The 272,646-nt window shown below is 31.1% G+C and overlaps 6 protein-coding genes and 1 long non-coding RNA gene across 11 annotated transcripts; 2 read left to right on the forward strand and 5 right to left on the reverse strand.

Moving 5' to 3' along the window:
- Positions 1–9,528: 9,528 nt before the first annotated feature.
- Positions 9,529–167,969, reverse strand: LOC136982824 (PH and SEC7 domain-containing protein 1-like). Of its 4 annotated transcripts, none has more exons than XM_067279351.1 (13): positions 167,857–167,969; positions 108,883–108,929; positions 99,009–100,545; positions 79,529–79,722; positions 79,325–79,383; positions 73,140–73,273; positions 66,245–66,341; positions 39,687–39,768; positions 25,560–25,630; positions 21,521–21,678; positions 16,597–16,741; positions 12,048–12,191; positions 9,529–11,016 (listed from the first exon to the last, which is right to left on the reverse strand). In XM_067279351.1, the coding sequence occupies exons 3-13, from the start codon at positions 100,493–100,495 to the stop codon at positions 10,768–10,770; spliced, it is 2,820 nt and encodes a 939-aa protein (XP_067135452.1). In that variant the 5' UTR covers positions 100,496–100,545; positions 108,883–108,929; positions 167,857–167,969; the 3' UTR covers positions 9,529–10,767. The 4 variants fall into 4 exon arrangements, with proteins under 4 accessions (XP_067135452.1, XP_067135451.1, XP_067135453.1 ...); XM_067279350.1 differs by having other exon boundaries at positions 167,816–167,925; XM_067279352.1 differs by lacking the exon at positions 167,857–167,969 and adding an exon at positions 156,999–157,367.
- LOC136982819 (jerky protein homolog-like) lies at positions 101,815–102,495 on the reverse strand. Its single transcript, XM_067279344.1, has one exon. The coding sequence runs from the start codon at positions 102,493–102,495 to the stop codon at positions 101,815–101,817; it is 681 nt and encodes a 226-aa protein (XP_067135445.1).
- A 5,999-nt stretch (positions 167,970–173,968) lies between the features above and the next one.
- On the reverse strand, positions 173,969–196,954 carry LOC136982826 (glyoxylate reductase/hydroxypyruvate reductase-like). 2 transcript variants are annotated; one of them, XM_067279354.1, is made up of 10 exons: positions 196,871–196,954; positions 196,695–196,790; positions 191,784–191,914; positions 191,641–191,712; positions 189,366–189,483; positions 188,243–188,337; positions 180,762–180,839; positions 180,303–180,462; positions 178,793–178,923; positions 173,969–174,196 (listed from the first exon to the last, which is right to left on the reverse strand). In XM_067279354.1, the coding sequence occupies exons 2-10, from the start codon at positions 196,766–196,768 to the stop codon at positions 174,081–174,083; spliced, it is 975 nt and encodes a 324-aa protein (XP_067135455.1). In that variant the 5' UTR covers positions 196,769–196,790; positions 196,871–196,954; the 3' UTR covers positions 173,969–174,080. The 2 variants fall into 2 exon arrangements, with proteins under 2 accessions (XP_067135455.1, XP_067135456.1); XM_067279355.1 differs by having other exon boundaries at positions 196,695–196,787; positions 196,871–196,948.
- A 197-nt stretch (positions 196,955–197,151) lies between these two features.
- On the forward strand, positions 197,152–209,963 carry LOC136982825 (myb-like protein X). Its single transcript, XM_067279353.1, has 5 exons — positions 197,152–198,896; positions 202,321–202,468; positions 203,683–203,737; positions 204,190–204,311; positions 209,679–209,963. Exons 1-5 carry the CDS (start codon positions 197,328–197,330, stop codon positions 209,744–209,746), a joined length of 1,962 nt encoding a protein of 653 aa, XP_067135454.1. The 5' UTR covers positions 197,152–197,327; the 3' UTR covers positions 209,747–209,963.
- A 32,250-nt stretch (positions 209,964–242,213) lies between these two features.
- Positions 242,214–247,989, forward strand: LOC136982835 (uncharacterized). Its single transcript, XR_010881937.1, has 2 exons — positions 242,214–242,615; positions 247,810–247,989. It is a non-coding gene; the product is annotated as an uncharacterized lncRNA (long non-coding RNA).
- On the reverse strand, positions 242,621–247,294 carry LOC136982833 (uncharacterized). Its single transcript, XM_067279366.1, has 3 exons — positions 247,063–247,294; positions 244,211–244,381; positions 242,621–243,520 (listed from the first exon to the last, which is right to left on the reverse strand). Exons 1-3 carry the CDS (start codon positions 247,121–247,123, stop codon positions 243,324–243,326), a joined length of 429 nt encoding a protein of 142 aa, XP_067135467.1. The 5' UTR covers positions 247,124–247,294; the 3' UTR covers positions 242,621–243,323.
- A 14,740-nt stretch (positions 247,990–262,729) lies between the features above and the next one.
- LOC136982827 (opsin, ultraviolet-sensitive-like) lies at positions 262,730–266,944 on the reverse strand. The gene is made up of 3 exons (XM_067279357.1): positions 266,549–266,944; positions 265,753–265,883; positions 262,730–263,970 (listed from the first exon to the last, which is right to left on the reverse strand). The coding sequence occupies exons 1-3, from the start codon at positions 266,815–266,817 to the stop codon at positions 263,051–263,053; spliced, it is 1,320 nt and encodes a 439-aa protein (XP_067135458.1). The 5' UTR covers positions 266,818–266,944; the 3' UTR covers positions 262,730–263,050.
- Positions 266,945–272,646: the final 5,702 nt, after the last annotated feature.

Below are 272,646 nucleotides of genomic sequence, written 5' to 3' on the forward strand. Positions count from 1 at the left end.
CATTATTTGGGATGCAAAGGGCGACAATCATTACAAATTCCTCTTTTGGATTTTCAAAAATACAGATAACATTACTTCAGAATAAATGAATGATTCGACATTTCTATAATTTTATTTACAGTATTAGAAAAAAAAGCATTATTTTAACTTAAAATACTGAAAGTGAGCCTGTTTCTAATGATTATTATTTTAATAAAATGATCTTTTCTAAAATATTTCAAACCGATTAATGTTTTTTCGTAAGAAGTGATGTAAAAATATGACAGGATCGTAATACGTCACGCGTTCTAAACAATACATTCTGACAATACTTAACGAACTGTTAGAATGTATTGTTGGCTTTTTCTATTGTAGCTAATTATTATTAAGCGTAAATTTGTTTGAAAGTTCCGCGTTTCTTTGAGATTTCGCAAAAAAATTGCGATTAAGTAAACTTCGGTATTGTATGGGACGCAGAAAGGGCTCTCTGTGTCGCCTTTCTCGCAGGCCCGCTCGAATAGAGATGGAATCTCCCGTCGGCCTTTTTACTCAAACTGTGTCCCGCATCTTTAAGGCCCGTTCGGGCAACTTCTCGTCCGAGCGGGCCTTGAAGATGCGGGACACAGGGCTTTAAGCCCGCCGCTCGGACGAAGACAGGAGAGGCGGAGAATGTTTCCTGTGTCCTACATCTGTAAAGCTTGCTGGAGTGAAGAAGGTGAGGCTTAGAGGGCTCTCTGTGTTTCGTATTTTTAAGGCCCGCTCGAGTGAAGAGGCCGATCGGAGATGGAGAGGGCTTTCTGTGTCCCGCTTTATTAGATCCCGCGCAGGGCGAGTATTTTTTAATTTTTTTTGTTTTTTATTTATGAAGTTTGGTATGAGATTGAACTAAATTTTGTGGCCCTAACTTACATTTTATTACGACCAGGTGTATTTATAGATTTGCGTGTTTCTTTATTACTAGTTGTTGTAAGGGGCCGTCCATAAATTACGTAAGGTATTTTGGGGTGGGTGGGAGTCACGGATTTCTTACGATTTCTTACTCAAGGGTAGGGGTAATAGATCTCGTCTTACGTAATATTCTTATTTTTTGATGTCGTTGAGTGGTGGAGTTTTGAATTTGGCTTCAATTTGGCGGTTTCTATCAAGAACGCTCGTTGTACTAATGCCATCTCATGTGACGTGTTAGAATAATAACGCTAGCAGACTCACGCTCTACACATCCCAAAGGAATGCACAATAGTCCGTCCGTCAGTACCGTTCTGTGGCCGCATTACTGTACGCATTTACCGCATGTTTAGACAATACGAGTTATTTCTACCGTCACCCCGCGACCAAGTCTCAGGAGGCTTTTATGAAACGACAGGGACTTCTCTAGTATGGAGAAGTCCCTGTCGTTGCATAAAAGCCTCCTGAGACTTCTCCATACTAGAGAAGTCCGGAGTATACTCTATCCTGTTAGAAAACACATCTGGCATTTGCACTTACTACATAGGAGCAATAACTGGAATGTTATCTTGCCGCATCTCCGAACACCAACATTCTATCAAGACAGGCAGGTGTGACACTGAGCTGGATAGGATGGTGTTACATCAACACACCTCACTGTGGGACCGTGTCGCGATACTCAGGTATTGTGATCAGAGGAGCCTGGTGTATGTTTGGGAGGTCCTCCTTACCGTATTATTAAATCCGTGCAACTCCCCCACGCTTGGGTTGTCTGCAATGTGGGTCAGCCTGTATAAAATATTAAAACATCATCTCTAGCTCCGCTTTTGGCGCCTATTCAACACAACATGGCGCATGCGCACTGTCATCACGCGCGCCTTAATTCAAATTCTTTACGTTTTCATTTTAAATTTGGTTTGTTCTAAAGGACTGAATACAGTTAGTTTTAATTCGAAATATTTTGTTCGAAAGATTTATTTGTGTATGTTCTGCCTGAGGACGACGAATTATAAAACGTCAAAAGCGCTTGCAAAAATAGCGATATCTACACGTAATTACGCCTTTGTGATAATTTCTTCCTTTCTTGTTTAAACAAAAGATCGGCATGACATCCAGTCCTCAAATCTCAAGAATTTTTAATATTTGAGGTAGAATTAAACTTGTAATTATTACTTATTGGGCCTCAAGGACAGATAACAGTAGGACCTGTAAATTCCCACTGTTATCTGTTCTTGAGATTAAGCAAGGACAGACAGGCGGAATTAGATAGATGAAAGCTGAGATCAGATACAGTAGGATTAGGGGCAGGAGGCCCTGATTAGATAGATAAAATTTTTGAATAGAAATAACATGACTTCCAGTTTGCATCAAAAGTTCATATATAGTTATATATGAATTTCTGATGCAAACTGGAAGTCATGCTATTTCTATTCAAAAATTTTTCCCTGAAAGGAGTTAGACAGACAACCAGCATGACTCTATTGCTAACAGGAAAAGTATGATATACAGGGGCAAGACACTAATTTGAGATGGAGAAAACATATTTTAAATTAAATAAATTATAAAAATATGATTAAAAATTGCAGTCTGGCATTGTGACAATGTCACAATAAATAACTGCTCATTTTTAATTAAGTTAACTTTATTTGTATTACAAATTTTTTCATTATCTGAATCATAATACCTTTGAAGTTTTTAATATCTTTTAATATTTAATTGATATTTTCAGAACTAAAAGTTTTTCATATTACAATGGGATCATTTATGAACATGTAAGCCATAAATGATCCCATAATGTTACTAACCAAATTTATTAAAATTTGCATATATGTCATATTTCTCTGTAATACTTTGAATTATCAATTGATATGAAGTGTTCATATTATTCATTTCATAGTTTAAAATATCCATTTAAAACAATTTGTATTAAATATTACCAATTAACAATATTTCAAATGATTATGATTGATATAATTTAATATCCATTGACATCATTTTACTTATCTCAATAAAGATCTTTTTAATTTAAATAATTCCAGTTATGTTATTTCAAATGATAGCAACAGGTAATAATTATACTAATTTTCATTGATATACTCTTTGTATCAAACATCTTTTCATTAATTTCGTCAACATTGATTAACTGTATCACAAATTTCAAGTATTTCAATATATTGTAAATAAATAAATTATGAATAAATATATATAATATAAAAAATATTATTATAAAAACGTTAAACACTCTATTTAAATATTTTATGTTAAAATTTTGGCTTTAAAAGAAAGGCATAGTTTAAAAATTTTTGTTTGTTTAAAAAGTTTATCACTTAATAATAATAATAATAATTATCATCATTATTTATTTATTTATTTAATTAAATTTAAAAATGAAAACTTAACAAGCATTAAGGAATATGTTACCTGTTTTAATAGGATTTTATAATTTCAAAAAAGATAATGTTTAATCAAATTTATTGTTTCTTTAAATGGCATGACTTTTGTATTTGAAAACTCTCCATTTGATTAATTTTTTAATAATTTTCTAATTATGATTTAGAACAGCAATATGAGTTTATATATTTTAGATCTCAAATATTTAAAAATGTTCATTAACAAAATGCTTCTCAAAAAAAAATTTAAGTATTATTAGATTCTAAATATTATGTATTTAATCTAATACAGAACTTCAAGTTCCATGTCAGTTTAAAAATAAGCCTCTGTTTACATACAAGATTTTCCTAAACTTATAAAATTTATATAAATATTATAAAATTCATTTTAAATTTACTTAAAAATAAAAAATATTGAATATTGGCAATATTTTTCAACAGAATAGTAACATATTTATACCATTGTTTAACAAGAAAATAAATAAATATGAAGTTATCATCAACTAAAGATTCTAATAAACAATACCAAAAAATATAACTCTCTAAATAACAAAAAAACCAGAGCAATCTTTTAAAAATCATAACAATCTGACCATTAATTCACAAATTCTAATATTAAAAAAAAATTACAATAATCTAAATACAAACTGAATTGCAGTATAAAATTAAAAGTATTTGGAACAAATATTTAAAAAGTATATATAAATTACTGAATTTAATAATAAATAAAATGAATAAGCAAAATGATGTATAAATTTAATGATGAAAACCTCATTTAGTTTAATTTTTTTCAGGAAATTTTGTATTTATCAAATGATAGCTTTGTTATGCACATGCTCAGTAATGTAAATTCAACAATGAATAATTACTACTACTAATTATTAATTGTTATGAATAAAATGAAAACATATTATAGAATGATGCTCCAGATTTTTACATAATTATTTCATATACTAAAGAGATGTCATTTAGCATCTGAAATAATCCTTATTTATATATAGAGATGTAGCCAGAAATTTCTGAATGTGGATCACCCATATGGCTAATGGCTTGTATAGATAGGTAATCTACTATAAAAATTCAATAAACCAGTTGCTAGTAACACATTGTGCAAGGAGCTATCTTACCAATATGACACAACATTCTATGTCATATGGAAGCTATATGCAAACCAATGATACACATGGCAATGCTTGATAAAAAAAAAGTAAAAGGCTTAAAAAAAAAACAAGTATTAAATTTTATTCTTCTTTATTTGTGACTGTTCATGTAGCCTAGTATTTTAGTATTTGAGTCTCATGTGCCTGTTTTGTGGATAACCAAGTATGAAGTTTTTTAAATGGTGTATTTACTTTTAAACTCAAGTACAAAGACAGTGGAGATTGGCAGAAAGCATAGTTATGTTAGTATAGAAAATGCAACTCCATATAACTACATTTCTGATATATATAATATATATATATAACACTATTAGATATTATCAATATAAATGTTATTTATTATTTTTGGTAATAACACAAATAAATAATTTGTTTAGTTATAGAAAATATGAGTTCTAAGTGCAAGTAGTTTGTTATATTTTTATGTACTGTATTTTATTATTATTTCAAGAATCTTCAAGATTTGTTTATTTAAAAATCCATATAATTTAAAAAGTTTAATCAATCAATTTTTACATAGAAATATTAAAAAGTTTTTATTAGTAAATCAACTTTTAGAAATTTAGAAACAAATTTAGAATTTACATAAAATTATTCTCAATTAAATTCTCAGTTGGTATCAATTTGGTGAAAATTTATTATCTTTGCATCCAAATATATAAAAAAATCATCATATATTCATATATTAACCAACCTTTTAAATATTTTCTTAAACAACATACACAGGATGATATTTAATAAATTCCATTTATTTCTTCATCACAAAATTAGATAACTGTACTGTGTAGAATAATCCTGTACAGCACTATTGAGGCAGCATATGCTGCAAACAGTCAGGTACAAGCAAACAAACATCACTAACATACATTAGCAATGACAGTGTGACATATAAACAATCAACAAGATACAATTTATAAACGTAAACAGTAAACAGGATGAAAAGAGGTTAAAGTCGTTAATTTTTAATAATGAAAAAATAAAAAAAGTATCTAATAAATCAAGTTAATTCTTAATTCTTAACTGTAAATATAAATCTTGCTGCAAACAGACCAACTTCCAACATATTCGCAGACTTCATTCTGCAATGTTACTGTAATTATATATTGTATATATTTTAATAGTGGCATCAAAATAATCCCTACCTTATGAGTAAACAGCTAACAGTCAGCATGCATCAACAATTAATAACAGTCTGATTTAAGCTATTTTATATATTAAAGTTTTTCATTATCTTTTGACTTTAAAAATACTAAGGCATCTATATTTTCAACAATATCATAAACTTTTTATCCAAAAGTTTCTAAGATATATTTGAATATGAGATCAAATAAAGACAAGATTTATGCATAATTTTATTGCTTCTTTGAAAACAAAAAAGAAAAATTAAATAACATGTAAAACTGTGAACAATTCTTTTTAAATCACTAAAGAGCAAGATCAATCAATAAAAAAAACTGGTGTAAACTTATAAACTAGAAATAGCATTCCCAATTAAATAAAGAAGTAAAGGGTTATGCATCAGTTAAAAAAATAATAACGCAAGGTTTTAAAAGCAGCAATAATTATGATTATAAAGTTTTAAATCACTATCATATTATCTGTAGCACCACATCCCTTTTATCATTAATCTCACTGCTTCCATCTATATGCCAATATCTCAGATTTAAAAATAAAAATTGAAATGTGCATTTTCAAAATAAATATATTAATTAATATATAAAGTAATTCAAAATACATTAATTTTACTTAGAAACAAATTCAAATTTAATAAATGAACTATCTTAAAGTTAATTATACTAGAAAATCTATTACAGTCGACTCTTGATTTTCTTTTAATGATAAATAATATAAATGGAAAAATTAAAACAAAAATTAAAAGTTTTTTTATTTATTTATTTCATTTGTAGCTTTATTATTTATAATCTTTTTAGAATTTCAATCAGATTTTGGATTTTTTTCTTTTTTGATGTATTTTCATAATAAAATATAATCAATTTGTAAAAAATTTAATAAAACATTAAAAATGTCAGATAAATATATTATAAAATATTATATTCCAGCTTCTGAATATTAACAAAAATACATAAGCAGAGCTAAAAACAATTCTGAAATTTCTTCAATCTTTTTTTCAAATTTATTTATTGCACACATGCAAACACCTTTCTTTTAACATAAATATATGAAATAGTTTTCAAAAAATAGATCAAGTACCATAACTTGTTTTTAACTATGGTAATTCATTTGTGCAAATTAAGACAAATTGAAATTAAATTCACAAAAATAATTTTCTTGAATAAAAAAGATAAATTTCCACAAGCTAATAAAAAATGCTAATTTGATATTTAAAACTGAATATATTTACAAATTTATATTATATAGAAACACACAAAATTCTTCTACAAAGCTTTTCAGACTTTCTATAATATAAACAGAAATACCAATATACATTTAAGTATCAAAAATAATTGTGCAATTTTGATAATCAACTTATGAGAAAAACAAACATAATTACATTAATAATCATCTTTGTTTTTCTTTTTAATTATATTATAATTAGAAAATTATATGCATAACAAAGGAAACAATTTTTCCAAAGTGCACACACTATTACATTATGCAGAGTAAGTCATTATATTATTTGAGCAAAGCATTGAAATCTAATGGTATAATTCAAATTTGAATGAGATTATTATTAATAATAATAAAATAAATGATAAGTATTCTGAATATTTTATTATTTATCAACATTACAGAAAAACTCACCTAAAAATTAAAATTTACTGATTTTTTGTTATACAAAAAGAATTTATTAAAACTTGTTCATCATAGTAAAAGTTTGTTGCATGAATATTAATTTTCTATTAATATATTTATCATATATAAATGAAATATACTATGATAAATTATTATAAATGATATAACTGAAAACAATGCACTACACCATAAAAATAGCTTAATCCTAAGCAATTTAGACTGTAGTTTAAAAAAATTTGTTATAATAAAGAAAACAAAACAAATGCAATTGACAGTTAAATTGCTCTATTAGAGTTTCCAAGCTAAAACATGATTATAATTTAATCTTTTTGGAGCACAAGGATTTATCTTCTGATGCTAATTGATAGAACAGTTGCATTTAAAAACTAACATATAAATTTTCTAAATTAAGAAATAAACAAGAAGGACAATTGTTATATTTTACTAGTACAGTTCCAATAGTAACATAAACAGTGATGACATAACAAATAATTTATAAGCTTGACAGAAAAGCAGCATTCCTGAATACCGGCCCTCAATGAAATACAAGAAAAATCCTAAATTTTGTGCATATAACAGTTACACTTTTAAAAAGTAAGAGTTAAAAAACAAAAAAGAACAATCTGACAAAAACAATTCCTTGACTAGGTTAAAGAAATATTGAAAGAGGACATAAAAATATTATGGGATGATGCTAAATAATTGGAAGATGCATACAACAACAGAAGTCTCTACAGTTTTTGGACAGAGTTTACTCCCAAATCTCTGGAATGGCTTACCATTAGGAAGACAAATGTTAGAAACAAGTCTCTTCCTCTATGATGAGTTTCCTGGATTAGAAACAATGAAACTTTTTCTGTTTTCATATAAATTTATTGATTTCTTAATATTTTAATTTTGTAATATCTTCATAGTTATTTATAGGTTTTTATATACATATCTTTTGTTTGTAAATGTAATTCTATTGAAGTTAGCATATTATTATTGTAACATCAATAATACATTAATGTTTATTCTTTGAAAAATTTAGAAAGTTTTTACATTTTTTTGATTAACCACTAAATATGATTAATCCATTGTTTAAAGCATTATTAAAATGTTAAGATGTATTGATTTTTAGTTTGATGACTTCAATAAATTAGGGCCATTCTGTAATTTTAGAGTTTTGCTTGTTTATTGAAATAAGTAAACTGCTGATAGAAACATATACATAATATTAAAGTGGGAAAGTTTCCAAAATATATTTAGTTTAATATGTTGTGTGCTTTTCAGTTTTTCTTAACAAAATTCACTGTTAATATTAAAAATATATTTCTTTTTCAATTGCATTAAAGTTATAATTTGTGTACTAGTTGTGTAATAAGCCATTCACATTCTGATATGTCTAGAATATTACTTTAACATAAGATAATACCTATAATATCAGATTAGTGTACAGAAATTTAATTGCAGTTGGTTAAAGTGTTATTTGCCAACAGAGCTATTCATCTTTTAATCCATAAAAATATTAGTAAAAGCAGAACATTTATCAAATACATGAATAGGAAGTGAGTAATAATTTGAATCTTCAACTGAATAAAAAGTGGCAGTCCAACTATAACTTACAGAAACATGCATATTTCCAAATGATGTACAGCTATGTCTAGAAAGAATTATGACCCATAACTAACAATCAAAAGTGATGAAGTCAAAAAGAGGAATGTTTATTATGAATTTATGAGCAGAAAATTCAAACAAATTTATTCCACGATCCAATGTTTTAAGAATGTTGAATTAAGATATATTTATTTATGTATTTGGAAATGATATATTTGTTTTTTGTTTATTTTATCTAAGTTTATTTTTTTGTTTATTTAACTAACTATTAACTAATTAACTAAATATAAATATTACTCTTGTGCAGTTCAATAATGTATATTTCCTAAATATCTATTTAAAAAATCATGATTATATCACTTATTTTTTGCTTATAATATTAAAAACTAAAAATGACATTTTTTTTAATATGAAGTGATATATAATAATTTATAATTATATTTAATATTTGCTAATCAAGAAATAAATAAATAAATAAATAAATAAATAAATAATATATATATATATTTATTTATTTATTTGTAAATCCTCTCATTCATAATGAGACATTCAATATAAAACAATTCAATAATCCTTTTTGTATCATGCTAAACTAATTTCAACATTAAAAAATAATAATTTATTATTCTGTATGCAATTAAATGATCAAATTATATTTTTAGTAATATTTAAATATTAATATAATTTAATTTGAAAAACTTTGTAGAAGTTTCATTGTATGTATATATAAATACACATATTCTCTTTGTTAAAAATAAAAATATATTTTATATTAACTGATTATCTGGCAAATGTATAATACAGTTTAAATTAATAATTAAAAATATCAATAATCAAGAGTCGAATGTATATATAAAAATTGAGAATAATATTCCAAAAATTAGAAATAGGTATCATGAAAAGACTATCTCTATCTTTAAACCTCTGATGTAATTAACTAGTCTTTACAGCTGTGCTGAAAAACTAAGACTATTTTAAAATTTTTAATACACAAATTATTTAATATTCAACTGACTAGCAGGGCTATTGTCTATAGACAATTCCTAAGGGAACAACAACAATAAGTAAAAGTAAAATTTTGAAACAATATGTTCTAATCTTCACCACATCAATGTTTCAATATTACAATCACATCTAAAAGAAAATTAAACACAATTATAAATTAATTATTATTGGTATTTAACCAATATCTAATTATTATTATCACAACAAACTCATGATTTGATTGCAACTGTTTGCAGCAGTGTAGGCTTTATAGAATGTCAGGCACATCTGGGTTTTTAATTTTTTTTTTTTTTTGCTGTAATAGGAGACTGCTTCGTGATTCAGTTTGTAACTCTTAATTACGAAGCAACAATGTAATCTATAGAATAGACATGATGTTTAAAGCATGTCATAAATAGTTTGTCATATAGGAAATCATACTGTGAATAAATAGGCATTGTTGATATATGATTTATTGTATAACATTTGACTTGCAATGCCAGAGAAAAAAAAGGATCATACAGATGACATGAAGTGAAATTGGCACAGACAATATTAAAATATTCAATAACCTGTCAATAACCATTTTTAATCAAATTTTAAAAGATATCATTTGCCAACATTGAGCACTTATATCATGAGGCACACTTAATTGATGATAAAACTCAATTTATGATGTGCTGAAATAAAAAATAATTAACAGCAAGGTGTTTTGGATCTTGAAAGTGAGAAGATAAGCTTGACAAAGTCATGTTTTCTTTTTTTCTTATAAAGTTGAATTCTCAAAGTCAATAGAAAAAAGTGTATTTTGTATACAATTGAGTCATTTCACACATGCACACACTCTTTAATGTATGTATGTATCTATGTATGTATGTATGTAAGTATGCATGTATGTATGTATATATATATTTTTTTATGTTGGAGTATTTATTTGCAAAAAATACTCCATTTATCACTTAACCGCACTCCTCTATACTGTTCCTGAGTACTGAAGATCGGTATGTGCAACGGTCAGAATGACTTCTGATGACTGGAATATGGGCTCTTTTCTTGTGTACAGGAGAACTCGTTGGTATGTTGTGCTCTGTTTTTTCAATAGGTTCATCCACTTCTCCAATAGATGTTTCAACTAAAGATGGTTCTAATTCTGGATATTGAGACATCTTTGATCTCAGAAGAAAAGTATATGTTCTATACCTTTTCAACTACAAAAGAGAAAAATATATTTTAAAATTATTTTAAAGCAATATAAATAGGAATTATTAACATTACTATAGAAATAAACAATATAAAACAACAAAGACATTATTAACAGATTTTATTACATGCATACTCATATATTTTTGAAATATTTATTACTGTTAATATGAAATTTATGTAGTGTTATTTTTTATCATTGAAAAAGTTAAATAAATATCTAGCATGTTATAATTTTATATTTACTATATGAAGTAATTACTTGGAAATTTAAAGCCAAGTTAATTTCTTTTGAATAATTAAAAAGATGATAGAATATAAATCAAACATATTCAGTTTAATAATAATCATCTAATAAAACACTTCATAAATTTCAATTTCTACAATTTTTTCCTTGGAAGTGAATCATTTCCACAAATATGGAATTAAATCACATCTTTTATGTTCATTGCTTCATTTTTTAAGACTTTATAAATCAATTTTTCAGCTGTTCTAATGTTCTGACTACAATCTCATCAAAAAAAAAGGGAATTTTTGTTATTTTCTATTAAAACATCATTGTGCACAATGATTATTTTACTCAGATAAGATTACTGTATATTCTTGGGAATTTCACAGTAATACTTAAAAAAGAATAAGCTTTTCACACAAATTTATTTAATGATTTATGATTTTGTTCAAATAAAAATACTCCAGTTAATTTTGAAGGTTCTAAGTAATAAAAATATGAAATTTATATTTAATAATAATAATTATATAAATCTATAGATTATATATTAATATAGGTTATCAAATATATTTCAATTTACATTTACAGTATATCCAAACTTTTTAATTACGGTGTTATATCAAATCACAGTTAATTTAATATTTTAGTAGAACCTCAATAAAAATATGTATATTTTCAAATATTTTATATATAATTACCATAAATGTTTATTAAATCATTTAATATGAAAAACAATGTTCATAAAATTTTGTACTAATAGACAATGTATTTATCTTTAGTCTAACTGAAATTTTCTGTAAATTGATTCACCTCAAACTGCAAATAAGCTTCTTTCTCAGCAAATTCATGGAAAAATCTTGATCTAGAACCTTTTTCTGGAGCATGTGATTGATGTTCATCCAATTCTTTCTGTAACCAAACTATTCTATTCTCATGATCTTGTAACTGTTCTCGCTATAATAGCAAAATTGATTCACAGAAGTTAAGGTTTATAGTCAAATTAAATTACTAAAGTTTCCAATTTACTTAGCAAATATGTAAAAACTTTAAAATATTTCAAATACTGGATATAAATATCGATTAAATATATTAGTTAATAGATTTAATTATGTTCGATTTTTATAAATTAAGTTATATATCTTCAATTACACAAATAAAATAAAATATTAACGGCAACCCTCTGCTAATTCAAACTAATAAGGGGGTGAAGATTGTTCAAGTTTACAAAAGTCCAAATTAGCAGAATGTTATCTTTGACAACATGGAAAACAAGAATATAAATATACAGTACAGAAATTTATTATGATCAGCTCTATACAGAACTTTCATTGATCTGAGATTATACTGCTGAATTTCTTATTACAGGAAATGATTTCAAAAAATTTCAAGCCAGTACAATATAAGCAATGTATAGTCTTTAGTAACTTATCAATTACAGTAATATAATGCATGGTATCACAAAGACTTCCAAATACTGAAAACACTTCTTAATAATACAGGATGTTTCACAATGTTTTGACAATTTCAAAGTTGAATAACTCGCATTAAAACCGAGATACAGTGACGGTCGCACCCTCTATTAGTAGTGCGGTCTGTCAACTTTCATCTCATATGAGTTACTATGTAGTATCATGGCATACTGGTCGAAGCAACATTGGGTGTTCGCGAGAGTGCTATTTTTGCGTTGGTGAATCTGTTGTGCACATGCAACGTGAATTTTGTACACATTTTAAGATTCAGCTGCGATATCCAATTCCTGCTCGTGGAACAATATTGAATTGAGTAAAAAACTTCCGTGAAACTACCAGTGCATAATTTCCTAATGCGCTTGTTTCAAATGGCCACCTCGTTCGCCTGATTTAACCCTGTCAGACTTTTACCTATGGAGTTATTTGAAAGCGAGAGTGTACTCCGACTGGCTAAGAAGCTTGGAACAATTAAGAGATCAAATTTGAAATGAAATTTCCAGAATTCCTCCAGCAGTTATGAAAAATGTGTTCAAAAGCTGGGTGAAATGCCTCGAGTCTTGTGTAGCTGCAAATGGTCATCATTTGTCCAATGTAGTATTTCATAAGTAAAATTGAATAAATTTTGTACCTTGTGTAAAATTTTCAACTTTTTTTAGCGATTAGTTTGTGAGTTATTCAACTTTGAAATCGTCAAAACATTGTGAAACACCCTGTATAATTTCTTAACTTTAAAAGCTGCAATTAAATATAAATATATTAATGTTTTTAAATTTATGGGGCTTCTACTTCTCTATTACCTAATATAATGTGATACCTAATAATTTTTCTATTGTCAACAGATTTTAAATTAACTTAAACACAGTTTTTCAAAATGGTATGTGAAGTCCAAGTTAACAGGGATTTACAGGGTCTGTACAGGTAATTTCATCTATGATTCTCTGACATTCCCTGGCCAATTATGACATTATTCCCTGACCTATTAAGGTCTATGTATTTCCCCTTTCCATTACATAATATTCAGCCAAGTCAATTTAAACTGATTTTCTACACAATTATATAATTTTTTTTATTAAAAAACACTTTATTCACTTACAAAAAATGAAAAACTTCACATGAAATCAATTATCTAATTAGCTATGTCATTTCTACATTATATTAAAAATTTCATGATTCTATTTAAGTTAATTTGTTTTTATTTAAATAAGAAACAGACTCATGTCACATTGTAAAATCAAATTTTCTTAGAATTTTTTGGTCCAGCACAGACCCATTCAAAGTCATTGCATTTCCCATCCCTTCCTGAAACGTATAATGGGAGCAGTGGAGTCAGTCAGTCAGTCAGTCAGTCAGTCAAAATAATCTCTATTCTCCAGAAAATACATAGTAGATACATGCTGTTAGTCATACAAGGGATACAGTAAAATGGCGGGGAAAAGGAAAGTAAAATAAAATAAATGAATTAAAATAAAAAGTATAAAATTACATAAATGATTAAAAAAGAAAAAAAAAATGAAGAGTAAAAATAAAAGTACAGTCAAACCTGTTTTTATGCAGTCTTTTTTTGTGCGATTTTTTATTTGTGCGGTTTTTTTTGTGCGATTTTTTATTGTGCGGTTTTTTTGTGCGATTTTTTATTTGTGCGGTATAGTTGGCGACTAGTCTCGTGCGATTTGTCATGTCTCACATTGACTTATTATAGCTAAATAAACTTATTATAGCATAAATGAACTTATTATAGTAATATTATTGCATGAATATGCGAAAAATGAAATAATTTATTTTTTAAGTCAACAAAACACCATCTGGACAAAAATATGTAAAACAGACGATAGACAAGACGATGCAGTCAAGTGCTGACATCTGTTGTCAATAAATTCTATTTCGTACGGTTTTGAGTTATTTTCTATGTGAGACTTTTTTTATGCGGTCCCTGTTGACCGCATAAAAAAATATATATTTTTAATTGTGTTGCGAAAACTATTTTTTAAAGCCACTCGTGTGATCGCATAAAAAAATGCATAAAAACGGATAGGGACCGCATAAAAAAAACGCAAACCGCATAAAACGCATCAAAACGCATAAAAAATCTCAAAAGTGTGATTTTTTTATGCGTTTTTTTTTATGCGGTCCCTATCCACTGCATCGAAATACAGGATCAGGTCATATATACTAATAACTACAGAAAACACTTACTCTAGATCTGTGGCTACACGCCATGCTTAAGGTGTATATTTTTTATGTAATTGTATCGTTTTTATATTTTATACTTTCTTTATTTCCTTTATTCCTCTCTTTCTAACCTCTTTGTCCATTCTTCCTGGAACGTATCTATTGTTCTTACCCTTCCTTAGTGAGTTCGATGACTCACCCCTGAAAACAAAAGAGGGAGTGCAGCCCTGAGGGAAGAAAGGGGAACACGTGTGTCATTCTGAGGCGAGAACTCGAGTAGGAAGGAAGGATAGTGGAGTCTCCCGAGTATACCTAGTATCAAGAGAAGATAGAGAGAAGATCGATTTGAACGGCAGTATTTTGGAGAAAATAAAAAGGAGTGAAAGTGTTCGCCGATCCCCGTTCTCACCGTAATACTTCGGCCGGTAGTTTCGTCATCACCATCTAGTCGTGGGTACCCGCTTTCCTGTATATTCTTGACATCCTCTTTCTTTTATTTCTTTATCTTATATACTAGTTTTAGTTCATAACTTAAGCGATCTTGTCAGGAAATCTTATTGTATATTATAATTAAGGTTTATATTTTAAGATAATATTGTCGGGAAATTTTATTGTAATAGTTTCGGTATTTGCTCTCGGATATTGTCGGTGGGAAAGGTACTTGTTGGTATCCACTGTTTCCTGTTTGTTTACGAGCAAGGAAATAGAACTCATTGTGTTTTGTTCCTCTCATTTCGTCTCTTTGTCTTTGTACTGCTCGTAACTATCACAGTACTGTACATCAAAGTCTAAATGCTGTAATAGCAGAGCAACAAGACTAGAGTGAATCAGATCACAAGAGAGCAGGTCAATGGATCCCACATCTAACAGAGTAGAGTGAAACAAATTCTTTTAATAAGTTAAAGTGCGAGTTTCAGCAGGAAAGCAGGTCATTGTTGATGGTGTTTTTTAAAACCCAATTTTAACTCTATGACAATATTTTGCCACCTGAAGATGACAATTTGTGCGGGCCATCTGAAGATGACAATGCAGGTCATCTGAAGATGACAATTTGCAGTTAGGGAGAAAACATATCACTGATTGTCAATCTGTCAAAATTGGCAGAATTATTCACAGTAAATAAAAATAATTAATTAATAAAAATGATTATTTTTTATTAATTATTTACTACATATTTTATTTGGAAATTTCTTATTTTTTTGTTATTTTAAATTTCTTCTTATTTTAATTCAAACATTACATTCTATTTTTAAATTGTATTCTTTTATTCAATGTTGTTAACTAAAGAAGGTCAGTCAAACTGATCAAAAACGTTCTTAATTTTTATAAATACATTGCTAGGATTACAAAGGTGATTTTTATTTGTGTCAAAAGAAATCAAAGAAAGATATTTCCTTTTGACTTTTACTTGATATAATGGAAATGTTGTATCTTTAATTTTTTAAGACTTTGTACAAAAACTTTTAAGATAAAAAGTTAAGACAATAATCAATAAAAGAAAAACAAAATCAAATTCATATTTTGTTATAATTATTGAGCTATCTAGTTATGATGCACAGTTAGCTTTCATGAATTTTATTATTTTTTTCATAATATAAAAACATTTAGAAAAAAATATAAAATATTTATTGTAAAATTTATTAATTATTCTAACATTAAAGGTTTTAACTAAATCAGATAATAAATAATCAAAGATCATTTAATTTTTAAAATACACTTACAAGATTTAATTTTGTATGACTAACAGGTAATAGAGGCCTTTGAAACTTCTTCTGTGAACCTACAGCACTTGCTAATGGAGGTGCTGAAAGACTAGCAGCCACCAGATTCAATGTGTCTACCCAACTCTGAAGTTCTTTGGAATCACTATAATTCAGTCAAAATAAAAATCTTAGTTCATAAAATAAAGTATTGGGAAATGAATATTATTAGTGACAATGTTAAATATTCATAAGTTTTCATTAATTATATAATATTAAATTTTATTATGGCTAATTATAAAAGAAACCAAATAAACTTTATGATGTAATTGTTGCCACTATTAGCCAAATATTGGCTTTTTAATTTTTGTCTTTTGCTTAATGTAATTAATATTTCAAACAATTTATTTAGTTTTTACCATATTTTTGCAGAATGACCAACATGCTGGTCTATCTGGGGAGATCAAGAAATCAGATATTTCCATATGGTAAAAGCTGGCATGCCAGTTTAAGTGAGGTTATACATCCCTCTCTAGAGGGGGCATAAAAAAACCAAACAAGTTACATCACATAAAAATAAATGAGTTTTTATTCTAAAACTGTGAAACTGTCAGCATTACATCAAAAACTATGATTATATGTTTAATTTCTTCATTTTGTCTTCTTTCTAACAATGTAAAATACCCTTGGAATTCTGAAAGTGCTTTTTTTATGTGTATTTTATTGTTATTTGGTTAAAAATGCAGAAATAAACATATTAAATTTAAGAAACTTGCTGTAAATTATCTCAGCTTACACTGATTAACATCAGCTTTGTATGAAATTTGAGAGGAAGGTGTTATTTCTAAGGTTGGAGTGGATGGTCAGTGTAGCCCTCACTAACTACTTCCACTAATGTCAATAAGTTGTTAATTGTTTTATTGTCTTGTAAATGAAAACACTCTTCCTGATTTTAAGTCAGTCAAATTACAATGTTATTTCTTATTGTACTTGGAAGAATGTTTTCTTTAATGTTTAATTAACAACTAGTTTTTTGTTAGATCTGATTAATTTTATATTTTAGTTGCAGTTTAACCGGCATGCCGGTAACCCTGGGATTTTCGGCATGCTGGTCTCCCATTTTTATGCAGCATGCCAATCATTTGATGAAAATATGGTATAATTATATAAACATAATATTAACAATCTTCATAAAAACTCCTAAAGATTCATCAAATAAATAATTCCAAACTGAGCTACAGTAATTAGCTCACCTTCAATTTAAAAATTCAAATGCATACATAAAATTCCAATAGTCTGAAAATCATAAAAATTTAAGATTTGAAAGATTAAATGTTATGACAGGAAACATGGCTCCATGATAAAACTTAACTACAAATAAGCAAAACAGTTAAACTTTGCTACTTCTATGATGAGCTACCTAGCTTAATAGTACTAATGCACTTTTTGTAATACAGTAAAACTTCTGTATGTTAGACACCCATGGGTTTGATAAGTATGTGTCTAATTTAGACAGGTTTCCAAGATATAGAGTGAGTAGTTTTTGTTCTGAAAGCATAGAAATTAATCTAGATTTGCAAGCATTGTGTACTTATTCTGAGATGTATCAAGCAAACAGTGTATGTGTTGAGTGAAAAAAAATTATCAGCTTATTAATCTTTCTTCAGGTACTATACAGTATTAGCATTTTAAACATAAACACAATCACTACCACAATCATTTAATCTTGCATCAGCTTTAATGCTCTTTTAAATCATTATGCTGTACTTTTCAGAAGGACTAATAGTCACACAATTGATTTAATGAAATATGGCAATGCAATACATGGGTGACTGCCAAAAGAATGCCTCCTGGAAAGAACTATAGGAAACTGGCCCCTATTAGATGTTAGAAAGGTGAAGAAAACTTGGAAAACTTCTCATGCCAGCCCACTGAGGCATGAACCTGTGAGCTGTTGATCCAGTGTTCAATGATATTATCCACATGGCAACTGGTGGGCAATAGTGACATGAAGGTTGAATAAGAAAGGCAGATAAGCCATCAGTACTGTACAACCCAAAATAAAATCCAGACAGGTCAACAAACCCAAGGATTTTTTGTGAAATGATCCATTTTGGATATGTTGGATGCTGTCTCTTACCACCCAGTAGCTGCATTGTGAGCCTGCCTGAATCCACCATAGGCTTAAAAAAAGCCCTGTTAGTACCCATAGGGTAAAGACAAAAATTTTTATATGCAATTTACATTCAATGGCTGATGTAGGTTCAAAAATATTTCAAAAACAGATCAAATTTACAACAAATGCCAAACAAATGCCTAGTGGCAAACAAAAGTTGCCAATTTTTCTCCAAAGCTAAAAAAATTAGATAAATTTATAGCCAATTGCCAGCATTTTTTGGATGCCAAAATGGACACCAAAATAGCCAAACATAGAAGCCCTGGTCTTCAGGAAAAAATGATGCCCGAGGCTATTGGTGGTCAAGAATGTAGAAAATCTCCCTAAATATCATACAGATGGTGATTGTCATAAGTTTTCTTATAATCTTTTAACCTTAAATCACAAAGCATTAATCATTAGTATAGGAACACAAAGTTTTGTAAATTTTAAGACTGCTGTAAAACTACTTATATAGTGAGGCTATTGTATTATATTAATTAATCAGATCAGTTAGATGTAAATGATTTAATCATCTTACAATTTGTTACTGATAAAAAAAAATGATACATTCCAACAGAAGAATGCAATTTTTGTCTTATCTTGGTTTCCAAATTTACCAAATTCAAATTCTCTAAAATGATGAGACAATTAAAATATTATAAAATGTTCTTCAATTGTTATTATGCATCAATAGTGCATTGTGAGATGCTTTGCAGAATACTAGAATATCTCTAAATATATTCCAATAATTATTGGAATCCATTTTTTGAAAAACTAGCATAGTTCTGTACACCAAAACTTGCCCCAAACTTTACTAAGCAGATGATCATAATTTTTTGTTAACTGAACATACAGAAATTATATAGAAAACAATCTTCACTAATGACTACCAGTACATATAAGATCAAATACAACCTCTTCAACCTTCAAATTTCCAGTACAAAACGATGAAAGTTAACAAACTAACGTTTTTGATTCTCCACCGAGATCTTCATCAGGTTCATTGACGCTTGCAAAATGGAATGTGATGAATATAGAATGTTTTTGAAATTCAAAAATTGAATATCTCCAGCGTGTAGTAACGATCAAAGATTTTAAAATAAATTTACTAGACAGGAGTCTATCATAACAATGACGTGGTCTATCTTCTCAGGAATAATAAATAACTACCAATGTGATGTGGCTGTACGCCTTTTTATTCTGTATAATTTTTTAGTTTAATTTATATTCTATTTCTATAAATCTATCCTTCCTCACAATTTTCTTTGTTTCTTCGTCTCAAACTTCTGAGAACTTGGACTTAACCATAGCCCACCAGGAGATAGGGGAGAAACAATAGACGGCGACAAGGCTGAAGGGGAAAGGGACATCCAGTGGACATTCTTTGGCCAGACACAAACGGAGAAAGACGTATGGCAGCGAACCTCATGATTCAGAAATTGGCAAGCGCTGTGGAAGAGGGCGTTAAGGAGTAGTTCAACTGGAAGCAAACCCTAAGAAAATGTCATTTTTAAGAGAGGAGAACATATGAGCATTATAAGTCGAGACGAGGATCTGCATCGAATATCAGCCGAAAAATTGGGTACCCGTCTGGCCTATCATCCTTCTTACTTCCTTCTATCCCTTTCTATTAGTTTTAAGTCCGATCAAAATTTGCATGCATTAGTTAAGTTAAGTATTATTGTCGGGCGGCATTTGTAACAGAACTGAACTACACATATTACTGTTGCGATATGAACACCAAGGAACAGTGGAAATCTATAAAGAATTTGTAATATTTATATCCAACGTGAAATTAAATTCATTTTAATTGATCAACATGTGTACGTGTTTTTCCTTTTGCATTGTACTTCTTACAGTGGATGCCCCTCAGAGGTATAGTGCCACACATACCATAATATGTTACGGTCCTTGAAATTAATACATTTCTCCGATTTGGTTGCCTCGTAAATCTCAAGGGTCTCCAAGGCCCTGATGTGGTCCATTTTGAATGACTTTTTAATGAAGCTGATGTTAACGAAGTCTGCTCTTACATTGGGGTTCGTGGCGTACATTAACAGGGCAATGGTGTGTCTTTTTTTGTCACAGTCATACTTATGCTCAGAAATCCTTTTTTGAATGGACCTCTTGGTGGATCCAATATATATCAGGTCTCTTTGGAACCTGTGATCCCTTATCGGGATACTATACACCCTTGTGTTCTATATTCATTGCATTCCATTTTGCAAGCGTCAATGAACCTGACGAAGATCTTGGTGGAGAATCGAAAACGTTAGTTCGTTAACTTTCACCGTTTTGTACCGGAAATCTGAAGGTTGAAGAGGTTGTATTAGAAATTATATAGTTTCTCATTTAAAATAATTATCATTTAATGCAAAATTACAATTACAGTCACAATGTTTATCCCGGTCAAACGGAACTGAATCTGATCCAGATTAATGAAAATCCAGATAAACTTAAATTAGGGAAACATTGAAATAAAAGTCTAAAATTCATACTAAAAATACTTTTTAGTGATTGAAAATAAACTTATATGCTTTACTAACCTGAAAACAATAGAAACATAAAAATTACTCAGCACATACAAACAGTGTGTATTTTTATTCTTACGAATATGAGATTGTTACATATTAAAGTTGTAAATAATGTTTCAATAATCTCATCATAAAAAATAATTTTTCCACAAAATGTGTAAAAGTTTTAAAAGAAATGACTATTTAAACCAATCTGGACATTTCAGAAATCTGAATGAATGGAGTTTGACTGTATTAATGTAATAATGTTCACCTTGTTTGAAAAAGATATTCAGCCAGATCAGCTGTTTGAAAACGGAAGACATGCTGCTTCTTCTTATAGTCAATGGCTTTTGTAGCAAGAGAATGATGAATTCGAATAGAATTATGTAAACTATCATACAACTGGTTTTTCTTAAATCCATGATCATCCTTAAAAAATAAAAAAAAACATAAATTATTTTAATGATAAATACATGAGTTTTGTTTCTTTTTAAATAGTTTATATACAGAATAATTTTTCTGCAATTAATTTTGTTTAATGACTTTGCAATTCACAGACAATCTATATGCAATAAATTTACATTATTCTTCTAATTGTTCTTGTGCTTTGAAGTCTTTAATTTAAAGTAGGATATATTAAAATAAATTAATTTCTTGAAAAATTAATGAAATGTTATGTTTATATTATTTCTTTCAATAAACAGCATTATTTTCTCATATTTACTTCTACAAGAATTGGTTGCATGTAATGAAAAACACACACAAATATACCCAAAATCAGAGAAAGGATTAAAATTATTTAATGATACAAATGTTTTTTGTCAATTTCTAACAAACTTCATCAGGTATATCTTAACAAATACTGAACAGAACAGCATTAAGAAATCAAACACATTTAAATATAAAGACTTAAAGTAGTTTGAATCTTACACATGCACATTGGTACAGTGTTACTAATCTAACACACAGAAATTTAAAAGTTACAATTTTTAACTTTAAAAATATAAATATTACAACTTTAACCTAAATTTCCTGAAGGCAAGGAATTTAATAGTAACTAATAGAACAGAAGTCCTAAAAGAGTTTGTAGCATGCCCTCTGTGCTATAGAGTCATCTAAATCTCTCTAAAATTGACTGCCCTCTGGTTCCTAACAAAATCTCTAAATATCTCAAATAAATGGAATCTGAGGTCTGATGTAGTAGACATACATCTTCAAAATCCACCCTCACGTCACCATCCGAAAAGTTTGCCGCCAAAGCCATATTGGAGAACTTCTTACTAACATCATGTATATGTTCCTTTAATCTGGTCCCAAGGAACCTAGCCATGAATCCAATGTATACCAATGACTGGTCTACACATGTATCATGCAAAGGAATAGCATAAACACTCGATGAGAAGCACTCCTCTACTGGGTCCTTATCATTTCTGATCAATGCGAAGATTATTAGATTCCTCCTATAAGTGATCCTGATGTTAGCCACTTTAGTAATTTCTTAGGAATGTTAAACATAAACATATTATATACAGTCATGAATAAATGGAAATCACCTTCCAAACATATCAAGAGAATGCTCAACTCTTACATCGACAGCAAGCTTGACAACCATCTTTACTCCATGTCTGGAACGAAAGAGGTAATCAATAAACTAAAGTGCTTTGACATCTTGGAAGAAGCATTTATTATAGTTTCTGATTTTGAGTCTATTTTTCATCAATATGCTTAGAACCATGTTTTTTGAACTAAAGGACTTCCTCTTACGTAATGTAGAAGACTCCTCAAAACATCTTTCTGTTATATTGGAACTGATGCACCTTATGTGTCACTCTTCCTTTTTTGAATTTTAGGGTGTCACATATTTCTGGGGCAAGGCTTATTTATGGATAGTCCACTGTTGGGGATATTATGTGAAATGGTAGTGAGACAACTAGAGAATACAATCCTACCAGTCCTTTTGGACCAAATTCTATTATATTCTAGATATATCAATGACATTCTGATTGTTTGTCAAGGCAGACCTGATCAGGAAGCTTTTCTACAATCTTTCAATCATAATGCTTATGGCCTTTCCTTATGGGTGAAACAACAGTCTAAATAACAGGCACATTTCTTCAACATATTGATTAACTTAGAAGAATGAAAACTATCTATTAAAGTTTACTGAAAGGAGACATACTGTTGTCTCTACATACCAAACCGGTCCCACAATCCTTTCTCCTACAAAATTGCCAGCTTTAGTTCTCTTATTGAGAGGACCTTTACACGTGTAGTGATATGCAACTATTTGTAAATAATTTTTATCTTGTTTTGTGATTTTATATGTATTTGTGTTCCAAGATCTGTGTTGGGTTTTTGTTTATATCACGAGTGTGTTTCGTTTTGTCACATTTCACCATATACTGGGTCATGTGGCTACACATTGTCAATTGGCTAACTTTATATCATGTGACTGGAAAAATCCCCAGATGGGAGAATTAGAAAAGGTGAACGAATGACCTGAGAAGACATCTTTTTCTCTTGTGCTTTCACATGTTCAGACAGACTTTAAGGAAATCCAAGTTATTATCAGGTGAAGAATAGAACTAGTTAGTTTGCTCTTCGTAAAAGTAATCCAAATCCATTGAATACTAATCACAGAGTATCAATGGTAAAGCCAAAATAGTTAGAAGATATGCATGAATGGAAATAAAAAAAAAAGTGTTATTTTAATATGATCGGCTTTTGTTTAAGAGCACGTGGTAGCTGTATACAACATTCTAAAAAGAGAAGATCGATAACTAGAAAGGTCTCCTGTTCTGCACCAGGAGAACTGAGATACATGTGTTGTTTGATCCTGTAAATAGTGTAGATTTCTATGCTTAATTTCGCGTGTTGTATTTGTTTGATTGTTGGAGGGACCTTAAAAAATGTTAATCGATTAAACGTGGTGTCTAATCCTTGTACTTCATAGTATTGATCCCTGTGGTGTATATAAATAAATGTGTTGCCAATTTCCTAATGATAATCTTGTGAAGTCCTCATTTTTCTACCCCTCATATAGACATAATATACCTTGGTATATATTAGTCACTATAGATGCTATTCCATGCCACATAACAGGAAAGAGAAACTAAGATTTATCACAGCCCCAGCAGTATGACATGGTTGTTCCACAATGCTCATTAAGAAACTCGTACATCAAAATTTTGCAAACAACAGGCTTATCAACAGGAAGCCTTATTTATTGTTGCATACAATAAGGCATTGTTTAATATTCATAAGGAAATTACTAAAGTGGCAAACATCAGGATCACTTATAGGAGGAATCTAATAATCTTCGCATTGATCAGAAATGATAAGGACCCAGTAGAGGAGTGCTTCTCATCGAGTGTTTATGCTATTCCTTTGCATGATACATGTGTAGACCAGTCATTGGTATACATTGGATTCATGGCTAGGTTCCTTGGGACCAGATTAAAGGAACATATACATGATGTTAGTAAGAAGTTCTCCAATATGGCTTTGGCGGCAAACTTTTTGGATGGTGACGTGAGGGTGGATTTTGAAGATGTATGTCTACTACATCAGACCTCAGATTCCATTTATTTGAGATATTTAGAGATTTTGTTAGGAACCAGAGGGCAGTCAATTTTAGAGAGATTTAGATGACTCTATAGAACATAGGGCATGCTACAAACTCTCTTAGGACTTCTGTTCTATTAGTTACTATTAAATTCCTTGCCTTCAGGAAATTTAGGTTAAAGTTGTAATATTTATATTTTTAAAGTTAAAAATTGTAATTTTTAAATTTCTGTGTGTTAGATTAGTAACACTGTACCAATGTGCATGTGTAAGATTCAAACTACTTTAAGTCTTTATATTTAAATGTGTTTGATTTCTTAATGCTGTTCTGTTCAGTATTTGTTAAGATATACCTGATGAAGTTTGTTAGAAATTGACAAAAAACATTTGTATCATTAAATAATTTTAATCCTTTCCCTGATTTTGGGTATATTTGTGTGTTTTGCATTATTTTATTGTTTTATTTTCAGTTATTCAATTTTCTTGTTCCATTATTTGGTTATTTATTTCATTATTCTTGGTGATAGTTTTGATAACTGATTGGTAAAAAATAATAATGTTAAAGAATATTTTCTACAACAAGTGTACAAACATTGATTTTCAAAAGAATCCATTCCATTATATTTAATTGTTGGAGAATTATCAATCTTATGCAATGTTAAATAATTTAATTTCTAAAATGCATTATTATTTACATTACAATTTTTATAGTAATAAAAGTTTATTAAGGTTTTTGTAGAAAATACCTTATGTAGATATAAAACTAAATCTCTCAAAGTAGCATAAACCATCTTCCAACCACGCTTTCCAAGTGGAGCTATTAAAAAAAATTTTAATTAAAAAATCTATTAATCTATTACTACTACTACTACTACAAAAAATAATAATATAATGCTGACACAAGATATATACTGTACATTGAAAATGAAAATATAAAATCATCTAACTACAAATGAAAATGGTAATGCTAAAAAGTTAACTAAATAATTATCTGAACTGTAAAATTTAAATACTGTATACAACAGAAATTTGGAAAGTTTACAATTATTGAGGCTCATTATCAATCTATTAAATTGTATTAAAAAATTATTGAAATAAATTTAAAAAATAACTGTGTAACTCTCATGATACATAATGATGTAAATTTAGATAGTGTACTAATGTTACATATTGTAGAATATATGCTAAAATTTTAAAAAATTATACTTTAAACTGTAAATTTAATTATTCTTCAAGTCAAGTTAATTGCAAAGTCCATGTGTAAGAGTTCATAGTCATTTTCAAAAAAGAATCTCCCTAGACAGAAAGATGAAGTGCACAAAACTAAAATAGTGCAGTACAGAAACAATAATAAAGCATTGTGATGATCGCGAATGTGGTACACAAAGAAACTGGAATAAATATTTACAACAGGATCTTTTATTCGCGTATATAGATACAGGAAGGGTTGTGGGATGCCAGCTATAATATCTCTATCTCCAACACAGGTAATATTAGTACGGAACCCGACAAAAATATAATGACATAAGCTTCAGGTCTCGTGACGACTATTCCGATACATAGATAATTATTTTACAAAGGGCGATTACAAACATATATAGATCTTAATTCTAAACTTATAATTAATTACAACTAATGAAGAATGATAGAAGAATTTAGGACAATAAAATAACTGATAGGAGAAGAAAAAAAAGGAATGGGTACCCAACTATTTTGGCACTAATGCGATGAGGTGCACATAACGGTACATATAACGGTGTATATGATAAATCTCTTCTTAATGACGAAAAAAAAAACAGTCAACACTTTCACTACACATAAAGTTCTCTTTGTCTTCACCCACGTGGTCTCGAAGACGTATTTGGGAGCTCTCTCTTTCTCGTCTTTCCTCCTTCAGCTCTGACTCAAAAGTGACCCTTTTTCTTAGTTCTACCCCTGAGGGGTGCGTACAGTCCTATTGTCCATAATGGGGTCACCTATTGTTAAGCCGTTAAGCATCGGTCAGGGAAGGGTTCCAGGAAGTAAAGATAATATGAATAGGAAAGAGAAGGAAAAATATATTCTAAGTTAAAATAAAATATAACTATATATTACACAAATGGCATTTAGCCACATATGCCCCCCACGAAACAGTCAGTTACCGTAGTGTAACCTCCGGTAATCGACTTTTTTGTTACGAAGATGGTAACTGTGGGTGGGGCCAGGCTTGTCACTACCTCCCTTACAAAGGTGTTGATAATCGTCCAAAGTTGTATCTTCAGATTGTTGTTTTTGCTGGTGATCTTGAACTGGAGCGGTTGGAGTATACCGGAGGTAGGCCAAAGGAACATCGTAGTCCTCTGTCTCACTATCCTCTACATCACTAACAAGAGGGGTTGTCTTGTCATTTCTTTTCAAATTATGTGACTTTACAGGAAAAAAGCATGGTTTCAACCTGTCCGAATGGACAGCAAACTTTTCACGGCGTGCGTTACCCTCTAGTTCAACTGTGACGGGTCCTAAAATACGAGAAATTCTAAAAGGTCCCAAGTATTTAGGAGAGAACTTTCCATGTTTCTTTGTAGTGCTTTTTCTCAACAACCATACCCTCTGTCCTGCTGCCCAGGTGCTATAACTACGGCCATAATTTATGCGTTCTCTATTAAGGGAATTCTTTTGCTTGCCATACGCGAAAGCGTTGTCACGTATAATATTCAAACGGTCAATCCATTTGTTTTTCTGGTTTTCATCCCCATTGATCATAGTATCATTACTAGGGAAGGTCCAAGGTAACCGGGGGTTGTAGCCATATAAGAGGAAGGACGGAGCCTCTCTAGTGGAAGCGTGAGTTGTATTATTATAGGCAAAGGTCGCAGGGTTAACGAATAAGTCCCAATCCTTATTGTTGCCGCCCGATATGCGGGAGATGACGCTACAAATGGACTTGTTGAACCTCTCACACACCAAATTTGAGCATGGACAATAAGCAGTCGTCATGTTATGCTTGGTGTGCAAAAGCTCACAAGTCTCACGGAAAATCCTAGAAGTGAAATTACTGCCCCTATCGGACATGATGACCTCTGGGCAACCGTAACGGCACACAATGTGATTGAGTATAGCGTCACTAACAGATTGGGCCGATTGATCCTTTATAGGGACCACCTCTGCGTATTTAGTAAATATGTCGATGATAGTGAAGAGGTACCTATTCCCCTGTGGAGTCACACGAAGAGGGCCAACGATATCAATGGCTACTTTTTGGAAGGGAAACTCTGCCGTTTCAGTCTGTTGAAAAGGGGCACGATGCCAATGCAAATTAAATTTTTGACATGTTATACACTTTTGAATATAATGGCGGACTAAAGTGTAAACATTATGGATATAATAATGGCGATCAATTAGGTTGGCAGTTCGCTCTACACCAAAATGACCTGCGATATCCGAGTTATGAAAGGCCTTAATAACTTCGCTAACCATATTAGGGCCGACTCAAGGTCGCCTCCAATGACGTAACCTGTATTGATCAGGCTTAACGTGAACCAATACGTTGCCTTCTAACTGAAATTCAGGTTGGATGCCATCGAAAGAATCCACGGGTTCGAGTGTACAAATTTTTTTTAGGTTCTCCTTCATTTTAGAGAAAAACTTATCCTGATCCTGAGACTCGACGACCCTCTCCCAGAAACTACGATCCTTAGCGCTCACATTACAATCTTGTGTATATCCAAACTCTCCAATGGGAATCTCAGGGCGCGAAAGCCAGTCAGCAACCGGGTTTAATTTTCCCTTGATATGATATATATTATAACTATAATCAGATAGTTCGATTGACCAACGCATCAATCTCTTGTTGTGATTTTGCATCGTTTTGATATAAGTTAACGGCTTGTGGTCGGAATAAATATTTACTTCATGGCCTAGGATGATTGGTTTAAAATGCCGTAGGGCTAGTATAATGGACAGACACTCCTTTTCAATTGTCGAATATCTGAGCTCTGCCCCATGAAACTTTTTACCGAAGTAACCGATCGGGGCAAATTTTTTTTTTCTCATCTGTCCCAGAACAGCGCCAGCACATAGCTCCGAGGCGTCGGTATATACAGTCAAACCTGTTTTATGCGCTCTTTTTATGTGCGATTTTTATTTGTGCAATTTTTTTAATGCGAATTTTTAATTTGTGCGGTATAGTTGGCGACTAGTCTCGTGCGATTCGTCATGTCTTACGTTGACTTATTATAGCTAAATAAACTTATTATAGCATAAATGCACTTATTATAGTAATATTATTGCATGAATATGCGAAAAATGAAATAATTTACTTTTTAAGTCAACAAAACACCACCTGGACAAAAATATGTAAAACAGACGATAGACCAGACGATGCAATCAAGTGCTGACATCTGTTGTCAATAAATTCTATTTCGTACGGTTTTGAGTTATTTTCTATGTGAGACTTTTTTTATGCGGTCCCTGTTGACTGCATAAAAAAAATATTTTTTAATTGTATCGCGAAAACTATTATTTACAGCAATTCGTGAAGTTTCGTGAGATTTTTTTTATGCGTTTTTTTTAATGCGGTCCCTATCCCCCGCATAAAAACAGGTTTGACTGTATATGGAAGGGTTCAGCGAAATCAGGGTGAACAAGAACAGGGGGTTGAGTTAATAAAAGTTTGAATTTTTGAAAGCTATTGTCACAATGATCATCCCATTTGAACTTTATACCCTTCTTAGTTAAATTGGTAAGGGGTGTTGCGATCTCTGCGAAATTTGGAATGAAGGCGCGGAAACACCCAACCATCCCCAGGAAACTCCTAACTCCCTTTACATTTACAGGTGGGTTGACATTAAGAATGGCACTTACATTTTTTTTGTCAGGGAGGATGCCGTCACGTTTAATTATGTGACCTAAGTAAGAGACCTCTTCTAATATGAATTTGCTTTTACTGGGGTGTAATTTCAAATTAGCGCAATCCAAGATGCTTAATATCTTATCGATAAGGGTAAGGTGTTCTTCAATAGTTTTTGAAAAAAGGACGACGTCATCTTGAAAGACGAAGCAATTTATTCCAATAAATTGGCCGAGGAGCTTAGTCATAACATACTGAAAATACCAGCCGCTGTTTTTTGCTCCCTGGGGTAAACGGCACATTTGATGCTTTCCCCAGGGAGTGGAAAAAGCAAATATAGGCCTCGCAGAGGGGATCTGAAAGTAACCAGATTTTAGGTCGAGGACAGAGAAGTATTGGTTGCCATGAAGCTTGCTAAGAATTCCATCCACTCTGGACAGGGGAAATTCCTGGGGGCGAGTTACTTCATTGATACGTCTCAAATCTAGAGTCATACGCAATTCCCCGTTATCTTTCTCCACGACATGGATTGGGGAGTTCCATTCTGAAGTGCTTTCCTCAATGATCCCTGCTTCGACATAAGAGGATATTAACCTTTTGAGCTCCTTTAAATAGCATTCTGGGATCCTATATTGACGGACGTTTATGGGGACTGGGGTCTCGATAATGGGTAGATGTACAAAATCTTTCGTGCCTTTTAACTCAGATATATCAGAAGCGAAGCAGTGGGAATGTTTCTTAAATATGTCAATAATTTTGGTTCTAACATCTTCGGTAAGCCCTTCTAAATTTGGTAATTTAACAGATACAGAGTTGGAACAGTTCAGTGAGTTACTAGAGGTGTTTAATCGTTGGGAGGACTCCTTCCTAAAAGCATCGTTAACCCTTTCCAGTAGTTCAGGGAGTTTAGATATAATGTCAACCCCCAATATGCCTTCATACTCCAAGTTCTCAGGAAACCTTATATAAGTGATATCTATAGGGCAAGTATTACACAAGAATTTTATTTTAGTATGAAGGAGGTATTCGCAACTATTCACCGCACCGCTAATACCCCTAACCGCGAAATTAGCGCTCTCAATGCTCAGGCCCTCTAATATTCTTCTAGGAATGGCCTCAACTATAGTCAGATTGCATAAAGAATTTTCAGCACCAGTATCAACTAGGAACCTTATCTTCCTTCCGAGACTGGAGCCCTCAATTATGGGTAAACCCTTTTTGGAAATTATGACATCAGGGGTCAGATTAATTTCGGAATAGAGAGTATGGTACTGACCTTCACCATACTCCTTGTTCAGTTTAAATTACGCTTATTTCGGGTAGGACAATTCCGGGTGATATGGTCATGTTCGCCACATATGAAGCAAGCACGGCGCTCGCTACGATTAGTATTCCCTTTTTGCGTTTGAATTAATCGGTTTACAGAATCAGCTAACAACTTAACTTCCTCTTCCAGGTTCCTTATACGATCTATTTCGTGCCCTTTTTCCTCTCCCGGTATATCTTCTTCACTACCTTGATTGTTAGGAGGATGTTGAGAAGCGATGTTGATGTTCCTCTTGTCAGCTGAATTACTACACTCAGCCTTGATCTGCTCCTCGTTTTCTGCAAAGTCAAACGCTTCCTCTAATGTTTTAGGATTGCACCTCAAAACATTGGGTTTGATTCGATTACTCAGTCCTTTCACGAATCTTTCCAAGATAACATTGTCCCTCAAAGTTGCCATATTGTTATTTACTTTAATTGTCCTGGAGAACAACGTTTTAACGCGAATTACATAGTCCGTAACTGACTCGTTAACACCTTGTCTAATGCTCATAATTTGATCGATTACATTCCTTTCTTTAGGGGCCTTCCTTTCGAAACATTTTACAAGATTGCGTTTAATATCGTTAAATGAACCTGGGTATTGTTCGAGGAGGCAAAAAAATGTATTTAGGGGTTTCCCTTTCAGTTTTGCCTGGAGGACAGCTATCTTAACGTTGTCGTTCCACTCGGCCAGACGTGATATGTTTTCCACTGTCTGAAAGAATTGTTGGATGTTAACGAAGTCATTCTGGGAGTTCGAGAACGTGGGGATCATCCCCAGAAACCCAGTAACCACAAGAGGAGGATTGGATGTGGTCATATCGTTTGACGTAGTCGTCTCGACAGGACAGTTGGTCGCCATAATACCACAGACCTTTTTACAATAGCAAAAAATAATACAAAGTCACAGATCGGTCTACTGACCAAATAAACCACCGTCAGGATAGAGATAAGTTCACAGTCGAATTGGACCATTAATACTGGCATCCTGTCGCGGACACATTGTGATGATCGCGAATGTGGTACACAAAGAAACTGGAATAAATATTTACAACAGGATCTTTTATTCGCGTATATAGATACAGGAAGGGTTGTGGGATGCCAGCTATAATATCTCTATCTCCAACACAGGTAATATTAGTACGGAACCCGACAAAAATATAATGACATAAGCTTCAGGTCTCGTGACGACTATTCCGATACATAGATAATTATTTTACAAAGGGCGATTACAAACATATATAGATCTTAATTCTAAACTTATAATTAATTACAACTAATGAAGAATGATAGAAGAATTTAGGACAATAAAATAACTGATAGGAGAAGAAAAAAAAGGAATGGGTACCCAACTATTTTGGCACTAATGCGATGAGGTGCACATAACGGTACATATAACGGTGTATATGATAAATCTCTTCTTAATGACGAAAAAAAAAACAGTCAACACTTTCACTACACATAAAGTTCTCTTTGTCTTCACCCACGTGGTCTCGAAGACGTATTTGGGAGCTCTCTCTTTCTCGTCTTTCCTCCTTCAGCTCTGACTCAAAAGTGACCCTTTTTCTTAGTTCTACCCCTGAGGGGTGCGTACAGTCCTATTGTCCATAATGGGGTCACCTATTGTTAAGCCGTTAAGCACCGGTCAGGGAAGGGTTCCAGGAAGTAAAGATAATATGAATAGGAAAGAGAAGGAAAAATATATTCTAAGTTAAAATAAAATATAACTATATATTACACAAATGGCATTTAGCCACAGCATGCAATGAAAATGAATGAGCATATGAAAGAATTAAGAAAAAACTGAAATCATAGACAAAAATTAACATCTAATTAGTATTTCTAAAGACTTACAAAATTAACAAAAAGAAAAAACATCAACACAAAGTTGGAAGAAGAATGGAGTCAAATGACAGTTAAGATTATAGTTTGATATTTAATTTTAAAAATATTTTAAGTGTGAAATATTGAAATAACACTAAAAAATGTACTTTGATTTTTATTACTCTGTTGAAAAAAATTCAGAAATAGTGTATAGTAATAGTATTATATACTTATTTTTTTTCTTTTGAATATTAGAAGTTAGATTATAATTCATCTTCATTAAAATACCTTGACATATCATTTTTATAGGTTCGAATAAGAATCCTACTTTGATAAAATAATCAAGTCAGAAGTATCTGTACAATTTACATAATTTTTCTAAAAGTGGTTATATAATTAAACTATAATATACTGTTTAAATACTGAAGCTAGTGTACCTTCTTGGATATCTTTCTTCTTCTTCTTCTTCTTCTCAAAATATATTAATGTGTATTTTCATTTACCAATACAAGTGCTCTCTTCACTGTCCTTAATGTTTCATAGTGTGGCGAAATGCCATATTCCATGTATAGTTTTATTTTATTTTTTTATATCGAAGCTATCACCAAACTACCATTATTAGCACACTCCGATTTTAATGAGCCCTTTTTCTTGCACACTGATGCCTCTAAGATAGTGGCTGCCACAGTGCTCGAGCAACGCAGAGAAGGGGGCTTAGTACCAATTGGCTACTTCAGTAAGAGGTTTCAGGGGGATGAAGTTAATTATTTTACCATAGAAAAGGAATGTTTGGCAATAATTATGGCCCTGAGACATTTTAAGTTTTTAATCTTGTAAAGTACTATTTTTAGCATCTTAGGAAACAGACACTAACTGCAGCCGGTAAAACTTCCGTTAACCTAACAGGTACTTTACGCGGATTCGAGATTAGTTTACCAGGCCTGGGCTTTTATGCGTGCACCGAAAAAATTAGTAAGAATAACGACAAATATCAAGTCAAAGCAAAAGCTTCAAATATATTTAATTAGTAAATTGAATTTAACTATGTACAATTGTCTATAATCCAAAACAAAATTTATTAACAAAAATCAACAAGTCAACCCGACAATAAAACTCAGCTACTTAGCTTAACTTAATCTTAATTCCCCTTTGAAAATTCGACAAATCAAATACTTAAGAACTATGAACAAAATCTCTTACAAACTAAACGTCTATCCGTCACCTCACTATACTAGGAACCTGTTTCCTCAATCCTTTCACTATTGTCAAATCGAATTCCTCTTTAAACACCTTGGACCACCTAATTCTCAATCTGGACTTCGCCTTGAATTTTTCACTCAGTAGTACACCTCGATCAGGAATCACCTCGATCATCTTCGGTTAGCGTGCTGGTTTTATGCTGTGAGGTGACGTCACAATTCAGCTAGGTTACTCCCCTTATTTACATACTTAGTTTTTCTAACATCAAATTTCTTTCTGGCAGCTTCAATTCTCCAACAAAATCTTACAACCCGTTTACAAAGCATTTAGCACAATTTTCTGGGATGTTTTATGATGGTTTAGTAAGTATTTCTTTTCTAGTGAGTGTTGTGAGTTTGCCGACAGGGTGCCGACTATGTCAAGAGGGTCGAGCGGTCCCAAAGGGTCGTATGTGGGCGATCGGCACTGAGACAGACTCTACGGTTACAAGAAACCGTTTATTTGACACGAAAGAAGCTTACAAGATTTCCGCGATCTTGGAAGTTCTAGGTCGGCAGCAGTCTCTGGGTCTTCCTCTCCTTTCGAATATAGTCTCATTTTGAAGGAGTGTCCCTAGGTCGCGAATGGCCAGTTCCCTCGACGACTCCTCGACTCCAGGACGATGCGGTCGACTTCCGTTGATGGAAAGATGTCGATCCGAGGTCGGGAGACGGAGACGAAGATGGGCACCAGACACACACACAACAATAGATCCGTCACTTGGAACTTTCGGGAGAAGAAGCCCTCGCGTCCTTGAATTCTCGGGTTTTATCTGTTTTCCTCCGATTCCGCTTTCCGATTGGTCTCTTCTCGTCACCTGGTGACAATTCGAAACCTTTCGAGGGCGCGGGAGAGGTCAAAATCGAAGTTTAATTCGATTCCCACTCGGAGATAGACGATCTACGTTTCCCCATTGTTCTATTGTTTAAAAGTTCGCGTCGTTTTCTTTAAGAAAAACTATTTCTAACTTCTATTTTTTTTTCCTCTAAAAAAAATAATTTTTTTCTAAAAATAAATGATTTTAACGCGAATTTCAGTGAGGTTCGGACCTATCCAGAGCCTCACAGTGTGGGGATTCCCCCTCCATTCTTTTTCTGCGGACTGTTTATTTCCGCTGGGCAGCGCAAGTGCGCGTGATTTTTTCCTACGGTGCTCGTTCTTTCGTGAGTTGGTTTATTATCTTCTTTTTTGGTTACTAATAAGAGAGTAGTGGAGAACTTTCGTCCTAATTAAACATAAGCCCCAAACAAAATATAATAAAACGAAAAATACTAATAAAATAAAAATAACGCTCGGACTCAGTTCCTTACAATCTTGGGGCAAAGGACAATAATTCTCTCTGATCACATACCACTGGTCTTTCTTAGTAACATCAAAAATGGAAGCAATCGCTTAATCAGGTGGGTGATGGAGCTCGTGGATTATGACATTGAGGTGCAACATGTTAAGGTTGTAAACAATAAGGTAACTGAATTTTTGTCGAAAAATGTTAATGAGGTATACTATGTCGAAATAGGGTTCATGAATCCTGCTGTTCCTGATAGGTACGAAATACGTTTGTCACAAGACAGAGACAAATTTATTGGATCCATTAAACGGGATTTAATGAGAACTTCTGATGGCAACGGCATAAGAAGTAGGATGCAGTATATAGTAGTGGACAAATGCTTATATAGGCAAAGTTATTTTAGAGCCCACGATGAGTGTTCCAGCCAGATCTGTGTGGGGGAAGACATTTCCAAGGAGTTGATTAAGGCAATTCCTAATGATAGTTTGTTGGGGCATTGGGGAATACAGAAGACAATGAGAAGCATCAAAAAGCATTATTATGTCTGAAACCTAAAGAATAAAGTGCAGGAAGTGGTTAGGTCCTGTGAAAGGTACAATCTCCACAAGGGGAAAGCCCCATTTCAGGAGAATGAGGTTGCTAATGCTCCTATCCAGATGACTGCTGTCGACATCACAGGGCCCCTTAGTACGATGAATCGGGGGAATAGTTTTATTCTTGTTATGATTGACATTTTCACTAAGTTTGTAGAAGTTCACCCCTTGAAAGATCAAATAGCATGGTCGATTAGTAATGCTACTTTTAACACAATAATTTGCCGTTATGGCACCCCTGAAGTTATCATCTCGGATAGGGGGACGAATTTTCTTTCATCCCTATTTTCCGATTATTGTAAGTGGCTTGGAATCAAGAGAAACAGACTACAGCCTATAGGTCGTGTTCAAATGGGTTATGTGAAAGAGTTAACAAATCATCAATAGAGATGATGTCAAAGTCCTCAGAGAGGAGAGGGGCAGAGTGGGATGAGACGATTTATCCAGCATGCTTCACTTATAATAACTCTTACTACTTGGCAATTAGCGAGTCGCCTGCATTCCTTTTATATGGAATAGACCCCCGCATTTCAAATTTTGACCAACACATAGATGAAAGTACAACTAATGAGTGTAGGACGTTTCTCATTACCAAACTTCGTGCTCTAAGGGAGACGGCAGGGAAACATGCTACCCAATTTAACGAGAAAAGAAGAGAGTACAGGAGTAAGGGGTGGAAATTGGAGAAGTTTTTGGTGGAACAAAAGGTGTGGGTAAAGAAAAATAAGTTTGTGGATAAATACAAGGGGCCCTTCTGTTTCATTAAAGCTGTGAATCCTACTATGTACTATGTGGAGAGATATAGCCTTAAGGACAGGGAGACTGTCCATGTCGATCATATAAAGAAAAAAGGAAGTAAAGGAAACCTAGAGATCATGAAACAGAGGATGAAGAGGAGGGTCAGGATGAGAACTGAAACAGAAGAATGAGGAACAGTGACGTTACAGCAAAGGGTGTTGGCAACGTCGATTCACGTAGGAATAGTGCTGATGAAGGTGTAAGTAGGGGGCCGTACAACTTAAGGCATCAAGAAATTGACTCATACATTACACTACGATAGTTAATCGCCTCAGAGGGGAGATATGTAGTGCTTCATGGCTATTATGTATTATTATTTTTTTTATCATTATCTTTGTTTGTTTTTCATTTATGTCGTGTTGTGTGTATGTTTTTGTATGGGTCCTTTTCTGTTTCCTTCCTCGATACCACAAGTTATCTGCTGGCTGGGCATTCAATTTGGTGACTGGCCTGTAGCGAGATCACGTGGGATGGAGTGACGTCGGTTAGCAGGGAGATATAAAAATGTGTGTAACCCATGCGAGACAGCTTTTTCCTCCTTGGAATTCTTTTTGTTCATGTGTGTTGGTGACCGGAAGACATAACAGGCTGTTAGAAATAGAACGAAGCAGAGGAGAATCAACCACCGCAGGATTGAGGAAGTTACAGTGCTGAAAGGTAATCTGTTTCCATCGAAGGAATTACTTGAAAGGAAGAAGGGATCACTGTCTAACAAAGAAGACTAACTATAGTGTTACAGTTGTCAACAATTGTTGTGTTACAAGAGAAAGTTCGTATATTTCATTGTATACTCTGTTCCCCAACTTTTACTTGGTGTTAATTTTTGTCATCGGGTTCGTAGCGATTATCGGGTAAAGGAGGGCTTCGTATTAGGAAGGAAAATTAGGAAGGGGACGATCAAATAGAATCAAGATTGTGACGCGATCGGATTCCATGACTGGATTGTGTATTATTATTTAATTGTGTATTATTATTTAATTGTGTTTTCGTCTCCAATAAACCTTTGTTTGTCAAACTATATGCTTCCACCAACTATTCGTTTTCTCTTTTTTTTGTTTCATTCCTTTTCTTTCAAACCTACAGACTACGTGCTGTGCTGAGCTCACAAGTGACAGTACAAAGATGTAGATAATTGAGAGTGGTGTTATAGGTAGCATGCAGCATACTTGGTATCACCATTTTAAAAACTCACTTTTGCTTATACAGTTCACCAATGTCATGCATAGCTGCTGGATACGTTTCATACACTGATGAACAATGCAGTCCTGTTCCACGCACGTCTGCCCAGAAGTGAGCTGTTATGCCATTCTGCTGATATTAAACCTGCTGTAATTCCAATGGCAAGTCATTGAACCATTTATTTACTATTGTGTGTAGAATATTAAGATAGCAGTCATTAGTTCTGATGCCATCAAAGAATATGGGACTAAAACTTTGCTCACTCTGAATACCATACTAGACATTTAGTGTAAAACATATTTGGTATTATATATTTTGTGTGCATAATGAAGTAAACTGTGGCTGGTAGTGCACATTATGAAGTTAAAAACTTCATTCCAGGAAAAAAATGTCTTGGCAGTCCACAAAATATGTCGATATGATAAGCCCTTCAATTTATTATAGCTGCATTTATTGGACTAATTAATTTAATCTCAAACAGTTGTATTAACTTCATCCAAAGAACAAAGCTCTAATATAAATACATCTCACTAACCTTATATAGCTTTGCAGATAAAAAATTTAGAATGTATCACGCATGTTTTTGACCCACTTTCTAGGGTCTTCCTCAGGTGTTCTATAAATATTTCCTGGTTTTATTCTAATTTTTAAAACTTCCAGTATCCAATGTTTTCTATCTTCAAAATTTTCAAATTTCTTAAAATTTCAATATTTGAAAGATGTATGCTTGTGTTAGTTGTTACAGCGTTTTACAGGAAACGCTGTAACAACTAGTGCAAGCGCACATCTTATATTTATATAATAGTACAGTTGCTTCCATCATATTCAAGGCAGTTTTATTTAAAAATTTAATCTCAAACAATTTCAGAATTCTACAAAAAAAATTTTTGCATTATTTTAAACTTGATATAATTGTTTTCTTATAAATATAACTTAAATTTTAGAATAGCATGTTTATGCTTTCATACACTCGTATTAATTGTAGATGTTGTAAAATATAAATAATATTTCTGTTTTGATTCAGATTAAACAAATATTAGATCAAAATTTTCCTATACATAAAATTTAATTTGTAAATTTATTCTAATAAATTCAAGTAGTAAATATAAAATAACATTATAACAACATATGCTACCAACCCAATAATTAATTACTGTATATCTCAGCAGATAAGACGATAGTTGAATCATAAAAAAGGCCCCCAAAATCCAGGGTTGTCTTATAGGACAGATACAAAAAATTAGATTGAAATTTATATAAATTAAAACCATTATAAAAAAACGGACAAACCGTAATTATTTACTAGTAGAGAGTAGGGTATGTGCACAAAATAGAATAGCTCATACGACGTTTTTGTGAATAGTTAAGGTCATTACCCGAATGCCGAATCAGTGCAAATGCTAGCAACAATCGCAAGGCAGTGCTGCCAGATGCAAAAAAATAAATTTGTTTATTCTGGAAAATTACAAATAGGACATAATTCCGTATACACTATACAGTTTTATTATTCAGATGATGATTGCTGATCTAAACTATATTCATAGGTCGTTGATAGTTTGGGATCGTCTTATAGGACAGATATAAGCTAAAACTATGAAACTTTGACGAAAATTTATACCTCGTCTTATCTGCCGAGATATATGGTAGCCTTAAGCAGTAGTCCAATAAAGGAATCTGGCTGTTCATTTGATATTTAAAAACATTAATATGCTTTGTGCATTATTTCATTTAAAATTTTTACAATATATTAAAAGTATTGAAACATATAAATTTCTTTTGTATATTTCATAGAATAGATTTATAAAATAAAGCTTACTTTTTTTCCCATTTGGATCAATACAGCATTTACGCATAACATAGCCTTTCTTATATTCAGTTGCTGAATTTGGATTAGGAACCTAAAATATCAAACATAGAAAATATTTTCTTATCAGAATAAAGATATTTTCACATTATCATATCAAGAATGTCATCATCCTTTCAAAACACTTCCAGTGTTAGTGCCATCGCATTGATTTTTCTTGTATGTAAAATTTGGCACCGTAAAAATGATAAATCAAGTGACAAAACTGCTTGTTTAAGGATACCAAAAATTATTTATTTTGGGTCATTCTGTTTCAGTCTCACTTCAGGTCATCACTGAGGATATCTCAAAGTGAAGTTAAAGATATATCAACATAAATAATTTTTGGTGTCCCTAAGCAAATAATTTTTGTTTCTAGTTTCATAATTGATTTTTCTGTATCTGAACACTTGAAAAACTAATATAGTTTGTTAAGTATTTGAAAAACTGATATTTCTTATATCTTAAATTTTCAAATATTTTATTTTATTTTATGAAAATATTAACATGAAAAAGGATGTACTTCATAAACATTACAATCAACCGTTAAATTTAAAAGAGAAAAGGAAATATACTGTATAAATTAATCAAATGAAATAAATGTAGATATAGGGACAGAAATACTAAAGTATATAAAAAAATAAAAGATTAATAGAGGAGCTATTTCCAGTTAGCATACTAAATGGAAAAATATATTAAAAAACAAACAGGATTAACAAAACTTAAATTTTGCACAGACAAACACAAACACACACACACACACACACACTTTAGATGTCAAGATAATAATAAGATAAAACTAAAAAAAAAAAAAGAGTCAAACGATGTATGTATGGAAATAAAAATTTTTTGTGAAGTAAATAATGGGTAAGACTGGAATAATGTTGATTATGGTATTAAACAATGAATTAATTGAATAAAAAACAAAATTATATAAAAAATAAACTTTTTAATATTTTATCCAGAAATAAAGGAGGTACTCAAAACTTTTCTGAATGCTGAATAATCAAACTGAAGCCATACTATATATTAATAGTTAAGAGTGAGAAGGAATAAAGGATATTATAAGAGTCAGAAATCTCTGAAAAACAGTATGAATTTATGCCAAATAGCTCAACAATAAAATCACATACCTCTTTATTGTAAAAAAACTTTTTTATTATTGAAATTTAAAAAAAAATGAGCAAAGATCTTATCACTTCATCTACATAAATTATATGACAACATCTATATGAGTTAATTTGAAGAGCATTAAAGGAAAAACAAAAATAATGTAGTAATTAACTTTAATACACAAATTTCTAGTTAATTATTAGAATTATATATATATTTTTCTCATTCATCATGAAAATGTCCTTAAAATTCAACAATTTTCACAAATTCAATGATACAATAACGAAATGTTAAATAATCTTGTATTTAATGAAATGCACTTTTACTACAAATGAAGACTTCTTCAATTTAAAATGAAATATATATTTAAAATTCTTTTTGAACAGTTTGTTTTATTTTTAAACAAATTAAAGTAAATATATCAACATCCTGAAGCCTGATATTTTAGTAATATGCCAAATTATAGGATTAAATCAGGATACTTTACTGCTATTATTTTTAATTAAATTCTAAATAATTTGGTATTAGAGGTAGGCATTGGATGCCATCTCTTATTAAATTTAATAATTATAATTAAATTAATATTTAATAAATAATTTAGAATATTCTGGAAGAAAAGAATCAGTCTGGAGCAGGACTCAAACCTACAACTCCCACTTACTGTGCAGATGCATTGCCAGTTATACTACCTGGACCTGAATTCAGATCTTCCCTTCCAGACATATTTAATTTTGATATAACCATCCTTGGTTACTTACAGTTTAGAATTTAATTAAAAATAATAGCAGTAAAGTATCCTGATTTAATCCAGTAGTCTTTTGGCATACAAATTAAAGTAAAATATCTTATTACTAATATTTTAAAAATAGTATGGAAATAAGTGAATTTTCTCCATTTAACATAATTACAAAGATATGATTATAAAATACATTATTACATTATATATATAATTTAAAAACAATTATTACATTTTTGAGTATTGACATTATCATTATGTTGGTAAATTGTGCCTTTCTCCATTGATACCACTACCTTGTACTATACTAGACCAAGGCAAAACTATTGAAAAAAATTGTTGTGTTTTTGACATATATATAAGTATTTATGAATATTCTGACTAAATGATGTGCTTAGAATAGCTTCTTTCTGCAATATAATAAGAGGGACAAAAAAGTGCCTAAAATACATTTCCCAAACTAAATGACATAATTTAGTTTGGTATATGGTTTCGTTAAAACAAGCTATCATACAAGTATTATAAATGTACGTGCTGTTGTAAAGCACTATTGTTTCTATAATAGATTTTTATGTAGTGTATATGATATGATGCCTGTGCAAGTAAGAGCTAAAGATGTGATAAATACCTCATCTATTCTCCACGGATCTTTATTTCAAAGCAGATTTCTAATCATTTTTTCAGTATATGTATTTTATAGTTTTGTATTCAATACTCACATCCCTTTTTGTATTGTTTTAGAAAACTTATGCAATAGTTTCTTCCAAAGCACTTCACTATACCAGAAATATCCAACACAAACTAAAATTGTGCTGAATATTTCTGCTATAGTGAAGTGCTTTGGACTTAATTAAATCCAGTTTTCACAAGTTATGTTAGTTATCAATACTTTCTTTTAAGGAAGACACATATCAAATACTAAATAATATTGTTTTATTTAGGAAATGCATTTTGGACACTCTGTGCCTCTTCAATTCCTTTAACAGATACTTTTTACTAGTTTCTATTTTCTGAATTAAGTAAGAAAAGAAAAAGAATAGAAAAAATCAAATATTTAAAACAAACATTATACTAAAGTTAAAAAAAAATGAAACTAGTAAAAATAATTTGTAAAAGGGACTGAAGAGGGACGAAAAAGTATCTCAAATACATTTCCCAAACTAAATGACATAATTTAGTTTGGTATATGGTTTCGTTAAAACAAGCTATCATACAAGTATTATAAAACATTTTATGTTAAGAATGTTTGGGAATAGATATATTTATGCTGTACATGATAGCATTTTTTTTTCTCCTATATGCACACTCCTACTCTCACATGAACGTAATATATAGTAAACAATTCCTGCAACATTCTCAATATTTTCTTTTTTGTTATTTTTAACATTGTTTATATAATTACTTAAATTATTATTAAACTCTACTAAATCTATACTATTGTTTGAAGACATTGCAAAAGTATTTCTACAAAAAACAAGAAACAGTTAAATACTGCTCATTATCAGTATTAGTTCTTTAAATTAATACTAAACCTGATCCACAGAAGATATCATCATATAAGTTAAAAAATCTCCATGAAAATTGCCTCACATTATGTATATTTGCTTTGTTTTAATATATATGTTGTGAACTCTGAGATATAGTTTTGTTCCTCAGTGTGTTTTCTAGAAATATAATAAGTGTTGGGTGGGTACTACACATAGAGCCCATCCAACACGTCTACATTTCTACAAAAAGAAAACTGGTTAAAACTGTCATAGATAACACAATGAAAAATTTGTCCATGATTCCCATTGGCACTACTAAGCTTTTTTAAATTTTTCCTGTAGTCTTTCAGTGCATTGTGGTGACTGTCAAAAATTGAATGCAACATCCAGAAAGCACTTGCTGTTTATCAGATTATGTTAATTGTTGTATTAACATAGAAAACTTATTAACCTAAAGTAATTTGCTTAGTTAAGTAACTAAATGTTAAGTTATTTAGTGATTTACTAAAATTTAGCTCCTAGTATAATGCATTTAATATTTATCCTGTAACATGAAAGATTAAATATTTTTATTATTAATGTCAACAATTTTCTAAGAATTCTAAAAATAAAACTAGAGAAAAAAATATTATTTTTTATATGTAAATTGTACAACACAACATATTACAATTATAACATACAATTATACAACACTGTGAAAGATTTTAGTCTGTATCTCTGTGTTACACACCACAGTGTTATTAGAAGAAGTCGTTTATTGTGTTATGTAAATTATAATTGCAATACCTTATCACATATGATTTATATGATATAATTACAATTGATATTGTAACAAATTAATTATTTTGCAAAGAATACAGTTATTTATATGGGAATGAATATGTAAGTAGGAACTGATATGTGAAATTAATTCAGTAATCAAATGGAGAGAATGAATAATAACTAATCTCTATAACTCAAAACTCTATAACTAATCTGTCTACCATTAAAATTAAAATATAGTCGGACCAGTTTAAAAGTACAACTTTGGTATTGAGTATTATTTTAATTACAGTAGAGCGTCGATAAGTGGAACGTCGGTAAGTGGAATGGCCGGAAAGTGGAACGATTTTCAGTCGGACTGTGTCGTGCTGAATCGAATGTTTTTGATACTAAATTTACTTCTAAAGTATAATTTTCATGTTTTTTATATTCTTTAATATATTTATTTTGTTTGTACAAAATGCAGAAATAATTTTTAACGATACGATAACCTCGATGATTATTATAAAAATTTTCGTTAGGCTTAAAATCGACGAAAATTCAACACGAAGCGACACGCAACGGAGAAAAATTCAACAGGAAGCGATACGCAACGGAGAAAAATTTGAACATCGGACAGGTTAATGTATTTTTTCGTACAAAGTCGGAAACTGGAACAAATCATTAACTGGAAGGACCCGAGTCCCCAATTGGTTCCACTTTTCGACGCTCTACTGTACTGTATTTCTTGAATAATCCAAGCACTTTTTTCCAAAAATTGTGACAGAGTCAAAGTGCACAATTTATTCAAGACAAATTTAGTGATGCTGTCCTATGACGGCATATTTCAGTCAGTATAGTATTTTAGCTTACTTTGCTAATGGTAAATTTCATTTATTAACTAAATGACTTTGCTTACTATAATGACTGTATATAGTCAATAATCATGAGCAATACTATTAAATGGATTTGTGTAACTAATTTGTGAAAATGAGGATAAATGAAGCTAAATATATAATGGAGACTTTATGGTAAATAGTCTTTATATCTACTGTATATTACCTCTCATTTTAAGCTATTGGTCTGTTAGTAGTTTTTCATTTTCAATTTAAATTAAACAACATAAAGAAGTCTTATTTTCATTTAATTAGTAAGTTAATTCATTATAAAATACATGATTACAAATTTCAGATAGTTTATCTTTATCAGATATACAACTAATTTATTTTTCCCCTTCAGTATTTTATTTTTTAATACCACATGGACTTGTAAACTAAGTGTTAATACTGTGGCCGTCAGCCATGCGTGTTATATATTTTTGTATATTTTTAATTGATTTAGTTTTAAGTTCTTTCCTTTCTCTTTGTTTAAAAGACTCTTTCTAGAACATTCTCTCTTAACCCTTCTCCCTTTGGGGTAAGACTACCAATTCCCGGAACACGTGAAAACAAAAAAGGGTGTTAAGCCTGGAGGCAAAACGGTCGGAGAGAGGTCAGTTTTGGGACGGATCCTGAAGAAAAAGGCAAGGAGAAGGCAGTGCTCCCAAATGCAAAGATAGAGTAAAGAAAGATCATAAAAGAGGAATAAAATGAGATGGGACTGCGAGGTGCCGAGGGATCAGAGAGAGAAGACAGAACAGTGAACATTCAATAGAAAATTGAGACAAGTAAGAGACAAGGAGGTCTACGGCCAAAATAATTTAAAAGAATCTAAGAGAAAGGAGAATAGACTTGAACATGGTGTATTACCCTAGGATACATCGACAAGAAAACCCCAGGTATTTCTTTACCTTCTCATTACTTGGTCCTTAATGCTTATTCCCCATCCTTTCTATTTCCTTTAGTTGTAAAGTAGTTTGTAAGATAGTTGTAAGTTAGATTTAGTTAGATTGTCCTGCGTTTATGTGTCGTGCATTAAGAAAATTTTGATGGTTGGATAAAGTAATGTTCAACGCCTGTGTACAGTACCTGAAATAATCTAGGGTTGACAAGAAGTTGGGATCTAAATAAACAAAAGAACCAGTTCGTTGAGAAAAATAAAGTATGTTGTGTTACAAATTTGTATCAAAGTCTATTTTATTATACTATTCTGCTTGCAGGATACAGTACATCTCATATAACAAACATCACAATACACTAGAATCTTGTTTTAATGGATTGCTTGGAGTGTTGAAAATCATTCATTGTTCTGAAAATCTGTTATATTGTGAACAATGAATTTCTTGCACTCCCAGGAAAATATCCCTTATTCAAAAAAATTTTCGTTTTTTAGACCTTCTACATAAAAAAACATTTATACTCAAAATTATTCAGCCTCTTGAGATTTCTATCCTTTTTTTTATATAAACACATATATTACAAGATCATACATTATGCTGTAACAAAGCTGACATAAACTGTATATATTATAGGCCAAAAAGCAACAAAGTACATATGATCATTAGCACTTCATGATATGTTAAAAAACTCGTCCATCTTGGTTCACTTTGATGATGCTGTGATGATAAATGTTTCTGGGCTTTCTTCGTGGCATCATCAGTATGAAATGTTATTGTTACATGAACATGATTTCAAGGTATGATATTCCCAATCACACGTGTGTGCAACAAAGCTGTGGCACACCTTTGCTGCACACACATGCATATCTGGAAGTGTTAAGCTGGAAGTAGTTTTCCTCCACTAATCAATGCACTACAAGAGCACACTAATGTGTGGCTGAAATGTTAGCAGTGAGAACTGTGACAATTATGCACTTAGTTTTCACAGCATGCAACATATTTTTTTTTAATTCAATATCCAGAAACAGTGATTTAGTAATTAAAAATAAAAAAAAATATGATGGAACTAGAAAAAAACTCCATTATTCCAAGTTACGAATATGCTAAAAAGAGGTAAAATTACATTGATTTGACAGGACCTGCAGAAAAAATCTGTTATTCTGCAATCTGTTAAAATGAGATTCTACTGTATATTGAATGCTACAAAATAGCAAAAGTGTAGATTGCTAATGTGTTATAATTATAAATTAATAAAATTTGTTAAATATATAATAAATTAAATTTGTCAAGCTTTTTCTATTTTTAACAGTATCTTAAAAAATGGGGTGCATAGATTAATTGAGTAAATACAGTATTATTAAACAAATATTAAATTACATACAACTAAATTTAATAAAAAAGAAAGTAAATGAAACAGAAGCTGCTAACTGAAAAAATTTGTTATAGATACTTGAGATGGAGCATATGTGGCTTCTATGTGGATTAGAAAATTGCATTTGATCTCAAAATTTGATTGATCAATTTTAATTAAACTGCCACTTTCCATTAATTGTGATGAATATGATAAAAAGTGGGAGTACATGACTTTGTTTTCAAGATACAGTGGAATCAAAGTGACAATGTCTTTGCTCTCTGATGCAACTGAGCATGACTAAGAAATTTGGGGTAAAAAAAAAAACAGCATTGTGTTCACCTAACAGAAAATAGGCATCAAAGATGAACAAAACATAAGAATACTTAACTGCACAACACCCCAAAATGAATACAAACAGTGCGACTCACCAGTCAACTGGTTAATGTGAGTCGCACTGTTTATAAAACATAAGAACATTTGGCATTTGGCATTGATTGCTTTGTTCTTATGTTTTGGATCACCTCTCTGTGTTGGCAATTGCAAGGATTATCTCTCCATGGCCAGCAAGTACAAGGATTGTCTCTTCCATGCCTAGCAAGTGCAAAGATCACTTCTTTCTTTCCAATTCTGGTCTCAATTCTATTCTAATATGACAAAGTTGCACAATGTCCTAAGTTCTTTTAAAGTGCAAATGCAATTATTTTGAATTTAAAGTAATTCTGATATTATATAGAGATAAAACTTCTTCGCTATCTTTTGAGTGCTGCTAGGAATAATAATGCTTTTGTGCTTTCATTGCTTTAAAATTATAAGCATTTTCTATATCTGAAAAGATAGTTAACTAAGATATTTTTAATTAACTTTTATATTTCTTCATAATTATCATTTGTAAAAGTAAATGCTGATTTGTCATGAAGTTTAATCTGATATGATAATGTTACTTAAAATTATGAAACCATCCACGAGAAAATATTGTTTTGAATGTTCAGCTCTTTTAGCAAGTTTTTCTTGTTTCAATAATTATAAAGTTACTAATTATTAAATTTTAATGTTTCCAAAACCATTCAAGCAACTGACCGCCTAGTTTATGAGAAAGTACCTGTCTATTTCCTTTAAATTTGATTAATTTTTGAATCATCAGCAGATTACTTCGAAACTTTGCATATTGTAGAATAATGGATGGAAGCTGACAGTTTAAATTCATTTTTTGCTCAGGTAGCAATTTCTTTTGGGTGAGAAGCAATTCAGATATGAACTTCTGCTCAGTGGCGTAGTGTGGGTGTCAGCCGCCCGGGGCGGAGGAAAATTTCGCCACCCCCTTATTTAGGTATAAGTAATGAAAAATTCTGTACTCATTTCAATCGGTCTGAATCATAGATGGGACAAAAATATGAAACGAAATGGTTCAAAGCTTTACAAGATATTATTATTTATTGTGAAATTTTGCCACCCCCTAAAAGTGCCGCCCAGGGCGGGCCGCCCCTGCCGCCCCCACTATGCTAAGCCACTGCTTCCGCTGTAGTAAGAGTTTTGACCATAAGATAAAGATTTGCACTTCTTAGCTTTCTTTCCCATGTCTGAAGTACAGTAACCTAATAAAATATTAGCAATAAAGACTTTTATAACCAAAGTAGTTAAAAATGAATTAATATTTATATAGGCATGTAAACTAAAATTCCAGAATAACTTTTTCCATTTTTTTTCTGCATATGCACATAAAAAAAGAAACATAACATGAAGATTTTTAGTTTTCTTATTCAATTCCAAATATTCTTTATCTAAAAATTGTTTGACTTTGGAAGGTGTAAGAGGACAAATGTAGAAAAATCATTGGAAATTGTTATGAAATGATTGCCATAATTAATTGAGCTAATTAAGTGCTATTATTAATAATTAACTGTAAAATAATTTGGTACTAGAGGTAAATGTTAGAATCACTCTGAGTCTGGATAGTGGAACTGGTAACACATCTACATGAAAAGTGGAAGTTGCAGGTTCGAGTCCTGCTCTGGGCTAATTCTTTTCTTTCAGAATATTCTAAATTAATTTGTAATTATTATAATTATTAAATTTAATAAGAGATAGCACCTAATGCTTAGTGATGATTATATATGTATACATACACCATGCTGGAAAATTTTTATACTTGAAATTTGCTGAAAAGTAAACTTTTCACTGTATGAGCATTCCAAAAAGCATGATACTTAATATAAGTAAAAGAGTGGATGAAACAAAAACACTATCTATAGCTGAAGGAAGTGAAAGGGTTAAAATAACTAAAGCAAAGCATAAGCAGCTAACCAATGCCACCATTGGTAAGGTGAGCCACTCTCTCTGTATGCTAGATTGAAAGACTAAAATATCCTACATACATGTGCAAGAGATATTAAAAGAAAGAAATATTGTTATTAGGAAAAAAATTTCTGCACCCAAGTATATTGTAAAGCAGCTAGAAACTAGATTACTCCAATGGAGACCTGTGGTCCAAAAAGCAACCTGGATGTTGTTAAGGATGATATGTCTTATTTTATACTGAATGCTCTGAATCTGTGGGAAAAAAGTTTTTACTGTAAAAGAGGAAAGGATGTTATGTTGGAAATAAAGTTCAACGTCATGCAAAGTTCCCAACAAAGGATGTGGTGTGAGTAACTGTGACTCCTCATGGGTAGTCTCAGCTTTCATCTAAAGTTTCCATTAACATGGAAGTATATAGTACAAATTGCATGAAAAAGAAACTAGTTCCATTATTGAAGAAAAACTTTCCAAATGGTGGTGATATATTTTGATCAGATACAATAACATCCCACTACACTCAAGACACAACTGCTGCTTTTGACCAACATGAAATACAGTACATTCCTCATGAAAACAATGTGACTAATTGAACAGTTTTGATACCAGTTAAAGCAAAAAGTAGATGACAAAGAATAGGGGTCAATTCCACTGCAGAACTTTGCAAAAACTTTCAGAACAAGCTCTGCCAATTTATGATGGAGAACTGTGGTGTACCCAAAGGGAGACCAAAGGGCTCCAGCACCCTCCAAAGAAAAAGGAGAACTAGAAAATTTTTCAAAAATCTTTTCCTAATTAAAATTCATGTTTTTATTTGTATTGTGTCAAATCTTCTATGTTTATATTATTTATAAGAATTTACCAGTCACATAAGGTGGTATTTTATTGAATTCATATTAAAATTTTATATCCGTTCAACTTGGCTCCCTCTAAGATTAAATCTTGAATGTGCACTGATTGAGAATTTCCAAAATATGTGAAAACAAAGTCCATAAACTCTTTTCTAACCTTTGTATCCAGTACTTCCTTTACTGTCCAAAAACAAACGTTTTTGGCCTCACTTGAGGTCTGCTTCAGGTTAGTCGAACAAAAGAACAAAAGAGAACTGGTTTCCAAATTATTTGAATTAATCCTCGAGGAACTTTTAGTTTTAAAATATATTTAAACCTAATTTTGAATATATGCGTGCACTATGTAGCGTTGCCGTTTTCGTATTCTTCGCATACGTAACACCATGTGTATGAAAGGGCATTGCCGTCCTTAAAGTTTATGCATTTTCCTACTTGGCTGGCCCTGTATATTTCCAGGGCTTCGAGGGCCCTGATGTCATCCGTCTAAAAGACTGTATTTATCAATCTGGCGTTGGATAGGTTCGCGTGGATCAGTGGCATAGATGGATAAGGTGGTGGTGCAACGAGTTTATATCGTATCTGTGCTCCTTGATCCTCTGTTGGATAGAACGTTTAGTGGAGCCACTGTATACCAATTCACGCCCAAATCTGTCATCTCTCACTGGAATACTATATACACCCGGAGCTCGAAGTGGGTTCATTTTGTCCTTGGCGTTGCGCAACAATTTATATATATCTTGGGACCTTTTGTACGCCATTCTGGTACCAGTTTTGGTTGCCATTTCCTTATATAAGGTCTGTAGTCGCCGATTGTATTCTACCACCACGTATCGGCTGGCCGGTTCCTGAATCCGATCCCCATGCGTAATGGTTGTACCTTGCATATCCCGTGGTCTGGATTAGGCTCGTGCTAGCTTTCATATTAGTTTCTTTTTGTACCCATGTGCCATCGCGATGCGTTCTATCTTCTGTAGCTCCATCCTAGTATCCTCCAACTTGGAAGGGTGTGTATATGCTCTTCTAACTAAAGCACGAAACGCTGCGATTTTATATGTGTAAGGGTCGGCTGATTTTGCTGGAATAAACCATGGGATGTAGCCAGGTTTATAGTATATACCCGTTTCAATCCTTCTTCCATTTAGTCTGATGTTGATATCCAAGAAGTGGGCATTGGTGGTAGACATTTGGTCCATTTTAAGGGTCAACCCGTATGGATTGTTGTTCATGCGACTTAAAAAATTATTGATGTTTGTTTCCGTTTTCCACAGGATAAATACGCATCTACATATCTTTTATATGTACGGCAACGCCCTTTCATACGCATGGCGTTACGTATGCGAAGAATACGAAAACAGCAACGCTACATAGCGCACGCGTATATTCAAAATTAGGTTCGAATATATTTTAAAACTAAAAGTTCCTCGAGGATTAATTCAAATAATTTGGAAGCCAGTTCTCTTTTGTTCTTTTGTTTGACTAACCTGAAGCAGACCTCGAGTGAGGCCGAAAACGTTTGTTTTTGGACAGTAAAGGAAGTACTGGATACAAAGGTTAATGGATTAAAAGAGTTTATGGATTAAATAAACCGGTAGTCAGACTAGTAGATTGGGCGTGAAAACAAAGTTTGAAAAACAGCAGATTTTAGAGTGGATTCAATTTTGTTAAACTAACTGACTGTTCAAATATGTTTTTTAAAATTTATTTTATGTGAATGTTTATTTTGTAAACTCAAAATTTCCTAAGTAAATTCATTTTCATATTCTGGACTTTTTGTTTACACATCCTTGGTCACCTTAAGACAATACTTATTCTTAAAAATGAAACAAAAACCAGTGTGTTTGACATTAACTGTTTGTAGCATCAAGTGTGACTTTATATAACATTTTAGGCAGTTCTAGCAAATAACTGTGACTAGACTTTACAGACTTTAGCATCATTGATTTTAAAAAGACTAAATTGGTATTGGTATTTTAATGACTTAAGAGAGGATGCACTTTTATAAAGGATGACTTTAGACAGGTCTGACTGTACCATAATTTCCTGACCCACAAGACAGAAAATTGCTAAAGCAAAAATAAAAGCATTGCACAACATGTAACACTGTATACCCAGCACCTTTGAATTGCCATTAAAAACATGTCACTTAACTCATATGCATTTTCGAAGGCGTCATCTCAGGCACTTTTCCCCCCCTTTTTTTTTCATTTTATTTCTATTAGTAAATCATAGTACATGTAATTATAAAATAAGTGAAATAAAAAAAAATGAAATACTTGAGATAAAACCACCTAAACTGCATTAAGTATCGAAAATAATAATAATATTAATTATACCTGTTCAACCAATGACGAACTCCCTTATATGGTAAAGATCTGATGGATTATAATGGCAGGCCATCCAATGAGAGGCTAAAATTCTGTTTCGTTCATCCAATTACTGTTTAGAAAATGTTATGTAAAAATTTATTTTACTGATACCTTCTAACTCGAAAGTTATTTAATATTTTAAATTGTATAAAAATGTTACTTAATAAATATAAAATGGATTTCTACACTGTAGAGTTTAAAAAATGAAGCTAATAAAACAAAACAATAATGATATCAACTCTAGTTTTGATTTCATTAGAAAATGGAAAAAGTAATGTTGTGTGTAAACAAGATAAAATCTTACACAGTCATAAAGATAATTATTTTAGTAAACAAAATTCACTTTTTAGCATTAATTATTAATTTGCATGTTTTAATCAATGAAACTAATTTTTGATGACTAACCACTCATCAAAAATATTTTGAAAAATTCATCTTTCATTGGACAGACTACAGGTTAAATATACAGGTTAGGCAAAGTAGGTATACAGTTGAGAAATACATATGTTTGGTGTTCATTATTATTATTTTTATTATCTTTTATTAGTTTGTATTCCTTATTTGTAATTTAATTTGTACATAAAAGTAAATGTTTTTTCTTCCTATTTTCTCCCTGTATGTTTTTTTCCATAATAACAACTGTATACACTAAGACTCTCGCTTAATGCAGGGGTTGCATTCGTAGACGACAAAGCACTAAATGAAACAGCATTACATGAGGTCATTTTAACATAGAGTAAATAGGGAAAGGGGAACACACAACCAAAAACAAACAAATTTTACTTTAATTTTAAGTTATTTTTATATTAAATTGTATAATAATATATGTTAAATAACACATAAACATATGCACACAGAAATGTAAAGTTCATTTTTTGTGATGAAGGTCCTGACTTTTCTGAAATTTTTGTTTTTTGCAATAAAGTCACAAAGTTTCATTTGTCACTTTTTTTCTTTCCTTAAGCAAATGTCGGTAGCAGAAGATTGCATCCAAAATGCCTCTTTTGCTTTTGCACTCCTTTTGAAATCTGGATCGTTCACTACAATTTGATCAACAATTTCAGTTATCATTACCAAACTTTTACTAAGAAAATCTGTAGGAAAATTTTTTGGGTTCTTTGTTTTCAGAATCTCTATTTTCCAGTTCTACTTGAATTCGTTGTTCTGCCAGTTCTTCAAGGTTGTTGTTGGTAAGGCTCTCACCAGAAACCTGCTGTATCTTCTCAATATCCTGCTCATCTACATCTCCTAGTTCTGCTGTATCGATAAGGTTGAGTTTGGTCAACCTAATCGATACAGCGAGAGGCTCCTCTTGTTGAGAATTCTTGGATACCTTCAGCCATAATTTCTTCCACACTTCGTTCGTGTATTTATCAGTTAATTCTTGCCAAGCAAAGCTGATATTGCTTATGGCATCCATGATGTTATATTTGCACCAAACAAACATAGATTTAAAGAAAGAACACCCTTTTGTCATCTTTTGCTGATCGGATTGTGTTCATAAATAATTGTATTATATACGAATCAATGAAACGCTGCGATAATTTAAATTGGCATAAATTTTGAGTTTTTTTTAGGCTTCGAGCAGACTGTGTTATATCAAATCAACGTTAATTGAGGCAGCGTTAAGTGGGGTCTTAATGTACCTACTTTTGTATCCCCCCATATAATACTAATAATAATAATAATTATTAGGCCTTCATAACAGCACATACATCATACTTCAGAGAGCTACCATACTAAACACATTTACATAGAAAATTTTTAAACACAAATACGAACACAAAAAGTGTGTAAACAAAATAATAGCTTGTTCTATAGTTTGCTTTTGCCTTGACTGAACATAGTATTAGGCACTGGTATATAAGGCAAGTAAATACAATCCACCAACACAATAATAATAATAGATGCTAAAATTCAAAAAAATTAAATAGACAAAGGTTTTGATATACTGATAGATAATATTTTTAGTATTTTTGATCAAAGAGTTGGGACCAAAATAAGTTTATGGAGGCCAGTGTGGTTCTTATTCAAAATAAGTACTACACCAGATAATAAATAAATACTGATTTTGGGCAGATAACCCACAGAAGATTGCAAAAACAAAAACAAATCCTTTGTATAACATGCCCTACCTTATACCCTGCACCTCTGGGTGGCTGTTGAAAACACAGGAAGATAATTACTGGTATACAGTTTAGAGCTGCCATCTCAAGCATTAAAATATTACTTTTCCTGTTTTATTTCTGTTAACAAATTATTATAGATATACATAAACAACCAAGCTAAAATATTCTATAATAATCATATTAATTTCTGAGTTATTTGGGTAACAGTTTGGCTAACTATTAATAATTAATATAAAGTCATTTTTTCTAAAGGTAGGTAGTTATACTACCAGTCTAGTACATTTTAGAATAATCACTTCAGCACAAGAAAAACTTTCTTCATTAATTCACTGTTATTATTTGACATTAATGTTACTTAATGACAATGTGATTTTAAACAGCAATACCTAAAGTGTAACAATGAATCATTCCACTATCTTTATGGGACATGCTATTTATTAGTGATGATCTGACACATTTTGCAAACTAAAATTTATGATAGTTAAAATTGTTAATTAGAAAAGCAATATGTTAGAATCTCTGAATTATTAAGATTTAAAATAAGGATTTTGGTTCTCAGAGTACGTCATTTAATTATTTAATACATCCTGGTGTTTTGTGGTGGTGTTTTTTTTAAAAAGAAGACATTTTATTATATAAAAATAATTTATCTGTTTATTAATCTGCAACCATAAAACTATAAGACTTCCACAAGAAGTTATTTTAAAATTATTATTCATTAATAAATTTTGTGATCTGTTATAAAAATATAAATTTATTAAATTTGTTCCTTTATAAAACTCTTGACTTTTATACTAATAAACAGGTGAAAAATTTTATTGAAAATTAACTATTTTGTTACACAATCAAAATTATTAAAAATAACATTGAAAAATGACACATGCGATCATTTAAAGTACAATAATTTATAATTTTTTAAAACACTCCAAAAAATCTTTAAAGTTGCATTAACCTCTTTAATCTCTAAAGTTTTTGGCTGTATTTTAACCTTCTTCAGGATAAACTTACAAAACAGAAAGTCATTCATTTTGTAAGTTTATTGTTGTAAAACACATGTGTTGAAAAAGAGTCCGACAAGGAGATAGAAGAAAATTAAACTTCTTTATTTTTTTTTCACCCGCGTTTGTTAATTTATACAGGATTATTGTTTGTATTCCGAGACTCCTTGGACAAAGGTCATAAATTTTTGACACTCGGGCAGAATCGTTATTCTAAAATCTCGCGACAAAAGAATTGAGATACACGACGCGACACAAAAGGAACGCAAAAAAAGAAACTTATAACTAATTACTTAAAACTGCTTATACTAGAGAAGGAAAAAGAAGGTGTAGATAATAGGATAGAACCAGACAAGAACGGGTACCCAAACTTAGCTAGCAAACTCATGGTGGTGGCTATAACTTAGGCCTTCTTGGACAATACGAAATTCAATGACTGTGGAGTTCAAATTTTCTCCTTTCTTTGTGTTTCCTTCAATAAACTTCCAGAAGGGCTTTTGTATTAGAATACTAGAGTTCTTCTCTAGATTTTGCTACGTTCGGCTTGCTGCCTCTTTTGTTCTTTCGTTGGTGCGAAATTGACTTGGAGACCTCACCAAACACGTTCTTACAGCTCAATGTCTCAGCCAAAAGTGTCCAGTCTATCTCCCTTTTAGCACCTCCAGGCTATCTGTTTCTTTTGTCTTATAACCAGTTCGTCGCCACCCGCAGAGAGAAGTTTCCCAAAGAAGGGGGACAAAGAAACAAAGGGTAGAGGAATAAAGGGAAATGAGAAATATATATATACAAATAAAATATACAAAAAAAAGGTATGGCGTAAGACCACATTATCCAGGAAAACATTGGCTATCTTGTAATTTCCTTCCTGGATTCTGGTTATATGTTTAGTATTAGGAATTCTCTCAAATTTACAGATTTGTGTAACACAGCATTTTTAACGTTACAGAATATTTCAAAATTTAAACATGCCAATTGATATTGTAGTAGGGGCTTGGTCTGATCTATTTTGTTGTATTTCATGATGACTTGTTGTAACACATTGTCGTTACAATAACATTGAGATTAAGTAACATTAATGTCAAATGATAATGGTGAATTAATGACAGTTTTCTTGCAGAGAAATGCTCTTGTGCCAAAATGGTTTGCTGAAATGTACAATTTCAATAGACTGTTATCTTATACTAACAATAATTTTTGAATAAAATTTATGAATTTTATTTAATTCAAAATAATAATTAACAAAATTGAAATTAAAAGTGGCATCTTTTTGCTTTAGTTTTTTAAACTCTAAAGTAGAAATCCATTTTACATTAATTAAACTAACATTTATATAAAAATTTAAAATAATAAATATCTTTTGATCTGAACACATTTTAGCAAAGATATCATCCCTGTACTCACTGGCCACCCATATAATTTGATTGAAGGTGTTTATGAATAGTCCCAATTATTATATTTTAAATTAAATGTAAAAATAAATAAATACAATGTTTTATTTTTATTTTATGACTAATTTCCTTTGTCCAGTAATAATACCAAAATAAGTTGAAAAAAGTTAAACAGCAAATAATTTTATTATTGATATTAAAATTATATTCTATTTAATTTTGTTCAAAATGTTGTAACCTTTTAAACACTATTTCATCATGAGTTTCACTTGTTTTAATACTTTAATTTTATAAAATTTACTCTTTTTTGTTTCTTGTATTTTGTATTAAACTGAAGATTAATCTATTTAAGTTTCAAAACACATTTCTCTCTTTTTTCTAGCATATTCTTTAATTAAAATCAAATAAACTAATGTTTTCAGATATCTTAAATAGCCTTCTTCAGGTTAAGCATAAATGGAACGTCCATTTATGCTTAACCTGAGGAAGGCTATTTAAGATCATTACTTGAGGGTGAGTGTCACACTCACCCTCAAGTAATGGTGTTACAAATCCAACTGTGAGTAGTACCAGGTTAAAACCTTTACCAGAAGAGTTACTATTTAATTATGAAATGTTTTCAGCTGTTCAAGTAGCCAATTTCAAGATACACTGAATAGAAGGAGAATGTAAAACAAAATATATAGATTCGAAATTAAATAAAATACATAAATTTGAATATAAAACAAAAATATATCAGGATACTTGGCAAAATACTGTAGAATGTCGTTTATCCGAATCAATTGGGGACTGGGATTGTTCGGATAACCAATTACGTACGAAAAAATATATTAACCTATTCCATGTTGAAATTTTTCTCTGTAGCATGTCACTACACATTGAATTTTTGTCGACGTTAAGCCTAACGAAAAATTTTTAAAAATAATAATTGTAGTTATCGTATTGTTAAAAATTGTTTCTTTATTTTGTACAAACAAAATAAATATATTGATAAATATAAAAATAAAAAAATTATATTTCAAAAGTTAAACTAGTATCAAAAACGTTTGATTCAGCACAAGACAGTCCGACTGGAATGCTTTTGATTAACCGATGTTTTGGTTGATCGGCTTTCAGATAAACGACGCTCTACTGTAATTGTAAAATAGATAAAATGTATTCCTCTCTATTCAGTGTAGCATAAAGATGGTTGCTTGGACAGCTAAAAACATTATGTAATTAAATAAAACAATTTTGCTGATAATGGTTTCAGAGTTGTTATAGTTTTATAAGAGCAGGTTAATAAACATTTACAAAAAAATTGAAAATATAATGGCAGATAATCAGTATTTTTGAATCATTGAAAGCAGATCATAGTCCCCCCATTAGTCAGCCACACCTGCTATATTTGATACATATATTTATTTATGTTGAAATATATAGTACAGTACATATTAATTTTATAAATTAAACAGTAATCTATAATTATTTTATTTGTTTTGACTGGATCATTTAGCAGAAGAACAAACAAAAATAGTTTTGACTAAGTGGACTTTAGATTAGCAAAAGTGCACTCACTATATACAGTAGAAGCTCCATCTAAGTTTCATATTAGTGGAGGTTATATTCTAAAAAACTGTTGTAAATACATAAACCACAAATATAGAAAGGAGAAATACATACAAAACATATGATTAAGGGATAAAAAACTATATAATTAAAAAATAAAAATATTTTAAAATTTATTTTATTCCTAATAAAATGTTAAAAATAATTATTATAGTTAATATTTACTTAATTATTCTTTAAAATACTTTTCTCTGATTTTGTTTTTCTTCAGAGGTCATGCAACAGTTCCTGGTAATACAAAATGTATGCTCCAATCCCTTTTTAAATTTAAATTCCTCTTCATAGAGTAATCTATATTCATGAAATGTTCAATGAAACCTCCTGAAAGCGTGATGCCTTTTGATAACATTTTGACATTCAGTATGAAAGGACTAGCAGAAATGTTTTTCAATTTCTTTTGAATTGACATCCATATAATTTTTAACTGCACTTTACCAACATTTAACATGCAGTCTATTTTATTAAAGTAATCTAATGTTTTCGGTCATTTAATTGACCTTCATTAGGATTGAACAATTTTTTCAATTTGTGGAGCTACAAGGAGGTCATTAAAAGAAAGAATAAAAGAGCACAAAAGGAATGTACAGAATGAGCAACCAGTCACTGCTTTAGCAATGTATATTATAGCAGACCCAACACAGGTTTCAGTGAAATGGAAAAGAGTAGAAATAATACATAAGGTTCAGGACAGGAGACACATTAAATATGCAGAAGCCTGGCATATTCACAAGAGCAGTTTAGCAGGACAGGCTATAAACTTTAGAGAATCATATAGAGTCTCCGCAGCATGGAGAGCGGCTGCATTATGAACATATCAGCGAAAGAAAAAGCACAGATAAAAGATAGGCATTAGTCAATGCCCGTTATATCATCACTTGTTTATTTATCTATTTATTTATTTATTTTTATTAATTTTTATTTTTACGTGTATAGTTAATGCATGCATATATTTGTATGTTATCAGTCTGTAGATTCTATTTATCTATTTTTCGACGTGTGCAATAGGTGTTGAGAAAACATTTAAAGTTAAAAACGTTCCATAATCAGAAACTGATTATGTTTGAAAATTGTTTGATCCTAATAAAGGTCAATTAATTAACCGAAAACATTAGATTACTTCAATAAAATAGACTGTTAAAGGTTGGTAAAGTGTAGTTATTTTTTGTAAGTGCAGTTTGAGAGGAGTACATAATTTCTAGTCATAAATTTTTCTAAATTGTCTTCTAATATATTCTTTCTCCAAATTGCCTTTTTAGTATGATTCTAACAGTTTTTCAATAGCTATTGTTCGTAATTCATCAGACTCATCTTTTCCAGTTTTATAAATTATAGCTTACTATGCTTTTAGTAACAACTTGTTGATAGAACACAAAATCTTCAGTTACTATATCCTTGTACAATTTTCCTAGAAAAACTTTATTGTTAATAACTTCATCTTAGCATTGAAGGCCATTCAAAAACACAATCTTCTGTGACTGATTTTCAATCAAAATGCTTAAGTGTTTTTTATGTTGGATTTTTCAATTACAGTCGATTCTGCTTAATTGGAACACATTGGGACTAATCCATTTTGGCCCAATTAAGTGGCTGCCCAATTAAACAAACTAATAATAAATTCTATAATATGTAGGTAAATAAATAAGTAGGCAAAAAATAATAATCAGGTTCCTATTTTAATGCTTTATTAAATCAAAATACCGAAAATATTTGTACTATAAATTTGCCAGACTCACAACAATAGATAACTGATTCACATAATGCTAGTGTTGCCAAATATTAGTAGTGATGTACACAAGGGTTGACCATTTGATCTCTTCCTGATCAAACAATTTTTCCTTTCTTTCTTTTTAGTTAGAACATGTTCTAACTAAAAAGGGAAAAAGAAAAGGGTTCGACCAAAAGTCATTTTATGGTCTTCCTTTGAGCAGTTTCCTTTACTTGGAATGAGCCGCTTCGGCAGGAGTATCCATAGAATCCACCAGCTTGATGCTGGTCTCAACAATCGGATGACTGCTGACTGAATCTAGACGTAATTATGCACACAATACCTTCCAAGGGAACTCTAGCTGTCTACCAACTCAATCGAGAGACCTCAAAAAATTGTCCAGCGATCTTTGTCCCTCCACTTTTAAGGGGATCGTCTAGTCCAATCCAGAGCAGGATCAGTAACTCGCATTCAAGTCCACCTCAGACGGAATCCCTGTGTGATGTATTCTGCTATGCTGACTCTCTCCAGAAAAACCAAATTGCCTAAGCAAAAGACAAAATCGCTTTCTCTCTACCAACTGTTAGGCCTACACAACATTAGTGTATGTAGTGCCTACATATTTTCGAAAGATTACTAAAATATATCAAAAATTATTAAATTCCTTTTCTGTTACTGTCCCAATTAAGTGATTAAATTATACATTAATTTATTAGTTTGGTTTCCGCTCTTTGAGATTTGGCCCAATAAAGCGGCTGCCCGATTAACCGGTAACCCAATTAAATGGAATTGACTGTACTGACAACATTTGTAATTTTACTGCAATAAGTTACTGCATTTATAATTTCTGACACATTTTCTTTGCCATAAATGAACCTATCATCAGAAACACAAAGACATAACCATCTATAACTGCTGATTCTCTTCCCAGCAAATGAACTAGAATTTTTTCTTTGAAATACATCAACTTCTTTGGCCTTTTTTTTGATATTTTGTCACTAGTGTCATTCTGTTTAGATAACATTGTTAATTTAAATAAAAGAAAAAATAACTGAAATTTGCTCATAAAATCACACAACACACTAATAAAAAAAAAATTGCTATCTGCTTAAAAGTATATTCTAAAACAGGGGTTCTCAAACTTTTTCAATCCACTGCCCCCTTTGTTCCATAAAGTTATACCCAACGCCCCCTAACCCATCAGTGACCCGAACTTTTGCCTTTGGTCACTGTTCAGTACCCTGCCTCCAGCGTCCCCTAAATTTACTCACTGCCCTCAGGGGGCGGTAATGACCACTTTGAGAACCCGTTCTAAAATAACACGAACTTCAAGACAGTAGCCGCTAGTTTAATCTTATGATCAACAACAGATATTGCTACAGCTGATGTTTATGATAAAAACATTAAAACATCGTTTGATTGTGTCTTTATCTGTTGTTTCATTACTTTTCTTAAACCTTCTGCTAATAAGCAAATTTTAGCTTTGCAAATGTAAAACGTTATACATATCAAACCATAAATACTTGAAATGTGCAAGTAACATGCAAATATGGAGCTTCTATATATTAAAATTACATTAAACTTAAATTTGAAGTTTTTTAAATTTACTTAAAAATAAATAGTATTTACTTCTCTCCATGAATGTAACAACAGTTCAAATTTTTAAATTTATTAACCAAATATATTTTTATAAATAAAACTCCATAAACTTCAGTGATATTTGTATTTGAATATGTTTAAAATAGGAACTAGTTTCAAGCAATTATTTAACAATATAAAATATTAACATTGTAGACATTACTAAGCAAAAATAAATAGTATGTGAACATTTTTTTTAAAATAAAAACTTTAAAAAAATAATCTAATAAAGAATATTTTTTTAATTCATCAATATAAAACATAAATTTACAAAAATTTAATTTAACTAAATAATAAATCGAAAAGAACATTTTCACTGTACATGGTATCTAGGAAGCATCATCCTCTTCTTATTCTTGTAAAGACTATCTCCTTTACATACATTCCAAGACATTATATGTCAAAACATATCTTATACTTCACTTGTCCAGAATATCAAGCTCCATTGTGATCACGACAGAGTCTGATATTGCACCAAGTTTGTTCAATGTTTTGCAAAGATATTTTGGTGTTAGAAGAAAAAATGCTTCTATTACTGCATTCTTCAACTCTTTTGTGTTTGGTAGCATTGCAACTTTCTCTTTGATGAAGTTACAGCTGCTTAGACAAACTGTTTTCAAACAAATGGATTGGCCATGGATCTGAAATGTTCTCAGTACCTCTCTCATGGTAATCAAGGAGTTTTAATCGTACAACACTAGACAATGCCTATGGAGCTTTATGTATTTTTGTTACTATCAAGGAGAAATGAATAAACAAGAATTGGATAAGACATCCTTTGTCACCTCAGATAGATTAAGATTATATGAATTTTGCATCCTGAGCTTAAGATTATGTAAGGAACTTTGATCTTTGAGCATCTGATCAATAAAGTATTAAAGGGACTAATCTATATATATATATATATATACAGTAGAGAGTCGTTAATCGGAACCCCGGTAATCGGAATCGCCAGTAATCGGAACCATTTTCAGTCGGACTGTGTTGTGCTAAATTGAACGTTTTTGATACTAGCTTTACTTCTAAAGTATAATTTTCATGTTTTTATATTCTTCAATATATTTATTTTGTTTGTACAAAATGAAGAAATAATTTTTAACGATACGATAGCCTCGATTATTATTATAAAAATTTTCGTTAGGCTTAAAATCGACGAAAATTCAACACGAAGTGACAGGCAACGGAGAAAAATTCAACACAAAGCGACACGCAACAAAGAAAAATTTGAACATCGGACAGGTTAATGTATTTTTTTGTACATAATCGGTAATTAGAACAAATCACTAATCTGAACAACCCCAGTCCCCAATTGATTCTGATTAACGATTCTCTACTGTATATCTTTTGTCTGTTACTTGGACATCATCATATTGTTCAACATTTTCTTGATGGCCGAATGATTAGAGATTGTGTTGAAGTGTTTCCAATGAGCAAACCTACAACTAAACCCACAAAAGTGTCATTTTGCATCCTGAAATGTGAAGATCTTGCAGAGATGGAGTCCAACCTAATCCCAACAAACATATAACAAGTAAAAAGCTTTCTGGGTTCTGCTTCTACTGCCATTGCTTTATGAAAAGTTTTAATGCTACCGTCTAACTGTTAAACTCATCTTAGCCAACTCAGAAAGCTTCAGATGATGAAACATTCAACTCATGACGTTAAGGTCACATTTAAACTTATAAGCTGGATGTAAGATCCAGCTTATAAGATGGCCCATCTTAAACATCTTGAAAAACTAGAGATATACAAAGCAATTAGAAAAACAACTGCCATCAATTACAAAGACAAAGAAAGAATTTCACTAGCTTTGAAGTCCTTTTTCAAGATACACTAATGCATGCCACACCTTTTCCATCTTTACATAACAGTGATTTATTTGTTTTGATATGTATACATCCTTTGTGATGCATGTGGCTGCAACTAATAAAATAATGTTCCAACATTTTTAAATTATATGTTCTAATAAAGTCACCTATCTATTATATAAAGCTGAAAAAGTGGGCATTTTCTTTCTTTCTGTCACGGTATGCCAAAAACAGCCACTAGGAGCACCCCTAGCTATTATTTAAATTAATTTAAATTAACAATGTAAATTATTTTATATTTTTACAGTATAATATTCAGTATATTATTATTTTTATTTGTAATTTAGTATGCCCTAATGCCTGCATCAGGCCTTTCAACTTGTCAAATATAAACCTGAACATGACAAATTAAAATGGTCAAAAAAGTTATTTAGTTATTAAGATTTTTTTTGCTGCTGGATATTATGATTTTTTGATGTGTTTGTAAATTCTGAAGATGTTAAGGCCAGTTTATACTTCACTTTGATTAAATGTTGCAGTTCCACTGAGGTGCACTAAAGGTTATTGAACAATGTTCCATTAAGTTCAACAGTCATAGTGTATTTGAGAGTTAGGAACCTATCATAGTTTGATCCAACACTTGCTTACACATGATGCAAAAATGTTCTTTATTCCATAATGCAGACATATTCAAAGTTAGCTGCTATTATTAGTTGTTAAATCAAGAGTAATATCTAAAATATCTATCATAAGTAAATTCAATATAATGAAATTATTTGTTAGGTGTACTATATAATTAATTTTTATCTATTATTCCAGGAAAGAAATTGATTGCAATTTTTTTACATATAAAATTTTGTAAAGTTTTTATTTTTTATATCCTTTTAATCCAAATTTTATATAATATTAAATGATTTTTTTTAAAGCATTTGTTGTACAGTTTATCATCCATGGCTCAAATATTCTCCACTTTACATTTGTATGAGATGAGCTGATGAGCACATGCATCAAATACAGAACACCTGTTACCATCTCATATTTCTATTAGTTCTTGACCAATGAAGGAATGCCAAATTTGATCATAAATCAAACTTTCCATTAGAGCATTACAAGATCCAGCATCAAACTAACAGTCACATTCTGCTGAGTACCTGGTACTCAGCAGAATGTGACTGTTGGCACTATGGATGCTGTAGTGGAATGAATCATCATCAAGGGATGCAAGTAGAATAGAACATTAAGGACTATAAATTGGCCTTTAGTGTTTCATATCATTTAACAATCACTTAAAACTGCTGTATTTCCTCAATTCCAAGATATAGTATCTTGGAATTGAGATTGTTAAGATGTTAAGATGCAAAATAGTGGTATGTAACTATGAAAAGTGTTGATGCAAACAAAAATCACCATTGTAATCCTAGCAATTTTAAGGTGCATCCTTCTATGATTTTTCTTATGGAGGAAACTTTTCTAAATAATCAATTTTATTGTTTTATTAAGTTAGAAAAACATGATAAATGCTATGGAATATAGAATGTTTAGTAGCTCTATTTCTGCTATTGTGCATATATAATTTTTCTTTTAATACTGCATACTAATGTCATTTTAAAACATGTAATTCAAACATATTAAAAAGGAGTTTAAATTAAATATGTTTTATCATTAAAATTCATTTAAACTGATATGACCACTGAGCAGTATAGCTGAAACATTTATTATTGATGGATAACATATTACCCCTTATGACAATTTATGATTGCTGTTTTAAAATGTGAATGTAAGACACTATTAATTGTTAGATGTATCTCTATTTTACACAACTAAAATGGGTAAAAAACTGCTTGTTAGACTCAAGGAAGTACAACAGTTTCAATTTTAAACAGATTCAAATGCAAATATTAGAATGTTTCCGAAGCTTTACTTCTAATAATATTAAAGTAAATTTAAATAATTTTAAAGATATAAATTCTAATTTTAATGTATTTTAAAAGTTTCTATTGATGAAGATGTAAAATTCTGAGAACTTTTAAATTAAAGATGTCCAAAAAAAAAAAAAAAAGCTATTTTTGTACTTTTGATTAATAAGTTGTTTAAGAATTTTAACAAATAAAGTAAAAATCCAAATAAATCTCTATTAAATAAATTTTATGTTAATAAAGTACAAAAATAATAAAAAACAAATATTAAAAATAATCCTAAAAGCTGATCCAAAGTATTATTAGCTAATGAATAACAATTAAATGGTAATATTCAATTTGCATTTAAACAATAGTCTTGCAAAATATAAAACAGAGCCATACCTGCCAACTTTTGAATCTCAAAAAGAAGACAACTATTTTCAGTGAATGTTGTTTGATGAATAATACTACAATATAATTTAATAATCTGTAAATTTAACTTTCTACATGCATAAGAAAATATATTTTAAATTTATCTTGAAGACATATTGCAATACTTTGAATAAGAATTAGAAATAAAATTAAAACAGAATAAAATATAAAAAAAGCAATGTTATATAATTAATATATTTGAAATCCTACCTCTAAAAATGGATTGTGAGCAACATAACATTGTTTATTATCCTGGGTACTTGCTGCATGATGACATTCCGGCACCACAGGCTTTTCATCGTCATCTCTAAAAATAGTATTGTTTTATATGAAAATTAGTTTTTATTTTTCAATTTGTCAGTGCATATTAACAAAAATATGCTTGTAATAAATAAACAATCATGTAAGACAAAATTGATGTTTATGATCACATTTATTTATTTATTTTTGATGACTTTGCAATTAAATCTTTAAAATGATAAACTGGATTTTTTTTCCCCTCTATTAGCTTATTTATAATTCCTTGCATCTTAAATGCCTTTTTAATAAATATCTTAATATTATAAGTTTAATTTCTACAAGAATTTTGTTATTAATGATAATGAAATCAATGCCAAATGATTTCCAGATTATACTGGGTTATATTAATGCTACTAATTACTAATTACTAACTAAATATCAAGTAATTTGGCCTAGAGGTAGGCATTAGGAGCCATCTCTCGATAAATTTGTTGGAATCAATGATTGAAATGATTGTTAAATGCTATAGGACAGGGGTGGCCAACAAGTCGATCGCGATCGACCGGTCAATCGCGATGCCAATTTTGGTCGATCGCTCGCAATGTCTTGACTTAATGTGTTACACTTTGTAACTGAACGCAACGCGTGAACGTAACGCGCAAAAGCAACAATATGCATGCAGTTATGACTGGACTCGTAGAAAACACAGCCATTTAGCTTGAATATTTGATACTGTCATGCGGTAGCTTCTTTTCTTTAGTATTAACAATATTATTATTATTAATCAATATTGTTTATCCACGGTGACAACGTTGAGTTTCAATTTTTCATTTGTTTAAAATGTAAGTACCTGTTCTTTATGTTTTAAATTAAATTATGGCTTTTCTTACCTATCTATTTACTTGATAAGTGAGCGTTTTCGGCAACAGACCTCTATATTTTTGGATTTTTGGAAATACGTCAATTGAGAAAAATATCCCAGTATCACCAAATGTAGCAAATATATTTATTCCTGTTTCGGAACTACATACCTGTGTGAATTGGCATTTTCATACTTAAAGTTAACGAAGACTAAACATTCTGTCCGGACTGATTTCCATACTGAAGAATCATTATTATTATCTTTGTCAGGATATACACCTAATTATGTTTCCTTGGTAAGAGACGTGCAAACTCAGTCCTTCCCATTAATGTAACGTAATAAAATAAATTCTAAATCTGTCTTCATCAGTAGCTAATTTAAATTAATAAATATTGTTAATAATTACTCATGTTGTTTTAATTCCCCCGGACATGAGTATTTTGGCCCGTTAAATAATTACGTTTTTTACGTAGGTAGATATACAGGGTGTTTTAGTACAAAGAGTACTCCTCCGAGCTATTGATAGATTAGCAAAAAATAAGTCTAAAAGTCTTATATCATTCTTCCATGATAAATTTTCCTTGCCCAAAAAAAAAAAAAAAAAAAAATCGCGAAAGTAAAATCTTATAATCAAATTATCAGCCGTACTGTGCAGTTTTATAACAACTTTTTCAAGTTTACGAACAAATAGTACCACAATTTATATATTGTAATTGATAAAAAAGATTAAATTATATTTTAAGTTAATAAAAATCGATCTTGAAAGTGTCGAAAACCGATTTTTTTAAGTGCCGCCTGTACGAAATGAACTCGTAACTGCAAATATCAAAAGTTGGGTCTGAAAATTTATTTTTTTTATGAGCCTATATCTTGAAAACTTAATAAGTGATTTAAAAAATAAAAAATAGTTTTGAACATATATTTTCCTTATCTTCCCATAGCTCGCGGGAGTGCACCTCGTACTGAAGCACAGTGTATAAACATAGTATGTATTTCACACCCCCCTCGCCACTTAGACTATGCCTGCGACAACAAGTCGATCGCAACACATTTTTACGATAAAAAGTAGATCTTATGTACACAAAAGTTGGCCACCCCTGCTATAGGACATCATTATGTACAACGCATTGTGTCACGGTAATGTTTTGTAAATATTTTTCCATTACGTAAGAAAAGGTTGGTGGCACTGTTGACCCCTTGGGGAGCGATTGATGACGGTGACCTCGTTTCACTCAGGGCCGGATTTACATAAGGGCATTTGGGGCCTGTGCCCAGGGCCCCCACAAAACTAAAAAAAATTATGTTTAAACATAATTTTTTTTCTATTATCGCGACAGCCTAGTGTGGCCTAGTCATGAGGGCAACAGGCAGAGAAAACCAAACCCGGGAAAAAACCTATGAAACATCGGAAAATTTCTGGAAAAAATTTCGCATAGGTATTTTTCAGTTAAATTAAAATAATTAGTTTTACACTATAAAATATATGTATGTTTACAATAACCTTATTTTTAAATGAAATTTACAACTTCCTAGTTCAAATCTAATTGAAAGTACAGTATTTTGTGTAAACTTTCTAAATCATCAAATTTGCCTACTCTTAATGGGGGGACCCAGTGGCGTAGCGTGGGTGTCAGCCGCCTGGGCGGAGGAAAATTTCGCCGCCCCCTTATTCAGGTATTTTTACAAGATATTATTATTTATTGTGAAATTTTGCCGTCCCCTATAAGTGCCGCCCGGGGCGGGTCGCCCCTGCCGCCCCCACTACGCTAAGCCACTGGGGGACCCCACCGAATTTGTGCCCAGGACCCCTGGATTGGTAAATCCGGCCCTGGTTTCACTCTCCCCGTTTTCAGCGCTGACCTTCTGTGAGTCAAGACAGTGTAATCTTTGTGTATTCTTTGTTTCTTTGTTACATAACCAGTTATGCAAATCCAACCAGTTTTTACTAATAGGTCGTGTTAAGGGTAGACCGTCACGACTGGGTTTAATATGCATAAGGTGTCCATTAAAGCATGATACGTAGATACGTAGAAATAGTATTACATACAAAAGATACATAGACAATGTATTCATTTCATTGAAGAATGACAGAAGAATACAGAATCTTTTGAATAAGATAAATTCCAATGAGGATGGCTTAAAACTAAAATTAAAGCAACTTAGTAAAACAGAAGTGCATTTTTTAGACATTAATATTACATTTGAAAACAGTTCCTTAACCACTAAGGTATAGATTAAACCTACACACGACCCATTGTACATTCCTTCCTCATCCAATGATCCGCCTGCTTACAAACTGTCAGCATTTAGGGCTCTTATTAGAAGGGAATTTAATTACTGCTCTAACATATACGACAGGTGGCAAGAGTTAAATAGGATCAGAACCATTGCTGGATCCTTAGGATTTAAAACAGAAATCATTGAAAAGTTAATAAGATTGTACTCAGTACCTAATAAAAAGAAGGCAAAAGAGAATACAAACAAAGAAATTACTAAATTCACATATAGCAGAAGAATGTCCAATATCATGAAGGAAGTAGCCAACTGCAAGAGTACAAGATTAATATATAAACGGGTTCCCACGATTTATAGTCTACTTAGAAACGACAAGGACAGGATAAAGGAGGAGGAGCAGTTTGGAGCGTACAGAATACCATACAAAAATGATTAACTAGGACTAAATAAAGAATATATTGGTGTCACCACCTGGAAGTTGAGTAACAGGCTTATGAAACATGTGTATGATATAAGTAAAGGGCACTACAATACAGCACTATCCAAAGTAGCACAAACTGAAGGTTCGGTGATTGATTGGAATGAAGCTAGAATTATTAGATAGGTGCACTCACCATCTTTAGCAATGACTTTGGAAAAATTTGAAATATATAGATCCAGCAGTATGGGCAAATGTTTGAACTATAAAGATGCCACAAATTTACCAACAGCATGGAAGTATATGATTGATCATAACCCAGTATAATATGTTATACAGCATACACTCGGTTCATATAATTAGGTTTATTGTGTTAATATATTTTATTATGTTAATTTACCTTATTTTATTTTGTTTTATTTTATTTTATGTTATTTTAATTTACTTGGATCTATGTATTTATTTATTTTCTATTTATCTTTTATATATTTATATTTAAACAAATTGTTCGAATGGATATAAAAATTTGAATTCTGTTTCACATAACTTTCGAACTGGAATTGATACAAAGAAACGTTCCAAATATTTCAAAAATACCAGAGGATGACCTGTGGTGCAGGTAGAAATTGTTATAGTTCTCGGATACATAAGTGGTTGTGTCAATATATACATATAAACGATACAAGAATAAATAAATAAATAAAAACAGTAACACAACTATGCCTAATTCTTTAACCATTCGTCCCTTTTTCATACCAAAATATTCAGATTATACCCACTCTCCATGCTGCTGAGACTTTACTCGATTCTCTAAAGTTTATCACTTGATCTTCCTGGTTGGTCTTGTGTATTTTCCATGCTTCTGTGTATTTAAGGTGTCTCTTGTCCTGAATCTTTCGTATTACTTTAGCTCTTTCCCAATCTACTATGACCTCTGTCGGGTCTGCTATAATGTACGTTGCTAGTGCAGTAACTGGCTGCTTGTTCTGTATCTTACTTTTATGTTCTTTTAACCTTTCTTTTAATGACCTCCCAGTGGTTCCAATGTAGTAAAGTTCTTATTGTCGCCTTTCGTAAATTCCTGTAATAAGGCTCTGGTCTATGTCTTCCTTGTCTATATGTAGCATCTGGTATCTTTAAAAAATTAGTTACACCACTACACAGAAGTCTCATTTATTGAATTTTCTAAATGCTGGCGTGAAGTGTACTATATGAGACACTTTCAACAAGATACCTATCTTGTTGAAATCTTTAAAAGGAATTCAACAAGATATCTTGTTGAATTCCTTTTAAAAATTATCTTTTTGTTTGTTGCTGCTCCTATTTCTTTGTAAATATTGCTTAGGGGTGCCATGTATTCCATCACAGTGTATTCTTCTATTCTTTCCCATTCATTAACTTCATTATCTTCTATTCTTCTTTTGTTAATAATGGCCTTTATCACATTCTGGTTGACTCCAAATTCCCTAGCTAGCTCTTTGATGTGCTCTAATTCTTTAATTCTGTCTTGTATTTTGCTGCAGTGTGTACTCTCTCTTTATAAGCACCTGAAATGCTGTTAGTTTATAACTTGCCAGTTGTGGGAAGTCCATGATATTAACAACAGGCTGGCTTTCTGTAAACTTTTGTAGCAATTTCCCCCCTTTCTCTACATTTCCTAGACATAACAATAGAAGTATAGTTTTATCATTCTCTTGTTCTAGCTTGAGCTCTAGGTTGAACTTGTTGGAACTTATGTCTCCGATAAATTGTTGATTATCTGGAAAGAAAAACCAGACATACAAGTTGTCGTCAACATAGTGTGCATATATTAAGACATGTACTGCATATTTCGATATGATGGCTTTCTCTAAAGTCCTTAGGACCATCTCGCATAATGCACCAGATACAGGACTTCCCATTGCCACTCCTCCATGTTTTGTGTATAGTTTTATAGAAAACAAATCGATTTTTTATTCCTGAAGAAGGTCATTCAAATGGCCAAAAACGTTTGAAAAGTTAATAAAAAAGGCTGCACATTAAAGGTTTTTGTCGAGGTTTGGTTTTTACAAATATTTAAAAAAAATTTTCTTTTGTTTGAATTTATAATTTTAAATATAAAAAAGTAGTTCTATTCCATTTTTACATTCTTTTAACTACAGATGACTAAAATATGGTTGAAAATGTTTATTATTAGATTGTTTTTGATTACCTCAACTTTGGCAATGTATTTTTATTTATTTTTCAGTTTTATAGAAAACAAATATTTAATGATAACACACTGCATTATTTTTGTAACTTAAACTGCACATATACAATCAACGAAACTATTAATACATTGACAAATTGCCATTACATTATCTATAATTTTGTGTGATGAGTGCTATTACTGTAAGTTTTTATATTCTCAACTCAAAGTTGAGTTAACATCAAATCCAAAACACTCAATAATCAGAGGGTATTCAAATATTAGAACACTTTAGGTTCCCGTTACACTCAGTCATTTTCTCTTTTCACGACAATTAAGTATTAGTCTAATCCGTGAATTTTCTTGTAAGATAATCCTACTGTCAGTAGACAATCGAAAAATACAGGGAAGAGGAGACACTATAACAAAAGAGGTTCTTCAAATTTTTGTGTCACATACTCACTGTCTTCTCCTGGTCGTCTTGTCAATTGGAGAAGTCTGTTGACTTTCATAACTCTTCTTTTGCACAGTCCCATTGTCGCTGGTCACCTTTGTGTTCTTCCCATAATGGCATCGAAAATAAAAGAGAGTCACTCTCTCACTATATACCTTCTCCTACTCACCCTCTGAGTTTATTGCCCTTCCAGATAATAACAGGTGATAAAACATTCTGTAAGCTTATAAACAAAGGCTTCATAACTAACCAACAGTTTAATTTTATATACAGAAATGATGAGCAATTGTCACATTACTACAGAATTTTGTTTCTATGGTTTGTATCCTAAATTAAAGCAAAGCCCATTTAACAAAATAATTTTGCTTTTATAAAGATTATTGCTGATATTCAATTGAAAATAATAATTTAAGGTAGAGAAATTCTCATTTTTATTTCTTAAATATACATCATTCTTTTCATTCATTCTTAAATGCACATAATTTAAAAATTGCTATCTTAATTTTAAAATTTAAAATAATGAAATAAATTTAAAGGAAATTATTATTATTATGGGTAAACATTCATTACAAATAAAAAATTAACTAAACATTAATTATATGATATAAAAAAATTTTTTTATCATACAATTTATTTAATGATAAACAAAATACTGAAATTATAACTGTACAGTACAATTTAATAAAAATATAGTTGAATACTGAATTGTATTAAAAATAAAATACATACGTGGCCCACTGCAATGGTTGTGTCTTGATTGAATAATAAAGTGATTTTAAAATATCTCTAGGAAAATTTTCTCCATCATTTAATTCAGACAGATTCTCAATAAATTCTCCACATGTCATTTTATGTACAACACTCTGAAATGACAATAAAATAAAAAAGTTACATAATGTTTACAAATTAGATATTTTAAATAAACAAAACTGCAACAATAATATCTATTAAATATTTTTTAGTGAATTATGAATATTAAATGCAAAACTAAATGTTAATAATAATAAGTCATTATTATTATATAATAATGCAATAAATCTTACACAACAGTTTAGTGTTGTGAATGTTTTATTTTTGTTCTAGCAATTTTCTGCAGGTTATATGTGTTAAAAGAAAAAGAATAATAATTATAAAACTTTGTGTTTAAGCCTCTCAACAACACTGCAGGTGAAGATCACATGGTTGAGGAAAGGGACATTCCAGTGGACATTCTTTGGCCGGACACAAATGGAGAAAAACGTGTGGCGGCGAACCTCGTGATTCAGAAATTGGCAAGCGCTGTGGAAGAGGACCTTAAGGAGTAGATCGAGAAGAGAATCCGACCAACTGGAAGCAAACCCTAAAAAAACGTCATTTTTAAGAGAAGAGAACATACGAGCATTATAAGTCAAAATGAGGATCTGCGTTAAATAACAGCTGAAAAATTGGGTACCCATCTGTCCTATCATCCTTCTTACTTCCCTTTTTTCCTTCTATCCCTTTTTATTAGTTTTAAGTCCAATTAAAATTCACGCGTGTTAGTTAAGTATTATTGTCAGGTGGCATTTGTAACGGAACTGAACTACATGGATTATGGTTACAATACGAACACTGAAGAACAGCAGGAATCTATAAAGAATTTGTAATATTTATTTCCAACGCGAAATTAAATTCATTTTAATTGATCAACACGTGTATGTGTTTTTCCTTTCACGTTGTACTTTTTACACGTTAATTTAATGAAATATGATTGCTGATACAATTATTAGAAGGTATCGATATAGATCAAAATGGATGCTGAAAACAATCTCACAAGTATTCAAAAAGTTAGAGAATATGGAAAGTTTTACAATATGAAAATTTCAGATGATATTTCTGAAGGCAGCTGGTATCAGGATAAAGTCAATGGACTTGCAACAATGATCTTTAAGGATGATAAAGAAAAGGCAATTCGAGCAATGGAAAATGCTAAAGCCCAAAAATACATAATATCGATGATTGATAAGAGTCTTCTGGTACATATAATGACCTGTATAATTACTAAGAAAATGTTTGACTTGCTGAGCAATATATTTGAGAAAGATTCTCAAGAGCTGCTTCATGTTTCTTAAGAGACATAATCTCTTACAAAGCATTTATAATTTTGCCTTTGATAGAAGAGTGACATAATGACTCAGTCAGTTGCAAACTATTATTCATAAACTAAAAAATTTGAAACAGGAATCGATGAAGAAATGATCATAACCAAGATATTGACTGTTTTGCCTGACAAGTTTAAGATGTTAAAAATAGCTTGGGATTCAACAAATAGAGATGAAGAAACCCTTTTGAACTTTGATAGTTAGACAGCAAAAGAATTAAGACAAAATGTAACTGAAGAAATGAAGAAAGAAGACATTGCAGTTATAGCATTTCACAATGAGAGGAAGTGTTTTAGATGTAATAGCAGACAGCATTTGGCCAGATACTGTCCCAGAGAAACTGGTAGCAAATTTTGTACTATATGTAAGAAAAATAATCACAGTAATAACAAATGTTATTTTGGAACCAATAGATCTTGTCGTACTTGTACAAAAGATAATCATGACGAGAAAGACTTTCTTCAGAACTAAGTCACAAAATATATCATAACAGAAGGAGTTATTTTCGTGTGAGAGTTCAATTGATTGGAAAAATAAAGAAGAAACCATATTTCTTGTTGATTTGGGTTCATCCTTGCATGTTTGCAACAATAAAGATCTGTTTAATAAATTGGAATATATTAAAACAAATATTTCTGTTTCAAAAGAAAACAAATCAATGATTGCTAAGGGAATCAGCACAGTTGAAGATAGGAACTGGATTTATTTTATATCTTAAAAATAATTAATTATATTCCAGGTTTTCAGAAAAACAGATCACTTTTTCTCAAAATCCCAGGTCAAGCAAAGGACTGGGAAATGAAAAACCTAATCAATACAGAGTAAAAGTTTTGAAGCACAATGAAGATTTTGACTTCAATCGAGAAATAATGAAACAATTCATTGATATCATATGTCTACTGGTAAAGCAGGGAATACCATTCAGAGATCATGAAGGCAAGGAATCTATCAATTGGGGAAACTATGTTGAGTTGCTGTATATGTTAGTGAAATATGAAAGCAAATTGGATGATCACAACAAAAAACCAAAGGATATGGAACTTCAAACAGAGTTCAAAATGGCATTATTGAATGTATTGGAGACATGGTTCAAGATAAAATAAAGGGCTAAATAAAGGATGCCAGATTGTTGCAAACATGCTCAATGAAACAACAGATATTTCAAAACTATCTGAACTTTCCACTGTTATTCAGTATGAAAATCGAGAGATTTCTTGGATTTAAAAATGTGAGCAAGGATTGCTCAGCAGTTGCTTTAAGCAACCATGTGTTTAAAGTACTTTCAGATTTTGGATGTAAAGATAGGCTAGTGATGTAGGGTTTTGTGGGAACGCCGAGAGGTAGGATGGAGTCGTACCTCCTTTTTTTTCGGTGAACAGGTCAGCAAGACCCACCCCACTGTCAAGGATGGCAAATTTTTTATGATATCCCGACTCGTCGAGATTGGGTAATTAATTGTCAGGTTGAGTGGAGGAAGTGTGTGGGTTCGTCGATAAGTTCAAGGCGATATTCGAATAAACGGACCCATGATGAAAACACATGACGATTTATTTAGACGGACAAACAAAATACAGAAATCTAACGCGTCCCGTCCCTAATCGCGGGAGAGAGAGTTTACACATGTTGGGGGATCATACCTCGTCTTCTGATATCTCGGTTGGAATCGAAGGTGAAATCGTCTTGGCTCTCCGGTCGTGGAGGTAAGCAGGAGGATCAGTTGGGGCGGCTCGTCTTCGGCGGCTTCGGCCCTCGATTCTCAGGACTGATCCTACGGGTCGGGCGTCTTATGCGGACCTTCAGCGACCCCGTCCTCAGATATCTCCCCCCTTTATATACTCCAGGTCTCGTCCGCTGTGATCACCAATCGCGACGGAGGGTGATGAGTCAATCTCCGTGACTCAGAAGTCGGATCCGGAGAGGAGGGAAGCGAGTTTGACAGCGGAAGGCTGCACATCCTTTGAATCTTGATCTCTATCTCCGATTTTGATTGCTATCTCCCAAGGGGATTTGAACAATAAAATTTTAAAATCGGACTTGCCGGTTTAATCCAGTCCTCACAGTTTTGATGAAGCTGCAACATTTTCTGGCCATTTAAATGGTCTGCAGACTCTTGTAAAGAAGAATAGTCCCAATGCACTTTTCATATACTGTTATGCATACAGACCTAACTCACAAATCAGTGAAAATCATAATAGAGAGCAACATATTTTTTAAGACATTGAGTGACCTTCCATTATTTTTCTCACATTCTACAAAGCATGTAAATGCATTGAGTGAGTCAGAAGTGAAGAAATGGTTTCATACAGAGGCAAATACACAATGGAACTACAACTCAGAAATTGTAAATGTGATTTATGGAAATAAAACAGAGTTGATCAATTTTTTTGAAGATATTGTTAATAATCCAGAAACTTGGATGCTGACTCATATCATAACTGCCAAAGGATATTTAACATCTTTCAAGGATTTTAATTTCTCTTTCTATCTGGAAATTTTTGGCCATATTTTTTTTCCCTTATTGATACATTATTCAATATTCTTCAAATTTAAACTTACGATATTAAATATAGTCTTGAGAAAGTGAAAGAAACAATTTCTGCCCTCCAAATAGCTCAAAAACAACTTCCAAGAAGTTTATGTAAATGTAAAAGAAAGACATAATATTATTGAGTGAAATTGACATAATATCATCGATGATAAATGATAATATATAATATCACAATCATCATAAGATTGACATGATATCACTGGGAAAGTGTCACAGAGAAAATGACACTAGAATGAAATATTTACATCTCTACAATAAGATTTTTGATACAATCATTGGTTAGATGCAAGTAAGATTTAACGATCTGAAAAACTTCAGTTTCTGGAATTAACTGACTTAAAAAAATTTTATTCATTTAAAACCATGTTTCCCAAAGACTTTGCTTTTTTGAAATCTAATTATAGGAATATGTTCAATTTTGAAAATTTCAGAAGCGAGTTAATGAAGTCTACAGAATGTCAGATTTCTCAAACAAAACAGTGAATGAAATTATGAGTTTTCTGAAATGTACAGAGTTAGCTGAAGATGCATATGTAGAAACATACAAACTCTGCTGTCTTGTGTGCACTATCCCAATGAGCACTTCTACAGTGGAATGCACATTTTAAAGATTGTAAAAAATTGTAAAAACTTACTGTGCCTTTTTTCACAAAATAAAATCAAAAAATTAATATGCCAATAATGTCTGAATAAAATGAATTTAGGAGAGAAATCACACTTAATCAACATAAAAAACACATTTATTAAAATTGCAAGTACTTTTGAAGACATACAGACCATCATCAGGCAAAAATCTAACACAAATTTTAAACATAAAAATAAATCATAACTGCAACATTTCTTTTTAAATTCAGTAAAGGCACAAGATTGGAATATCAAATATTCAATAAAAATTTGTGTTCAATTTTTGCCTGATGACAAAGGCTAAAATACAAATAGAATTTCCAATAGAATTCAAAATGGAATTCTGAAAAAATATAAATTGTGAGTCTTCAAAAGTACTCACAATTTTTAATAAATACATGTTTTTAACATCAGTTAGATGTGATTTCTCTCCCATATAACATTCCTGGTGTGAAGTGAAAATTGTTTTTGTCAATTCAAATGAGTTTTTTCTGGGTCCTTAAATAATAATTGTTATAGGCTAATGTATGAAAAATGAGTTTTCTCACATCTGGTCTCTTTGGAAATAGTCACTGCATGCCACTGGTGTTTTATCCACTTTGATTCTTTTTAGTTAAAGTGAAGTGTGTAAGGTGTGTAACAAATAGATGGATAACAATGCAGATGAATAAGAATGTTTTGTTATCCAGTTGTTAATTTATTCCCTAGGTATAGTATATAATTAGATGGATAACAAAACAAAGCTAATAATGTCTGTTTCGTTATCCTTAACTGGTAATTTATTTAACTTATTTTATACAACGAAATATATGTTTACTATACTCATAGACACTTTCTCTACTGGTTCCAGAAGATTATGTTTATTGAAAAAAAAAATGAATATTTCAATCACTTTCAGAGATCTACATCAGGTTGTATATTTCCATAAATCAAATGCTCTAAAGGTTTTCTAATAATAGCATTCAATTTATGGAAACAAATATAATAACATAAAGAAGATCTCTGAAAGTTATCAAAAACATTCATTTTTTCCAATAAATGTATATGCTGGTACCAGTATAGAAGGTGTCTGTGAGTATTTATATTATTTTCCAGCTTCTGGGATTTTTTCATATGTTTTCTATTTTCTTTTTCAAATTATTCCCCCAAAAATTCAAAGCCCCCTTTTTTCATTAAATCCCCAAAATAAAACCCTTTTTCTGATGAGTTCGTTCTAGAGCATGGAGGTTAAAAAAAATCTTTGCTCTCAATACTGAAAATGGCACTGAGCGTATGTCATTTGCTTTGGCATTGCATGGCATGCAGAAAGGTTGCAAACAATATCATGTCATGTGTGGATAACAAAGTAGAAGAGTGCCAAAGATTTTTCTACATTATTTACTGAGTGAAATGGAGATTGCAGTATATGATTATCATAAGATCCAACACTCTTCTTTAAAGTAAATGATTAAATTTATAATTATTATATTATTAAGATTTCTATTAATACCTACAGAAGTAATAGAATGTTAAAATTACTGTGGAAATCTTAAGATAGTAATTTTTTATGGATTTTGTTAAATATAATTTCTTTTAGACACTAATTATATTAGTAATTAATTCTGTTAGTAAGTACCGTCTACCTCTCCATGAAGGTCTGAATTAAGTAACATCAAAGCACAGGTAAGGGTATGGGCTGCATCTGTTTTAAAAAATAACTTACTTAAGAATTTACTTTTATTATACTTTACTTTTCATCATAATAAATAATATTTATACTCAATTTTATAAGAAATTTTCAGAAATAGACTAACATAATAATTATTTCTACTTTTCAAAAAATTTACCTTGAGACCGATAAATGCCAGGATTACAGTCAAGATAACGTTTTGAGAAATGCAGCAATACTCTCTCTCTCTCCTGTGTTTCTCCAATTAAACAAAATTTTTTGAGAAATTTTCGCAGTGCTTTATCCAAGGAATCCGAAACAAAATCAAAGTACTTCAGATATTCTTCAGCAACCACTCTACTAAACTCATTACTGATATAAAAATATTATTATATTAGCTGTTTCATTTAAAAAATTATTTTTTTATAAATTAAAAATATAGAATTATTCAATAAATTTTTAAAAATAATTTTAATAACTGCTATTTTCTTGGTTCATTTTAAACATAACATAAAATTTTAAACTTATAAATAATATCACAAATAATAATTTTTAAACAACTTTATTTGTGCAGTTTCATTTTTGGAATGAAATTAATACAAATTAAGAACTTAATTTTAAGAATATTTAAATTTTTCTAAAAATTTTTTTAAGATTTAAAAATAACAATCACATAGATCTAAACAATAAATAGTATGTTAAGTTACCTACTAACTACAGTGATACCTCGGATTTCGTCGATTGTTATCGGACAAATTATCGACGAAAACTGAGGCAATTATTTCCATATAAATCAATGTAAATCCAATTAATTCATTCTAGACACTCCAAAATACATACCAAAAACACATTTTATAGAGAATTAATATAGCGTTAAATACTAAAAGCAATAAGAAATTAATATAAAAATATTAATCTAAAAGAAAGCAATGGAATTGTTTGGCAAGACACGTGGGGTAATGTCTTGTCTTGTAGAAGTTAGTTGGACATGAGCTTCTAGCATATATCGCCCCATGGTAAAGTGTAACATAATTGTCATGTAATAGTAGTTGCATGCATTTATGATGGTCATATCGTGGGAAATAATGCCTTCTGGGAGATCCGTTTAAGGGTAACTGGCCCCTATTCAGGGATTACAGACATGGAGAAAACCCAGAAAACTCCACGTGACCAGCCTGTCCTGGCAAAGCACAAACCCATAACCGAACTCCCAGTGTTCAGGGAATGGAAACATTGGCCAATAGTGGGTCATCGCAGGGTAATGCTCACAGAATGAGAAATAATGCTGCACTGAGCCGGAAAATGCATGGGTCACCCTTTGTTTTCGCAAAATTAGCAGCGAGGTCACTTGGGCACACTGAAGAAATCCGATGCTAGATTGAAATTATCTGCTAGAAAAAGTGAGTAAGGCTATAGTTTTGTCATATTGTAAACTGAGGTTTCAGTTTGAAATGATCATTACCTTATCAAAATTTGACTTAATTTAGCAGTAAGTATCTCTGTATTGTATGGTATTTATGGTATTTTACTTTTAGTCTATTGAAATATAATTATTTACTATCAAAATACTAAGAAAGTCTTAGCTGTATGTATAGGCCAATATTGTGAGGTGAAAGATAGTAAGCAAAATGCACCTTGACCTAAAAGGTCCACTATGCGCATAGATCAGTAATGCTTTACAAAAATATTTTGCAAAAACAGAGGGCATCTCTTTAAAAAGTTCAAGAACCATTGTTATAAAATAAGTATAAGAGAAACTTCCAAACTTTACAAATGAGACTTTATAGCCAGACCTTTCATTTTTTGCTAAAGCTGGGCTAAAGCCCAGAGCCATACATTCTTTAAAAAATTCTTAGCTTCAGTTCCAGATCTGTCTTCTCGTGTTTTGGGTTTAAGAGTTAATTTCTTCAGCTATTCACTTGAAAATTTCAAAGTTTTCACTTTGCAAATACTGTATTTTTTTAAAAATTTTTAAACCTTATATTTCTGATAAGCTATCAAAGATATATTCCTGATATATCCTATGTTTATTTTTTCAGAATTAAACAAAATTAATTTATATCAACTATAATTGATACCATAATATGAACAGTATTTTAGTAGCCTTTTAAAAATAATTAAATTGTTACAATGTTAATTTTGTCTTAGCTGCTACAATAATAAGTACTGTTAAATATAATCAATATCAATATATTAAGTACTTTCATAGTCTTTCTAATATAAACTGGCAATTGTAAAATCAGACTAAACCACTTTTCAATCAGGTGCAGGTGTAATGATGGTTAATAACTAGTGAATAGTAGTTATTAGTTGTTTGTTTATTGTTGACATTCTCTTTTCTATGATTTCCACCTCATTAATGACAGCTTGATATATGTGAGAATAATGATAAAATTACATATTGTTATTTGTGATGAAAAGATCTATTTCTACTGTTTACATAAAATTTATATAAAGTGATAAAACTGATTATAAATAAATTAACAAAATAAAATGGTTTGAATAATTTACTCCTATATTGAAAAACTGCATCTAAAAATTAAATGTTTGAGTGGAACCAGAGCTAGACCATGATCAAGAACTGCTGTTTCAAAGCCAAGCTTACAAGTGTCAAAAACACAAAATTGCCATTAAATAATAACATTTTTTTGTATCAATCTATTTCCATTTTATTTATTAAATAATAGTAATCATAAATGCTAAAATAAACTTTTATGTGCTTCATTATTTGATAAAGATCTAATGAACTATAATGGTCAGGCCATCCAATAATCCTAATCTCTTAATAGTGAAAATATGTTTTATCCATCTATTTACTAATTAAAAAATATTACAAATATCACTTCCTAAGCCTTTTAAATTTCCGGTACTCCAAGTTCTTTTAAAAATAACAAAAAATCTACTTTAATGGTTATAATGTGATCATCTTCAAAACAAATGTAATGTTACAAATAGAAATATCAGTTATAAATAAAATATCATATAACAAGATTTCTTAATTCCATGTATTGTAATAAATACAACAGTTAACATCTGAATAATGCTGTAATTAATTTTTTTTTGTCTATTAGTTGATAATACAGTAATATCCCGAACTTACGCGATAGGTGGGACCAAGCGATAACCGCGTAAGTCAAATTCGTGTAAGTCAGAGTATAACTTTGCATATAAATACATACAAATTATTTTTAATTGAGGCCGGAGATTAAAAAAACAAATTTAGAAAAAAAAAAGTGTGTAATAAAATCTTAGATTGTGGCTGTACGCCATATTTCTGTACATATGTATTTTAGAATTAATTAGTTTTAATAATTTTCTCTCTTTCTTAACCCTTCTTTCTAACTTTCTTTGTTCATTGTTCTGGCTTCTGGGAACTGGAGCTTCCCACTCCCCACCTACCAGGGGGTCGTGTGGAACAAAGACTTCGAGTGGAGGACGAGTCGAATCTGGGTCACGAGAGGTCACTTTTTTCTCTGGCCTGACACGAGGAAGCACGGATGAGAACAGCGAGCTCGTGAGAGGGAATTCCACGAGGGTCGAATAGAGAGCCGTGAGGTGAAGATCCGGACCGCAGAATCAAAGATACTGACAAGAATTTATCCTAAAAAGAGTTTTCTTTTAAAACGTTGACGAACCCAGAGACATGCCGAATAAACCACCAGCCGGCATCGGAGTTCAGCGAGAACAAAGGGTACCCCACTGTCCTATCAATTCTTCTCACTTCCTTATCTTTATACTTTTCTATCCTTAGGTTTAAGTTAGTTAAGGATCGCGCGGGTTTTATTAGTATTGTCGGGCAAGTAGTTGACAAGAAGGTAAGCTACTTGTGTTATTGTTACAATCGGACAGTAAGAGAAATTGGACTGAGGGAATCCAAAAAGAACTCATTTGTATATATTATTGATCGCGAAATTAAATTTGTTTTAATTGAATTCACGTGTCTGTGTATTCCTATCGCGCTTCACCCTTCACAAGATAACATACATGATGTGTTACGAATGATGCTTGAATTTAAAGATTGAGCATATTTCACAAGCTTCGAGAATTTTTTCTTTACCTTTTATAATTGTTCTGATCGTCGATTTCGTAGATCAAACTTCTTTGCCAATTCATAAATTTTCATTTTTGTATCAAAGTCTTTAATAATGTAAACTTTACATTCCAAAGATAAAGTTTTCTTTTCTTGTTTGATGCAGAAGAATCAGTTCTACTTCATTTGCATGACATAGTAGAGTCTCTCAAGTCTTCGTAGATATAACGAACACAGAAGTAAATAACAGAATAAATTGTAGCTATGCATCGATTCCGCACGATACATCTGAACATGTAAGCTGAACAATAGTGTGGGGGGAGTGAGTAATCAATAGTTGCGTGGCGCTCAGACAAAAGATGAATCATCGAGATTTGAAAATCGCGTAACTCCGGGTTCGCGTAAGTCAAGGCATTACTGTATATTATTTTAGGAACTCAGATGTTTAATGGTTATTATCTAATAACCATTAAAGCAGATTTTTCTCAAGCACTGTCAGGCAATCAAACCCATCACCAGAAGATACAAAAGTGAATCAGCTTGATAGTTAAGTCATCTAAGTATGTTTATATAACATCACATCATTGGGTAATCTACAACTGTTGACACCCATCCTAACAATCCTACCCCTACTTAGAAAATTATTCAACATGTTTCATTCACCCACATGTGCAATATTTCATACTCATCACATAAAAACTATATACAACACTTCAGGAAAAAAAAGGCAACTATAAAATAATAATAAAATCACCAAATGCAAATCACACATTTTACCCTCTTACAAAAATTCCACTTTGTGCTTTTTGTGAATCCATAATTTGGGTAATATAAATAAATATATATATTTTTAATTTTTTAATGTATTTCAATATTTTTTCAATAAACTTTTCCTTTATGACAGCAAATTGAATTGTCATTCATATTCCAGGCATGAATTAGCCACTATGGTAGTATATTTACTAAGAAAATGTTCATATTTGGTAATAAACAGAAAACTTGTATTACATTTTAAACTTCTTTATAGTTTGTTCTGTAATATCCAATTGATATGTCATTCTCATTCCAGATGCCCACTAATCAGTTATAATAACTACTTACTACAGAAATAATCATATCTGGCAAAACACTACAGATATCATTATATAACTTATCTCATAGATGGCTCCTGATGTTTGAGTGCCAACTAAGAGATAATTTGTCGGCAGTCAACATGTTAAAGCCCTAAAAACTATCTTTATGTCCTAAAATGCATCTTGTTTATGAGTCATTTCCAAGTATTTGGTAACATTCCATATTCTTTGCCATTAAATACTTCCTCTCTCAAACTCCTTTCTTATATCCACATTTTTCTTTACAATCTCCAAGTCTCTTCTCTTTATTTCTTCTAACATTCTTATGTTGTTTCACTGTACCTTGCTCCTATATTAACTGCTTCTTGACTTAATATGGTGGTGATTTTTCCTGTCCTGATGTTTGTTTTATGTTCCTCTACCCTAGTTTGTAGTGACCTTTTTGTAGTTCTCATGTATACTTTATTTTTTTTGCTCTGTCATCACTTAATAGAATAACATATACTTCTATTACTACTTTTCTTTCTCTTATTTTTCTCCTTCATCATTTCTGATCAATTCAAATAAGATACAGTTCCTTTTTTAAAAATAAGTTTTTTTTTGTCACTTTTTAGTTTTTTGTAGAAAGCTTTTTCCAACTTCCTCTTATTAATTGAGAGAGCTATTAACATAACTAATGACTGAGAGAAGAGAAATAAGGAATTGGAAACCTTGAAGAAGATAGCCCACACCCAAGGCTAACTTGTAGGTTTATAAAAAATGTTAAAAAAGGAAACAAAGATAAGGCATACAAAAAAGAAGAGAGAAAACAGTCTACATGAATTATGTAGAGTGCATTAAAGAGTTTGTGATATTCATTCTATTTATATACAATGCTTACAAAAAAATAAACAAAAACAAAAAATGCAAAAATCATTCATTGCATATTTTTAATGATGTTATAAAAAAGCAAAAAATTTCTAAAAATTAAAATTGCTAAAATAATGATTTGAAGCAGTTTTAGATCTGATTTACTAATTGGTCATACTTTATTTGCTTTTCTGTTATTTATTTATTGTTAAGTTCTATTTTTATTAATGAACAAAAATAATTTATATGAATTTTTCAATTGTTAAAATGCACAAAATACTTGATTTAATAATATTTTTGGATTTCAGATAAATATTCAAATATATTTATTACTTAAAGACATGAGTTAAGAATCTCTTGTTTTGCATTAAAATTAGTATATGCAATATTTATAAGATCAGTTTCAAATTGATACAACTACTACGTTTTTCTGAACATAGTTTTATTAAAACAACACAAGTAACTGCAAATGTAATTTTTATAGAAACATTAACAAATGATTTATATATTACATATAATAAATAGCAGTTATTTTTCAGTAAAGTGTAAAAGAAAAACAAAAAAAAAAAATGATTATTTTGCAACAATCCTTTTTAATACCCACTAAATAAACCATTTTTCAAAATAACCTTAAATACATGATTATGCATTCTTTCTACAAGCTTCTGCAATACAAAAAATGTCAGTTTCATTTCATGCAGACATAATTGCTTTCTTCAGTTTTCAATGTTATGTTTACCACTGGCTTACACAGTCCTATACTACATTTTCCAGAGGTTCTCTAGAGGGATTTAAGTCTGGTGAATTGGCTAGCCATTCCACAACATGAACTCCATTTTTCAAGAACCATTTCTATGTAGACTTAGCATGTATGGTTGCATTGTCATGCTGAGAGATCCAAAATGGTCTCAATAGGCATAAGGCTCTATTCTAACAGATGTTGTAATATATGTTGAAGATTTGAATAAACATTAAATGTAATGTAATATATTGTTGATGATTCAGATAAACAAAATGTAATTGTGTAGGTGCCAAGGTGGTGGAACGAAAAGGAGGGGAGAAATAAACAAATGGAGTGAGAGTCGCTCGAGAGAACCAGCCGGATGTAGAAGTATTTTAGTTGTGTTAATAAAGACTTGTTCGTATCATATTATCTGGTCAGTTGAGTCATTTATAATACATGGTGGCAGCGTAGAGGAAAATGTATCAGATCCCAGCGCCAGAAGTTTTTAATATTCGTCCCAAAGATTGGAGAACATGGATAGGGCGTTTTGAATGATTTCGAACAGCGTCTGGTTTCCATAATAAAGAGGAAACTGACCAGGTAAATTCTTTCATATATTTAATGGTGTAAGGAACTGAGTCCGAGCGTTATTTTTATTTTATTATTATTTTTCCATTTTATTATATTTTGTTTGGGGCTTATGCTTATTTAGGACGAAGGTTCCCCACCACTCTCTTGTTAGTAACGAAAAAAAGAAGATAAAACAACTCACGGAGAAATAAGCGCCGTAGGAAAAATCTTGCGCACTTGCGCTGCCCAGCGGAAGTAAACGGTCCGCAGAAAAAAAATGGAGGGGGGAGTCCCCACACTCACTAGTAAAGAAATACTTGATAAACTGTCTTAACATCCCAGAAAATTATGATAAATACTTTGTAAACGGTTTATAAGCTTTGTCGGAAACTTAAAGCTGCCAGAAAAGAAAATTAATGTTAGCAACTAAGTATGTAAATAAGGGGAGTAACTCAGCTGAAGTGTGACGTCACCTCACAGTATAAAACCCGTACGTTAACCGAAGAAGAGAGAGGTGATTTCCAAATCGAGGCGACTTTGAGAGCGAGGTGAATTCGAAAGCGAAGTATTTTCTGATAGAAGTCCAGATTGATAATTGGACGATCCAAGGTGTTAAAGAGGAATTCGATTGACGATTTGACGATATCGAAAGGATTGAAGAAATAGGTTCTTCGTATAGTGAGGTGACAGATAGACGTTTAATTAGTAAGAGATTTTGTTCATAGTTTCTAAGTATTTGATTTGTCGAATTTTCAAAGGGGAATTAATATTAAGTTAAGCTAAGTAGCTGAGTTTATTGTCGGGTTGACTTGTTGATTTTCGTTAATAAATTTTGTTTGGATTATTGACATTTGTACGTAGTACATTCTAGTTACTAATTAAATATATTTGAACTTTTTGATTTGACTTGATATTTATCGTTATTATTACTAATTTTTCGGTGCACGCTTAAAAGCCCAGGCCTGGCAAACTAATCTCGAATCTGCATAAAGTACCCGTTAGGTTAACGGAAGTTTTACCGACCGCAGTTAGTGTCGGTTTCCTAAGATACTAAAAATAGTACTTTACAACGGGACAAAAAGTCAAGGAAATTTTGGCGTCATTTAGTCTCCCAGAGGAGGATAGAAATGACTATTCAAAAGTTAAGGCGGCATTCGAAAAATACTTCGTCCTAACTAAAAATGTTATCTACGAAAGATATAAATTCTACTCTCAGTTTCAAGAGGAAGGAGAAACAGTGGAGAATTTTGTAACCTCATTATATAGTCTGATTAAAACGTATGATTTCCCTGCTTCGTTTCAAGATGAAATGATTAGGGACAGAATAGTTTGCGGCATTAGAGACAAAAAGGTTTTGGAACGTTTGCAACTTGAAATGGAACTAACTCTGGATAAAGCAATAAACACTGCGAGACAGGCTGAAACAGTAAAAAAGCAACAAGAAGCTTTTAAGAACAATTCCGGGAATAACATATAATGGCATTACGCAAAACTACATGTAGGAAGAATGTATTTTCAAAGCCGGAAGCTACCGACAATTCGTTTACCGGAAACAAAACTTCAAATTCCCGTTATTGGTGTGGAAAAACGGTGAAACATACTAAACTAAATTGCTCTGCATGTAAGGCAGTCTGTAATAAGTGCAAAAAAGTAGGTCATTATGCAAATTCCTAAGATACTAAAAATAGTACTTTACAACGGGACAAAAAGTCGAGGAAATTTTGGCGAAGCTGTAAAGCTGTAAAGCTAAAGTGGGTATAAATGAAGTAGGAGAACCTAAGCAAAGTTCATTTCTAGGACATGTTAAAGGGTCAAGTAATATAAACAATAGCGTTAAGAGACAGCTTAACCAGTGGAATGCAAACATTTTCGGTGGGAGACATTCCTTTAAATTTCAAGATTGACACAGAGGCAGATGTCACAGTTATACCACCTGAGACATATAACAGAGTGCTATCTTGTGTTAAATTACAAGAAACAAATAGATCTATACACGGCCCTGGAAAGAAAACCCTGGATGTTGTGGGAGTGTTTACGGAGAAGCTAAGAAATAAGAGATTCCACATCCAAGAAGACATATATGTTATAGATAAACTAGAACACTCCTTGTTGAGTGGTAAAGCGAGTGAACAGTTAAATCTTGTGAAAAGAGTACAGGAACTAAACTCTACTTTTGACCCATTTAAAGAATTCCTGAATCTATTTCAGGGAATTGGAAAAGTACAGAAACCTTATCACATTAAACTTAAACTGAAAGCAAAACCTTATGCTCTGGCAGTTCCTTGGAAAGTACCATTGCCCTTGAGAGATAAGCTCAAGAAAACTTTGGATGATATGGTAAATAGGGAATAATTGAGGCAGTAGATGAACCTGCAGAATGGTGTGCTCCAATGGTTTTGGTTCTGAAGAAATCAGGTGTAATAAGAATTTGCGTCGATCTATCTAAATTGAATGAGAACATTGAGAGAGAGAATACTTTCCAATGCATCGGTCGATTATACACTCAGCCAACTTCATAACGCAAAAATCTTTAGTATTATTGATGCTAATACAAAGTTTTGGCAGATTGCATTGGATTCATTGAATCAATGGTCAAAAACTTCAAAAGTCATTACTTGAAATCTGAATCGCATGATCACTATTTGATGCTGCTGGCAATGAGATCTGCACCATTAGAGAATGGCTATAGTCTGGCAGAACTGTTAATGAGCCGAAGATTGAGAACACCCCTGCCATCAAGCAATCAACAATTGATACTCGTTTGATTGATTTCACTTCAGTAAGAAAGAAGGAAAAGGGGAAGACATAAACAGAAAACCTATTTTGATTGATGCCACGGGGTAAAAACTCTTCCACATTTGAAGATAGGACAGCCAGTCTGGGTGTCAGATATGTGAACATATGGAAAGGTAAAGGGAGCTCACCATACTCCATGATCTTACATTATCGAAACTCCCAGTGGCACGTTCCACAGGAACAGAATACATTTACACCCATTGTCTATTCCCCAGTCACTCTCCCAGGAAGACGAACCACAAATCATCGATGACGATAATTCGATTGGATCGTCCAATCAAAATACTCCCAAGAAAGAAACACCTCCCAGGACGAAGAATGGGACAGGATCCAGGAATAAGAAACTTTATGAAGCAACACCAGAAATCATAGAAAACTCCTCACTGGGTGAAGAGAACCTTTCCAAAACCCATAGTGGCAGACCGGTACAAATCCCAAGACCATATCTGGATTACCAGCAGTAAAAGAAAAGGGGAAGATGTAATATATGTTGATGATTTGAATAAACATTAAATGTAATCGTGTAGGTGCCGAGGTGGTGGAATGAAAAGGAGAGGAGAAATAAACAAACGAGAGTCGTTCTAGAGAACCAGCCAGATGTAGAAGTGTTTTGGTTGTGTTAATAAAGAATTGTTCGTATCATATTATCTGGTCAGTTGAGTCGTTTATAATACAGATGTTGGTAGTCAATAGCTTTCATTCAACCTGTAGGGAATACAATTTGTTTCACCACTATAACCAAAGCCCCACACCATCACCGATCTTCCTCCCTGTTGTCACTTGCAGATCTGTTTCTGTATTCTATCATATCTGTAAAATGTCAAGCCATTGGAACTGTCCATCTAGGTTGAATTTCCTCTCAATGCTAAAATTGATGCTCCTCTATTCATTCCTTCAAGATATGTATTCTTTGCCCAGGCCACTTTTCTGTTTTTGTGTTGTTCTTTAAGTCAAGATTGTTTTTTCTTTTTGCACTTTAAGATTTTACTACAGTTGACAACTCTTGATAAGATAGATTTATAGAATATGACCAATACTTGTTGCTGTTTCTCTAGATGATAAACCTTCAAGGAAAAATTAAAAATCTGTAATTTTCCTTTTCCCAAAGTGCATTTTCTTGACATCACTATAAGAAGCATGGAACAACAATTTCACACTACAGTACTGTACATCTAAACCCATCCTACTACCATGTTTTGATATCAGCATATTCACATAATCCATTCAAGTTTGAAATAGCAGGCTTTAGATCATTAATAAAAAGGGAAAACACTTACACATCCAATTATAAAACTAAGAAGGAGGAACTGAATTAAATCAAAACCATAGTGATATAACAGGGATACAACTCCAACATCATATAGGACCATATTGAGAAGAAGAAAACACAATCAGACATAAAAGAAGTGAAAGTTCAACAGTATAAAATTGTAACATACAACAAACAATTAGTGCATGGTTACAGAGATTGCTGAAACTAACAATATATCATTAGCCATCAAAATGAGTCCAACCATGTTACTTAAGAATAACAACAACACCCTTGTCAGAAGCAATCTTCCAGGCATATATTCCATCCCTTTAACAGACGATAAAATAGGCAAGAGGCTACAGTAAATTGGAGCCACCACAAGATCATTATATTGATGCCTCCAAGACCATTTAACATCCATTGAAAACAAAACTACCGTAGCTCTTTTCACCTTTGAACATCCACATGTTCATCCACACCTGTCTAGACCAGGCAGAGCTTTTATGGATGGAAAAATCACATATCTGAAAAGAAATGAAATATATAAAGCTATAAAGAAGGACTCCAGACTACAAGGGCTCATCAACTACAAAGACAACAATTCCCTGGTACAGGCCTGAGGAGTCTTATTTGAGCTCCAGAATACCACCCGCAAGGCCAAGCACATAACAGTCACAGCTGACCAATGAGAATGCAATCTTTAATGTTTAAACAATTCCAGTGCATGTGATAGTCCAAGTTTCAAAAGAAGAAAGCATTCCATCTTAAATGTTGTTCTATGTTTGAAAGATGGCCATAATCTGATGAGGGTGACTTCTTTAAAGCTGCCGAATGGCATTTGCAACTTCATATTGATATTGTTCTCTGTCTAGCTCTGTGTGTAGAATTTGTGCTGTTGTCACGTGAAGCCAGGTGTTGATGCTGTCTAGCCAGGCTGTTTTCAGTCTGCCTGGGCATTTCTTGTCTTCAATCCTGCCCTCCAGGATGAGTGGCAGTAGATGGTATTTTTGGTGGTTCCTAGTGATGTGGCCTAGGTATTTGCATTTCCTGCTGATGAAGGTTTTGATCAGGTCCTGGTCTATGTGCATGTCTTGCAGGATTGCATTGGTTATCTTGGCCGTCCACGGGATTTTCAACATTCTTCGGTAGAGCCACATTTCGAAGGCCTGGAGCTTTTTTGTAGTAGCTGATGTTATAGTCCAGGTTTCTTCTACACCATAGAACAGGATTGGGCAGATGTAGCATTTCAATGTGCATAATTTAAGCATGATGTTTAAGCTTCTGTCGGTAAGGAGTGTTTTCCATTTGGTGAATGCCTGCCTGGCTTGTTTGATTCTTCCCTTGAAAACTTCATGATAGCAAGGAAAATAAACCACGGCCCTGAGTCTTGGTGTCCCGTAAATGGGACGGGTTGCTAAGAATCTCCAAGCTTGCATCGAAGGGTGACTTAAGCCTACTGAAAACATTTGTTTTTCTTTACAAACCATTCAATGTATGCTGGAGTTTGGGTACATAATATAGATTTACTAGTTTATTCAGCTATAGTTTTGGTGTTAAATTAGTGGGGTGGAGAAAAGAAAAAGGGAGAAACATTTATAAGAAGCTACAAAGCAAGTACTAAAAACTGACAGAGCTTTCCTCAGTTATCTTCTAAATATGGAACTGATCAACATTTCTTTCATTTCCAGTTTCATTATCCATATCTAGCTTTTAGTGTGCTGCCCATTTTTAACAAATATTTAACAATAACATTTTTTAGCAAATTGCAAAACAAAATACTAACTTCACAGAATCATTATACCTATATTTATATAAAATGGCTATAAATAGCACTTTCTTGTTTTACCTAGTAAAGGCTAGATGATTGTCATGGTCAGACTATCCAATAGTTTGCTGGTTTCTGAATAATCTGTTTGAACAGTTGCTGCTGTCAATGAACCAGGTTCTACTGATAACAAGTGGAGCTGAGAACGTGATTCAATTTCTATTTTAAAGACTTTTTCTGCAAATCTAAATTACTAAGCAAAAATGATTGGCAATTTATATTTAGACTCAGAAACTGATTTAGATTTAATCTTCAGTCTGAAGAATTCAGTATAAATAAATTTAGGACAAATAGTATTATTGTTAATTGTCTACTTGGACTTTACTTATTAATAGGACTTTATACTGGTGTTTAAAGATTGGCACATACGTGCAATAAGGGGTAATTATGCAAATTCTGCAGTCGCAGAACACTGCAATAGTTATGGGTGCCAAATCGACAAAAATACTATAAAAATTAAGAAAAAAGAATCAAATAATTACAAACGTCAATTATACGAACATTTAAACATAAAGAAAGAAAGAAATAGAATAAACAATAATTTGGGTCGTATAATCCACCAATCCTGGAGCACCATACTTGATGACATTTATAAAAAAGTATAGTTAATAGTCTCCTTATCATAACGCTGTTGAATGGTGGCAAACGAAACCTTGATGTGAGTTTTTTAAATTTCTTACATGATGATGTTAGATTTTAATAATTTACAGCCTTTATTTACTTTATTTATTTAATTTTAATTATACAGTGAAATGTTTAATTGTAAAACGAAAAATATCCATTTATACTCGGGATTGGAATATGTATTTACAGTAAGTTTTAAAATTATATTTTATTACTAAGAAATTTTAAGTTATACAGTAACTTATTTGTTTTGTTGTTGTTACTTTTTAGTGTTTGATAGTAATACTGCTGATGAGGGGCATGCTAGCCCGAAACACGTATAATATGTGTACAGAAATTATTACTACAGGTGATATAATAAAGAAATTTTGTTTTTCCTGAACTAACTCTCATTACTGTGCCAATCTTTAAACACCAGTATAAAGTCCTATTACTAAATAAAGTCCAAGTAGACAATTAACAATAATATTAGAATTTAAGGACAGTAAGGCTTTTACAATTAGGACAAATAGATTTGGCATGTTATCTGAAAAATCCAACCAGTTAAGAAAAAACATTCATTATATCTGGAGAAAGGACTATGTAGATTTTTTGGCATTGATTCTCTTCAACTTGGAACAAGTGGATAAAAGTTTTAATTTACACCAACACCACCACCACCACCACCAAACTTCCAAAACTGAAATAACATCTGAGTGGTTTTGGCTCTGCTTCTTGTTCTTGTGAAATCCACGTTATTGCCATCCTTGCTGGTTATTTGGAGAATTGATGAACAGTGCTGAGTGATTCACAATGGAATATAACACAAAATTATGTTCTCGTCACCCGTGTTTATTTACTTTGCAGGATTCCTTTACACTTCCGACACTCCTCGTTTTTACAATAATAACCCTTTCCACATATAATTCCGGCAGATGCTCGGATAGGATCGTTATGCGACCTCGCGACAAAAGAATATTCAGCGCGTTACAAAATATAAGGACTAAGACTAATTACTTAAAACTACTTATATGACTAAAAAAGATAGGGAAGAAAAGATAGACAATAGGATAGTTGGAAGTATGATAGAAAAGAATGGGTACCCAAAGTGTCGACGATCTTGGGGTGATGGTTGCGAATACTAGATTGATAATTTTCAGTGTTGTTGATTTTGGACGTCTCTCCAATCCTCCCAATAAAGTTTTTCGAAGTTCCTATATCAGAATATACTTCGGATTTCTCACGAACGTTGGCTTAGGCTTACCGTCCTTTGTCCTCCAGTTGATGCTAGAACAACCTGGAGGTCTTCACAATACGTCCTGTCCCTTTGACGTCTCAGTCAAAAAGTGCTCTCTCCTCCTCCACTTAGCCCCCAGGCTACCACCTCTTCTTTGTATTCTAATTAGGTCACCCCCATTTGAACAGGGAAGGGTTAGGGAAGACAGAAGTTTCTAGAAAAAGATGGACAAAAGAACTAACGAAGAGGAAGAAAATGGACTAAATACTAAGAGTAATATATACAAAAATATACAAATACGTAGCCACCCTTGCTGGTTATTTGGAGAATTGATGAACAGTGCTAGGATAAAAAATTCTTAGACTAGAAAAATTTAGGATGTGTTAACAGAGACCTAAACATCATCATCATCTTGATTCCTGCCATGCTTATGAGAAATGGCTTGAAAAGAAAACAATGAACAAAAAGTAGAAAACCAAGTAAAACAACTGATAGAATACTAGAGAAAACTCTTGAATTACACTATTAATGTCACTGTGAGATTATATAAAGTACAAACAAGTCGACATGGAGAACTTTAGTGATTTCTTTGATGGGACAAATTGATAACAAACATGCTTGATAGAGCAGACACTTAGAAGGGGGAATCCATTTATCTCAATAGGGACTAGACAAAGATAACTATCCAAATTAACAAGATAACTCTTTAATTTTTCCTTGGAACATACAATACATCCAGGGAAACACACAGGAACGTACAGAGCCCAACAATCCAATCTACCAAATAGCGTTAACACACAATTCTCCCGACAAATAATATGCTATCACAATTCCTGTAATGTGCAGACATAAAACATACCGACAATGAGTTTAAAATGTACTTCTTCTTTACTTCTCATCAGACAGGAAACAGTTTGATAACAAAATCTTCCCACTGACCTCATTGCACAGTCTTTACTTTCTGGCTTCCAGACTATTTTCACACACACATTCACACACCACTACTACTTCGTTTCACCTTCTTCCTCCTCTCTTCACTTCCGTCCTTACTTCTCCCCGAGACAACCCTCTAATAAATCTCCCACCCTAGGTTACACACCCAGATTTACACAACTCCTCTCCACCGAGTCGGACCCACCATGTGATGAAGAGGGGGCAGGAAAAGACGTAAGGCACATCACATTAACTCTAGCATCATGCAATCTAGCAATTTGAGGCCACAAAGAAAACTTGCTCAGTACAAACTAAGGCAACTTTTTGTCAATCATAAAGTTATTAAGCAAGTACAGTTTGGTGCTGGAAAACTTACTAAAAGTCCTAAAAATATTGTGAAATATATAAGCTCACACTGAATATATAAAGTTTCACATGGACTTCTTTACTTTTGAGGAAGCAAAAGCAACAAAGAAATGGGAGAAACAGATTTTTGCTTATTTTGAGAAAACAACCTAGATGTGAGAAAACACAGAGGACTTTGTTTTGACAAAGCTGCCAGTATTTCTGACATGCATTATAAAGTTAAAACAAGAATCAGTATCATCCAAAGCCTGGCAAGTTATTATGCAGCCCATATTTTAAACCTAGTCTTAAATGATTCTGTAAAAAACAAAGAAATATGAATGTCCTATGAAATGCTTGAAAAAATACGCAGAAGAATGGGCAGCACTTAAATCAGAATGCTCCCTACCTATTTTCCTATAGAGGTTTTGCCCTACCAAATGACTGCATCAAAGTCCTTTGTTTCCTGTGCTTGATCTATTGAAAATTTTGACTCCAACTGCAATGACTGGCTGATCATCACAAGAGAAAGAGAGAGAAAGCAGCCAGTTTAAAAATAACTAATATATTTAATGCCATTATTATAATTATTTTAGAGGCAAAGCATTGTCCAGTTAAAACCACAATATTAAAGATGTTACAGTCTCACAAGCAATAAGCTAGCAAAGCAGCAATTCTCCTTAAAAATCCTCTTGACAACATGGAGAAGCTTTGATAAGGTTACAGAAGTCATTGCATACATGTGCAATGATTGGAGAATTGAGCCTCACTTCAAGTTGAAGAGAGTATCAAGAGTAAAAAATGCTTTGGTGAACTGATCCAAGACAAAAGAATAAGCTGTCAGAAAAGAAGAAGTAGTTGACAAGTCAACTACTTCTAAACTCAAGTGTTTAATATTATACTTGTGGGAAAATAAGCCTTTTTTTTTTTCTTGGTCAGAAGAAAAAAACACGAACAAACAAAAAAAACGAAGCGGAAACTTTAATTATCGCAGAAAAATATCTACAGGTTCTTTTCTCAGATGCCAGAATATCTTCCATCCCGACAGATGGAAACAATCGTATGAAAGAACACGGTGGTACATACAAAATCCCGAATATATATGTTACGCAACAAAACAGAAATAATTAAAATTAATCTTACGCTAATTATTAAACTATAAAAAATACGAATAAAGATAAAACTAAGACTAATATTAAACTATAATAAGAGAATAGGGGACAGGAAGGAAAAGTAAGAAATTAGATAGGGGTACCCAGTGTTGGTTCTTGAGATCTTCGAAAAACAGCCCTTTTCTTTGTAATGTCCATAGTGAAAGTTTTACACAAAGGAACAAGGGTATTTCCTTTGTTTCTTTCCGTTCAATGACTTGTTGACAGTTTGGATTCAATAATTTACCGTTGACTTCTCGAATCTATCACAGAGATCCTTATTCAGTCTACCTTATTCAGTCTACCTTTCTTTCTTCTGCACACTGCCAACAATGTACCAGAAGCTGGTCTCCTTCCTTTCTCTCTAGAGTCCAATTTTCGTCTGTGTCTGGTTTACGACCCTCCTGTCCTCTGGTATCATACTCGTCCCCTCAGGAGTCGCGCACCCTTTCTTTGTCTTAGGGGATACCCGCTGACCATAAAAGGAAAGGAATTTCGAAGACATTCCAAAGAGGGAAGACAATTGATAAAGAAAAGAAAGGGGAGAAAAGCACGTGAAGTGAAATAAAACTAAGAAATAAAATATATAAATTATATACAAATACATGGCGTACAGCCACACTTGATATTATCACCATCCAGTTGAAAGAAAGTCCAGTTGACCAGCATAAATGAGATTATCAAAATTTTATCAACACGTCTAACAATTTTGTGAATGTTGTTTCTTGATACTTGATAGACGATTTTAATAAAAGTAATAAAATATGTAATAAATAATTTAAAAAATATACATATGTTTTAGAATCATACTTTACATTAAAATGCTACATGTTGTCTTATTCAGTATTAAGACTAATTTTATGATCAGTAAATATTACTTACAGAGGAGGCTATATTGCTTCATCGAAACTCACAATGTTTAGGACCTGATGAATCTGATGAACATCAGTTGCTACACCAATGAGCTCATGTAACACTCTGTATCATGATTCATTGATGCAATGTCTGATGCAAGGTCTGAATGTGCCAACAGACCTAATTTAAGTGAAAACAGGTATTCTGATTTCTGCTTAATCCACAAGGAATTTTCTGCATATCAGTACCAGTGGTAGTAGTATATGAAGTTATTATAAGACTTCTGATCTAGATAGGGAAGGAGCCCACTCTTAACCGTTTATCTCTGGACCTACTGTCCTAAAATTATGCCATTGATCTCCAGTGTAATGTCACAATTTGCTTGTCTAAGCCTTCTTATAAAGTTTGCTGATCATTATTGAATCATTTGCTCCATTGTTTAACTATAGGTAAGGAAATGCAATGTTCTTCATCAACTGCTAACATCAGTAAATGAAGTTTTGCTGTGTAACACCTTCTACTGTCAAAAATCTGACAACACCATGCTCTTCCATGCACTGTCTGGAGCATACATGGCAAAGCAGATCCTTCTCTGAACTGCTATCACAGATGTTCTACAGAATACAACTACACAAACCTCCCTTGAAAAGTTGCATCACAAATGGCACTATCACATACACACAACATATGACTTGAGCAAAACCATTCACTAGTGGGGAGGGTGGCTCACTTTCATTTGCCATGCTCTAATATTGAAAAAGCTCTATCAACACTGCTTTTAGATATAAAACAATACTGTTTTAGAATAAAATTTCTTAATTTCATATTGCAGAAAATATAACACTATCTATTAATATAATTAATAGCAATAGTAGTAACATATTTATAAATAGCAATATATTTACCTATAATTCCATAATTCCAAATTAAAATTTAGATAATCATATATTAATTCATTACCCTATTATTCTAAAATTACTCTTTATAATTTGATGACACATTAATATAGTTTAACTTAATGATCATATTTTTAATATTAAATACATATTGTTGTAAATTATTATAATGTAACCAGGTGGCACTCTGTTTTTTGTTTTGATGTGGAAAAAACAAAAGAATTTTGGAACAACTGAAATTTGCCATTTTGTAAGCCTCTTAAAGTTTCTTTGAAAATAAACACTCTCTGTCTTTCCCATAAACATATAAATAATAAATTTGCTTGTTTGAGAAAGAAATCATAAAATTTTAAAATTTCTGTTATATTACCTGGATGAAATTCAAATAAGGTAATTTAACTGAAACTTATTGTATTTTTATTTGAAGAAAATAAAAATAATAATTAATTATTTTAAATCACACTGTGTTAAATTAAATAATGTATATAAAACAATATAATTCAAAAAGGTTTTACATACTTTTTACTGAGATGTCTTGATACATCAGATTTCTTAAATCCTTCCAAATTATATAAACGCTTTGCCAAACGATATGCTGAGGGCATATCAACAGCTTTTGGACTATAATGAAAACTATGCAAGCTTTCAATATCTGATTCATCATCTGTTGTAGTTGGAGATATGCTTTTTGTTGTTTCATCTTCAGCAGCAAAAGATTCTTCATCATGGCTTTCCATTAATTCTTCATATGGCACTTCATCTAAGGTGCTTTCTGATCCAAAAGAAGTTGGACTACCTAAACTGCAATCTAAGTGATCAGGCCATTGAAAATTTTCAATACACAATGTAAGACCCCCATTAGGTATTTCAGAATGTCTTCTATTATTTTCAACATGTGTTTGCGTAACACCATATTCATCACTAACAATAATATTTATACCTTCTGATACAGATTTCCTTATAGAAGGAACAGTTTCACATTTTACTGAAAACTGATCATTAATTTTATAATTATTTAGATTTGTTTTGTTTTCACAACTTTCAGATACATGTCCATTTTTTATAGATTCTTGATCAGAATCACTATCTGGTAACTGCTCTATTTCTTCACAACTGCTGATTGTGGACACCAAATCACTAGTACATTCACCTTCACTACTATCCTCTCTTTCCAAATCTTTTCTTATTGTTGTGGATTCTGATGTAATACTCCCTGAAACAGATGTTTTACTATAATGTTCTGATCTCTCCAGATTGGAATGTGAGCTACTACTTCTGCTGCTTTCAGGCTTTGAAGGAGAAATAATTTCTCCTGATGAAGATGACAAACTTTCTGGTGGAGGTGAAGGAGAAAGAGGTTTACAATCTTCACTATCTTCAGAGTTTCTTATAGAGGAACCACAGGTCCAGGTTACTCGATCAAAAACAGGATTATCCTGTTTGGTATCCAAAAGTGTATTTAAAGATGATGCCATTTCATCTTCAATATCAATGCTTACTGCAGTTAATGATGCTTTTTGTAAATGATCTTCACTCTTAGAAGTTCTAACATAGACACCACTGTAAGAAAAATGACCTTTTTTGTCACTTATGGGGCTATTAAAAGGAGATGTTTCACGTACTGCCCTAACACGTGATCTATGTTCAGATTCTTCAGGGCTAGCAGGAGTTGAACAATGACCAAAAGAAATGTTATGTACCCTATTATTTTTCAATAATACAGGCGAATGATGAGATGTTTTACCATTAAATTTGATAAAAAAATCTCCAGTCATCATGACTGTCTCAAATCTTTGTTGAGTCTGCCAGGTTTGAGGCTTTTCAGTTCTAATACTTCCAGACTCTGGACAACTTTGACGACGAACATTATACCTAGTGGAAGAAGGTAGTACATCATCATCATCATCTTTATTTTCATTGTTGCTAATTCTTGCTAATGAATGTTGATGGTCACCATCTGCCATAGCATGATGGTCACCATGATCAACAGAATGAACAGTTTCCATTTCACATTAAACCATTATATACTTTTGAATCTTTCCCTTGTCTTCTAACACTGAAATGATAAAATGAGCAATTATAAATATATATTTTTTAATTATAATCAGATAATAAAATTATTATAAACACATAATAAAAATCTCAGACTAAAAATTCAATTTCTTAAAACAGAAATAAAATAAAACTTCTTTTGGCATGCATTTCCAAAACATGTTCTAAAAGAAGTTCAGTAATAGGTACATAATCAAATAATTGCCTTAAATAATCAGTCTATAAATCCGCTACTTAATGATTGAATACTAAGTAATTTCTTACTTTAGAGATAGATGTTAGGTGCTGTCTTTTATCTAAATTAATAATTATAATTTTAATAATTTATTAAATAATCTTAAAATCATCTGGAATAAAAGAATTGTTGGAGAACTTGTTGAACTGATAAATCTGGCTTCATCTCCACCGACTGACTCTGTAGTTCCTTGATAAACACATTTAGAATTGAAATTAATTCTGTAAGTTCACTCATTTTATATACTTTTTATCCTCATTGTATCCATAAAATAAATGACTCTTGTTAACATATATAATTAATTTTATTATAATCAAATGCAAATTTGTGCCTCCAAGTCTAAGTGTCATCACAGCTAATGCACAACTGCCCAGAGACATAGGAACATGACAAAGGTTAAAGGTACAGGTCGCCTAACTAGGTCAAGGACAACTCAGTGTGACTTATCCCCTGGAGGTTTACATACATAAACAGTTTCCCATACAGCCTTTTTGTTAGTACTCTCAGCATAATTTTAACAGTGTGTGAAATCAAACTTATTGTTCTATAGTATTCACATCTTGCTGTTTTTTTCATTTTCTCTATAGGGATCATTATTACTTTTAGGAAGTCTTTTGGCCATTTCCTTTATTATATATCAAGTTACAAAGTATCTTTAATACAGTGGATCCCCCGATATAACGGGCACGTTGGGCGGGAAACAACACCCGCATTATAAGGTGAACCACGTTATACCAAGCGGCGCGGTGGCGAACACAATAAATTTACTCAGAATGATTTGAGCTATATACTGAAACATCCCATCAACTACATACATATTATGTATTTTAATAAAAAAACCAATTTGTTCATTAAGTGCTTTATTAAAATTCACACAACATAGTTATACATCTTAATAAATACAGTAGATACTGTATATGTATTATTTTATTTACATACATAAAGTACGCTTGAAAATACAGTACTGTATGTAAAAACAAACACTATCTATAACTTGGCTAAAATCTATGTATTCGACATCGTTTCAATTACAAAACATCACTTTAAAAAGTGAGTAAGTTTTGTTTGTTTGCATTTTGATAACTTCTGTATCATTTCCCTTTTGAAAGATGCTAATTGCAACAATCTGACACTGTTAATATTTTCTTGTGATTCAGCCCATTTTATAACAGTTTCTATGACTGTTATTGCTTCTTTGGTTGGTGGCGGTATATTAGCTATCCCACTGGCACTTTCATCATCATCTTCCGTTTCTTCTTGACAATCTTTGTCACTGCAAATGGATTCGATAATCATTTCATCAGTTATATTCTGACAAATATCTTCTATAGCATCCACATCTAACCAATCAGTCAAAGAATCATTAGTTATTTCTAGCTCATTCAATATTTCCTGGATTCGAGAAATTTCAGCCTCAGTGAAGATATTATCTGAAGCTGAATCTGAATGTGTTGGGGTTCGGTCGAGTTCAACTTGATTATTAGATTCATTTAATTTTTTCCAACAGTTTCTAATTGTCTCTGATGTGACTGTCTGCCAGGCAAGTCCAATACTGTAGGACATGTCTTTGAGATCCATTTTTTTTAAAAATATGTTGACATCAATGTCTGATGCTAATAATGACTTCATCATTTCTCTTCGGTAATTTGTTTTGAAAGCACTAATAATGCCTTGATCTAAAGGTTGTATAAGAGCAGTAGTATTTTTTAGAAGATACATTACTTTTATTTTACCATCATCAGATACAAGGTTATCAGCCGGTGGATGAGCTGGGCAATTATCTAAGAGAAGCAAAGCTTTTGGGTCTAGACTCAATCCTCTCAGAAATTTTTGCACAGGCGGAACAAAGGAATTGTGAAACCAGCTTTATTTACACAAAATAAAGCTGTTATCCTTTCCTTGCTTAGTTTTAATCCTGCCTTTTGTAGGTTACTTTTTAGATCTAAGGTTTGACTTGGCAACATTCTGTTATATAATGCAGTCTCATCACAGTTATAAACTTGTGCATCAGTATACCTTTCTTTCTTAATGAAAATTGTGAACTGTTTGGAAAATTCTGTAGCGCCTTCAATATCACTAGACCAGAGGTGGCGAACCCATGGCACGTAAGAGAAATCATCTGGCACGTAATGTATCATATGATTTCTGTCCTTTTCAATCATCCTTTCTGTTTATCACCTGATCATCCTTTATTCAATCAGATTTTTTACACTTATTCGAATTAAAGCGTATTCGTTTAATTTCTTTAAATATCATTATTCGAAGTCCAAGACTTTGGCACACATTAACATCTTTAAAGCTAAGTATGCTTACAATATGGCACACGGACTCAAAAAGGTTTGCCATCCCTGCACTAGACTTTGCTTCACCATAAATGAAAATTTGGTAGATGCCATATCATTTTTGCCAACGCCACAACCAACCGTCAGAAGCCTTAAAATCTCCACCTGCTTTTAAGCTTACATGGAATTTTTCACCCTGCAACTTTAAAGCAGTTCCAGATACGGGAATACCTTCTCTTCTTTTTTTTTGCACAAACCATGCATAGAGGCAATTGTCAACATTTTGATTTTTTGTCTTGTTTTTTTGAGTAAGCCCAGCATCTTGGTCAAGCTTATCAACAAATGATTTCAGTTTTGTCTCCTCTGCCATCCAACCCCTTACAGTTCCTTCAGGTATGCCATATTCTCTTATGTTTGCTTTCGAAACTCTGCTCTTTACTTTAGCAATAGTGTCAAGCTTTTCTTTCACACTGTAAGCTTTTCTTTTACTCATCATGCATACAATAATTAAACACTATTCAAAATACATGCAGGAACCCAATACATACACAATTACTCAATACGCAGTAACAATAAAATGTGCTACTCACTAACATCGCACGGCCTGTATAAATGTGTTTGAGCTAATCACGTCGCGAACATCGCCCGCGCTATAACTGAGCGTGCAGTATAGCGAGCAGTGCTGTAACAAGGGTCCACTGTATTTTCATTACCCATATGTTTGAAATTTCTATTGGGATGTTATTGGTTCCCACAGCTTTTCCATTCTTCATTTTTTTTTTTTTTTTTTGCTTTCACAATTTTCTATTTCCTTTTGGGGATAGACAAGGAATATATAGGAGTCACCAGTGGCGTGTCATCATTGGAAGCGGTGGAAGCACTGTTTCCTTTGTATTTTCTAAAATATAAATTCATATTGGGAGATTATTTTCATATTTGAACGTACTTTGAATTAATTAAAATTAATATATTATAACCACATTTTGTATCTTATTATAAATTTCTATACTACATATGGAAAAAAAAACGATAAGATTGCTATTGTATATTCGAATATCAGTGGTGAAATGGAAGCACTGTATTGTCAAAACTGGGTCAGCTTCCAAGCAGCCAGATTATAGGCATTTGCGCATGCGCTTTACAGAGCACCAACCTCACCCAGTTTAGCTGATGGAAGCTACACACATATAACGCTTTGAACGATTCTATCCCTTAGCCACTGGGTAGGGAGCTACTAAGTAAATTGTTTAAGATTTAAAAAGTAAAGAATATTCAATGTTATTTTTATGTTTGTTTCTTTGCAAAGTTATATTTAATTATAATTTTCTTTTAATTATACTATAATTATATTGATAGATTTTCAGACATAAAATCTTTAGAATTTTTATCACTTTTAGATGTTAATAATTTTAATATTATGAAAAACAATTTTTCCAAGCCTGTTTTAATTTTTTAAATTAAGTAAATTTTATGGAATATTTTTTGATTTATCTAAATTACGTAGCAAATCGCAATATTTATATTCATGTCCAGACTATATTGACAAGTAACTCTTAGACATAAAAAGTATTATAATTAATGATGATCCAAACAAAGATGTACTAAAAGAATTATATGATTTAATATCATTAATTTTTATGGTACCATCTACCAGTGGGTCTGCTGAGCGCAGTTTTTCGACCACGAAGCAAATTCATACATTGGCCAGGAACACTCGGTCGGAGGAAAAATTGTGGTCACTAGCGTTGCTTTCGATAGAAAGAGAGCTTTCAAATACGTTGATGGAGTCAATGACCAGCGACTTTTATGATAAAGTAATTAACGACTTTGTGGAAAAAATCACCGAATAGAGTTAGTTTATAAAAAATAAAAAAAAAACAAGTTTCTCTATTATTGTTTGTATCATATCAATTTGTATTATATATGTATTATTTGTATTTTAGAACTAAAATACATAAATTGTTTATTTTTGTCATTTCTAGTATTTGTTTAAAACTTTTATGGAAATGTGAGGTTCTGGACAGGTCTGACTCATCACGAAAAATGCGAAAAAATGGTTAATTTAGAGAAAAATTTATTAGCTTAAAAAACATAGGTAAAAGTTGTTTGTAGTCAGACACCCATTGTTTATATCAAACTGCAAGGAAGAAACTATAAATTGTGAAAGGAAGTCGTCCTATGGTCATTAGAAGATCAAATTCAGCTTCGATTTTGACTTTTCTCATGCTCCAGGTAAGAGAGTCTTGTTACGCTTAGTAACGAGGGACAAGTCACTTGGGAAGCGTGATTGAGAGAGAATGACCAATCAAATGGATGAAAGAAAGAATGGAGATTGATATAATCCCTGACAATCAAGGACACCTCGCACTCAGTTAACATTCCAAATAACCATAATGCCGTGTGTCAACGTGTAAAAAAAAAAAGAAAAAAGAAAAAACAGTTTCTCGTCTATTGTGCCAGCCTGTAACCTGTGCCACTTCGGGCTTAGATCGTGTCCCTGACACCAACAGACAAAGTCTCCCATGCCTTACAGACTTGTCAATGCCAATGTCCTGAGAACACCTTCGATCGACCATCAAAGAACCACATCGACGCCCAGGACGTCCGAACAGTTGATTGTTCTAAAGTAAACTATTTTGTACATAATGTATGTTTATTTTATGTTAAAATAAACGGTTTTTTGTCAGATACTTATCGTCTTTCTCTTCTGCCACCATGCACGTACGAATGGACCCTAGACCATTACTGACGCGCAATTAACTGATTGCCCCTGGAAGTCAGTTTCTTACAGAAACACAGCTTTCCTATCATCAAATGTCATGGCATGCCACTGGGAGTCATGACTAGAAACCTTAACAAAAGGGTTAAGAAGCATAAGTATGACGTAGAAAAATGTCGGTACACAACTGTGTTATAAAAAGTAGTGCAGACAGATGGATCTGTGGTTAAATGGGAGGAAGCCAGAATCATTGCACCTGTACACTCACCAGCGCTGGCATCAACAACTGAGAAATGTGAGATATACAGGTCTGGCTTAACAGAAAAGTGTTTAAACTATAAGGATGCAAACATTTTACCATCAGCCTCAAAGTATATAATCAGAAAGAACTCATAGGATGGTACATTCAACAGCAGTGCCATAACTAGCCATTCTTGTGCCCTGTGCAAGAATTTGCATTTAGGTTCCTTGACTAATTAGGTTTGAGGAAATAATAAAACAAATACATGCATTTTGGGCCCCTTTCCAAGTGGGCCGTGTGCAAGTGCACCTGTTGCACCTGCCTAGTTACGGCACTGTTCAATAGGCTCAATAAAAAAACTTGGGAATACTATAGGTTTATACATTGAGTAGATGTTTATATTAATTAAATTATCAACAACTGTGAGGCAGATAATAGAGAGAGCTTATCAGACCAATGATGGGCAGAAACACTCAGGGATCAAGTGAAAACAATTTAATAAACACAAAAATTACTACATAAGTATGAAAACGAAAACCCAAAATGCATTTCGGACTATTTTCCCGATAGGAAATACTCCCTCATCAGTTGGTATTAACTAAAGGTAATGCTATATAAAAAATTATACGAGGTAACGGTCAACTTAAAATTATGCCTAAAGCTATACAATATAAAGATGAAAATGCCGTTATAACTGTATGAGCAGTAAGCATTATCAGTGTAATAAATTTTCATAACGTAGCATGGTGGTACGACGTACAGGGGTGTTGATACAAAACAGTTATAAGTTAGACAATTATTGGTTTACAGTTATGAACTAAAGTTATACAGACAGATAATGTACAGTACATACCGAAAACAGTAATACGACAGAGTTGCAGGTGCCAGTTTACAACAAGGTGCTGGAAGTGGTAGTAAGGGAGGTGTGTAACAGTCCACATCTGGTGCACAAGTGGTGACAACTTAGAATACAATTACAAGTATCCAACAGTTTTTTAACAATATATAGTCGTAACATCACAAAGGTATTTAGTTTTTAAAAGATATAATTATGCCATCCTTTATCAATTTTAACACCTATGTTATCATTAATTCTATTAACATTATTAATTTTTAAAATTTCTATATGTTCAAAATATTTACGTTTATAGGTGTTAGTTTCTAATTTTAGTGCTTTTATCGTACTTTTATCTATTTCACATCCATATAGATTGCAGTGTTTAGCAACTGCAGAGTATTTAGAATTGTATTTGATGGATGGATGCGGACACCCTATTGGATGAATTAGCCCATCTGATCTGTTATAATTCTATCTTTGCGTTCGACGGAGAAGTCTACAAACGAAAAAGAGGAGTCCCCATGGGTAGCCCAGTATCCGGGGACCTATGCGAAATGGCCGTTAGGCAACTGGAACGAAAAATACTTCTGCTGTTCCTCCCGAACATCTTACTCTATAGGAGGTATGTGGACGACATCCTCATCATGTGGAAGACAATACCTGACATCTCAAATTTCGTACAAACCGTTAACGATAATCCCTACGGCCTAACGCTGGAAATGGAACAATCTAGCAATACTGAGGTCCATTTTTTGGATATAAACATTAAAGTAGAAAGATCCGCCATCGTCACGTCGGTATACCGTAAACCTTATGCCAACTCTATATACATACCAGTGGGTTCATCTGACCCATTCACCTACAAGGCTGCAGCATTTAATACTTTGATTAAAAGGGCCTTTTCCCACTCGTCCACCACGCAAGCCCTCAACACCGAATTGAATTATATCAAGAGGATAGCAGCCAAGCACGGTTATCATGGTCTAACACACCGTCTAATTGAGCAACTTTTCAACGCTCACAATACGCACCCACTACGCGCACGAAGACCAACACTGGCCAGGATGAACGTACACGCCTCCCAGTCACCTTTAACCCATATGTTAAAGCGATATACGCTGAGATCGCTGGAAAACAACAATTACAAATAGCCTATAGAAGATGCCCGACAATCTACGACATCCTCAGAAATGGAAAAGGCAGTCCAGTTTGTGGCAGGCTTCCTGGCGTGTACTCTATCCCGCTGAAAGATAACAGATGTAACGAGAGCCTTGTATATATCGGCTCAACCAAGCGATCTTTAAATACCAGAGTGCAAGAACATCAAGCGGACCTTCGGCACGGGCGGTACACCACGGCCCTAACCACCTTTGCATCTGATCCCGATATAGAACCGGAGTTCGACAAAGCTGACATCATCGACACTACGCCCCACCTGGAGCAACTAAAATGGCGGGAAGCTATATCCATCTGTAAGGCTAACCACCGGACCACATGTATAAATCGGAAGGATGAGATTAATCTTTCTATAGCGTGGCAGGCCCTCATAAACAACGATCTATAAATACCAACATCAGCGCACGAATGCGCATGACCACCTTAATGTTCGTTTGTATGCGAGTTCCATATTTTTGTTTAAACATCTGCGTTCTATTTTTAGATTCGGTTTTTTTTATTTAAATGTCTACGTTCCTTTTTCGAAGTGTTTCGTCGGAATTTTTTCTCTACCTGAAGAAGAGCTATTTGGAAAGCTCGAAAACGTTTGTGGAAAGAAGATTTTTTCACGCAAATTACACCGGTAACAGGTTCAGTATTTAGTAATTTAAATTTGAATTTGTTGTTCGAAATGCGTAGATTCGAACATCTTTAACCTGAGGATGGCCTGTAGGATGGGTTGAAAATGTTTGTTTAGCATAATAAATGAACTTTCTCAGTAATAAGGTGTGTTGGTTTTATAAGATATATAAAAGTAAAACATTTCTAAACATAAAACTTCAATTGAAAATTTTAAAAGCAAGCGACATACCTTCTTTCCTTTATCATTCTTTGTCTAACTGCACACATTAACATGTTCTATATAAATAAAATACATATATTAATAGATATTTATTATTTTTATATTAATCAATTTGAATGTATTAAAAATTTATAATATGATGATGATAATTTATAATGAACTATAAGAATTTTAAATCAACTTCACATATAGCATACTGTAGTTCCAAAATAAGTCTACAGAAATATAATTTAAAGAAGCTACAATTTTATTATTAAATTAAATGTTTGTGAAAATTGAACTCTTATAATCAATTGAAAATGACAGCTGAATTCTCAAAAACAAAATATTTTAAGATATAAAATTATAATAATCTCAAAATACTTATTACTAGAGATGGGTAGTTCTAGTTGGAGTTGCTCCAAAGGAACCATTCCAGACTTGGAACTAAGGATCAGTTCCATGCCAAAGTATCAAGACAGTTCCAACCAAAACTGTTTCAATATAATTTTTAATTCGTCAAAATATTTACTAATGCTTCTTCATTCTGTACTTTTACAAATACAGTTTACCAGGGATTGGTGAATTCTTTATCTGAATTTGAACTCGAACTAAATGAAAATGCTTTATGAGTTTTTAGGAATAATCAAATCAGTTCAGGGTATTTTAAATTTATAAAGATATTTTAAAATGTCTATTTTTATTACAGTTTGTAATTAGTAACTAGCAGATATGTGTAGCATTGCCTGGTCAAAAAGTAAGAAGGCAAAATGTTAAAATTAAAACCATATTATAAATTTGGTTATTTTAGCTAACTGTTGTTATATTTCCCAAGCAGGGAAAGAATGGGGTGTCCAGATTTCACGAAATTCTATATTTTCCTTGGGGCTCAAGAGAATAAGTAAGAAAAATTTGGTGTAGATTGGACAAAGGGTTTAGAATCAGGGGAGACATAAGGTGTCCAGGTTTCATGATGGACTCTGAGGAAAATATAGACTAAGTTAAACAATAAAAATTTGGAGCAGATTGGCCAAAAAACAAAGAGACAAACATTCTATATCCTATATAAAACTAATGAGGGGCAGTCTATTCCAACAGACAAAACAATTACAATGTGAGATAACAGTTCCAACAAACTATCTAGCCTAACTTTCCAAGGAATCATCTAGTCCAATTGTTCGGAGGAACCACCTAACCTAATGTTTCTGATGGAACAGTCTAGTTCAGTGTTTCTCAAACTTTTTTGCCCATGATCCACCAAAGTAACTTTAAAATCCCAATGTCCCCCCTGTGACAAAAACATGGGAAGAAAAATAAGAGAAAAATAAAAAATTAACAAAATTAAAATAAATTTATAAGCTTTAGAGAATTTAATAGGGACACCCACAAACACAAAAATTAACTATAACCTTAACAAGTGTTAAAATTTGCACTAGTATTGCCATCTTTTTCTCAGAAAGTCACAGTTGCCATATCGAAAAATATTTTCAACAAATGCAATTTTTTAACAAAAAAAATGTAACAAATATTAATTATTTGTGCATTGCCCTCCAAAATATTCAAATAGTCCTACATTGAAAAATACCAGTCTAGTTCAACTGTTCCAAGGGACTATCCAGCTTAACCATTACTATTAACAGTTCTGACAAAACCATTCCACACTTGGATCAGTTCCAACAGTTGCAGTTCCAGCAGAGAAACTGAATTTCCCATCTTTACTTATTACACTTAAGGTTACACAATAATAAAAATGTTCACAATTTAAAATTTAATAGTAACAATAAATCAGTATTAAAAAATTGATTACCACAATGTATTTTACTTTATAAGTAAAGCTAGAAATAATTAAAATTTTATCTTTAAAACTAACTCAGAAAATTTATCATCTTTACTAAATTTGTATCTTTACAGCAGGAATATAAAACCTTTTAAGTATTCAAATAAAAAATATTAAAACTGCTATTTTTCCTGTTTTATGAACATTATGAGAAGTGTGTCTATTCACTCCAACTTTAATAAACTGTCCTAACACCCGAAAGATCTTTTTCAGGACACTTAAATGCCTTTGTTTTAATATCAGTAAAGAATATAGTGATTGAGAAATCACTATATTCTTTACTGATATTAAAAAACAAGGATATTTAAGTGTCCTGAAAAAGATCATTTGGGCTTAATGAAATTTTAAAAAACATTGGTAATATTGAATATTTTGAAAATCTCCATTGATGCAAACAACCACAAAACAAACAAAATTATTTCAAATTAGATAGTTAGATAACCTAATAAATAGGATTTAACAATTTGGAGGGCTTATCACACCAAAGCTGACAGAAAGAAGGACCAGATCTTTTACAAAAAAGTTAGTCTTTAATAATCACATTTCAAATTTAGGTAAGGATGCATTTCGGGTACAAGGACCCCTCATCAGCTTACAAACACATGGCACCAACATAATAATTATAACACTAATAGTTAACCAATACAAAGGAATATCTAATATATACAGTGTACTGTATTTACAATTTTTAATGTAGCCCATATACTAAAGAACTAAAACTATCAAGCATAAAATTTTTCAATACAATGACAATATGATATATCATATTATTTGGGACCAGTAAATGTTTTATTTTCTCCAACATATTCCAAATTCTGGTAGACGGTTCCACTATTAATAATAAATATTGTTAAAAACATTGCAAATACCTTGTAGTATCAGTAACTGTATCTAAAGACATGATGTTAATATTATAGAAAAGATTATATTAAAAATCTTTGATTAAGTCTAAAAAATATAAAATTAAAAAAACTGAAAAGAAAATTTAAAAAATTAGGGTGCAATCTAAAGGACATCGGGAAATGAGATAAGAATTGTGAAGAATATTTAAATAAGAAAATTAAAAAACTAGAAAGTAAGTTAGGATACCCTTTAATTTCAAATAAAGAACAGTGGAAAAACAAATTATCACTTAATCATATGATGTAGAGATCCCACCTAATATAAGAGATACTTTGATATTGGGATTAAATTTTAATGGATCCACCCCTTTAAATAAAAGGTAAACTGTAGTAAATTTAGAAGTAGGTTTAATTAATCATGAGCATCAAGAAGAAGTTCAATCCATTAGAAATAATATCCAATCTTTAGTGAAAAATTTTAGGTTAAAGAAAAAAGAGAAAAATAAAATTATACAATTTAAAAATAGAATAAATAAAGTTAAAGAATTTTTAGAAAATAATAATCTAATATTAACAAATGCTGATAAAGCAAAACAAACAATAGTCTTGATTAAACATAATTATAATAATATAATATTAGAGATCTTAAAGAAAGGAAATTATATATTAGTTAAAGATAACCCTGTGAATAGTCTAAAAAAACAAGTTATAAACCTTATAAATAATTTTTCAAAACTTAATTACATAGATAATAACACTACTTAAGATATTAAACGTTTTAGTAATAGAATTCCAAAAATAAGTTTTAGAGTAAAAACACACAAAAATCTTGTTGCATATTGTTCTTTGATAGATATTTGAAAGTATTTGCTGTATAACCTTGAAATAGCAATAAAAAAAGAGTTAAATAAATTATCTGTTTCTGAGTATAGTATCACAAATACTGACAAATTCTTAAAAAACATGAAAGCTATTGTTATGAAGGAAAATTATAGGATGGATCGCTAGATGTTAACAATATGTATCCCTCAATAAGTTTAGAATTACTTTTAAATTCACTGTCCTATGTGAATAGCCCAGATTGGTTTGACCAATTAGTTAAATTAGTGTTAAATAATAACTTTTTTAAATTTTAAGGTAAATATTACCGACAATCGGAAAGTATTCCAATGGGATCCTGCATAGGTCCTAGATTGGCAGAGTTGTGTATGATCATAATTGATAAAGAAATCAATAAAACCCGAGGTATAATAAGTTATCAAAGATATGTAGATGACAGTTACATCATCTACGATAAAAGCATACTAGACATTGACTCTTTCGTTTATGAAATTAATTTAATAAATGAAAATTTTCAATTCCAATATGAAAAAGTAGATAATAGACTGAATTATTTAGAACTTACTATAGATAGATTAAATAGTAAATTATTATTTAAAAAGTATGTTAAAGATTGTGCTACCGGTAAAATTATACACTTCAAATCTAATATGCCTTTATATATAAAAAGGAACATCTTTCAGATGTATATCAACAAAATTAAACAGAGAACAACCTTGCAAAATGATCAAGAAATAGAAATACAAAATATAATAAGAATGTTTAGCTTAAATAATTACCCTAGAACATTATTGTTTAAGTGGTTAGAATCAAGTAAAAGGAAAAGAGAAAATGTCACATTAAATAGACAACCGAAAGTTGTTAAGACTTTGTATCTAAAAATGGAATATGTTTTCGGTGTTTTTGAAAAATTAAAAAATGAATTTAAAAAATTAGATATTATTTTAGTACCAAACCATACAAGAACCATAGCAAAAATGATTAACAGTAAATATGAAAATAATGAACATAATGATTTAGAAAAAGATAATGTAGTTTATTCATTAGATTGCAGTTGTTCACATAAAAAAAGATACATTAGTGAAACTGGAAGAAAATTAAAGACAAGAATTAAAGAATATATATATGCCATTAAAAACAATTTGATATCATCATCAGTGGCACAACATTGCAATACCAAAGGTTGTGAAATTTTAAAAGATAGTATCATGAGTATTCTGACAGAAAACAATCAATTAAAAAGAAGACTATAGGAACACCTAGAAATTCTGAAAATACAGGAAGATATTAGAATTAATAACAACGTGAGACTGAAGCTACATGAGGGGTGGATTGACATCGTTTTTAAATAACCTTGAAACAGATGCTGAACAGATGTGGAAGTATAGTCACATCACATTGTAAAATGAATTGTAATAAGGCAGTTGACTTCACACACAGTCTTATGGATCAGGTGTATTTGTTTTTGTTTAAAGTCTGGAAACCAATCATTTTAATAATAGTTGGTTCATTGTTAGTTTCCCTCCCTTTTTAGGTTTTCAATATACTTAACAATATTTATTATTAATAGTGGAACCGTCTACCAGAATTTGGAATATGTTGGAGAAAATAAGACATTTACTGGTCCCAAATAATATGATATATCACATTGTCATTGTATTGAAAAATTTTATGCTTGATAGTTTTAGTATATGGGCTACATTAAAAATTGTAAATACAGTACACTGTATATATTAGATATTCCTTTGTATTGGTTAACTGTTAGTGTTATAATTATTATGTTGGTGCCATATGTTTGTAAGCTGATGCCTTGTACCCGAAATGCATCCTTATCTAAATTTGAAATGTGATTATTAAAGACTAACCTTTTTGTAAAAGATCTGGTCCTTCTTTCTGTCGGCCTTGGTGTGATAAGCCCTCCAAATTGTTAAATCCTATTTATTAGGTTATCTAACTCTATCTAATTTATAGTCGTGGGCTAAAAATGTTGTTTATAATTAAAATTATTTCAGGTAAAAACGTTTTCTTTTACCAAAGAAAATAAGGTTTTCAGCAGAAATAATAAAAGTATTTTTATCTGCTTTGTTATTAAAAAATTGCTTTGTTTTATATTTTTATGAATACAGTAGTTTTAAAAAAAAAATATTGGCTCTTTTCCTCATAATGAAAATTACTATCATATATATATCAAGCAATTTATTTATAATTTTTAATGATAGATTAAACTGCAGTTTTAAACATAGTAGAATCCATAACTAAATCATACAAAAGAACAGAATGATTTTTGTCCATCTCTTCTTTTGTAATCATTAATCTTAACATTTCTCCATCTTTATAAGTCATGTTAAAGAGTGACAATTTCAATGAAATATGCTTATTGTTATCATTCACCTAATTTTATCACAATTAGCATGTACTGAAATATATTTAAAATACAATTATAAAACTCCAAATATTGTATTGTAACTTTGTGCTGATAACATATGGGTTACATGTTTAAAAAATAATCTAAAAGGAATGCAGATTATGCAATGGAGTGGGTTAATTTTAAATTTCACTCATAATCAATGGTTCAAATAAATATTAAAATCATTGGCTTGTGACAAAATTATAAATATTATTATATTACAAAATTAAAATATTAAAACAAGTGAAACTTGTGATGAAATCATGCTTAATTCGAAAGTTACAACATTTTGAACAAAATTAAATAAAATTATTTTCTGTTTAATTTTTTTCAACTTTATTTTAATACTATTACTGGACAAAGGAAATAGTCCATTACTGGAAATTAAGAAGTTATAAAATAAAAACAATAAATCATATTTATTTTTATACTTAATTTACATAATTGGGACAATTCATAAACACCTGCAATTGAATGGAGTGACCAGTGAGTACAGAAACAAATCTTTGCTAAAGTGTGCTCAAGTTGAAAGTGGTTTAATATTTTAAATTTTATACATACTTTAGTTTAATTAATGTAATGTAGAAATTCATTTTACAAAGTTTTAAAAATAAAGCAGAAAGTAATGTCATTTTTAGTTTCCATTCTGTTAATTATTATTATGAATTAAAATTATTGTAGTTATTAGTTGGTGTTAGTATAAAATAGCAATCTAACCACCTACCTATAGAATTACAGCCATATATTAATAGTTAACCAAACTATTGTCCAAATAATCCAGAAATCATTATTATTATTATGGAAGATTTGGGCTTGGTTGTTTATTTATATATATTTATATATGATTAAATGTAACAGAAATGAAACAAAAAAAGCAATATTTTAATGCTTGAGATGGCAAATTCTAAACTGCTTAGCAATAATTACCGGTGTATTGCTTTTAACAGCTGCCTCAGAGACATAATGTTTAGGATAGGATGAGTTATATAAATGTTTTATTTATGTTCTTGCAATTTTTTATAGAGCTTTTGCTGTCACTGGTTATCTGCCTGAAATTACAGCTCTGCTATGTATTTACAAAAGGAATTTGTAAAAGTTAGTATATTTTTACAAATAGAAGTAACTTACATGACAACACAGAAAACCCAGAATTTCAGAGTTACTGCTGGAAAGTGTGAAGAAGGTTGATTTTTCTGTGTTATACATTAGTTCCAGTTTACAAATTCAATTAGGTTTATATGAAAACAATAATAAATGCTTAATATATGTAATTTAATGACATGCTTTATTAATTCCTTATAAAAAAAACAAAAACGAAAATGCATAAAATGAGCTATATCCTACTAAAAAACCTGATTTAGTGGCACTTTTTCATATTACAGCTCACATTATTGCAGAAAATTTGATGTAACTAAATAGCTTTGGGAATCCCAGCTTTAAGCTCAGTGTCCCAGTTTTATGATATCCAAATACAAACATTCTAATTAATAGGGTCTTTTCAATATTTATATTTTGTCTCAGCCAGACCATGACAATTACAGTTTTTAGAGATAGAATAAAATATTTCAAGCGTGAAAAATTCCTGAGGATCCAACAAGGGCCATTGCAATCAAGATAACTTTGTTTCTTCTTAAGGTTTCTTCTGGGCCAAATGCTGTTGTAGAAGTATACCAGTTAATATCATGTTACATCCTTTGTATCATTTTTACATTTTATATTATGGTAATAAATATACAGCAGTATTAATCACATTTGACTTATTTTATTCAAATTACAACTGTTACCTTTTCTTATAAGATTAATATATTTTTATAATTTGTTATAAATTATAAAATTATGCCTTTGTAGATGATGATAAATTATATAGAAAATATAAGTAGTTCAGAATGAAAACGTTTGTTATTATAATGGTCACAGTAAATATTCTGAAAGAAAGCGTTTCCAACCATGCATTGCTATGTGATTTCCCATAGTCTAGATGTATTCTATCTCTCCTGAAAGTTTGTAACCACTGTACTGATACACCCTGTGTACTATTCATCAGAAATTACAAGGAAAATGTTATGACTGAATATTCTGTGAGTGCACTTAAATTCACTCAAGGAAACCAACAACATTTTTTAAATATTCAAAAATTAATTGAAAATGTTTATGAGATAGTTATGAAGAATCACTTAAAAAGAAAAAAATAAATAGTTTTGAAAAGCTGCAGCATGAAAACTAAAAGTTGCTCTATGAAACAAAATGGAAATATGTATATGAAATTAAGGTTTTATACAAAGTACATAACAGAAAATTAGATATATACAAGTATGTGTACTGCAGATCATTAGGACAAAGGCTATAAGAACATAAATTAGGTATAGTAGCAGAAACAACTAAGGCTTTAGCAAATATGAATTATAAAAAAATATAAAAATAAGATAAAGTTTGATTTGAACACAGAATTAAGGTTCAGTTAAAAAAAAAATCTGACAAGATTAGTGATAATTTACAAACAACACAATTTTTTGAATACAGATTAATTAATATCAAGAAGATTAATGATGTGGACCAGTGAGGATGGGCTATTATCACCACTCTCAAAAATAATAATATGATCAATTTAATATGGTTATTATAGATATAAAACAATAATTTGAAATATTTAGTGTATGAAGGTTCTTCTTAATGTTTTTTTAATATAAATTTTTGTTAACCTCTTTTGATTACAAGATAAAATCTTGAAAACATTTTGCTAGCTTTATTTTAAATAATTCCACAGTCTAATCTGTATTCATAAATTTATAAACAATATATCATATCACCATATAGGGAAAATTTAATCCTTTGGTCCATTAAATGTTCCTATTCTAGTCCTCCTACAAACCAGGTGTCACTCTCATTGGTGACTGTTCTAAATAAACCCAAAAGACTGTCACTGTGTTTTGTTTTTACAGATTACATTAAAAGTTACTATATAAAAAGATTTAATTTTTAAAGATCTCTTAGGCAAACAAGCTGACCAGTGGCTGAGCGGTTCAGTCATGGGTTTGCACCACGCTAGGACGGGCCGGCCACATGGAGTTTTCCAGGTTTTCTCCCCTTTAGTAACACCTGAATAGGGACCAGTTTCCCTTACAATACCTCCTGGAAGGCATTCTTACCCCTCACATAACACTGCGCTCCAGAGAAGGAAACAGGGAACCACTCTGGATGTAACTTCTCCCAGGATACACCTTGGTGCGTTGCTAACCACTTATTAACCTGTGCCAGGTGCTTGCCGACATCAGGATGTTCTGATATGGCATGCAGAGAGAGAGGCAAACAAAGCAAATAAAAATATCAGATTTTATGAAGTAGTAGAAAAAAAAAATCAAAATTTTGATGATATTTCAGATTAAGGTCAACAGGAAAGCTCAAATGATGATATTTTGCCAAAATAAAACATCCTCATTTAATGGTGTTTAGCAGTGAAGAAAAATTAATATTAACATGAAATATTTTTGATTGTGATTGTTAGTTAATTATTAATTGCTTTAATAAACATACTTCTCTTAATTATGAAAAAGAACAGTACACTTTTGCTACCTAACCCCATGTTTTGTACTAGTCCTTTGTTTGTATAGCATGGGTTTGTATAGCTTGGATTTGCATAACATGGCACTTTTTGAAAACCTAAATACCACGTTAAATGAGAGATATTTATTTATTACATCACAAGTAGGAAGTGCCAGTTGGCTATCGATTTCCACCCCCTTTAACAAAATCTCAACAACAGTAAAAATACTTGACAGTAAACATCTTACTTGAGCCATAGGGCCTGTTAGGAATATGTGTTAACAGGTAAATTACCAAATTTGTTTAAGAGCAAGTATATTTTATCTAATTATTTAGAAATTTTGAATCTATTTTATTTATAAAAACTTTATTCTAATGAAAAATTTTTTTACATAGACCATTAATTTTACAAGTTTCCTTTAATAAATATCACATAAAATGATTAAAAGAGATTAGGAAAGAAAATTATTAAAATTTTTTCTACATTATAAAAAAGCTGCCTTTTTCTTTAAGACATTTTATATTTAACTATATAAAACAAGATTAATTTTATAATAAATTATATAGAAATTGATTTATAATGTATATAAATAAGTTCATGTATAAATATAGCTAGAAAACATCTTCAACTATTACATTTTCATAAAGTATTAATATCCATATCTTTCATGAATCATGATGTAAAATTCATAATGTTTTCTTAATATTCATATTGATCATTTGGATAGACAATTTTACTTTATGAATTAAACAATCTTATTTTTAATGATTATTATAAATGTTTTTACTGTTGATAAGCATTAATTCAGATGGAAAATTTATAATTTATAAATATGGAAATTGTATTTGATTACATTTAGTTTAAGTCTATATTAAATAATTCTGACCTTTTAAATTTATATTTACAGTAATATCTACTTTCTTCACTAACAAATTAACAATTCTTATTGTAACACTTTAGAAGATCACTGGTTATCTTAGCTTAAAAATATAAATGTGTAATGTATTCTGATACATTATTTAATGCTTAATTGCTTTTGAATTGAATTAGACGACTTCCATAAATCTCTCCTCTTCATTTAAAACAATTTCTTCAGTCTTTTGTAGTCACTAGCAGTTCAGTGAAAACATGCTCCCTCATATTTTGTTCATTTTCAACAGTGTTGCCATTTTGTGTAAAATCTTACCTCCAAAAACCTCCAAATATGATATAACAATGTAGAGGTTTTTGAAAATATTTTCTGAGTTTCAAAAAAAATGTGCAAACTTATTACCAACCTAAGTAATAACAGTAACTAACAACTATTGCACTATTAAAAACTAAACACTTTATTTAAATTATTTGAAATGTTAATAGAAAAGGACATGAAATGAATAGTCATCAGTTTTGCATTCATTTGCCTAGATCTTGCTGCTATCTTTTATTGAGACAATTTGATTATTTGTTTTAAAAAAATAAAATTTTAGCAGATTTTCTTAATTTCAATCCATACTTAACTTTCAAAATACCTTGTAGATTCTTTTCTTCCCTAACTTATTTTAGGAGAAATCCATAAACCTCGAAACCTTAGTTATAATCTCCTGTACAGTTTTTCCTTTTAACCAATGGCAATTGTTAACAAAAAGTTTTACTTTCAGTTTTGAATTTTATTCATTTACAATGAAAGGTTTTTAATAACATTCTGAAATAATCTTCCATAGAAGCAAACCTCTAAATATATCTCTAAATATAACTCAGCTCCAAATTTACAGCTAAACAAAAAGAAAACTGCCAAAACAGTAATTCCAATTTTTAATATTTCAAAAACCACAGTATTGGAATAAATGATTAGGCAATTGTCACTAGAATGTTGACATGTATACTTATTATTCAGACATTAATACAATACATGAATTCTGATAAATATTTAGTCTACCTAACTATTAGAGCAGAAATACAAAAGAACAAAAAATATATAGCTAAGGTTTTTTTCATTTATTTTTTATCCTGTCATGATTCCTATATGTTGTTGTCATCATTTAAATATTACTCTCAAAATAAATAAAATAATATAAAAACGTTAATAAAATAATAATAAAAATAGTAATAATAATATTTCTTTATTCTGATATTTGAACATCATATTTAAGGAATTTTCTTCCAACAGATTAATTTTATAATAGATTTTCAATGTATTAATAGTAACTTTTAAGTCACTTAAAAAATTTCAAAATAGAAATAAATATATTATCTATCTAACCACCTAAAAGGGGGTTTGTGGATTAATAAATAATTGATTAAGTTGACTGATATTGCTGAATTTATCTAATAAATATATTGTTTAGAATATTTAAAAATTTAAACAAAATTTGTTTATTCTTTAAATTTTTAAACAATTTCTACAAAATAAACAATATAAAGAAATTATAAATTTCTCTTCATATAGTTAGAAATCGAGTCATTTGAAAATGACTTAATTTGAATTCCTGAATACAGAAATATGATGAAAATATATTTTATACATTGTGGAATAAATTATATATCCTTGACATTATCTAATTTATTATTAGATTTATTTTTATTTGAAGCTTTATTCAATTTTAAAAACTAATTTATCAAGCATGTTCATTAATATAATTAAATTACTTTTTGTTGTATTATTAAATACTATTAATTAACAAAACAGTAATCAATTATTAAATAAGGATAAATGAACAACAAATTGAAAAATCAATCACTATAAATGGCAAAAAAAAAACACCATTGTATTTTCATGCAATTAGTTCAATTAATAACAATATAAATATTGTAAATCTTTCTGAAAAAATAGATATTAACTTAAAATAATTATAAATTATTTAGATTTTATGATGCTAATACTAAATAGAAAAGAAAACATTCTTGTTTAAATTTTGATCATTAAAGTAATTTAATTATTAAATTTAATAATTAAATAACAATAAAAATATCATGAGCATTAGAAACTCTATTACAATATATTTATAGTAATCCAGCTAACTTTTGAATTACTATTATTATGTTTGTTTAGTGAGTTATACTCAGTTGACACCAGTTGCTGCATACTATGCCAGACCAGAGTCAAGGCATAGCAACCAAAACAAGACAAAAATTAAATAAGTGTGTCAGTGTGTGTCTGTATTCAGGAATTTCCTAATAATATATGTATTCAATATATGGCCTTCTGTACAGTGGCGTAGCGTAGTGGGGGGCGGCAGGGGCGGCCCGCCCCGGGCGGCACTTTTAGGAGGCGGCAAAATTTCACAATAAATAATAATAATACAATACACCTGTACAATACACAATAATAATGATTGTTCTTGCCGAAAAGTTCTTTAGAATTACTGTAAATTTAAGTCTTTTAAATTGAAATACCTAAATACGGGGAGGCGAAATTTTCCTCCACCCCGGGCGGCTGACACCCACGCTACGCCACTGCTTCTGTAGTGTGATGTATGTGTTTCTATTCAACTGTAATGTTCCCAGGCTTTTGTGTAGTGTGTATGGTATGACACCTGCAGAGGAGAGGACAACAGGTACAATAAGCACCCTATCCATCCTCCACAAATGCCTTATTTCCTAGGCAAGTTCTGTGTACTTGCTGATTTTTTCAGTGCATGTGTTTTGTATATTGTGAGTGTTTGAAATGGATATGTCTATAATGTATGTGATTTTATTGTGTTTGTCAATGTGTGTGATGTCTGGTCTGTTGTGGTAAATTGTTTTATCTGTGATTTTGTCATAGTACATTTTGTGAGGGTTGTTTTCCAATACTGTCTGTGGGATATATTTGTAGTATGGTTTGTGGATGTCTAATAATTTGTATTTCTTTGCAAGTTCTTGGTGTTGTGGCTGTATGCCATATTTTATACAGATTTTATTTTTAATTTTTGTATAGTTTTCCTTCTTTCTTCTATTGTCTGTCCCTTCCAGAAAATTCTTTCTCAATCCTTTCTTCTTGGGTGGTGGTGACTATTCCTCTTGAACAGAGGGAAGGAAGGAAGCCTGAGGGCTTAACAGAAAGTCAAGGGACAATCTTTGCTGGGACATCAAACAGATTAGACATAAGATGAGTGCTTTCTAGTTCGTTTTTGGCAGCAAATAGAGACAGAAGGAGACCTAAGCAAGAATCAAGGCAAATTCGAAAGGCAAGAAATCATAGAGACTCCCAACCACCATCGAAGAGAATTTGGTGAAAACCAGAATTTATCCATCATCCCCAAGAAAGGAAATGATTTGGAATTTTCATCACCCCAAAATCACCATAGACAATTGGATATCCACTTTCACCTATCCTTACTTCTATTGTCCTTTCCCATCTACTGATTTCCTTCTTCCTTAGGTTTAGTTAGTTGTAAGTGTTTACTTGTACAGTAGAGCATCGATTATCCAACCCCCGATCGACCGACACATCGGTTAACCGACCGTGTTCTAGTCGGCAAATTCAAATATCTGCTAGTGATGTGGCGCTACAATATTTTGGCTACTTTAATATTATTTTTGTTAAATTTTTAGGTGTTTTAGCTGGCAACACTGGCTCAACCATAAAAGGGAGGCCAGTATTTAAACAAGGCTTAATTTTATTTAACGACGCTATCCAATTGCTTTTTTTAAAACGCGTGCGAGATTTAGCGGTAAAAAAAACGAGGGTCAGCTGTGAAGCAAAAGAAAATTTTGGACTTCTTTTCCTAATGTACAGGCCTACTTTATGTAAAATATGTAACCTGAATATATATATATATATTTTTGTTTTACACTGTATTTTTCAATACAGTGTAAAACAAAAACAGTACAGCGTAAAACAGTACAGTACTGTATTTATTTTGTGCAAAATAAAGAAATAATTTTTAATGATACAATAGTGACGATTATTATTTTAAAAAAACTTTTGTTAGGCTTAACATCGATGAAAATTCAACGCAAAGTAGGTTAATAGCGATATACTAATATACTAATTACTGAATAATGATATTTTTCATGTACTTTTCGGTTATCCGTTTTTTTTCAGTTATCTGACCAACCCCAGTCCCCAATTGAGTCGGATAATCGATGCTCTACTGTAGTTCGTTTTATATTTGTTGTAAAAATATTCAGTAATTATAGGTGTTGCGAGAGCACTGTTAATAACTGCTCTTTCTCTCAACTTTTGTACAGCATATATTGTAAATTTGTGTACTGAAACTGAAAATAGTAGTATTCCATAGAACTGTTATACTTTACGTGAAATAAAGATATTGTTATTTATTAATGTATCTTTGTAATTCTCATTTTGCGCTTATTACCACTGTGTATTATATTTGCTATGATTATGTCTATGTAAATAATCTATCTGTGCCAAGAGCTTACAACAAGAAGTGATGTGTTGTATAGTTTCTGGCATAATGTGTCATTTGTCAGTGTTATATCTCTGAGTATGTGTTTTCTGTAGTTTTAGTATTTATGACCTGATCCTGTGTGGCAATCATAAATCCTTCTGTCTCTCCAAAGAGGCATCCCTGAGCTAACCAGCTGTTTGATGCAGTTTTGTCAACAAAATCCTGGACCAAGTCATAGGGATGCCTGCCATGGAGTGCCTTTCAAGTCCATGATTGCTTAATGGCATCTATGCTTTTTATATATTGTGTTGTGTGAGTGTAAGTTTAATGGTGTGTTATTTGAGTCTGCTAGAGTTACTGCTTTATATAACTGTAACGTTTCTTGTTTTTGTAGAAAACTCGCAATGTCTGTATTTGTTTGTAGTGAAGGTTTTACTATGTCGATCAGGTCATGTCTTCCATCTTTACTTGGAAGGGTTAATAAATCGTTGCTTTATTTGTGTACATTCTGTTAGTTTGGCCTGCTGGAATCATAAATACAGTGATACCTCTGTTTTCGTCAATAATCTGTCCAAAAACAATCAGCAAAATCCAAAACCAACAAAAACTGAGGCAATTATTTCCATATGAATCAATGTAAACCCAATTAATTCATTCTAGACATTCCAATATACATACCACAAACACATTTTCTAGAGAATAAATATAGTGTTTAATACTAAAAATAATAAGAAATTAATCTGAAAGACTAATATGATGGTCTCTGAAACAGAATCACCATCTTATTATTAATTTGAATCAAAAACAGTAACTGTTTGATATCTTCAATTGTTTGAGATCTCTGTTTCGTTAGCACATTCACGCCTTTTGCTACATTAGCCTCCTTTATTGCTTTCTTTTTTGCCACAATGGAACTTATTGTGGATGGAGACTTCCTGTACAGTACAGTACAGTAATACCCCAAACTTACACGATAGGTGGGACCGAGCAATAACCGTGTAAGTCAAATTCGCGTAAGTCGAGGTGTAATTTAGCATATAAATACATACAAATTACTTTTAATTGGGCCGGAGACTAAAGAAAACAATAATTTAGGAAAAAAATGTTTAATAAAAACTTAGATAATACATATGTATAACAAATTATATTATTGAAATCATAAACCAAAGTTATTTTGATGTAGAAGGCTATGATTATCTAACAAATTTGTCTGATGACTCAAAGATTTTTTTTTTCTCCTGCAAAATTTCCTCGTAGCATGCTAATAATTTTTTTATTTCTCGTTTTGTAGAAGAAATGCGCTCTGCGTTGGAGTCTATATTTTCTAAAATTTGTAACCCCTTTTTATTTTTGTATCGAACAAAAGACGAATTGATGAGATTTAAAAATTGCATAAGTCGAGGTATTACTGTACATGAGGCTAATTTTAGCAATCTTAATGCCACTTTTGTATTTTTCAATAATTTCCTTCAACTTGATTGTGTTCTGGTCTTCGAAGAGCTGCTGGCTCTGAAAACTTTCTTTGGTTCCACGATGAAGCTAAAAGAAAAGGAAAGCAATAGAATTGTTTGGCTAGATGTGAGGGGTAATGCTCACACAAAGAGAAACAATGCCACACTGAGCAGAAAAACACATGGGTCACTCTTTGTTTTCACAAAATTAGCAGTGAGCGTGGGTACGCTGACAAAATCCAAGGCAACCAGCAAAAACCAAGCCAAATTTTTCCTGGAAAAAAAATCAACGAAAATTGAAACCAACAATAACCAAAGTCAATGAAAATTGAGGTATTACTATACTTGTAGAACTTGCCCCCCTCAATGGATTCAATGACATCTCCATTTCCAAGTGCAAAATCTTTCTTCAGGACTTCTTTTTCAATATAAAGTGTTTTGCATTTGTCTAGGCCAAGCTCCATTTATATGTCCTTGGAGTATGAATGTGTGATTTGTAGGAATTGATGAAGTTGTTTTTGTGTGGATGCATAAAGTTTTATCTCATCCATGTACATGAGATGTGACAGTGTAAACTGTGTTGTTTTTTTCATGTCTGATTTTGTAACCATGTTGCATATTGTTTAACATGTTAGATAATGGGTTTAGGCTAAGCAGAACCAGAGAGGATTCAAGGAATCTCCTTGAAAAATTCCTCACCTAATGAATATTTGGTTTGTTTGTATGGAAGTGTTTATGAATCCTGAGATGTAGTGTTGTTCTCCAGTGCTACATAGTGTTTTGGAAGAATGCAATGAGTGATGGATGTATTTTATACATGTATAGATATGTAGCAGCCAACTGTGTGGAACACTGTCAAATGCTTTTCTGTAGTCTATATATGCCATGTGTATGTTTCTGTGTTGTTTGTGTGCTTGCCGTAGAATGACTGAATCTATGAGTAACTGTTCTTTGCATCCCCTGTGATTTCTACGGCAACCTTTTTGTTGTTCCGTAAGAATGTTGTGTTCTTCAACATGTTTGTATATTTTGTTTGTGATACAGGATGTCAATAATTTGTAAAGTGTTGGAAGACATGTAATTGATCTGTATTGTGTGGAGTCTGTGGTATTGTCGTTTTTAGGTTTCGTGTAGGTGATGCCCTGAGTAAGAAAATTTGGCATGTCTTGTGGATTGATGATTATGTGTGTTAGGTGTTTAGGTAGTTCCTGGAGCAGTAATGTAAACTTTTTGTACCAGAAATTGTGGTACAATTTACACCAGACCAATAAGTTGCGAGTTCTTCTGTTGGTGTGCTACTGTGCTGTGTATAAATGTTTGTTTTGTTACCAATTTGTCTGTAAAAGAGTTTTTCATTGTTTGTAAATAATTTACTTTGTTGTTTATGTAGTGTACATGTTTTGTATCGTTTGAGTCTACATGCTTTGGCTGCGAGTTTTTGTTTTAGTGTATCAATGTATTCTGTAATGTGTGTGTTGTGATGTTCATGTTTTGTGTGTTTTTTGATTTTCTTGAAAATGTTTTTGAGTTGTTTCTTTAATTTGGGTGTTATGTTGTTTTTAATGTATTGTGTCAGCCTGCCTAATTGCTGTCTAATGTCATTTATTTATGTTTCTATTCTTTTCTGCCAGGCGGCTTGTGATAGAATTGTGTTCTCTGTGTATCTGTCTGTGATTGTATTTTCAGTCCATGGTATGTCACTACTGTGACTGCTTCAGCATAAACTAATGTATGAATGTCTGAGAGTGTAGAAATTAAATGAATTTAGTGTGGTAATAAGTGAGTGTTTACATAATTTAGTGTTTTTTCTACTATCTTTGACGTGTTGATTTTTGGTATCTGTGGTCTTTGTGTGGAATCTGTGCTGTACCTGTACATTTAGTAAGTGTTTCCTGAAATATAAGTGAGGGCATATTAATTATCAGTGGTGGATGAGGAAGTGTCTGTAGTATCACTAGTGAGAGTTGTTGTGTATGTGCTATAATCAGTGCTTGTTGCTGGATTATCCTGACAGGTGAAATGATCTTCATTAATGTTAAATATTTCTGTCTGTTGATGTATTTGATCAGCAACCTGTTGTTTGATAACTTCAAGTGTTGTTTGTGGAATAAGGTTGTTGTGTATAATTGTTATTTTTTGATCAACAACCGTTTGTTCAGTGACAGTGAGGTGAAGATATTGTTGTGTGAATCTATGGTGTAGTTGTTGTCTGTTTGCTGTCATGTTTGTTTCAAGTTTTGTGATGGTGTAGTAAGTATAGATAATAAACTTGTTCATTTCAATTGGCCTGGTTTTCCAGCCAATGGATGCATTGCCACAGAAACACCAAGGTTAGGTTGGTTTCTCAATCCGTTGAGTAGCATTGCAGTAGCCATTGCATTGGGCCAGCACTGCTTTTGCCACTGGTAACATAAGGAGACTGTGGCCTATTTTTTAAACGTGTACCTCTGCCTAACCCACAAATGGAGACCTTGTTAACCCAGGCAACGTCTGAGCCGATATCACACTTAGACCTGGTTACTACCATGGTAATGGTAAATATCCCCACAGAATGTGGGTGTGGTCACTATTAGCTTCATTTCTCTCCATAAACCTTACTGTCCCTATCAGTAGCTTGTGCTCCATGCTGCATTGCTCTATGGATCAGTAAAATTACTGGGCTCTCCTACCACAACTAGCTGGTGACCACAAGAGAGTTATTATTATTAATAATAATAAAAATAATAAATATAATATAATAATAAAAATATTATTACTATATTTTATTATTATTTTATTATAAAAATAAAATATTAAAATAATAATATTTTTTTTACTTTCATTAGAAAAGAATAAATTATGGAAACATCCACAATTTCTTATTATTCAAATAATAAATCGAACAACAAAACTAAACATCTAAAAAGATAAGAGGAAAATTTACACTGCTTTATTACAATAAAAATATGAACGAATGTTTATCTTTCAGCATATACTTTCAGCATAATCTGTAAATAAATAAATGCTGTAAAAACGTTCATTTTTCGACTTCCAATCATTTCTTATTAATTTATTATATATTTAAATATATATATATATATATATACGATATATAAATTTGTATTTATATCTAAATGCGTCAATACTTGGAGCTAATAATAACTTTTAGTAGGCTCGTATCCTAATATATATAAATATAAAATTATATAGTTAAAGTATTTTAATTACTCATAAAGTACTTAAGCATCATTATTATTCGGTTAAGAAATGGCCCGAGGTAAAAAATTTACACGCAGGTGACAAGAATGGAACGAAGCCAAGAAATTCATGGAAAGGGTGGTTTCAATCGCGAAAATACGACCTACTTTATAGACTACCGTTTTACATCTACCGTTTCCTGCAGAGTTACGATCAAATAGCATCGTTGTGCTCGAAATTATCCGCAATAGATTTACACTTCAGAACGTCTCTTAACGTAAGAGCGTGAAACTAGTTCCACGATCTTAGAAGTAATTCGTTTTGCCAATATATATTACATATGTCAAATACTCGCGTTTATAATTCGCTAATATAAATTTTTTATAATTATAGGCTTGTTGAGTTAAACTATGTTAAATTAAACTAAAAATTAATAAAATACTGTTGACATTTCGATGAGTAGTATGCTTAGCGAAAGATTTAGCCTACAACAAATATTTATTACGGATTTTGATTATTAGGCCTATATTATATTATCCAGAATGGGGGTGCTTATGGTGTGGCACTCCCTTAAATTGAAAGCAATAAGTTTTGTTACTTTAAAATAAAGATGAATATAATAACGCATATCGCTTAATTTCAATTCAGCAAGATTAGATAATTAAAGTAATTCTAAGGTAATTGAGTAACATCTCCGAAAAACGACCGAGGGAATGCGCCTTGATCCCCGAATCTACTTTGAGTAACATTCATTTTTCGAAAATCCCAAATATGCCACTGGTGTATGTGTACAGTACATTAATATGAACCTCCAGTAATTTTATTGGCAGAATAAAACAAATATTTATGTTACCAATCCAGTAAGAAGGTTAACTTCTTAGTTAATAGTAGGCCTACTAAAATAGTTCCATTTAATTTATGCTAATTTAATCCAGGAAATGCATATCACGATTATTCTCTAATACAAAAAAAAAAAAAAAAAAACACTAAAATATGAATAAAATGTATAGGGTCAGTAACCCGAAACAGCAAACCTCACTGATCATTTCTAGTTACAAATCGCAAAATCTACATAAATTAATTATTATTATTAATAGGGCAATAAAATCGCAAACAAAAATTATGTTACTAATCAGAATTTTACAAAATAATTTAAGGTACGATCTCGATAGTTTTAGTGATTTAATAACTTATAACAAACATTTTACAGCTGTTTGTTTAGAAATGATCATCGCCCAATTCATAAATAATCCAAAAGCGAGAGGCTAATTGAAAACATTAAGAAAACCAATTTACAGAACAAATAAATCATCAGTATAAATATATATAAATAGTTAATTTTTGCAATATTAAATTTTATAGTTGTATCGGAAACTAATATAAAATATTACATCGTACTCGTACGTTATAATGATGAAGCAGATACAAAAACTGAGTAAACATTATAAATCAGTCTAAATAAAACGACACGGGCCTTTTTATATAAGATTATACGGTATATAAAATACAAAAAAAAAAATGCTTTGCTTGAAACATGTCGATCGATAGGTTTCAGACTTTTTTCCAGATTTCAAGCATGAAAAAAATATGAAAGTTTTGTCCAAAACAGCTGTAATATTTTACGTTTCACTACATGCTATTTTTATATCGAATTATTTTATTTAAGATATAAACTTATAGCAAAAAAATTCTGAAATTGGTGATAAATAATTTGAAATATAATATTGCGACTATAATTTAATTCATGCGGCTATTTATCATTTTTTACAAATGAAAAATTATTGCATCACATGCAATTTTTAAAAATTGAAAACTTCACTACGACTATTATCAGTAGAGCAATAGTTCAATAAACCAACAGAATTTTCACCTCATTCTATTAGAATCTAATCTCTTAGCTTTCCCATTCGGTAAATCTTTATAAATTTGGTAATAACAGGCAATATACGATAATCCAGAGTAAATGTTTCATCAATCAAAACTTTGAGTGATATAAAGTTGACTCCTGTAATCACCAAAACATAGAGACATCCATTCTTATAATTCATTAAAAAATACGCTACTACTACAGAACATACTGGGAATAGACTGGAAAAAAATCGCTTGTCTAGAAAGATAAGATGTCTGGTACCTGTCGTTAGAAGACGATAGCACATCTGAGAATAGGTATTATGTTTAGAGGCCTCAAGAATGTGGATGATAAAAAATAAAGAATAAAATAGTAGTGAGTGGTTGGGAGTGTTCGAAAAAGGATAAAGTATCAAAACCAGAAAACAAAAAACAGGTTATTAAGAAGATAAGAGAGACAAAATAAAAAGAAATAATTAGGGCATAATACAGACAGGACTCAAAAAATAAAAGAAAAATAAATCAAAACGCAGTAATAAAGCAAAAAATAAAATATAATAATAATCTAGTATGAAAAATATTACAATTCTGTACTAGTTTATAGGATGTTTCTTTCTGCATTCATTTATTATAACGATCAATTGGTGGATTAATTTATGTATAAAATATTGTATTTTTACACAATATTTACTTTCCTTGACGTGAATTATGGTGCAAAACTATGATATTGACAGCCAATATATAGGTTATATTAGAGACACCAAATTCGAAAATAAACCACTCAAAACATTCGCATCACCGCTTTTCTGAGCGCACATAACACTAGGTCCATATTACTTTCCTGTCTTGTAAGCTTAAAAATATTATGCAAATTGTTGTTCTTATTTAAAATTAGTGGTTGAAGCAGCAAATTCTCTTCCGTATAACCTGAATACTTTTCAAATCCACAAAATATCTATAAAATGCAAAATATTCTAGTGATTAATGTCCAAAACACGTTTTCAGTCAGCTTTTAATGATGATTCCGCCATTTTAATAAACTCGGCAGGATGCCGATAAATCTTCGTTTTCATTTCTTTCCGCATTCGAGTAAAGAATTGTCATTATAACTGAGTAATTAATTCTCTACATGCTTATCAAAATAAAACGTATCAAAGTATTTTAAATAAAAAAAACTACAAAAGATAATTTTAATCAGTTTGTTCTCTGCATTGAAAATAATAATAAATAAAATGCGATTACAAATTTTCAATAGTAAAGAAATAATAGTAAATATTGAAATACAATATGTAATTCCGAGTTATTTTATGGGCATTAATAGATAAAGAATCCATATAGGGTATAAGTATTATTCATTTCCTATACATATTCTATATTCCTAGACAATTTCTATATTCCCTACTTTCATTATTCTTTAGTTCAAGTTATGAAATTTCTTCTTCACGAACGGTCAGTCATATCATTCACTCTGCAAGTTAGTCGAGCATGTAGTTTTATGGACAATTTCTTAGAACCAAAGATTTCCAGTTAGAAGGCAGCAAAAACCGAGTATTTTCCAATCGTAAATCTAAGCTAATGTATTGTAAGGTAACGTAGAAATAAAAAAATACTTAAACGCTACAATATCATATTTATTTACAAATCAGATTTTTAAATCCATTAATTTCATTCTATTCTGATATTAACTTACAAAAGCTATACCAGGAATCAATTTTTATTCATTTCAAAATGCATTAAGGGTATTATAGTTTCTAATTACATGTAATGCTTTTATGTAGTCTTATAATTTTAGTTTTAGTATTAATTTGGAACAGATATATATTTTAATTACACGGGTCTATCAATCCAGATTAGATCCAGAAACGTTTCAGCTTGCTCGATACTTTAAATATAGCTAAGAATTTAAAATCTAATCAAAATTAATATTAATATATTTAAATCTACATGTTCAAATAGGCATATTAGTAGGAAAATATACATAAGATTTCGACTCAAATTCAACTTAACATAGAGAAAAAAAATTAAGAAATTGAAAAAGTATTTCGCAGAAAAAAAAATTCAAAGAATTAGAAAAAGTCATGAAGAGTATTATCGAAATACTTTACTTTTAAATGAATGAATGCAATCTTATCCTGAGGTAATTTTTAAAAAAATTTAATTTAACTGTTATCAGTTAATTTTACAATTAGAATGATTAAATAAAAGTTTTAATTTAATTCTGAATTAACATGGTGTTATTAAGATAGCTTTATAATCAATACCTTAAAAGTTCTTAAAATATATATCATATATTAATACAATAATATGAAATAATATTCACACAAAACTAATTAAATAACTCATTTTAACGGCATTTTACACACATTCTTCAGAGATTTTTTTCCAGTAATGATGCATCCGAGCAAAATACGGGTTTAAATTTTTTTAATCCAAATGCCAAAGTTTGGCGAAATATCTGTGCGATATTTCGAAAAATCACTATTCTGCATAATCGATTACATTTTATGGTTACAGATTTAAACCATAAATAATAAATTCCTTAGTTAAAAAACTACAGAACTAATATTCGTGTTGAGGAACAACATAAAATACTACGTAGACCTATCTATAATGCATTTTCTAAAAGGTCAGATGCAATAGTTAATTTAAAAACGTGTAAAAATTTAAAGAATATAAACAAGTAAATTAAAAATTTTACTCGATGATTAAAGGTGTCAAAGTTAACAATGAATATATATTAAAATAACAACATAATACAGAAACGGAAAACACCACGATAAAAACACTAAACATATGGGAAGTTTATAGAAAAAAAACTATAACCTATCATAATAAAAAGAACAAAAAGCTCTTTATACGGTTAAGGAGGAACACTTTCAATTTCAAAAAAATATAAAATAACAAAAAACTTCCTCGTAAAAAAATAAATGTTTTACATTAAACTGATGACTTCCATCAAGTGGTAGTCGGGGATGTTCTTTCGGTTTTCGCCACTGTCCCAATGCTATTTGCCATTCTACTCGACTCCTTCTTTCATTTATGAAAAGTGGACCAATAAATAATTTCATCGAAATCCACAGCGAAAGTATTTTCTTAAATATGAATTACTTTCACAAAACATTACTTTCGAAAATAGAATGGGGAAAAATTGTAAATGTAAAGATACGATTGTTTTATAAAAATCAATTTATAATTCTTGTCTTCTCCTATCTAAAAATACTACAAAAATATGGTAGTGTTTTGTTATAAGTTGTTATTTTTATGAATTTTAACCGGAAATTCTATAGAAAAAGTAAAATTAAATTAACATGGATATAGTTATTTTCGAGAAGAATAAATACCTTTTGTTATTATAATTAATAGAAACTCGTTATATCGTATTTCAGTTAGAAATATCTTATACAGTATCTTGCTAGCATGGATGCATATTAGCATTAAATCTGCAAGAGAAACTATTGCCCGCCTCATACTATTAAATATAAAAATTATACGAATTAAATTATATTACATTAGGAAAATTTGTTCAAGCCGTAGATTTACTTAACAAAAATAGTAATTTAATAATATACGGAAAAATGAATTTATCAATATATTCGAAAAGTTCTATCGGCAATAGACGTCTTATACAAAAGATAAATATATAATTAGAAAATATTTCTAATATAAACAGATGTAAATTTCCATATGTAAATATGTTATTTTTGTATATAAAATTAATTAAATAGAGTTATATCTAATTAATGTTACGTAAATTTAACGTAATAGGGAAATCTTTCAGACAACAATATCCTATGAGGAAGTAGGCAATTTGCATCGAATTGGGACCACTTAATTTCTCCCATTTCTCTTACACGTAAACGGATAATCTGATAGGAAACCGCAGGATTGATTGTCTGAACGTCATTCACCTTAATCACAAGTTTTATAGGAACCATTTTCTACTACAGTATATCGAACTGATTTCTTCGTCTATACAACCAACTTCCTACAGAATTTAAAGAAGGAAAATAGACATAGAAACAATTTCCGTTTCCTCTATAAAGCGTAGTAAACAGAGCTGCTTGACCGGATGCATTGCTCAACAACATCTATACTTCTGAACATCGACGTCGTTAGACAAACTAAATCAGACAAGCATAAAATTTACGGGTAAACAACGCAAAAGTAACTGAGTTTAATTACCTCTTTACTTGTGTATCTAACAAATGTCCTATTTGCAATCAATTTACGCTTGACATTTCTATAGAAGACATTCTTTATTTTCAAACAATAGATAACTCTGATCCTACTTATATAACTAACTTTTGTTTATAATGACTTCGAACTTAAAATGGAGAAAAATAGTGTTTTCTGCATGATATAAAATAAAATTAACGAATAATTGCGTATTGTACAACATTTCTTCGTTCGTATATGATCCGTAACCATTACAATGATAAAGAAACTACTTGGTATTTGAACTGATCACACTTCTTTCATTTTCTCCAAAATATATACGTAAAACGTAAGGGAAAATGTGTTTTATCTTTTTAAAATACAGCCAACATTGTGAATATCACACATCTTAAGATGCTTCAAACACGAATTCGGAAATTCTGAGTTAATCTCTACACAAATGACAGCGACTAAAACTTGGATTATTGAATGATAAGTAGTTCTGTATAATAAATTTCTCATAGGCCATGATGAGAATTACTGATTTTTAGAATGGCTCAACATCGGTAACGAACCGATTCTTTTATTACTTCCATGTCGCGTTGCGACAAATCCGGTTTCAAATAAGTAGTGACGCATTTTCTTGCTGTAAATATTCTAAAATATTCTGAACATTTGAAAATATTTTAAATTTATTTCATCCACATTTCGGATATACCATTTTGTGCCTATACTTTGTCATCTCGCCACATATCCATATTTATAATAGGTTATATTACGTGTATAGGGCCTACAAGAAAAATTTATAATATCCATACAACTTTTTAAATTGAGTAAGCAACAAAACTAATTTTACTCAAACCTTCGAATAAAAAGTCTCGTTTATTATCAAAAATCGCATAGGAAGAGAGAAAATGCGGCATTTTAACTGAATAAACACAGAAATAAATAAAAATTAACAAGAGTAATTCAATCAAATTCTGCCTCCTTACAACTACTATAGAATTAAAAATATTAGATTTTTTGATAAAAATTCGACTTCCTGAAAGATTATCGTATTAAAAATAATTAATAACTCGACTTAATTACGTTGTTTTGATTAATGATTTGAGAAAGCCATGCTTATTTCAGTCGCCAGTTACTTATTTAATATTTATAAATTCCACCTACACGAATAAAAGAATATTTCAGATACCGCAATGAATTAGAATATATTTTTCATCGATCGAGTAATCAGAAAAAATTAATTTTGATTTAAAGAAAAAAAAAATAGATGAATTAACAAGCGAGAAGACAACCAGACAGGATATGAAATCAATGTTTTTACGTTACACAAAAACGAATGTAAAATTAAATAACTTCCAATTCGCCAAGCGATTAATTGCTCTGTAAATTTTGATAAAATAGCTTATTTAAAGTTTAAATTTTGACGTAAATCTTTGAATTTGTCATAAAAACAAATAGCTTTTTAGAAATTTAGATTAAAAATAGCAGAAAAATTCAATTGAAAAGGACAAAAGGAATGAAAGAAGAAAAATGGATAACATTCTTTTCAAAAGAAAAATGAGAAATTAAGCAACTCTTTATATAAATTATAAGCCTATAGAGAAAGTGGTCTTTTGTGAAGGAGTTCGTGGAAAAGTTTCAGATAACCTAAGAAAAATTTGTGTTGAGAGGATCGATATGTACAAAAACTTATAAGAAGTTCTGTATGAAAATGTTCAGTGTGTATTATTAAATCGAAGCACAGCTTCCTGAATTATAATTCTAACATTACACGAATTATAATTTCACGTCATTTTGACATTAATTTCATCTACGAAATACACCGACATCTCAAAATTGTGTGTATATATGTATATATACACACACAAACCGGTATAATATATATAAACTAATTAGGAAACAATGATAAACAGGCGCGTGGTCATCGACTTTTCAGAAACGTTGTAAGAGAATTACGCGGAGGAACTTCACAAAGAATTCAGTAAATCCTCTTTCTATTCGCAACATCGTTTTTCGTTTACCACCTTATAATAAATCATGGCGAGCTGATTCTCAGGCAATCGAATCCCCGCCTACGGAATTGTGTTTCCTGTTGGGTGGAGGTAACCAGATAAATGGCATTTTATTCTTAGATTCCATTTTCTCTTTATTTTACCCTACTGTATTTAATCAGGCTAAAAGTTATATATAAATAGTTATAGTATGCGCATAACTCGGCCATGTTTCTTGACGGTTGCTCTAACGACGAAGATCTAACTACCATTTTAGTTCATCTTTGCATTCGTTTGCACTTTCTAAGTCTATTTATACGTCACGACTACATCCATAATTCCTTTTGTACACACATTTCCTTTTATTTCTTACTATTCTCTTGAATATTCTCCACCTGTTTTCATTCAAACTTTCTCATCCTTTATACTTCGCACTTGTCAATCCTATTCTCCAATCAATCGAATTCCTTCCGTTGGTCTACGTGACTAAATTTAAAATTCTTGTCTCTTACAATATATTACAGTGCATTACAACGTGTTTTTCCAAATATTCGAGAAATGGCATTTCATAGGTTTCATAACTCGTCAAAGACCTATTGGTTTCGCTATACAAGCTATTGTTACAATCGGTTAAACGATACATTTAGATTATTTTACGATTTTTTTTTTGCGCAACAGACAATAATACGAATGCCGTATTCCAGCCAATTATCCTTATATAACATTTACCAACTTTTTTTTTTTTTTAATTCAGAATATTACTTTTCCTCTAGCAATGCAACGTGATTAAGACTGATCAGACAAGGACAAAACTTCATTTTTGCAAATATATTTCAAGTGATAATGTCTGAAAATTCAATTATTATGTTTAACACTTATCTAATATTTTTAGATCAGTTTATTGGCCTTTTATAGCTCGAAAAGTAATGAATAATTGAAAGAAAGTACATATTTCAGATTACAACAGAAATGAAAAAGTAGCTAAAACAATAAACTACTTTTATATCATCTTTGCTACTTTCTTTTATTTCTTTTGGAATTCCACTCTACTACAAGACTATCAAACAGTTGTAGACCACACCTTGTCATTAAGTTTTAATACATTCGGCTACAAAGTGAAACTTTGATGAATATAAATAATTTATTTTAAAAAAGGAAAGAAAAAATAGAATTATCCTGCAACACTTTTCCACGTGGAAAAGAACATTCAAGTGTTATACCACATAATTCATTCACCATCATTACATATGTCAGAATCGTAATTTTCAAAGAGAAACTTTTATTCCATCTCTAGTCAAAAAATTTAAGTTATATCCTTTGATTATATTTCGTGCTGAGAGAACATCACATAAGAATTTCGAACACAAACGGACCGAATTCCAAAAGCGGAATCAGCGAGATTAAATTATCTCAAAAACTTAAATTTCTTTAATAAGCTCGATATCGTGCAACTCAAAACTATAATCAATCCATCGGAATCTATTTTTGAGAAGTAATTTTCATATAAATAAAAACTAGATGCTTTTATATGTGATAATCACGCAATGAATATGATTTAGCGATCGCAATTTCTTCTAAAAATATCAAACGTATAACCATCTCGAACTTTGTAAATTTAAAAAGGGTCTCCATTGATGATGTTTTTACATTCTTTACAATAAATCCATAAAGATTTACGGTACTGTAAGATGTCATCAATCAATCTTGCACTCTTTCATACGGAGAAAAGCAATTATTTTTTTATATTTATTCAACCTTCTTACACCAGACTATTAGTTTTTCAGCTAAACCTATGCTTTAGATGAAAAACAAACTATATAAAAAATTTGATAAATATTTTGCTAAACAAAACGAAAAACCGTATCTGCTTGTAATTACCGATTAGCCTGGAGGCATCGACTGTCTGGTCTAGTAACATTACCCAGTTGAAGTTAATTAACCAATATCCTACAAGGAAAGCTGGTATCTCGAATCCCGGGATACCGATTCCTTATCTTGAATGCCTGATTACAAAAATGCTTCCTGTAGAATTCCATTAGAAAGGGAACATAGTTTCTCGATAACATATATTCTACTCGAATTTTAACATTTAAGGATTGGGCGAAGGCAACGAACTAAGTTCTTTAAATCAAAAAAATAACAAAAATAACAAAGATTCACAGCATCAACACATTACGTTTATCTAAAAAATATTATTAAAAAAGAAGAAAAGAAAATAAAACGGATTTATTTAAATGTATAGTTTCTTATAAAAGTAAAATTCGCTTTTCAAATCTTATTTTTGTTTTAGAGTCCAAATATATTTCAAAAGACCGTAAGAACTTTGCTTTTATGTTAAATTGTGTACAATATTCGCGCGAGTTAATCTACAAAAGATTCAGAACTTTTTCTTGCTATCTCAGCGCTATTTTCTTTTATTTTGCTTTAAAACAAGATACGTTTAACTGAATTTCCAGCACAAATATTCGCAGACTATTTCATGTTCCACTGCTAAGATTGACTAAAATATATATATATATATATATATATTCGAATTGTATATATATATATATATATATATATATATATATATACACAAATATATATATATGTAAATATATATATATATTTTGAAATATATATATATATTCGAAACTATAAAAAAAATTCATGAATATATAATATGACGTTTTCTATTCGAATTTGCATCAAAAACACCAATAAACCGAAATAAAGTAAATATAATAAGTGTAAACTGTCAGAAAACTATTCAGAAAGAATGAAAAATTAGAGATTCGATCGGCAGAAAGAATGCGCAAAGAGTGAAGATGTTAAGTGATTCTTTACAGACTTTATTTTTTCTTTGTCTGTCTTGTTGTCATTTATAAGACATGTTGACTGTCTCGAATCGAATGAGAATTTATCGAATGTCGTGTGTCAGTCGCAGCTAGACGGAGAGTGTATCTGTAACGAGCCACCGGATATTGAACACAGCAGGAGAGAAGGGAAATGATGACTCAACACTAACTTGTCATTACAATCCAACAATTACAACAGCAGGCTCGTAATTATGTTTATAAATAATTTATTCGAAACCGAACAAAGAAATTTTCATTTTCTCGTGCTTTTCTATCCTCTTTTCAATGCGCCGTCCTATTCACAAACACATATTAAGGTGACAGAATGATTGATATTTCCATTATGTTGGTAAGTCTAATTCAAACTTATATTTCGTCATGGCCGGAGATGTTTGCAAACAGTTTATGACGAGATTCGAAATGCAGTATTGGAGTCAGTATTAAAAATTTATTTTTATTCCAATTACACATCGTTCTAGAAGTACGCAGAGAGCATATAAAATGTTCCTACCATTAAGGAGATTCGGACGACACTCTAACCTAACAGAAACAGAAAATACACGCACGGTATTGATCTGATGTTGAAATGATCCTTAGAAGATGATCTGAAATCGAAATTAATTTGCTTAAGATCGTATAACTGTATATTCTTTATATATCTACAACAGTTAAACAGCGTATACATATAATTGGATATCAAAACACATACAGGAAATAGATCTTATATAAAAATGCAGAAGAAATCTTACGTAAAATGTGCTTAAACTTAATCCTTTATGAAAACACAGCCAACTCGAAACTAGTTAAATCTATAGAAATAATAATCTTAAGCCAGAAAGTTTAAGACTAAAAATTAGAATAAATATAAAAAACCACTATGTATATTTTAAGTAGAAAAATCTATTCATCTCATATAAGTTATTTAACTTCTTACCAATATTGATTTATATTCCATGTTCTGAAATCATACAAAAGCTATGAAATTGTAGAAATTAAAATATATTCATATAAAAATATACAACAAGTTGTATCAGCAGTCTTAAATCAACTGGATTTTTATTATGGCATAATTCATAAAATGATTCAACATATAACCATATTTATGAAAAATAAAATTCATTATTTCAAATTTTTGAATGAGTCAAAATTCTGTATAACGTGTTATACAAGAATTATTTATATTAAACTATCCTTATTATTATCTTATGCTATTGTGTTCTTATTATTAGTGATACAGTAATAATTTAAATCGTAAACAAACTCTTGAGGAATATGAAACGTAACATTTCAGACAAAAAAGATTGCATTAAAAGGACTAGTCTTGTTATTCTTTCATCACATTTAAAGTTGTAAAATTCAATTTTTGGAACACTTAAAGCAATGGTTTTGTTAACTTTTCTACATGGCTTAAGCAATATGTACCAAAGACCGTTTTACAGGGGTCAGCGGAACGAATCAATTTAAAACGTAAATAAACTTTTACACGAATGAGCTAACCAATATACGCTTCACGAAATTTATTCCTAAATTTAATTTTGAATTAAGTAGTGAATTATAAACGAAGGGATAAATGTACTGTACGTGTGGCAAAAGCGTTAAAATCTAGAACCAGCCACTGAGAAACGTTAAATTTGTCAACTTAAATTTAAATATTTTAAGCGCAACGTTATATAATTTAATGCAGTCTAAAACTAAAAATTCTTATTGAATAAATACATAATCCTTAGATAATTATGGTTGATTATTTACAATTATTTTTCTTGTTCTTTATTAAAAAGCATTTTAACTAGAGATTACGAACTGTAGTTACGAACGTTATATTTTATTCGATCCTTTTAATTTATAGATAGATTTATCGATTTTTGATCGATTAATAAGAACAGTCACGGTGCATCGATAAGAAAGAAGGTGAATTAAGATGCACATGTCACTCTTGCCATTCAACTCGACCAATTAGATAACGTTATCTAGAAAAATAATAGCGCAATTTCAGTTCTGATAACTCGACACTTTTCCATCTTCGCCAATCGATAGAATTGTTTAATTATAATAATCAGAAAATAAACAAATCGAGCAACGTCGTATAATTTACGATTTATATTTAACTAATTGCCAAATAATAATAATAATAAGCGTGAACGAAAAACAGTTTTAAAAATGCACGAGTCGCTTCCCGGAAAGGAAATAAATAAAACAAAACAGCGTGCATCACCTAGAATATCATACACGTTGTATTCCTGTTAGAAAATACATTTATTGAGTCGTAATAATAGAAAATAATCGAATACTAAACGTAATTATCGTGTTTATAAACCATCCATCTAACTAGGACAGTTATTTACTTCGATAATTATTTCAACGTCCCAGATTAAGATGGAAAATCATCCTTCCTATCCAACCTCATTTAGAAATGTCGCAGGCCCGAGGATGTGCACGAATGACGTCACTTTCCCGCCAAATCTTCGATCGATCGCTCGTTCTGAACAGGAGGAGCGGTAAAAGAGACATCATCCGAGTATTTTATCCAAGTAAGTTCGATCTGCATTGACAAAAGGCGTCTTAAGCGGCCCAAATGAAATACATATTACTAAATTAACAAAATGTTTTGCTCAACATATCTTAACAATAGTGCACAGGAGGCTTCTTAGTAAAATCGTTCTCGTTTCTAATATAGCTAGATTAGGAACGGATAGCGAATCCCACACATCACTTTTGTATAGATTTAAGATCACCTTTTTATCGTTTTATTTGACAGGCGAGGATTTCTAGTATCAGCGACTGCCAAACTCGCGCTCTTACAGTGGTATTCACCAGATGATGCACTGAGATAAAAAGAAAAAGATATGCGAATTTCCAATTTTTCTCTCCGTTCTGAATTTATCCGAATATTCTTTTTGAAAATTACAGAAATACCTTTATATGCGTGTATAAGCGTTAAAAAATTTCTTTATTCCAAATAAGATGGCGAGTCAAAGATAAGATTTTAATTTACGACTTTACAATAACAAGAGATTTACTTTGAAGAGAAAAAGTAAACTAAAGAGCAATGTGTGGTAGAAAATGTGAGTTTTTAAATTGGATTTGATGTAAAGCTGAAGAATTTCATCCAACACCTTTCGTTACGCTTAAATTTTCTATTTTAGACTTTCAAAATTGATTTTAAAGCTTAAGATAGCTCTTTCCGTTACTAACGTGGAGCTAGATGACCTTAATGTAAACAGATTCGAAATCCGAAAATTGTATGCCAAATATTTTTATTCGTCGATTTTTCGAAGCTGATTTAAAATTGCCAACCATTCAAAGCATATTCGTTAAAATAGAATGAATCACTAATTCATCCGAATTTACTCCAATAAATAAAATTTCGAATAATCCAGGAGGAAAATTGTTTTCACAAAAAATAATAAAACATAAAATAATTTATTATTTACGTTTCCTTTTTGATGAAATGAGTAATTTGTTTTAAATAAATAATTCATTTTAACAAAATAAATTTCCTTTTCATAAACAATTTTTTTTTACAAAGTACAAAACAAACACTTCATTTTAAAACGAATTCCAGTTTTTTATAATTAAAGAATTAAATATTTTATTGTATTATTAAATATTTCATAAATAAAGGATGTTTTATTCGAAGAAATAGAATATTGTTAAAATATTTTAAATATTAAAATTCGAATAATAGGAAGCATACACCGGAATTTATTAGACACTTAACGATGCAAGAAAAATCTGCTAGTTTTATTACCAAAATTTAAACTTACTTTTAGTGTTCATTTGACGAAGAATAGTGCTAATTCCAAGTAGAATCCAATATAAAATATTACACCATTCAAGAAAGTGTTTTTAGCTATGCGGCCCATTTAAAAGAGCGGTTTACCTATTAATACCGTAATAGCACAATTATGATAAATCAGTTGGTAAACTATATTATTGCAATTACAACAACGAACAGAAAATTTCGTGACTATAAACACGAAACATGTTAATGTAGCAATTCTCTCTTACATTTGCTTCTATTTAATTCCAACTCGGCCTTTTACGTGTAAAACTCGATAACATCACGCTTTCGAAATTAAAAAAAATATATACATAACACAATCGAGAAAATCCGAATTCCAAAAGAAGAAAACATTTGCTACCGTAACAATAATTCTTTCCGCAACTCAGAATACATATATAAATATATTTTTTAAATGTTTCTACTGCATTTCTGCTCTAAAAATTGTAAGACAAGAAGTAAAAACTTTAATCCAAAATTCGGACAGGCAGATCAAATGATCCTTTAAGCTACTTTTCTACCAGACAGTAAAAAAGCAGAAAGAAGAATTTCGATCTGACTGTTTCCATTTATATGACTAATCCATATTTCTAGACTGAATAGTGATGGAAGAGCAACTGCTGACTTTTGCAGGAATCTGAGCAATTACTAGACTTAGAAAAATTTCTAGGAATGAAAGAACTTTAAAAATCATCGCAATAGATAGAGATAAATAGCGTACATTAAAAAATTGAGAACGAAAACTTTATGTTATAGTTAAACAGTGAAAATTTGTAAATAATACACTATAAAGTTGCAAATTTTAAGAATATTTTAAATAGTAAAGAAAGAGAAATACTACAAGTAAACAATAAAATACATCTTTTAATTGAATTTATGTCTTTAAAAAGTCAAAAGTCGAAAGAAAAATAGAAATTGTATGAAAAAATAAATGCTACAACACAAATAAAATCGGTAAAATGCCAGAATCGATAAATATTCCAAAGAATTATAAAGTAAACCCACAAGAAAGTATCAGAAGTTTATTAAATACAAACACACATATATATATATTAGGTTAACAGCAAAATCATTTGAAATGTTTCTCACATAATTTATCATAATTTAAAGCAAAGCATCAATTTCAATATTACAGAATTAAACTTAAAAAGAGTAAGAATTATGTAAAAATGATGTCGTAGCAGAACGGATGACAGATTTGTAGTATATTTATATACTTAAAAAAGCGGTAAAATAATGTGCGAAATGTAAAAATTAGAATTATTATAAAAACAGGGGATTTTCTGTAATTATAAACCACTGTCTCAACTTTGTACTTATAATATTGGAAGTGTTCCAATATGAAATAAAAACAAAACTTTTGACATTTTTTAATAAAATTTAGACAACAAATTTCTTAACTTTCTAATTTTTCTCAAAAATGAATACATTCATGTCAGTCACAGTAAACTTCGTATGTATATATTGTAATTTTCTTTTCGCTTAGAATAAATAAAAAGGTAAATTCCGAATTAAATAAAGTCGAGAAAAGAGTTTAACCATTTGTTAAGAGTTGGACTAGTTCCAAAATTCAGCTATCCCCTTATAACTACGTTTTAAAATCACTAATAATTAAGGAAGGAAAACAACGAATGAGTTAGAAAGAGGAAGGTGAAAATTTTAAAGCCTGTTAACATAACTAAAAATCTCATTCCAGTATACAGTCTCTTTAAAAACGCATTACTTATATCCATTGCGTTAAAACTTTTAAATCACTTTCTCCGGATCTTCTCCTCCTAAAAAGCTACTTAATGGCGGCCCGGTATCTTAATAGCTACGATTGGTCGATATCTAGATATTCCTTCACGACCGACCAATAGCCATCAAGAATCCATTCCGCTAATGGACTTCTAGCGAAAATACTTTCTGTCTAGAAAGCATATTCCCGCCCCTCTTCGGAAAACGAAATGAGAACGGAACTATTTTTGAAATTCCATTAAAATATGGTAATTTAAATTTTTAGTAGCGTAAACTATTATCGGTACATCCTATCGGGATTTTGCTCGCAACGCTAGGATCAAAGATTTCATTTTGAAAAGTAGCCAACCTCTAATGAGATCACACTGTAGCAACTTCGCCTCTAGCCTTCAAAACAAACATTCTATATCCAAAGATACTAAGCCACTTCATATATCGAAAGTTGAACATGCTACTTCATTTCTATATCTGCTACATCCGTTTATATTTGAAGACAGCCAGATGCCTCGGCGCCATTTTTCTCACTTTTCTAATAAAATTTCAGGGCTGAGGTCTACAACTTCAATCTATATTTTTCCAATACAATACTTTTGTATTGTTATAGCGAACTATGTTCTATTTTTCTTTTTATTATTAAAATACTAGATCTTTCTTCGAATAGTTTTCTCTATTGCAGTTTAGAATCGATATATTTAAAATAAACTTTGAGATTTAGAATGAATATCAAGATCTTTGGAATGAGAACATATACGAAGAAATTTCGTGCAGAGATTTATTTTTAAAAATAAAATTCTTTAAACTTTACCACTACATTTCCCTGATAGCACCAATTTTATATATAAAATCATCATTTTTCGGACTATTAGACCTTCTTCATTCTTCTTCAAAGCCATTTATTACTTTGTATTTTCTGAAAATTACTGTTCTATTTATATTTTGCAATTTATCTTTTTTTAAAAATCTATCTATGGTTATTTATTTAGTTTAAATATTCACTGCTTTTCATATAAGTAACTTATGAAAATTTTATCGGTAAAAATTTGTAGTTTAACTTAGTAGTTTAAACTTATCGCAACTATATCTGTCAGCTAAAGAAACGTATTCTGTCTGATTATCCTCGAGACTTAACGAACAGCTTAAATAAAGCTTTCAATGTTTGAAAGTATATTGTGCATAAACTAACATTATACGGAGTACAAACATTGAATGTGTCTGATATTAATTATACATATAAAAACTGAAAATAACAAAAATTAGATAAGAGAAACAAACGATTGATTTGTCAGTTTAAATAAAATTATAGTTGAAAAATCCAATTATATTTTCCACACTGTCGTGCTAAACTGTAAATATATTTGAATTTTCTGAATTATTTTATATTACAATGACACCATTTCCTAATTAGCCATTAATATTAATCAGAGAAATAAACACAACTTCATTTTTACTGCTTTTCATCTTTAATTAAATCTTTAAATCTAATTAAATCTTTCTTAATCTTTAAAACATTCTCATAGGACACACTAACTGGAATGATAATCATCACACTGTTAAATGTACTAGCAATAACTTTTGCTTGAATATTCTAAGCGTCAAATACGATTAAGTTGTTTGGTCTACTTTTCTTAAGAGGTGCGCGTCCTAAATTTTTAACAGACCTAACATTACCAATTTTTTTTTAATTTTCACTCATGATAAATTCTAGTTACTTTCACAAGCTTTCACGGCTTTACTTATCAGCGTAATCAAATTCCTTTCAGCTCTACATTAGGTTTTCGCCGATAAACAAACATCTGTGAACTATCACAGGATCAAAATAACACGAAATTATCGCGTGACAATTATCTTTCCCATCCTAACCGGTTACACCATTCTATCGTGATGGACATTAAAAATAACGCAATAAATATACGATAGTGATACTCATAAATAATATCTTGATACAGCCATATATATCTTTTGTGGAGGGAGTGATCGAATGCAAAAAGGGCTACATCAGTTAACCATCTCTCGGAATTACACGCTATCGTGACCCACTCTATTTACCAATTGCTATCCATCGATCACAAATTCCCAGCACTGAGAAAGATTTGAACTCCAAACACGTTTCCCAACCAGACTGTACTACCAATTTTATAAGATAACTGTAGCAGCATCGTGTTTAGCAAAATGTTTACTTACGTGTTTCATTTAGCTAACACTACTTCCCTCTCCTAACGTGTTTACTACGAAGATCCGATAATTATTGGAATATCCACTTCGAAACCATTCAACACGAGAAAGTGTTTCGTGGATAAAAATGAAGTTTTAAAGTACCTGAATAAGAGATTATTATTATTATTATTATTATTGTGTGCAAAAGAAAGATAGTAAAGATAAAATGCTTTTGGGAATCACATTAATAAGCTATTGATTAAATCTACCTACAATAAATTATTCAGTAGAATTGGATTCTTCTTAGTATTATGATACAAAACTTATATATATACATATATAGCATCCTATTGGCATAAAAAAACAGATGATGTGGAAAAACCGTTCATTTAAACCATTCATTGGTTCATTCTTAACCAATGGACCGCCTTTCACTAAAATTGGCATAAAATATTGCACTTAATTTCAATTAAACAAAATGGTATAAAAATATTTTGTGTTCAATAAATTAAGCAACGTTCTTCGTATCTAAGAACAATGCTACACGTTAAAACTTAAATTAGTGCGTGGCATTTATCTATTAATATATTCCAAAAGATCAGCAAATGATTGATATTTCTTCAGTAAAAAAATGGATAAAAGTGCATCCATCATAAACAGAATAATCTAGAAAATAACATATCGTGCTAGAGAATTTCACTTCTCAATTATTGACATCCCCATCAACATAACCAATTTTCAAATTCGCACAACTGACGATGCCAGTTATAAATATGCATTACACTTTCTAAATTAGAACTCTGACCTTCTCACCTGTCACTTTTTAAAGCGGTGGAGAGAAGCACCAGGCAATCGATACGCCAACTCCAATTAATCCCTCTAAATGGGCCTTTGGCACAAGTTTATCGTTATAAAATATCGACCTACACACCAACGAGGATCGAGATAAGAAAAGTCCAATAACGATAAAAATGATACTATTAAAATCGGTTTGAATTCTGTAAGATCGGTAATCGGAATTTACCCGCTAATTAATAAGATTATCCAAATTACCATCACAAATTATCGAAAACCGGATTAACTAGAATCCAATTCAAAATGGTGGGAGGCGCAGGATAGCCGGATGTGTGGATCCTTCGCTTGTTTTTATGGCGGCCGAATCGTCCACGTGATTGGATCCACGAGGAAATTTGTACTTTGGCACGGATCCAACCCAAAAACCTTATTAAACAGTAATATAGAATATATTTCCCTCGGATCGAACCGCGTGAATAGGTTCAGGCCCCCTATACACGCCAATCGATAGCGTTAAGAATGAAGGAAACAAAACTCACTCTTGCCTAATTTCAATGACCTCCGAAAGACGTCCGAGGCTGGGATATGAGGTCACGGGTGTTGGGTTCCCCCGGGTACACCCAGTTCGGATATCTCACACACACACACACATACACACACAATCCACACGTCTAGGTGACTGCGGCTTCTCCCCGTTGTGTGGCGCACTGCCGTTGTACTTTATCCTGCCCTCTGTTAACGGAATAGAAAAGTAGAGGCTGGATACGTGACCAAGATCGTGTTTTAGAAACAGAAAAAAAACTCGTTACTCAATATACCAGCTCAAATTGCAATACGTGAAATAATATTAATTGAAAACACTATTATACTTCTACGAGTGTGACATGGCGAATGGTCCTGAGTGTAATGACGAGGAACGAAACGATATCAAGAGCTTTCCAAATGCATTTAAATTACAGAAAACAGAAATAATAAAACTAAAAATCCAGTGTTATCCTAACAGTGACGTAGTTTTTGCGGTAAATGTGTGGGGTAGTACTAACCTCGCTGCATTAAGAGAACGAAATGGAGAGGAAAAGCCGGAGAAGTGTATGAGGCATATACTATTGCGCTTCTAAACCAATTCCACTGTCAAATAGGTACTAAAACTATTGGTGGACGGGCACGAAATGCCACTTCTTCCCTCTCCTTCATGCTAGCTCCTCGTTTAACGATTCACAGACTAAATTTTGAATACTGCATGAAAATTCTATTTTTAGAAAGTAAATTATGTTAAAGACGTTTCCTTAAAGTTGGGAGGCGAAGCAAACCTGCTTGTACAGCTTAGAAGAGAAACCACGACACACATAATTAAATAAAACTTATTCGCATCTATAAATGTAGAATATAAAAATTTAATGAAATAATATTTTTAATGAAAGAAAACTGAAACTTTCGGAGCATTTTAAATGGCAAAATATTGAAATGCATTAAAAAAGAATTTCGTAAATTTGAATCGATAATTCACAAAAATTCTAAATTTAGCCTGAAGTGGTATGAATGTCACCTTACGCTAAAAGAATGTCTTCGGGCTACCTTCATCATCGAACAATTCAAGTGGTGCGAAACTTTCAAAGAGATTTGTTGAAGTTGACAAACATGGAGTAAATTCGACATAAAGAAAAAATTTCCATCAAAACGGTTGTACTTTACAACAATTAGAACAACTTTTCTGGAATAAAATTTCTGAAGAAAAAAGAACGAATGAGAAAGTAGCCTGTCTTATGTATAAGATATTACGTGATAGCCGTCAGACCATCATAAATCAATTTCTAAGATTTCTCGAAATATCTTTAGCACACAGCAATGAGTATAAATGTGCAACAGATGGAAAATATATTCAGTAAATACGCCGAAAGCTTTAAAACTTCATAAACAATTTATCATCAAATATATTTTATGTTTATAAATTAAAAGACATAATTTGTGAAGGAAGTTATATCAACTAACGATGAGATTCTACGTAAAATTCCGATATTCAAATACAAAATAATCATCTAAAAAAATCCGAATAAAGTTTTAAAAAGGTAATTATGTGTTATTTTATACTGCTGAATATACATATATATTAGAGGTTCCAACGTGGTCCCTAGCGACCCCAATTCAGTTGATATATCTGGATCTATAAATTACTAAGGATCGGCAGATAGTTATTTTTATTATATTTAAAGATAAAATAATTGGCATCTTTAATTATTATTAAAATAAAACACAAAATTTGATTTTTACGTTTAATAAAAAACATATTAATTCTTTTTTGATTCTGTATTGTCTACTTGTATTTTTTTATTTTAGACAGGTGTTGGCGATTTAATTCTATTGTTAGAAAGGGGTCGACAAGCGAGAGAAGTTGAAAACTCCAGATAAATTATATATTCATATGCGTAAATTCTTTCCTCAAAGATTCATATTACTAAATTATTTAAATGTAAGTTATAACTTATATATTTATATTTCTTATAGAAGTTCGGCGTTATCTATCCAATTAGAAGGACAAAATTGAAAGATAATCATAAAACATATACTTTGTTCGGGATGATCGATATCAAAACTAGTTTGATACTGATCAATAATAACGTTTTTCCCCCTAGTAAAAACTATGTAATTTTGTAATAGCGATTTTCGAAATTAAAAATTTAAGTCTAAACGAGATCATCCGTTCTTAAAATTCTACAAATAAAATTCAATTATTTCTATAATTTTCATTCAAAGGTTCGAAGCATATTGCATATTTAATTATAAAATACAAGATCTTTTATATACACAAAAAAATGAGCATGAAACTAGCTAATAATTCGTGACATTTAGCGTTTATTTTATGTATGTATGTATATACTGTATATAGAAAGTTAGTTGTTTGCCACTCCAACTGAGCGGTAAAAGAAACAGAGTAATATTGTGTCCTTCGTCAACGATGACATCCCTTAATAACAAAAGGCAAGGTCTGCGCTTGATCGATCATCCTCTAACATTATTACTTGTCATCGGTCAAGTAAATAAGGGTTTTACCCGACAAAAACGAGTAGGATAAGGCTGACATTTTTATGATATGCATACGACTGAGAGGAACCTCTTAAGAGCGGAGGGAAAAACCACAACGTTTAATAACTTTAACATGTAGACTTTTTATCGATTCAAAGAAAATCATTATAGAAAGAGAGAAGAAAACGAACGATTTAACCTATCTTAACCGATATGAGAGTAGAACAGCTGCAAAAGCAACGTTTGGATCACTAATTGATCTTTTTTCGACTGAAATGATGCTTTTGGTGAGAAATATCTCATTCATCGCGACAGCAACATTCTTTGTATGTTCTTCGATTCAGTTTAGAATGAACTGAATCGAAGAACTCAAGATTAAAAAAAAAAAAAAAAAAAAACAACACGTAATGTCTTCTAATAGATGATCTATTTTATTAAAAAAATCAATAAATTCATCTTATACATAAAAACGGAAAACTAATTTTAAATCACATCGGTATCGAAACTGTAAATATTTGTCTAAACAAGAAAAAAAATACTATTTAACTTATATTCTTTACGGATTTTCTAAGCTTATTCGCTTATAAGAGATCCCTTTAAAAAACACATTGGCTCATCAATATAAGTAACATTCTCTGAACATTTTAGTTTTCTAGTAGGCCACCGGCACAACACAGAAAGAAAAAGAGTTTAATAAATTACTGGCAGCAAACCTTCCGATATATAAAAGAAATTATTCCGTTCAGGGAAGCGAATGGCAATAAAACCATTAGATAAGTCATTAACAAAAGTGCTAAAGCATATAGAAAAGCTTTCCTCCATTAAATTCGGGTTTGTACAAAACTAGTTTTCTCAATGAGGCGAAGAGGTCATGTTAGTTCAAACAAAATTTTAAACTCCTCCCAAAAGACCAAAATAATACAGAATTGCGTGTATCGAACGCATTATAAGCCAGTATGTGTCTAGTACAAAAATCTGTTGCGATTTAAACCCCAGAGATTCACGCAAGCTTCTGTTGCAGTTGGAACGTCAAACGACGATTTTACGATCTTACATTCTGCATATTTTAAAAGGTGTAATTATCAGAGTACGAATCGTTTTGCGTCACCTTCAGTAGAATGCCTCCGACGTCCAGTTAGCACCAATTTTTTAGTATTTGCTAAACACGGAAGAGAGGAAGTAGTCGCATAGAAACCGATTGTCGGCGGTTAAAATTATTTCTAGATCAAAACACGCGTGATTAAAAGTTGCGGTTTATACAACGTATTCTAGCTTAGTATTGGTACTTTTGTCTATCAAAATATTGCTACAGTGGCGCAGTATAGGTTCGTGGGACCCAGGAAAATTTGAATTAGGGGCCCCATGTACAGTACAGTGTTGACTTCAGACATTTTTTGGGGAAATATTTTCTTATAAGAAATTGGTTTGGAGCCCCAGGCAATTAGGCTACCCTTTTTACCTGTACGATAACGCGCCACTGTATTGCTACTATCTTATCCAGCGCAATATTACTGTACTAGTTATATCATCATATGTAACAGATAACAGAGAGGTAAGAAAATATATCTGGCATTTTCAGGCGTCGAGATACAGTTTTATCACCCGGCAAACAGAATGTGCAACCAATCGTGACCGTTCGACCAGGGACTTGTTTTCGATGCTTCGTTGAACATATTTTGATACGCTTGTGGGCCTTGTAGTAAATCTGATACCCACCTTTATATAAAGTTACGCCAATGCAGAGCGCGAATGAAAAAAAAAAATCAAAAAAGAAAGATTTGAAAGATGAAACTATGAAATCGAAGCAAAAATTTTAATGTTTTTTTAAGGGATAGCTCTTGAAAAAACGAGTGAGAGATGCCTAACCATTCATAATAGAAGATAGGACAAGCTGGAGATAAAAATATGACAGGTATCAAGCGGTAACAGAATAAAGCAGGATGTCCTCTTGGGAAATCCTGCTTTCGCTTTTAACAAGTTGCTCTCCGCTGAAATTCGATTTTGGTTCTATACAAGATGTAAACCCGTAAATAAGTAAGAAGACTCGTTTGCCTATCATATTCTCTACTCGACAATAAAATTCGAACGAGATACATGCAAAAACCCTCAAATTATTAAAAGAAAATCATTAAAGAAAAGTCGTCAAGCCTGTCAATCCACAATAAAATATTCGGAATCTATAAATAGATATTTAATAAAAGAGTAGATAGAAACTTTAATCAGATCGATTGACGTCATTTATACTTTCTGAATCTCCCACTTTAATGACGAGTCTTAGTTTTTAGTGGTTGATTTAAAAAAAAGCTTTAGAAAGTCGATATTCTTGTAAAGTTATGATTAATTATAAATTAGAGAGATTTTACGATGAAAATGGGTTTGTTTTCCGTATCCATTGTTGATTTCAACGTCGAGAACAGTTTATGTATTGGGCTATATTCGACTATTTTCACCGAAGAGAATCGCTCTACTGGGATTTTATACGTTTCCTAAAAGCAAAAATTTCGAGAATTCTTTTCCATTCTTAAGTTATTTTCTTCAACAAATTGCTATAAAAGCTTTCGCTTTTTGTAAATATCTTATCCTAATACTCTCCAATAATCCACCTCTAAAACTCATCCTATTAATTATTGCAGAAAGGCCTGTCAGCTTCTTACCATTCTTGTCAATCTCACATAAATAAAAATTTCTCACAGACGATAGGACAAATTATCGAAATGTACCAGTCCAATTCGAAAATAAACTCGAATTTCAATGAAAGTGACATTAAATAACACAGAAAGAGAAAAGAAAAAGATATTACCTGTGCTCTTTTCTTCATAAAATACACTTCTGGACAAAATTCCAAAAGAAAAAAAATTCTATTAATAAAATTTATTCGATGGAAAATTGCTCTCGTTACTTTATTATTGTTATTTTTATTGAGGATGATTACTATTACTACTTTTATAAGTCAATTATTTTAAAATAAATCGAATAGCATGATAAAAGTCGAATTAAAATAATTTCTAATGAGCTATTTACGAATATTTCTATTTCTTTTTTTATTACTTCAATTTTACAGTTAAAATATATTTAAAATCCTTTAAGAAAAGAAATAAACTAAAATGTTTTAAACTAAATCACCACATTTATATATTTTTCTCTTAAATAAAAGTTTTTGAAAGTTCGAAAACTTCTTTTATAAAAGTACAATGAGTGTGTTCTTCAGTCACGTTCCATGCGTCTAAAATACTCTCCAGCTAAGCCTTAATTATATCACTAAATCGACATCAAACTTTCCAATTAGTTAAATTAAAACATTTCATTCTACCCGAATCTTAAGAATTAAAACGCACTTATAATAGCATATTAATAGATAATTTATTTTTTATTAGGCGATTTCGATATTGCTATAGTAACAAGTAACCGAATGAATGATAACGTAACATGTCTTCTGGTCATTTCTTTGCTATTATTGGTCATTATATTGCATATAACTACTCTTCTTTCCTTCCTTTTCATTTTCTATGGTGCAACTATAGTTTCCTCCCCTGAAGTTTTCCGTCCAAAAATCGATCAACTAAGCCAATCGAACGGTATGTATTAATATAGCTTTTTTTCCCCCCTTTCCTTTTTTACTACTGTATCATGATACTTGCTTAATGTTCAACGAGAATTCTATTTTACAATTTTTCAGCACTCGATTTTTTAGCCCAATTGCCATATGCTCCAGACAAAATGGCACATGATGATGTCATTTCCTTTTCATACAGACATACAGGAAGTATAAAGAACGACTCGCAGCGTGTCGTGTAAAGGAAATTAGCTTTTTGACTTTTTTCAGTCTCCTTTTTGGCGTGAATTTCATTAAACAGGGTCGCTAAGGAAACAACGTTTCCAACTGCAACCTACAATATTTAATGTTAACATACCCCAAAGAGATTCGAACATAATTTAGTCGGGTAATATAATATCCATTTAAAATTGGCAATAATTTCGCATCTACGTGTAAAAAAGGAAACTTTCGAGTTACTACATTAGAATTATCTAGCATATGAATTATATATAGGGGTAGTTAAATTCGAACATTACCCACAACAGTTATGTTTAGTTATTGTCGTTGGAAATGGGAAAGCCTACAGCAAACTTCTTATCAGTAGCAATTGGGTGATACCGCTTACCTGTCCAATCCATCTAGGTGTAGTGCAACCTGGACACAATCCAATGTGAAAATTGACTGACTAGTGCCATCTAAGCGGTATTAAAAGTAAATTAATGTCTTAGTTCTTATACGACCCTCCTCCTACTTTATATTCTTCTCGTTTTTTCAATTATCTCAGCTGTTATAAGGTTGCATTTTTTTAATGGACCCGAAAGTTTAAATTTTAAAGATACATGTAAATGAATTCTCACACAAATTATTTATACAAAGGATTTTTCTTAATTCATGAAGTAAATGCGTCTTTTACAACGGATCAAACACGAATGTTTATGACGATTTTTCTCAAAAAACCACATTTTTACAACTTATTAAATATTCCGTGTATTTCGTGATAATAAAATAAAATAATAGCTCAGAAAAAGTACTAAAATATGCCACGGCTATTATAAATAATGCTTACTTGCTCGACTAGAAATTTTAATAATTTTTGATTAATAGAAAAACGTTATTTTTCGGCGTATCTAAATTTTTTATACAGTTCATATGTTTTTTTAAATACTCGTGCATTTTCATTGAGATAAATGCGTTCTGAATTATTTAAATATAAATAAAAGAAAACGTTTACAAAGCGCTAATCCGAGCCAAAAAAAACTAAAATTTAATATTTCAAGACTTGCCTTTTAAAAATCAATTTTTCTCATTAAATCCTCAATCAAAGATTAAAGAATTTCATTAATTAGCAGGCGATTCCAAAAAACTTGAATAGGATTAAAGTGATTTCCGTGAAGGGTCATCTTAACCACACAGAATTAAAATTACCGCACGATATTAATCTTAGTTAATCTATACTTGAAATACACTTTATAAGCAATATTTGCATCTGGAAATTTTAATAACAAGATGGATTAATAACAGTTTGACCTATACACTTATTAACAATCCGTATAATCTTTCGTAAATTAATCAAAATGCGCTGTAGAGAATAATCAAACCATGTCAACGTAGAAGTGATTTAAGGATAGATTTTAAATGGAATTTATAATCTATAAACATTCAATGACTAATGGAAATTTAAAACCAGGAAGATTACTATAAAATCCCATAGCAAATCCTCACCACAATTATATTATAATGAAAATTATGAAATTCTAATGTCTAATCTGACTAAATTATATATTTTCTTAAGCTTTTACACTGTCACATTTTATTTTTGGCTGTATATATAAGTGAATTAACATAACCAAAGCTTACGTATATCATTTCCAAATTCCACATTTAGTGCTTATTCTTTTACTAATGATATATGATTACTAGAACACGTCATAAGTAATTTTGATGAAATCAGTTTATATAGAAAATGAAATAGTACAAATTATTTAATATTGTGAAAGAAAAAAGACTCGTAACAAAATAACTGTTAAAATGATTGTCTAGGAGTGCGATCGATAGAAAAACCGAACAAAAATATAATACAGAGGCGGTTTATAATGAATTGAACTACTATACAGTTTTTACAGTTATTGATTTTTTGTAAAAAAAATAAAGAGAAAGGGGGGAAAAATCTATAAATAGCAAATATCAACGTATTTATAAAAATAAAATTGTAAAAAAAATATTTGGTAATTAGTTGTAAAAAAATGAAAAATCATTAAATGATATATCTTTTTTAATGATTTTTTTTATTATCTTTATTATTTGCATATGTATTTTATAATTTTCAGAGATTAAAAAAGTTTTAAAAAATTCAAAAACAAAACAATAAAATAATTAGAACGAAAAAGTGGTCACGGGAAAAGGGAGTTATCAGTTTATTAATTAATATTTTTAATAATAAAGTACTCATTTAATAATGAAGAAGCTTTAAAAATATTAATGATTTTAGATACGAGAAGATAAAAGGCCCGTCAATTAGTAAACAAAGATTCCAACGGATAGATTAAAAATAGGAAAAACTTCATATTGATTGAAGTATAAATACTGTAAAATAAAAACAGCGCCCAATATAAATCAAAATGAAAATTAAACCTCTATAACTTAAGATTCATATCTCAAACTGCAGTTTCTATTTTAAATATGATTAATTTATCCATTGATGTTACCCGAGAAAGCTCTCTATTTAACATTATAAATTTAATAATGCTTTCATAGGAAATATAACACACACAATATTGACAATTTAATAAGTAGAAACAAATTGCATTAATATAGTAACTACTTAATTACCCGAACAATAATATACGCAGTAGTAATTAATTAAAAAGAGATTTGCTCACCACTAAAACGTTTACAAAATTGACAAGTTTTTCCCCCCCTTTGCTTTTTTAATCCTCGTCACGTTTCGCTCACGTGACACGGCTCGGTCAATGAGCTTCACGGCTAAATTCAAAATGTGAATGACGTCGGAAGAATAATTTTTATCCACATAAATTAGCGCCCGATTGATCGAAATGTAACATTAAAATAGTCTTTCCTAAAATAATATTAGAGCACACAAAGTTAATAAACATTAAACAAGCTTTATGCATAGTAAAAGCAGCGCGTTTTATGCCCTTGATGAAGATTACTGTTGCCATGGAAATAACCCAGCCTGTGATCAGTGATGTAATAAGTTCCTTTCTTTTGTTTTTAAAACAAATGATAAAAATTTTACATTAAAGAGCAGTTAAATAATGTTTATATCAATAATTTATTTTATGGTTTAAACAAAGTAACAAAAATTTACAACTTTTTGGTTATTTTCGTCCCTCTGTAATTAATGGGGACAAAAATATTTACTTTTTTTATAGTAACCATGGCAACGTTCTATTCCAATTTCCATTTAGTAAACAACAATTAAGAAACTTTCCATAAGTAATATATTAGATGCTCTTTTCAAAATGGTTCGTAATATTAAAAAAGATGTTAAATGAGGGAATTTAAAACGATAAATTTTTAAAATACCTCATCTCCTTAATATGCAGAGTATTTTTCTTTTCTTTTCCTTATACAGTAGATACCTTTATCATTCAATAAATACGTAAAATTATTGTAAAATTTTGCGATCTCTACAGAATTTTTGTTATTTTTTTTTAATGTGAAGAATCGAAATATTTATTTCTCTAATTTTTCTGTACTGTAGACTGCGGAATTAAACGGATTCTCAAGTCAGAGTCTTTAAACGCTTTTATTTAACTTGCTTTGCATTGTCCTCAAATCTTTCAACTCAAGTTTAATCCACCTCTAAGATGGAAGGCTGAAGTTTTGAGAACACAAGTATTTTAATGATATTTTAAGGGATTCCTCTAAAACATCATTAAAATGTATTGTCATTCTCTCCACCCGAAACCCTATAAACCTAATCAAATGCAGAATGTAATCATGATGTGTGTGTAAATGCACTGTAGACATATATATTGTGGAGGTGAGTCACCCCATTATCCCCATCCCAATCTCGAAAAGTATGACCAATAAAAGTGTTCTTTTTGAAATTTTTAAAAATTATTTATAATTAAATCTATAAGTGAATAAAATCTTAATTAAAATGTTTAACTATAGATAAAAAAATCTGTCTATAGATATGAAATAAGAAAATAGTAAATAGATGCAATAAATAGATATAACAACAATTTACTGCTTTTCTTGGATAAAAGATCATTATTCGTTAATGTGAAACATCGTCTTCACAAATAAAGCGAATCTACTCAGAATTAAGAATCTTATCTTGCAACCGATCATACTGCGATCGGAAATTAACTCATCTTGGAAAGTAGTTAAATAATAGTACTTTCTAATAGAACACTATGGTCTTTGAAGATACAATACTTCATCCTTGAAAATTAAAATATATCCTTAAAAAACTGTAAAGCGTAAATGTAGAAGTACGTCGTTATAAACTTGTTTAAAGTCGATAGTAAGTTGAATCAAATATGCTTTTATATTAAAGATTATAAAGATTAATTTAAGAGCAAATACCCTCTTGAGTATATTAAATTTTGCATTTGGTAGGGAAAATGATAATACATTTTAATGATGTTTTAAGGGGCACCACTAAAACATTATTAGAATACAGTAAGAGGAAAAGAAAAATGCGAGTGAAATTCCTCTAAAAATCTTATTTTACCGTAATGAAGAAAGATTCTCTTTTAAAAAATTTTAACAGCAAAATAATGAAGATATCAACGCTTAAAACGAGAATTGAATATACACATTACTTTTAAGTGCTGTCAAATGCATTTAAATAACACTTAAAAAAAAACAAAAACAAAAACTGTTTAACTAAAATATCAAAGCCTAAACAAAAACGGGATAAGACTACGAGTTTCTAACTTCTTATATACAGCATATATATATATATATATATATATATATATATATAAAGGCTTCTTTTTGAAATTCTGGTAGATAAGTCGAAAGTCGAATTTCCCCGAGGATAGTTTCATTCCGCAGAATATCATATCTGTCCTCTTACAGTTTCTGATATCAATCCTTCCAAATTTACCGTATAAAAGTTCGATATCGAACAACATAGTCATAACTACACTCTCTAGACTACTAACTCATCAGTAGTGCAAATCCAAAAATATTTTCGATTAATTTTTAAAATCGGCGAAGTTAGGAATAGTATTTATAGTATCTAGAAGGGAGGTGTAGAGGATTTGTTTCAAGAAGAGTCACGCACAGATAAGATGACGTGACCTGCGTGTCGACTGACTCCTTCACATTTACTTAGCAAACTTGATATTTTTAATGCGACAAAAAAATATCAACAAGTGGAACACGAAAATAAATAATTTTACGTCTAAATTTTTTCATACTACCTAATGGTAAAGATCGTAAAATCCAGCACAGCAATATGATCTGCGATCTTATTGCTGCGCTGAAGCTTATCTGGCTGGATTAAGCCAACGTAAATCCTATTTAGAACGAATTTCCAATTGAAAATACTATTAGGATGAATATAATCTCATTTCATTCAAATTTTATGTAACTAAAAATATTTTTAAACGCGGTTAGTTGGAAAATGTTTCTAACTTAATCCGATTTTAATGAAATTTGGATTAAATAAAAAATATGAAAGGCTTATTCCTTGTGGAAATGAATAAACGACAGCCAATTGAATAAAAAAAGGGAGGGATGTTAACTTCATATACTGTATATTTACTCAGCAAAGCGTTAAAGAAATATATCAATATATTAAAATTCATCAATATATAAAACATTCCTTTGCAATTCAGTGATTAAAATCGTTTTCATATAAATGACCGTGTTTAAAGAATAAATGATTCTTGATTTATGGAAATTCGGCGCCAGTTATAAATTTGCAATGCCTATCGAATTTTCGCTCAATTTTACGATTTATACAAGAGAATAACCACATATTTCTATGAAAAATGAAACATAATAGACTAACAAGTAAGATCATTTCTAACGCTACTGTGATTTTTTATTACAAAAAATAAATTTTAAATATCAGCAAAAATATATATTTATAAAGGAGCTTTAATAAGTTGGATTTGCACTTTTATTGAAATTTATTAAATTAGCAAGTTTTTTTTTTTTTAAATAAATAAAAATACATTAAAATTTTTCTTATTCTTCAAAAAGATAAATGTTCAAACATTCTACAAATACTTTTATTCTATTGTAAAACTCTTTCCAAATGCTTAAAATAAAGGAAAGTAAAAACAATAATAAATAATATATGATTTTAAAAATTTACAAAATTTTTTCTTTTGTAGAAATTTTTGATATCCAATGATTTAATTATTAATATTCTTTCTGAATTGAAGCAATTATATAATTTATTATTTAATGCTTTCTCTTAGAAATAGAAATTTTATCATGTTTAAATTCAATTAAAAATGTATCCATATTTACTTTGAAAAATTACAAAAATGCATTTGTCATGTTTTCATTCCTTAATTTATATTAAATAAAGAAAATTATGGAAAAGAATTTAATATTACATAACTTTTAACATTGGACAAAAAGAACTGGATATAAAAATATTCAAGAAATTAGACTTAATTCTACCTTTGAAGATTTAAGCTTAACTGTTCTTCCATTCTTTTTAGTTGGAATCGTTTTCTACAGTATTTTGTTTTTCCATATGACATCAAACATTATAAATAATAAACGAAACCATTAAAATCTTAAAAAACTGCAATATATTGAATAATAAATGCAGATAAAACTTCATCTATATCAACAATATTTATTTGATATATTTTCAATCAGTATCTATACATAAGTATTTAAGAAAATATTAATAAAACATAAAATATTTTACATTCTCTTACACAATTTAAATAACATAATATTTCTAATAATTCTGTCTTAAATTCTCTAATATATTTCTTTCAATTTAATGAAATTTTTAAATTGTAAAAAAATATATTAAGGAAAAAAATATTTCAGAAAAGTTAAAAATGATCCAAAGTTATAAGTCAATTATCTGATTCTATATTAACTTGATAATTTTTGTATCCAAAGTCTGTCATCTATTATTTCTGGAATTTTTTATAATTTAATATAATAAAACAAATCATGACAATCCTTAATAAGTTCATTCCATTACTTTTGATCAACATTTCCAATATGAATATTCAAATTTTATTACATTAATTGTAATGATAATTTATATATGCATATAAACTATTAACGATCTCTCTAAAAATAAAATATAGGCTTTTTACAATGATTACAAATTTTAAAAGTTTAATTACAGAAGCTTTTTAATAAATAATAGTAATAATAATATAATAATAAGTTAAATTTATTAAGAATCAATAAAAATTATCTTTAATTTAAAATTCAATTTGAAAATTTTAGTTTTTAATCATTTTCAATCAATTAAGAGTTAAGTTCTGTTAAGTTTTTTCATGGGAAAAATGTTTTAATTAACAAGTTAGTGTTAATATTAAATAAAACTGAATGGTTAAAAGCAAACTATTACAGTATTAACAAAAATACATATTATTCAATTTGTGAAAGTTTGCAATTTCAAAAAAACATATTTACTTTAAAAACTTTTAAAAGGTTACAAGGAAAGGTAATGCTGCCTTTAAATGTAGCAGACTTATTCATATTTAAAAATATCTGGAAAAGAAAAATCCTATTTAATTAAAATAAAGTTTTATAACTAAAGAAACTTTTTAAAAGACTTAACTTCTACTTTTAAATATTAAATTTAAATAAATTTTTCATGAAAATGTTAATATAAAGTAATTGTGTTAAACTTAAGAAGGAAGAGATTTTTACACCAAATTTTATATTATTATTATATAAAAAAACAAAATTTATAAAAATATTTTAGATGATTTATTAATACAAGTGTATATTATTATAAATATCACTTTTAAAGATCATAATTAAATGATAATTTTGTGTGTTTTTACTGTATAAAGAATTCAGACTGTAAGCTTTTAATTAATATATAAACCAAAGTGTAACAGAAATCCTGAAATAATCTAAAAGTTATTAGAAAAATGTATTACATTAATTATATCATATATTATATAATAAAAATAGTATCATAACTTGTATTATTTTTAATAAATTATTTGCATATTACTGTATTTTAAAATTTTACAGTTTTCTGTACAAAAGGACCAGTTTTTAAAGAAATCTAAAATGATTAAAAGTACTTAAATATTCAATACTACCAGTGGAGAAATTTTTGCATCTGAACATCTGAAAAATCAAAATATTTTTCTATATGATTTTTAAATAACAGAATACACTTTTTCAATTTTGCCTTATTAATACAAGGCTCTACTATGAAAATAATTTTGGACTTGATATTACTAATTGATTCTCTGAAATGTTCTTAATGAAATAATGTATTGTAAAGTTAAAGAATTACTTTAAAAAGACTAGGAGATAAAAAGAAAAAAATGAGTACTCTTAGAAATAACATAGATAAGATAGATAGAGTATGCAGTATGAAATCTAAGAGTACACATCTTTTATTCCTATGTTGTATTACGTGGCTCTTTATAGCTTCATGGGGCCCAGGCAAATTTCAATTAAGGGGCGCCATGTACAGTATTGACTTCAGACATTTTTCTTCAGGGAAATATTTTGTTATAAAATTTGTCTGGGGGACCCTGTTGGATGGGGCTGCAAGTAATTGCCCTTTATGTCCATAGGATAAGGCACTACTGGTTGTAACTGTACTTGTCCATTGATTTTTATGACACTGTTTTCATAATAGAGAAAACAGTTTCCAGATAAATTATTATTTTCTTTTTTTACATTAAAAGAAAAAGAAAAAAACGTGCTTCACTGCAATTCTTATTCTCATAAATTTTCTAATTAATAGATCAGAATTTGGGATAATTAGATAGCAAGTCATTATCCTGATGAAATAATTTGATACTTTATGAAACAAGATTCTTTAATGTTAATAAACATTATTATTAAAATTATGGTTTTATTGATTTCAATTAAGGTAAATATTTTATATTAAAAGGAAATTCTTGAGATCAACTAGTCAGGAAATAAATAGTAATCAAATAGCTTAAAGTTCTAATTTGTAGAGTTATCTTGTAAAGTAAAACATAATTATATTAAAAACTTTACATTTTTCATTAAAATTATTTTTTAAATTAATATCTTTATTTGCTTTATCGCTGTTTTATTCTATAATCTGATGCAACATTAGTTTTGTTTAAATCCTCCGTCGACTATTTTTTAATCTTATGTAATTGTGTAATTATTTTCATAATTCTAAACAAGTGTAACTTCTCCGATATAAAAATCTTATCGATTCCATTAAGATATTGAAATCGAGAGACTGTATATACTACAAAATTAACAAAATTATGTCTCCGAAAAAGTTGTCAATGACGCTTTTTCTGAATCCATCGCTCGTCGGACATACAAGTGCAGGTTAATTTACTAAACTAGCCTAAAAATGAAAGTTGTTACTGTTGATGCAAGATTCCAGCACATTACAGCATTTATAGCCCATTCCAGGAATACCTGGGGATGGCCATAAAATTTGAAGATGGGGAATGAATTCTCCATCGAAATGTTAATGATAAATAATGAACAACCAGACTCAATTTGAATCAGAATGATTCAGAATAGTACGACAGGTAGCCATAAAACCACGCGATAAAATATATATTTTAAATTATTACTGTTAAATTATAATTGTTTTGACATATTTTAAAGAAAGGTTCTGTTATTTTTCTTCTTTTAATAAATTTAAAAATCATTTTGATGATTTGTTAATTCTTACTGATAAATAAAAAAATCCAGAAACGATTTGCGTAATTTTCCTGGCTGTTAAAAAAATAATTTTTGCAGTATATTTTTAATTATATATAATAAATAAAATTGTGTATGGCACGATCTGTTATGAAATTTTGTTATAAAACAAATTTTTATTTTTAATTATAATAAAATGGCAAAAGGCTTAATTTTGATGGTAGTGATAAGTTTCAAAAAAAATTTTAAATGCTAATAACGAATAATATCTTCATTAAGTCCGACCTCTCTCCTTTCGATAGCATCTTCATTAAAGCCGAAATGAAGGGGTGCCATGACACATGGCACCCCTTTATCTCCTCACCCCTCGACCTTTAACCACCAAATTTTAAAAAGCATCAATGTCCCTTATACACAAGCCACCATGCCAAATTTCGTTTATTCATCATTACCCCATCCTGAGACATTAAACGAAATAGATGTCAAAACACACAATTTTTTCTTTCTTTCTTTTTCTTACTTTTTTTAGGTTCAGGTCTCAAAACGAAGAGATTTGCAAAAACAAAAAAATAAAATAAAATAAAAAACATCCGGAGAGTCAAATGTGACACGATTCCGATACTTTCTTTTGTTACGTAAATATAACAACCGGAAAAGTAGAGATTTTTCTCTTTCACAAAAATATACTGTAGTTTTAAAAATAAAATTCATAAAAAAAAGTTCATATTACATCGTCCTAACCTTTAAAATTCAGAAGCTTACAAAAATATTTATTTATTAAAATTATTAAATTAAAACTTTTTATTTGTAAAACAGCTGCCTAGAAATTAGAAATGATAATTTATTAGAAAACGCTTCGATTAAAATGATAAAAATAACAGCTACAGACCTAACTATTTAAATAAGTACTGTACATCAGTCAATTTTAAATAATTTTATTCTTATTTCTTTTTTTTTTATGTTTTATTATAGATAGTCTTTACACATTATACAATGAAGGAATTGTGGTTTTTAAAACAGGTTACTGCGGGTACTGGTACTCGAATATCAGAGTATCCGATAACAAACTGAATAAAAAATGGACATTCATCCTTCACTAGTTCATCCAAACTATATTTATATCATACATTTTTCTCTGTGTTTAAAAATAATTAAACAAGAAATAAGTAATTTACACTTAATTACGAATTCAAATGAAAATGTTTTCCAAAAAAAAAAAAAAAAAAATAAGGAAACTATTTTAATTAGATATTTTTGAGTAATGCTCCATTATAAGAAAACGTAAATCCACATTAAGATATATTATATTAAATAATTACCTTCAGTATAATTCAAGATAATATTTATAGTAATGGACTTAGAATTTAATTTTATGTATCCTTCCTAACTTAGAAAAATAAATATAAAAAAAGGCAATGAATAAATAAATAAATAAAAAAGGCCTAAAATGTTTGTTCATATAGCAAACTGAAACGAATTTATTTTTAATAATCTCTTAAAATATTTAATAGATTATATTTTTAGAAATCAAAGAATATTTTTTAAATGTTTCATTTGGATTTTAAGTTTTATTTATAAATTCGGAATTTTTACATACGAAACAATAAAAATAAAAAGTTCAATTAGGGCCTATATTTATTATTCATTGAACAGTATTTCATTAAAGAATAAAATTGAATTGTTTTGTCTTAATAGCTCATTTTTTGTTCAACACAATTTGATGATAAATATATATATATATATATATATATACAGAAACATGGAATATCTTAATAAATCGATATTTTTTACGGCATAGTTGCCAAATTACTTTTAAAACTTTATCTAAGAGTCCATCTATATAAACTATACAAATAGACCACATACATAAAAGGAAAACATTTTGATTTCGATGACAAACAGCAGTATCCATTAGTTGTGACTGTTGTTTGGAATTAATCATACAAGGACTAAGATTACTGTTTTAGAAGTATTTTATCGCCAGTTTTTCTGCCAGATATGCATTTCGGGCATATCCCCTCATCAATCTGACCTGTATAAAATCCAACGTTTAGTGTATACAGTAATACCTCGGTGACGGCCGGATGGCCGAGCGGTCAAGGTGGCAGCCTACCGCTCTGGGGGACCCGGGATCGAATCCGAACGGGTCGAATAATCCCAGGAATTTTCGGGGTGTGGTCCGTTCGGATATGTCGGGCCCCGTCCCTCACCACCCGGTCGCCCCGTTGTGGGCCTGGCCGAACCCATAATGGGCCTACTAAAAGAGGCCCTCTTAGTGCCCACAGGGCGGAAAGTTAAAAAAAAAAAAAAAAAAGTAATACCTCGGTTATCGTCGGTTGCCTCGGATTCCGTCGGCGTGCCCACGCGAGTTCGCTACTAATTTTGCGAAAAGAAAAGGCGACCGACACTTTTCCTGCTCAGTTTGGCGTTTCTCGTCGTGCGAGCATTACCCCGTGCGTGTAGCCAAACAATTCTATTGCTTTCCTTTCAGCACCATCATGGAACCAAAGAAAGTTTCCATAGTCAGCAGCCCTTCGAATGCCATGTTAAATGTTCATTTATTCTTTACATTAGTCTTTTATAGGCTATTGATTTTATATTAATTTCTTATTGTTTTTAGTATTAAACACTATATTTATTCTCAATAAAATATGTTTTTGGTATATATTTTGGAGTTTCCAGAAAGAATTAATTGGATTTCCATTAATTCATATGGAAATAAATGCCTGGGTTTTCGTCGGTTTCGGATTTCGCCGATTGTTTTATAGTTATTATAGTTTTTGGGGCGGATTATCGACATAAAAAAAAAAGCGATACCTCCTTTTAACTCTTTTCGCCCTGTGAGCACTAAGAGGGCCTCTTTTAGTAGGCCCATTATGGGTTCGGACAGGCCCACAATGGGGCGACCGGGTGGTGAGGGACGAGGCCCGACATATCCGAACGGACCACCCCCGAAAAATTCCTGGGGATTTCTCGACCCGTTCGGTTTCGAACCCGGGTCCCCCAGAGCGGCAGGCTGTCACCTTGACCGTTCGGCCATCCGACCTCTGGAGGTATCACTGTATCTGTAAATATTACAACTTCCAATCTTGTGAGTTTAAACGTGTTATATTATAGATAACATTTGTTGTATTAGAATGATAGTGTTTATAAATCATGTAAAATAATTTTTTTTTACAACAACAAAAAGTTTGGAATATTTGATATTATTCTTAATTACAGTTAATGTGGTATGAAGGAGAATTGAGAGGTCGGATTAGCAAGAGTCCATTGCATTTCTGTATACTAAAGTGTTTTAAACTTTAAATTTGATTACATGTTAGGAATTACATATAAACGTATTACTTACATGTATCATGTTTTGCTTAAAACATCATTTGTATTTACTAAAAAGATTTGGCTTTCATTTCTTAGAATTACTGTTATTTAATCATTTAATCTTACATGCTATTAAATTAGATTAAATCTAAGCGTATATTCGCTTATTAACATCAATAGCAATTTAGTCAGGTTGGCATCACATACGTTAATACACGTTTATAAGCTCGGAGAGAAGCAAATTATAATGTTTCATACGATTAAGAATAGCGTTAAAGGTTGATAGTAAACAAACATTTATGCAAAGGTACTGTACATTATGTGAAAGGTGAGTCGAGGCCATGAGTCACAGTGACCTAATTTCGTATCGAGTAAAAATGTAAACAGAAGAAAACCGATTTATAAATCGAGTTCCTATTAAGACTTTAAATCAACATTTATATCTGTAAATTTAATAGAAAAATATGGAATATGTACGATAAACTCGCCAACCGATACTATAAAATAGCATTGATGATAAGAAATTTTATGTAAAAAAAAAGTATATATATTAACGTAAAAATCCATCTAAACTTACGCTATGGTCAATAATCCGAGAAGAAATTCGTGAATAATTACCGATAATACCCATTTGAGATCGAATGCCGACTGTCATCTGTTGACCGTGTATCCCGCCATTCCTTGTACAGTACGTCTGGCAGGCACGTGCGTTCATCCCGCATAAACATCGTACTTCTCCGCAAAAATTTTTAATTATTTAAATTGCCGTTATAAATCTTTATTTTAATTTTATATATTTATTTTATTTTATTTTATTAGCTGGAGTTATAACGTGCGTTATCAAGTAGCTAGGATAAAATTCGTATTTCTCCGCTCGTGTGGCAGACTATCGATAGGGATTTAAAATAGGTGACGAATGGACGTGTATGTCCATAAATATAATTGCATATTAGCACAATAATGGAAGAAATCGTTCGAATTTATTCTGTATATTGTTAATTAATACGAATGATGATATATTTTAATCTAATTCAACCGAAGGAAATATGTATCTGATTTTTCCTGCATAAGATGAAAATATTTACAATAAACTCTCGGTAATCCGGCATTCCGGAGGAAGAATGGCGGATTACCGAGTATATGGGACTAAACGCAATAAACGACGTGGTCTGTCGCCCTTCTGTACCGATTCTTTTTCGAGCTGTACTTTGTTATTGCGAAATTATGCACAAGAATACAGTAATTGTAAATTTACTATATGTATAGTATTTTAAAAAATAATAAAGAAATGAAAGAAAGATATTTTAATGAGGTATGAAGGAAAATTGAGGGCCGGATTAGCAAGAGTCTATCGCATTTCTGTATTATAAAGAAAGCGCTTAAACTTTAAATTTGATTATATGTTAGGAATTATGAATTCGATATGTGAATAAATGTGACAGGATATGAGAATAACAAAATAATGTATATATTTAAATATAATGCTATAAATTGTTTATAAATTATTTCCATTACACGTATTTCTTACTTAAGCAGAAAAGGAACCCGATATTGAATCCGAACAGGTTGAAAAATCTCCAGGAATTTTTCGGGGGTGGTCCATCCGGATATGTTGGGCCCCGTCCCTCACCACCCGGTCGCCCCATTGTGGGCTTGACCGAATCCATAATGGGCTTGCTAAAAGATGCTCTCTTAGTGCCCACAGGATGGAAAGAGTTAAAATAAATAAATAAATTCCATTAAACTTATACCTTTATTTAATTGGAATATGTCTGCATGAAAATGTATTAATATATTTAGTTGCAACATTTTCAAAAGTATGGCTATACTACATGGTATCCCACTTAAAATCGAGTGGCCTAAAACTTAGAAGCGTTAATTAATTAATTCTAATTAATCAAAAATAATACTTTCTAAATAATATTCCATAATGTTTTGAGAATAAAACTAAATTTTCAGAGTTTATTTATCTAAATTTTACTTCCCCAGCTGTTATAGAATATAACATAGAGAAAGGGTCACCGAGATGAAATTTAACTGATTACCCAAATTTAACTGATGGTAATCAGTTAAATTTCATCTCGGTGACCCTTTTTTGCATTTCATGAAGTTTTGAGACTCCAGGAGCATGGGCATAGCCAGGAAGGGGCATGGGTGGGCACGACCCCCCCAGTTAACCTGGTGCCCCTCCCCAGAAAATTACAGCCTCTACTAGGCCCCCCATAACAAAACCCTGGCTACGCCAATGTCCAGGAGCTCAAAAATGAAAAAGCCGATAACAAAATTCTGTTTGTGTGTGTGTCGACATCTATTTTCCATTATATCTCAAACTGGATGAACCAAAAATTTTGAAATTTGAAAGGATTATTTCTATACTATCGAATTTCGATAGCTAAAGGTCAAGAGGTGGGGAAATAGAGTTATGTATCTCGAGTGTGGTCGGACTTAAGAGTATTTTACTGGTTATTGGTATTTATAATACAAATATACAGTAATAGGAAATAAGTGTTTTAATGGACCTGAAGGACAATGAAAAACCTTATGGATTATGGATCTTAAGGGCTAGACTATAAAGTAGATAATCTGGTGATGAAATGTCGGTGATAAAAGCTATGCAATATGTAATAATTATTATGTATTATATTGTATTAAGTATATTTAAATGCTTGTAAATGAAACTTTGCATAGTATTAATTTGAAATTATTGAACTTCCTAAAGGACCCATTAATCTCTTGTCTGAGTGACTGGAAAGTCAAGCAATAATACTAAAGAAAAAGTCTGCTTTTATTTTGTCACATTTATTCCTTTTTTCCAATATGAAGATTATAATAATTTACTCAGTTGGTGAGTGGAGTGGGGCACCTTGTATTTGAAATAAGTAAATTGTTTTTGATTCCGAGAAAGCTTTTGCTGTAATCATAGTTCTGTAAGGAAGTTCTCTCTGTTTTGAAAAATAAAATACGATAATAAAATATTAATATTGTACTGTACATATACCGTGCATAAGTAAAGATAAGCACACAATAAAGATGAAATGCAGGGGGGAGAACCTTGAACAAGTTGATAGTTTCTGATATTTGGGAAACATATTTTATTCAGACAATGTAGCAAAAGGATTCCCAAGCAGAATTGGACAGGCTAAAGACAAGTTTAACCAGATGAAAAACATTCTGTGTGAAAAAAAACTAAATCTACAATTAAGACTAAAAATGCTAAAATGCTACATTTGGCTCATTTTGCTTTATGGATGTGAGGCATGGACACTACAAAAAGATATGGAGAGGAAAATTGAGGCCTTGAGATGTGGACAATCAGAAGAATGTTGAAGATCAAGTGGACAAGCAAGACCACTAATGACAGGGTGTTACAGATGGCAGATACTAAAAGAGAATTAATAAAAATAATAAAGAGGAGAAAACTAGCATACTGTGGACACATACTGGGGAGAAAAATATGAAATCCCCAAACTCACATTAGAAAGAAAGATTGAGGGAAGAAGACGAGGCTGGATGGATGACCTTAGGGAATGGATGGGACTACATACTGAAGAAATTATTCATAAGACTCACAATAGAGAATCGTGGTATTTGCTGGCCACCAACCTCCCCTAGGAGAAGACACGAGCAGAACTGTATGTGTCTAAAATTTGAACTCTAAATTAAATCAGAAATTTTGAAACTTCAAATATCCTAGGTTCAAAAATAATACTTTCTAAATAACCATTTAAGAAGAAAAAATAAAATATTAGACTAAGTTGATTTTTTAGAAAAAGCTTTCTTTCATTTAAATTTATTTGATAAAAATTTTACATCATCAAATTATTCAAATTCAAAAATTTGTTAAAAGTGTTCGCATATTTTGTTCATCATTTGTATGTTTTGCTAATTGATTAAAATTTAAAACAGATTTTAATCAATACTGAATTAATATCATCAAGAGCTTTTTCCTGTAACCATTACTATTACTGACGTGTAATAACAATTATAAATTTGTCAAATTTATTATATTACAAATGAGCTTGAGAGTAATTTGTTACAACCATAATGTTCAAATAATGCTTGAATAGATGCTTATTTTGTATTATGTACTTTGCCAAATTAGGAACAAACTGTGGTAAACAAGAATGTCCTTTGAGAATATCCAAACAAAGTAATCTACCGTATTCGTAATCATCGTAATGAGTATGTAATTTTATGATTATCTAAATAATAAGCTTCTGGAAAGACTCTTAATCTGTTCATATGGGATATCTGATAATGTGTACATTTATTTATGAGTTATAAGAGTTAAATATGTAAAATTTGTATCTGCATTATTTTGAAATATCTGTAAAAAAATAATTATAATCATTAAAATTGTCATCAGATGCAACACATCTATCAATAACAATTATTATTTATCTAATCAGTAAAATTTAGTTTAATTGACAATTTACTAAATTATTTTTATATTTAAATGATATTGAATTGGACAGGTACAGTTGCCTTAATGAGATATTATCATTTAATTAGACAAAAAACAACTTTCAAAAATTCTATGCATTGTACCAGCAAAGTTCACATTTTAATAAATTATTTAGATGTATTAGTAGGTTTGCTGAATTATTTGTAATTGATATAGTTTATTAAAATAAGGAAAACTGAGAATTAAGATAACATTAAAAAATAAATTTTGATATTCATTGATATCTGATATATTCAATTCTTATTTACAAAATGAAAAAACATTAATGATGAATATTTAATTTTGATCTAAGGGAGGCTTATTATGTTTAAACTATAAGCTAATTTACATTCAATATATAATTTTGTTGTATTCAAAATGTTTATTTCTATAGAAAAATCATTGTGTACACTTGTAAAAAAATTATTATAAAGATTATATACTAAAAAATATTTAGGCACAAGCCTTTTCATTTCCCTTACAGACTTCCAATTTATAATTTTGATTTTATTATAAATTGAACAAATCAGATTATCTAATATCACTATCAAAAATATGATTAAAAAGTTTGAGTTTCAAAGAGTATTATCAAGATCAAAGAATTTTGTTAAAATAACTTCCATTGATAATTCTGTGTTGTTATATTCTTTATTTTGGTGTTATGAATTATATAATGCAGAATATTTTTTACTTGTTTACATAAAGACAAATTATTAACTTTATATGTGCATAGATTTTTAACTCATCTGTTGTAAATAAACTGAATTCTATAAACAGACAATGTTTTTATGAAACATGTCAAAACAATATATATTTATATAAATTAGCAACAAATGTCAAAAAATTCCTATTTGTGACCAAAAATATTCACTTCTATAACTTGTTTTATAAATAAAATCCATTTTTCAAATCTGGAAAGTTAAATCTTTATACAATAAATAATTTTCCTTTTATTATCTTTATACAATTATTTTTCTTTTTCCACTCTTTTACCCCTATGGAGACAGTGGTCAAATTATCCTTCATTTCAGTTTAAGAAAGAAAATATGTATTTCATATAATGCAAGAATCATAAAAATCAAAATGCTTACTTTAAATTATTCATTTTTAGAATAGAAAAAAATGTAAAGAAAAACATTTTATATTTACATTTATTGGGGCTAACATCTCTCAGTCCACTTACTATATAAATTAAAACAATGTATCTTCATTACAATTTTTGAATTATATCTTAGTTAATTTGATTAGATTGATTTCCTGTATATTTAAAATGTATTTTTACTAATTATAACTCAATGTGTCTTGCATTTTACATCTTTTGCTTACATTTCGAATAGTAAATAAATTGTTGACATAAATTGGAAATATCTGTTCAAAATATAGTATTTTATTTTATAATAAGTAAAGATATCTGAAATTATTTCATAAATAAAGCCAGAGAAAATTTAAATAACTTTAAAATTTTACAATGATAGATGATTATATGCTACAAGCATTATCTTAAGAATTCATGGTTATTATAGTAAATTATTTTTAGAAAACAATTATCTAAGTTCAATGTTTTCTTTTATCTAAATGGATCACTCATTATTTTTGACAGTTTTTCTTCAATTTCCTGGCTGAAATTTCAATCTCACTTCGATTAGTTTTTTAAAGCTCTAAATATGTCACATTTAAAAACATTGTCTATGTACAGAATTCGATTCCATAATGGACAAATTAAAATAACAATCAAAGCACAATCAAGTTAATAATTTGTCTTTTATATAAATAATTTAAAAATCATCTGTAATATATAATCTATTGTATAACACTAAAATAAAGGATATAATAATTACCAGTACATCTTATTAATGCTGCTGCTAACTTTATTTGAAGTGAATGAAGATTACAATTATTAAACTAAAGATGACAAAATCCAAATACCTGAAAATATAATAAACAAAACTTTTTGAACTTTATTAAACTTTCAAAAGCTATTATTAATAAATGCACTGATAAGCTAGCTGTTATAATGAGCTATAATTTGGCATTTAGAATTACATACCAATAATAATAATGGTAAATAAAAACACAAAAAACCTTAAAAAAATATTTATTAAAAATTATTTTCATACAATTCATTAAGAGAATTTTCTCTCTCTAAATAAATTTATTGTAGAATTAAACCAGAAAAACCAAAGCCAGGTTTATAAAAAGTAAAATAATTTACAACAAAAAATTAAACATTATTAACACTACATTGTTTCACATAATATAAAGAATATTGAACATAGAATCACTGTACATTTTATTCAAGAAGACAATAAGCTTGTAATAAACCTAAAAATGCGCATTATTAATGGAATGTATGTTATAATTATTTATTAGTTAAACTTTCTTTCCTAATTGAATATTTTCATAATGGCGAAGGAAGAGGTTTGCCTTCTAAACCAGCTAATATATTTCTTGCAGTAAGCATAGCCATTGATACTCTTGTAGAAACTGTTGCACTTCCAATGTGAGGTAACAGTACTGAAAATAGAAAATTTAATTAGATATGCAAAATTAATTCCAAATTATAATTTTTTCATTTTAAGTCGTCCAAAAATTTTAATTTTTGTTTTAAAAAATATATAAGTACAGCAAACAGCATAAATTTAATATGTAGTTTTTAAATTTTAAGGTAGCTTTCATTTATATTTTAAAACAGTCTAAACAAATCTTGTGTTTGCAAAAAAAAAAAAAAATTCAAAAGTAAATTGAAAACAGAAATGATGATGTGATAAGTAAGCAATTCATATGTACTCAATTCACATTTTATTATAAAATCAGAATTAATATAATATTTAGTATGCATATTCATTTTTGTCCAAAAATATAATTAAAAATTTTAAATAAAACAATAATTTTTATTCTCTCATAAAAGCATAAAAATTGTAATTTTTAATATGAGCTGTTCATTAAAACCAATTATTAAACATTATTACATTCAATGAATTGAATTTCTTGCTTGATTACATACATACATTTCAATTGTCATTCAAACTAAAACAATCAAATTTTATACAATTCTTTCAGAATGATAATGATTAAACTGTAAATACTATTTACAGTTATTTACAAAATTCAAATTGTTTACAATGTTTTTATCTTAATACGGCATGTATTATCTTAATACGGCATGTATTTAATGACAATCAAATTGTCATTAAATAATTCATGTAATTTTTATAAAATATCTTTTAAATCAAATTAATGCATAAAATAAATATTTAAAACCTTGACTGACAGTATTTAATTTTTTTTTTTTTAAATATAATAAATATTGCAAATATCTTTGCTTATTTTGCATAGTTTACACTAGTGACAGTCCAAAACACAATCACCAGATTTGTCACCCCCATATTTTTACCTCTGGGGTGTCTGAAAGAAGCCATGCATAAAAATAATCCATACACTATAGATGAACTGAAGAGGAACATTATAATGATAACTGCCAGCATCAGTTTTCAGATGCTTCATACAGTGGCATCAAACATGATAAAGAGCTTTTGCATGCACTCATTAACAAGGAGGCCATTTTGAACATATGTTGTAATAACATAATTTGATTTTGTTTTTCTTAAATACCGGAACTTTGATTTTACTATGTTCTGTATTATCGTACATTAATCTCAGAAAAGAAAATTGATTCGTAACAGAAGTATGTGACTTTTCATCCACCCTGTATAATTCTTATTTTTGCATGCTTTATAATAAAGCTTTTCAATACCATTGTGAAATACCAAGAATTTTTAAGGAGTATAAAGTTAAAAGTTTAAGTGCAATCAAGATTTTAAATTTGAGAGCATTTAATTAGCAACAAATTTTTAAAAATATTTTTCTTCTTATAAAACATGACCAAGAATCAACAACCTTAGATTTGTAGACAATATTGTAATGCTGAAGAAAATGCAATGGATTTGGAAAATGTAGTTAACACCTTAAATGTAAACTGCATGAGATGGGGACTACATATAGGAAAGACAAAGATGATGATATTTGGAAAGTCAAATCAAGACAAAGGAATTAACACAAATGGAACAAGAATTGGCAATGCTACAGAATTTACTTATACTTAGGAGAAAAGTGACTGAAAATCTAGACTACCTTGAAAAGATAAAAACAAGGATAGCCAAATGCTCTACAAATCTCAAAGTCTTTGACAAAATTTGGAAAAGTCAAAACATCACAATAAAAGCAAAATTAAAAATTCTTGCTACATATATCTTTAGTGGCATGTTCTATGGCTATGAGACATGGGTTTTTTTACAAGGAAGCCAGAAGATGACTTGAGGCCTTTTAAAAGAAAATGCTAAAGGAAGCTACTCAAATTAGACTGGCATGATATTGACACTAATGAAGTCTTTTATAGACTTCATTAGTATCAATATCATTTCAGTCTAATTTCCAACACTATTTCAATGGGTCATCTAAAGGAAACGCAGCTTCTGTAGAATGAGTGACAAGAGAGCAATAAAAACTATTGGAATCATGAAGGAGACAAAAAGAAGGCAGGCCACACATGGAATAGATAGATTATATGAAGAAATGGTACAAATATTCAAAAGCTGGTTTACTGTGCTCTTGACAGAATGGTGGAAAAGGATGAAGAAAATGAGATCAGACTCAACTATCACTGGTCTCATAGACAGTGATGATGATGATGATGGTGATGATGATGATGGTGATGGTGATGGTGATGATGATGATGATGGTGATGATGATGATGATGATGACAATGAACACAACTATCTTAAAATAAATTTTCTGATTCTTTTCTATAATATATTGAGATAAAATTTTCAGTTGTAATAAGAGTATAAGAAGCTGGTAAGAAGTTGACAGAAAGTAAATGGACTAAGTTCTGCAACTCATACTTTAATGCTTGTGTAACAGAACAATTCTAAGCTGTTTTTCATCTAATAACAGCTATTCTAAAATCACAATAATAGTTATTTGCTGAAACTGAAGCCATGATATGCAATTGAATGAATATTTTTGTAAGCATGGTCATTGAGAGAGATTTTCCAGAGGTGAATGCAACCTTTCATCTGATAAATCTTCAAATCTGGCAGAAAAACCAAACATTTTTGGCAGGGACTTTTCATTTGTGATACTCCTCTCTTTGCATTTTGCCCAAAAGCTCTCAATGTCATGTGCTTTTGGGACATTGGAGAGTTGTCTTTGGATATGTGCTGTCTAGAATGCAGTTACAATTTTTGCATAATATGATGTACTGTACTTAAATCTGGCTAGAAGATAAAATCACTCTGGAATAGTGCTTATCAATGAAGGAAAGCAGTTATTTTTTCAACATTCCTCCAGGAAAACCTGAACAGTGATGTACAATACTTCACAAACAAAAGCATCAGTTGTTCCAACAGACATCCATGACCTAACAAATGAGGTATTTCTTGTAAAATTTTTCCTTAGGCTGGATTTTTTTCTCTTAGGCAATATCCTGAGGATTCATAGCATGGTAATTATTGCTTTCCAGGGTCACATGGGCAATAAGTCTTGTCATCAATAATGAGATATTTCCTCAGAGTTTTTTCATAAGCTTGTCTGCAGCCTCTTTTTGCTCTTTCCGCTTGATCCTTTATGTACTTTGGTGCATTTGCTTCTTATGTTCCTTAATCCCCAACTTCTTGACATTGATAGCATGTCAAGTTGTTTTTGGCAATGACAATTTTGTAGACTTCTGATAGAAGTTTATGGAGCCAATTGATACAATTTTTTGACTTGATTCACAACTTTTGAAGTAGATTTAAAGACAGGGTGGCCAGAAAGGAGAGTGTAATTGTTTTGTCCCGTTTCTTCATACCTTTGAAAAATGGCTTACAAAATGCTTTTTCTCATACTGTGTTTAAAATTGGCAACAATTTTCTTCTTAGTGCATCCTAATGCAATTTCATAGTAGTGAATGACACTTTTGGTAAGGAATTCATTCTTACATCTTTTCCCCATGTTGTTTCATTGGCAGCACAGAATTTTAAGAATTGATTCATGTGACAAGGTATGTCACATGAATCAACTCTTTGCTTGCAAGTTACACAACAATCCTGAAATTACTTCTGTCCATCTACTTTCCATCCACATCTTATTTACACATTACAAAACAATCTAAAACACAAAAATATAGTAAAAAATATGAAAATATTAACAATAAAAAGTTTTGTCAAATGTCAATGTTGAAATGTACTATACATATGACATCACTTTCAGTAATAAAAAGCTGAAGTAATAAAATTATATAAAACATATAACTAACTTTTAGTATTACTATTGTAGCAACCCTTTATACATAAAAATTAATACTTCAAAATATAACATATAAAATAATTTATTTGCACATCATTTTAACACTATGAAGTTTCAGTTTCTGTTTAGAACAACAAATAGTTTTATAATCATTACAATAACACCTAAATCACAGAAAAAATTTATTCAACAAATGTTTTCAACTTGCTAAAAAGGCCTTCATCACGTTACCCACAGCTGGAAGTATATAGTTGACAGGAACTCATCAGATTCTAACCCTCAATGCCTGTTCAATAAAAAAACAATATTGGGAGATGTGATTTTCTCCCTTTTATTTTTATGTTTCCTTTCTCTTTTATTTAGAATTATAGTTTCTTTTCTTTATATATATATAAAGAAAACTATAATAAATAAATAAATATAAATATATATATATTTATTTATTTCAAATTCAAATGACTGTAATTTTAAATATGTTCTTACATGTTTTATTGATAAGGAATGCTTGTTTGTTCCAAAAACTTTAAAACTTGATGATAGCCTGTTGAGCAGGTTGAAAACATTCATTGAATAAATCTTTTCTCAGTGATTTAAGGTGTTATTGTAGTGATTACAAACTTTTATCTGAATGTTGGTTGAAATAGTTCTATATTTTAATGGTATTGAAAATGAAGATGGAGTTGAAAAATTGAAAATATATTTCTTTTTATATAAAGCTGTTTATTATTCAAGGAATTTAGCTGTGTTTAGCTTAACAATAAATTTTATTCAATTTATAGTTTCTTCTGCAAAAATTTTAATGTTAGAATGAAATAAAATATTTACCACAGTTATTTAATTCAGTCAGAGGATGATCAGGTGGTAAGGGTTCTGGAGTCATTACATCCAAACCTGCTGCTTTAATTTGACCTGTAGTAAGAGCTTGATAAAGAGCATTTTGATCTACCACACCCCCTCTGAAAAATATTACCATATTTAATTATAATATATAGTTCTTCAATATGTTATACAAATTAAATATATTTTAAAATGTTAATTAAAATCAAAAATTAGATATTTAACAAATTAAACTGAAAAGTAATTATCTAGTTTAATAATGACTTTACATTTACAGATTTTATGATAAGTATCAGAAAGAGAATAATTCATTTTACTTTGTAATAAAAATTACTGTATGTAATACAGTATATCTAATTTTACAAATTAAAAACTATTTTTTTCACTTGATATTGTCTTTTTTGCAAATTAAAATATTTAGCATAATGCCATAATACTATTAGAATGAGAAAAGAAACATTAAATGTAATCGAAAAAGTCCTCTAAGTCAGTTAATCATAATTTCAATAAGTAAGCACTTTTGAAACATTGTCTGATTTTGTCTTCTTCATTTTCTGATTTCATCCTTCTGATCTTCATCTTATTAATTTGAAATAGCTGATCTCATCTTCCCATAAAGTGTTTATTTTTGAAATTATGACTTGTCTCTAGCAATCTTTTTCATTTGGATTTGATACTTCATTCTTAGAAATGAGTTTTATAACTGTCTTGTTTAGGGGAAAGCATTCTTTTGAACAAACATTTTCAAGGGAGAAACTATGCATACAATATATAATTTTATTTTTCTAAATCACTTCATTTATAAAAATGATATTTAAAGAGAACTCTACATTATGTTTCCAAGAAAAATGAATGTAAAGAATGAAATTTATCAAACTGTTTATTAGAATAGATTCTGCTTATTATAGTTACAGATATCATTATCAATTGCTTAATATTATCAAAACATACAAGTTAAAAAATAAAATATAAAATGTTTGCCTATTTACCTGAAGATATAAATATATTTTTAAACTGTCTCATCATGCTATAAACCTCAGCATGTGGTTGATAAAATGTAATCATCATAAGTTAATTAACTGTTAATAATTAACTAATAACTACTATAAATTTTTAATGGTTATTTCCTTTCAATGTGGGTAATAATTTAAATGCTGGCATTTCTTTCTTCAATTATATCCTAGCTGTTGTTAAAGGCCCTAACAGGCAAATAGCAGTAGCGACTTACATATTAATTAATAAACTTCAATTCAGATTACACAAGTTTTAATTGATCTAAGGTAATTTTTAATGTCAGAGTCAATGAGAACCGGAATTTCCACTAATTGTGTTCTTACTTATAATTTTAAGCCACATAAGTCAACCAGTCAGTCATAATTATCAGCTTAGGCAAGTCCCAAAGTTAAGCCAATTACTATTAACATTAATTAGATATATTAACTTTTTAAATACAGTATAAACTTATACATAATGCAATAAAAACTAATTTCAACTTTACCTGCTAGTATTTATAAATATTGCAGTGGGTTTCATTAAACTAAATGCTCTTTCATTAAATAATTCTTTAGTTTGAGCATTTAAAGCACAACAACTTATAATGAAATCAGAATTTTTCAAAAGTTCATCAAAAGTAACAAATTTAGCTCCTAATTCATTAGCTGAAATCAAAAAAACATATTTTGAAGTAAGTAAAGAATCTTATAAATTTTCTATTATATAAAAATAAAATTTATCTGAATTACTCTCCTTCTAACTCCTTTTATTTTGGATAAAATATATTAAAACCATCTTTAAGAACCTCAAATGTACAGTACATTTAGTACAAATGTAATATCTTAATGTTAACAAACATTAATATGTTAATTCCTTAAGCAATTTTGAAATATTTTATTTTTATTCAAAATCATTGTTTTCTGTAATAAGGAAACAAATTTATACTATTTCAGGAAAAATATACCTCTTTCTTTCTGTTTGTTTCCACAATATAAAAACTGGTCCACTTTAAATCCTTGCAATTTTTCAACAACAGCACAACCTAAGAATTCATAAAAGGTAAAAAGTTAAATTATGTTTGATAAATCTTTATTATATAAACACAGGTAACCCCCGTATAACACGGCACTTCTATAGCACGGATTCACTCTAATACAGTTTGAGAATTGGGAACATCCCCGTATAACATTGTGCTTTTATAACACGGATTCGTTCTAACACGGTTTGAGAATTGGGTAAAACCTTCGTACAACATAAAATGTAATAAAAACTATTAAAAGCGAACTTTATCTAAATTGAAAATAGGGAAATCCCTGTACAATGGTTCAATAAACGTGATAAAGTTTTTAAGTGCAAAGATATCTCATTTGACATTTTTCATTCGAGCGCGTACGTACTATCAGATTTTCATGCATAATTTTTGTGAACTATTAGTACTTAAGTACAATAAGTAAATTTTCTTTTCCTGCCTTCTGTCGATACACATGGTCCTTCTCTAAACTTGTTTCAGTGTTGCCAGATCTTGACGCTTCTGCTTTTGAAGTTGCTAGGTGTTTTCCCTTATTCCATACTTGCTTTATTCAGTCACCAGTTTTTAGGCATTGAACCACACCTCTGACCATTGGAACAATCCACACCTTTATAAGTATACTTTAAGACTTTAATTGTGTCTCATTTTTGGCTATGTAAATTAAAAATTTTCAGTTAATATTGCTTAGTGATGATGAAGAAAACATTGTTTAATTTATATTAATATGTATCACTTCTTAAGAAAATTTTAATAAAGATATTTATCTTTCAAAGTTTGAAAACATTAACAACGTATTTCTTCGATTTTTCCAACACCGGTAATTGGTTCAAGTACGTGTTGATATTTATCTTATTTACGAAAATATAATAGCATGTTTTTTAGTTTTTGGAACTAAACCCCCTTTTTGTACTAGTTCTTTGTTTCATGTAACACGGATTCGCATAACACGGCAATTTTTTTGGAACATAACTCCCATGTTATACGGGGGTTACCTATATATAAAAAAAATTTATGTATTTCTAATATAAATATGTCTCAAAAGTAACCTATAGATAATCAACATTTTACTACTTTGTAGAATTACTAGGAATTTAAGAGAAATGCAAATTACTTTATACCGATTTTTGATAATTTTAAAATTAAAGATCATTATATTAATAATTTAACAACAAAAATATATTTTTGGCTGTCCCAAAAGTATAAATAATAAAACAGAATTGTAAAATTTCAAGCATAAGAAACTTTACAAAAATAATAATAAATAACGTCACGTAACACTTTAACTTTGTTGTCAAGTAATAATTTGAATATTGAATCAAAACTTTCCAAAATTCCATATGGAAGAAAGTTTAGTATGGAAGAAATTGCATAAATATGAAAATTAAAAGCAAAAGGCTGTTGTGTCAAGGAAATTGCTGTTTTAGTAAACAAATCTACTCCTGGAGTTTTATAAAAATTTTGGAAAAATTATCACCAAAACCTTTTAAACATCAATCAGGAAGGCCCAAAATCACATCTCAAAGGAATGATAATCGAATTGTGTGCCTTGCATCACAACAGGATAAATCAATTCATCAAATTTTGTTTGAAAGTGAATTAAAAATGTCAAAAAGGACTGTTTATCAAAGAGTTTCAGCAGTTCCACATATAAAATTTGCTGCCATAAAGAAAAACCACCACTAACAAAACAACACAAATAGGCAAGAATGCAGTGGACTAAAGATCACATGCTGTGGAATGAACCAATGGTTCTCAGTTCTTTTCAGTGATGAAAAGAAATTTAATTTGGATAGCCTAATTACTGGTATGAAATTAGGAAAGATGAGTGCAATTTTTCAGCAGGCAAAAGGGTGATGGTTCTGTTATAGTGTGGGGCTGCTTTGGATTTAATGGTTTATCAAATTTTATGATTTTAACTGGTAGATAAACATCTAAATGTTATCAAGAATTCCTAAAAATTAATTTAATACCTTCTGAAGAAAAAATTGGAGGATCTGATTGATTTTCCAACAGGACAATGCCAGTATTCATTGTTCACACTCGACGACTAAGTGGCCAGCAAGAAGCCCATACATAAATCCGATAGAGAACTTGTTAGAAAAATTTATGCTAATATTAGGTATTTTTTATGACAGTTTCAGAGCTTAAACAAGAAATCATTGAGTGCTGGTTTCAAATGGATCTAGAAAACTTACAATTTAATTAAATCAATGCCTAATTGTATTTTTGAAGTCATTAAACATAGTGGCAGTTCTATTTCATATTACAACAATTTTTATCAATTCATATTATGAACTATTGCTCTAACTGTAAGTTTAAATTTATCAATATTTTTGGGACATCACAAAACAAGTATTTTGTGTTTAACACTTTATGTAACTGTCAAATATTGTAAAAACAATTACAGTAGAGCATTGATTATCCAACCCTCAATCAACCGTCACATCAGTTAACCAACTGCGTTCTAGCTTCTGGTAAAAGATTTCACTGAGTTCGGCATTAAAATAGTTCCTTTAGTATTAACACAAGCACTTTCGACGAGTTTATAATCATCGAAAGTGCTTGTGTTAATGCTAAAGGAACTATTTTAATGCCGAACTCAGTGAAATCTTTTACCAGAAGCTAGTTAAACCTTGGCGTGAGTACTTAACCTTATTTTTGTTTTTACTGCGTTCTAGTTGGTAAATTCAAATATCCGCTAGTGATGTGGCACTACAATATTTGGCTATGTCTTGGCTACTTTAATATTATTTTTGTTAAATTTTTGTGTGTTTTAGCTGGCAACACTGGCTCAACCATGAAAAGGAGGCCGGTATTTAAACCAGGCTTAATTTTCTATTTTTTATTTTTGTATTTATTTTGTGCAAAATAAAGAAATAATTTTTAATGATACCATAGCGACAATTATTATTTAAAAAAAATTTTGTTAGGCTTAACATCGATGAAAATTCAACACGAAGTAGGTTAATAGCAATGTACTAATATGCTAATTACATGGGATATACTAATATACTATACTAATAATGTATTTTTTCATACTTTTCGGTTATCCGTTTTTTCAGTTATCCGACGAACTCCAGTCCCTAATTGAGTCGAATAATCGATGCTCTACTGTATATAACATTGTATTATGCTATAAATAAATAATAATAACCACTTGCATTGTTAAGAAATAATACAGTAAGACCCCGCTTAATGCTACCTCGCTTAACACTGATTCGATATAATGCGGTCTGCTTGAAGCCTAAAAGAAACTCAAAATTTACACCGATTTAAATTATCGTGGCATTTCATTGATTTGTATATAATATAATTATTTACGAACCAATCAGAAAAAGGTGGCAAAAAGGTGTACTTTCTTGAAATCTACGTTTGTTTGGTACAATTTTAGAAAAAATATGCATGCCATAAAAAATATTGACTTTGCTTGGCATGAATTAACTGATAAATGCACAAACGAAGTGTAGAAGAAGTTATGTCTGAAGGTATCCAAGAATTCTCAACAAGAAGAGCCTATCACTGTATCAATTAGGTTGACCAAACTCAACCTAATCGATACAGCAGAATTAGGAGATGTAGATGAGCAGGATATTGAGGAGTTACAGTAGTTTCTGGTGAGAGTCTTACCAACGATGACCTTGAAGAACTGGCAGAACAACGAATTTATGTAGAACTGGAAAATAGAGATTCTGAAAACAAAGAACCCAAAAAATTTCTCTACAGATTTTCTTAGTAAAAGTTTGGTAACCGAAATCATTGATCAAATTGTAGCAAATTATCCAGAATTTGAAAGGTGTGCAAAAGCAAAAAAAGGGGTTTTGGATGCAATCTTCTGTTACCAATCTTCTGCTTAAGGAAAAAAAAGGCGACAAATGAAACTATGTGACTTTATTGCAAAAAACAAGAATTTTAGAAAAGTCACAAAAAATAAACTTTACATTTCTGTGTGCATGTTTATATGTTATTTAACATATATTATTATACAAATTAACATAAAAATAACTTAAAATTAAAGTAAAATTTGTTTATTTTTGGTCGTGTGTTCCCCTATCCCTATTTACTCTATGTTAAAATGACTTCGTTTAATGCTGTTTTGTTTAGCGCTTTGTCATCTAGGAACGCATCCCCCATGTTAAGCGGGGTCTTACTGTATTTAAAAAAAAATAAAAACATAGACTATCTATATTTTTGGGATGCACAGTATGTGCACACATGCACACACAAGATGTTTGGAAAATAACACACCACAGGAGCACCTGATGAAACAAATATGCCATCTAGCAAAGAAATGAAGATGTCAGTGCTTGCTGGATGGCATATAATGTCAGAAAATTTTTATTCTAAGCATTTTCAAGAAAAAAGGAACCAACTTTATGTTATTGAACTTATACACTCTAGCATAAACATAGTCAAAAGAGTGACTAGCTTAGTGATTATATCTTGGCCTCTGATTCCATAGTTTATGGCTCCAATTCCTTTGGATATTTCTGGATCCATCATTATATATCCTGTTAATCACAACTACTTCATTTCAACAACTTCCAAGTTGTTCATCACTGTTAATGTGTGTCCATAGGCAAATTCAAGTTTCTTTGAAAATGGAAAAATCAGTGTTTACAACTAATAATTAAATCAGTTGCAGTTGCACACACATATTTACAAACATAAACAAGTATACAAACAAATATAAATAGTAGTAAACAAATATAAAAATCAATTTAACAGTGAAAAAAATGTAACACAACATTCCTGTAAAATTAAAAAGATAAAAATAAATTTATAAAAAATAGTAATTTAAACCCAGAACAGTCATAGTCTATGGATTCATAAGCCAAAATATAACCATTATACCACTCACTTTGAATTTATATGCTCTAGTTCTTTTTTCTCAAAAATGGTTTGATCAAGAATTTTTACTATTACATATAGGTTTAATTTCACATAAATTTTTATTTTAAACATGAAATATTTAGAAATCATGTAGTCACTTTGTTGCCTTTCCTTGTCAAATAAAGGTCAGATTAGGATAATCCGACCTTTATTTTTCAAGCAATTATAAAAGTTTTAAGGAATTATATTATGTTATACAGCCCTGAAATTCATAAAATAAACTTTATAATTATCTAGATTTGTATTCATAACTTATGAAATGCTTAGTTTGGTGAAAAACTTATATGAAGAGAACTACAATTTTCTAGAAATAATGTGCTTCCATTAAAAATTTTGACATGTTTCAGTTAAATGTTGTCAATCTATCTGGGGTTAAACGTTGTCAATCTATCTATGTTAAAAAAGAAGAGGAGTGTGCAAAAAGTCAGTGCTAGAAATGTTTGTAAAAGGAATGTCACAAATTTTTGGTTTTTAGACAAAGTAGGTCTATAAAATTCTTATTACAGTATTAATATCAAAATAGAATTTGAATAGATAAGAGAAAAGAGTTCATCATTAACATAACACTTATAATATTTGATTCATTGACCAAGTTGTTTAATTGTACTGATTCCATTTTCCTAACAATCAACTCTGATGATTAAGAAAGGAGGTTGTGGAGAAAAATTTTGAAGTGTCAACTGAATATTAAGAGAACAGTTAGTAGTAAATTTACTCAAGAAGTAATAACATTTTTATATGTTTTGGGAAGAAATTCTAAATGACTCCAAGAGAATAATGTTAAAACAACAGAATTTTGTCTGAAAGAAAATGTTATAAATACAAGACTTCAATTACTTTCCAATCCTTGAAATAGCTTATTTCCAGAACAGGAACAAGTTTAAAAAGCTGTCTATTTGATTCAATTAGGATTTTCATAAATTGATTTTAGGTTGATTATTTTGGTTTTCTACTGTCTAGTATATTTGGTTAATTAAGTAATTTAAACAAAATTTCTAATAAAATGAAATCTAAACTGTCTTGAGGTGTAAAATAATCAGATTAACTCAAAATTATACATGAAAACATATTTATGAAGTTTATTATAATACTGTATATTGCTGTGTGTCCATAATAGCTTTGTCAACAAGTATATTACCATAACTATGCAGTAAATATTTAATAATCTAATGTTTTCAGTTTTGAGGGACCTCCTTCAGGAGATATAGGCATTTATAACTTAAAAAGAACAAAGCCACCAGTTATTCTAAAAATGAAATGTTATAAGCTGATTTAGAATTACTGGCGACTTTGTTCTTTTTATGTTATAGGAGATAAAATGCATTCATCTCCTGAAAAAGGTTAATCACATAGTTAATGATTGTGTGTCCATTATTAATGCTAGTGCAGTTATGGAAATGAATAGCTTTTTAAAATAAAGTTTCTTCTGGATTATGTTGTGTTATATTGTTGCATTATGAGGACAAATATATTTTTCTATTTATTCATTTTTAAGATGAACAGACTCAAAATTGCTAGATTAATATATCTAATCTATACAAATGTGAACATCCATTAACCAAATTTTTGATTAAGGTCAATCTGCTGGATTATGTCAGGCTATAATATGGCTACTATTTAATAATTAAATGTTGTTTGCTTAAATAAAGTATATTTTATATAAGCTTTTATAGTTGTTTAACATGCAATTCTAACAAAATTAAGTACTATGTAGTGAGTCTTAATTTTCACTAATTTTAGACAAGTCAATCTCACAAGAGGATTTGCTAACATGGATGAGGAACAGGGTCTGACAACCTAACTCAAACTACTCATGATAAGTTATGAGGATCATATAGCAATGCTTATACATTGTTAAAACTATAATATAATAGCAAAGATTAAGATTATTACATTATAGCCAATCTTTTCCGTTTTCACAGAATGCAAGAATTAGACCCCCTATTTCCAGACTAATTAGAGAATTTTTAGATGGGTCTAATAATATGTTCGATTTCCCACAAAAAGGCAAAAAACCGTATCTGCACCTGTAAATCTTGCACGCCACTTTCTCTTAACACTTCCATTGTTAACACTTTCATTGTTAAGGGGATGTACCATGTTTCATTGTTAAGGGGAGTACCATGTGGGGATGGAAGTGTCACCACTTCCATCCCCACATGGTACTCTACTAAAATGCAGTTAAAAACAAAAATTTGCATCTAATATAGTACGGTAGAAGCTGAGTTCTTTAGGATAAGCCTTAATTCATTCCCTCTCTCCCATGGGGGAGAATTTCGAAAAATCCCTTCTTAGTGTACGTTCTCGTAACATACCCTAACTGTGTATCAAATTTCAAATTTCAACTTTCAACTCCTAACCGTTTGGGCTCTACACTTATTATTATTATCATCAACCCATCTTGATTATATATATAGACAAGCACTTACTGTTATTGAATTTAAAATTTAATGTCTCAATTTTATAAATCAATTCTGAATTTATACAACTGCTTATAAAAAAGTTTTCCTGATTAATTTTTTTACCTATTCGACCCATTCCTACAATTCCTATTGTACTTCCTTTAATTGAAGTTCCACACATCCACAAAGGAGCCCATCCACATGATATCCATTTTCCACTAAAATATTAATAATAAATATAAATATATATCAATAATTTAGTAAATGCATCTAAAAATATTATTTTAACAAAAAAATGTATATTAAGGTATATACAAACTTTCTGAACTAATTAAACATATTTCATATTTTGATCATATTTAAAAACAATGTAAAAACATATTTATTAGTATTTTTAACTTTATTTCATATTTTATTTTCTGTATCTTCCATCTGATCTGAATAATTTCTAAAACTTAATGAATTGTGTTTAAAATTTAAATTTTAGTTTATTTTATTATTTGCTTTTTCACTTCAGATTTGTTTGAATCACTAAATAATAATAAAATTTTTGAATATTAAGATAATAAACTTTAAAAAAGTTGATTAAAACAAAGGTTTTAGCTGTTGTATTAAACATTTTTCTTTGATTTATATTCTTATAATTTATTTATAATCTTTGAAAAAACCAGCAAAAATTACTTAAAACAAACACATCATTGGAGCAACATTGAATTTTAGTACAAATCTCCATTTAGACATCTGGACTTTTTTATTTTAGATTTTGTTTTGTATTTATTTATCAACTCTTGCTATACAATTTCATAAATCAATAAGTCTATTTCACAGCATTTTGACATTAGATTTTATTGCTCATTTAAATTTCAACTTTTAAAATTAAATGTTATCAAATAAATTATTATTTATAATCTATTCATGTAACAACAATAGAATTATATAAGTCTAAAATGTTATTAATTCTAATTTCAATGGCTACAGTTGTTGTTTTTTTATTTTTAATTTTTTTGTTCCACACTGTTTAATACATTTGTAAGATAAAAATCACCCGAATTTCCAAAATATTTATTATTAAAGGAAATATAAAGGCCTCTCTAACAAAAATAATTTAAAATAAAAATCTTTATAGTCAAGAAGTTATTTATATTGATTTAATTTAAGTAAGAAATTCAATTTTTAAAGAAATATAAGTTAGGAATTATTTTTATTTAAATGTCACAAATTTTTGTAGAAAACTCATAATTTTTACTTTCTTAGTTCTTCTGATGCTTCAAAAATTCTTCTTGAAGTTGCTAACAGGAGAGAGATTGTTAACTCTGCAACATCATCTGTAAGAACATCAGGTGTATTTCCAACAAGAATGTTTCTATCAAAATAAACAGTAAAAATGAATATATTTTTTATTAATACACTTATATATTTAATTAATTGTATGTTAAGATATGAAAAGCATCAGCTGTACTGTACATAAAACAGTTATTAAGCTTCCTGGAGTGCTTCACGTACTCTCATGGTTTTGTGAAACATTTCTGAAGGAAATGTATGCTTTAAAGAAGAAATGCTGCAATATATGATCAATTGTTGAAAACAAATTCTAGCTGTTAACGCTGCTCATATTCTAGCAAATGATATTATACACAAAGGCAGATCCAAGAATAAATCTTAGGGTAATGATCTAACAAGCTATATCTCTACTCTTCTCAATTCTTCAATCTCTACTTTCTCATAAAAAATATTCCATCATGCTTGATGGGAGAATTTCTAGTTATTAATAAAAAGTAACAAACTATCTTAAAGATATAATATTTTATTTATATTATTGTATTTTAGTTATATTAGTTGAAAAAGTATGTTAACATAAAAATATTAAAATTTCATTATGATTATGATGATATGAGCTGTTCAATTCATGAAAATAAATTTATGTTCTATTTTTGTTTGTATGTAGGCTGTTTTTTTTCAAGCACCAATGGTCCATTAAAAAAAGACACGTATAAGTAATAAAATGAATATATTACCAAAAGTTAAATAGAAACATGGTTACTTTTCAACATAATCACCGTGAAGATTGAGGCATTTGTTGTATCTGTGGATGAGCTTTTCCATCCCTTCTTTATAGACTTTTACCACCAATGACTTGAGACGTTGTTAACGTTGTTTTGAAGATAGTCATTAGTCTTGAATCTCTGTCCTCCTAGCCACTTTTTCTGTTCAGGTAAGAGGTAGAAGTCACTTGACACTAAATCAGGGCTATACGCTGGGTGTTTAAGGGTGGTGACAGCTTGGAACTTTTTAATGTGTGAAGGCTTTCATCTCTTTCCTGAACTGAAAATGTGGCTAGCAGGGTAAAGGTTTGAGACTAATGACAATCTTCAAAACAATGTCATTAAGGCTATTTCAATTCATTGGCAGAAACATTCTATGACAGGAGGATGGAAAAGCTCATCCACAGATATGATAAATGCCTCAATCTTCACTGTGATTATGTTGAAAAGTAACCATGTTTGTACCTAACTTTTGGTAATAAATTCATTTTGTTATTTACACTTGTATTTTTTTTATTTATGGACCATCAGAGCTTGAAAAAACTGCTCTCATATTTTAAAATAGATCTGATGCTGTAACATTGAATTTCAAAAAGTTTATTCTGAATAAACACTTTTTATCATACAAGCTTCTAGAAGTATTTAAAGTTTTATTTATCTGGTTATAAACTTACAATAAAAAGTTTTATTAATCATGTACCTGGATCCTGTTACCAGTGTGGGTGATATGACAGATAAATATATTGCAAACGTTTTCGAACAATAATAGGTCTTCTTCAGGCGATACAAAAAACAAGAGACGGAACGTGGAACAAAATAGAACACGAATATTAAAATTAGAATCGAATAAAAGGACATGGGTAATATGCCATTCTTCTTACATTCCAAGAGAAATTGTAATCGGGCTCTAGCCCTAGTTAGGGTTACGATTGTATTTTACAAGGTATATTACCCATGTTCTTTTATTCGATTCTAATTTTAAATATTTGTGTTCTATTTTGTTCTACATTCCGTCGCTTGTTTTTTTGTATTGCCTGAGGAAGAACTATTATTGTTTGAAAACATTTGCGATATATTTATCTGTCGTATCACCCACACCGGTAACAGGTTCCAGGTACGTGATTGATTTCATCCTGGTGTTCTTTGCATGTAGAAGTTTACCAAAAATTTTACTGTGAAAAATATTAATAAATTAGTCACATTAGTTAAATGTGGTAATTAACACTTATACTATTTCTTTTTGCATATCTTATTTAAGGAAGGATAAACAAAAATGTCACAAATATATGTGTTTATTTTGTAAATTAATTTTTTACTTCAATTAAGACATTTAATATGAAAAGAGAGTTTTGATATTACATATTTTGTTGCATATTTTATTTTTTAACAATACTAAATGTAGTGTTAATAAAATGTAATTGTTTTATTTCATTCATTTTTTTAATATTAATTATATGCTATGAATAAAATAACAAACCTTTTTTTTGCATTCAGGTAAATCTATGTGATCAAATCCAACAGACATTGTTCCTATTACTTTTAACTGAGATCCTACAATAAATCAAAAACTGGCTTTTAAATAAGAAATTATTATTTATTTTAAACTTGTTCGAAATACAAACCTGCAGCATTCAACAATTCTTTATCAACTTTATCTGCCATTTGGCAATACAAAGCATCTTTTCCTGCTATTTTCTCAAGCAATACATCACGGGGTATGGCACTAGCTTTAGGCCATGTTTCAACTTCACAACTGCAATATATACCATAATTTTAAGTAAATTGCTTTAACATTTAATTTAACTATTTTAAAACTGATTTTTAATTTATCTACACGTTAGACTGAATAAAAATTGTAAAGCTGGGCACATGATACAAATAGGTCAGCGATTCTCAACCTTCTTAGCTCCGCGACCCCCAAATTGAAAATATAAATAAAATTAATATTTCACGAAGGAATAATAACAGTAAGCCTTCTATTACTAATTGAATTTTGACTGTAATTATAAATGTAAATTTTTTCAAATATTATATAATCACATTGCACTAATTTTATACATTAAGAAAATACCAACAGTATAAAAAATGTAATACAAGTATTCCTATTATTTTATGTCGCTGCATTTATAGTGATGGTATGAACATGCATGTATGACTGTGTACATACATGAGCAATTTACAAGATCCAACTTGATGTGTATGCGATCCCCCTTTAATATCACCGCAACCCCCTTGGAGGTCATGACCCCCAGGTTGAGAAACACTGCTATAGATCATTAGTTTACATATAACTTGTTTTAATGCATACTTATAATTTTTTTTTAAAAAAAGCAAACTTTAAATTCAATTTTAAGTACTTAATGTATTTCACATCCACTTTTGAAGTCCTATTTTCAAATGTTTTAAAAATTAAATTAGTTTCTGAGAACAAAGTTTTTGATAAATCAAATATTTGAATACTTCAAGATAAAACACCAAATCATTTGAACAAATTATTATAAGTTAAATTATGTTGGTTAATTTTGTCATTAATCATTGTATATAACTTTTTATGTAATTAATTTCTAGTGTGTGAAAGTTTGATATTCTGCCACCTAAAAGAAAACTAAAAGAAGTCAAAAACACACCTTACACCAAACCACTTATATAAACACAAAATATATAATATAACAAACATTTTCATCTGTATCAATCAGTCATCCTCAGATTTACATAAGCCTATTACATCTGATTGATATGGACAAAAACATTCATCATATTATATACTTTTGTGTTTATATAACTAGTTTCGTGTATGGATGTGTTTTCAGATATATACCAGTTCTTGAGATTTTTATTTGTCAAAAGTAATTATTTGAATTAGTGGTTTAAATGTAATTGAAACAACAAATTCAAAATAATTTTAGTATTATTCACATGAAAAACAAAACAAGCACCTGATCATTCGCTGAGAGATATTTATTCTTAACACAAACGTTTTCAATCCAATCAATGGATCATCATCAGGCGAAATTCGAACATTACAAAAATAGAACAACAAGTTCAAAATACAAAAATATATAACGGCTAACCAAAACGTAACTAACAGCACAATATCATTTCTAAATATCAACAAATTAATAAAAATGCTGCTAAATGCCGAGGGGTCCCTATGGGAAGCCCAATTTCTGGGCTATTGTGTGAGCTTGTTGTCAGTAGGCTTGAGGTTAAAGTTTTGCGTAGTTTCAAGAACAGCATCGTATACTACAAAAGGTATGTCGATGATATATTCATAATTTGGAAAAGCAATCGATTAATTGCTAGATTTATTGACAAGATCAATGATAATGAAGATGGCCTAAGCTTAAAACTAGAGCAAAAAAGCTCTGTTATGATACATTTTTTGGACATTAAGGTTATTTTTAGAGAGGGACGTATATCTACCGGGGTATTTATTAAACCAACTCATAGCCCGCTTTATATTCCAGCTGGCTCTAACGATCCCTATAAGTATAAACTAGCAGCGTTTAGAGCGTTAATTAGGAGGGCTTTTTTATACTGCGAAAATGTTATAGACAGGGATGCGGAAATAGAAAGAATCACGCAGGTAGCAGAAGCATTGGGCTACAAGAGGAATGTTTTAAAGGGGATTATCAATAAATTAGAAGTCGGTACCGATGCAGCACCTGGTCGCGGGCGTGGTCCATCTTCATACACGAAATTTACGTACAACAAGCGCTTAGGAAGCATTATGAAAGAAATCGCACACATAAAGGATACAAAGATTATCTTAAAAAGAGCTCCGAATCTGTACAGTATTCTTAGAAATGATAAAGGGTTAATTAAGAAAGAGGATAGGTCCGGCGTTTATAGAATTCCATACGAGAATCAGATGTTAGGAATAAGTAAAGATTATGTCGGGGTTACCACCAGAAATCTAGGAGTTAGGATAAAAGAGCACAGATATGATGTTAGAAAAGGTTCTAATGCCACAGTATTGTCACAAATGGCACAAGCGGAAGGCTCAGTAGTAAGATGGAATGAAGCAGATATACTGAAACAAATCCACTCCCCGACCTTGGCAAGAACGGCCGAGAAATTAGAAATCTATAAAAGCAAGCTTAAAGGGAATTGCATCAACGCAAGAGATGCCGAGGGGCTTCCTTCCGCATGGAAGTATGCAGTTATAAACTTCTAATAAGAGCAGTAGCTTTATTAATATGTACAGTTTAATGAAAAACTCTGTACAGCTTATTAAGCAGTGGTATTATTTAGTGTTATTTATCTGTTTTTTAAGGCAGAGGTATTAATATTTTGTATACACTTTTTGTTTGTTATATATTAATATTTTATTTTTAATTTTAGCAGCATTTTTATTAATTTGTTGATATTTAGAAATGATATTGTGCTGTTAGTTACGTTTTGGTTAGCCGTTATATATTTTTGTATTTTGAACTTGTTGTTCTATTTTTGTAATGTTCGAATTTCGCCTGATGATGATCCATTGATTGGATTGAAAACGTTTGTGTTAAGAATAAATATCTCTCAGCGAATGATCAGGTGCTTGTTTTGTTTTTCGTATTATTTTCTGCTGAGCACACTGTATGTTGTTTATATTATTCACATGATAGTTTTAAAACAAGTTAGCAAACACGATAGCTAACTTGCAAAACATTGGCACAAAAATAATGGTGCATATTTTCATTTGTCAAGGCATATTTCAGATACTTCAATTCTATTAAAGGTTATAAGTAAAGCTTATGATTGATTCATCTTTCATTACAACAAATTGGAGATTCTTTAATTAGAATTAATGAAATATTATCAGATTAAATATTTTAATTAAAAAAGGATTAAATTTTCTTTCATTGCAAATATGACATAACTTTGCAACATGAATATATCTTGATTTACTAAGCTAAATTTTGGCATTTTGTAGTTCTATCAATAGAACCCAAAATGTATTTCCGAACACAATAGTACAGTCTACATATTCAATTAATGTATTATACATTAATTGTTCAATTAATATATTCAATTAATGTATTATACATTAATTGAATATCTAGTGTGTGATTAAAGTCACTAAAAAATGCCAAAAATTAAGCTTGGTAAATCAGAATCTTCTCGTTGTCACAAAATACATGCCACTCCAATTGGTAAAATATAATATTTAAATGGTTCCTTATATACATATCCAGTGGTGATATTCAGCGGGTATGCACAGGTTCGGCCAAACCCGTTGTTAAAATTTTCAGTTTTCCGAACCTTGTTAAACACACAGAACATTTCTCAGTGGTTTTGTTTCTTTTAAAAAATATATTAAAATATACGTATTACACTCTGTACTAGAGCCTTATACCCCGTTTGCACCGAGCATTTCAATCTAGACTGTGAGCAAGGTCGGGGACTATGTCTTGGTGCAATCTCTCTCAACCGTTTCAATCTCGACTGAAACGAGGTTTAATCGCAATCGATTCAAGAGAGTTCTTGAAACTAGATCCAGTCATAAGAGAGATCCCACAATCCCACGCACGCGAGATAATACAAGATGGCTGTGGAAGACGTGTCGGGCTATGGACAGCGAAATAAAAAGGATATTGTATTTCGAGAGATGATGACATCTGTCTATTATCAGCAGTGCCATTCGGGGTGAAAAATTTCTCTGCCTAAAAAAAAAGAAAGAAAAAAAAAAAGGTCGACAGCACTAATATACTATTGTTACCTGGTCTTCGCCCAGGGCTCGTTACGTTCCAAATATGCCACTGATTATTAGATATATCGCAAGAAAAGGTATTGTATTTATTTCTAGCCAAAACTTCCATTTCGTTTGTCAGTGATTGTCAGGGAAAAATTTTCTGCTAGCGAACCCTTTGTTAAATATTTCGAATATCACCACTGTACATATCTAAAAATAACATTCAAATATCGGTTAATGTTACCTTAGGTAGCCAAGATGGTGGCTCGTCTCTAATTTCAGCACGGGGACAGTGAAACGCATGTTCGAACATAACCTATCCTAACAGATTACCCCTATTCTAATAATTTGGTTGCTAATAATTATGGTAATCTATTAGGATAGGTTAGGTTAGGTTAGAACGTGCGTTACACTGTTCCCTCGCTGGAATTAGAGACGAGCCACAATCTTGGCTACCTAAGGTAACATTAACCTTTAACACAGTATAAAACTGATATAATAATCAGTTTACGGCCAGTGCTGTAACTAGCCATTCCTGTGCCCTGTGCAAGAGTTTGCATTTAGGCCCCTTAATTAATTAGATTTGGGAAAATAAAACAAATACATAAATTTTGGGCCCCCCTTCCATGTGGGCCCTGTGCAGGTACACCTGTTGCACCTACCTAGTTACAGCACTGTTTACAGCATATCTTTTATAGCGAGATAAGACCAACACATAAGACAGATCTTCAGTTTTAAGTAATAAGTGTAATCTTTACTGCATCTACTTTTTATAAATTTAATTTTTTACCACACAGGATATATTTTAGCAAAATAATAGTAAAATGTAAAAGAATTATGAAAAAAAAATTTTTACGTTTTTTGTAGAAGCTCGATGCTCTCTTTTGGTACATCAACACGAGTTACAAGCACGGAAAAACGTTGAGCCATTTTAAACGAATGAATAATGCTACTAAAAAATTAATTCATTTACCAATTTCAATTTAATTAAATAAAACACGTTGATAAATATTCCATATAAAAGAACACTACCTTAATGCCGATAAAAGCGTACCTACACCCGTTAAAAAGCATTATATCATGGTTTAAAATTCATATTTATTCTTCATATCTCACATATTAAAAGAGATTAAAAGCCTGCAAGCGCGCTGAATAAAAGAATGCGCGGAACTTTTCAACGTCACGTTACTTTATTCCCATTTGTTTTTGATCATAATCACATGTTTTGTCTAAGAGATGAAACCTGACATATTATTGGATGAATTTTACCGGATAGCCAATGAGATTGCGTATAATAAAAGCGTACGAGTAGTGTTCATTCGAAACACGTGTCGAGTTAAAATGGCCGTCGCGTTGATTCGTACATATTGTAAATATTTACGAAATAACCAATAGGAACGACATTTTGTTCGATAAATTTGTTGACTATTTCGTCAGTTATAAAGTATATATTTAATCTGGTTTAATTTATTGAATTTAAAACAGAAAAATGAAAACAAGAAGAAAATGTTATTCACCTCCCAATATTCGCAAGAAGGAGGATACATCTAAGAAGGAATTATCTGTTAAAGGTAGGAACAGCAGAAAAGCAAATTTGATTCCGTCTGTAGAGGATCATGACATAAATATTGAATCAAAAAGGGTTAAGAAATCTACACAAAAGCAAGTTAAGAGCAGAGGTAAAGAAGAAAAGGTTGACAACAGTGTTGAAAGTTTCCCTTCTCCTTCAGATAAGAAAAGAAATAAATCTGTGAATAAAAGAAGAAGTATGTCTAAAAAAGAAAATGATATAACTATATTGGAAAAGGAAGAAAGTGCCGTACAAGATGTTTTCAGCAAGATGGATGCCCACTTAAAACTTGAAGAAAGAGAAAATTTGGATGGCAAGAGTACTCGAAATGCAAGAAAAAGGCAATTGAGAAACACAGTTAAATCACCTATTAACAGTAATAAAGCAGAAAACTTAAAAAATAAAAATTCTGAGTTTAAGAAACAAAAGAAACTTACCAAACACCATAAAGAAGAAAAAAGAATTTCTCTGGAAGACAAGTATGTTGAGAAAAGTAATGATAATTTAGGTATCAAAACAAAATTAGATCTTCCAATTAAGAAAATGCGAAAAGGAATTAATCAAGAAGATAACGAAAATGAAGAAAGTCAGAAAGATAAGAAAAATATGAACAAGACATCATCAAAGAAAAGAAAAAATGTCAAAGAAAATGATATTGAAAATTTTGAAAAGAAAACTGAATCTGACCTAAGTATAAAAGATGATTTATATGGGAAACAAGAAAATTCTGCAAATGAATTATTTATAACACAAGATAAAAGTGAAATTTCATCTTCGGTCAACAAGAAAACAAAGAAAGAAGAAAATAAAGTTGAACATTTAGATACAACTAATTATGGAAGGAGAAAGATAAATATTCAGGGTATTATTATTGAAGAAATTGAAAAATATGATGCAGATAAAGTTTGTATGGAAAACAAAAGTAATTCTGAAAGTGGAGCATCTGAAACAAAAGAAACTTTAAGTAAAAACACAAAAATAGAAAATACTGTACATGCCAGTGATTTCAATGATGATCAATTTTTTATAGATACTACTCCATCTTTATCGCTTTTGAACAATACAGTAAGTAAAAGTCAATCAAAACAATATGATGAGATTGAGAATGACATTCAATACTGTCATAAAAAAATGAAATCTCACTCTGTATTTGATGATGATCAAAAAACTTTTAAGAACAAATCCAATGAAAAACATACACTTGGACATGATAAAAATATTACAAATGAGTTAAAGAAAGATGATGATAATATATGTGGTAAAGATGGTGTCCATGAATCTGATCAAAAAGAATCTGATAACGACAATGTAAATAAATCCGACGATGATAGTGATTCTGCGCCTGAAATAGAATCATTTCAAAGTAGTCGAAATAAAGCATTAAATTCTATGAAAAATGTTGAAGATGAGGTTAGAAAGATGAAACTTCAAACAAAGAAATTAAGGAGAAAATACCATGAAAGAAATTTAATGCAAAAAGAACAAAAGGTATTTTTATTTATGGTCAACATTAATGAACCTATTAATTTTTAAACAATAATTATTTTAAATTCGTGTTTTGGACATTAAGAAGGCCTTGTCTTTTCATGTCCATTATGGATTTGGCCAGGCCCACAATAGGATGGTGACATAGCTGGATCATATTAGCCTTCACTGTATTAGGGCTTGACATATCTGGGTAATATTAAGAACCATGTTTCATTCCTTTGTTACAGTTTTCTTAATGAATTCTCTATTATTTTCTCAAGTTTGTAACAAATCTTGGAAATTGCTAACTTTGCATCATCCTACTGCTATAAGCAGTGGTGATATTCAAAATATTTAACAAAGGGTTCGCTAGCAGAAAATTTTTTCCTGACAATCACTGACAAACGAAATGGAAGTTTTGGCTAGAAATAAATACAATACCTTTTCTTGCGATATATCTAATAATCAGTGGCATATTTGGAACGTAACAAGCCCTGGACGAAGACCAGGTAACAATAGTATATTAGTGCTGTCGACCTTTTTTTTTTCTTTTCTTTTTTTAGGCAGAGAAATTTTTCACCCCGAATGGCACTACTCATAGTAAACAGATGTCATTATCTCTCGTAATACAATATCCTTTTTGTTTCGCTGTCATAGCCCGACACATGTTCCACGGCCATCTTGTATTATCTTGCGTGCGTGGGATTGTGAGATCCCTCTTATGACTGGATTTAGTTTCAAGAACTCTTGAATCGATCGCGATTAAACCTCATTTCGGTCGAGATTGAAACGGTCGAGAGAGATTGCACCAAGACATAGTCCCCGACCTTGCTCACAATCTAGATTGAAATGCTCGGTGCGAACGGGGTATAAGGCTCTAGTTTAGTAGTATCACAGAGAATAATACACTCAAACCTGTTTTTGTGCGGTCTTTTTTTGTGCAATTTTTTATACGTGCAATGTGTTTTGTGCAATTATTTTTGTGCAGTATACCAATTTGATTGAAATTCATATACCGCACACAAAAAATCACACAAAACAAATCGCACAAAAACAAATCGCACAAAAATAGACCGCACAAAAACAGGTTTGAGTGTATGTATATTTTAATATATTTTTTAAAAGAAACAAAACCACTGAGAAATGTTCTGTGTGTTTAACAAGGTTCGGAAAAATTGAAAATTTTAATAACTGGTTTGGGCGAACCTGTTCGGAAAACTGAAAATTTTAACAACGGGTTCGGCTGAACCTGTGCGAACCCACTGAATATCACCACTGGCTATAAGCAATTCTGGATCAAAGTTAGGTGCACAACTCCCCAAAAATTTTTAATGGACAATCTATCTCAGATATGTCAGGCTCTGTCCCTCACCCTTCCATTTAGCCACCTCCATTGTGGGCCTAGTCAAACCCATTTTGAATGTAAGACAAAGAGAAAATTCTGTTACTGCTCTATAGAAAATTCTTAATGAATTGTGACAATGCAGGAAGCACCCTTATACTTCCGTACCATGGAACTGAAGGGTCGGCACTACTTTGTTGATGCCACGGCAGGATTCTGACACCACTGTGTCTTTAAGGACAGACACAGAAACCTCAATAGCTGCTAATTTCATTTTGCACATGCAGTCGCGTTTGTAGACTGTCAGGTTCAGGATGGGGACTGTCTGAGAGTCAGCATGCCCAAAAGAAGTGCACTCAACTACTGGGTTAACGTCAACAAATACTCATTTATTCACATATCTATTTACACATACAAGCTTAAGAGCACGAGAGAGAGTTTACACTTGTGCATGAGAGGATAATTGCCTGTAGTTGTTACACACTTGATAAGCTGGTTCCTTGTTCCTTGATTATGTAGACAGCATGTAGATTTGTCTGGATATTAGACATTTTGATAGTTCCTCAGAGATCCTCAGAGGACAGGTAGGTTGACCCAGGTGGCAATTGGTGACAATGATGGTTGATGGGGGGTCAGTCCAAGACAGGAGCGAACACTAGTCAACCAACTCTCAATGATGGACAAATTCTTTGTTATCCTCGATCCTGTTCTTTTATTCTCAGGGTCCTCCCCTCAATGTTCATGCCCTTTTTTGGTAAATTGTAAAGTCCATGACCAATAGTGATTTTTTTTTTAATTTTTTTTTTTTTATTAGTTCCTAGTGACAGATGTGTCACCAGGACCAATGAGGTGAAAATTAGTTTTTAATGGATAAAACATTTGTGTTTGAATTTGTCATGTTTAGTTTTAAATAACATTCAAGCTGTAAAAATTGTAAAATATTTGAGTTTAAGTTAAATAGCAATGGCATTTATATTTGTTATGTCCATTTTGTATAAATTAAAAGATGTAGTTGTCCTAGATCAGGATGAAAACATTTCTTATTCAAGTAAAGATTTTGCTTCAAACCTACATTTGCTGAGAGGCTTTCCTCTAAATTTTGCATAGGAATGTCATAAATTCCTGCTTCTTCAACATACTTTTTCATTACTAAGAACACTAAAAAAAGATGGAGTTCCTCATCATTGCCAAATCTTTATTAGTCCAAGCTCCTAATTTGTGCAGTAAGCTTTATTCCATTCTCCCACACAATGAAGCACTGCTCTGATCTTGCTCTTCAAGTTTTGGGTTCTGTGCTTATTTCACATTTCCTTATTATTAAAAGCAGTAAAGTTTTTATTTTTGTTGATTTTGAAGAGTAATTTATTCTGTTTAAATTTAATATTAGTGATTATTTCTTTGCTTTTACAAGTGGTTGTTAAAAGCAAGTGAACATGATAATTACTTGTTAAAAGCAAGAAATAATCACAAAGGTGTCATCAACTTCCTCCTTCATTAAGTTGATGACCTGAAACAACTGTAAAGAATTTTGGACAAGCCATTAAAAGTATTAATTAGGATAATTTCTTTAAAACTGCATTGAGTTCAACCAATAACAATTTTTATGAAAACAAAAATTATATATAGACTAATGATACAGCTACAAAAAATATTGTTTTTAAAAGTTTTGTCATGTGCACTAAAGTTTTCAATAAAATATTGTACTTGTTTTATTTATTTTCACTTTACGAAAATTATATAATTCATCGTTCTTGATGGGCAAAGTTTGATGGGTATTGAATACATGTATGTTTTTAAAATAAAAGAATTCTGAACAAAATTATCAAACACAATAAAATCCAGTCATTGCCAGATTATATTGGGGTTTCTTAGCATTTAATTATTAATAGTAGTAGTAATAAAGCCTGATGTAATCCTGCCTTAATTTGGCTTTAATATATAACCTTTGGGTTTATAACCTTAACCAATAAATAAATTTAAATTCTAGTACTCTGTACTGTAATCTCAATAGCATGCCCTTATCTATCTTATTAAAACATACTAAAAATATAAATTAAAAATAAATACAGAATTGTTACAAAATTAATATTTCTATAATTTCAGATAAAGAAAATATTAAATTTGGAAGCTAAGAAATTACCTCAAAATATATTAGATGATATAGCTACATTAGAAAAATCAAAATATTCAAGTGAAAATGTTGAAGAAAATTTGCCAAAGAAACTAAGATTTTCAAGTGAAAGTAATAAAGGTACGTTTATATTTTTATCTGTAAAAAAGAAATTACAGTAGAGCATTGTTTATCCGAATCAATTGGGGACTGGGGTTGTTCGGATAGCCGATTATGTACGAAAAAATATATTAACCTATCCGATGTTGAAATTTTTCTCCATTGCATGTCGCTTCGTGTTGAATTTTCATCGATTTTAAGCCTAACGAAAATTTTTATAATAATAATCGTGGCTATTGTATCGTTAAAAATTATTTCTTTATTTTGTACAAACAAAATAAATATATTGAAAAATAAAAACAAAAAAATTATACTTTAGAAGTTAATCTAGTATCAAAAATGTTCAATTCAGCACGACACAGTCTGACTGGAAAGCTTTCGATTAACCGACATTTTGGTTGACCGGTTTTCGGATAAACGATGCTCTACTGTAAAAACATTTCCTTTATAGTTTTGTGAGTAATTTTTCCTATTGATTTTTTATTAAGTATACATTTGTTTGGAGGGTGTATTATTAGTTCCTCCTCTCCTCCAATTTTACTACTAAGCACTTTTGAAGATTTTATCCTTTTTGTTCACTTAAACTGGATATTTTATTTCTCTATTTCTGTTTAAAAACCTGAAACATACAAGGCTTGACATATCTTTAACAGACTGCACAAAAAATTCCTGGAAAAATGTTTACCAAGGTTCAATCCTAGGTCTCCGGAGCATTAGGCTGATGTCTTAATCACCTTGGCGAGCAATTCTTTCACAGCTTTACTTTGCACTTTATTTGATGGAATTTATCCTATCCAGTACCTATCAGTTGATGCAAGTTTGAAGTCTGCAGAGAAATTATGCAAGACTTGATTTAAAATTCAACAAACATTAAAATTGTTTTGGATTACTGATGAATTCAGATTTCTATACAAATCTTTTGGGTATAAGTGGAAAGTACTGAAACATCTGTAACAAGACTATGCCTAATCTGTATTGTCTAATTGTCTATTTAAAATTTCTTATAATTTTTTATATACAGTATAATACTATTAATCACATCTGATCTTCATGCTTAATTTTTTAATTTCTATCAGGTTGACTTTGTTTCTTAATTAATCAAATATTAATGTTATGTTATATCGGTTTAATTTTTAACAATGAATGAAATATTTATTTAATTAGTAAAGTTGGCTATGTTTGATTGTATAAAAAGCTTCAAAGTAAACATAACTAAGTCTTTTATTTTCTTATAGAATATTCCAATATAACAAATGATGGAACTCAAGAAGAATTCATCAGCATTCACGGGTTAGTTGATGTAAATTTTGTATTTTAATTTATTTAATGTATGCATCTGCATACCACACCAGGATAATGATAAAATAAGACTCTCTACAACCAATAAGCAGTGCAAAGTATGGCTAATCTATAAAAAGCAAACGTTTACATAACCCTTTCTGGGTTCTCTTAATTTGGAAGCATTTGGAAGATCCAGCTTATTTAGAATTATGAAAACCTGAGGAAGAACCCAGAAGGGGTTATGAAAGTGTTTGTTTCTTATTGCTTAACCATACTTTGCACTAGTTATCGGTTGTAAAGAGTCTTATCTTATTATTTAATGTATTAATAATAACATAAAATTCAATAAAAAAAGTATAAACATTTAGAAAATAAACAAACAGTTTAAATGTTTATGAAATTGCTTTTTATTTCAATTTTTGCTTAAAGCAAAACTTTTATTTTTTTCTTTCTAACTTTAGAAATACTGAATTTATGATATGCAGAGCAAATAGTTTCATCAAAAAGCATACTTCAGTAGATGAAAGTGCAAAAATTTGGAAACGTCAGCAACTATTTGGAAACAAAAACAGAAGAGAGTCTGGTAAAGAAAATTTTATTTTCTAAATGAAGTCAAAATCTGCTTTAATTATACTTTTAATGAAAATACTGCAAATAATAATACAGTAGAGCATCGTTAATCCGAAAGCCGATCAACCGAAATGTCAGTTAACCGAAAGCTTTCCAGTCAGACTGTGTCGTGCTGAATTGAACATTTTTGATACTAGATTAACTTCTAATGTATAATTTTTTTGTTTTTATTTTTCAATATATTTATTTTGTTTGTACAAAATAAAGAAATAATTTTTACCGATACAATAGCCACGATTATTATTATAAAAATTTTCATTAGGCTTGAAACTGACGAAAATTCAACGCGAAGCGACACGCAACGGAGAAAAGTTTCAACATGGTATAGATCAGGGATGGGCAACCCGCGGCCCGCAATAATATTTTTTGCGGCCCGCGTGGCATAAAATGTGAATAAATATATCAATTTCCCAGCTTAATGAGATATTCGACAAAAATTCAAACGTTATTTTCTACAACTTATATTTGTGAAAAGTTTTTTCGCAATGAATTTAGTAAAAATTAAAACAAGAAACCGGCTAACGGACACATGGAAATCAGTGGCGTAGCGTGGGTGTCAGCCGCCCGGAGCAGAGGAAAATTTCACCGCCCCCTTATTTAGGTATTTTTACAAGATATTATTATTTATTGTGAAATTTTTCTGCCCCCTATAAGTGCCGCCTGGGGCGGGCCACCCCTGCCGCCCCCACTACGCTATGCCACTGATGGAAACTAATTTAAAATTAGCGGTGACTAATATTTGGCTAAATATTTCCGATATATTACGTTTAAATCAGTGCCAGAAGCTATATTAAGTATACATATGCTAATTTATAATTATATATGAATAAAGAATTGTGATTTACCGACAGTTCCCCCTCTTTTCTCTTGTGTGCGGCCCACGTCAATTCAAAAGTTTTGAAATGCGGTCCTTACGTAGAAAAAGGTTGCCCATCCCTGGTATAGATTAATATATTTTTTTGTATATAATCGGTTATCCGAAAAATAAGTTATCCGAACAACCCCAGTCTCCAATTGATTCGGATAAACAACGCTCTACTGTAATAATAATAAGACAGTGAAATTCTGTTAACATGGCATCTGGTATGCTGGTAAATATGATAAGCTTGCATGTCCAGCTAATCTTTGGGGGAGAAGTATTGGTGCACTGGTATTTGTCTGTATTTATACATAACTAGATAGCCAGTTAATTAAAACTATAAGTATAAATAATAAGTTTTGGTGTTTTGGTTCTGGTGAACAGCAAGTGTTTCGGTGTTTGAGTATTATTGTAGGTAATTCTGCTGAGGAAGTATAGATTGTATAAATAATAAACATCTCTAAGCTCGATGAGTATATAATGAATTCATTATATACTTATATCATTATATCGGGCTTAGAGATGTTTATTATATATATATATATTTATATATATACTTTGCTGGGTAGTGCATTAACTGGCTGAGTGCCATTAGGAAATGTTTTTAGGGCGTGGCCATAGGAGTCGCTCCAGCCAGTGCCATATTTAACCAAGTAAGGTTATATCTAAATTAATATACCTCTGGAAGTGAAGACTTGCTTGGGTTCTGGGTGACATAATTGGCGAGCGCACTGCACAGCAAGCAGTGGTTGTGGGTTCATGCTTTGCCTTGGGTCAGTTCTTTTATTCTAGAAGATTCTAAATTTATTTATTTAATTTATTTAAATTATAATTATTAATTTAGTTAAGAAATGGCACTTAATGTCTACCTCTAGTAACAAATTGCTTTATATCAATCATTTAATTAGCCGGATTATAGCCTGATATTTAAGGCAATCATTGGTAATTCATTAAAACTATAAGCAATAATAAAATTTAAAACTAAATTAAAATTTTAAAAATTTAAACCTCTGGCTTTTATATTGAAACTGAAACTAAAATTAAAAATAAAATCAAAGTGAATTTATTTAAATTGAAATTAAAATTAAATTAATTGAAACATAATATTTCAGAAAGTGTAGATAAAGTACTTGTCCATCTTGATTGATTTGGTTATATATTTCATCCAGGCAGTCAGAGCTGAATCTCTATTTATAGCACTTCTATGTAGAGTGTTAGTTTTGGTTTGGTTCTGGTGGTGATGGAACACTTTGCTCTTAACATGTAAAATATATATGATATAGATATAGAATGAAGAGTAGATCTATATCTATGCTACATTCTATAAAAATGTACAGTACAAAGCACAGAATAAGATTCTAGTTAGTGTGTTCTTGTTTCAAACTAACCAAGAGTAGGAATAATCTGGAAAAATTGAAATGGTGTATTAAACAATCATAAAAGGTGGATTTGCACAATTTTGCATATGCAAAGATATGTAAAATTGTATCTAGGGAATTGAAAAGAACAGGAAAAAATTTCATTGTCTGATAAGTTGGCACTGTGTCTGTCCTGAAGATGCTGGGTTAATGGAATTTTGCTGTAGTAATAACAACTCTCTTGGCACTCACTACCTTGTAATTCTGATGAAACAGGGAGCTATGCTGGCTGGAGCATTGCTCCTGGTAGGGTCACCCATACCAGTGACCCTACCAGGGGAGAAGTGAAGCCAAGAGTGACTGAATCCACATCTGTAGAGATTGACAATGTTGCTAATTATCAGCAAATTGCAGCAGCAGAGTCGTGCGGTTTAAAATAAATATTAAACAATGGGATCAGTTATTGTATATGTTATCAGTTATTGTATATGTTAAAATGATAATTCTAAAAAATTATAAATTTTAAGAATAAATGAGCTAAAATCACTCTTTTTTTTATCCGACTTCAAGAAGATTAAACACAGAGATGGACACACAATTTGAAATTACTAATTATGTCTTACTTTATTCTCCATATGCATTTCGCCTATTAGCCTCATCAGTGGATATTGTGCTTTTATGCTCTATTACCATATCCGAGCATGGATCTACACACATGCCAGTATTTAAATTAATAGTATTTACATAATTTTTGATGCAGTAATGTTCAGCAACATGTCTTGTTACAATGTTTTCTATTTTATACAATATTTTGACATTATTTCAATCAATAATACAATTTGTAATACTACAATGCTGATGCCACGGAGATTCAGTTCTTTTTAATCTAATTGCCGCCTCGTGTTCTTTCAATCTCATTTCAAGTTTTCCTCCTGTTTCATCAATATATTATTTCTTGGCTGTACATGTACACATCGATCTGTAAACGACTCCTGCCACCTCCAGAGGATTCTTCGAATATTTAACATTTCCTTTGTTAATCAAATAAATGCTCTTACTTAATCTATTTTGTTGTTCACCTACTAAGTTGACAAAATAATTTTTTTAAAAACTCTTCTATTTTTCATAAAGTTTTGTGATATATAGAGTTTTAATATATAAATTATTTATTTTTTCATTTTTAACATTATATCTATTATATATAAATGGTATAAGGGTTATACCATTTATATATAAGTTGCTGCTGATAATCAGCAATCTTCTCGAAGTCAGATAAAAAAAAGAGTGATTTTAACTCATTTATTCTTAAAATTTACAATTTTTTAGCATTATCATTTTAACAGAGTTATGAGTTACTTTGTTTTTTATATCACATGTCAGCTCTTGTATGACTTTTTTTACAGTTGAAGTTTCTGTAGTTGAATGAGTAATCTGTTTAAGATGATTTGACAAATTTTTCCAATGAATGTAAAAATATTTTGTTTTTTTTTACCTGTACAGCTCAACTATTGGTCTGAGTAAGGTAAAACTAGTAAAGCCAATTTTAAATTTACAAGAAAATTCTTTAAAAACTTCACAATAGGTTAACAGGAAAAAAAATGAGGTCTCTTCAGTTTCTTTCATCCTACATCCTTTTCACATCTCAGAAACAAACAGTCTTAAAGTGAAGTCAACCTTTTATTGTAGGCTCTTAACTACCTCAATATATAAAAAGTGTAAAAGTAATTTCCATTTGCAATGTCTAAAATTATAAATGTATGTATATTAATTAATATGCCTTTGTGTCCTTAATTTAAATTTATCTTCGTCTACTAGTACTTTATCAATTAACAGGACTTATTATACTGGATTTATGGAGGCAGCAATTAGGTCTTACAGATTAGAAATAATAATGTTTATTTAAATCACCTGAACACATACACATTAACATTGTGTTTCGGACCTGTTTGTCCCTCATCAGCAGGCATTTAAAAGACATTTTCTACAATTAAAATAAATTTTGTTACAATCATAAATAAACATAAAATTCCCAACAATAAAACAATAAAATTCTTACAAATTCTGGATTTTTAAACACATTCCTAGTTCTGGGCATATTCAAAATCAATATTAACCAAACAATTCCATACATATTCCTGTTTTTTAAAACATAAATAATTAAATTAAATAAATTTATTGGTTTAAAACTTACACCAAAACTTACTTTATTGATTGTTCACATTCACTTAAACCTCACCTCAATCCATTCCAATCCTTCCTTTTATACGTCTCCCCCTCTCTTCGGTCAATGACTCCTCTGATGATTGGTGTATCTCTCTTCCAGTATTGTTATATATTCTATCTGTTTGTTTAATTATATTGATGTGTTCGTATAATTGTCTTTTATAATTATTTTCCTCTTTTTTCTTTATTTTCAAGGTATTCAAATCAATTTCGCAACCTTCTGAATTACAGTGTTCCGCCACTGCTGAATTTTGCATATTTTCCCCTAATTGCTCTAAAATATTCACTTAATCTTATTTTTAATTTTCATTTTGTTTCACCAATATATGTTTTTTTCAAGTTACAACTACAATTAAATGAATACACCACATCTTTTTTCTTCTGTTATGTCGTATTTTTCTTCGTTTCTATAACACAGATATTTTTTAGTTGAATTTATTTTTCCAGTATTAAATTAATTCTACTTCTTATTACTTTTCTAATTCTTTCAAGTAACTTTGTAACATATCTTAATTTAACAAATGTTTTCTCTTTATCCATTAATTTTAATTGTTTATCATTTTCTAATTTTCCTATCCATTTTTTCAGTAAGTCTTTTGGATAATCATTTACAATAAACATATTATTTCTTCTTCTCCTTGTTTTTGTGTTTCAGTCTCGCTTGTTCTTTGTCTTATTTTATTCGTATACATTTTAAATATGTTATATTTCATACTAACTTTGAAGTTTAATAACTCCTGTGCTTTTTATCAAAAGTATTAGCATAGTGTATATACACACATCAATAGATAAAAACTATGCTAATTATACATTTTTTCTATTTACATTTGATAGTAAAAAAATAAAATGATCATTTAAAATAGAAATAATTTCATTACAGTGAAGGATATGATGTCAAAGAAAATAAAGCAGTCTTTCTGTGGAAAAGTTTTACGAATACAAAGTTGAAAAATTTTATTTTTTACTTCATACAGAGGAATAAGCTCATATACAACTTAATTGCATACAGGTATTGATTATTCAGTTGGACTGAATATAGCTGAAGTGTATCTAAAATAATACAGTAGTAAGGAAGTAAGCAGTATGTACTTTTGGAAAAAGAAGATTTTATGTATTTTAAGAAGACTGTGTATAAAATAAATATAAAATCTGTCTTCTTGGTTAATGGTTTGTTGATGTGTGATTTAAATATACAAATTTTATATTGTGTATTATACAAGATATTTTTATATTTTAGTACTGTATGAAATGAAATTTTTATATATGATCATGAAAAAAACAAAATGTTTATTTGAACATACTGTGGTGCTTTGTATTATTACTTTGAATTTAATTTGGTCTCATCATAAAGGTTTAGATTTTAATCGTTGATAACAGGGGTAACCAAACTTTTTTCACAGCAGGCCACATAATAGAGATTGACAAGCACAGGCCGCATAATCATTTTATTCAATACAGTATACTGAATAGACGAAAAATAAAGACAACTACATATTTATTTACCAATATACATACATGATTGCTGCAGCAAGCTCATAATCACTTTTCTTAGAAACTTCATTGCAGGTACACAAAAGGCGCTCTGATATCCAAAGTTGCAAAAAGTTGCCAAATTTTTTATTTCACTGATTTTTCTAAAAGTTATATTACTGTCAGATGCAAAAATCAGATTGGACCAATTTTGGCATTTTTACTTACACTCACTTTAATTTTATACATAGTAAGTTTATCTACAATCTATGATATTTCCATAGTGCATGGCACAGTGCAGCAGCAGGCAGAATAAACAGACCTCGCGGGCCATAGTTTGGTGACCTCTGGTTTATGGCAACATGGTACATGGGTAATCCACCAATGGCAGGAACATCTCCGTGGAAGTCTTTTATGGGAAACTGGCTGCTATTTAGATGTTACGAATATGAAGAAAATCCAGAAACTTCCACACAGCCAGTTTGTTGGCAAAGGGAACCCACGACCAACTACCAGTGTTCAGTGGTTTTACCACTCGGCCACCAGTTGGTCCTCATTATAAAGTAATTGTAAAATAAAAATAGATTGGCATTGTGGTCAATATTGACAAAGCTAATTTATTAAATAATGCAAAATGTTTTTTTAATTAATTCTTAATTAGCAAACAAAGCAAGAATTAATGAACTAAATGTATAGTGAACAAGGAGTTAAAGTGAAGAAAACCTAAATCGCTAGATGTCCGACATGTTTGTTGCTTTGCACCTTTCTCAAATCTTTCTTTACTGACGTCATTTATAGCATAAGGTCTTTAACTCTTTAAACTCTGAAAATTTCTCCTTGCTATGTGTCTGGAAATGAAATTATTTTTTCTCCTCAAGCTAGGCTTTAGTGGTGGTGAATGTTTCATTCTTCTTTCCAGTAGTGGAAGAGAAAACTTAAGTTTTTTTAGGTGAGAGAATGATGTGCGGGAAGAATCAGGATTGTCATGCTGCTATTAGCAGAGTCTAGATATACTGGTCTCTCAGCCATGTTCTGGAGTTAATGTGTCAGGTTGCAGATAACTGGCGCTCGAGTCGCTTTGCTGCGAGAAGTTGGTTTGTTCATTTGGTTAGTACCGTTTTCAAGCATTTTTGTAACTTTTTCTGCGAGAAAAAGAAACAACAGCATGCCGAATGAGTGTTTTGTGACTGGGTATAAGTCTGGCTACTGCAATATGGCCATTTGTGCATATAAGAGTAAACGGTTGAGATTCTCGTGGAAAATGGCGACTAATACAGGATGCTTATCCTTTGAATTTTTCCAATTGCCCATTATATTTGTCAGTTACAGAGATTTCGAAATATCGTTCAAAAACTTGAGTAGTAGTCGCCCGGTTTTAGGGTGTGGTTGACTCAACGTTTAATTTGCGCATTTAGCGAAGAACTTGAATTGTATGCAGGCTCGCTTATGTGCCAAACAAGCCGACATCAACGGCTTTTTTCACCAGGTTAAAACTTTATAAAGATATTTCGAGACGTACTGTACATCGAAAAGTTGAAACGAGGAACCGGATGACGTCAACCCCGTTCAATAGAGCTTAAAATTTTTAAAGTTCCAGAACATTAAAAACTGCATAATATTAGCATATTAACCATTATTATTATCAACGGCTTTTCACAATGGATAAATTAAAAATAAATTTTTTAATGCAATATCTCAGTAATTTTTAATATTTTTTAATTTTTGTTTACAGTTTCAAATTGAGTTTCAAATTTTCTAAATGTCTCAATTTAAAAGTTATGTTGCTATGCATTGTGTATGCAAGTTTTGTGCATAATTTTCTCTTTCTGTATACAGTATATCTGTTTAATAATTGCATTTGCATTTTTTATATTGTATTTCATTCCATATCTGTGACAATATAATTAGAAAAACTAGCCTATCTTCTAATGCATTTAAGCAGCAAACTTTTAACGTTGCTGGGCAACGGTTGTAATTGTAAATTTGAACATTTCTTAGACATCAGTATCAGTGGTGGAGCATCGCACAGCACACGCTTGGGGCCTCCGAAATTAGCAGCTTGAAAAAGAGATACATTATGGAATCTCAGATATCATCATCATCAATTTTCCGTAAACGATGTAGTAAAAGTTTATACTACTTAATAACTGACAAATATAATTTCCTTTTCGACCGTGAGAAAATATCTTAAGACTTTACCTAAACGTACAGTATATACTATCCAATCAAATTAGCGCAGTTGATCTCTGCAAACTGCAAAATGTGCGAAGGAATGAAAAAGATTTTAATTGTTTTGATGTGGTTGGTATTTTTAGTGTCACTTTTATTTTTGTAAAGGAAATGCTTTAAAATAAGTATAAATGTATTATATCATTGTTTATATTACATAAAATAAGCATTGTTTTATTGTGATTGCAAGTTGTTGCAATCAACAGCAAAGACTCATTCAATACAGTAAAATCCATTGCATTTTAGTCGATTATTAGAATCACATCACGAATATTAAAATCGATTTATCAGTAATTTACTTTCCCCAGCTGTTATATATAATTGAGGAAAAATGTGCCTGTTGGTCAAAAAAGACCCTCCCAAGATTTTTTCATTTATGGATTCAAGGGAACCTTAAAACGTTGCGGAGGAAGCGATTTTTTCTTGCTGTGTATGGGTGTTGGTGTGTGTGTCTACGGTGGGTTGCACAGATTTGTTCACCCAATTTGAAGTCTAATAATTCTTGTGTCTTTTGTCGAAAATTACTGAAATTTTGTATGGATAATTGTGTATTAGGGACATTAATGCTGTTAAATTTTGGTGCTTAAAGGATTGGGTAAATAGAGAGGGTCGCGTGTCACGTCTGGAATGGGATCGAACTTAATGAAGAATTTACTCGTTATTAGCATTTACAATTTCTTTTTCATAAAATTCATCTCTGCCCTGAAAATAAGCTTTTTGCCATTTTATATTAATAATCTAAAAATTTTTAATTAATGATGTTAGGTAAGAGTTAGCAATATTGAAATACGAGCGAAATTTATGCGCAAATAATTTCTTACTATAATAAATTTACAGAGATTTTAACAGAAAAATTTATCACAAAGCGATTATTGATGCGAATGTGTGAAATTCCATTTAATCCATGCAAGTTGTGATTACCAGAGCCCCTTCGGCCGCCAATTTAAAGTGTTTTAATCTTTAAAATTGGCGTTTCCACTTCCCGGGACGAGGACCCAGGGGTTGGATTTGTGGGAAGCGAGTGTTCGGGTTGTTTCATTGTGTGGAATTATGCAAAACGAGGCGCTTGACGTGTAAGTGCGTGAGTGCGAGGATTCGAGTAAAGGTTAAACGGTGTATATCTTCGTGTACAGTGATGTTATGTCCGTGCGTGCGTGTGTGTGTGTCTGTGTGTTCGGAGAACATCTTCGGCACGTCTGAAAACAGAAAATCCAGTAAATTTCGATACGAGAATAAGATGTGTTGAAAATGAAATGAAAGAGTTCTTACCATCGGAGATTTCGGCAAATATTCACTTGTACGATAAATGGCAAATTGGTCCTCTTCCTGGTAAAGTTGAGGAGGGAGATTCTTCTCCCTCCCAAATGTTCCTACAAAACACAAAAACAGTGAGAAAACGAGAAGTTGATTCATTTATTATCTAAAATCAAAATTATTACCTTTATCAGATAGACTTTCTTCCCGAACAGTGTCATGAGGAGAGCGAAGGACCTGACCAAGCCTATCTTAGCCTAACCTAACCTAACCGGAAGCTCAATCCTCGTAACAGCTGTTTGGGAAGAAAGGTCGGCCGAATGTCGCGTCCGGTGAAGAAACGTGTCACGTCCGGGTGTCACAATCGGGAGTCAAATCCGTTGTCGTCGACCGAGTGTCACGTTCGGGAGACAAGTCCGTGGTCACATCCGGGTAAGAGAAGGTCACGTCCGAGTAAAGGTGTCATGTCCGGGTGAAAAGTGTCGAATCCGGTCAGAATGTCGCATCCGGGTGCAAAAGACGAGTTGGGTAAAACCGAAGAAGATCACCGCCTAGGCCAAAGGAACCGCAGCCACCCGCAACAACAAAACCGCGGTTCCTCGACTTCGGTGGCGCTCTCCTCCGATTCTTCCCTGTTCCAAGTTCGGACAGGCGGTGGCCCTAACCCGTCCGTCGCGAGCTCGGACGAACTGCTGTCACTCTCTACGTCTTCCACAACAAGGCCTGTGGCCGGCTGATCCCTGACGACCTTGACCAAGTGGAATGGACTCAGAACTCTCCCGCCTCCGGGAGAGTCCCACGCCACACGCACTGGGGGAAGGTCGTCACCACCCGCTGCCTCTCGCTCGACGGTCTCCAACGACACCGAACATTCGGCAGAGACCAAGTCCACCTCCGGCTCCTCGAACGTCTCATCGGAGCCGTCCGAGGAACCCCCTCCCTCCGGCGCCGGCGCCACCGCATTCTTCCGTCGGAACCTCCGGCGAAACCACTCCAACATCTTCATTCTGAAAAAAAAAAAAAAAATTGCAATTAGTCGATTAAAACAAAAGCTTAAATTAATGTCTAAATTCTTCCGAGAATAAGCAGAATGCTCACCGCAGCTGCCTTTTTAAATCTAAAAAATTCGAATCCGACCATCGAACGACGTGACGAGATGTCTTCTGGGACCGATTAACGCAGAAAAAGTTCAAGATTATACTCACGACGAATCGGAATTCGGATAGCTCGCGTTAGATCCTACCGGAAATTGCTAGAACGTTCCTACTGTATTTGCAGTAGAGAAGACCGACCCGGAACGAAGAAACTCTCTTACGTGTAATTTGTATTTGTACGACAGTAAATTAAAGACACGCCGCACGTAGCCATGAGGAAAAGGCACTCGAGCCCGAGTCGTAACAAGTGTTTCGTTCTAGAGCAATTTACCTAACGTGTACGTCAAATAAACGCAACGACGGCATTTAAAATTGCAAAGAAATTGCCAACGAGTCGACCAAAACACAAGACAAACGTACGAAGAAGCGAAACCCGCCCGCATCCCAACTCGCCATTCGGGACACGAACGTTTAACTGGCACAAAGCATAGGCAGATCGACTGCACTCGGAAAAGACCACCTCGTGGAAAGAGACAAAGAGCCTAAGGAAAAGAATTCTTTGTGTCCAGCCTGTATAGATAACTGTTAAGTGTATTAGTATTAGATGTGTTTGCAGACAATTTAATTCTGACAAAATAAGCCATTGAAAAGCGTTGTAAGTAATACATAAATTGCATGGAGAAGTCGGAGGTCAAAGGGCGAAAGTTTTGACCTGTCCAAGGAACATCCCATGCTTCGGAATACGGTTTCCGTCCATCAATGTTACCAGAGTATATTTCAGTTAAAATTACGATGGAATTCGTATTTAAAGTTAGCATTAAATAATTTTTAATTGAATTTCTATAAATAATCCTTATTCTTTGACCGTGTTTATAAAATATAAAAGAATTAATTACGAAAATAAACCAATGAGCAAATACTTAATCCGTTTCCGGCGCTTCGGTCGCTTTCCGACGTGGCGGCTCGTTTAAAAGTCATTTCGGATCCTGATTCACAAGCGACGTCTGTTCGGAGAAAGAGCATACAAGGCTAACGTCTCCATATAAACCAGGAAGAAGAAGAAGAATTCACAAGCGACGGCACATTTAAACGCAAATACGCCGGCCGATGTCGTCTTTGAAAGTTGGACTAAACGAAACGAAAATAAAATCTTACAGCTAGCTAAATTCTAATTAAAATCTTACTTGGTATAATGTAGGCGTCCAAAAGTCTTCTTAAAACCACGTTCCGGTAACAAAAAACACTGACGAAAGGCAAAAAACACAGCGAAAACAAGAGCACAGAGCGCACACGTCCGTCCAGCAAGCGAAAAACGTGCAAAGTGACGCAAAATCGTGTTGCAACAATAGAAACGGCAATTGTTGCCGTTTCTATGGAGATTAGAAAGCGCTTAACGAATTCGAATGCGATTGACGTAATGAATTCTTTTTGAATTTTAAGGCTAAATATCTGCATTTTTTACGTTTCTATTCCCCGAATGACGACGGATTGGGATCGAGACACTCCCTACCACCCTACGCCTTCGGTTTCCATTCTCCACAAGGGGTTAGAAGCAAGATTTTCTATAATCGAACGTCTCCACCCCCAAAACTAAAACAAATCATTCCTCTCGTTCGTCCAGTATTCTCCTATTGCAATTTTTACTAAATTTCGTTTATCCGACGCCATTTTAAAAGCGATTACCTGACGTCTTCGGACGTTGGTTATATGAAATATGCGTATTATAGTTTAGTTACGAAGTGATGAAATATACGATGAGCACGAAGATCTTTAAAAGAATTTCGAATGTTTACAGATGACTCTCCCTACGCTCAAGCAAACTTACGCCTTCACGCGATTGAAGCGCGTGAAGGCGTAAGTTTGCTTGAGCATAGGCAGCTGCCTTTTTAAACCTAAAAGATTCGAATCCGACGGTGCGCCGAGATGTCTTCTAGGACCGATTCTCCAAGTAATATTAAGTAAGTTCTTACGTCTAGGGTCAATATGGACTAAGACTTATCTGAAAAATCTTTAATCTTCTTTGCAAAAGTCTTTAAACAGCAAAGAAAGCAACGCAATCCAAGAGCACAACAAGAAACACAATCGAACTGCGAATCGTCATGATTGACGAATTTCGAACAAAGGTTAAAAGATGTTCGAATTACGTAAAAATAAGAATTAAAAATAATCAATTTTATTTTTGTTAATTAATTTTTAATGTTTTTTCTTTTTTAAATTTTGCTTCGATCATTTTCTTGTGTTCGGAATTTGATAAATAAATTATTTTCTGCATTTACGTGGGCAGAATGTCCACCGTGGACAGGTAAAAGACGATCGTTTTAAATTCTACGTTTTGAGGCTTGATTATCTCCGAAAATTGCCCGAAATTCGTTTGATAAATATCTTTTTCGTCCATTTTCGGCCATCGGATGAAATAAATCAAATTCTTAGGATTTCGATTTCTTTCGCCCAATATTATTTCGCTTTACGCCGTTTACGGAAAGATTCATCGGTCGCCGTCGGGGTTGCGGGTTTCGCGTATTAGTGCGACATCAAACTGGATAAAGTTAATATTAAAAATACCGAAAAACCTACATAATACGCCCGAACTAAAATGAAGTCGGGTCGGAGACAAAAGGGAAACCGTCACGGAGGAAAACAGACCGAGCGGGGGAGAAGCTACCATTCTTTCTCCTTGAATTTTTGGCTTTCTAAATAAATTTATTAATTATTACTGTGTTCATTAAGATAATTAAATGGGCAGGATTAAGTTTATACAGGGTTCCTACTGAAATTTCTGTATTAAATTTTATAACATTCCCTGACCAACTTTATACAAATTCTCCGGCAGTACATCACATTGACAAAATGAAACAGCACACGACTTGCTATCCAAATTTGCTATTGTTTCTATTGCCTTTTAGTCAGTTATTTTTTAAATTAACAGTTACATAATTTATATATTTGCTGAATAATTAAAATTTAAATAAAATGTTTTATTATAAATCCCTTGTTTGGTCGCGCGGCTTCTGTGAGAAGCCATCTGGTCGTTATTTTCGTGGCATTTTTCCTGAAATTTTTCAAAAAATTTCAGTTCACCAATCTTTTCGAACTGCAAAAAATGCAATAAATAACATTTTTATTGCGCGCCGAGTTTACTCACAAAAAAATTCCAAAAAGTGCTGGCTTCTAACAAGCTTTTAATCCACAAGCTAACAAGCTTGTGGATCTTAAGAAACCAGAAATGAATAAGATTAAGACAGTTCTCGATAATATCTCAGCTGCCATATTGCAAGTGTGATGAAATATACGAGAGCACGAAGATCTTTAAAATAGAATCTCTTGACAGATGGCACTACACACAATTTTAACTTTTTTTTGCCGGGAAAGAAACACAACTCGTTGTTGCATTTTTCGTAAAGCAACCTTCTATTCTCATAATCATAATATAGTAAAACCTCGGTTTAACGGAATAATTCGGACGAGATGTCCGTTCAAGCCGAAAATTAATTATACAATACGAAATAACATTTCCAAATGCGTTGGTCATGGGTTCACGACGCGCCAAAATTAGGAAATCTCCACGTGGCCAGCCCATGAGGAATTTCCCGTTTGTAACACTTATGGGCAGTCTCCCATAGAAAGTCTTCCCAGAAGGCATCTTTCTCGGCGAATCGCCTATGTGTCGCGTTGCCGTATAAAAACAAACCAATCGATATGAAATATACGAAATTCAAACATAATAGATGGAAATTTTTTATATATAAAAAAATTGTATTTACAAGTAATTCAAGAATAAAATTATTAAAGCCTGTAGAAAATTTTATATAAATGCGACTTAAAATCTGTTCAGAACTAATTAACACGAATTTGGTCTATCCAATCAATTGATTGCTATTAAATGAAATTTTTATGTCTGAATTTGAAAAACAGAAAACAAAATTATTCAAAATTGCAAATTCGACAATGACGATTAATAATTTCCTTCCGGATACTTTAAACTTGGTTTAAAAATTACACAGAATGCAGAAATACAAAATTTCTTTTTTATTATACTGTATATTCATCTATAAATACAGTTATATAAGAGATTCGAAATTTATAATTGTAAAATCTATTTAAAGTTGTCAAAATTAGTTCGTTGGCTGATGTAGAATTACAGAACAGAGACAGAACTATCCATCATTCGTCTTTAAACAACAAATATCAGAAGTGATTTCTGTTATATTAGAATATCCATTTATGTATCATCCTTCCGTCACATCCGGGATTTTAACGTCATATATCAGTGGGAGACTGTCACATTCAGGTCATTTGTCAATTCCGGGTGTTACTGTCAAGTCCGGGTTAAATGTCCAATCCGAGAGTCTGTCACAAATCGATAAATTCTTTCCACTTGACCGGCGTCTGCTTTAAGGATGTACTGTTCCAGAGGATCTCTTTCTCTCAAAATATATGCCAATTTTCTTGTCAAATTACTCCGCAATGTCTGCAAAATTAAATCCAAGATTAAATATTTCGTCAAAGAAAGAATCGAATTAAGAGAACGCGCAATCTGCCAAAACGTGCACTTACCCAAATATTGACTATCGTATCCCTGGTTGCAATATTGTTGGGAGTTGTTTGAATAAACGTCGGCTTTAGATTTCTCGCCTCTGCCGAAACAACAGCAAGTGAAGTTCCAGTTTATTTTGGACTTCTCTTTATTTTCTGGCGGACCTCTGGACATTGCGCGCTGAAAAGTGCCTTTGATTTCCAGCTGCTTTTCGTACTCCACGAAAGCCTGTTTGAGTCTTGCTAGCTTGGCTTTGTCCCAATAAATCTCGGGATTCTCGCGCTCTGTAGGTTCGAAAGACTCCCAAGACTCTGAAGAAGGCTCACTGACGCCTGGATCCTTCTGACACTCCGAGGACTCTGACGAAAGTTCTCCATCTTCTGGAACCTTCGGATTTTCCGAAGATTCCGGCGTAAGTCCACAGACTTCTGCCTTTTCCTCTTTCTCTTCAACCTTCTCTTCACTCGGAGGTCTTCTTCCAAAGATCCTTCCAATCCATCTCCAAAAATTTTTATTCTTTTTACTCATCTCGAAAATTGCAAGAAAGTTTAACAACAAACAAAAGCTCTTCGAAATAATCGAAAAAGAAAGATTGTTGGCGCGCGTCAACAATTGTTACCTGTTGTGCGCAGAACTTAATTAATTTTAGAAATTCCGTTTTATACCTTTACAAGGACATTTAAAATATTTTAACACTCGCAAATCAACAAATTTTTTCCAACAGTTTCAAAAATAAAAAAATGTATTTCGAGAGAAATAATCACAAACGAGAAGAAATTGTGTATTTTCATAGCTCTAAGAACATAAACCTTTTCTTCAATATCTCTGAACGACAAGGATACAATTGATATACACTCCTTCTAAATAGCGCCGCTCTCCTAAAGCAGCGGTCCCAAACTAGGGGTCCGCGTATCGTCGAGGGTACGCGAAAAAAATAATTATGGCGGATACACTATAAAAAATATTCGGATTCTGCGTTGAGGCCTTTGGCGATGTCATGGCACTCGATGCTTAGTTTTAAATAAAAACATAATTACATTTTTATTATATTTCTGTGTCCCCTTCTCTACAATTTTCAATTTGAAACCAAAGTTTTGTATTTAACTAAACAAATAGATAATGTTCTTAAAAAAACAAAATTTAAATTTGACAAAATGACAAAAAAAATTATTTAGTCGTCTTCGGATGATGATATATCGAGACGCTACTGTTATGGCGTGAAGTTAAGTGCCATGACTCGGATTTGAAAAAAAAAACCTGTTTATTTAATTACATACAAAACGCATTTTAAAACGAGAAATTATTTATTGTGACATGTTCAGAATGACCGGCTGCAATTTTCAATCATATTTTTAATTTTTAGTTTAAAATATATGCTCTCCACCTCAAATTAGTAGTGGTTTGCTCCTGTACATCATACTTTTCCGTTAGCCATAGAGTCGTGCCGGTCTTCTATCTAACTCTTTTCTGGGTAAAATTTTTGACTTGAAAAAACGTGAAATAATCAATCGAGGCCTCTTATCCCCAAGATCTGGTCTAGGCTTTTATCTACCTTTTTCCGTGTTCCAGATTAAGGAAAAACAGGCGAACAGAGGGATGACAGTGGGAGTTTATAGGGGTACAATTTTTTTCAAATTGCAGCCCAATTAACGGAATGTTAATGACTTAGAAGTATAATTATTATCAAGGACACTGTCTGTTAATGGTTCATATCAATGCATTGCGTAATCAATTAATAAAAAAATGAATTTAAGCTCTTTCAAAACTTCTCTATCAGTTCGGTTTAGAATTCAATAAGCTTTTTTAAACAAAATTATTCGAAGAAGTTTTACAAAAATAAAATAATAATAATAATTTACGAAGAATTCAAGTGAAGGCTAAGATTTTTATTTTTAATTCTTTCCGCTTTGAATGAAATAAAGTTTCTCTTCTTCATTCATAAGGGTGAAGAAGACGTACTTACTTCTTACAAAACGAAAACAAGTACGATTACAACATGCGAGTGGTCAACAGGACCTGACGTATCCTGATTAACCAACTTCTATAAAGCTTTCTGGGATCCAAATTCCAACTTAAACTCGAATCCGGATCCTTAGACCAGTAAGTTCATGTAAGGAACATCTCGGTCTTTAGAAAAAGATCGTTTTCAGTGAACTTTGTATTCTAATTTGTGATAATAAATCGAAAACTAAACGAGCAATTATTTATTGTGACGATAATAGCCCGTATATATAATATTACATCATATCCTCAAATATCAGTGGCGCGTTATCCTATGGGCAAAAAGGCAAATGCCTGGGCCCACACCAACAAAGCCCACAAACCTATCTTTTGTAAAAAAAATTCCCCAAAAAATTCTCTCGAAGAATAAGAAGTAAAGACTGTATATGCGCTCCCTAATTCAAAGTTTACTAGGCCCCATAAAGCCATAACGCGCCACTGGCGCAGTTCTGATAGATTCGACTTTCTTTTAGAGTTTCCGGAGAATTTTAAAAAAGGCGGATCTATGAGAAAGTTTTGTAATTCGATAAATTTAAATTTTGCTTATTATTTCGAATTTTATTCTATTTTATAACGAGAAGCGAGTTCCATGCATAAACTGATTTTAGTGGGAGAAGTGAATTTTGTATTATTAGTTTAAAAAGTTTAATATCTTTAGAAAAAATATGATTCCATTTCTTTTATTTTTATACAAATGGGCCACTCTAACGGACAACGGAAAAGGTCTTAATGTATTAAATCTCGACTATTAGAGTGGACATTTTCCAATTTTCTTCATTGGGCCAGTAGCCGAGTGGATAACACCAATGAATACTGGATTGGCAGCTGACGGGTTGGCCAAGTGTTTTTCGAGCTCGTGATGTTTTACGGTCTAACATTTTAACAGAGACCAGTTTCCCCATTGAAAGTCCTCTCGATTGCACTTTGGTATCATGGTTCATGGTTTATTAAATCTATTAAAGTAGATTTTCATCGATCAAAACGTATCAAAATAACTTCATTATTAATATCTAAAAATATTTTTTGATTCCGATAATTCGATTAATATTTTAAGAAAATATATAAAATATAAAATTGTTTAAAACATTAAAAATTTTAAATTATGACGGAGAAAAATTACTTTTATAAATATCCAAAAATATAATTTACCCGTTTGAATAATGCGTTACAGGATGAAAGTTTGATATTTGTTACCAGGAAATGCTTGATACTGAATGACACTTATTTATGAAATGGTATTTTTCCAAAGTATAAATTGTCATAAATTAAATATATTTTAAAATTATATAAATGATAAATTAATTTTACGACCTGAATTTGTTGTTGGCGCTATCTAAATATACTTAAAAATATTTTCATTGTACAGGTATTTATATTGGGAAATTACGTACTGTAATTGAAATTGAAGGTGTAATGTACAGTCTTACATCTCCGAAATTAAAATTGGATGATGCTTTACCCAATTTTAATGTAATTGAATTACAGGCGCATCTTAATATTGGTGTGTTGTTTACAACGTCTTTGTGTGATTAAAACGCAGTGGCTCGTTCTTCTGGGCAGAAAGGGAAATTGCTAGTACTTACTACAGTAATGAGTTTATAAAAAATTGGTTTCGACCCCTTTTTACGAGGGCCCAAACCAATCTTTTATAAAATCATTACTGTAGTAAGAATATCGAAATTTAAATTTGGGCCATGTCTGGGGACTATAATGCCAGTATGGCGCAGAAGTTGACCCACCAGAGGTTGTGATAAAAAAAAAACAAGGATACTGAGAAAGGAATTCCCCAAAAGATCTCCAAACAAAAAAATTGAAGTCAAGGCTGTACATGGAGCCTTCTAATTTAAATTCGTCTGGGGCCTTATGAATCTATAACGCGTCACCGACTTAAGTTTTGAAAATTGAAAATCACGAGATTTTGTGATAAGAGTATCATTCGTGATGGAAAATCATGTTACAAACGTACAGATACTGAAAGGTTTCTTTTTATAAATATGTTATAATGGGAAAGATCCGCTGACAGTCTTCATTGGTGCTTTAGAACAGCTATTCCCAACATTTCTTGAATTGCGTGCCCCTTGGTATTCCATTTCTATGTTTTATTTGGCATTTTCCCTAAGTTTTATTTCGTGTGTTCGTCAAACAGTAGCGCCTTGGTCAAATATACAGTGCTGCACAATTACCTGTAAAAATACATTTTTTGTTTTAAATTGAAAATTGTGGAAAAGGACACACATAAATACCTATAATAAAAATATAGTTATGTTTTTATTTAAAACTAAGCATCGAGTGCCATGACGTCGCCAAAGGCCTCAATGCAGAATCCGAATATTTTTTATAGTTTATCCGCCATAATTATTTTTTTCGCGTACCCTCGACGATACGCAGACCCCTAGTTGGGAACCGCTTCTTTAGGAAAACGGCGCTATTTAGAAGGAGGGTATATCAATTGTATCCTTGTCGTTCAGAGATATTGAAGAAAAGGTTTATGTTCTTAGAGCTATGAAAATACACAATTTCTTCTCGTTTGTGATTATTTCTCTCGAAATACATTTTTTTGTTTTTGAAACTGTTGGAAAAAATTTGTTGATTTGCGAGTGTTAAAATATTTTAAATGTCCTTGTAAAGGTATAAAACGGAATTTCTAAAATTAATTAAGTTCTGCGCACAACAGGTAACAATTGTTGACGCGCGCCAACAATCTTTCTTTTTCGATTATTTCGAAGCGCTTTTGTTTGTTGTGAAACTTTCTTGCAATTTTCGAGATGAGTAAAAAGAATAAAAATTTTTGGAGATGGATTGGAAGGATCTTTGGAAGAAGACCTCCGAGTGAAGAGAAGGTTGAAGAGAAAGAGGAAAAGGCAGAAGTCTGTGGACTTACGCCGGAATCTTCGGAAAATCCGAAGGTTCCAGAAGATGGAGAACTTTCGTCAGAGTCCTCGGAGTGTCAGAAGGATCCAGGCGTCAGTGAGCCTTCTTCAGAGTCTTGGGAGTCTTTCGAACCTACAGAGCGCGAGAATCCCGAGATTTATTGGGACAAAGCCAAGCTAGCAAGACTCAAACAGGCTTTCGTGGAGTACGAAAAGCAGCTGGAAATCAAAGGCACTTTTCAGCGCGCAATGTCCAGAGGTCCGCCAGAAAATAAAGAGAAGTCCAAAATAAACTGGAACTTCACTTGCTGTTGTTTCGGCAGAGGCGAGAAATCTAAAGCCGACGTTTATTCAAACAACTCCCAACAATATTGCAACCAGGGATACGATAGTCAATATTTGGGTAAGTGCACGTTTTGGCAGATTGCGCGTTCTCTTAATTCGATTCTTTCTTTGACGAAATATTTAATCTTGGATTTAATTTTGCAGACATTGCGGAGTAATTTGACAAGAAAATTGGCATATATTTTGAGAGAAAGAGATCCTCTGGAACAGTACATCCTTAAAGCAGACGCCGGTCAAGTGGAAAGAATTTATCGATTTGTGACAGACTCTCGGATTGGACATTTAACCCGGACTTTACATTTACACCCCGATTTGACAAATAACCTGAATGCGACAGTTTCCCTCCGATATATGACGTTAAAATCCCGGATGTGACGTAAACGGATATTCGAATATAACAGCAATCACTTCTGATGTTTGTTGTTTAAAGACGAAGGATGGATGGTTCTCTGTCGTTATTTTACATCAGCCAATGAATTGATTTGATAACGCTTCAAATAGACTGTAAAGTCATAAATTTCGAAATTCGTATATAATTGTATATATAGATGTACAGTACATACAGTATAATAAAAAAGAATTTCTGTATTTCTGCATTCTGTGTAATTTTTAATTCAAATTTAAAGTATTCAGAAGGAAATTATTAATCATCGGGGAGTATGCAATTTTGAAGAATTTTGTCTATATTTTTGATATTACTACATAAATATTTCATTTAGTAGCAATCAAATGAACGGATTGACCAAATTTATGTTTGTTTGTTGTAAACAGATTTTAAGTAGCGCTTATTTGGCGATATAAAATTTTCTACAGGCTATAATAATTTTATTCTCGAGGATCCTCTCCCTTTGGTTTCGATGCCCTCTTTTTAGTCACGTACTAATTCCGACTAATAGTGGATATTTGTTGTTAGTTCCTGGTGACACATTCGATGTCCCCAGGACATCGAATGACCTTACGTTTGAAATCGAATTAAACCTATATCGAATCGTTTTAAACCTATATGATTTTTTCGATTTTCTCATTTTAAACGTCAAGCGCGTGATACCGTGCAAGTGTCCCGATTTCCTGGCTCTTTTTTTTTTTTTTTTTTTTTTTTTTTAACTCTTTCCGCCCTGTGGGCACTAAGAGGGCCTCTTTTAGTAGGCCCATTATGGGTTCGGCCAGGCCCACAATGGGGCGACCGGGTGGTGAGGGACGGGGCCCGACATATCCGAACGGACCACCCCCCGAAAAATTCCTGGGGATTATTCGACCCGTTCGGATTCGATCCCGGGTCCCCCAGAGCGGTAGGATGCCACCTTTACCGCTCGGCCATCCGGCCGAATTTCCTGGCTCTAACGGCGGTAATGTATATATAAATACATATACATTACCGCCGGGCATCATATTACCATTTTATGATACTGTAAGTATATATATACTTACAATATCATAAAAAGGTATGGAGTAATTTTCGATTTCAACTGTGGAAGGAAAAAAATTTATTCCATCCAGACATCCAGAAAGGAATATTTGAACTGAAGGAAGGCACAGTTTTCTTCATTTCGTCATATAAATCATCACCATTTGTATCCTAATTCCTCAGTGCTAAATCTAAATTCATACGATGCTTCTTAAGGTCATCCTCCTTAAGCGGCCGGATGGCCGAGCGGTCAAGGTTAGCAGCCTGCCGCCCTGGGGGACCCGGAATCGAATCCGGACGGGTAGAAAAATCCCCAGGTATTTTTCGGGGGGTGGTCCGTCAGGTTATGTCGGTCCCCGTTCCTCACCACCCGGCCGCCCCATTGTGGGCCTGGCCGAACCCATGGCTTGCTATAAGAGGCCCTCTTAGTGCCCACTGGGCGGAAAGAGTTACAAAAAAAAAAAAAAAAAAAAAAAAAAAAAAAAAAAAGGTCATCCTCCATTCATCCTCTTTAATATAGGAATATTATAAAGAAAACCAAAAAGGCAATATGATCTTCCATTTGTTTTTCTTCTGTAGAGATTATACCACGATGTACCATTGCTAAAAAATATTTCCTATAGAAATTTGTTTCTGGAATATTTGTACACGAATTCGTTTCTTCGTTATCAAATAAACGTTTTCGATTTCATGATCCGGTTTCTTCGAATACAAGAGAAATGTCGCACTTTGTACAAATTTCTCTTGCTATTAATTTTGATTTTAGGAAACCATTTTCTCTACAATTTTTAAAATAATCTATTAATCCCTTTAACAGTGACATTACTAAACTTAAATCAGTATCAATGTTTTGCATATTTATTGCAACGTATTAATATTATCATTAAATATTATAATGTTTAGTTCCTTTAAATGATTATCATTTTTTGTTCTGAAAGTTAAATGCTTAATATGGTGGAGAAATTTATTGCGGTTCAATGAATTTCCTATAGACCGCTATCCCTAATTACTGTGTGTCTGGATGCTGTAAAAAAATAAAAAAACTAAAATTCTTAAAGGTGCTCCTTTAAGCGCGGGGTACCGTGCAAGTGTCCCGATTTCCTGGCTCTAACGGCGGTATTGTATATGTAAATACATATACATTACTGCCGGGCATCATATTACCATTTTACGATACTGTAAGTATATATATACTTACATTATCATAAAAAGATATGGAGTAATTTTCGAATTCAAATTCAAAACTATTTACGGTTGAAATTTCAATTTCAACGTATCGAAAGCGAAATTTCAATTTCCGAACGTTAAATTTGCGAGAAAATTGGTTAGAAATCGTTTAACAGTCAATACCAAACTTAACGAGTTTCATTTGTAATTTTGTGCGGAAGCTTTAAGAAGACGAAAATGATGCTAATCGAGGAAAATGGTGTAAAGGTTTTAAAGAGTGCAAAAAGATAGAAAAAGGTATAAAATAGGGATTAAAAATTTTATTTAAATGGATCTGGAGATCATTTCCCGATGGTTATGGTTCCATCGAAATAAGATTTGCATTAACCTGTAAGTATTGATTTGCAGTCCCTGGGATAGCATTTTTTTAAAATTCCGTTTCCTTTCTTTCTTGATATACGGAAAAGGCCAACATCTCAGTAGCTTCAAGTCATGTCGAAAGTACCTACGACATTCCATACAGTTAGTGTTTCAGAAGAGATTAGATTTTTCTTTATGATAGACACGATCCTAGAGACCGCACGTAGATGTTGACGTAACTTGACACCGGTTATAGGTTTGTGCACGCATGTTTTATTATGAGTCAGTTATGCATTTTGTTCCAGATCAAGTGACAAAAAAGCAAAATGTTATGCCAAAATTGTAACTAACCTAAGCGCGAAAAACACAGAGTATTTATATGTGGAGTATGGACAAACTATCAGTAAAATGATCCCACTTCCATTAGAGGCATATTTGCACTGATTATACATATAATATAGTTTAATATGTATTTAATATATCTAGTTTAATATCACAATTATAACTGTAATATTAAACTAGATTTAATAATCTAGTTATCTAATTATCATGGGGTCACAGAAATCCCAGTGTGTGTTCCATGTAAGAGAAAAATTGTATGTGTTGCGAAAGTTAAATAATACGAAAGTTAGAATTAAATTGAATTGTTACAAATTTAATTCTAATCGAAAGTTTTATTACACACAAAAAATTTTACTCGGCTACCATAGAACTATTTTTATTATAAATTACATGGACAACAGTTATGGGTCAATATAAATTATATTAATACTGCTGTAATTTATGTAACATTGGATAATGTACATTTCTATGTCAGTTGGACTTCACTCATTTCTGACGACAGACGTTGAAATGTACATCATCCTGTAGAATGGATGTATTTTTAATGCTGACCTAAAATTATCTATAGAAGAGCTACGCGACAGAACAATCCCAAAAACTAAAATTCTTTAATGAAACAAGAAATCGTAGAATCTGCCAAGGTATTGTTGGCGGCGTACGGTCCATTCCGCTAATCGGAAATTAATAAACTTCGCGTCACCCACGAAACAAGTTTGGCAGACTTTGAATCCTGAAATCATTATTTACAGGTGGAAGTAAAAGTATATTTTGACGAAGATTACCGGAAAAGTAGAACTGAAATCCAAGTAACTACGAACAGATTGACAAGCGTCGAACGTAAGGGAGGAGCCTGATTGCATCCGTCTTTTTCGCATTCACAAATGTGACTCTTGGTGTCCATGCTAGTCGTCTGGTAACAAGCCCTGTAATGACGGGTCTGACCGCAAGAACGCACTACTCTTTTCTCTCCTTTAACTATTAAAAATAGGAACAATTAATTAAACAGCATTTTAATAATATTAGAAATAAGCAATGAAATACCTTCCATCCACATTATTCTGCAATGAGTATCATTCCGACCGGGGCACGCTTGCAAATATATGCTACTAGATTTGTCCAAAACGTCGCAGGACGAGGTGTTATAAAATGAGTTGCATTGGTAGCATTTCAACCTTCGTTCTGGAATTTAGAATAATAATTAACATATAAATACACTCGTGGATTATTTTGAAAGATATTCTTATAATTGAAGAAATGACCACCGAATGACCGAGATGTTAAGGTGTCAGCCTGCAGTTCTGGGAATTCGGAAACAAAGCCAGAGAGATCGAAAAATTCCAGGGATTTTTCGGGGGCAATCTCAGATATGTCGGGCTCCATAACTCAGCATCAGACCTCCTCATTGTGGACTGACCGAATCTGTAATGCGCTTGATTAAAAAAATGCCTTCTTAGTGTCCACGGATGGAGAGCCGAGGTAAACAGGATTGAAAAAAATTCTTTCCGGCATAATACTAAAAAGTACATTCTATAATATGTAGTAAAATATTTTTCATGGGTATACTAAAGTATTTTTAATTAGAAAATAGTGAATAACAATACAGTAGCCTATTATGATACATTGTGTAAACTACAAAGCAAACAATTAAGTAAACTCGCTAACTCGGGACTTATAGGGGATCAAGGTTCTAGTTTATTAAATCCGAGTTAACAGGGTTTTTCTGACAACATGGAAAACGTAAAGGTTATATAAGGTAAAAATACAATACTGTAATTTATTACGAACTATAAAGAAGTTTACTGAGCTTTAGTAGATTATATTGCTGAATTTATCTTTACAGGAATGGGCTCAAAATATTTCAAGACAGTACAGTATACAGCAATGTACAGTCTTCAATAACTTACCAATAACAATACTATATGTCTACGGACTAGACTTTTATCCCTCTTTTTTTATTAATTAGTTCTCATATACTGTTATATCCCAGTTATTTTAGGTGTTATACACAAAGAAACTTGAGACCATTATTTTATTGTAAAGCTATCAAGTATAATATACATCATTCAACTCCGACATCTAAAATGCATTGATTGATGTATACTATACTTGATAAATTGCAATCATCCGTCAATGAATCTCTGTAGGGCTGGAAGTACAATCTTCAAGTACAATTGTCTATTAACCTACTACATAATTACATTTTATCCCGTACTCTCCGTTGAAAATTTATACGTTTTCTAAAATCTATTAATAGCGAGGTTGAGGCCGAAGTTTTCAACGCGAAAACGTATACGTCGGACGTTCAGCGCCGTCTTCCTGTAAGCGTAGAAGTTTGACAATGGCGTTTAGAACGTCGAGCATGATTCTACTGACGTTCCAAACGCCATTGTCAAACTTCTAGGCTTACAGGAAAGCGGTGCCGAACCCCGACGTACACGTTTTCGCGTTGAAAACTTCGGCCTCAACCTCGCTAATAAATCCGCGTCCTGTGCAGTAAATATTACTTTACTGCACAGGTATTCTTCTAAATTTGCTGGAATATCCTAATTCTGTATAAAACATATGCAAAAATACAAATATCTATAGAAAGAATGATGTTGAAATAATATTTAAATTGATTTTTACAAATTATTTAATAAATAATCGATCATTAATAAATAGTTTTCTGGGCTCAACTCATTGAGCATATTTAAATTCGTGAACCTAATAAAATGAACTATTAGAAAACAGAAATGTAACGCCGCATTAATAAAAGAAAAATTCGTTTTATTTATAGAAATTTTGTGCATCTGCATTCAAGTTTTCAAAAATAAATGATTTTTCTGTGATCTTTCATAAAATTTTAACTATTTCAAAAGTGGATGAAATTTTGTATACGGCAACATCTTATTACTCTTGTTTCGTTTCGCTACATTTAGATAAACGCTGCAATCTCAGTAAATGAGCTTCAGCCAATATGCTGTTAATGTATCTGTATTCAGATTGTGTATTGTCTTCTCCATTTGATTCAATGGTTCCGACCTTCTTTGCATGGCCATTATCATGATATATTGCCGAATTGTTTAACGTATTCTTTGAAATGGATGCCGTTTCATCAGCAGAATCCGTATCATTTCGTACCGCAGCTTTATCTTCTTTTATTTTGTTGTTGTATTCTGTTTTTATTCTTTTTCTACTTACAGGATCTGCTGGCGTTTTCTTTCTCTTATTATACTTTCGTTTTGCCATTTCTTTTTGTTTTTTGTAGAATTATTGAAGCGTCGGTTATAAATTAAACGTGAATTGTTGAATTAATAAAGAACGACGAAACAAAGTGTTGAATAAGAATTCAAATTATTTGTTGATATTGTCTCAACGTTTTCTTAATTTATGATTTTCTAAAAATAAATTTATTCAAAAATTATAAACAAACGAATAAAAAATTTAGATTCTAACTTTTTTTTTTTTTTACTTTTTTCGCTCTGTGAATCATAATAAAGCCTTTCAAATTATATTCACCTTAGATTTGTTTAATTGGTGAAGGACGGACTCGTACGTATCTAGGAGGACCCTCACTAAAGAAGTGTTTTGGGAATTGTTCATCTGGATTTTATGCTGGCACCCTCAAAGCAGTATGATGAGTTTACCTGTTGTGTTTAAATAATATAATTTTCGTTAAAAAATTTTTGTTTAATTTTGTCAAACTCATTCAATCCGGACTCCTAAGCTTAATAAAGAGAAAATATTTAAATCTATATATGGATATATGAGATACTGCAAAAGTTCTGTTCCTTTTACACAAAACAAATTGATTTTAATCAATTATATATTATTCATTGCTATTAATTTGATGGTCTGTTATTTTTCTAACTTTTGTCCCCTTTTCTTAAAAAGTCCGAAATTTGCAATAGAAAAACTAATCATGGCTATTTTAATATTTTAATAAAGAGCAAATTTTTCTTCATTAGGGGATTCTGTAGTGATTGAGACAGATAGAAAGCTAAGAGACCAGTGCCAGGGGGGGGATAAAGCTGAAAATATTGGAACTATTAATAAATTTCCTAACCTAGCTCCAATACTTTTCTTTGATTATATACAGCGACATGAAGATAAGCACTATTTTGATGGAATAAAATTTCTGTCCTGTTAAAGAGGGCCAATCGTTTTTCTTTAAATTAACTATCACTTTTAAATTTTCGAAATTATTAACATTATTTTTAAAAATTTTTCAATTTGTATTGCTTGTAGTAGTTATAGTACACTATTTCCTTGATATCTAAGCATACACAACAAAATATTCTGGTATGATTATGCTTATGTTAAATGTAAAAATCTTTTCTTCTTTTTCTACAGATATAATTTAGTTGTACAGTAACCTACAATGTTAAATAAAATCCACTTCTCTTTATATCCGGTGATAATAGTAAAAATAGGTGATAAATCAACGAAGCTTCATTATTATTTTTATTAAGAAGAAGTAACACGCGTTGTCATGAGCCATTAAATTATCGTTTATTTGATGTAGGTCCTAGCTATTGAACTTGAATAGAAAAATATAGTTTTTGAATATTCCTTAAAAGAATTGTTTGATTAACTCCAAGTTGTCTTCTAATTTCCTCTGTAGTTTGACACGGACTTGTTTCAAATGCGACTTGCAACATGCTAGTATCAATTTCCAAAGATCTGCTTGGTTTATCTTTAACGTTAAAAAAAAATCCATAAATATTTTGAACCAATAAAGACACGTCTTCTTGTTTATTGAGTTTCCATCACGAACCTTATACAGTATATGTTTCGACAGGGCTTTTTATTTTTTCATTTTTTCGCCCAGTGGGCACTAAGAGGGCTTTCTATCCCATTACAGGTTCACTCGAGTGATGAAAGCCGACAAATTCATGACTTACTACCCATAAAAAATTCCTGGAAAGTGGCTCACTTGAATGTGATCCCAGATCATCAGAGCGATTAGGTCATCATGACACTTAAAGGTGTAATTTTGTTGAAACATGATAGAAATCTCCATTTAAAATATTTAGGTTAAAAGGTACTAAAAACTAGCTCATAATTAATAATGTAAAAGTTATTTTTTAATAACACATCATAACAGATGGCGTCACACATAATTTTAACTTTGAGCTTGTTCATAGTGCTTTTTAAATCTAAATATTTTAAATTGAGATTTCTATCATAATTCAGCAAAATTACACCTTTTAAACCTTTGTTTATTACTTAAATTTTATATACCAGTGTAATTGAAAATTATTGACTGCCTAATTATCCTCTTAACCTCCTGTTCGAGTAGCAAGAAAGTCGAACACGAGAACTTTCCAATTATTTTTCACTTTTTTTTTGAGTTCAGAAGGTCTCAAAACGTCAAGATGTGCAAAAAATCCGGAGGTTCAAATTTCACACGACTTCAATACTTTCCTATGTTATAACAGCCGGGAAAGTAAAAATAGTATATTTCTAAAACTAAACTAATCCTAACTTCAACAAAAACATTAATTCGCCGTAGAATTCTAACCTCGTCGGCCTGGAATAATGAAAGATTATTCACACTAGTTTCATATAAAATATGTAAATTTATTACTTTACTTATCGTTATTGTGCGTTTTTAAGTAACAATATATTGATTATTACGGTGAAACACCAGAAAAGAAATAAGAATATAAGATTTCATTCATAATGTAAGAGAAAAACGACGACTTTTTATATCACAAAATTTTCTTCTTAATTTTTGTATTAAATTTTCTTATCAACAAAAAAACCTACCATTTTTTTTACAAAGAATATACACATAATTAGTATATTCTAGAAATAAAACTGTTATAATAACGTATTGATGGAGTTTTATTAGTAGACTTTGGTGCACAAATTCTTGAGGTTTTTCCATATTTAGATTGAAATACATACTTTTATATTTCACAATACGTTTACGTAATTATATAGTTTTTATATATTCATCTATAATATATAAGAATAGTAATTATTTCAAAATATGAATATATGTTTGAGCTTCTGTCATTACCTTCAATAATTTTGTTCCTATTAATATGATTAATTACTAAAAATATGGAAATAAATTTTTATAATTAAAAAGTTACTGCAAATTTAAAAAAATATTGATATTATATAACAGATACATGCAATGCATGCACGCTTTCTAATGGACTTTTATCAGATTGACATTAATTGACGTGTTGGAAGTATTTATCATTTTAACATGTGTACTTAAGTGGAAAGATGTATGATTGCATCGTCTAAAATAATAGACCAAATAAGATACTATTTAGATAATGGAAACTTATAAACTAATCTGTTTATTGCTTGATGTTAATTTGGTAAGAAGTAACCAATATTACATAGGACAAATAAAGTTTATTTTGTCTGTTGGTTCTATTTGATACTTTTCATAAAAGAAAATAATTTATAAATTTATCAATTTCTTCTCAAAATATTCAGAAATGTAAATACAATAGTTGTAATACAATTACGATATTTTCTTTATGAATCAATTATCCTACAGAAATATCAATGCGACATTAATAATTGCAATATCTAAATCAAGATAGAATTTCCATTTTTTTAATGTAATATTATCTGAAAAAGATATTGTATATCATTTGTTTATAATATTTTTGATTTTATTTATATTATTTTTATATTATTTTTGATTTCATTTAGACTTAGACATTTAAATTTTTGTTGATATTACACAGCTACGTTCATTTTGTTGTTGATATGATGAAATAAAGCAAACTTAATACAAAACTCAAAAGAAAAAAATATTATAATGGGGATATAAAATATTATAATTGCAAATAATTTATATCCCAATTTCTTTGATTTATTAAAATTTTGTTTTGACACATCCAGTAATAATGCTCTGTGGCATGTTGGCGATATTTATACAATGTAAAATCATATAAGTTTTTATTTATAATCAATATATTGATGTTAATATATATATATATGTATTATGTAAATTTATTTATTACTTCACTAATCATATTGTTATATTTCATACCACACTAGTGTAAATGATCTGCCTTCAGTTAAGTTCAGATGAATGATGTCCAAATTAAATAGCCAATCAACGTTTTTGTCGAAGGCGGGATCCAGCCGCCTGTGCAAAATAATCACTACCGAAGGGCGACAGGTCATGTCATTCATTGGTTTTGGGACTGTCGTTCTCGCTAATCTGGCATCCCTTTGTCCAAAGACTGACCGATTAACAAGAGTCTAGTGTATTTCAAAAGTTAATTAGTAAAAAATAAGAAACTTTTCGAAGACAAGGAAGGTAAAAGCAACTTATTATTCAATTAATAATAGAAAAACTAGATCTTCTCTCCCTAATACCAAATACAGTTTGTAATTGTACAGTTTTCTTTTTCGTTTTGAAGAGGTTTTAGTAAGCTTGTTTATCTCCAAACTATAGCAAATAAATATCACAGTTACATTTATTTTTTACAGTAAAATCACTTATACGTACAGTACATAAATACTAGGTTGAATCCAAATGAATTCAAAATGATTACAACTAAAGATGGGAGTATTCAAATGTAAAAATTAAGATGAAATCGAATATTGCAAAAAGTTCTCTTTGTTTCGAAGGACTAGTGATAGGTGTTCGAATACTTCTCGGATGCCGACTTTATGAGCTCACACAACAGCGAACAAGACAATTCGAATACCAAAACTAATGTTTTGCTCTGCTATAGAAAATTACATTAATTAATAAAGATCGACTTATTGTGTGATCCGGCTTCTCAAGAAATTTCAATACTCCAATTAATTGTTTACTTTAATCTTTGCAATTATCAACACGTTAATCAATTTGTTTTCGAATACTCGGTACTAATTAGTTACTAACAAGACAAATTAGAATTGTATGTTACTTATTCTCATTGTTTTCACCAATTACGTTTGTTCTGTGTTCTCGAGAACTCATTGAAAATCCTCTATTCCTAAAAATATAGTATTCGACTTTGTTCTTAGTAAATTCTAATAAAAACTAATATTAATAAAGATCTCGTATCCGTATGTCCCCTTTTCCGTGACCTTTGTTTCTCTGACAAGGTTCTAAATAATTCTAGGAATACAGTTTGTCATGCTCTATGTGACGGTTATATTCGAAACAGACCTGTAGCTAGAATTTTCCTTAGGGATCCCATTTTTCGATTTTAAATACCTGACAACTTAACCGCTGGGCCTTCGGGCAGTCGTTTTGTACTGACATTGGGCTTCTATCGAAATTCGGAAAGTGCTTTAGCTTCACGAGCTTCTTCCCTGCCTGATCTGGAAGGGCTTATTTGTCTACGTGTGAAATCTTAATTTTTCGCTTTATTCAAGTTCAGTTACCTTCTTCTTACACGAAAACCTTTTCCGTTTCCGCATTGGACAGATTTCCGGCTTATCGAAAAATTTAACAGAAAATCGCTCAGTTCCGAAGAATTTTGTTCTGTTTTATTCAGATTTGACTGTACTAACATTTATCTCAGCTTGTCTGTCTTCACTAAATTTAACATCCTCCCAAACTGCATATCTGACTTAAAAGACCAGATTTGGTATATCTAAAATCTTTGTTTTTCATACGAATGAGTGTAAAGGTAAATATTTTGGCAGAATTCTTCCCTTAAAACTATTTTTCCGAGGAGGAAAAGGAGCCAGCCTGTCGCTCTAGGAGACCCAGGTTCGAGTCCGGGTCGGAAATTTCAAGGAATTTTTAGAAGTGGTTTGTTCCGGATATGTCAAAACTCGTGACGGACTTGGAGAAATGGCCTTCGTGCCCACAGGGAGGAAAAAGTTTTAAAAGCAGTACTCTGATGAAAAATTACTATATTTAAAACAGAAATACCGAAAATATAAAAACAGATATCGATTTTAAGAACAAAATATCAATTAGAAATTTATAAATAAAATCTTTAAATGTTTATTAATAGAATGTAATCATTATTTAATCAATTATGAATAAGTTTAACATTTGAGAGTAATTCTGTAATCTGATATTTTCATCGATCCTATTACGTATTAAATTATATCAAAATCAACTTTATTTTTATCATAATTATATCAATCATAATCATAAAATGAGTTTTAATATGACAAATATTAATTCCCCGATAATTTCTGTCAATAATGACAGTTATCCGTCAAGTTTATTATACAGATTACAGTTAATGATTAACTTGAGTATTAAACTTCATCGATAATTCATATTCTATCGTAGAATAGCTTGGCGCATGTATTCCATCCAGTAGTGTTAAGATTAATGTAAGTTGAATTCCTGACAGCATTTCTTGTTTCTCAAGTCTCAGACATTCCAAAGCATTCACTCTACTGCTACATACATGCTTTGACTCTGATCCTCTTGCTCAAATCCCACATTCTCATAATTAGTATCAAACATCCGACTTCAATTAATAGAAATTTGTTCAAAGTAAACTGTATGCCTTCTGTCACTTCGAACAAGAGAGTAACTACAGTGAGGCAAAATGGAAAATATGTTAAATTTTTTAAGACGAGCCTTCTCAGTGCCTATAACCAGAAAGGAAAAAACTTTTTGCTTTCTAAAAAACAATTAAAATGCCCGAACTTGGTGTTACGAATACAGATTTAAGTAAGTAATTTTCAAAAGGCCAAAATCTTTTAGCACTTTTCTTGTTTTAATCGAAAAACCCATTTTTAAAATATCATTATACAGTATTATAAAATTATTGAATACTCTCTCATTATTGTTTCTTTATAATGAATGGCGTATAAATACTTGTTGCGTAATGTATTTCATAAAATCTTTCATATAAATACATCGTAAAATATCTTTAATGTAAAGGTATACCAGAATGAAATCTTTTGTATGAAGGACCAGATTTTTCCAAAAGTTCGAATATGCTGAAGCCTAGAATGGCCATAATTTTAAAATACCAAACTATTTTTCTCTAAAAGATTCTTATAGGTATAAAAATAATTTTAAAGGAACTAAATTCAATTTGCATTAATAAGATACACTTCAAATAATAGATATACAAAAAAAAAAGATACACGAGTAATACACTTGAAAAACTTACTATATAAAATAGTGTGACAACACTTCTCAGTTTGTTCCAGACAGTCAGGATATCCCCTATTTTTAACCCTCAAAAATAGAATAAAATTTTAAATAGAATCACTTTATAGGTCTACTAATGCAATATAATCAATTTATACGTTAATATATAATTAATTATTAGAAAATAGTCTAAATTTAACCATTTTTATACCCATTTTTCACTCTCAAAACTTTGTTTAGAGTCTAAACTTTAGGTAGAGTGACTACATTGTTTATGGTCTAAACTTTAGACCATAAACAATGTAGTCACTCTACCTAAGAGAAGCCACAAGAAAGTTATAGCTTAGCTATATTAATTTTATTGTCAATGTATTGAAATTATATATATTTTATAAGTTGAACAATCTACGCTTTCCGAGATTGGTTTTTCTCAAACTAATTAGATCATTAATTGTTAATTAATTATCATCATTAATTAAGAAAAAAATTTTTTTATAAATGCACAACTAAATATTTTATATAACTGTCCATGAATAAATAAAAATAAAATTACACACATATATATTAGACAAAGCAACAAAAGATGAAATACAAACATCCACGGGAATCCACAGAAGGGGACAAACGGAGCACTTGCCCTCCCCTGGGATCGAATAAAAAATTACCCAAGTTATAATCATAAAAAAAAGTGATTGAGATATGTAATCTTACACCCTCGACCATGGGACACTGTCTTTTTGTATTGATGCAACACTGTGTTCTATAATCTACTTGTGAAAAACCTCAAAAAATTAAATAATTAAAAATTTATTAATATAACTAGCTGACCCGGCCACGCGTTGTTGTGGCTCAAAATGTATCTATTATAAATGTGTAACACTTCCCCCGTGGGGGAAATTTCAAAAAATTCCTTCTTAGTGTATATTCTTTTGACTTACCCTATTAAAACGCAATCAAAAACGCATCTAAAATAGTATAATAAAAGCCGAGTTCTTCACAGTAAGCCTTAATCCCGTCACTTTTCCCGCTGGGGAATATCGAAAAATCCCTTTTTAGTGTATATTCTGTTGACGTAACCTATTAAAACGCAATTAAAAACGCAAAAAACGCATGTAAAATAGTATAATAGAAGCCGAGTTCTTCACGGTAAGCCTTAATCCCGTCCATCTCCCCCCACTGGGGGGAATTTCGACATGTATATTATATAAAAACACGTGCGTATTCGAATGCAACGTTGTGTCAAAATTTCAAAGGAATCGGTAGGAACAAACGAACGTTATATTTTATTTATATTAATATTTATATTAAGTAATAATTTTAATAAAATAGGAATAATTAATAGTTATTCTCCTAACCTCACTCAGACTCTATTACACTGTAAGACAACAACACCTTGATGCTGAGAACCTTTAACTTTAATCATAAACAAACGTTTTCGGCCCATTCCATGGCCATCGTCAGGCTAACAACATTCGAATACTGTTCCGAATAACCAATTTCAAATTTAAATAAAATACAAAAGAACTCACGCGCGATGCTAAACAACGTAAACTAAAACTAATATAAACAACATAGAAAAGAACAAACGAACGTTATATATTATTTATATAGATAGATAGAAAATGATCTGCTTCAGTCCATTCTCACAGAAAAGCATAATGCCTGACAGAAAAGCAAACTTAGTTCGTCGGAAGGTAGCGCCATCTGTTGGACATAAAAGCCTTAATTTATATATAAATATATTTTTGAAAGGGGGGAGATGGTGTAGGGGTATGAAAAATAGATAGTAGCAGATTCTCAGACCTACTGAATATGCATATGAAATTTGGTAAAAATCGGTAAAGCCGTTTCGGAGGAGTACGGTAACTAACATTGTGACACGAGAATTTTATATATAAGATTATCTCCAAGCTTTGCCCTCTGCAAAATTTCCTGTCGACGCCAAGGCCAACATCCGATTTTAAAGACATGTTTACATTATTTTAATTACGGAAACTGTCATAAAACAACAGGGTTTTAAAAACAAAAGCGTTTTTTTATATATTTTTTGATATTATTTGTTATTTTGATATTATATAAAAAAATATTGAAAACAAAAAAGTTTTCAATATTTTTTATATTCCCTTTATAGCAGCAAGAAATATGCTGGCATAAACTTGATCAAATTTTGAATATATTCAGTTGAAAGATAATACTAAACGGGACGTCCCTTCTTACAATCCTTAACAGCGAGTTTCCTCGTAGCAATTTTTTTGTTCCAACAATTCTCTATTGAATTTAAATCGGAGCAGTTTCCAAACAGGAGTACATTGAGAATGATAATTTCTATTATGATTATTATTATGTATTAAAATAAACTAAAAATGCTTGTTTATAAAATATCATGTACAAGAATAAAAATTGTTCCTATGAAGTGGAGCAGAATGCTCTTGAAAGGTAATTTGTTATAGAAGTATAATTGTCACTGGTAGTAAAAATATAGTAATATATATTCCATTTAGAAAATGTAAGCAATCTATACAATGACAGGAAGTATTGTACTTGGCACACTATTTGGTCAGCCGGATAAACTGTTTCATAAATAATCAGTCTAGTATTTTTTCAATTACATCGCGCATGCGGAAATTAGTCTGTCCTGCAGTTTAAATTTCAATTTATCTGAAAAACCCTAAGCATTATTCAATCACCGATAGTCCATGTCTGATGCTCCTTAGCCACTTAAGTGAGTCATCCTTATCTGTTCCATCAGAAGCGATTCCTTAGCAAGTCGACATACAATCAGTAAATCTATTTGTAAAAATTGACAATGAATAGTTTGAGTATGCTCTGTTGCATTTTCTATTGTGAAAATCTGAGATCAATGGAAGTTGCATTTCTATTTTGGATGGAAAATCTTCAAGAAATCTAATCTGTTCAGACAAGTGTTTCTACTTTTGTTTTCTATAAACAAGCGCCTAATTTAAAATATTTTCGCTTTCAAATGGAGTTAAATATATATTTAGAAATTCGGCGAATTGCGTGAACAAAAATAATTTTAAAACTCGATTGTCTAGATTTTATCGAGACTGCTTTAAGGCTGAGAAAACTCTTCTACCTGTACAATATGAAGATACCATTAAAGTTTTTCTAACTTGGTAGGTCGGACTACTTTATCTGGTTGGTCGAGACATATTTTACGTTAGTTTGACTGATATTTTTTTAGAATCTTCGATGCAAAAATGGAACGACGACGTCAAAATGTTATAAAAATATGCACTATCTCAACCAATGAGGACGGAATATTAGATATATAGATAATGACTGCATGTATTGTACAATAAATATTCTTATATTCTAAAAACTATGATTTTAAATACGTTCCGATGTAAATAAAAAATTAAATTCATTTTACCTGACAATTGAAATCACAAAATGTACATAATCAAGAATTAAATGCATAATTCTGATTATAGAGTTAACCAGAATTGTTCGTCTAAATTACTCGGAATTATAATGCGTTTTCCTCGTACAATTTTTTACTTAACGATATAATTCTAGTAATAGATTCTCAAATGAGGAAACAATTTACTGAAAGTTCAGAATATAATTTATACAATTGACTTATATGATAAATGGCATAATAAAATTAAATAATTGTCTTATCTGTTGACCTATCTGTTTTATATCATTAGAAATCCTGGAATTTCTGTAGTTATATTACCTAATTTTAATATTGAGTAACATGTAAAACATAATTTCCTTTTTAAATAAATATATAATCAATAGCTGGTAAACTAATAGGAAAATGTGACGAAATTTTCATTAGAAACGAAAGTTTAGCAGTTTCTGTATCACTGTCGAGTCATCTGTGGATGTAGCCTTGTTTCATGCGATGCCGCTTATAATTGGTTTCAACATTTTTCTGTACAAACAGTTCATTATCAACTGAGCATAAAATTATTTCTAGAAGATGAATAGGTAACTTTCATCAGTCATTGCAATATTCGAAGAAACTACAAACAGAACCAGTTCTACTCGTAATAAATATTAAACTCGTGTCCTATTTCTCGGGTGACTGCTTTTTTTTACCAACTGAAAGCCCTCAGACTTCGTTCGATGTAGGACATTTTGTGTGAACTGTGTTTAAACTACTTATATTAATTTTTCCGTATCGAAAATACAAACAGCTTTAAGATGGTTAATGCTAAGACGACTTTTTTTTCCAGGAAAGATATCTTGGTGTTCTTAATTATGAAAAATGGAACGGTGCCAACTTGTACGAATAACTTCAGTAAATTAACGTTTTATTGTTAATAGTTTCTGCGAGTTTTCTTGATATGACCTTTAAACATCTAACCTATCGAATTGGTTTCCAACTGATCAATTTTTCACGATAGTCGAACCTTTTTATTATAGATTCGTGTATAAAATTAAAGCTTACCTTCCTTCTTATCTTTCGATGCGACGGATAACGATGCTAGTGTTAAGAATAAGAATAAAAGGTATTGTTTCCACATTTTTATATAAGCCTAGAAAAATACAGAAGAAGCGGCCGGGAATACAACTTAAAAACGAATGCAGTTAGTGGTACGAGAGTATTTCTATTATTAACCGCGCGGATCCAAACTTAGATATTTGGGACGTGATACAAAATTTATTCAGAGTATTAAGTTGAGTAATAAGGTCTGCTTCCGCATCTTCTTTTTGTTAATTAATATACGAAGACAGAAAAGAAACGAAGTAAGTATTTTCAAATAGACTTTTATTCGACCTTCTGTTTTTCTGGTATGAAATAACTGGAATGATAAACTATTACAACAATGACATTGTAAAGCTGCAATTATCCAAAATGAGTTCTTTATCAAAAATACATATAATTATTAAAGATATAGAGTAGAACTTTGTTTAAAATTTGTCAAATTTGATGGAAGTAGTTCAAGTTGACAAATTTCCAACTCTGTAAAAATTTATTTTGTAGACAAATATGTAGGTCCAGCATGCATATGTATAATTTTATATAATAAATTTAAGAAAAATGGAAGAAATTTTGGCATTTTGTAAGTAGCTTAAACTGTTGGAAGTCACATTTATAAGCATGTCACAGCTAAAATTTGGAATGATTGGATATTCTTGAGTATAAAATAAATTTCGAACTTATTAAATACTGTATAATATTCCAAATACTAAATCTCTTTGTACTATCTACAAGTAAATGCTTTTCTAATATCCAATTTTAGAAATATTTACATAAAAAAATTAAAATGTTCTCATTTTAGTCTACTTAATTTTGGTATTTTGGAAAGTTCGCAACTATGAACAAAAAAACTAGTTTGTTTAGAACAAAAATTTTGATTTTCCACTAATCTGTGGGTGGTATGAGATAATCAAAGGGTAAACTTTGCTATCTACAGTGTCACAAAGTGACACAATGAAATAGCTCATCCTTTCTCAGAGCAGCACCCTTAACGTTAAGACCAAACACACAAAAACCATAAAGATTGCACTATTGTGACTACTAGCACCATTGCATCCTCTTCCTTTGCAATGGCATACATTGACTCTGCCTCCAAAGCCTCCTCTATAGTAACAGGCCCGACTGCTATCCCATTGAGCACACTGGCGTATAATTCTGCTGTTAGGCTCCACTGGAACAAAAAATAAGTAAGTTTTTTTTAAAAAAAGAGGGGCAGGTGAAAATGTATAAATCTAAAGATTTCCTTATTTATTTATTGCATTTTTTACATTTTATATGTAAGTGTAGTTATGCCAAATTAAAAAAAAATCCAAAGAATTACACACAAATATTACATGTGAAGATAATTGTTGCACTCACATTATATTAATTAATATTAATTTTTGTTAAGAAATAATATTTGAGCACAATCAATTTTTATAAGATTATTTTTAGAGAGGATGCTTTTAAATAAATGTAATAGGTATACAGGGTGTCCCAAAAAGATGTACTCATTCTTTGATAGATGATTAATAATATGTTTTTTTTTAATTTAGTAATAGGTTTTAAATTAATGTATTTATTTATTTGTTTATTGATTTAACTTCCTAGGATTGTGTGTTTGTCAAGACACGTCTATTTACAAAAAAATATTTATATAATTGACAATCAAAGAGTGAGTACATCTTTTTGGGACACCCTGTATTTAAGTTATTTGATTTAATAAAAGAAAATTGATGTAATTAAAAAGAACTTTAATATGGTAAAATAGCTTAATCTGGTAGGTATTAGCTGCCCTACATCCTCATTACCATCCTACTAATTATATTGCAACTTTTTTAATTACATAGCTACTATATAATGTAAAAAAAATCATACTTACTATTCAGCATTTTGAAATCTATGTTTTGTTCAATGGTGCGGCAGGATGTGTATTTGGAACCCATTTTCAAATCACTGCAATTTTTCAAGAGACTATCATCCAGCTTTCCTCTCTGGCATCTTTCATCGTGTAGAGAATTACATACATAACAAATCACCGGTTCGTCCTCAGCTATAAAACACGCAATTAATTAATAAAAGGGAGGCGAAAACAAGCAATAAAAAATAAACTTTTTATTAGCAACTTATTTAATTTTATATTTTTATAGAAATTCATAATGTATTACTACTTTATATGTTATTGATATTAAAAGCACAAACAGTTAATCGGATGTTAATATAAATAAAGAATAACTATTTAGATTTTCTGATATTCAATCGAAGTATTGAAAGAAAAAAAAAAAAAAAAAAACTGGCATATTCCAGAGGACAGTAGTCGTAGCGGCGATAAAGTAATTGCAAAACAGTTCTTGCAGCATCCGGGCATTACGTCAGCGCTTGGGTCTATGACGTTAACAGAAACAGGTTAAAAGCGATTGCAAGACTTCCTGATAACGTGCTGATGGATATATGGCGGCAAAATTTACACTATCGTGTATATTTTCCTCCATAATCCTGTTCTGCACTTTAATATGTAAAGAAGTATCACTTAAGAGTGAAGAATTTGACTTTCCATACAATTGCTACAATTAGATAAACCTACGTTCAACACGTGCATAGGGCGTGACGGCTAAAAAAGGAGGAGTTCTGTTTTAAATAATAAACCACTTCCTTTTTTTAAACCAATTCCGATTTAAAGACAGCAAAACAGATTCGTGATTCAATTTCGTATATTTGTAATATTCTCTAATATTTGTGACGTCTGTCAAATACGGCAGACAGAAATTTTAAAAAAAATAAAACTACGTTATACAAAGCCAGTAACCTATTTTATGGCAATTTTCGAACCCGTTAAAATAACCAGATTACATAATGGATAATAAATGCATGTTAGTTTTAATTACGTGACGTCAGTCGGTCGTACACCGCTACGCGAAAATGTGGGGGGGGCGTGCAGTACGAAACGGTAAAGCTTTTATCTAAATTAGGAACATTAATAGCTCGGAATATTTAAGTATTTTATGTAACCATCTAGGTAGGATGCTGCACATTTACCTGCCGCAGTTATTGGATATTTATATTATAAAAAGTGATGCGTTGCACAAACACAAAAATGGACTTTAATCAAACGTGCATGAGAAAGATTAGTAGATGAACTACTTTCAGAAGTGTGATATTTAGGTGGGGCTCTCGTAATTTCTTCTCTGATTATTTAGTTAATTCGTTGGATTTTAAAACGTTTGGGACGGAAGGAAGATCTGAAATTTTGATTATAGAATAATATCTAAAAGTTTCGTAATAGTAAAATAATTAGTTTTTTTTCTAATAGCAAAGGGTTTTAAAATAGTTGAGAATTAAGGCATTTACATCCATTCAAACAATTTCTCCGCATTTCTGGAAGATATTTTTCTTGGATCAAGTTTGAAAAATCGATTGAAAGGATTAATTTAGATGCAATTAATTTTAACTTGTTTGTAGAACACACGGGTTTCCATAGAGCAAACATTTAGACCAACGATTTTTTTGAGGTAAACAATACTTGAAATGCAAAGTCTAAAAATAAAATTAGTAAGATAAATATACTTTAACCGCGAAAACTGAACAATTCGGCATGAAATAACAAATGTAACATGCATTCCAGGATATAAAGAATATGTGTAATAATAATAATATTGCCCCGAAGTAAATAAAGTCGGAAATAATCCGAACCTTAAAAAATGCAGATAATAAGAATGATAATAAAAGATAAATGAGTTAATACGAGCGATGTGGAGTGAACATAGATCAAGAGTTAAGCTTGTTTATACATTAGGTAAACGGCAATTATCTAAATAAAGGCTTTTCCTTTTATCGAAGGAGGAGAAAGGTCGTATTTTATGTAGTAAATAGTCTCTTCATAGGAAAAAAAGCTATCAAATGTAATTCTTGTTTTTAAAAAAATGATTGAAATTCTAATAATTTCAATTATACAGTACTATCTCTTTAGAACATGAACTTGCAATACAAAGGAAATTTCTGCACAGTAATCTAACCTAAGATTTTTTTACTATTACAACAATCAAAAAATAATTTTAAAACATCGGATATATATATATATATATATATTATTTCGAAAGGAATTAAATCCATTTATTACTAAAATTTCGATTTAAAAATTTGCTATTACAAAACAGAAATCTCTTTAAATTACTCAACGAAAAAATATCTTTTTTTTAAATTTCAGACGGGGAAGAAAAATTTTAAGATTTTTCCAAGCATAAGATCTTTTATGGCAATTTGTTTAATAAATGCATAATTGATGTGACCTAATTGCCGCTCAATTTATATAAAAAATTCTTTGCTGCCATATGAGAACATTCGCCATTACCACAATAATCCAATATTAGAAATAATTCCGATTCTACTTGAAATTCAAGTAAAAAAAGATTCGGACGGGAACGTAAACATCTCTATTAAAACGTTTGTTACTATAATATAGCTTCGGGCGTTTCTGTTCGTGCCTTCGTTTACGATGATTTTTCGTTTTCCCTAAGAAACTCTTACATGTACCGACTTAGTATTTCGTGCGCTTATCTATCGAACGATGTTTAATGATGGAGATGTTGCTACCAGATATGCACACGAGTCCGTCGTTTTCGCTCTTGCGAATAGAAATTAAAACTTACCTTCCGAGAAAATCATTATAAATACATATCCTACCGTATATAAGGAAAAATAACAGTATAATTTACTAAGCCTAAATTAAACACTTACCCGAAGCCAAATGCAATACAGCCAACATAAATGCAACGAAAGCCACTTGTACGTAGACCATCGTAGTGCTCGAACAGCAATTAAAAATTTATATAAAGGGAAACTAAAGCGAGGGGAAGGAGTGGGGAAGGGAGAGATTCTATAGCAACACACCAACGGAATCTAACCTACGAGTGACTTCCCCTTCGTCCGTCAATATGGAGGTGCTGGCTACGATCGGTTCCGGTGATCGATCCGCCTTATAATACCTCGGTTAGATCACGTGATGCGGTCTCCTAGCGGTCACTATCTAATCGGATAAATATATATTTTTTTATATCGTTACCTGTTTTAACGAATTTTATGCAAACAATAAAAGTTTGTATTTTAATTTTATATTCTTTACGGTAAATTATATTTTTACATTATAAACGTTTTTTTTTTTCATTACTAATCATTATGTTTACAGATTGACTACTAGATGGCGTAACGATTATTACGCAAATTAGTAACATGATAGACAGAATTTTTGTATTGAATGAAAATTTTTAAAAAAATGTTCGCGCAATTGTTATTTTATTTTACGTATATATTAATTTTCGGGTGGCTAGTTATCTCTGGGTTGGCGGTGTTTCTTTTATGATCTATTTGTTGTTTACGTGTTTCCCTGCCTGTTCGTGTAAGCGGATGGAAAAATGGCTTTTTATAAAAAGAAAATTCAAAATTTTACGTGTAAAAAAACTCAATTTATTCTGTCTATATTTTTAGGAAAACAAAATGAATATTACTAGATATTCTGAGTTCTCGGAGCATAAGGCACAGACGGAGATGGGTGTATCTTCCTCCCCGAAGAAAATTTGAAAACTTCTGAGAAATTGTTGGAAATAAACTAAATTTTTCTTTATTTGTAAAACAGAAACCAATTTATTATTAAATTTCATAAGATGATCGGTGTTTCTTTTATAAATAATTATGTCATCGGAGTACGATGTTTTATTTTTTATACTTACGTGCACCAGACCACGTGCGTAGAATGGCGTTTACATCATTGCTTGAGTATAATGACGTAGGTTAGTTAACGAATATATTAAAATAATATCGGAAGAATATAATGGATACATTCGCAGAATTAGTAGCTTAACTTAACAAATCCTGTTACAACTTCCGAATTTTTAAACAGAACACAGTGTATATTGTAAATAATAGTATATCTGATCCAAAGGAAATGCAAATGTTAGTTTGACTATTGGTGTCTTTGTAGGAGGTAACATTACTAGGGAATTTTGCAAAAAGTCTAATTTAAACAAAAAACATTCCATTAAACACTATATCAAGAATGGGCCACACACGTGCCAAACTTGACACGCCAATGATTTTTTTTTTCTCCGGCACGCAACTTAGGGCTTGCCTTAAAAACTAAATGTTCAACATCTTCGCTGAGTTGTATATTTTAACTTAATAGAATACAATTTTATTGAGTAGAACGATACTAAATAAAAATGCATCAACTGTTTGAGTAATAATAATAAGAAAGTGAAACAAATGAAGCAACAATTTCCAAAACAAATTGTTGCTTCATTCACTAAGCAGCCAGACAAGGAGTGATTTTTTACATCCTTTTATGTATTTTTGGGGTTTCTGAAATGTGTTTAAATGTGGATTTTTGATTATAAAAATTTTGGTTGGCAGGTGAGAAAATTTTGCATCAGATTTGGCGATTTTGGCATGCACACTTAGAAAAGTCGTTCGTTCACCTTGGTCTTTATGTTTAATGAATTTATCAATGTCCAAAATCCAAAGACTTTTAGCAGTTTTCCTTCTCTTTCTTCTCAGGCTAAGCGCGATACTAGTAAATTAATACTGTAATGTTTTAGAATGTTATACAAGGAGGGTCCCGGGACCTGAGCCCTTAAGCTTTGTAAACAAATTACGAAAAATCTACCAAATATAGTATTTAAATGTGACAAAGACACTTATACACATGTATATAAAATGTCTGAGATTATTCATCATCCACAGCGCTAGTGACTATATCCACAGAGAAGATAGGTTTGTACCTTCTAACTCTGGTCTTCCCAATATAGATTCTGTAATACTATTGAAGTTACAGTATCAATGTGCTAAATACAGGTATACCTCGAGTTACGTCGTTCTCGATTATACGTCGTTTGTCAAAAAAGTATATAGAAAAATAAACATCAAGTTTAAGACATTTTACTCGACTTTACATCCGTCTGCCACAAATATTGAAGTCGTAATATCACTAGAAAATCATTAAAAGCACATAAAATCTTATTAAAATATGTACATTTACAGTAAATGTTAATATAATCATCATAAATCCTAGAGAACAGGGATTGCAATCCAGCAGTGTTTTCAATCCAGCTGGATTTTTGCTGGACCAACATCATTCCAGCTGGATCCAGCACGGATGTATTTTTGGTACAATAAAGTGTTATCTATCAATCTATCTATCCAGCAATTTATGGTTTTTTAAAGAAATAAAACATTTTTTTTAAATACTTAAGAAACTTTTATTATTACTGATTATCCCGATAAATCAGTAAAACGTCTTACACAGTTAGATAGTAAACTTAACTTTTGTTCGGTTTAACATTTGAGATAGAGATAATTAAACTTTAGACGTTTAGTTAGATTATACTTATAATGCAATCTTTAAGTTAAATAATAGCAAAAGTAATACTACTAATTAATTTATATTAATATATTATAATAATGTAAGGACGGATAATCAGTGGCTAAGTGGCTATCAGTCTTACAGTTTTCTTATATAGGCTCCACATATAAGTCTGTAGTTATTTATAAGTAATTTAATTATTTAATTAGTAGTGAGTAAGCAATGAGTAGTAGTAGTATAGTAGTTAGTTATTATTATCACAATCATGAATCACATACATTCATATCATCATATATCTAAGATAGATATCTAAGATATTGATACTCATTAATTTAATTAACTATTTAACTAACTAGGTAGTCTCAGTTTCTCACTAATTTTCACAATAAAATTGTCTAGCCTAACCCACTAACCACTTATAAAATAAAAGTTAAAAACTCTAACTTAATAGATTTAGAGTAGAAGTTATAAAATGTTAGTTTTGTCTTGAATAAAGTATTTTAAAGGATTAAATAAAATTAAATCAATCACTTCTGTTATTTTTTTGACTTTTCTGGAAGTAGGATCTCAAGAAACAAATGGTATTGATGGTGTCTCCTAACCTACTTCCTAATGAATTGCATATATATCTCGCTGCAGAGAAGGCCCTTTCTGAATCATAAATCGTTCCGTCACGTGATTGATTGACATAACATCCGACCGTAAATTAGAATTATGCACTAGGAGAGGAGTTACTTGTTTTATTTAGCGCGAAGACACTTTATTTAGCGAGAGCGGAAAGTCAACTGGCAATTAGATCAGCAGAGGTAAAAGGGCGGGCGGTGCTATATAGCACGTCCCACACTGAACGGCAACGTCACTCTCGCCGCCAAGCGATAGCGCACGTAGCAAAGAGGCAACGCCGACAACGTAGACTTTTGCGCCATTATTTAGAAAGTTAGTTGAGCATTTGCGGATCCGCAGCCCTGGATCCAGCACCTGGTGCTGGATCCAGCAGGCCGAAGAATGCGCTGGATCCAGCTGGATTGCTGGATGAGGGATCCAGCAATTGCAATCCCTAAGAACGAAACATGAAAACATCTGTGTTTCTGTGTTGTCGTCAGTAGTTCAACTTACGTCGTAACTACACAATTAAATTCGACTTACGTCGTTTTTCGACTTATGTCACCTCTCCTGGAACCAATTACCGACGTAAGGTGAGGTATACCTGTATTTTAATATTTTTGAATGCCGTACTAACAAAGTAAAAACGTAAAACTCTCCGACGCTCTTTCAAATAAATCTAGATCACGTCATTAAAACTGAAAGGTCGCCTACCTGGTGAAGATTGGGGACTTAAAATCCCACTTCTCGGATACCAGTGTAAGTTCGCCTATTGGGGGGGGGTTTATTCCCTTTCGTCGAGATAGTCTAAGGTCTACGCGTATGTGGGTGGCGGTTTTTGGAGGCAGAAAGAGACAAGTGTTACACAAAGAAACCGTTTATTATTTGTAGATCATGCTTACAGAATTTCGTTCAGATCCTAAGCTTCAGCTTTGTCCATAAATAGTTCCCGAAAGTCCTTAACTTAATTTTTTTCTGATGGTCCAACGCTGGCGGAGGTCCATTAGAAAAAACGCTGGGGCGACGTCAAATTGATATTTGTAGTTGGGAGAAAGTGCACAGGATAAAGATGAAGGGAAGCTCAACGTGAAGAAAGTGACGATCAGAATAGGAGAACTGAGAAGAAGCTCTGCTGCCCATGACGACGGAGTTCTTTTAAACTTTTTAGATTGGTTCATTGCTAATTCGGCCAGACCTTTCTTTCCACGCTTCTCTATTGGTCTCTCACCTGTCTCTAGGTGAAAATGGAGATCCGTTTAGGTCGCGGGAAAGGTTGACTCTGGACGGTTTATCCGACACCATCTCATAGACTCTGATCGAAATATCGATGACTATGACACATACGCCCATTATATTATATTTCGTTTCGTTTTTCTTTATTCCGTCTTAAGTTTTAAATACTTTCCTTTTTAATTTTCTTTTATTCTAAACTTTTGTTTATCCTTCTATTCTGAACGACGATGTCAAAGTCCGGTGTTGCAGACTCGACATTTATATAACTTATTTTCACGATGGTTTAACTTAATAACTTTTACATTTCCCTTTTTTTGTGGGGGGGTTATTTCCGGGGTCTCACAAAACAAATTTTAAAATCTTTCAGTAACGAGTTGCTTAACTTTCCTGGCAACATTTAAAACTGCGTGTGATGCCATCTGTTATGATATTTTATTTTAAAACCTTTTCATATTTTTAATTATCTTAAAATGGCAAAAAGCTTAATTTTGAAGATGGGGATGGGTTTTATAAAAAAAAAAAAAAAATTGTAAATGCTAATATGAGTAAAATAGTCAATAAGTCTGATCCTATACGAGACATGACACACGATAACGCTGTCGACCTTTAATCGCCAAAATTTCATAGCATCAATTCCCTTAATACATAAATTTCCATGAAAAATTTTAGAAATTTTCGACAAAAACACGAGTTGTTAAGCTTCTAAAAGGGTGAACAAAACTGTGCATACACGACATACGTACACACACATAAAAAAACCCGATTTTTTTTTTTTGCATTTCTCCACGTTTCAAGGTTCCCTGGTTCCAAAAATATAAAAATCTTGAAGGTCACTTTTTGAATGATCGCCATACTTTGTGTTATATATATAACAGAGCCGGGAAATACAAATATTAGCCTTCTGCGCCGTAAAGTTATATGGATAAGAATGTAGCTAAGGTAATAAATAAGTAAAATTTCAAGATATAGAATTTATTTTTAATTTAATAAAAGCCCAAATGGGGGATACTATAGATTACCACCTATGGAATTTCGGAACTTTGAGTATATTTCTGAACCGAGGGGACCGAGACGAGTTCAACGATACCCTACTTTTGGACCGGAGACGAAAAATAAGAAAGTTATATTTACGAAAATTCTTGATTTTCACAATGCATTCTACACCATTTTAGAGTTTTCCAGTATTTAATCCAACCGCGCGTGGACTTTCAGCCTTGAATATCGATTGAGCTGAAATAAAACGTTTTCTATTAGCTTAACTAGGGACGGTCACCTCCCGGAGGGGTAAGTTAGGTTTTTTGGACAAGCCGCGAAAGCGACGCATAGTACTAGCCGACCGCGAGCGTTAGCGAGCGTGTCGGCGGCTGAGGTGCCTTAGGCTCCGAGGTCGAGGAGCGCGGGGCATGCGAAAAGAACTTATTCCAAATGCAGACGATCAGCAGCGCCGCTAGCTGTTTGAGCGCCCGTGTGCAATACCGATTACGCCGTCCCTATTTAACTACGACTACCTACGCTGAGCTTGCCAGCAATACCAATTTGCCGCCCCCTGGACGTACCGCCCGCGTGCGGTGCACGCCTTGCACGCCCGCTTAAGGCGGGCCTGCAGACGATAAGTGTGCCCAGGGCCGGATTATCGAATAGACAAATTAGACAAATGTCTAGGGCCCGTAATTCGGAGGGGCCCGGCTTCAGTGCAAAAGATTTCTCTGTTTTAAAACGAGTTAAAAATTATTTAAGAAATTCGATAGAACAGAAAAGGCTGTATTTAACAATGCTTACTAATCTCCAGCCATTACCTAAAAAAAAAAAAAAATGGTCAACAGCTACCCGTGCGTCAGAAGTAATGTACGCCACGAGATCTCGCACCATCTAGAAATCTTGCTAGTGCCGCCTCTCGTGGTAGTACTGATGTATGGTTATGATTTATTTTCTAAATCTAAACTTATACGTCGCGACATCGCATATTCGATATAGTGTTCAAGTTGTTCGAGTGGGAAGATATTACAATTCAATAGTGTTTTATAAAAGAGTTAAAAAGGGGTGACACCACGATATCCGCACCGGGTGTCACCCATGCTAGCTACGCTAATGTCACATTATATAAGATTTGTTTAGAAGCGACTTATTTAAATGAGGCCCCAATTTAAATTTCGTCTAGGGCCCGCTAGAGGCTTAATCCGGCGCTGAGTGTGCCCGTGGATCAACATCTGCCTCAGTTGAAGCTGAGTGTATAATCTGTTTTCTTGGCCCTTTACGTGGGCAGTTTTCTTTAGTCTTTGCCGATGTGTCTTTAGATTACATGGCCGGCTTGCCGGACTGCCTGTTAAACACACAATAGGCTTAGCGAAGAGAGCGACGCGACTCCCGATCGCGATGTAAGTTGTTAAAGTTTGATTATCAATAAACATGATGAGATAATGAAATACTTTTTAAATAGGGACAATATGTATAAAGAATCGGAAAGCGCCAACTAATGAAAAACTCTAAAATGGCGTAGAATGCGTTGTGAAAGGCAAGAAATCGTAAATATTATAACTTTCTTATTTTTCGTCTCCTGTCCAAAAGTCGTTGAACTCATCTCGGTCCCCTCAATTCAGAAATATACTCAAAGTCCCGAAATTCCATAAGTGGTAATCTATGGTATCCCCTTTATTTGCTTTTTATTACCCAATTATTTTATTTCGGAGGTCAGAAAATTGTGATTTTTGTAATTTTCTTCAAAACGTTCATTTCCAAAGTCAACGTATCTAATTTTTATGAATTATAAAAGTGATGTATTAATAAAATGTATTTTTTCATTTCTTCCAAATTTATTTTACTTCTTTAGCACTGTAAAACATTAAATATTAAGCGTACAGCTTTTTATTTAGTCATACTAAATAAAGCCATATACAAATATTACAGATAAATTAATGAAAGTGTTTAATTTCATTACTTTTCATTCAACCAAGGCAATATTTAATATCTTAAGTATTAACAATAATAATAATAATAAATCATATTGAAGTTTACATGTTTACTTCACATTATATTATGACTTCTCGATTCACTTGTATAATAAATAATTCTAACTCATCAGTGATAACTTACAATCTGTCAAACTAATTCATTAGAAATTAGAGATGACGATAACTGATATCGAAACTATTAATAATAATTAAATATATAAAACGATAACAGTTATTTTTGTTTTTTTATTTTCATTTAGTCATTAATGAGTATAATAGATTAGGCCTATATTTGGCTATACACACAAATATACTGATTGTTAGAGAATTTGATTTCGTTTTTAAATTGTAATAAGAAATCATTGCAGAAATTGATAACAGTGCAAAATTATCTATGAAATTTGTTAAAATTTAAATATTGTTTATTAAAATGTTGGAATATGTTTTATTTACAATGGCATTTCACTGTATGAAATCATTTCCGTTTATGTAAGCTGTGTTTTTATTAGTAGTTGGATGAATTAGACGGATAGGTGGGTCAACTTGATGCTTCACTGTGATGACGACGTATTCTCTCGCTAACACTTTTATACAACAGAGTTGAGAACTTTATAGTGTCGCAACTAACGAGCGCCATGTTAACTTAGCATAATCGAAGAACTCGATTAGTCAAGTATTTTATTCGAAAACATTAAACTTATTTTTCATTTTATATTTGGCACGATTTCAACCAATTGAATGATTATAGAAAAGCGACTAGAAACTTGTAATTCTTACCGATAAAGTCGTGTACAGGGAGGTTTTGGATGTTCCCCAAACTTCTTCCATTTGGTAATTCAAACCAAAAAAAAAAAAAAAAAAAAAAAAAAATATTACTGTACTACGTTATAACAGTATATTGTATTATAACTCATAATTATTTTGTACTCGTTCAGTAGTTAGTGTAAACTCTACACCTATTGTGAGGATTACGGCAATAAACTACGTAATGGATTGTGCAAACAAACAAAAAATCCAAAACACAAAGTCATTATTTAATGTAATTTTACAGTACGAGCTAAAAATATACTTTTAGCCTATATATAAAACCTCATTAACTTGATCAGCTTTGAAGCAGCTATCCAAACAAAATAAAAATAACAAAAACTCACTGTATAAATAAACATAAAACACAAACCTACGCTAACATCAATTGAGTAGAAATTTCAAATACGATACTTGATTCGAGTAATAACTACTCGGTGTCGAGTATCAATAACAATTCGTTACTATCTATAGGGGAGAGCGGGATTAACTGAGTACAATCTTTGGGATGCAATTTGAAAAAATTGTAGACCTGTAATTTTAAATGTTTTTTAAAATATGTTTTACGATGTAGAAACTTTTATTTTCTTTATGCCATGTTACAGGCTTTATAGTAAAAAAAAAAAAAAAAAAACAGTTTTGTCTGAATGTACAGAACATTAAACAAAGTGTGTAAAAAGATATTGTTAACATGTCAAGTGGTCCAGTTAACCACCATGTTGGGGTTAACTGGATAGATATGAAATGCTACGTTAAATTTCTCCACAAGCAGGAAAATCAAAAGTAAATGCTTAACTTTTAGCAAAATGACCACGTTCACTATGGTAAAATGGACAAGGCAGCTTTAAAACAATGTCAAGTTTGCTTACATTTGCCTCTTTTTCATCTGAAAATTGAAATTTGTTAGTCTTCAACCATTTGGCATTGAAATCCTCGTACAAACGTGCAGTCACTATTTTCGCAACAAAATGTCGTGTTCTTCTTAGTTTTTCCAGAAACCTTTGTCAGGATAAAGTTATCCACATTCAATTCGTAATCGGAGAGGCTTGTTGCATTTTCATCATAATTGTCATCATCATCGATGAGATTCAATAAGAAGTCATCTTCGTAGGAGATATCTGTTTCACACATTGGCTTTTCACTTGACTCGCATACTAGAACAAGTCTAATGTCGAGCGTTCCTATTCTTTGTGTTTCACTCGCACGTTAGACAGCTATCTTCTTACCATAAGCTTGAGCTTCATCTTAGAGTTGTCTCTTAATCAGTGTCCACGAAAACTCTGGACTATCCTAAAATTCAAAAACAGTGAAAGATCAGTTAAATATCTGTAGGGTTGTTAAAGTATAGTATGCTACATCCACAAACCTTTCTGTTTCTTTGGCCTTTTCAGCTTTTGGCAAGGGACAAATCTCTTCAGGTGTTACTGTTGATTTTTGATGTGCTACTAGACCGATCTCTTGTTGAAGAACTTTCCATTTATGCTGCAACAGAAACACAAAGGTGGGGTTAACTGAACCGATCCACTTATACCCAATTACTCCTGGACCAGTTAACCCCACTATAACTTTCCTCAAGGAAACGTGTCCTACAAACATCGGTGCATTTAACGCATATTCAATTATCGGAGCTTAACCAACAGAAGTAAATTTAGCATTAACCCTGCTCTCCCCTACATGTTACTTCCTAACGAGTAACAAATATCGGTGTACGAGCTAATATTGGCTTTCTACACAAAAATTATCAATTCAGCAAGTGTTTTACGGACCCGTCTGCAGGTGATTGGCATCTTCCTGTTCTCCGATATCATGAAACTTCTTTCAATTTTGCTTCTGGTGTAAACTGGCATTCCTAAATTCGACCGGCGGGGTTTCGGATTAACGGTGACGGTAATGTTGACCCGTATCTTGATAATCACTTTGTCCTGGGTTTCGCGAATAAAACTTTTACTCGTTAGACCTACCAACAGTCGAATGTTCAGTTTATTCTTCTTTTTGTTGGTAGGTTTGTCGAGAAATCCATAATCTGCACTAAGTAACGAATTGGACGGTTTGATCTCATCATGGAGTAACCGTAAAATAAAAACAAAGATTGGCGCTGCAATATTGTCAAAACTAATTTATTTTGAAAACGTGTATTGTCTTTTTTAGTGTTGAAAAGTACAATACTGTACTTATTTTACAATACATACTTTTTATTACGAATTCTAATAAATTAAAATACTTTAGTCGTGTTAAAAAAATAATACAAAAAGTCTTTTAATTATCGTGAAATTGGCAAAAGAAGCAGGAATTCGAAGTAGGGGTGAGCAACGGATTGTTCTGACGGTTTAAAAAACTAGATAACACGCGAGCGCTCGACATGTTTGTCCCGTAGACTTAGCATTGTACTTTGCCACTCCGCCGCGCCCGAACGGTGGTGAATTTTTTATTTATGATTAAAAAGGACTCATCTACAAGGCAACAAATTTATTTTGATACCTAAACAATGTTTGTATCCTCAGCTCTTCTCTCAAACGTATCTGGACAGTATTTGAGGCTTATCAAATAACTTGCGGGAGGGCCCAGCGTTGCTCGGGCAAAATTAACGATAGTAAAGATTAAGATTATTACATTATAGTCAACCTTACCCGTTTTCACAGAATGCAAGAATTGAGTTCCTCCTCTGTTTCCAGACTAATTAGAGAATATTTAGATGGGTCTAAAAATATGTTTGATTTCCCGCAAATACGAAAAAAACCGCATCTGCGTGTTGCACGTCGCTTTCTCTTAACAATTCCATTGTTATGTAACACCTTTTATTGTTGACAATTTCATTGTTACGTAACACTTCCATTGTTGATGGAAGTGTTAAGCCTTATTCCTGTCCCTCTCCCCCGTGGGGAGGAATTTCGAAAAATCCCTTCTTAGTGTGCATTCTTGTGACATACCCTAACTGTGTACCAAATTTCAACTTTCAACTCCTAACCGTTTGGGCTCTGCGCTGATTATTATTATTATTATTATGTTGGGTTAAGTTAGATATACTCGGTTAACACCGGTGGCTAAGTACTATGCCGGACCAAAGTCAAGGCATAGTAACCAAAACAGAAATTAAAGAAGTGTATCAGTGTGTGTGTCTGTATTCAGGAATTTTCTCACAATATGACATGTATTCAATATAGTGGCCTTCTGTAGAGTGATGTATGTGTTTCTATTCAATTCTAATGTGCCCAGGCTTTTGTGTAGTGTGTGTGGTATGACACCTGTAGAGGAGAGAACTACAGGTACAATAAGCACCCCATCCATCCTCCACAGATGCCTTATTTCCTGGGCGAGTTCTGTGTACTTGCTAATTTTTTCAGTGCATGCGTTTTGTATATTGTGAGTGTTTGGAATGGATATGTCTATAATGTATGTGATTTTATTGTGTTTGTCAATGAGTGTGATGTCTGGTCTGTTGTGGTAAATTGTTTTATCTGTGATTATGGCTCTGTCGTAGTACATTTTGTGCGTGTCGTTTTCCAATACTGTCTGTGGAATGTATTTGTAGTATGGTTCGTGGATGTCTGCTAATTTGTGTTTCTTTGCAAGCTCTTGGTGTATTATATTTGCTACTTGGTTATGTCTGTGTAAATAATCTGTCTGTGCCAAGAGCTTGCAACCAGAGGTGATGTGTTGTATAGTTTCTGGCATGATGTGACATTTTCTGCATGTGTCATTTGTGAGTGTTGCATCTTTGAGTATGTGTTTTCTGTAGTTTTTAGTATTTATGACCTGATCCTGTATGGCAATCATGAATCCTTCCGTCTCCCCAAAGAGGCATCCCCGAGCTAACCAGCTGTTTGACGCAGTTTTGTCAACAAAATCCTGGGCCAGATCGTAAGGATGCCTGCCATGGAGTGCCTTTCGAGCCCACGATTGCTTAATGGTGTCTATGCTTTTTATATGTTGTGTTGTGTCCATATGATGTGAGTGTAAGTTTAATGGTGTGTTATTCGAGTCTGCTAGAGTTACTGCTTTATGTAATTGTGATGTTTCTTGTTTTTTGTAGAAAAACTCTCGCAGTGACTGTATTTGTTTGTAGTGAAGGTTAACTATGTCAATCAGGCCACGTCCGCCATCTTTACGTGGAAGGGTTAATCTTTCTGTGGCGGATTTAGGATGATGTTGTTTATGCTTAGTAAGTGTTGTTCTTGTTTTCCTTTGGAGTTGCTCAAGATCTGTGTGAGTCCAATGTATAACTCCAAAAGAATATGTGAGTACTGGGATGACATATGTGTTTATTGCTTTAACTGTGTGTTTTGCATTTAATTGTGTTCTGAGAATAGCATTTAACCTACTTTGGTATTCTTTAATTAATCTTTGCTTTATTTGTGTATGTTCTGTTAGTTTGGCCTGTTGGAATCCTAAATACTTGTAGAACTCGCCCTCTTCCATGGATTCAATAATGTCTCCATTTCCAAGTGCAAAATCTTCTTTCTTCAGGATTCCTTTTTCTATGTGAACTGTTTTGCATTTATCTAGGCCAAATTCCATTTGTATGTCCTTGGTGTATGAATGTGTGATTTGTAGGAGTTGATGAAGTTGTTTTTGTGTGGATGCATAAAGTTTTATGTCATCCATGTACATGAGATGTGACAGTGTAAACTGTGTTGTTTTTTTGTGTCTAATATTGTAACCATATTGCGTGTTGTTTAACATGTTGGATAATGGGTTCAGGGCTAAGCAGAACCAGAGAGGACTCAAGGAATCTCCTTGAAAAATTCCTCGCCTAATAAAAATTTGGTTTGTTTGTATGGAAGTGTTATTAACCCTGAGATGTAGTGTTGTTCTCCAGTGCTGCATAGTGTTTTGAAAGAATGCAATGAGTGATGGATGTATTTTGTACATGTGTAGGATATGTAGCAGCCAACTGTGTGGAACACTGTCGAATGCTTTTCTGTAGTCTATATATGCCATGTGTATGTTTCTGTGTTGTCTGTGTGCTTGCCGTAGAATGACTGAATCTATGAGTAACTGTTCTTTGCATCCCCTGTGGTTTCTACGACAACCTTTTTGTTGTTCTGTTAGAATGTCGTGTTCTTCAACATGTTTGTATATTTTGTTTGCAATACAGGATGTCAATAATTTGTAGAGTGTTGGAAGACATGTAATTGGTCTGTATTGTGTGGGGTCTGTGGTATTGTTGTTTTTAGGTTTCATGTAGGTGATGCCCTGAGTAAGAAAATTTGGCATGTCTTGTGGATTGATGATGATGTGTGTTAGGTGTTTAGCTAGTTCCTGGTGCAGTGATGTAAACTTTTTGTACCAGAAATTGTGAATGTTGTCTACACCAGGTGTCTTCCAGTTGTGTGTTCTGTTAACAGTGTATTGGAAATCATGTATGTTTATTTCAACACAGGGCATAGTTGGTATGTTGTGCAAGTTTCTGTTCTCCTCCTCGATCCAGCCTGCATCAGCATTGTGCGTGACAGCACTGGACCAAAGAGAAGACCAATATGTTGTGAGTTCTTCTTCTGTTGGTGTGCCACTGTGCTGTGTATCAGTGTTTGCTTTGTTATTAATTTGTCTGTAAAAGAGTTTTTCATTGTTTGTAAATAATTTATTTTGTTGTTTTCGTAGTGTACATGTTTTGTATCGATTGAGTCTACGTGCTTTGGCAGCAAGTTTTTGTTTTAGTGTATCAATGTATTCTGTAATGTGTGTGTTGTGATGTTCATGTTTTGTGCGTGTTTTTATTTTCTTGAAAATGTTTTTGAGCTGTTTCCTTAATTTGGGTGTTATGTTGTTTTTAGTGTATTGTGTTAGCCTGCCTAATTGCTGTCTAATGTCATTTATTTGTGTTTCTATTCTTCTCTGCCAGGCAGGCTTGTGATAGAATTGTGTTTTCTGTGTATTTGTCTGTGATTGTACTTTCAGTCCATGGTGTGTCACTACTGTGACTGCCCCAGCATAAACTAATGTATGAATGTCTGCGAGTGTAGAAATTGAATGAATGTAGTGTGGTAGTAAGTGAGTGTTTACATAATTTAGTGTTTTTCCTACTTCCTTTGACATGTTGATTTTTGGTATTCGTGGTCGTTGTGTGGGATCTGTACCTGTATATTTAGTGAGTGTTTCCTGAAATATAAGTGAGAGCGTATTAACTAAATCCAAGTCTATGTTATCAGTGATGGATGAGGAAGTGTCTGTAGTATCATTAGTGGTAATTGTTGTATGTGTTTATTATTATTATTATTATTATTATTATCAACTCGTCTCGATTAGATGTCATCGGTATCCGGAAGCACAACTGATAACAAAATCCTCGTACGCTCAAGTCTTATATAAAATGGCATAGTATTTATAACCCGCGCACATTTTCTCGTATACTTTAAATCATTTCTGTAGATACACACAGTATTATTTAAGAGATTTCGATGATTTCAGTCGAGCTTTGTTTACAAGTGCTAGTGTGAATTTATTCGCTTTTCAAATTCGTTTTCTCGTTATGACGAATTTAAGATATTGATAATATAAATGCGTTCTTGTCAGTAAAATTTAATTATGAGAATATAAAACTGACGTGTTATAATTTCCAAGCAGAGAGTATAGATAAAAATTAATGCTATGTTAGCGTAGAGAAATAAATACTCATTCACAATCGAAGGTCGAAAGCGAAAATAGAGAAAGACGATATCACTGTTTAGTATAACAGAACAGAAAAATGTAAACAAGCTAAAGGAAACAATACATTAAATTTTGATTTAAAATATATATATATATTGTCTAATCGCCTAGAAGAATTAAGCACTAACTTTTAATTACTAATTGACATCAAGTGCAGCCGGACATAACGATAACTCCAAGTGCAGTAGTACAGTACATCAAATCTTCACACTAAAGTTAACGGCTTTTTCATTAAAAAATAGGAAATCGAGTTAAATAGGTGATACGTAGTCAAAATGTTATGGACTTTTATGGAGTTTAATTTTTGTTACATATTATTATTAAGCCGATTTCCTTCGTTCCGATTTTGAGACGCCATCTTTCCCTGGATGCTCACATTCTTAGCGCAAGCTCTGATGGTGGAATATATGAAATTAATGAAAGGTGGTGTTAGAAATCGTAGACAATATGGCAGAGTAATATGGAGCGAATATTTTAAAGACACGAAGTTTTCGGAAACAAAAATGTTTAGAGATCGTAATAAAATCCATCTATCGTTAATATAAAACACTTAAATGTAATCACACACATCACGTAAACTAAGCAGATTAAGGTTGTCAATTGCCAAGTTCTTGCTAAATCAGGGGAAACTAAAGTAATTTTGTAGAGGCAATTTTCAAACTTACAATAGTTTTATGTGAAAATTACACGCAGTTGTATATAAGAAGTAATGATTTTGTTATAAAACCTTTTTCGGCGAAAATATTTATTCTGAATTCTAATTACATTTTCTAGAAAATTTTCATTCTAAAAAAGTACATATACGTGTGTATGTGATAAAATATAAAAGTACACGATTCTTATGCTATTAAATAATTATTATTGCGTGATAAAGTGGGAAAAATAAACACATTCGGTGTATACTTTAAAATATATTAATGAACTTTCGAAACGTGGTACGAGATTTTACTACCTTAAGATGATAAACTCTAATGCTTAAATGATTGTCAATATTAACTATAACTATATTTATGCATTTTCATAAATTATTTTCACTTTGAATTTCAAATCATACTAAGTTTAACAGCCGCTGCTGGTAAGGTATGCTACAATTCTTCCCAACAAAAGCGTTTCTCACTAATTCGCAATCGATCACTTAAATTGATCTTCTGTATCTTGTTTTAACTTCTTCTCCCCGAGTGACAACATCGTCAACTACTGGAATAGTGTAAACACTAACTTCAGCACTGGCTTCAGCTTCAATTTCCGACAAAATGCATTCGTTGGAGTCTACTACAATGCTTTCGGGAAAGAAGTCCATCTCGATATTCTCTGAAGAAATAGATTGCATGGATTTCGTAGATCTAAGATTGGATCTATCCATTTCGTCTTTGTTTTTTCTACAAGGTTTTACAAGGCGCTTTATCTCAATTTTAAATTTTGGATGGGTCAAACCGTAAACAAAAGGGTCAACAACCGATGCAGATTTACAAAATAAGGCTGGAATCATAGATGTCAGAGGTGTGAGTAGCTTCCTGTCAAAGAATGCACCTGTGAGCGCTACGACGGCATAAGGCGTCCAAGCCACGAACCAGAGCGATATTAGTCCAAATGATATTTTAGCTAACCGAATTTCCGTGGAATATTTCTTGATTACTTTTTTTCTAAGGGTCATTCGACGTTCTTGTTGCGTGAAGGTCTTTTCGTGATTCCTGACTTTTATTAAAATTCCTAAATAACACCAGCATATGATCACTAGAGGAATGCACCAAGCCGCCACGAAGAAAACCAAGACGAATCCTCGATGAAGCCATCTTTCGTCTAGATAATCAAAAGAACAGCTGGTTAAGTAACCTTCGGGTACATATCGATTCAAACCAAAGAGAGGAGGAATACAAAAATTTAACGCATAAATCCAGATGAAAATAAGAATCTTGTATGCTTTAGATTTGCTCATTTTTACATTGCTATCTAATGGATTAGATATGGTGTTGTATCTTTCGAAAGCCATGGCAGAGATAGTTAAAATGGCGCACGTTCCCGAAAGACCACCCACGAATCCATAAAGCTGACAACCTATAAACAAACAATCTTTCTGTTAACACTGAAATTTATACAGGAAGCTTAATTTTTATTTCTTGAAATTACAATTACTTATAATCTAAATTATGAAAGCAACATTTCCGTGGCTACTTAATAAAATGTATACATTAATAATCATGAGAATATGTTCAAGAAAAAAGTCAGCTTAATTATATAATTTAATACATTGTATTTCAGTGGTTCTCAAAGTCCATGGATCACCGGTGGTCCGCAGACAGATCTAGTCATTTTTCCAAAATGTAATTCCATGCTTTTTAGCCAGAGAAAACAATATTTTCACGCATCACACATCTTTTACGTTAGATTACCAGTTAGACAAATATTTTGGCGCACAATCCGCTATTATCTAAATTGATATTCACAGGATAAAAGTTTGGTTTGGTGTGGTTTGGTAGGATAGAAGCAACGCAACACATGAACGATCTTCCAAGAGTTGTCTCCCGAAGGACTTTCCATAGGAAATTGCTCTCTATTTAAGTATTAAACATGTGAAGAAAACTCGGAAAACTTATTGTCGATCGGGTGCGAACCCACGATCAACTATCAGTGTTCGGTGGTTTTATCTACTCGACCACAGGACAAAAAGTAGACGTAGCATAGGTAGTCCGTGGTTCGTGTGACTAGGCTTTAAGTGGTGTGCGGATCGATAACTTTGAGAACCACTTCTGTATTCATATTAAATAACGTAAAAAGTATACTATATCTCATTATTAGTTACGACAAGAAAACGTATAAAAATGAAATTTAATTCAACTTTGAATAAGTGTCTTTATTCAGTTTCAAATGAGATGTTATCACCTTTCTGTATATTAAAAAATAATTTTCATTTAGAAATTTCCATCGTAAAAAAATACTTCTGCAGATAAAAAACAACTAACATCAATACAGCTTTTTTTCGTTTTTTTTTGTTAAGTTAAATTAACGCTACAGTAATTAAGTTTAATTAAATCAACTAGAGTTTACAATAATTAAATTATATTTAAATGCAAACTAATTAGTTTAATAAAATTGGTTTAACTAATTTTATAAATAATAATGTTTATCAATTTTTAAGGTTTAAAGGTTCTTTAATGGTTGTCATTAGTACCAGTAATTGAGTTAGAAGACATCTTTGTTTATTAATTTAACAGAGAAAAAATATAAATTATACAATCTTATTATTTCATTCAGAATACATGTTTTAAAAATATACAACGTACTCAATCATTAAACGTGGATACCTGATGGATATCTTTTTCGCTTAGCACCATTTTATTTTATTAACTAACAGAAAATTTAAAACAATTTCTTTAAATTATTTTCATATTTCGTAACAAAATGACATTTTCTAACAATCAATCAATGAAAAAAAAACATATACAAACAGTTTATTTATTTAATCTACTTGTAATTTAAAATAATAAGCACAGAGGGTGGCCTAAAAGTCAATTTAAAAACATATATTTTTAATAATGGTTAAAATAATCTTAAGCTGTAGCTTTTTTAAAAAAGGAAAACCCTTTCGGCCTTTGTGTAGTAACAGGGTCTTTTAATGCTCATTATGGGTGCACCCAGACTCACAAGGTTCCATCTTAACTGCTCGGCCTTTCAAACTATAGCTCGTTTAACTGATTCTTGGTTTATATAATTACTGTATTAAAGTTGAACAACGAACAACTTTGTTGAACTTTACAAAGAACAATGAAAGGTTAAATAAACTGTTCACTAAATTAACACGAAATTTAAAAGAAATAAAATAAAAAATGATACACTTACCCCACAAACCAGTTGCTGGTCCCAAAGAAAAACTATTGTATATAAACAAAGGCATTTTACAATTCATCATTAAGTCGCTGACGGCTAAATTAAATACAAGAAAATTCGAAGGAGTCCTTAAAGATTTGATTCTAAGGAAAGAAATAAATAATAAAAAATTAAAGTAATAAATGCAATAAATTTTCGAAGAACCCATTTTATATAACATACAAAACGGGTTCTAAATAATGTATACGCCACTCTATATATTAATAATATGATTTATATGTTAAAAATGTGTTCTATGCCATTTTAAATATCCGTAAAGATTTCGTGAAACATTCTCAAAAAGTATCAATTAATTTTCCAATTAATAAGACCAAGTGCTTAACAAAGTGCTTCATTGTCTACAATAGAGAATAAAGCGCTTCATTAAATATCAGTTGCTTTGCATCAAGATTAGAAAGGTTTATCTGAAATTGTCTGTAATGACTCTAATTGCTGTTTCCAGAAACATTTTAATGAAATTTTATTCGAATTTTCATATTTAAAATTAAATAATTGATATTCCTAAATCAAGCAGCGGAATTATAAAATATATATCGTTTTCTCTGTATTCATTAAGGTAGCTATTTTTGTATATTCAATATCGAATTTCCTTCTACTTAAAATTTCTTCTTACACAATCTATATCAGTGTACTGAAACAAATATAGCAATTTACTAAATCAAGACTCAACATAGAGGTAAAACTCATTGAAAACAAGAAAAAGAAACCAGAATTATCAATTAGTTTTTTAAAAAAATATTTTACTTACTTAAAAAATAGAAATACTATTAAAGAATTAGCCCCGATTCCAGGTATTAGAATGAATATATAAATCATTCCAAAAAAAAATTGGATTCTTGCATCCGGAATGGGAAACTGGAGCCAATGATGAGGAACGATGGCCAAGAATTCCGGATTCAGGACGTTTTCCCAATATTCGGAAGAAGTCAAGTTGCTAACGTTGACGTCTGCCTGTTGATAAGTGTTTAGTAACATCGTTTCTAACTCTAGAGATTCGATATCGATTGTGACTGACATAATCCAGCCTTGGGGAGCAATTTGTTCTTACTGGATGATCTCCTTCATATCGGAATCAGTATTTTACAAAAGACAATAACTTGACTATGTTAGAAATCGCGCAGTCTCTGTTACTGATATTAAAAGATCTTTAATATTTTCAAAGAGTATCTAATTTCTTTCTTTCCCCAAGAAATGTCGAAGAAATGTATATAAATCTCCTAAAGGTTATTTGTAAACTTATGATTTACTGTGGCAAAATTTGCAAATTTGCGTTAACGTTGTTCCTACGTTATTTCTAATTAAAAATCAGGTTTAATTTAAATTTATTTTAGCTTAATGATAGTTAAATTCCATTATGCAAAGAACGGAAATGTGAAATTGTAGTACCATTCTATTAAGCTCATAAAAAAATTAATTTAATGTAAAAATATTTCATAGAAAAACAAGAAAAACTTGCAGATCTGAACTTAAAATGCATTCTTGTAAATAGTAGCTAGAATTTAAATAATATAAGGGTCGTGCATTAATTACGCGTATAGTTTTTCAGCTAGTTTTAATCCTCTTCCTCCGTTGTTTACAGTGATGTAGGATAGTTTTGACAAATCCTCTCCTTTATTTACTTGTGCAATAGTTCATACACCTCCCTGACATTGTAGAATTGAGTTTAAAAAGCTCTGCGAATATTTTCTGATAGTTTATTCACATAATCTAATAAGTTGGATCATTCGTATGCCACTAATATTGCTAAAAAAAAGTTCACGTAAACAAAGCCTCGACCTCTTCCTCATCGTATACAACGATGTATTTTTCGCGCTCCATTAAATTATACACCTGATTTATAGTCAATAAGCGGTAAATTTACAAAATTTTGTTTGTAATATTCAATAATTTTGTTAATAAAAGATAATGATTCAAGCATAAAAAATTAAAATAAATATAAATCACTGAATAAAACAATAGTAAAGCGACGAAATTTTAAACCGGAGATGATAGATTTATCATTAATTTAAATAAAATTAACTTATTTACGTAACTAAATCGTTAATGAGATGCGAAAGATCACAGTATCCTAGTACAGTATAAAGCTTAATTGACAAGGACGTTTATTTCAATGCAGCATCTTCAATTATTCGTTCTAACCTCCAATTCTTCCTCCGTCCTTACAAAAACAAAATTGACAAGCGAAGGTTGCACAATACAAGTTTTTTGTTTTTTCTTTCCTAGACAGCAAAGTGCTAATGGAAATTCTATTATATGTATATATTAATTAAAATAAGGCATTTTAATTTAATTGTTTTTACAACAATTAGAAGTACCTTCGTTTCCCAGATACAAGCGTAATTGTTAACAAATACTAGACCTTACTAAAAGTATGTCGTGCCATCATTTGTCATCAAGTTCGTGCATTTACCTTCAATTACATACTATTGCGAATTAGTCATCCTGTACAATTTGTTATAACTTATTTATTTATCTTTTCACAATGTTTGTTTATTAGATTTTTGGACTAAGATTACGTGAAATCCTGGCGTAATGCCAGGATTTCACGTAATTTCTACGATGTAGCGTACTGTACTTTTCGTGACTAGGGATTGCAATTGCTGGATCCCTCATCTAGCAATCCAGCTGGATCCAGCGCATTCTTCGGCCTGCTGGATCCAGCGCTGCGGATCCGCAAATACTCAATTAACTTTCTAAATAATGGCCCAAAAGTCTACGTTGTCGGCGTTGCTGTTTTGCTACGTGCGCTATCGCTCGGCGGCGAGAGTGACGTTGCCGTTCAATGCGGCACGTGCTACACCCCCTCTCTACTCCGCACTGTCCGCCCTTTTGCCTCTGCTGATATAATTGCCAGTTGACTTTCAGCTCTCGCTAAATAAAGTGTCTTCGAACTAAATAAAATAAGTAACTCCTCTCGTAGTCCTGGTGCATAATTCTAATTTACGGTCAGTTGTGACGTCAATGAATCACGTGACGGAACGATTTATGATTATTTGATGACCCTGAAACCAACTAACGTAGAGGCAGAAAGGGCCTTCTCCGCAGCGGGATATATATACAGTTCATTAAGAAGTAGGTTGGGAGACAACAACATCAATACCATTTGTTTCTTGAGATCCAACTTCCAGAAAAGTCAAAAAACTAACAGAAGTGATTGATTTAATTTTATTTAATCCTTTGAAATACTTTATTCAAGACAAAACTAACATTTTATACCTTCTACTGTAATTCTATTAAGTTAGAGTTTTTAACTTTTATTCTATAAGTGGTTAGTGGGCTAGGCAAGGTAATTTTATTGTGAAAATTAGTGAGAAACTGGGACTACCTAGTTAGTTAAATAGTTAATTAAATTAATGAGTATCAGTATCTTAGATATGTGATGATATGAATGTATGTGATTCATGATTGTGATAATAACTAACTACTAGACTACTACTAATTACTTACTGACTACTTTAATAACACGAATAATTAAATTAGTTATAAACAACTACAGATTGATATGTAGAGCCTATATAAGAAAACTGGTAAGACTGATAGCCACTTAGCCACTGATTATCCGTCCTTACATTATTATAATATATTAATATAAATTAATCAGTAGAATTACCTTTGCTATTATTTAACTTAAAGATTACATTATAATTGTAATCTAACTAAACATTTAAAGTTAATTATCTCTATCTCAAGTGTTAAACCGAACCAAAGTTAAGTTTACTATCTAAATGTGTAAGAAGTTTTACTGATTTATAGTGACCAGTCTAAATAATAAAAGCTTCTTAAATATTTAAAAAAATGTTTTATTTCTTTAAAAAAGCATAAATTGCTGGATAGATAGATAGATAGATAACACTTTATTGCACCGAAAATACATCTGCGCTGGATCCAGCTGGAATGATGTTGGTCCAGCAAAAATCCAGCTGGTTGAAAACACTGCTGGATTGCAATCCCTATTCGTGACTCCTCGCCCCTTAAATTGTACGTGTAATTAATGGTCAATAAGCGATAGAATTGAAAAATTTACAGTTTTGTTTATATTTTTTAAAATAAATAAAAATACAGCAGACTTCGATTAAATGGACATCATACACCCCGTTTAATTAATACGCTAAATCGAGGGTCTAATGTAATTAAAAATCTAGTTTTCTGCATAATTCTTTAGTCATTTAATAGAAAATGTAATAAAAAAAAGTTACGTAAATGCTGTTTTGAAATAAATTTCAAATTATAATAAAAAACTGTAACAAAATAAGAAATTTATATAATATTAATAACAATAAAATTATATTATATTACAAGTTTATTTAGTCAAAATATAATTTAAATAAACTTTAAATTTGATTTAAAGAAAATTAAATATTTGAAATTGTTATATATGTATATTAAAAAATCCAGCGATAAGTTGCGTAACTTTCCCGGTAAAAACATTTAAAACTGTGTGTGGTAATGTTTTATTTTTTTAAAAACTTTATATTATCTAATTATAAAATGATAAAAAGCTTAATTTGAGGGTAGAGATGGGTATTATTAAAAAAGAAAAAAAAAAAACTGTAAATGTTAGTAACGAGTAAAATGACAAGTCTGATCCCACTCGAGATTTGGCACACGACCCCCTTTATCTCCCCCCAAAAATAAAAATTTATTTATTGTTATTTTTTGTAGAATATTCTTTAAAATTAAATTTGATTATTATATAGGTTTTTCTTCTCGAACAACTTAAAAGCACACGTGGAAAGTTGTTTATGTTGTGCCCATTACACACTAACGAGAATGTAGGAAGTCTTCCTACGTTTCCATTTCCTGTTAACTAAAAACATTTCTAAGAACTAGTCATTTTCATCACCTTACAAAGAACAATTATAAAAATAGAAACAACCGTAATTTCAAACGTCTAGAGTATTCTTTATCAACTTTTATAACGATAGCATCCTACAGACCAAAAAAGAAGCCGCCCCTTTTTAACAACAGGGAAGTCGGGTGTTTGGAAACAGAAGGTAAATCCTATTTAGAGTATTTTAAAATCTGGCAGACAGAGTAAAAACCAAATTTGGAGGTAAAAATCTACCAGAGATTGAAAATTCGCGATGAAAAATAATCGATTGCGTTGTATACTATTATTGCAAGTGCAGGCTGCAAGATTCCTTATGTGGTCCATGTGGAATTTCGAAGAAAGCTTGGAATCGAGATTATTTATCATATCTACGTAAGAAATACTTGGAATGTCAATGTCGAAAACTGCCGGACGGATTACTTAATAGAGAATAACGCAAGTTATAGAATAGTTCGTATGTAAATTATAAATATAACAAAATGTCTATTTTAATAATAATTATTATTATTATTAAAAATGGTTAAATTAACTAATTAACTACACTAAAATTAATCAAAAGAAAAGTTTTAAGAGGAAAAAACAGTTGAAAGATGACACGATATTTTAAATAATTTATTCATAGAAAATGCATCATTATCATGAGATTTGACTTGGAAAAAGACTGGGAATGTTTAAAAAAAACTGAGAACTCTTTACAAAGTTTTGAAATAATCAGAATAAATTTCGACAACTGAATAATGTCTTATAATGCAAATTAAGTTTCTCCTAATATCCGAATCGTAAAATATATACGCAACGTAAAGAAATCTTGGATGGCAGGACATCTTCCATTTGCACCGTTATTTTCTGATTTAATCTTCGTTTTCATTGAAACATTTCTTAAGCAAAAATATGAAATTATTTCATAAATATTTAATACATATCTAAAAATAGTCACGAATTTGTACAGTACTTTGATGACTGTTAAATTCACTTTAGTTGTTTACTCTAAGGTATACATCATAAAGCTTTTATCTATAGCAAAAGAAAAGTAAACATCTTAGAAATCAATTATAAAGTTTTTCAAATATTTATTGTTTCATTACGTAAAAATTTGTAATTCTTACTTCACTTATATAATCACACAGTTAAATGCTAATCACACTGTTATAATTCTTTTAATTATAAAAACATAGTTGACATCTAAATCAAAACAAACTCGTAATAAATAATAATGAAAAATCCACTATCAGAAACACACAAATTATTAAAATAATACATTATATATTATTTGTTGAAGCAAACCTTTTCTAAAAATTCATGAATTGTTTCTGAAGATGTAATTATCATTTACTAAAAACAATGAAACTAGAAAGTCCATTTCAATTCAACAAAACAAGACTGGATACTTTTATTACAGTACTCTTTTTATTGTAATTTATCTGTAAATATCCATTTTAGATATATTTCCATTATATTAATACATAAATATTGTAAATGCATTGTAAGTGATGTAGAATTTATCATTTCTGCCCTTCATACAGCTTTTAAAACTTTTAATCAGCTTGGTCAACTTTCCCATGGCCTGGAGCAGCTTTTGGCACCCATTTATTAAACAAACAAAATATATGTTAATGATTATTATGATTAAAAAATAAAATTTAATAAATCTTCAAATTATATAACGTCTTTTTAATGTCAAAATCAATAAAACCACTATAGTCTTAAGAGTCAACTGGGACTTGTCGTATTATGACAATTACACTTATGTAATTGTCCTAATAATACGATAAGTCCCAGTTGACAATAATAGAATAAAGTAAGATATAAAGACATAAAGGCAATTAAATTTTAATATTATGAGTTTTATCTATTTCATTTTGTCTATTTCAAAATAAATCCCAAATGTAAAATATTTTTTATTCACTACTAATGATCAATATATGTCAATATTTCATTAGTTAATTTGAAGTTTTGATTGTAATAACATTAGTTTATTTTTTAATAATTAACTTTAAGTATTAAAATCAATATAA

This window comes from Centruroides vittatus, unplaced genomic scaffold, assembly GCF_030686945.1.
Source record: "Centruroides vittatus isolate TY-2023 unplaced genomic scaffold, ASM3068694v2 contig_864, whole genome shotgun sequence".
In the NCBI taxonomy this organism is placed as follows: Eukaryota; Metazoa; Arthropoda; class Arachnida; order Scorpiones; family Buthidae; genus Centruroides; species Centruroides vittatus.

Coding starts and splice junctions, on each gene's coding strand:
- LOC136982824 (XM_067279351.1), bottom strand. CDS start 100,495: ATGGAAACTGTTCATTCTGTTGATCATGGTGACCATCATGCTATGGCA. Junction 66,342..73,139: donor CAACCATTGCAGTGGGCCAC/GTATGTATTTTA, acceptor TACTATTTTTAG/AGATGACGATGAAAAGCCTG. Junction 39,769..66,244: donor CTCACAATCCATTTTTAGAG/GTAGGATTTCAA, acceptor TTGATATTTTAG/GTTCCTAATCCAAATTCAGC.
- LOC136982819 (XM_067279344.1), bottom strand. CDS start 102,495: ATGTATCTTCTAAAAAATACTACTGCTCTTATACAACCTTTAGATCAA.
- LOC136982826 (XM_067279354.1), bottom strand. CDS start 196,768: ATGGCTCAACGTTTTTCCGTGCTTGTAACTCGTGTTGATGTACCAAAA. Junction 191,713..191,783: donor AGAATTGTTGAATGCTGCAG/GTTTGTATTTCG, acceptor GATTTATTGTAG/GATCTCAGTTAAAAGTAATA. Junction 180,840..188,242: donor TGTAGGAATGGGTCGAATAG/GTAAAAAAATTA, acceptor ATGAATTCTTAG/GTTGTGCTGTTGTTGAAAAA.
- LOC136982825 (XM_067279353.1), top strand. CDS start 197,328: ATGAAAACAAGAAGAAAATGTTATTCACCTCCCAATATTCGCAAGAAG. Junction 202,469..203,682: donor TTCAAGTGAAAGTAATAAAG/GTACGTTTATAT, acceptor ATTTTCTTATAG/AATATTCCAATATAACAAAT. Junction 203,738..204,189: donor GAATTCATCAGCATTCACGG/GTTAGTTGATGT, acceptor TTCTAACTTTAG/AAATACTGAATTTATGATAT.
- LOC136982833 (XM_067279366.1), bottom strand. CDS start 247,123: ATGGTCTACGTACAAGTGGCTTTCGTTGCATTTATGTTGGCTGTATTG. Junction 244,382..247,062: donor TGTATTGCATTTGGCTTCGG/GTAAGTGTTTAA, acceptor CGTGTTTTATAG/CTGAGGACGAACCGGTGATT. Junction 243,521..244,210: donor AGATTTCAAAATGCTGAATA/GTAAGTATGATT, acceptor TTTTTGTTCCAG/TGGAGCCTAACAGCAGAATT.
- LOC136982827 (XM_067279357.1), bottom strand. CDS start 266,817: ATGTCAGTCACAATCGATATCGAATCTCTAGAGTTAGAAACGATGTTA. Junction 265,884..266,548: donor ATAGTATTTCTATTTTTTAA/GTAAGTAAAATA, acceptor TTCTTTCCTTAG/AATCAAATCTTTAAGGACTC. Junction 263,971..265,752: donor ACCAGCAACTGGTTTGTGGG/GTAAGTGTATCA, acceptor GTTTGTTTATAG/GTTGTCAGCTTTATGGATTC.